Source organism: Bufo gargarizans, chromosome 4 (assembly GCF_014858855.1).
Source record: "Bufo gargarizans isolate SCDJY-AF-19 chromosome 4, ASM1485885v1, whole genome shotgun sequence".
NCBI lineage: Eukaryota > Metazoa > Chordata > Amphibia > Anura > Bufonidae > Bufo > Bufo gargarizans.
In genome coordinates, this window is record NC_058083.1 from 60,474,287 (window position 1) to 60,762,644 (window position 288,358).

Consider the following 288,358-nt stretch of genomic DNA (forward strand, 5'->3'; position numbering starts at 1 on the left):
CTGTACAGCACAGTGTAGGGATTATACTGTACAGCACGGTGTAGGGATTATACTGTACAACACGGTGTAGGGATTATACTGTATACTGTACAACACGGTGTAGGGATTATACTGTACAGCACGGTGTAGGGATTATACTGTACAGCACGGTGTAGGGATTATACTGTACAGCACGGTGTAGGGATTATACTGTGTACTGTACAGCACCGTGTAGGAATTATACTGTACAGCACCATGTAGGGATTATACTGTACAGCACCGTGTAGGGATTATACTGTACAGCACCGTGTAGGGATTATACTGTACAGCACCGTGTAGGGATTATACTGTACAGCACAGTGTAGGGATTATACTGTACAGCACAGTGTAGGGATTATACTGTACAGCACAGTGTAGGGATTATACTGTACAGCACAGTGTAGGGATTATACTGTATACTGTACAACACGGTGTAGGGATTATACTGTATAGCATGGTGTAGGGATTATACTGTACAGCACGGTGTAGGGATTACACTGTATACTGTACAGCACAGTGTAGGGATTATACTGTACAGCACGGTGTAGGGATTATACTGTACAACACGGTGTAGGGATTATACTGTATACTGTACAACACGGTGTAGGGATTATACTGTACAGCACGGTGTAGGGATTATACTGTACAGCACGGTGTAGGGATTATACTGTACAGCACGGTGTAGGGATTATACTGTGTACTGTACAGCACCGTGTAGGAATTATACTGTACAGCACCATGTAGGGATTATACTGTACAGCACAGTGTAGGGATTATACTGTATAGCACAGTGTAGGGATTATAATGAGCAGGAGGCACGGAGCGCCGCCTCCTCACCTCTGATCGGCGGGGGTCCCGAGGATCGGTCATTGGTGTAAATCGCTGCACAACGCTTTAAAGGGATTCTGTCACCTCCCCTAAGGCAAAAAACGATTTAAAACCAGCCATGCAGCACAGCTTACCTGGATTAGGCTGTGCTCTTTTATCTTGAAATCCGTCCAGCAGTTACTGCAAAAAACGAGTTTGATCAATGAGGAAATGCGTCCTGAAGGTGCCCAGAGGGGCGTTTTTTTCTTCTGAGAGAGCCCAGTCCCGCCCCTTTTTCAGTGCCCAGCCCGCCTTCCTTTTACTTCCTAACCGCCGCCCCCAGCCTGCCACAGCCTCTCCTGCCTCTCCTCCCCCTCCCTCTTGCCGAACGAAGTCTCGCACAGGCGCAGTACCCACTGAGGGCTGCGCCTGTGCGATCATCAGGAGACTGAGGGCGGCAGCTTCATCTTCGTCACTGGGCATGCGCCGAGCCCAGTGACGTCCGATGCTCGCTCTTCCCTCAGTCAGCAGGGAAGAGCGAGCATCGGACGTCACTGGGCTCGGCGCATGCCCAGTGACGAAGATGAAGCTGCCGCCCTCAGTCTCCTGATGATCGCACAGGCGCAGCCCTCAGTGGGTACTGCGCCTGTGCGAGACTTCGTTCGGCAAGAGGGAGGGGGAGGAGAGGCAGGAGAGGCTGTGGCAGGCTGGGGGCGGCGGTTAGGAAGTAAAAGGAAGGCGGGCTGGGCACTGAAAAAGGGGCGGGACTGGGCTCTCTCAGAAGAAAAAAACGCCCCTCTGGGCACCTTCAGGACGCATTTCCTCATTGATCAAACTCGTTTTTTGAACTAACTGCTGGACGGATTTCAAGATTGAACAGCACAGCCTAATCCAGGTAAGCTGTGCTGCATGGCTGGTTTTAAATCGTTTTTTGCCTTAGGGGAGGTGACAGAATCCCTTTAAAGCCATAGTCGGATGAACAGGCCATACGGCGTAATACAGCGCCGCACACCTCACATCCAGTGACCGCCGAGCAGTGTCAGCACTAAACCCCGCCCATCAGTGACATCACCGGGCTCACTGCTAGGCGGGAGCCTCCTCCGAGCACAGCCCGGAACGTCTCCGGATCTAAAGTAAAAGCCCTTGTCATGCGCTGTGCTCCACTCAGAGGGCGACCGGGAGAGGAAGGGGTTAACCCGGAAAACCTGTAAGAAACAGTGATGTCACCCACCCTGACCTTCACCACTATCCTACCTTCAGCATGCAGCCCCATGTAAATACATCACTCCCCTGCCGCTCCAGCATACAGTCCCATGTAAATACATCACTCCCCTGCCTTCAGTCCCATGTAAATATATCACTGCCCCTGCCCCCTCCAGCATGCAGTCCCATGTAAGATACGTCACTGTCCCCTCCAGCATGCAGTCCCATGTAAGATACGTCACTGGCCCCTCCAGCATGCAGTCCCATGTAAGATACGGCACTGCCCCAGCCCCCTTCAGCATGCAGTCCCATGTAAGATACATCACTCCCCATCCTTCAGCCCCTCCAGCATGCAGTCCCATGTAAGATACGTCACTGCCCCCTCCAGCATGCAGTCCCATGTAAATACATCACTGGCCCCTCCAGCATGCAGTCCCATGTAAATACGTCGCTGCCCCCTCCAGCACGCAGTCCCATGTAAATACACCCCTCCCCTCCTCCGGGAGCTGCAGCCTCTGCTCCTCTCCTGCTCTGTAGAATCAGCTGTAAACGCTGAGGCCCCGCCCCCTCCATGACGTCACGCCTCCCAGGAGCCCCTCCACTCTAGTCAGCGGGGAGCCGGACGAGGAGCTGCCGCCGGGATGGAGGCTCCGCTCACAGGTACCAGGGGCCGACACTGCGGCCATGATGGGGGTGATGGTAGCGGAGGATAGGAGTCCGGAACTGGCGCCCTGCAGACCGCGTCCTCCTGTCAGTGCCGTCCGCAAACACGCCGAGAATTGGCCGGACAACCACCGCGTGCACACCGGCTCCTGTCTGACCGACTCCCGGCAGAGGGCGGCGTGAACGAGACCTAACGGAGACGTGACAGCCGGGACCGGGGGGGTCTGTCCTACTGCGCCTGGTGAGGGCAGCCATGAGTCACAGCCTTATCAGCAGTCCGCCTGCGTCTGGTCTCCTTATCAGCACTCGGCTAGTGCGCCTGCTCCTCGTATCTTTATCAGCGGTCTGCTAGTGCGCCTGCGTCTGGTATCCTTATCAGCGGTCGGCTAGTGCGCCTGCGTCTGGTATCCTTATCAGCGGTCGGCTAGTGCGCCTGCTCCTCGTATCCTTATCAGTGGTCGGCTAGTGCGCCTGCTCCTCGTATCCTTATCAGCGGTCTGCTAGTGCGCCTGCTCCTCGTATCCTTATCAGTGGTCGGCTAGTGCGCCTGCTCCTCGTATCCTTATCAGCGGTCTGCTAGTGCGCCTGCTCCTCGTATCCTTATCAGCGGTCTGCTAGTGCGCCTGCTCCTCGTATCCTTATCAGTGGTCGGCTAGTGCGCCTGCTCCTCGTATCCTTATCAGCGGTCGGCTAGTGCGCCTGCTCCTCGTATCCTTATCAGTGGTCGGCTAGTGCGCCTGCTCCTCGTATCCTTATCAGTGGTCGGCTAGTGCGCCTGCTCCTCGTATCCTTATCAGCGGTCTGCTAGTGCGCCTGCTCCTCGTATCCTTATCAGTGGTCGGCTAGTGCGCCTGCTCCTCGTATCCTTATCAGCGGTCTGCTAGTGCGCCTGCTCATCATATCCTTATCAGCGGTCTGCTAGTGCGCCTGCTCCTCGTATCCTAATCAGCGGTCGGCTAGTGCGCCTGTGTCTGGTGTCCTTATCAGTACTTGGCTAGTGCGCCTGCTCCTCGTATCCTTATCAGCGGTCGGCTAGTGCGCCTGCTCCTGGTATCCTTATCAGCAGTCGGCTAGTGCGCCTGCGTCTGGTATCCTTATCAGTACTCGGCTAGTGCGCCTGCTCCTCGTATCCTTATCAGTGGTCGGCTAGTGCGCCTGCTCCTCGTATCCTTATCAGCGGTCTGCTAGTGCGCCTGCTCATCGTATCCTTATCAGCGGTCTGCTAGTGCACCTGCTCCTGGTATCCTTATCAGCGGTCGGCTAGTGCGCCTGCTCCTGGTATCCTTATCAGCGGTCGGCTAGTGCATCTGCTCCTCGTATCCTTATCAGCGGTCGGCTAGTGCATCTGCTCCTCGTATCCTTATCAGCGGTCGGCTAGTGCGCCTGCTCCTCGTCTCCTTATCAGTACTCGGCTAGTGCACCTGCTCCTGGCTTCCTTATCAGCAGTCAGCTAGTGCGCCTGCTCCTCGTATCCTTATCAGTACTCGGCTAGTGCGCCTGCTCCTGGCTTCCTTATCAGTACTCGGCTAGTGCGCCTGCTCCTGGCTTCCTTATCAGTACTCGGCTAGTGCGCCTGCTCCTGGCTTCCTTATCAGTACTCGGCTAGTGCGCCTGCTCATGTCTTCCTTATCAGCGGTCGGCTAGTGCGCCTGCTCATGTCTTCCTGATCAGCGGTCGGCTAGTGCGCCTGGTTGGACTGGTGTCTCTGAGGAGTGTACAGTGATACTGGTAGCTGAGGAATAAGGATGAAGGATGCAGTAGATGTGCAGTGAGGGCCAGTGTGTGACATGTATAGACTCGGCAGTACACTGACTGCGGGGCCACTGTGACACGTTACATGTATGTACATAGACCCGCATTCACTGATGTGTGTATATCACAGCCGCCCCTCTGTCCAGGCTACTACTAACCTCACTACATCCACAGCCGCCCCTCTGTCCAGGCTTCTACTCACCTCACTACATCCACAGCCGCCCCTCTGTCCAGGCTACTACTCACCTCACTACATCCACAGCCGCCCCTCTGTCCAGGCTACTACTAACCTCACTACATCCACAGCCGCCCCTCTGTCCAGGCTTCTACTCACCTCACTACATCCACAGCCGCCCCTCTGTCCAGGCTACTACTCACCTCACTACATCCACAGCCGCCCCTCTGTCCAGGCTACTACTCACCTCACTGCATCCACAGCAGCCCCTCTGTCCAGGCTTCTACTCACCTCACTACATCCACAGTCTTCCCTCTGTCCAGGCTACTACTCACCTCACTACATCCACAGCCGCCCCTCTGTCCAGGCTACTACTCGCCTCACTACATCCACAGTCTTCCCTCTGTCCAGGCTACTACTCACCTCACTACATCCACAGCCGCCCCTCTGTCCAGGCTACTACTCGCCTCACTACATCCACAGCCGCCCCTCTGTCCAGGCTTCTACTCACCTCACTACATCCACAGCCGCCCCTCTGTCCAGGCTACTACTCACCTCACTACATCCACAGTCTTCCCTCTGTCCAGGCTACTACTCACCTCACTACATCCACAGCCGCCCCTCTGTCCAGGCTACTGCTCACCTTACTACATCCACAGCCGCCCCTCTGTCCAGGCTTCTGCTCACATCACTACATCCACAGCCGCCCCTCTGTCCAGGCTACTACTCACCTCACTACATCCACAGCCGCCCCCCTGTCCAGGCTACTACTCACCTCACTACATCCACAGCCGCCCCTCTGTCCAGGCTACTACTCCCCTCACTACATCCACAGCCGCCCCTCTGTCCAGGCTACTGCTCACCTTACTACATCCACAGCCGCCCCTCTGTCCAGGCTTCTACTCACCTCACTACATCCACAGCCGCCCCTCTGTCCAGGCTTCTACTCACCTCACTACATCCACAGCCGCCCCTCTGTCCAGGCTACTACTCACCTCACTGCATCCACAGCAGCCCCTCTGTCCAGGCTTCTACTCACCTCACTACATCCACAGCCGCCCCTCTGTCCAGGCTTCTACTCACCTCACTACATCCACAGCCGCCCCTCTGTCCAGACTACTACTTACCTCACTACATCCACAGCCGCCCCTCTGTCCAGGCTACTACTAACCTCACTACATCCACAGCCGCCCCTCTGTCCAGGCTACTACTTACCTCACTAGATCCACAGCCGCCCCTCTGTCCAGGCTACTACTCACCTCACTACATCCACAGCAGCCCCTCTGTCCAGGCTTCTACTCACCTCACTACATCCACAGCCGCCCCTCTGTCCAGGCTTCTACTTACCTCACTACATCCACAGCCGCCCCTCTGTCCAGGCTACTACTTACCTCACTACATCCACAGCCGCCCCTCTGTCCAGGCTACTACTTACCTCACTACATCCACAGCCGCCCCTCTGTTCAGGCTTCTACTCACCTCACTACATCCACAGCCGCCCCTCTGTCCAGGCTACTACTCACCTCACTACATCCACAGCCGCCCCTCTGTCCAGGCTTCTACTCACCTCACTACATCCACAGCCGCCCCTCTGTCCAGGCTTCTACTCACCTCACTACATCCACAGCAGCCCCTCTGTCCAGGCTACTACTCACCTCACTACATCCACAGCCGCCCCTCTGTCCAGACTACTACTCACCTCACTACATCCACATGTCCAGGCTTCTACTCACCTCACTACATCCACAGCCGCCCCTCTGTCCAGGCTACTACTCACCTCACTACATCCACAGCAGCCCCTCTGTCCAGGCTACTACTTACCTCACTACATCCACAGCCGCCCCTCTGTCCAGACTACTACTAACCTCACTACATCCACAGCCGCCCCTCTGTCCAGGCTACTACTAACCTCACTACATCCACAGCCGCCCCTCTGTCCAGGCTACTACTTACCTCACTAGATCCACAGCCGCCCCTCTGTCCAGGCTACTACTCACCTCACTACATCCACAGCAGCCCCTCTGTCCAGGCTTCTACTCACCTCACTACATCCACAGTTGCCCCTCTGTCCAGGCTACTACTTACCTCACTACATCCACAGCCGCCCCTCTGTCCAGGCTTCTACTCACCTCACTACACCCACAGCCGCCCCTCTGTCCAGGCTTCTACTCACCTCACTACATCCACAGCCGCCCCTCTGTCCAGGCTACTACTAACCTCACTACATCCACAGCCGCCCCTCTGTCCAGGCTACTACTCACCTCACTGCATCCACAGCAGCCCCTCTGTCCAGGCTTCTACTCACCTCACTACATCCACAGCCGCCCCTCTGTCCAGGCTTCTACTCACCTCACTACATCCACAGCCGCCCCTCTGTCCAGGCTTCTACTCACCTCACTACATCCACAGCCGCCCCTCTGTCCAGACTACTACTTACTTCACTACATCCACAGCCGCCCCTCTGTCCAGGCTACTACTAACCTCACTACATCCACAGCCGCCCCTCTGTCCAGGCTACTACTTACCTCACTAGATCCACAGCCGCCCTCTGTCCAGGCTACTACTCACCTCACTACATCCACAGCAGCCCCTCTGTCCAGGCTTCTACTCACCTCACTACATCCACAGCCGCCCCTCTGTCCAGGCTACTACTCACCTCACTACATCCACAGCCGCCCCTCTGTCCAGGCTTCTACTCACCTCACTACACCCCAGCCGCCCCTCTGTCCAGGCTACTACTCACATCACTACATCCACAGCCGCCCCTCTGTCCAGGCTACTACTCACCTCACTACATCCACAGCCGCCCCTCTGTCCAGGCTACTACTCTCCTCACTACATCCACAGCCGCCCCTCTGTCCAGGCTACTACTCACCTCACTACATCCACAGCCGCCCCTCTGTCCAGGCTTCTACTCACCTCACTACATCCACAGCCGCCCCTCTGTCCAGGCTACTACTCACCTCACTACATCCACAGCCGCCCCTCTGTCCAGGATACTACTCACCTCACTACATCCACAGCCGCCCCTCTGTCCAGCTACTACTCACCTCACTACATCCACAGCCGCCCCTCTGTCCAGGCTTCTACTCACCTCACTACATCCACAGCAGCCCCTCTGTCCAGGCTTACTACTTACCTCACTACATCCACAGCCGCCCCTCTGTCCAGGCTACTACTTACCTCACTACATCCACAGCCGCCCCTCTGTCCAGGCTACTACTCACCTCACTACATCCACAGCCGCCCCTCTGTCCCAGGCTACTACTCCCCTCACTACATCCACAGCCGCCCCTCTGTCCAGGCTACTACTCACCTCACTACATCCACAGCCGCCCCTCTGTCCAGGCTACTACTCGCCTCACTACATCCACAGCCGCCCCTCTGTCCAGGCTACTACTCGCCTCACTACATCCACAGCCGCCCCTCTGTCCAGGCTACTACTCACCTCACTACATCCACAGCCGCCCCTCTGTCCAGGCTACTGCTCACCTCACTACATCCACAGCCTCCCCTCTGTCCAGGCTACTACTCACCTCACTACATCCACAGCCGCCCCTCTGTCCAGGCTACTACTCACCTCACTACATCCACAGCCGCCCCTCTGTCCAGGCTACTAATCACCTCACTACATCCACAGCCGCTCCTCTGTCCAGGCTACTACTCACCTCACTACACCCACAGCCGCCCCTCTGTCCAGACTTCTACTCACCTCACTACATCCACAGCTGCCCCTATGTCCAGGCTTCTACTCACCTCACTACATCTACAGCCACCCCTCTGTCCAGGCTTCTACTCACCTCACTACATCCACAGCCGCCCCTCTGTCCAGGCTTCTACTCACCTCACTACATCCACAGCTGCCCCTATGTCCAGGCTTCTACTCACCTCACTACATCCACAGCCGCCCCTCTGTCCAGGCTACTGCTCACCTTACTACATCCACAGCCGCCCCTCTGTCCAGGCTACTGCTCACCTTACTACATCCACAGCCGCCCCTCTGTCCAGGCTACTGCTCACCTCACTACATCCACAGCCTCCCCTCTGTCCAGGCTACTACTCACCTCACTACATCCACATGCTGCTGACACATAAAAACCGGCTCTTACTCCATCGAGGCCAGGAACCTTGGTGACACATACCTATCATCCATGATGATTCCTTGTACCTTCTTACAAGAGATATCCTTGATATAGAAAATAATGTGAAGAATGTGAGACACAGGGACCAATTATAAAGTGACACCGGTTTTCCGAGATGTGGGAGCGTGAACCCGGAACACACAGATGGAGTCCTCTGCCTGTAGGGAATGGTGGGTGATCATGGGGACATGGTGCCTGGTGTTTATTGGGCGTTAGCTGGCGCATGCGCACACAAGAGTGAGATGGTAGCCAGATATTTGCCATTGTTCCTGTGCATAAAGTTTTGTGAAGATGACGTTGCGTGACGTGCAGTCCGTATGTGAAGACGGAGCAGATGTGATGTGCAGACGCCGCAGAGCACACTGTAGCAGCCATCTTGCAACTCGCTGGTCCATGAACACTTTGTGTACGGAGGAGATTTCAATCCACACGATGCGACTGTTGATAATGATACAGATTGCTGATTGGTGGAGGATTCCTTACAGCCGCTCTTCTGTAGGTCTTTAGACTTGAGAATTTGTCATCTACATCATGGCTTGAGAAAATCTTGGTAGAAGCCGAAACTTTGCCTCGTCTTATGTGTGGACTGGAATAAACGTGCAAGAGAGAAGACGCCGGTCACAATCTGTTTTATTCTTTGTAGTTTGGAGCGGAGCCGAGCCTGAACGCTGGTGACCTCGCATCTTGTTTATTATTGGGACACTGGTGCTGTCTTCACATATCTTTTATACCCCTGTATATAGCCCTTAAGAGTCCTTCACACATTACCCTCACAGCAGAAGTTAAACTAACTGGTCTATAATTACCTGTGGAGGATCTAGATCCTTTTTTGAATATGGGCACCACATTTGCCTTGCGCCAATCACTTGGCACTGTACCAGTACCTAGAGAATTTAAAAAAATTATAAACGGGCACAGCAATGACTGAACTGAGCTGTTTGACAACTCTTGGGTGTAATCCATCTGGACCCGTAGATTTACCTTTAACTTCTCTTGGACCATATCTACAGTTAGCCTATTGAGTATATCACTGGATGTACTAACAGCCCCGGCGCCACAGATATCGGCTCCTTTCTCTTCTTTTGTATATACAGAGCTAAAAAAAACATTTAGTAAGGCTACTTTCACACTTGCGGCAGGACGGATCCGACAGGCTGTTCACCCTGTCGGATACGTCCTTCCGCTATTTCGCCGTTCTGCCGGACCGCCGCTCCGTCCCCATTGACTATAATGGGGACGGGGCGGAGCTGTGGCGCAGTTCGCGGTGGGAGGCCGCCGGACTAAAAAGTCGGACATGCAGGACTTTTGGTCCGGCCGCCTTTCGTGCTGCGCCGGAGCTCCGTCCCCGTCCCCATTATAGTCAATAGGGACGGCAGCGGCAACACAGCGAAATAGCGGAAGGACGGATCCGACAGGGTGAACAGCCTGTCGGATCCGTCCTGCCGCAAGTGTGAAAGTAGCCTAACTCTGCCTTTTCCTTATCATGAGTGACTACCCCCCTCCCCCCCTTTACCATTATTTAGGGATACTACCTGCTCAGTTTATATATTTAAATAATTTTTGGAGTTGTTTTGCTCTCTTTTTCCACCTGCTGTTCATTTTGTATTTTTGCAGATTTATCTCCTTTTTACAGATTTTATTAAAGACTTTGTATTTTTTTAATTGTCCTTTTTTGTCATTTATTGCCATTTTTACAGTAGCTGTAGGCCTCGGGGGATTTAATTTTAGCCCTTTGTACTTGTTACCTAAAGGAATACATAGTGCAATTACTCAATGTGGATTAAAGCTCTCCTATTTATCCTTAGTATTATTATGTGACAGTATCATCTACCAGTAGCAATACATGGCCTGAGGGATCCATCCCTTTTCTTCACAAAGAAGAACCTGGCTCCTGCAGGTGATAAAGATCCTCTCTAGATTCTCCCTAATATAGTACGTCGACATAGCTTCAGTCTCTGGAACAGATCAATTGGACAGTCATAAGGCCAACGAGGTGGCAAAGTCTGTGCTTGTTTTTTTTTATCAAAGAGATCTGCCTAGCTTTGTAATGTAGTTGGTAAGCCATGCACACTTGTGGACAGGAAGCACTTCAGACAGACATCGGGTATGGCAGGCCTAACTCCAGCGCAACACCTGTTTGTGTGGTTGTCTATTGTATGTCGTACATAATAGGAGTCTAAGACGCATCCAGCTATCCTCTTAATGCTGTTGTCAAACCATTTTGATGGGGTTTCCATCAATTTCTAACCTTTTTTTTTATGAACCAGACACCCTCTTCTCCATTGTGTTAAATTGTATTCGAGCACCCGAAGTATTCGGCCGAGCAGTCGGATCTGCCGAGCATATCGATTCTCGAGCCGAACAGGTAATCGGCCGAGCATGCTCGCTCATCACTAGTTGGAACAGCACAGCCAGATAATTCATCCTTGATCTGGTCTGATGTAGTCGTAGTAGAGAGGAAGCCGCAGAAATAGTGCATCCGGGGTCATCAAACACTTTTTGGAAAATCTCCAAGAAGTCTCTCAGGTTGTTAGTGACTGGATCATTCCGCTCCCACAGCGGGTCAGTGCTTCTTCCGAGAGATGGGACATCACTAAAGTCACTGGTGCATTCAGTCGGGAACTGATATTACAGCAGCTTAAGTGCAGCGTACGCTGGTCTATGAATCCACGGCATTGCATGGGGACTCCAGTGTATCGAGGAGGAATCGATACATGAAGACCAGAAGCTGCCACGGAAGTAGCCGGTGGTGGTGGTGATGTTGCAGTGGCTGCAGAGGACTGCGGTACAGCTGTGAGAGTTGTCAGGGTATTCAGACAAGCATTAACATTATACTAGTATGACAGTATTTGCTCTTGGCGTTCCTGTTGCTGAGCCATTTCCTGGAATACTAAGGCTCTGCTGGTTTACGTCAGTGGGGTCTATGGCGAGAGCTTACTGTAATGGACAATTAGCGTGGACCTATTGTGCTAACTAATCAGTTAGACATTGGGCTAAATCTAAGGGCCTTCTCCTGGTGGTTCCTGGTATTCATCCTCAAACCCTGTAGAAAAGTCTGGACTTCAGCTCAGGGAACGAACCATGCTTTTAACTCTTGGAGGGAGAGAGGAGCGACACCTGTCTGGGACAGCAGCAGACACAAAGCATCAGCGTGACACAAAGTGTTTTGCAGACAAAGAACCGAGCTGTCTGCCAGTGTCTCAGAAGTGCTAAAACATCACTTACTAGATACTAATGGCATTCACGATGCTGCACACAGGACGTCTCCAGGTACCTCATGCTGGTGAATGGTGGCTGTATACAGCATAGACCCCAAAAATCATATTTTGTAATAAATATCTTATGATCTTCTTTGGTCTGTAATGTCAGGATTTTCGGCTTTAGGAAACCTACCAAATGACATTGGTTTAATGGATTACTATATCATATTCGTGTTTGGTATTTCTCGGTTGGTAATATATCCTGCATAACTTCCCAGTCACGTTATCCTTCTCAGAGATACCTACAAGAGGATTAAAATTATGCCATAAAACTTTCCACCTTTTCCATGTAATTAGCCAGCCCCCTTTCACATGACTAAGAGGAGAGTAGGGTGGTCGGCTACAGCCCCCTGTCACATGACTAAGAGGAGAGTAGGGTGGTCAGCTACAGCCCCCTGTCACATGACTAAGAGGAGAGTAGGGTGGTCGGCTACAGCCACCTGTCACATGACTAAGAGGAGAGTAGGGTGGTCGGCTAAGACCCCTGTCACATGACTAAGAGGAGAGTAGGGTGGTCGGCTACAGCCCCCTGTCATATGACTAAGAGGAGAGTAGGGTGGTCGGCTACAGCCCCCTGTCACATGACTAAGAGGAGAGTAGGGTGGTCGGCTAAGACCCCTGTCACATGACTAAGAGGAGAGTAGGGTGGTCGGCTACAGCCCCCTGTCACATGACTAAGAGGAGAGTAGGGTGGTCGGCTACAGCCCCCTGTCGCATGACTAAGAGGAGAGTAGGGTGGTCGGCTACAGCCCCCTGTCACATGACTAAGAGGAGAGTAGGGTGGTCGGCTACAGCCCCCTGTCACATGACTAAGAGGAGAGTAGGCTGGTCGGCTACAGCCCCCTGTCACATGACTAAGAGGAGAGTAGGGTGGTCGGCTACAGCCCCCTGTCACATGACTAAGAGGAGAGTAGGGTGGTCGGCTACAGCCCCCTGTCACATGACTAAGAGGAGAGTAGGGTGGTCGGATACAGCCCCCTGTCACATGACTAAGAGGAGAGTAGGGTGGTCGGCTACAGCCCCCTGTCACATGACTAAGAGGAGAGTAGGGTGGTCGGCTACAGCCCCCTGTCACATGACTAAGAGGAGAGTAGGGTGGTCGGCTACAGCCCCCTGTCACATGACTAAGAGGAGAGTAGGGTGGTCGGATACAGCCCCCTGTCACATGACTAAGAGGAGAGTAGGGTGGTCGGATACAGCCCCCTGTCACATGACTAAGAGGAGAGTAGGGTGGTCAGCTACAGCCCCCTGTCACATGACTAAGAGGAAAGTAGGGTGGTCGGCTACAGCCCCCTGTCACATGACTAAGAGGAGAGTAGGGTGGTCGGCTACAGCCCCCTGTCACATGACTAAGAGGAGAGTAGGGTGGTCGGATACAACCCCCTGTCACATGACTAAGAGGAGATAGGGTGGTCGGCTAAGACCAAGATTTACAAAAATAGTGCACTACAATGGTAAATGCAATTGACAATATATGGCTAAACTATCACACTGATTAAAATGAGGCTTTCGCCAATATATTCTTGTATCAAGAACATATTGGAGCCCGCACACCCCGTCAAGGTCTCTCAAAGTGGCACGCTAACCTATCTATGCCATATGGGCAATTACAGGGGCATAAGATCCGACACACACCGAACAACTCCCAGTTACCTCCAGTGTGAAATCACACATACAATGGGAGGAGGCTGTGAGTCCCACCTATCACTGACTCATGTGACTCACCTGAATGTCACCCATACATCAGAATCCAGGCACATTCAAACCCGGAGTTGCCCCACCTCCAGGCGTGCATGTACAAACAGAATAACGTTGTCATAAAAGGCAGAAAATGCTCAAAACCCCAGATGCTGTTGCACATTTCTAACCGGGGGAACAAATCCTGCGCATGTGATCCATTGCTAACGGCAATCCCCAGCAAAAATGCATACAATGGAGGATGCCGGCAGCGGACCACATGTACCCAAAGACATCCTACACAGAGGAGCCAAATGTGTTCTAGATATAAGAATATATTGTCGAAAGTCTCATTTTAATATCAGTGTGAGGGTTTAGCCACATATTGTCAATTGCGTTTTCCATTGTAGTGCACATTTTTTCTTTGTAAATGTTTGCTTTCTATAGCCAATCACATCCGCACATTTGGCTATCCTGTGTAGGATGTCTTTGCGGTACATGTGGTCCGCTTCCTGCATCCTCCATTGTATGCGTTTTGCTGGGGATTGCTGTTAACAACAGACCACATGTGCAGGATTTGCTCCCCCGGTTACAAATGCGCAACAGCATCTGGGGTTTTGAGCATTTTCTGCCTTCTAAGACCACTTTATTCTGTTATTCTGGTCGGCTAAGACCCCTTTAAAAATTGCATACTGAAAACCAGACATGGTCAGAGCCACGAGAGACCTCTGATGTAGGACTGATCGGATTTCAGCTGTGCTCCCAGCGTGGATCCTTAACCAATCAAATTCTGTACTGTTTTCTTATGTGTCTTTTTGTCATCTTTTAACCTGTAGCACTGTACTTTTTTGTATATTAAATATAAAAATTTTGTGAGTCATTTCTTACTGTTCTCAACATTCCCACATCCTCAAAGTACGGCTTTCCTGTGTTACCATTGAAAGTCGGTGTGCTATAGTGTCCCTATCATATTGTAGACCACAGCGCGTTCCTGTAATTGTTGTGCATCTGTAGTGTGGTCTTCCCTCCGCCTTCAGTTGACAGAAGGTTACTGTCACGGTACCTTCTGTGACAGAGGTTAGAAGATCTGAGAGACTGACTGCACGTGAGGTTACCTGACAGTCTCTTGATTCTCAGTGTTGTGGTTTGGTAATGACCATACCTCTTGTCAGGTGCAGCTTGTGGTCATTACTGCTTTCCCTACTTAGTTTGGTCTCACACGTCATACCATGAGGTTGATATTCTTTGCTTGGATTTGGAAAGTTGGTATGTGGACCTTTCCTGTGTTCCTGCTCATCCATTTTCTATAAGATAAGTTGTACTGCTCTTTATATTTGGTTGTTCCCCTGTGCTTGTCGTTACTAGGCCTCAGGGAGACGCTGGTTCGTTCACCTGTAGTCTCATTCCTTGCCACTAACTAGGGCATTTCAGGGCTCCTAAGGTCTAGGTTCCGGCGTATGTATTTTCCCAGGGTCTATACATACTGACAGGAGTCAGGGCCAGGTTTAGGGGCTTCCTAGGAGGTGACCTTTTCCCTCTCCCTTGAGGCCTAGTTCTGTGTCCCGCCCCTCCCCTGTATTCGTGACAGTTACAGCATTGTGTGTGGATGCATTTGGGGAGGGGGGGGGGGTCGCCTAACTGTTAAGTAGCCTAGTGCATAGTCGAGCATCTTGTTATGATCTTGATAGTAGATCTACTATCAAAATATAAACCAATAAATAAAGATGATTATTATGCGTCTTCCACCTGCTCAAAATGCCCCCCCTCTGAGGAAGAAGTGAAAGCTGAGTCTCTGGATGGAAGAGCAGCTCCAGGCCTGGAAATTATCTTGGGGTTTGGCAGAAAGTTGGTGAGGAGCAGAACATTGTTATTTAGGCCCAGATCACTAAACCTAGAAGTGAAGGAGCTGAGAGAAGAGTCTGATCTATAGACAGATCTACAGGAGGCCATGTATTCAGTCACTGTGTGCTTGTGTCTCCACAGATGGATCCAGGAGGAGAAATTCCCCCGAGAGATGTCCCCGTCCTCCGTATTCCCAGGACTGTCCAGAGGAGAAGCTCCCAGAGAACCATCAGGTAGATGGAGCTGAAGTCTCCCCAGAATCTGACCAGAAAGTGATGGAACCAAAGATCATTTTGCATTTTTCTTATTTAGGATGAAAATCTGATGGATATTAAGGTTGAGGTTAAAGATGAAGCAAAAGAGGAGACGGATTTATGGGGCGATCAGCAGGGTAAGGAGGGGAGCTGTCATGGGTCACCTGAATACTACTCCCATCATCTCATGTAATAATCTCTCCTGTCCCTGTGTGTTTCCTACAGATGGACTCATAGAAGGAAATCCCCCCGAGAGATGTCCCCGTCCTCTGTATTCCCAGGACTGTCCAGAGGAGAAGCTCACAGAGAACCATCAGGTAGATGGAGCTGAGCCCTATACACATCTATATAAAGGGGTCCTGCAGTCATATAGGGGTCATAGATGGTGGGGGTCTCCTATGTGGATCTGTTAGATTTCCCACCTGTCTGCTGTATTGTCCTGAATTGTTACAGATGACAAATCAGGGGGAGGATGTGACTGATATTAAAGTGGAGGATGAAGAAGAGCGGATGATGGGCGATCCCCCGCGTAAGAGTGAGGTGGAGGAGGACATTCCAGTCCATGTGACCAAAGGTATGGAATCATGAATGGAGGAAGGGAATTGGAAGGTTTCTTCAGGTGTTTTGCTGTTAAGAGCAAGTCTTCAGGTTTGGATATTCTGTAGAGACTCTTAACTGCAGCTACACTTCAAATGAAGGTTAATAGGATTTTATTAAATACAAAAGATTTGGTGGAGTATATATTTTTGAGAGTGTTTCTTACATGTCTAAGACATGAAGGGTAAGTGAAGGTCCTCCAAGTGCTGGTGAATTTTTCTTTTACATACACAGTAACTGGCTGTGATCGGCAGTAATTCAGATGCCCAGATTTGTGGTTTTTTTTTAACATTTTTTATTGAGCATTTCAAACAGAATACTTACACTGAGAAGTCCAGACGCCAAAGTAGTAAACAGAGTAAGAGGCAATGATTCAGAGCTGGTCCACAATACTCTGCTCAGACAAGCTCGGTGGATAGATATCATCTACATGTGGGTGATCTGTACGCTGCCGGATCTATCAAAGGAGACGGGGCAAATACAAACAAAAGAACAATGGCACTGCCCAGTAAATGGCGCCTACATATCGATTATATTCACTCTGAGAGAAGAGTGAATCCCAAGAGTGGCCCCAGACATGTTTGAAGGCTCATTACTCGCGGTCTCCCCCATACACACCCCACAGCATAGTCCCTCACTCCGAGTGGAATTGGGGTATCCCACTGAAGTCCCCTTTCCTGGTTCCATACCAGTTTTCTTACCCAGGGATGCCTTCGCCCAACTCGTGGGCCACTTTCTGTAAAAATAACTTGAGCGGGGGGGTCCATCAGAGCCAAGCCATGTCTAAAGGATGGTCTTGCGCCTGCCCACTGCCAGGACTACCTCTACTACATTGATAGGGAGTCCTGGTGCACGTATCCAAAACAGCCCATAGGGGATGATGTGGAACATAAGTGGTGCGGTGAATAGTCGTGGAGGTCATCATTTCAGTCACCGGCACTGTCCCACAGGCAGGGGTAAATGGCCGACATTGGCAGCATTCAGGGGTCTCAAACCAGTGCCTTCTAAAGCCTCTAAGTGGAGGATGCCTGGGTTTTTTATTGTTCCCTCTGGTCATTTAAGCAGGGCTTGTCAGCTTTTTACCATTGATGATCTATTCGCAGGATAGAATAGAGAGTATATGATCTGCACACCCAAAAATGTATTGGATTCAGGTGCATGTAGAGGGCAAATGCCAATCACTAAATATATTGAAATCCACGGCACTCCAGAGATATTTAGCAAATACTTTTTAATTGGTCATAAACCGTTTCCATACAGTATAACCATATCCTGAATAATTTCTAATTGAATAAGCCACATATAGTATCGTAACGTTTCGGTCAGGCAATTGACCTTTGGTAATCAAGCAGCATGTTTGGTTCTCAGGATAGGTCATCATTATCCGATCTGACTCCCGACACCCCTGCCGATCAGCCGTTTGAAGACAAAGCTGAGCTGCCTCCTCTGTTTACCTGCTCGCTGTAGTAATTGCAGTGGTGAGCAGTGTAATTACAAGTATGGCGCCCGCATTTACTTCTTTGGGATGGCTCCGTCTGTTCAAGTGCATAGGAAGATGCCGTCCCGTAGGAGTGAATGTGGGCGCCATACTTGTATTTACACTGCTCACCACTGCAATTACTACAGCGAGCAGGTAAACAGAGGAGGCAGCTCAGCTTTGTCCTCAAACGGCTGATCGGCGGGGGGTGCTGGGAGTCAGACCCCCCGATCTGATATTGATCACCTATCCTGAGAATTGGTCATCAATGGTAAAAAGCTGACAACCCCTTTAAGCGAACCAATTACAGTATAAGAAGTAGACTAATTCAAAGTCTCAGATTTCTCCAAATTAACCTTTAAATTGGACATACATAGATAAAAGGAATGGCGCGTCGCGGAATAGTCGTAAGGATAAGCAAGTCACCAGTGAAAGTGGCTGTGAGAGTAAGGGTTAAGGCTTATTATTTCTGGGGATTGTCTGATTTTCTGTATTGTAGTCTCCATAACCAGAATAGGCACGGGTGGTGAGAGTGGACATACCTGGTGAGTAACATCTCCCAGGTCTCAGTACCCTGCATGACGATTACTTATATCGGGAGGACTTTACAAAGACCAGATTTGAGAACCTTCTGTAAATTCATCTGATCCACTCTATCAAATGCCTCTTCAGTACTGGTGTTAAGAAGAACGAAGAGTACCTTGTACCGCCTGGCATCACATATGGCGTGGACGGACCCGAACTGTATTCAGTAAGCCTTCTCTGCTAGCAGCAAACCCCACTGCTTCCCGTCCCAATCTGTGCCTGTGACCTCACCCACCGTTTCAAATGGGTCAGTAACAGGGGCAAACACTTTTATCTTTCCGCTGACAGTATCACATTGCAGCCTACCAGAAATTGAGGGGGGACGCCATAATATCCCTAATCCTCTTTTATAATGTGCAGTTGGAAATCCATGAGGACCTGGGCTCTTCCCAGACAAAGCAGAGGACGGGATCTTTAAAGGGGTATTCTCATGATATACAATGGGGGCATATCGTTAGGATATGCCCCCATTGTCTTATAGGTGTGGGACCCGCACCTATATAGAGAACGGAGCCCCGAAAGTGAAGGAGGGCGCACTGCGCAGCCGTCCTCCATTCATTTTCTTTGAGGCCTGCGAAAATAGCCAAGCGCTAGCTCAGGTATTTCCATCAAGCCCATAGAAGTGAATAGGAGCGGTGGCCGGTCATGTGCGGTAAGCTCCCATTAACTTCTGTGGGGAGCCTGCTTGGTGGTGGCCGGACCGGCGTCCTCCAGCCACCACCATGCGGGGCTCTGTTCCCGATATAGGTGCAGGCACCTATAAGACAATGGGGGCATATCCTAACGATAAGCCCCCATTGTCTATGATGAGACAACCCCTTTAAGACTTCAGGCAAAGCTTTGCTGGAGCATCTTCTGACAATTGTGATAAAGTAGTGACGCTTCCCTATAGCAGCAGTAAATATCCTCCCAAGGCTCCTGTGTTTATTCAAAACCCTCCTTACAAGACCTTAAGATAATGTAATCAAGTCTCCGACACACTGTTCAGTCTAATGGCTGGCAGATCCCAGCGATCTTGGAGGTACCAGATATCCTTCAGTACTACTGGGCATCCCCACTGCGTTGTGTGACCTCTTGGGCTTCCCTCTCAGCTTAAAACATCGGAAGCAAATTGAGAAACTCTGGTTAAAGCCAATTTATCCAAACCCATTCTTCTGGTTGAGCCCATATACACCTTCTACTCCTAGGGATTTGCTTGGTCCCATAGTGCTTACTCGGGCCGTTTGGATCACCTGCTGCCATAAATTTCTCTTAGATACCCGACACTCTTCCATGACCTCCTTCTGGATAGTGTAACCACACATGCTACTGGTCCATGACTTCAAAAGAAAGTTTTCCCCTTCTCAGACCTAGTGGATCCATATTTGAGAGAGATGTCCTTTGCTGACCTGCAGGCTAAATATGCAGCCCTTCCCCCTCAGCTATATCCTTCTACACCCAAATTAGACACTTTACACTTTCCAGACGGCTTTTTTTAGGGGTGACAGTCTCCCTTCCGAATAATAATAATAATCTTTATTTCTATAGCGCCACCATATTCCGCAGCGCTTTACAAGTTCAGACATTGTAACCGGCTAATATACAACTGAAACACTAGAAGCGAGGGCCCTGCTCGCAAGAGCTTACAATCTATGGGAAAGTGAGGGTGACTCAAAAGCTGCTTGTGATCTGTACTAGTCAGGCCATTATTGTACTGAAAGCAGCGGTTTCGGCCGATCTGCTTCGGGTGTGGGAATGCATTTGAGTGACTCCGCAGAAGAGGGCCCTCTACTAGTGGATTCATTTCAGATATGCAATTCTCTCAAATCCAGATTCGGTCCGGATGACTAGGCATACATATACTTGGGAAAGACGCTGCTGGATAACACTTGGCGCCTCGATTAGAGTTGGGCGGTGAAGTCCTCATTATGACATATGAGGAGAACCAGAACCAGTACAATATACCATACTGATGCACTGGTATCATAGCCCTGATCTCCTCCATAAGCTACGTCGGGCAGTCTCGAAGATTTGGTTCCTCTCGAGGAACGCTTCCCCATATATTTTGGGACTGTACATTGATTCGCCCGTTTTGGTGCATGGTCATGGTCTGTTTGTAGTATCCTCCTTGACCCACTTAAATATCCGCTGAATGTCACACCCACGCCGGTTGGGAAACACGTAAATTATGGGTACAAGTGCTGACGGCAGCCCACTGTCTTATTGCCCGCTCTCTGATCTTTATGCCTAAGCTGCAGACATTAGAACGGTGGCTACATGACCCTCTACTGGAGGACAAATTGGATCTCTTTCAGTTCATTTGGGATACGTACTGGATCACTAACCCGTTATGACCTCGAATTTCACTGCAGTAGACCCTCCCCATTGCCCGATCCACTTCCTGCTGTCTGTGTCAAACATGTTGAATGTCTCTTATGTTTCTATTCCCCTTTCGTTCCCCCCAATGGTCTACTGTCTCTGGTTATAGCTTTTTTACTGTACCATCATTATGCAAGTAATTTCTTGGAATCGGATATGGGGTGATAGATCATAGAGAGGACCTGAGACAGAAAGACAGAGCAGTGTAAGATTTTACGATGGATCTGTCTCCATACCTTATACCCCCGATGTGGGATGCCGTGTACTGATTTATATCATGACTGTGGGACTGTCCTAGGCTTGGCTCCTATTGGAGATAGGTTTTAGGCCTAGTGCACCGTGTATGTAGGTTCCATGGAGACCTGGGTGCTATAGAGAGATTTTTTCATTCTGGGCAAAGACCACTTGCCTCTCTTAGGGAATCTGTCCATCTACCATCTATTTTTCTAGCTAAGTAGTGCCTATTATCAGGGTGGTTGACGTTGCAAATTCCCACTATGCAGCAATATCTAGGCTTGCCACAATCGGACAAAAACACCATCTAATTAGATGTTTTTTTTCTGATTATGAGATAGAGGAGGTCCAAGGGTACGCTGGGACGTTCGAAGGTGACATGACGGATATGTAGTGCTGACACTCAACCTCTTTGGCTAAAGTGTTACAACTCTTTGTCGTTTGGCCTTGGAGAGGGATGGAACGATTGGGCGAAACATTGCTGGCACACTGTTCAAAATTGTATTACATTTTTTTTGTTATATTTTCTTGTATAATTGTAAATTTTCTTTGAGGATTGAGTCTCTTTAATGAAAAATCCAATAGTGTTTATAAAAAAAAGCATACTGCATATGTTCCCAGCTTAATAGGGGGGTTTTATATTTAAATACTTTGTGAATTGAACAACAAATGACAAAATTTATCTTAATCCCAACAGAAAATCCCAGTAGGAACTCTGAGGGAAACGTCAGATCACAGAATTATAAAGAGGTCATGCATCGCTCTTCAGGAGAAAACCCTATTAACTTGAATGTACATCCAGGACTTCACTCTACGTATCTTTCATGTAATCCTCCTAATCATGAGGAATCTTCTAATCTACCACAGATTGGTACATGTCCATATCTGTCAGGGAATCCTCCTAATCAGGAGGAACCTTCTCCTGGCCAATCACAGATCGTTACCACAAATACAAGAAAGAAAGGAGGTAACGAGCTTTATTGTGGAGAATGTAGAAAGGAGTTTACAAGCTATGCTAGTTTTTCTGTACATAAAAAAAAGCACACAGGAGAGAAGCCACATTCATGTTCAGAATGCGGGAAATGCTTTATGATGAAATCAACTCTTGTAAGACATTTGAGAGTTCACACAGGGGAGAAACCGTATTCATGTTCAGAGTGTGGAAAATGTTTTGCAGATAGATCTGCTCTGTTTGTACATCAGAGAAGTCACACGGGAGAGAAGCCATATTCATGTCCAGAATGTGGGAAATACTATGTAGATAAATCATATATTATTAAACATCAGAAAATTCACACAGGGGAGAAACCATATTCATGTTCTGAATGTGGGAGACGTTTCTCAGAAAAATCAAGTCTTGTCATGCATCAGAAAATTCACACAGGAGAGAAGCCGTATTCATGTTCAGAGTGTGGGAAATGTTTTAGAAATATATCAGCTCTTGGGAAACATGAGAAAGTTCACACAGGAGAGAAGCCATTTTCATGTTCAGTATGTGGAAAATGTTTCACGGAAAAATCAAGTCTTGTTATACATGAGAGAGTTCACACAGGAGAAAAACCTTTCTCATGTGTAGAATGTGGAAAATGTTTTGCAAGTAGTTCACATTATTCAACACATAAGAGATATCACACAGGAGAGAAGCCATATTCATGTTCAGAATGTGGGAAATGCTTCACAGAAAAAGCCCAACTCCGTGTACATCTGAGCACTCACTCAGGCGACAGGCCGCATCAGTGTGCCGTATGTAAAAAAGGCTTTGCAACTAAATCAATACTTAGTAGACATGAAAAAATTCACACAAAGACATCCGTTTGAGGATTTTTTTTTTAATAAGAACTATCAATAAATCCCATTGTCTGAAAGAATACTATGGGCTGTAGAAGACTCTGCTTCGTAATATGTTGTCTCTCTACCAGCTGGATGCCACCACTCCCCCCATGCTTCACCACTCTGCCCCTTTATTGATTGATACCTTTTAATTGCGAACTGAAAAACATTACAAAATTGCATTTTTTTAAAACTACTCTGATCTCTTCAGATACTGTGCCCTAACGTGTCTGAAGAAGTCACATACTTATGCACAAAATACATTGGAATAGCGAGGTTGGTGAGACAAGTGATGTAGAGCAGATGACTAGGAGCGGACCAGTTGTAGCAGTAAATTGGGTTGCAAAATCCATGACAATAATTCCTGATCTGAGTGCGTCAAAGGTTGTCATGAGCTTGTACTGCCAGATTGTCCTGCTCCTCTGAGATTTTATATTCGCTTTTAATATCAGAACTTTCATGTCTGTAATGATGTAGTCATAACTATAGGAATGTTTTGGTACAGGTGGAAGACCTTTCCTTTTTTCTTTTGCGTTGCGATGAGCTCTTTATTCTTCTTCTAAGCCTCTGAAGACTATATCGCGTTTGGCTCTAGTGGAGGACACAATAGTGCTCACCAAGACTGGCGTTGAGTTGGCTTGGTGATCGCACATATCCACAGAAGACCAGCAACGCAACTGGAAGTAAAATGATGCCACGATATGCAAATACATTACACTGGCGATATCATAATCATTCCGACTGGATTTAAACAACAACTAAGAACGTTCCAGGAAAGCTCATCATTTTCATCCCACCATCAATTCCCCTGGTACCTGACGAATTGTAAGACCATACACAATGACCACTAATGATACAGATACCCAATACATATCAGGATTATGAGATCCCAGGTACCTTCACCTCCACCATGCCATATGCGATCTACTTCATGAAAATGACTAGAGATGATCGATTCGACTTCGGATGCTACATCCGAAGTCACTTCGCTAAAAAATTTGTTATAATACTGTACGGAGATCCTTCTAAGTACAGTATTGGAATGTACTGCCTCTGATGATGTGAAAGCTGTTATTCACCAAGTGTCGCGTGACTGTTGAATAATGTTGGTAATTGATTACTACAGCAAAAAACCTTGGAACCAAACTCTGCTTCGTTTTAAAGTGGGTTTTCACTGTAATAATCAATTACCGAAGTTATTCACACGTGACTTCCTGAATAACAGACTTCGTCTCATTGGAGGGAGTACATTCTAATGCTGTACGGAGAAGGATCTCCGTACAGCATTATAACAAATTTTTTTGCGAAGCGGCTTCAGATGTAGCATCCAAAGCTCGCTTCGCTTATCTCTAAAAATGACCTACTGGGGTCTTCATGTAGATGAAACTGGTCAAAAGCTTAGAATAAGAATGAACTCTCATCGCCAGAGCAAGGAAAGACCTACCTGTACCAAAGCATTTTTACAGACATGATGATCTTGATATTAAAGGGGAATTTTAAATCTGAGAGGGACAGGAGAACGTAGGAACACAATCTCATGAAAACCTTTGATACACTCTGATCAGGAAATAATGTGTCACATGGATTTATGTTTATGAATTTGCTCCTCAGATCTCTTGGGTTCATCATTATGATTCTCTGTAGCTGCCGCACCAGTTTCCTCCACCGTACATATTGGTCGGTCCTTCATAATTGTCTCCTCTTCCTCACTATTCCTCTGTCCTTTTGTGTATAAATCTACGACTCTTCAGATACTTGTCATCTGATGAAGGGACTTGAGTGGTCTTGTAAGCTTGCCGTTTTGCCATCTTTTCCATTAAGAGGTAGCTGCTACTAATGAATCTCCTTTTTATATTGGCTTAATGATGTCATTGAGAATTATGAAATTTTAGGGTGGTCGTCAATTTAAGTATAACCTCCCAAGCTGATTCTTTTTTCTCCTGCCTCCAGTTGAAACATATTAGGCAGAAACTGAGTATATCGAGAGAAGATATAATCCCTGTATCAGGAATATGTCAGATGGTGACAAGCCTCCCCCTCGGTTTCCTTGTTTGTTGTACAGTATTTTATATGATGTGCGTGTCACCTCCTCCTGGTGTATAAATGACAACCCCAATTCCCAAAAAGTTGGGGCAATGTGTAAAATGTAAATAAAAACTGAATGTGATGATTTGATTCTCCTAGACCCATAATTTATTCACAGTAGACCTTAGATTGTCAGCCCCACAGGGGACAGTGTGATATGATATTTATGTCTGTAAAGCGCCGCGGAATATGTCAGCGCTATAGAAGTGAGTATAGTAAAATAGAACACATAGCAGATGTTCAAAGTGAGATATTTTACTGTTTCATGAAAAAAATGAACTAATTTAGGACTAAGAGGCAGAAATCGACAGCGAGGCTCAGTAAGTAATCCGAGTGTTGCACTTTCCTATGAATAAATGGACTATTTGTAATGGGGTGAGTGCCGTGGACACATTTTTCATGCTCCATTCTATTTATGTTTTTTCGACACTGAGCACCCCCCTTATTCAATCTTCTTGTTGCTCTTCCACGACCTGGATTCCAGTGGTCTTGGTGAGTAGTGCCGACCATCTATTTGAGTCCCATTACTTTAGATTCTGGCATAAATTATAGCAAATCCAGCATAAAGTTTTGCCCACTTTCCCATGTCACTTTGGAAAAGTGTTGAGAATCTTCAAAAGTCGCAAAATACTGTGCACATAGGGCGCGCACCATATCATTTCTCAAGGTAGACACCTGCAACATTGTAAAACTTCCATTTTACATACACCGTCACCTTTATATGTCAAACTGTAATTAAGGCTCCTTTCACATCACCGTTTCTCCTTTACGTCCTCGGGCTCTGTTGAGGAGCAGGAGAACGGAAAGGACGGATTCTGCAGATAACTGAGACCTAACGGAGCCTAAAGACCCCATAGACTATAATGGGATCCGTTCGGTGTCTGCTCAGAACATGATTTTTGAGCGGAGACGAAAGTCCTGAGTCTCCGCTCAAAAATCATGGTCTGAGCGGACAACGAACGGACCAAATTATAGTCTATGGGGTCTTTAGGCTGCTCCGCTACGCTCAGTTAGGTCTCAGTTATCTGCAGAATCCGTCCTTTCCGTTCTCCTGCTCCTCAACAGAGCCGGAGAACGGAAAGGAGAAACGGTGATGTGAAAGGAGCCTTATAAATGAGCGCAACCCCCAAAACTGATACATTTCCAGAAAACTAAATTTTTTCAAACTACATCGAAAGAAACATTGATGCCTATAACTTACATCCAAGAAGATCAAAAATGTAAAGCTAATATAATAGGGTGTGAAGGCTTAAAAATACCTAAAATGTGGAGCCTGCTCACGAAAACACTAGAACAGGAGACGTGCTATATCTAGCCGTCATACACGGCCGCCATGTTACCAAAATCTGCATTTTATGGGGGCACATTGTGTACAAAACTAACTACACACCGCCACAACAGAGGCCCAGAAATTCTGCTTTGTGACTACTATGTGTACAGTCCTCATACAAAGAGTATACAGTCTGCAAAATCCCATGAGCTGTGAGGAGTTCATACACCAGACACTAAAGTAACGCCAAAAACACAAATGCTCCAAATGACTTTCCATTTATACAATTTTTTGGTATCGTAGAGGGTTTTCCTAAAGGGCATGATGTGGCATTAGTGACTACACAAGCATTTCTCTCATCGCTGGTTAGAAGGCCCTCAGCTGCCCATGTAGACAATACTGCCACCCCATCCATGCCAATAAAGATGGCAGCAGTCATGTGATTTACTCATATGACCTTCTAACCAGCGATGAGGTGAGAGAGATGCCTCTGTACTGTCCTTAGGACCACATTATGCACTTTAGGAGAAAATGTAAAGCCTCTAACTAAGGCCTTCAGATGGGTGTAATGTGGGCGCATTCTGCTGCGTTCCTTCAATGTGTTTCGACTCAACCCTGCTGTATGTTACAGGATTTTTAATACATGCCTTAATAAAATGAAGTTGATTCATTTTGATATATTTCATTTGGATTTATGAAGCGAGATTTGTGTAATGGAATCACCACCGAGATCTGGCCGGCTGGTTTTCTGTATTCCATACATACATTGTGTGCAGCACAAGACCCCGAAGAAGCTCCAGTCCTCATCACATAGTGATTTTCTGACTGTTGTACGTCAGGACCTGCCCCATCCGTCCCAGTTATCTGCTTTTTTTCTTAACTTTTGATTTTATTGCATCTTGGAATGATGTTTTGGGGCTTTGGAACCAATTACTAGTTTCTCATAAAGTTATGCACTCAAGTTACAATGGTTTCAACATCGAATGGTCATCTCGGAACCAATTAACACCGATCGCAGACGTTTAGCCTCAGATGTCATGTTCAAATGTGACCACATCATCTAATAGGTGAAAAACACAGGATCACGCACTCCCAGGATTGGACTGGCTCCCCCGTGCGGTGAGCAGGGAAGCCATTGGTTGAAATTGAAAGCCCTGGTCTCGCTGAAGAAACCAGGGCTTTTTAGAGTCGCAGTTCCCATGGAGCCCTGCAGGTGGCAGAGCTCTGTCAGGACAAAGCAATAGAGGATTAAATTGATTTACCAACTCAATACAATCTATTGCAGAAGCAATTTAAAAGGACTGTGCAGGACTACAAAAACATGACTGTTTCTTCCAAAAACAGCACCACAGCCTTCCATAGGGTGTGTGTGGTTTTACAGTTCAGCTCTATGCATTTCAATGGAGCTAAGCTGTGGCATCACTGTAATCGTACTGACCCGGAGAATGAAGGGAACAGGTCAGTTTTATCTCATAGGGAACACTGTAAAACAAAACCCATAAAACTATATACATGTGGTATCACTGTAATCGTACTGACCTGGAGAATGAAGGGAACAGGTCAGTTTTATCTCATAGGGAACACTGTAAAAACAAAACCCATAAAACTATATAAATGTGGTATCTCTGTAATCGTACTGACCCGGAGAATGAAGGGAACAGGTCAGTTTTATCTCATAGGGAACACTGTAAAAACAAAACCCATAAAACTATATAAATGTGGTATCACTGTAATTGTACTGACCTGGAGAATGAAGAGAACACGTCTGTTTTATTTCATAGGGAACACTGTAAAAACAAAACCCATATATATATAAATGTGGTATCTGTAATTGTACTGACCTGATGAATAGAGCTAACAGGTCAATTTAATCTTGGTGGGGGCGTGCCTGATGCCGAGCTGAGAGGACGCGCGCGTATGAGCTCCGGCTGCCTTCAGCTTCAAACAGCGCTGGTGGAAGCTATCTCTGGCCCTCCATACCTCCTTAACTGCCTCCACATCGCACACAGATGTCAGGGAAAGCAGGAGGATGACGAGGACGAAGAAGACTCCAGGTCCTCCAACAAAGTTAACTTCTTTGTTCTCCTCTGCGCCAATCCAAGATGGCACCTGCTCACCACACGAGGTATCGCAGGAAGTGCTGGGCTCCACATCTAAGCGCTCCACAAGGCTCCAAACGACCTCCGGAGCAGCAGACCAGTCACCAACGGCAAGGAAATCCTGCATTTCTAGTGGGGGTTCTGCCCACAGCTCCCCAATAGGAGGCAATCAAGGTCTGAGAGGGAGATAATAATAATGACATTTTCAGCCAGAACCTAATGACTGACTTAAAAAAACAGTCTCCATTCAGAAATACAAATCAGAATTAAACACCATTAGAGTGGACATAACAGCCATAGGGGACCGAACTGCCCATCTAGAGTAGAAAATGGAGGAGTTTAAAGAACTCCATGGTTGATTCATATAATGAAACACAGGATGATGTAGCAGCTATAAAGCTAGTAGATCTTGAAGATCGGTCTAGGAGAAATAACATCAGACTCAGGAATATCCCTGAAACTGTCACCAATGACTCTCTCCAAGAATTCCTGATGGATCTCTTTACGTCAATTCTCCCTGACACCCCTAAAAGGGATCTCCTTATAGACAGAGCACACGGGTTCTCAAACCTAGATCTGTGCCTGCTAGCACGCCAAGAGATGTGTTGGTGAGACTACATTTTTTTCACTTTAAAAACAACCTACTGAGAGGGGCTGGTCGTAAGAAAGACATCCCTGAGAAGTTCAAACAGATCTCACTTTATGCCGACCTCTCCCCCACAACCCTGGCGAGAAGAAGGGAATCTGCCAAATATACTGCTATACTGAGAGAAAACAACATTCCCTACCGCTGGGGGTTCCCAGTGAAATTGATTGTTCGCAGGAATGGCACTAACTATGTTTCAATGTCTCCTTCACAAGCGGCGGAGTTACTAAAGTTATGGTCCCTTCATCTACCACAACAGGGAGAAAGTTCTCCTGGCAAACAGAAGCCTCCAACTCTGATGCAGGAATGGACTGCAGTGAAAGCCTCAAGATAAAGATGGACTTTTGATGTGGTATCTAAGGTACTTTTTATTTTTTCCGTTTTAAATTTTTATTAAGGAATAATCATACAAAAAATAAAACATCAATATAATCATTTCCATTTCTTATTTCTTAAATCTTACTCCCCCTTACTTAAAAAAAAAAAAAAAACACCCATGGCATCAGTGGGGGCCACCCTACAAGGTAATACCATAATTAGTCTATGTCAAAACTGATAAAGGTCCTCTTTAATAAGTAGCTTTGCAGCAAATATATAGTCCTGTTGGGAATTGATTAATTGACCAGATTCCAGTAGGAAAAATACATTATCATGTAGCGACCTCTTCACCAAAATTCTACATAGTGGACTTTTATCCCATTCATGGTACAACCATAGCTGTGATGCTATAAAATAGCCTTTGAAATAGGGCAGATTTAATCCTCTCTGTTCCATTAGCTTATAAAAATGCTCCAATTTAAGCCTGACTCCCCCAGAGTAGATCATTGATAATTCTCTAAATTAACTTGAAAAACGTATCTTCAATCCACGCTGGGGAATTCCTGAAGATGTACAATAATTGGGGCAATATCACCATCTTCACCAATGATATTCTATCGGCTCTAGATAGCGGAAGTCGGAGCCAAATATTTATTTTAGATCTCAATTTGGTTATCAATGGGATCAAGTTCAACTGTAAAAAATCTTGACTCTTAGCAGAGATAATGATACCCAAATATTTAAATGAGTCGGAAATCGTTAGCTTACTAAGCAACTTATCAGTAAAAGGTTGTAATTTATCCAGGGGCATAAGAATAGTTTTAGACCAGTTAATATCAAGACCAGAAACCTCACCAAAGGAATTAGCCTCAGAAGTGTACTGTTAGTATGTTGTGTATAAAATAAAACATCATCAGCATATAGGGAAATACGATCTTCTATTCCCATTATCCCGAAGCCTTCAATCGTAGGGTCTTGCCTGAGTCTAGCAGCAAGGGGCTCAATATAAATATCAAAAAGTAATGGAGATTGTGGACATCCTTGACAAGTTCCCCTCCCAAAAAGATACACCTTGTAAGCATCTTATTAATATTCAGCCTCACCCTAGGAGATTCATACAGGAGCTTGAACATATTTATAAACTTGGATCCAAATCCCATCCTCTCTAAGACCTTCCTGAGGAATCTCCACTCCACCCTGTCAAAGGCCTTAGAGGCATCCAAAGACAGGATGGAGTAGAAATCCCCCCGGAGGACTGAACGTTGGTAAAAAAGCGGTGCACGTTATAATGGGTACCCTTATTACTAATAAACCTATTTTGGTCGGGACGTATAATATGTGAAATATCCCTAGACAGCCTAATAGAAAGAATCCTTGATAGAAGGTTCACCTCAGTAATTAAGAGATCGGCTTATATGAGCCCATATCTAAAGGATCTTTACCTTTTTTTCAATATTAATATCACTACAGCCTCTGTCATTGATTCTGGTAGACTACCATCCTCTATTGCCTCAGTAAATACCTTCAGAGGACAGGGAAAAATCACATCGCTATATTTACGATAAAATTCATATGGGAGTCCATCAGATCCCAGAGAAGAGTTTCCCCGCGCAGGCCTTCAGAGCATCCTCTAGCTCTTGCAAGGAAAGGGGATTCTCTTTGAGCATCTGTAAGAACTGGGAGAGAGATAGAGTCCAAATATGAATCAATCGTTTCGTCTGGGAGACTATTTTCTGATTTATAGAATTCCGAAAAGAAAATATTTCACAAATGCTTCTTTAATGGATTTTTGATCCCGGATAATTATGCCATCTGGAGAGCGAATCGTAACTATCTCTTTTTTTTGGATCCTGATTAGAGATCACTCTAGCCAACATCTTCTTTGGGTGACCTTATTCAGAGAAAAATTTCTGTCCCTTGAAAAAAAGCCTTTGCTGAGCCTTATCCAAAAGGCCTGACTTGTCCTCTGCATATTTTCCCTAGCTTGTTCTGTATTCTTAGTGGAAAAGTCATCCATAGCAGCCGCCGCTGCTTCTTGCAGCTCTCTCTCTTTCTCAGCATATCTCCCAAACCAAGTGAGTCCCTGCTGAATTATAATTAGTTTCCCAAAAGAGTTCTATCTCCTGTTTGATCAAATCATGGTTATCCATTATAGAGATCCAATGATGAGTCAATCTAAATGGAGACCTAGCACCATATTTATCCTGGAGCAAGCATAATTCAACAACAAGAGGTAAATTGTCAGACAAAGACCTAGCTTCATGCTTTATGAACTTCAAACAATTTTTATTTATCAAGGCCAGATCTATTCTGGACATCAACCTCCCAAATTTACTAACACAAGAATATACTCATTTCCCCTTTCCTAAATATCCCCATATAACCACAAAGCCGGATTCTTGGCAAAAGCGGGCCAAGGGATACCCTTGATGCTCTACATACGAGTCTCTATCCGTAGGGACCCTATTCTTTTATGGATCGATAACACAGTTAAAATCCCCCATCACTATAACAGGGCATTCAGGCCACCGATCCATAAAGGTTAATAAACAATTGAGTAACTGAAGAGAAAAGGGGGGATGAATATAAATAAAAGCCAGAATGCATACAGTATTTTTCCAAATAGATTCCCATGGAGAAAAACAAATCTCCCCTGTTTGTCGATGGAGGAGGCCTGACAGACAAAATCAATCCCTTTATGAATTAATACTGTTACTCCTCTTCAATAACTTGAAAAAGTGGAGTGATAAGTCTGCCCGGCCCATCCCCCACCGAGTCTAGGGATCTCCCCCTCAGCAAAGTGGGTCTCCACTAAGCTAACAATAGCTAGAAGGTGTCTTCGAAACCGATCACAAACTGCCTGTCTTTTTACTTTATTACCAAGCCCCCGAACATTCCAGGTTAACATTCTAACAGACATCAATAAAAAAAAGGAAAAAACAAGCAAAAAAGAACCCAATTCCTACCTCTTTCTTCGCCCAGCCTGGGAGACGCATCGCAACCCACCCCAGAACCTACAAACTAGCCCTCCTCCATCTTTTGATCCGGGGCAGATCTCTCCACTAAGACCACCTCTTCTCATTCCCCCCCAACCCCATCCACCACCATGAAAACAAAGAAAAGGAAAAGGTTCAGATATTATTCTGATCAAGTCAATCCGCCACAAGGTCAGGAGTGTCAAAAAAATGAGTCCCACTGTTGAAAATTATCTGCAGTTTAGCCGGGTACACAAATGAATATTTAATGATCTTTTAACGAAGACGTTTTTTAACCTCGATGTAGCTACGTCTCCTGAGAAAAATCTGGAAAAAAAGATAGTCTACTTCCATTGTAGAAAATAGAGGGGCACACCCTTGCCCTTCTAAGGATCATGTCCCTATCTCTTGAGACAAGTATCTTCGCAAGAAGCACCCGCGCTTGCCTTCCCGGAATTGATTTGCCCCCTGGGACTCAAATGGCCCTCTCCACTAAAAACAGTGGAGAGAAGTGCTCTTTTCCAAACTTTTCCAAAACTACATTTTGAATCATATCACCAGGATTGTCCCCCTCCATACCTTCTGGTAGGTCCATTATTTTCACATTGCTTCGCCTAGACCTGTCTTCGAGGACCACTATCTTTCTTTTTAAGAATGTTAGCTTTGGATCTCAACGTAGGGATTTCCATTTTAGCCATTTTCACTTCCTTCTCCAGGACCTCTCCGGATTTTTCTATGGTGGATACTCTGTCCCGTATTTTAGAAACCTCATCTCTTATCAGGGCCACATCGATTTGAATTACCCCAAGTTGACTAGAGATGCCTTCAATTAATTCTCCATTTTTTTGGACCGCACCTAAAATTTCATTCAATGGTGGGGATTCACCCTTGGACAGAACAGTAGAATCATCTCTTTCCACCCCCACCTCCTGAATGTGGTTATCAGATGCTTCTTCGATATTGGTTCCACTTTTTTTTAACTACATCCACATCTTGTAACCCTTTATGTCTGATAAACTTTAGGCGAATTTGTCGTTTTTTGGCCTGTTTTGACCGATGTATGCTCAGCAGAACACCTATTTTTCTTGGTGGCCTTTTTTTGTTCCCTGCTTCCCACTCCTCCTCTTGTTCTCCCCCCCTTTTTTCCCCTCTGTTCCCCCCTTATCTTTATTTTCTCTCTTTTCTTTCTGGTTCTCTCCTCTTCCTCCTCTTTTTATCTTATTTATACTAATTGCCAGCAGGAGGAATGAGACAAAAAAAAAAAAGTTAATCCAAAATAAAAAAATAAAAAAATTCATCCAGAATGCAGCAATCATCAATCCAACTAGATGGTCATAAGGGCAGCCAGTAATTCAAATCTTTGATCTGATAAAGCACAGCCAGGAGGGTTAGAGGGTATACACAGGGAAGGGAGTAACAGATGGATCAAACAAACAGGGGAGGACTTGGGGGGTATCTAAGGTACTTTCACACACTCCAACACACAGGGATGCTTACTTGCCCACCTGTTCCACCTATTTGGGAGAACTCTCAAGTTATGGCTGTTGGTTAGCCGGAGCTGACCACCTTGAAACTTCTCTTTCCATTGTTAAGTTAATCCCTGGATTATTCTGAGGACTACCCTACCCCTCTCTTTCAGAGACTTCTCACACAAAGAAGCGTTTTTTGATCCCTGGCGCATCTTACACCCCTCTTTTTTTCCGCCCTGCATAACTCATATTAACGCATAGATATCATTTTTGTGGATAAAATCTTGCTACAAAATGTCCTATCTGCAGACATTGGTCTCATTTCTTGGTCAGACCATGCACCTACCTCTTTTACTATCAAATTACAATTTTCCACACCGCATTTTGCACCCTGGAGATTGAATAATTCCATCCTTAATAACCCGGAATATCAAAAAATATTCCGCTCAGCTTTACAGGAGCACTTTGAAATCAACCAAAGTCCAGATCTGTCCACAACAACCATATGGTGCGCACATAAAGCAGTTATGAGGGGTCTTTTCTTGAAATACTCATCTATTGAGAAGAAAAAACACCTCCAAAAATGAGCTTACTTAATAATAAGATCACACAACTGGAGAATGAAAAAAAAAGGCACCTAAAACATCCCTTACCTCACAACTAAAAGATCTAAGACACAAATTATATGTTCTTATGCATTCCAAATTCAAATTTTTCCTCCATAAATCCAAATCCATGTACTACTATAGCGGAACAGAATCAAAACCAAATCGGCTAAATCTAGAATACCATTCTTATACAATGTAGACCGACAGAAAATTATAAATTTGCGTCCTACTACTCCAAACTATACAATCTCACTAAAGACGGTAGTACCCTACAGCCCACCATGGAAACCATTATTACATTTCTTAACAAAATATCGTTTCCCAAACTTTCAGAAACTCACCTAGACACATTAAATAAAAAAAATCTGAAATAGTAGAAGTCATAGCTTCCCTCAAATTAAATAAATCTCCAGGGCCTGATGGGCTTACAAATAAGTACTACAAGGTATTATCCCCAATACTATGAGAACATATGAAGGAATGCTTTCAACAATGGCAGATGGCAGACCCATACCGAAAGAAATGCTTTCAGCCAGGATAGTCACATTACCAAAAATAGCCAAATCCCGTGACACCCCAGCTAACTTCCGCCCTAAATCCCTTCTCAATTCTGATTTAAAGATTTTCTCCAAACTCCTATCCAACCGTCTAGTAGATATTTACCTGAACTAGTTAACAACGACCAAGTTGGATTTGTGAAAAATACACAAACAGCGGATGGCACGAGAAGATTTATTGTTTCTTCTAGATGTCATCGAGAGACGGGGAGCGCCTTCTCTGCTCCTTTCCCTGGACGCAGAGAAGGCGTTCAACAGAATAAATTGGGACTTAAGGTCACGCTATGCAAGATACTTGATCTAGTCTCTTACTATAAGATTAATGTAAATAAATTCCAAATATTCCCTATAAACGTAGGCAGAGCGAAACTCAGGACTCAGCTAAGTTCCAGTTTCAGTGGGTTAAAGATAAACTCTCATACCTAGGCATAACATTGTCTTACCCCTCTTCCTTATTATTTCAATCTAACTATATCGCCTTAATGGAAGACATTAAGAAACAACTTACTTCCTACAAAACATTTGGAATATCATGGCTAGGCAGAATAGCTGTAATCAAAATGATGATACTACCCAAAATTCTTTACACCTTCAGGAATGTCTCGATCTATGTACCTCCATCCTATATCAATAAGCTGCAAGCCATGATTATGAGGTTTGTCTGGAATGGAAGAAGACCAAGAGTAAAGATAGACGTCTTAGTCTCTTATGTGATTCGATGTGGGGTAAGCCGCCCAGCCTTATCGATGTATTACAAATCGGTAATTTTAGCCCATCTGAAATCACTTTGGACTAGAGACATCTCTAAGAAATGGGTCCAGATTGATTTGGGAATGCTGAAAACCCATGATATTTCTCATTTCTTGTTTACACACCTCAACTTCGTTTTATACAACCAATCCCCCTCTCTGTCATCAACATTTACTGCTATGATACGGCTGTGGCTGAACCCATCAATTCATGGCCTTTTTGATCCATTGGATATAACTGAACTCCCAATAATAATCTTGAACTATTCATCCCTGGTCTCCCTTTGTTTAATTGGATCGCTAAGGGTATTAGTCAAGTGAGGGATATTGGGGACCCCGAACTGTTTCATTTTTCCACCTTAGCCCCAAAATAAGACCTATTAGGTCCAGACTATTTTACATATCTACAACTGAGACACATGGTCAAAATAAAAGCAGAAACCTCTCCCACTACCTCCCCACTCTCCATACTACCACTGCGGTTGTCCAGTATTAACTCCAACTTGCACAATATCTCCTTTTGCTATAAAAACCTCTTGATGGAGACAAGAGAGGGGACACTACATATTCAAAACCACTGGCACAGAGACCTGAATCAGACTTTTTTAGAAGACCAGTTGCAAATTGCTCTTTCATCTATTCCTACATTTTCTAAGAGCACCAATCACCTCAAGACACATCGAAAGATTTTTTTATAGGTGGTATAGCCTCCCTCACAAGTTCCTCTAAATGTGCATGTACAGTTGTATCGCTTCCTACCTTACAATGTAGCGATATCTTGTTGCGATTCCTTATTTTTCTAAATGGGTATGCACCTGGAGCTTGTTGCGGGCTGTTTCGCTATTTCACGTGCCGCCCCGGCCGGTGGCAGACACGCGCGCAGGAGCCGCTGTGTACCTGGAAAGCGTGTGACGTCACACTCGTTCCTACTGATACCTCCGTGGGACAATTCTCATCCTACGCCTTTCGGGGCCTACGGACTCCTTCGTCAGGGATGTTCAGGTATTGTTGTCCTGCGGGGTATATAAGCGTTCTGTTCCCATGGTAACCGCTTGATTTGCCAACGCTCCCTTTGCATCCTGCCATTGAATTGCCTTTAGTCTCATTCATTTAACGTTCATTCCCTATAATTCAATGTCCATTTCTGTCACCTCCACTCTTATTATTTATTGGAATGCAAAGAGTTCCATCTCCTGGTTTAGTCCTTTCCGGGCAAGGCTATCTAGTCTAAAAATCCACTTGTTTTCCACCCCTCATGTTATTTTTAACCTTTTCTATTCCTCCAAAGTCTGAGCCAATGAATTTTCCTTCATGATACTCTGCATAGTGCCGCGATAACGGGGGGCCCCCAATTTTTTTCGGATATTATTAATATGTTCATTAATACAGATTTTTAATAGGCGTTTAGTCCTCCCCATGTGTTCTGTTTCTTCAATTTCTCCGGATCCTTATGTGCTGACTGCGGGGTATGTTCGTTAGCCAAGTGGATAAGTGACAGCTATCTAAAGGTATTTAACTGTTGCTGTCTGTTGGTTTATGGAATGTCTTTGTTTGTATTTTCCCATTTTCAATAAATATAGTTAAATCTAAATAATTTTATCTCTTTTTTTTTTATTTAATTTATCTAAAAATTGTATCAGAGTGGTCTCCCCACCCTTCCAAATAAAATCAATATCATCTATGAATCGCCGCCAGAAGACCAGACCCGCACCGAGCTCACCAGATGGAAAGATGGCAGACTCCTCCCATTTCCCAACATACAGCGAAACTCGGTGCGAATCGGGTCCCCATCGCGGTCCCCCACATCTGGAGGTAAAAAGCATTTTCGTATTTAAAATAATTATGTGTTAGAATAAATGTTATACACTGTCCTATAAAATCTATTTGTGTCTCAGGGATATACCACTAACATATATATATTTACTCCACTGCCAGCCCTATCAGGGGGACTGGAATCGACATCCTGCAGCGGCATCCTGCTAGTGTTAGCAGGATACAACATAGGATTTGTAAAACGGGAGCGCAGAGGTGTATTTTAATACTAACATACCTATACATATATCCAACATTATACAGTTGGTGAACGAACAATGTTGGTATGAGAAAATGTCTGCCTCAGCCTTCAACACCCTTCCAAAATATTCCCTTATGTGGGATGTTTGGCTTTTACCAGGTAATTAGACTACATTACACCCAGGCCTGAGCTTTCCCTGTCTTTAAAAGAACTATATATGAATAGGACTGTCACGGTTGCCTCTTAAAATGATCCGGTATAATGTATAATATGCACTGCAGAATGTCATTAGCAATGACTGATGCCCTCAACCCTACTTGTTGTTTGACAGGTATTTTTCTTTTCTTTACCTTTCTTTAATTTTCTGTTCATATGTTTACATTTTTTTATACTTGGAAACAATACCATGCAACTGTTATTTACCAATTGCTTTTTCTTTTCTGTAACCGATTTTGGTATAGCAATAAAAACTAAAAAATAAAATAAAATATCTAATAGGGAACAACATAAAAACAAAACCCATAAATCTATATAAATGTGGTATCACTGTAATCGTACTGACCTGGAGAAGGAAGAGAACAGGTCAGTTTTATCTCATAGGGAACGCTGTAAAAACTAAACCCATAAAACTATATAAATGTGGTATCACTGTAATCGTACTGACCCGGAGAATGAAGGGAACAGGTCAGTTTTATCTCATAGGGAACACTGTAAAAACAAAACCTATAAAACTATATAAATGTGGTATCACTGTAATCGTACTGACCCGGAGAATGAAGGGAACAGGTCAGTTTTATCTCATAGGGAACGCTGTAAAAACAAAACCCATAAAACTATATAAATGTGGTATCACTGTAATCGTATTGACCTGGAGAATGAAGAGAACAGGTCAGTTTTATCTCATAGGGAACACTGTAAAAACAAAACCTATAAAACTATATAAATGTGGTATCACTGTAATCGTACTGACCCGGAGAATGAAGGGAACAGGTCAGTTTTATCTCATAGGGAACGCTGTAAAAACAAACCCCATAAAACTATATAAATGTGGTATCGCTGTAATCATACTGACCCAGAGAATGAAGGGAACAGATCAGTTTTATCTCATAGGGAACGCTGTAAAAACAAACCCAGAAAACGATATAAATGTGGTATCACTGTAATCGTACTGACCCGAAGAATGAAGGGAACAGGTCAGTTTTATCTCATAGGGAACACTGTAAAAACAAAACCCATAAAACTATATAAATGTGGTATCTCTGTAATCGTACTGACCCGGAGAATGAGGGGAACAGGTCAGATTTATCTCATAGAGAACACTGTAAAAACAAAACCCATAAAACTATATAAATGTGGTATCACTGTAATCGTACTGACCCGAAGAATGAAGGGAACAGGTCAGTTTTATCTCATAGGGAACACTGTAAAAACAAAACCCATAAAACTATATAAATGTGGTATCTCTGTAATCGTACTGACCCGGAGAATGAGGGGAACAGGTCAGATTTATCTCATAGAGAACACTGTAAAAACAAAACCCATAAAACTATATAAATGTGGTATCACTGTAATCGTACTGACCCGGAGAATGAAGGGAACAGGACAGTTTTATCTCATAGAGAACACTGTAAAAACAAAACCCATAAAACTATATAAATGTGGTATCACTGTAATCGTAGTGACCTGGAGAATGAAGAGAACAGGTCAGTTTTATCTCATAGGAAACACTGTAAAAACAAAACCTATAAAACTATATAAATGTGGTATCACTGTAATCGTACTGACCCGGAGAATGAAGGGAACAGGTCAGTTTTATCTCATAGGAAACACTGTAAAAACTAAACCCATAAAACTATATAAATGTGGTATCACTGTAATCGTACTGACCCGGAGAATGAAGGGAACAGGTCAGTTTTATCTCATAGAGAACACTGTAAAAACAAAACCCATAAAACTATATACATGTGGTATCACTGTAATCGTAGTGACCTGGAGAATGAAGAGAACAGGTCAATTTTATCTCATAGGAAACACTGTAAAAACAAAACCCATAAAACTATATACATGTGGTATCACTGTAATCGTAGTGACCTGGAGAATGAAGAGAACAGGTCAATTTTATCTCATAGGGAACACTGTAAAAACAAAACCCATAAAACTATATAAATGTGGTATCACTGTAATCGTAGTGACCTGGAGAATGGAGAGAACAGGTCAGTTTTATCTCATAGGAAACACTGTAAAAACAAAACCCATAAAACTATATAAATGTGGTATCGCTGTAATCGTACTGACCCGAAGAATGAAGGGAACAGGTCAGTTTTATCTCATAGAGAACACTGTAAAAACAAAACCCATAAAACTATATAAATGTGGTATCACTGTAATCGTACTGACCCGGAGAATGAAGGGAACAGGTCAGTTTTATCTCATAGGAAACACTGTAAAAACAAAACCCATAAAACTATATAAATGTGGTATCACTGTAATCGTACTGACCTGGAGAATGAAGGGAACAGGTCAGTTTTATCTCATAGGGAACACTGTAAAAACAAAATCCATAAAACTATATAAATGTGGTATCACTGTAATCGTACTGACCTGGAGAATGAAGGGAACAGATCAGTTTTATCTCATAGGGAACACTGTAAAAACAAACCCATAAAACCATATAAATGTGGCATCACTCTAATGCGCTGTGCATTATATTAAGAACTGCTCGGATACACTTCACACTGCGCTGCGTGTTATATAGAGAACAGCTCTGATATATTTTACATGTCCTCTTCTGGTAGAAGAGTCTGCCCTGGATCTGGTTTAAGTATGCTGCAAAGATCTTTAGGCCGATGACTGGTTCCTGTTCCTTCTTTCAACTTCTGGTCATATCCCCACTATGGAGATGAAGTGGAGTAAATCCATATAAGTGTCTGCACCAGCCCTGCTGACCATGCAACATAATTGTGGCTCCTCTGATACACTTGTGGCAAATGTGTGCAGCCCTCCCAGTTTCCGAGATGCCACCACGCATGCATCAGCTTGCAAGGCAAAACAGAAAGAAGCGTTAACAACTCCATCCTGTTACCAGATTGCATGCAGAAGGCACTCTAGAACCAAGAACGATAATACCAAAAGACCTTAGCTACGTCCGGAAAGGTAACTTCAGATTTGCACATTCCAGGACCAGTCAGCCTAGTAATCCCGAGGAACTAACTACTCCCTTCTTTTCACCCTGGACAGTATCTGGAAACAACACAGATGTCCTCATTCCAGGACAGGAAACCAGTGAGGAATGGTAGAAGGCTTCACCTTTTATTACTTGCAGGTTTCCTGCCCTTCAAGGCAGACCTGGTGCTGTTATGGGGGAAAGAAAAAATACTGTGACCCTGATTTATGATAGACCAAGCACTGCCGGAGGCTGCACCTAACCGATGGGAATCAAGTCTGGAGATGATGAAGGTCATGGTAGCATGTTTAGGCTACACAGCTGCTCACAGTAGCACAAGCAATGGCCTGGCATTGTTCTATTGAAAAAACGGCCCCTGGGACACTTTGGAGAAATGGCCTTACCACTGGCTCCACAACCAAATCAAGTAATGTCAAACTGTTAGTGTACCTGAAATGAAGACTAGAGGGGCCCCACTACCTACATTATGCCACCCCATTTCATAATCCCGGGGCTGGTTTGATGTTCCATTATGAAGGATTCTTCATGCCATTGCCCATGTGGTCTCCAGACTATTCTCCAGCATCATTGCATCTGAGACAAAAGTGGGACTTGCTGAAGAGTATAGACCTCCACTGCCATCTTGCTGTGCACCATGACAGCCTATGAGAATGGTGATGTGAAGTCAATGGAACACCTGTAGTTGGATATCTGGATGTTGTGCAGATACCTTCTAATGGTTTGTGTAGACACTGTTTGCCGCCCTGGGCTTGTGATTTGAAGTCCAATTTCACTAGCAGTACAGGATGGATCACTACGTGCTAATCTTGTCCCGCGCTATTCTTCTAATCAGATGTTTAGTCTGTGCAGAGGTTCACCTCTCTGCACACAACATTGAACAGTGATGACCTTGTGGCCTAGGTGCAGAGCAATCTGCTGGCATGATAAACCAAAGTCTCTTAGGTCAAGGATTCTGTCCCTCTCAGTTTGCAAGAAGTGTCAATAACTGGCACATCGACAAACAGGAGACATCGCACAATCATCCCACACGACTTGATCCGATTTTTGAGGTTTCATGTGGCTAAAAAAAATGTCTCTGTCTGATTTTATGACTGTCCCACTGATTGGAACTTAGTGCTTGAAAATTTGATTATTTGCAGATCTTAGCGATACTTGCTACCTCCTCGATTTGCATAATCTTACAGCTTCTCCTTCTTGGTGTTGCAATTTCAATGTTCAGGAGTGAATGTACTTATTATGGATATTTCTAAAATGCAGCACAGGGCTGTATTTCAGCAAGATTCTGTATTAAATTAGGAAATACATTGTACATTCCAAAGAGTATAATAAAGGAAAGCTGCAGCACTCTTCCAATTCACGTGGTTGATTCAATAATCTGCATCAACCATGGCTTGATAAAGACTAGACAGTCAAAAGGTTGCCATGTTTCATGCAGATTATTGAATGTCCCACATGAACTGGAAGAGTGCTGCAGCTTTCCTTTAATATACTGTCTGGAATTTCAAGCCAGGATTCAAAGCTGCGTGCACCAAGTTATCTTATCTCTGGCCCTGACCAATGTAGGTAGTTCGTTGTGATGCTTGTTCATGTTTTTTTCAAGTATATTCCAAAGAATCATCTTCACATTATCATGGATGATGAGTTCACATTTTTTTGGTCTCATATTGGTGATGACAAGATGGAGGATGTGGATCAGGATGATCAGAGGAGTGCCTCATCTATTGCCACCTCACCTGTCTAGGCAACTTCTGGGTCATCAGAGGTTGAAGAGCAAGCAGGTACCTCTGCTGCCTCCAGTGATAATCTTTTAAATATTTTAAGGGATTGTCCACCTTTTTGCAAGTTAAGGTATATCTTTAAGAAAAGCCATCACTATCTGAACAGCTTTTTGACAATGGCTGTCCACTGCCCTCATCCTGAGGATGCCAATGAATTCAGGAGAGTGCCTGCAGCCACTAGCCAAGTACATAAGTACCTGATGATCAGCTCCCACAGTTTTATTCAACACCAGCCACACACAGGTGGCCCCTTCATGACACAGTCCTATCCCTGCCAAGACCATTTCATATCGTCCATTACATACCCTGCCAGCCACTGTTGCCTTTGTTTGCAGTGGTATTGTCAACGAGAAACCTGGATTTACTTGAACTGTATCATCTTTAGTAACAAATACAAGTTCTGTTTGAGATCTGAGGATTGTTACGTTCAAGTATGGAGGCCTGGAGGCGAGCGCCTCAATCCTGCTTTTTCTGTGGAGCAACATACTGCCCCAACTGCTGGTGTGATGATCTGGGGAGTCATCATATACGACAGTTGTCACCCCTAATAGTGATACGAGGACACTAACAGCTCAGCTAAATGTGCAGGACATCCTGCCACATGTGTTCCTCTCATGGCAGGGCTGACAACCACTGGGGTGGTGATCGGATGAGCCATTGCGTATGACAGTCATCACCCCTAGTAGTGATACAAGGACACTAACAGTTCAGTGATATCTGCAGGACTTTCTGCCACCACATGTGTTTCGCTCGTGGCAGGGCTGACAACTGGCATTTTTCAGCAGGATAATGCTCTCCCACATACAGTAAAGGTTTCCCAAGAATGTCTCCACCAGATTTTAATACTTTCTTGGCTGCCCGGCCACCAGATTTATTTCCAATCCAACATTTATGGGACCAGCTGGAATACCGGCTTCGTCAACCTACGAGTGTGCAGGATCTAATGGCCCAGCTGTAAGATCTATGGGCAAGTGTGCCCCAGGATACCTTACAGAACCTGAATGCCTCCATGCCCAACCTTCTCAATCATCTCATCTGGTATACTAGAGCCTTCTTTCAATTGTACAGTTTTACCCCATAAACGTCTCCTTTCACTCTACTATTGTAATCACATAAATCATCTTTACATTTACATAGAAAGTTTCATTTGACTCCAACACTTGGTGCATTTTTTTATTTGTCAATGAGTGTATAAAGCAGGTTTTGGTTAGCACTTTGGCATAAATGCTAGAGAAGTGTGACAGATTCTGCATTTCAGACAAAATACTTAAAAGCTTGCAACTCACGACAAGGGTCCTTATTCGCTTAGGAGTCCCTAAAATCTGAATAAATAAAAGAAAAAAAAAAAGACACAACAGACACATATCTTATCTATGTCCAATAATTCTGTCGTGGCTGCCAGGTGACTGCTCCCTCCAGGGACACAAAGTAGTCACCATATTGGTCATGCATAGGCATGTAGGAGTGAGACTACAAAACTCTCTGCCACAGGATGCTGGTATGGTTGATTCAAGACGTCTGGGTGTCTTTCTTGAACGTGAAAATATTGCCGGTTATGGACAATGGATTTTTGGAGAAGGGACGTTGATCCAAAGATTTATTCTGGTTATCATAGTGAAATTGGATTCGGGAAGGAAATTTTTCCTCTAATTTTGGGCAGTTGGCAACCACCTCAGAGGAGTTTTTGAATTCCTCTACTTTGGACTAGATAGACCTGTTTCTTTATTCAACCTATATAACTATCAGGTTTTTGAGACACAGAATGAAATGGAGCATCTGTGGATTTTTTTTTTTGTTTACCCAGTTACTGCAAATTCAATTATTTTCTTTAATTCTGTTGCATTTATTACTGCTTGAACAAAGATCAAATACTGATATGGCCACATGTAAAAAATAATCGAGAAAAGAAAAAAAATCGGACAGTGTCCTTTCATTTCCACTATAACCCTCTGGATTGTCCTGCCATGTGGGTGGAGGTATGAATACAGTTAGAAGAAGCAAGGTCCAGGTGGAAAATTCTTCTTCACTACATCAAAATGACTTCACCCCTGTGTGAATTCTCTCATGTCTAATAAGATCCGATTTATCTGTGAAACATTTTCCACATTCTGAACATGAATACGGCTTCTCGCCTGTATGGATTCTCTGATGTCTAATAAGAGTTGATTTATCTGTAAAACGTTTCCCACATACCGAACATGAATATGGTTTCTCTCCTGTGTGAATTCTATGATGTTTAACAAGACTTGATTTATCTGTAAAATATCTCCCACATTCTGAACACGAATACATCCTCTCTCCTTTATGATTCTTCTCATGTATAATCAAGTTTAACTTATTAGTAAAACATTTTCCACATTCTGAACAGGAATACGGCTTCTCCCCTGTGTGAATTCTTGCATGTCTAGCAAGTTGCGATTTCTGCATAAAACTCTTTCCACATTCAGAACATGTGTATGGCTTCTCTCCGGTGTGAATTTTCTGATGTGCAGAATGGCTTGATTTATCTGCAAAATGTTTTCCACATTCTGAACAGGAATACGGCTTCTCTCCTGTGTGAATTCTCTCATGTATGACAAGATGTGATTTATTTGTAAAACATTTTCCACACACTGAACATGAATACGGCCTCTCTCCTGTGTGAATTCTCTCGTGTGTAACAAGATGTGATTTACTTGCGAAACATTTCCCACATTCGGAACATGGATGTGGCTTCTGCCTTGTGTGAATTTTCTCATGTGTAACAAGACTTGGTTTGTCTGTAAAACATTTCCCACATTCTGGACATAAATATGGCCTTACTCCTGTGTGAATTCTCTTGTGCTTATCAAGGCCTGTTTTACGGGTAAAGCATTTCCCACATTCTGAACAGGAATACGGCTTCTCTCCTGTGTGAGTTCTTCTGTGTATAAAAAGACCTGAGTGGTATGGAAACTGTTTTCCACAATCCCAGCATTTAAACCTTTTTTCTTCTTTCTGATCTGGACTTGTGGTAGCAAACTGTGATTGGTCAGAAGAAGGTTCCTCATGCTTAGCAGGATTATATGATAGATCTGGACTGTGAGGTTGTATGTTACAAGAAATCATGCTTTCTCCAGAAGAGCACTGCATGACATCTTCATCTTCTTCTTTATAATTTAGTGATAACATCAAGCTTTCCTCACAATCGTTACTGGGGTTTTCTGTTAGGATAAAAAAAAATAATAATTAAAGCCAAGGTATTCGAATGTATAAATATTATTATTAGTCTAGAAACACACATGTAGTTTTTGAATAGTTTTTTTTAGCCAAAGCCTGAAGGGAATCCTGCAAGGGATGTATCAGTGATAGCGTCTCAGTCCCTGGTAGCCCGGGCCCCTATTGTATCCGCCGACATTGCTGTTTACAGCGATGCCGGTGGATTAACCCCTTCTATGCTGCGGTCCGCCGTGGTTTGCGGTGGGTGAAGCAGTGCATCGAGTCCCCACGCTGCTGTGGCTGGGACCCGAAGCGTGACAAGGCAGCCCAATGCCATGCAGAGGCATCGGGACCTGCCTTCTACGGGTGCCTAAGGCTGGGTCTCCTAGGCAACCTGTTTGTGTACTACTCATTGTAGTACATGAACAGGAAATGCATTACAATACAGATGTATTTTAATACATTGCAGAGGGGATCAGACCCCCAAAAGTTAAAGTCCCAGAGTGGGACAGAAATAAAGTTTAAAAAAAAAAAAAAAGAGTAAAAAATAGTGTTTTGAATAAAAAAAAAATTTAGTTTCAAGTTAAAAAAAAAAAAGCCCCTTTCCCCTGATTTTATAATAAAAAGGAAAAAAAAAAAAAGAAAAACGACCGTCTCTATAAATATATCACATGATCCACCCCATCTGATAGACACCATAAAAAAATTAAATAAAAACTGTGTAAAATAAAAGCCAATTTTGTCACCTCAAATCACTAAAAGTGCAACACCAAACGATCAAAAAGGTGTATGCCCCCAAAAATAGTACCAATCTAACAGTCACCTCATCCCGCAAAAAATTAGCCCCTACATAGGACAATCGTTCAAAAAAATCTAAAAACTATGGCTCACATATTAGATATCGCCATGTCTGTAAAAACCTGCTCTATAAAAACACCACATGACCTAACCCCTCAGAAAAGGTGTAAAAAAAATGACATTTTTTTGTCACCTTACATCACAAAAAGTGTAATAGCAAGCGATCAAAAAGTCATAAGCACCCCAAAATTGTACCAATCAAACCGTCATCTCATCCAGCAAAAAATGATACCCTAGCTAAGAGAATCGCCCAAAAGATAGAAAAACTCAGACTATAGTGACACTAAAACATGATTAATTTTTTTTAATGAAATTAGTGTATAAAACTTATTAAATAAATAAATAAAAAGTATACATATTAGTTATCGCCACGTCCGTATAAATCTTCTCTATAAAAATATCAAATGATTTAACCCCTCGGGTGAACACCTTAAAAAACAAAAAAACTAACAAAAAAAAAACTGTAAAAAGAAACTATTTTGGCACGTTACATCCCAAAATGTGTAATAGCAAGAGATCAAAAAGTCATATGCACCCCAAAAATGTACCAATCAAACCGTCATCTCATACTGAAAAAAATGAGCCCCTACATAAAACATTCTCCCCAAAAAAAAATATATATATATGGCTTTCAGAATATGGAGACACAAAAAAATCATTTTTTTCCAAAAATGCTTTATTATGTAAAACTGAAACAAACAACCCAAAAAAGTATTTGGCATTGTCGCGTCCGTAACAACCTACTGTATAAAAATAGCTCATGATCTAACCTGTCAGATGAACGTTGTAAATAACAAAAAATAAAAACTGTGGCAAAACAGCTATTTTTTTGTTACCTTACCTCACAAAAAGTGTAACATAGAGCAACCAAAAATCATCTGTACCCTAAAATAGTACCAACAAAACTACCAGCTTATCCCGTAGTTTCCAAAATGGGGTCTTTTTTGGTAGTTTCTACTCTAGGGTGCATCAGGGGGGCTTCAAATGTGACATGGCAAGTTAAAATTATCCCGGTGAAATCTGCTCTCCAAAAACATTATGACGTTCCTTTCCTTCTGCAGTTTTTGACCACATATGGGGCGTTTCTGTAAACTACAGAATCAGGGCAATAAATATTGAGTTTTGTTTGGCTGTTAACCTTTGCTTTGTTAGCGGAAAAAAATGATTAAAATGGAAAATCTGCCAAAAAAGTGAAATTCAGAAATTTCATCTCCATTTTCAATTAATTCTTGTGGAACACCTAAAGGGTTAACAAAGTTTGCAAAATCAGTATCTGATGAGACCTACCTGAGGTATAACAGCCATTACTACATGTCTCCAGCCTTTATAGTGTAGTAGTAATGTCATCTATAACACCCAGCATCTGATGAGACCTACCTGAGGTATAACAGCCATTACTACATGTCTCCAGCCTTTATAGTGTAGAAGTAATGTCATCTATAACACCCGGCATCTGATGACACCTACCTGAGGTATAACAGTCATTACTACATGTCTCCAGCCTTTATAGTGTAGAAGTAATGTCATCTATAACACCCGGCATCTGATGACACCTACCTGAGGTATAACAGCCATTACTACATGTCTCCAGCCTTTATAGTGTAGTAGTAATGTCATCTATAACACCAGGCATCTGATGTCACCTACCTGAGGTATAACAGCCATTACTACATGTCTCCAGCCTTTATAGTGTAGTAGTAATGTCATCTATAAGACCCGGCATCTGATGTCACCTACCTGAGGTATAACAGCCATTACTACATGTCTCCAGCCTTTATAGTGTAGAAGTAATGTAATCTATAACTCCCGACATCTGATGTCACCTACCTGAGGTATATCAGCCATTACTACATGTCTCCAGCCTTTATAGTGTAGAAGTAATGTCATCTATAACTCCCGGCATCTGATGACACCTACCTGAGATATAACTGTCATTACTACATGTCTCCAGCCATTGTCAGTATAAAATGAGCCTAGTAGTTACAAAAAAAGGGGTTCACTGCCCAGAGTGCTTCTTTACTGAAGATATAAGGTGGAGCCTCTCCTGAAGAAACCTCCCAATTCCCTTCCTCCATTCATTATTCCATACCTGTGATGACATTTTCTGGAATGTCCTCCTCCACCTCACTCCTACACGGGGGATCGCCCATCATCCGCTCTTCTTCATCCTCGACTTTAATAATAGTCAGATCTTCCCACTGATTTGTCATCTGTAACAATTCAGTACAATACAGCAGACAGGTGGGAAATCTAACAGATCCACATAAGAGACCCCCACAATCTATTACCCCTCTATGACTGCAGGACCCCCCTATATTGATGTGTATAGGGCTCAGCTCCATCTACCTGATGGTTCTCTGGGAGCTTCTCCTCTGGACAGTCCTGAGAATACAGAGGACGGGGACATCTCTCTGGTGGATTTCTTCTCCTGGATCCATCTGTGGAGACACAAGCACACAGTGACTGAATACACGGCCTCCTGTAGATCTGTCTATAGATCAGACTCTTCTCTTAGTTCCTTCACTTCCAGGTTTAGTGATCGGAGCCTAAATAACAATGTTCTGCTCCTCACCAGCTTTCTGCCAAACCCCAAACTAATCCAATCACCTCACATAGAAATCCCAGGCCTGGAGCTGCTTTTCTATCCAGAGACTAGGCTTTCACTTCTTCCTCAGAAGGGTGGCCATTTTGAGCAGGTGGAAGACACATAATAATAATCTTTATTTATTCAGCGGTTTATATTTTGATAGCAGATCCACTTTAAAGTTTATAACAAGATGCTCGCCTATGCAATAGGCTACTTAGGAGTTAGGTGACTCACCCAAACGCATCCACACACAATGCTGTAACCTTCTGTCAATTGAAGGCGGAGGGAAGACCACACTACAGATGCACAACAATTACAGGAACGCACTGTGGTCTACAATACGATAGAGACACTATAGCACACCGACTTTCAATGGTAACACAGGAAAGCCGTACTTTGAGGATGTGGGAATGTTTAGAACAGTAGGGAATGACTTATTAAGTGTTCTTGCATGGCAAGACCACTTACTGTTATCTCACATATACAGTACAGACCAAAAGTTTGGACACACCTTCTCATTCAAAGAGTTTTCTTTATTTTTATGACTATGAAAATTGTAGATTCACACTGAAGGCATCAAAACTATGAATTAACACATGTGGAATTATATACATAACAAAAAAGTGTGAAACAACTGAAAATATGTCATATTCTAGGTTCTTCAAAGTAGCCACCTTTTGCTTTGATTACTGCTTTGCACACTCTTGGTATTCTCTTGATGAGCTTCAAGAGGTAGTCACCTGAAATGGTCTTCCAACAGTTTTGAAGGGGTTCTCAGAGATGCTTAGCACTTGTTGGCCCTTTTGCCTTCACTCTGCGGTCCAGCTCACCCCAAACCATCTCGATTGGGTTCAGGTCCGGTGACTGTGGAGGCCAGGTCATCTGGCGCAGCACCCCATCACTCTCCTTCATGGTCAAATAGCCCTTACACAGCCTGGAGGTGTGTTTGGGGTCATTGTCCTGTTGAAAAGTAAATGATGGTCCAACTAAACGCAAACCGGATGGAATAGCATGCCGCTGCAAGATGCTGTGGTAGCCATGCTGGTTCAGTATGCCTTCAATTTTGAATAAATCCCCAACAGTGTCACCAGCAAAGCACCCCCACACCATCACACCTCCTCCTCCATGCTTCACGGTGGGAACCAGGCATGTAGAGTCCATCCGTTCACCTTTTCTGCGTCGCACAAAGACACGGTGGTTGGAACCAAAGATCTCAAATTTGGACTCATCAGACCAAAGCACAGATTTCCACTGGTCTAATGTCCATTCCTTGTGTTCTTTAGCCCAAACAAGTCTCTTCTGCTTGTTGCCTGTCCTTAGCAGTGGTTTCCTAGCAGATCTTCTACCATGAAGGCCTGATTCACACAGTCTCCTCCTAACAGTTGTTCTAGAGATGTGTCTGCTGCTAGGACTCTGGGTGGCATTGACCTGGTCTCTAATCTGAGCTGCTGTTAACCTGCGATTTCTGAGGCTGGTGACTCGAATGAACTTATCCTCCACAGCAGAGGTGACTCTTGGTCTTCCTTTCCTGGGGCGGTCCGCATGCGAGCCAGTTTCTTTGTAGCGCTTGATGGTTTTTGTGACTGCACTTGGGGACACTTTTAACGTTTTCCCAATTTTTCGGACTGACTGACCTTCATTTCTTAAAGTAATGATGGCTATTCGTTTTTCTTTACTTAGCTGCTTTTTTCTTGCCATAATACAAATTCTAACAGTCTATTCAGTAGGACTATCAGCTGTGTATCCACCTGACTTCTCCACAACGCAACTGATGGTCCCAACCCCATTTATAAGGCAAGAAATCCCACTTATTAAACCTGACAGGGCACACCTGTGAAGTGAAGACCATCTCAGGTGACTACCTCTTGAAGCTCATCAAGAGAATGCCAAGAGTGTGCAAAGCAGTAATCAAAGCAAAAGGTGGCTACTTTGAAGAGCCTAGAATATGACATATTTTCAGTTGTTTCACACTTTTTTGTTATGTATATAATTCCACATGTGTTAATTCATAGTTTTGATGCCTTCAGTGTGAATCTACAATTTTCATAGTCATGAAAATAAAGAAAACTCTTTGAATGAGAAGGTGTGTCCAAACTTTTGGTCTGTACTGTATATTCTTATTATTATAGCCAAATTTACCACCCTAACTCCTCCCGCAGTTTTTACACTACATAGACAGTAATATACCGAAACGTGAGGATTGTTCCCGATTGGTGTGCTATTACTTTGTGGAACGTTTTGCCGAATGGTTCACAAAATATCAGAGTTTTTGTGGTAAAATTGGTCCCATAGGGATGAATGGCGGAATTTTCAAAACTAGAGTGGGAGCTGACAAAAGCTAGAGTGGGAGCTGAAAAATCAGGACATGATTTCTAAACTGCCACCACTATCAAATTTTTAAGCCCACCTACACACCTATCTTATATCAAAACGTTCAGCTATCCCTACTGCTACTACAAATGTTCACGGCTAAGCCATAGTCCTGATAGTTTTCACAATATGACCATTTGTTTGCAACTCACCCCATTGAGATTCATTGAAACTCCACTCTAGCCACCTCAAATTTGAAGGGCAATTTCTAAACTGCAACTGTGCCTTCAAAATGTAGGTCTGGGTCTTGTAATTCTCACAATATAAAGCTCTTCACTGTAGGATTTATAATTTTTTAACTACAACCGTTTGAAGATGGAACTGCCAGTGAAGGGAGCAAGTTGGAGCAGTTTGTTTTTAACCGTTCTTCTCTGCCCTTGCTGTAGAGTGAGTTGCCATAGGAACCCAGGTGTGTGAGCAGCCAGCAGAGTGACAAAAGCTAGAGTGCGAGCTGAAAAATCAGGACATGATTCCTAAACTGCCACCACTCCCTCATTTTCAAGCCCACCTACACAAATGTTTTTATAAATGTATGTTTTAATGTAGCTGTGAAGCACTTTGGGCAACAACATTGCAATTAAATGTGCTGTATAAATAAATAAAAGTTAAAATGCATTTCTCCCTCAATCAATTGGTTAGTGTAATGTTTACTATCTTTTCTCCCTCAATCAATTGGTTAGTGTAATGTTTACTATCTTTACTCACTCCAAACATTCCACAGTTACTCTGCCCACTCCATAAAGTTACTCTGCCCAGTCCAACCTTCCCACAGTTACTCCAGCCACTCAAACCACACATAGTTGCTCAAGCCACTCCACCCAGTTACTCCACCCACTCCAGTTATAGACTACTGGTGGAGGCAAGAACACTTCACACAATTTCCCCAGAAATTGTAGCTTTTCTAGTTACATTTTGATATTTAATATATAAAAAGTACAGTGCTACAAGTTAAAAGAAGATGACAAAAAGACTTACACATAATAAAACAAAACAGAATTTGATTGGATAAGGATCCACGCTGGGAGCAAAGCTGAAATCCGATCAGTCCTGCATTAGATGTCTCTCGTGGCTCTGACCATGTCTGGTTTTCAGTATGCAATTTTTTTTTTTCACAAAAATGTTTTATTGTCAGAATGGCAATAGTAAAATACATCAGTTTCTTAGTGGACGCAGCCACATATGATGGGATAAATGTACATAATACCAATAATGTGTGGACGCAGCCGCACTTGCAATGCCATATTACAAACATTAAACAATCAATTTGTCCTACGGCAACCGCTCGGGTGCTGCCTACGTAGGACGGAGACATTTAATAAAAGGTAACAAAGGGGAAAGGACCTTCAGAACACATAAGACAAACTAAATAAAGGGAAGGACGGGAAAAGGAAAGAAAAAAAAATAAAAAGAAAAATAAAAATGGTAAAAAGGATGGTCAGCTAATTAGTGTCATTAGAGCACCAGATCCATGTAAAAGAGCCTTTCTATGGTCAGATGGGAAGGGCTAAGTTATCTAGGCATTTTGCCAGCCAGGGAGACCAATATGAGTGGAAATAGCGTACCCTGTCAGTCCGCTGGGCCCAAAGATGTTCGAATATAGCATGGGTAGAAATTTTGTCTATGAGATCACTCTTGGAAGGGATTAAGGACGATTTCCATTTTTTAGCAATTAAGAGTTTAGCTGTTAGTAATATATGGCAAATCAGCAATCTCAATTGTCTTGGAATCGTGTCAAGATCCAATGAGAGGAGTGCCATGGCCGGGGAAAGCGAAAGTTTGTGCCCTGTCACCTCTCTCATCAGGTCCCCAACTTCCATCCAGAAGGGTTGGAGCGTGGCACATTCCCAGAAGATATGCAATATGTTACCTGGAGATTTCTGACATCGCCAGCACACATTATCAACATTGGGATAAAATCTACTCAATTTGGAGGGAGTAAAGTACCACCGAGTGAGTATTTTGTGATAGCCTTCTAATAGGTTAGAGCATTTAGTAGCGTGATGTGTGATTTTGATCGCTGATAGCCATTTAGATATCGGGAATGAGGTCCTTAAATCCCTCTCCCAGTTCATGAAGTGTGCCTTTTTGGACAAGTGTGCATCTCCCATCACGGTTTTGTATATTGCATTTGTGGGAATCTGCGACGCCCCTTGGGTGCACCGCAAATAATTAAGAAGAATAACTGGTAGCATTACCACTCTGGAGGGCCAGTTCGACAAAAAGTGAGCAATCCTATAATAGTTGTACTGGTAAGAGTCAGGCATCTTAAAGGAAACCTGTAAGTCTGAAAACGACCTCATAGTATCATTAACATAGAAATCATTTATTACCTGTATCCCCACCTTTCGCCAGCCACTCACTGAGAAATCATCTATATAATATAGTATGCAATTTTTAAAGGGGTCTTAGCTGACCACCCTACTCTCCTCTTAGTCACGTGACAGGGGCTAGCTAATTACATGGAAAAGGTGGAAAGTTTTATGGCATAATGTATTCTGAGGCACAACCTCTTGTAGGCTTCTCTGAGAAGGATAACGTGACTGAGAAGTTATGCAGAAGGGAGGCAGTGTAGAGATGGTACTAGGTGTATGCTCAATCTGGTGCAGCTAGCAGCAAAATCCAGGAACCCCACAATGCTTATTTCCCTAGACGCAGAAAAAGCCTTTGATACGGTGCATTGGGGGTTCCTGGGTTAGACGCTCCAGACTTTTGGTCTGCGTGGGAACATTCAGACAGCTGTATTGGGCTTGTACACAAATCCAACCGCCTCTGGGTTTATGTCAGACACGTTTAGAATCCCCAGCGGAACACGGCAGGGGTGTCCATTGTCGCCGCTAATATTTGCGCTGATAATGGAGCCTCTGGCGGCCACAATCAGAACCTGCTGCCAAATTGAGGGAATTAAAATAGGCAAGACGTCCCATGTGATCGGGCTATATGCTGACGATGTATTACTGACCTTAACAAACCCAGAGAGTTCTTTGGCTGCCTTAACTTGCGTGCTGAACAAGTTTTCAAAATGCTCGTACTATAAGCTCAATATCACTAAAACTAAAGTTTTGGATCTCTTTATTCCGGAAGGCACTGCGAGCAAGCTAAAACAACTCTATCCTTTCCAATGGGAAGATAGATCTTTCACATACCTAGGGGTGGAACTCGCTCGCAGTGTAGCGGAAACAATTTCCATTAACTTCAGAAACCTACGGGCGGAACTTCAGGCTGATTATTCCCAAATGGCAGCTCTCTTGGATGGCGCGTATTAACACAGCTAAAATGCTCTCCTTGCCAAAAGTATTATACTTTTTCAGGTATAAAAAAATCTTACAGAACAAGCACTGGAATGGTGGAGTCGTTCACCAGACAACAGTCCCTGCCTGCACTCCTAGCTGCCTATAGCATGCGCATGCTTTAGCGTTCCTCTCTCCACAATGCAAGCAACGCTATTTATTTGGTCACATCTTACGGTCGCTCTAAAACTATTCAACATCCCAAGGGAAAAATTTCCCTTAATTTCACTAGCATACCTTACCCCGGACTTAGACTTAACAGTGTGGTCTAATAGGGGAATACACCATCTCGGTTGCTTATATTCAGGCTCATCCCTGGTAGACTTTCAGTTTTTACACTCTAACTACACTCTAGCCATTCAAAATGGCTGACTTCAAAATGGCCACCATGATCACCACCCATCTTGAAAAGTTTCCCCCCTCACATATACTAATGTGCCACAAACAGGAAGTTAATATCACCAACCATTCCCATTTTATTAAGGTGTATCCATATAAATGGCCCACCCTGTACTATATCTTTCAAAGCCCACTGATTCACCTTCCCACTTCTTTTTTCACTTCACTGCACAAGTGTCCTTCTAGATTTATTTGGAAATCAAGGCGACACAGAGTAGAATTTGACTTATAAATCCGGATGACGGGTGGGATAGGGCTCCCTAATTTTTAATATTACCACCGTGTGGTGCATGTTAATAGGGTTGTAGATTGTATTCGGCTTCATTTATTGATTATACAGAAAGCCCCAAACCCTAAGCTACGCTCTCAATTTGGGCTTAAGAGGTTTTTTCTTCATCCTTGACTCCTTTTCCACCGCCGCTTCTCTGTATGAAGGACGTTCTTCACTCTTATGATCATACTTGGAATATTACCATCCCTACCCATCTCATATCTAACCACCGGCCCATATCCTCTTTGCTTAGCAATGGATCTTTGCCATTGGTGGAAGAATTCTGTACTTTCTTCAGGTGCCCCCCTGTCATTCCTACTCTCCCATAGAATGTTGACCTCCTTACTGAAAATTATTATCTCCATGGATTATGAAAGACCTCTGACAGGTTTGAATCTTTACTATCCCAGCAATGGTACCCTAGAAAAGCTATCTTGGCTGCGTATACCCATGATTGATACCACTGTTCAATCCTCAGAAGTCATGGCCTTCTAAAAGCATGGGAGAGAGATTTATACCTGACCTTTACGCCCTCCCAAATACTTTCTATCCTTGAGTCACCTAAAGCCATCTCCAGATGTCTACGACTAAGAGAGAATTGGCTGCAAAATCCTTCTCAGGTGCCACCTTACTCTGAGTAAAATCTCTGAATTTGATTCCTCCTACCCAGATACGTGTGGTGGTCATGCCCTACTGTTCAGTCCTTTTGGTGAGAGGTCTACAATGCCACTAACTCCATTTGCAAGTTGTCGTTCACATTTGAATCAAGTCAGCTAAATTTGCTCCTTTTCCCAAGCAAATGTGACTATAGTTAAGCATTTACTGGCAGCTGCCGTCTTCTCATCTCCAAACACTGGCATCAGACTAGTATCATCCCCCTAACGGAATGATTTGACCAAATTTAGAGGATGGAGGAAATGGCGCACTGGGAACATTGGAGGATAGAGAAATTCTGCAAGTTAAGGCTATCTTGGATCTCTAATCTGTATTTGAAAATTAAGAAAAAGTTTGAAAAGAATAGAATAGACACTGTCTACTGTTAATCCCAGAACTCTCTGATCGCCTGCGTGGGGCCAAGATCTTCCTGACGCTGGATCTACACGTCGCTTACAATCTTATACGGAGAGCGACAATACTCGTAATGGTCATTGCGAGAACCTGATTACCTCACTACAGCTCAGCAATGCTCCGGCCCCAGGAATTCGTAAATGATATTTTCCAGGACCTCCTGTATTCTTGTATCAGCGTCTATCTGGAAGACACATCACAAGTCATGGTGCTCCAGAGATTAAGAGAAAACCGCCTGTATGCCAAACTGGAGAAGTGTGTCTTTGAGAAAAGGTCTCTCCTATTTCTGGGGTATATTATTTCCGACCAAGTGGTACAGATGGACCCTGAAAAATTATCTGCAGTACTGAATTGGCCAGGACCCAAGGGCCTTTGGGCTATTCAACGCTTTCTTGGATTCATGAATTCCTACAGACAATTCCTTCCCCACTTCTCTACTTACGATCATTTCTGACTTGACGCTGAAAGTAATGAATCCCAGAAAAAGAACTACTGAAGCAGAATCATAAACAGGCTTTTGCTGCAGCTCCTGCCCCTCATTGTCTTCTTAGAAGTGGACGTGTCCTCCACTGGAGCCAGGCCTGTACGCACTCAGAAAGCCATTGCTGGCAAAATGGTCACTTGTGGGGTTTTTCCAAATCCTTCTGCGCAGCCGAACAAAATTAGTCAATAGGAGACAGGGAGCTGCTGGCCATAAAGCTAGATGTGGAGGAGTGGCGTCATCTGCTTGAAGGTGATAATCACCATCATCATTTACACCAACTATAAAAAATGTGACATATCTTCAGTCATCTCAGAGATTCTATCCCCATCAGGCACGTTGGTCTTTGTTTTTTCAGTTACATTTCGGCCCTGCTGACAGGAATGATAGGGCAGATGTCCCATCCAGATATTTTGATTCTTCTGACCAGGAGGAGCTCAATCACTGTGTATGGTCTCCATTGGTCCAATTCAAATTAAAGATATCCGTCCTGGAAAGACTTACGTTCCACTGGGCAGATGGCCCGGGGCATAAATCCAAATTGGCAAGAGATCCAGGGGTTTGTAAAACCATAGGATTTATCTCCAGACATTATTGGTGGCCATTCATTCATCAAGATGTGGAAGACTTTGTATCTGCTTGTGTGAACTGTGCCCAAAACAAATTGTCCAGACAAAAAACAGCCGCCCGACTTCTGCCTCTACCTGAAGCTTCAAGGCAACATGGAATTAATTTTATTACTGATCTTTCTTCCTCCTCCGGATGTCCAGTAATCCGGGTAGTGGTGGACCGAGAGGCGGAAACTAAGTAATGTTATCCAGACCACCAGACTAATCTGACAATGGAGGACTAAGCCCCAAAGGCCCAGTACTTATACTGCAGACCCCTACTCCTGCACCACAGGCTGCTCCATCTGCACTCAAAGCCCTCACCTTCTCCTGCACCACAGGCTGCTCCATCTGCACCACCAGCCCTCACCTTCTCCTGCCCCACAGGCTGCTCCATCTCCACCACCAGCCCTCACCTTCTCCTGCACCACAGGCTGCTCCATCTGCACCACCAGCCCTCACCTTCTCCTGAACCACAGGCTGCTCCATCTGCACCACCAGCCCTCACCTTATCCTGACCACAGGCTGCTCCATCTGCACCACCAGTCCTCACCTTCTCCTGCTCCACAGGCTGCTCCATCTGCACCACCAGCCCTCACCTTCTCCTGCACCACAGGCTGCTCCATCTGCACCACCAGTCCTCACCTTCTCCTGCACCACAGGCTGCTCCATCTGCTCCACCAGCCCTCACCTTCTCCTGCACCACAGGCTGCTCCATCTGCACCACCAGCCCTCACCTTCTCCTGCACCACAGGCTGCTCCATCTGCACCACCAGCCCTCACCTTCTCCTGCACCACAGGCTGCTCCATCTGCACCACCAGCCCTCACCTTCTCCTGCACCACAGGCTGCTCCATCTGCACCACCAGTCCTCACCTTCTCCTGCACCACAGGCTGCTCCATCTGCACCACCAGCCCTCACCTTCTCCTGCACCACAGGCTGCTCCATCTGCTCCACCAGCCCTCACCTTCTCCTGCACCACAGGCTGCTCCATCTGCACCACCAGCCCTCACCTTCTCCTCCCCGGTTAGGGTTACTCCGCTCCAGGCTACAGATATGGATGCCACTGATATCAGATGGAGGAGGGGGTCTGACACCTGACACCCGCCGATCAGCCGAGGCTGCAGTAATCACCCGAGTGCTGTGGCCCCTTCAGTCGATCAGCGAGGGCCCTGGGAGTCACTCATTATCTCTAACAGTCCCATAGAGGTGAATAGAGTGGCAGCACATGTGACCACGGGGCCCCTGCTCTGGTTATTGTCGGGGCCCCAGCAGTCAGACCTCCACTGAGGAGACGCTTATCTCCTGTGTAGAGGGAGAAGTCTTTATAATGGGGCCTCCCCTTTAAGGGGTCGTTCTTCCCGGGGACCTTTCCTGCAGACCCCGCGGTGAGTCCGGCCAGCAGTGGGAATCATATTTCCCGGATCCGTGACAGACGTTTATATGTGGAGACCAGAAACAAAGAGGGAACCAGGGGGAGGGGAGCAGGTAAGAGGAACAGCCAGGTGTGGGCGGAGTCACTGACAACCCCTTTAAGACTTCACCAATAAGCATAGTGACTGTGAACACATCCATCTACACAATGTGTCTCCTCTTACCTGTTGATGTGAGGGGATCCTCCATCCTGACTGCTCCTCAGAACTCTCACTCCTCCATGGACAGAAAGATGAGCTGAAGGACCTGTGATGACGTCATCATCATGTGATCAGCCCAGAAGGGGCTGGAGCATATAAGTGGAGAAAAGTGGTGGAGTGAAGGACCTGTGATGACATCATCATCATGTGATCAAAGCAGAAGGGGCAGGAGTATATAAATGGAGAAAAGTGGTGGAGTGAAGGACCTATGATGACGTCTACATCATGTGATTATAAGGGGGCAGCGTATAGTAATGAGGTGGTGAAGGACCTGTGATGATGTCAATATCATGTGATATAAGGGGGCGGAGCTGAGTAATAAGGTGGTGAAGGACCTGGGATGACAACCCAGTCATATGATTAAGGGGCGGAGCTGAGCAGTGGAGCCTGATGGTGGCGAAGGACCTGGGATGACACTACAGTCATGTGACATGAGGGGGCGGAGCTGAGCAGTCCGAGGCTTTATCAGAGGCGGTGCAGCTGGAGCAGCAGGTAGACGGCGGGTTCTGAGCGGAGACACCGGAAGTGGGTGTGCAGCGCTGATCTCTGCCCGGTCACTGCTGTGTGTTCCCTGTATACAGAGGATATATATATACAGCCCTCGCTGACTGTGGCCCCAGGATACATTCACACCGTCCCCTGTATACAGAGGATATATATATATACAGCCCTCGCTGACTGTGGCCCCAGGATACATTCACACCGGCCCCTGTATACAGAGGATATATATATATACAGCCCTCGCTGACTGTGGCCCCAGGATACATTCACACCGGCCCCTGTATACAGAGGATATATATATATACAGCCCTCGCTGACTGTGGCCCCAGGATACATTCACACCGGCCCCTGTATACAGAGGATATATATATATACAGCCCTCGCTGTCTGTGGCCCCAGGATACATTCACACCGGCCCCTGTATACAGAGGATCTATATATATATACAGCCCTCGCTGGCTGTGGCCCCAGGATACATTCACACCGGCCCCTGTATACAGAGGATATATATATACAGCCCTCGCTGGCTGTGGCCCCAGGATACATTCACACCGGCCCCTGTATACAGAGGATATATATATATATATATACAGCCCTCGCTGGCTGTGGCCCCAGGATACATTCACACCGGCCCCGTATACAGAGGATATATATATACAGTACAGACCAAAAGTTTGGACACACCTTCTCATTCAAAGAGTTTTCTTTATTTTCATGACTATGACAATTGTAGATTCACACTGAAGGCATCAAAACTATGAATTAACACATGTGGAATTATATACATAACAAAAAAGTGTAAAACAACTGAAAATATGTCATATTCTAGGTTCTTCACAGTAGCCACCTTTTGCTTTGATTACTGCTTTGCACACTCTTGGCATTCTCTTGATGAGCTTCAGGAGGTAGTCACCTGAAATGGTCTTCACTTCACAGGTGTGCCCTGTCAGGTGTAATAAGTGGGATTTCTTGCCTTATAAATGGGGTTGGGACCATCAGTTGCGTTGTGGAGAAGTCAGGTGGATACACAGCTGATAGTCCTACTGAATAGACTGTTAGAATTTGTATTATGGCAAGAAAAAAGCAGCTAAGTAAAGAAAAACTAGTGGCCATCATTACTTTAAGAAATGAAGGTCAGTCAGTCAGTCCGAAAAATTGGGAAAACTTTGAAAGTGTCCCCAAGTGCAGTCACAAAAACCATCAAGAGCTACAAAGAAACTGGCTCACATGCGGACCGCCCCAGGAAAGGAAGACCAAGAGTCACCTCTGCTGCGGAGGAGAAGTTCACCCGAGTCACCAGCCTCAGAAATCGCAGGTTAACAGCAGCTCAGATTAGAGACCAGGTCAATGCCACACAGAGTTCTAGCAGCAGACACATCTCTAGAACAACTGTTAGGAGGAGACTGTGTGAATCAGGCCTTCATGGTAGAAGATCTGCTAGGAAACCACTGCTAAGGACAGGCAACAAGCAGAAGAGACTTGTTTGGGCTAAAGAACACAAGGAATGGACATTAGACCAGTGGAAATCTGTGCTTTGGTCTGATGAGTCCACATTTGAGATCTTTGGTTCCAACCACCGTGTCTTTGTGCGACTGCAGAAAAGGTGAACGGATGGACTCTACATGCCTGGTTCCCACCGTGAAGCATGGAGGAGGAGGTGTGATGGTGTGGGGGTGCTTTGCTGGTGACACTGTTGGGGATTTATTCAAAATTGAAGGCATACTGAACCAGCATGGCTACCACAGCATCTTGCAGGCGGCATGCTATTCCATCCGGTTTGCGTTTAGTTGGACCATCATTTATTTTTCAACAGGACAATGACCCCAAACACACCTCCAGGCTGTGTAAGGGCTATTTGACCATGAAGGAGAGTGATGGGGTGCTGCGCCAGATGACCTGGCCTCCACAGTCACCGGACCTGAACCCAATCGAGATGGTTTGGGGTGAGCTGGACCGCAGAGTGAATGCAAAAGGGCCAACAAGTGCTAAGCATCTCTGAGAACTCCTTCAAGACTGTTGGAAGACCATTTCAGGTGACTACCTCTTGAAGCTCATCAAGAGAATGCCAAGAGTGTGCAAAGCAGTAATCAAAGCAAAAGGTGGCTACTTTGAAGAACCTAGAATATGACATATTTTCAGTTGTTTCACACTTTTTTGTTACGTATATAATTCCACATGTGATAATTCATAGTTTTGATGCCTTCAGTGTGAATCTACAATTGTCATAGTCATGAAGATAAAGAAAACTCTTTGAATGAGAAGCTGTGTCCAAACTTTTGGTCTGTACTGTATATTGTGGGGACTCGCTCTGGTAGACAGGATTAGCGGACGCAGTATAGCGGCAACAACAAGTTTTTTGGATCAAACAGTTCAGTGTTTTATTCACACTTTGGCGTCATGCACACGACCGTATGTGTTTTGCGGTCCGCAAATTGCGGATCCGTTGCTCCGTTTTTATTTTCCTTTGTGTTTCCGTGTGTTTTCCCGTTTTTTTGCGGTCCACAAATTGCGGATCCGTTGTTCCATTTTTTGTTTCCGTGTGTCTTCGTTTTTTTTGCTGACCGCAAAAAAAAACGGAAGCAGGAAATTGTGTAATTTTACCATCCACACCCAGGATACAGGTATATTTGCTGGTCATTTCAGTGTTTGGTGGCCATTTTCTGCAGTGTTTCCAGGGTACAGAGTTTAATTTGATTCCTTGGCTTTGTTGATCTTTGCTTCTCAGTTTGCGTCTTGGTTTCACCATGGCGGATGACTCAGAGGATGAGGTCCTACTGCACTGGCTTATTTCTCGGCGATGGGGACAGCGGTCCATTCCTTTGGATCATGAACCGAGTAGAAGGAGGAGATTTTGGGTCCATCCCATTGTTTCCCAACGGTACAGGAAAGGACACTTCCATACCCTCTACGCAGATCTTCGCCAGCATCCAGAGAAGTTCTTTGCGTTCTGTCGGATGTCAGTGTCTACCTTTGATCGCTTGCTGTCGTCTCTACGTACTGTCCTTACCTTCATGGACACCAATATGAGGCGCAGCATTACTCCTGAGGAAAGGCTCATGGTCACGAGGTACGCTATATGTAGTGATTTATTTTTTCACAGTAATGTGTACTGCTTATCCTGTGAGTACCATGGTTCTTAAACTGGCTGTTCTTAGACACAACGTTAGCTCTAGTTACCAGTTTTTGGCCCTTCTTTATTTCTGCCATTGTCAATTTCCTTTATTTCTGTTTCCCAGACAAATAACATGCAAAGATGAACGGTAGTCCTGTATTTATAGCTTTTAAGTTTGGTGTATGCCAACGCCATCATCTGCTGAGGGGTCACATTATTCTACGTTTCCCATACATTCAGCATGGAAATGGCGTCACCACAATAGGCGTAACATATCTTGTAGGCGTTGGGCCCACACCCCGATTGTTGAAAGTATTTATCGGATGTTGAACGATTTTGTGGATAAAATGATAGTCTACAAAATGGACATAGAATGTGTAACATATGTCTACTTACAACCATTATATGAACCATGTTCATGATGTGACTCATTTTGGCCAAATTGATGATGTCACCTCTTTTGTTTTTGTCTACAGATTCCTGGCAACTGGGAACTCATTTGCATCCCTGCATTTTGAGTTTCTTTTGGGAACCTCGACGATTTCTCGGATTGTGCGTCACACTTGCCATGTCATTTGGCGGCAACTCCGAGAGACAGTGATGCCACAGCCCAAGGCGGACGATTGGTTTCGAATCGCTGAGGGCTTCAATTTTGCTGCACAGTTTCCAAACTGCATAGGGGCAATGGACGGCAAGCACATTCGTGTGAAGAAGCCTCCTCACTCAGGGTCCCGATTCTTCAATTCTAAGCAATACTTTTCGGTAGTGCTCATTGCTGTTGCTGACAGTAACTACCGGTTTATAATGGTTGATATCGGGGCCTATGGAAGCACTGCAGATGCTCGCGTCTTTAGTGCTTCTAGAATGGGTGAGCGGCTTCGTGCCAACCTGCTTGCCCTGCCCGAGTTCAGAAGACTGCCCGGATATGCAGGTCCACCGGCTCCATTTGTGATCGTGGCGGATAAAGGGTTTGCATTGACTCACCATGTTATGCGACCCTTCCCAAAGCGTGGTTTGGATCTCAGGAGGCGTATTTTCAACTACCGGTTGACTCGTGCCCGTCGGTATGTTGAGTGCGCATTCGGAATACTCTCTAGCAAGTGGAGGGTGTTTTTGTCATCCATACAAATGGATCCGGAGAATGCTACCCTGGTGATTCAAGCTTGTGTTGTTCTACACAACTTCACCAGGATTCACGAGGCTTCCGCTTCTGTTGACATGGAAGAATTTCCTACATCATCAGTTTTGGGTTTGGATAGGACCCTGCATAGACGACCTGGGACTGCAGGCATTGCAGTTCGGGAACTCTATACAGACTACTTTTTCAGCCCAGAGGGGTCCGTGCCGTGGCAGATGGACGCTATTCGTGGCAGTGTTTGATTTATTCTGTTCTCATTATTTTTTTAATTATTTTTGCAGATAGAATATGAAATTTATGTTGTAGTTGAGTGTAGGGACTCGCAAGAGAATGAGGACCCTTGACGCGGGCTTGCGGGCTGAGGTTTTGGGCCATAAAAATATTGACATTAAATATAAATTATAAAGATGCTTTTAAAAGTTGACTGTATTAAAAATCAATAATCTAGTTGATCTATGGTCCTAAAAACCTTCTAATACCTAATTTAAATATTGATAATTAAGTAAGTGTAGTGATCATTAAAGTGATAGTACTAGGAGTATTGTGTGTGTCTATGTTATCATGTTGAAATGTGTTTACCTGTTCAATGTAATTTGATTTTTTCCAATAAAGTATTTACTGAAACCCTTGCCCCCCCAAACAAAATACAAAGACAATCCCTGCCTAGACAACATAAATACAAATAACATTAAATAAAGTCAAAAAGGTCTGTTGTGAAGGATCCTTGCCCATATGAATAACCTTGGCGAACCTGCCCAGGATCAGGCCCATATGATTGACCTGGTTGGACATGGGCAGGATCAGGGCCATATAATTGACCTGGGCGGACGTGGCCAGGATGAGGTCCAGATGGCTGACGTGGGCGGACATGGCCAGGATCAGGGCCAGATGAGGAATCTGGGTGGACGTGGCCAGGATGAGGCCCAGATGGCTGACATGGGCAGGATGAGGCTCAGATGAGGAACCTGGACGGACATGGGCAGGATCAGGGCCAGATGAGGAACATGGGCAGGATCAGGCCCAGATGAGGAACCTGATTGGACGTGGGCAGGATCAGGCCCAGATGGCTGACGTGGGCAGGATCTGGGGCCCATGTTGCGGATCCCGGGCGAACCTGGCCAGGATGTGGTGCCCATGTACCATAACTGCCCTGATTACTCTGCTGGCCAAGGGGTGGGTTTGGTTCTGGGAACCTGCAGGTTTGTTGGCAATGGAAAGGTGTCACTTGTGGTGGCTGGGAAGGATGCGGGTACATTTTGGGCTGCTGATCGGATAGCCTCATTAATTTATGCCATAGCTCAGTAATGTGTGAGTGTATGTCTCCCTGGTAGTGGGAGGCATACATCTCAATCACAACTACTAATGAGGCGACACACATATTATGCCTCTCCGTAGGGACCCGGCAGAGTAATGGCCCCAGACCCCTTAAAACACATTCCTCTTGTCCGTCACTCCTCCTCTGGGAAAGGAAATCGATTACTCGGGCATCTATCATTTCCCGAGTATCTTGCCCAGAGGAAGACTGACGGACATTCCTCCTTCTTCGCCTGGGCTGAGGCTGGTGTGTTTCTTGTGGGCTCCCTTCTGAAATGGCAGCACATTCTCATGGCTGTGGGATTGGCTCCTCAGCCAGTGTTGGTGCAGGAGATGAAGCAGGTGAAAAGACTGCTGGCGTTTCCTCCCCTCCCAAGTCAGAATCCTCGGGGTCATCCAGACTGTCCACAGTCCTGTAAAGATAAATGACATGAAAACATATATTACATTATGGCAAAATTACATTATAAAACACCAAAAGCATTATAGGAAACATAGTGCTGAATGTGTACAATAAGGCGAGCTGAGATAGATCACATACGTTTAATAAATCTTCAGGTTTTCCATAAACATTTAAAGACACATTACAGAATCCAACCTTTGAAGGACTGTGGCTTTGTTATAGGCCAAAACATATTTCAAAATAGCTGGTTGTTTTGAGCTGTCCAGCACAAAAACATTCACACACATTCCGGAGCTAACCAAGTGCTGATATTCTGACCTTCTATATCAGCCCTGCTCAACCTGCGGCCCTCCAGCTATTTGCTAAACTCCAACTCCCATCATTCTCATACAGCCTACATCTATAAGCCTACAGAAGGTCATAGTGAGAGTTGTACTTTTCAAACAGCTGGAGGGCCGCAGGGTGAGCATCCCTTGTCTATATAAACGGCGAAGGAGATTTGTATTGCTTGACAGTAAGCATATTAAAATTTTAATTTTATTTTTGCTCATGCGGGTTATAGAGTACAATACTGAAAATAGGTCAAAGGCGGTAAACACACAAAAAACATTTAAAATAGCATGTGTTTACTCCAACTTGGAAACACATCAAGCGATTGTCCCCTTCAACTGTCTTAAAAGCCACACCTTTGGAAAAAAACTAACAAAAAGGTGCCAACACGAGTCTGTGCTGAAAAAAACTTCGGGAGTGACAACAATTAGTCACCCAGATTATGAAAAAGCGCCTATAAAAAGGAGAGAACCAGGGGCGTAGCTAAAAGCTCATGAGCCCTGGTGCAAGAGTTCAGCTTGGGCCCCCTACTTTGTGGCAAGGGACATGGAAACACAGCCTTCAATCCAAATTCTTGACCTAACCCCTTCCCTTCAGCCAAAGGTGTAACTTGACCAGCATGTACTTTTTATAATACCAGTGTCCTCTTATCTGGCACAAGGGACTTTGGGCCCCCTCAGGCTCCTGGGCCCGGTAGCGACTGCTACCTCTGCACCCCCTATAGCTACGCCCCTGGGGAGAACTATGGATCTGGTGACTCAAATAAAGCATTTGTAATTGGCCAACGCCATCATATATTGCACACCAAACCCGGAAGAAGGGTCTGCTATATTATGGTACTGGCCAATGACATATACGGTTCCAAAGACTAGTTTATGTTTAGAAAAAACTTACGGCCTCAAGTCCATGACGGGGGGCGTAGAAACTGCAATTGGTCAGTGTAGATATAAGGCCTTTTACGGAGACCACCAGCCCCACTGCGGCCCTTTTCAGTTAGCTCCCGCCTAAACCGGTCCCGGCAGCTGTTCCAGCAGGTTTTGGTCTTCTTGAGTTTGAAAAGAGCAAACATGACATAAAAATTTAAAATTGCATCAATTAGAACAACAATCTATAAACAAATAATCTTAAAATATGACAACGAAACCAAAAAATTATCAAAACAATGGTAAAAGGTGAGAATGCACAGAACATGGTACAGTAGGCCAGATGTGGGTATCTGCGGTGTTTCAAAACGTACATGAGCATCCAACGAAAACATAATTACATAGCAGACCAATGTCGGACAGTACTTTTTGGTACTCGTGTGAAGCAGCGGATCCAAGGTACAATAATTGCATGAAGGAGGAGATGATTTATTCGAGGCCTTTTACTAATAATACTTTATATGGAAAGGAGACAGATGTTGGAATAACGATTACAACAGGGCCATATGTAACCAAAACTATAATGTGCTCATGCTGGGTAGACATTACTAATATGTGCTGTAGCTAAAGTCAAGACATCCATTAAAATATGATGGTGTTTGAATAAATTTGAAGGATCAAAATAGTCACAGGCCAGTACATAATTAACGCTGCCCACAAAAGCGAAATGATAATGACCTGAATATAGCAGTTGTAAAAAAATTAGGGACAACACAGGGGCAGGACACAACAACGACATAGCTTGCACTTACCTAAATCATCCCGACCTCTGCTATCTGCTTTTTCCCATTCCGAGGGCCACATGCTCCCACGATGCATCCTTCCTCACCCGATCGTGGTATATATTGTTGCGGCTGTCCCACAGCTCGGGACGCTCCGCCACCAATGTGATTAACTTGTCCACATTCCAACGTGGCATCTGTGGATGGTTTGCAGACAGCCAAAAGCACAAGGCAAACTGTGGCAGGTGTTCCTCACTGTCCAAAACTCTGGGAGCTTTTACTTCCTGTATTTATTTATTTTTTAAAGTCAAAGGTCAAAAAATGCAGATGCGGATGACATACGGATGTCTTCCGTTGTACATCTGTTGTTTTTGCGGACCCATTGACTTGAATGGGTCCGTGAACCATTGTCTGTGAAAAAAATAGGAGAGGTCTTATTTTTTTTAACGGACTGGAAACACGGATCACGGACGCGGATGACAAACGGTGCATTAGCCGCGTTTTCAACGGACCCATTGAAAGTCAATGGGTCTGCAGAAAATCCCAGAAAACGGAACAACGGACATGGAACACAACAACGGTCGTGTGCATGAGGCCTTTAGGCAAGTGACAAAACAAGCAAAAAGTCACCTTGCGGTGTTGGTGGTAATTCACACCATGCGGCAATTCTGCAATAGCAGCACCAACCTGTTTTCACACCAAATAGGTAGCAAGCCTTTATCCAGACACAAGGCTCCCAGATCCCAACACAGAGACCTGACTTCTGAGCCCAGCTGCCTATTTAACCCCTTATGGACCGGGCTCATTTTCACCTTAACCCCTTAAGGACACATGACGTACCGTTACGTCATGTGTCATTCTGATCACCGCCACACGGTGGGCGGTGATCGGAACAAGGTTCCTGCTCAAGTCATTGAGCAGGTACCTCGGCTAAATGCGCGCGGGGGGGGTCTCGTGACCCCCCTGTGTCGGCGATCGCCGCAAACCGCAGGTCAATTCAGACCTGCGGTTTGCGGCTATTACCTGGTGTGGCCATCGGGTCCCCATGGGGCTGTGGGGGGGACCCTATGGCGTGGAGGGCAGCACGATGCCTTGCTGAGGCATCTGCGCTGCCTTCTGGTGAAGAGCCTGTGAGATCCAGCCCCCTGGATCTCACAGGCCCCGGAAGCTGTATGAGTAATACACATTGTATTACTCATACAGCCAATGCATTCCAATACAGAAGTATTGGAATGCATTGTAAAGGAATATACCCCCAAAAGTTCAAGTCCCAAAGTGGGACAAAAAATTAAGTAAAAAAAAAGTTGATAAAATAAAGTTTTCCCCCCAAAAATTTAAAGTTTCAAGTAAAAATAAACAAAAACGTAATTTTCCCAAAATAAAGTAAAAAAAAAAATTGGGGGGAAAAAAAGTATACATATTAGGTATTACCGCGTCCGTATCGACAGGCTCTATAAACATATCACATGACCTAACCCCTCAGATGAACACCATATAAAATAAAAACTGCTAAATAAACCATCTTTTTGTCACCTTACATCACAAAAAGTTTGCCCACCAAAATAGTACCAATCTAACCGTCACCTCATCCCGCAAAAAAAATGAGCCCCTACCTGAGACAATCGCCCCAAAAAAAACTATGGCTCAGAATATGGAAACACTAAAACATCATTTTTTTGGTTTGAAAAAAGCTGTTATTGTGTAAAACTTACATATTAGGTATCGCCGCGTACGTATCGACCTGCTCTATAAAAATATCACATGACCTAACCTCTCAGATGAACACCGTAAAAAAATTTAAATAAAAACTGTGCTAAATAAACCATTTTTTGTCACATTACATCACAAAAAGTGCAATAGCAAGCGATCAAAAAGTCACATGCACCCCAAAATAGTGCCAATAAAACCGTCATCTCATCCCGCAAAAATCATACCCTACCCAAGGTAATCGCCCAAAAACTGAAAAAATTATGGCTCTCAGAATATGGAAACACTAAAACATGATTTTTTTTGCTTCAAAAATGAAATCATTGTGTAAAACTTACATAAATAAAAAAACTATACATATTAGGTATCGCCGCATCCGTGACAACCTGGTCTATAAAAATATCACATGATCTAACCTGTCAAATGAATGTTGTAAATAACAAAAAATTAAAACGGTGCCAAAACAGCTATTTCTTGTTATCTTGCCTCACAAAAAGTGTAATATAGAGCAACCAAAAATCATATGTACCCTAAACTAGTACCAACAATACTGCCACCCTATCCTGTAGTTTCTAAAATGGGGTCACTTTTTTGGAGTTTCTACTCTAGGGGTGCATCAGGGGGGCTTCAAATGGGACATGGTGTCGAAAAAACCAGTCCAGCAAAATCTGCCTTCCAAAAACCGTATGGCATTCCTTTCCTTCTGCGCCCTGCCGTGTCCCCGTACAGCTGTTTACGACCACATATATGGGGTGTTTCTGTAAAACTACAGAATCAGGGCCATAAATATTGAGTTTGGTTTGGCCGTTAACCCTTGCTTTGTAACCGGAAAAAAATTATTAAAATGGAAAATCTGCCAAAAAAGTGAAATTTTGAAATTGTATCTCTATTTTCCATTAATTCTTGTGTAACACCTAAAGGGTTAACAAAGTTTGTAAAATCAGTTTTGAATACCTTGAGGGGTGTAGTTTAGAGAATGGGGTAATTTTTTTGTGTTTTCTATTATGTAAGCTTCGCAAAGTGACTTCAGACCTGAACTGGTCCCTAAAAATTGGGTTTTTGAAAATTTCTGAAAAATTTCAAGATTTGCTTCTAAACTTCTAAGCCTTGTAACTTCCCCAAAAAATAAAATATAATTTCCAAAATGATCCAAACATGAAGAAGACATATGGGGAATGTAAAGTAATAACTATGTTTGGAGGTATTATTATGTATTATAGAAGTAGAGAAATAGAAACTTGGAAATTTGCAATTTAAAAAAAAATTGGGTAAATTTTGTATTTTTTTTATAAATAAAAATGAATTTTTTTTACTTCATTTTACCAGTGTCATGAAGTGCAATATGTGACCAAAGAACAATCTCAGAATGGCCTGGATAAGTCAAAGCGTTTTAAAGTTATCAGCACTTAGGCCTCATGCACACGACCGTTGTGTGCATCCGTGTCCGTTGTTCTGTTTTCCGTGATTTTCTGCGGACCCATTGACCATCCGCGTCCGTGATCCGTGTTTTCTGTCCGTCAAAAAAATATGACCTGTCCTATTTTTTTGACAGACAACGGTTTGTCAATGGGTCCGTGAAAAAACACGGATGCACACAAGATTTTCATCCGCGTCCGTGATCAGTGTCCGTAGACTACTTTCACACAAACGGATCACAGATCCCTCTGCATAAAAGCTTTTTCAGATCTGAATTTTCACTTCGTGAAAACTCAGATCCGACAGTATAATCTAACACAGAGGCATTCCCATAGTGATGGGGACGCTTCAAGTTAGAATATACTACGAACTAAGTGGGACAAAAAATTAAGTAAAAAAAAGTTGATTAAATAAAGTTTTCCCCAAAAAATTAAAAGTTTCAAGTAAAAATAAACAAAAACGTAATTTTCCCAAAATAAAGTTAAAAAAAAATTGGTATAAAATTGGGGGGAAAAAAAAGTATACATATTAGGTATTACCGCGTCCGTATCGACAGGCTCTATAAACATATCACATGACCTAACCCCTCAGATGAACACCATATAAAATAAAAACTGCTAAATAAACCATTTGTGCCATGCGGCACCTGAGGGGTTAATTGTGCGGATCACAGCCCTCTGTAAGAGATCGGGTGCTGCCAGGCAGCAGGGGTCGTCATGTACACAGTTCTTAGTATATTCTAACTTGAAGCGTTCCCATCACCATGGGAATGCTTCTGTGTTAGAATATACTGTCGGATCTGAGTTATCACGATCTAACTCAAATCCGATGGTATATTCTAACATAGAGGCGTTCCCATGGTAATGGGGACGCTTCAAGTTAAAATATACCCTGACTTTACATTGAAAGTCAATGGGGGACGGATCCGTTTGCAATTGCACCATATTGTGTCAACGTCAAACGGATCCGTCCCCATTGACTTGCATTGTAAGTCAGGACAGATCCGTTTGGCTCCGCACGGCCAGACGGACACCAAAAACGACTTTTTCCTTCATGTCCGTGGATCCTCCAAAAATCAAGGAAGACCCACGGAAACAAAAAACGGACACGGATCACGGAACTACGGAACCCGTTTTTGCGGACCGCAAAAAAAATACGGTTGTGTGCATGAGGCCTTAAAGTGACACTGGTCAGATTTGCAAAAAATGGAAATGGACATTTTTTGCAAATCTGACCAGTGTCACTTTATGTGGTAATAACTTTAAAACGCTTTTACTAATCCAGGCCGTTCTGAGATTGTTCTTTCGTCACATATTGTACTTCATGACACTGGTAAAATGGAGTAAAAAAAAAAAAACATTTTTATTTATAAAAAAATACCAAATTTAGAAAAAATTTCAAATTTCCAAGTTTCAATTTCTCTACTTTTATAATAGATAATAATACCTAAAAAAATAGTTATTACTTTACATTCCCCATATGTCTACTTCATGTTTGGATCATTTTGGGAATTACATTTTATTTATTTAGAAGCAAATCTTGAAATTTTTCAGAAAATTTCTAAAATCCACTTTTTCAGGACTAGTTAAGGTCTGAAGTCACTTTGTGAGGCTTACATAATAGAAACCACCCAAAAATGACCCCATTTTACAAACTACACCCCTCAAGGTATTCAAAACTGATTTTACAAACTTTGTTAACCCTTTAGGTGTTCCACAAGAATTAATGGAAAATAGACATAACATTTCAAAATTTCACCTTTTTGGCCGATTTTCCATTTTAATAATTTTTTTCCAGTTGCAAAGCAAGGGTTAACAGCCAAACAAAACTTAATATTCCTGGCCCTGATTCTGTAGTTTACAGAAACACCCCATATGTGGTCGTAAACTGCTGTACGGGCACACGGCAGGGCGCAGAAGGAAAGGAATGCCATGCAGTTTTTGAAAGGCAAATTTTGCTGGACTGTTTTTTTGACACCATGTCCCATTTGAAGCCCCCCTGATGCACCCCTAGAGTAGAAACTCCAAAAAAGTGACCCCATTTTGGAAACTACGGGATAGGGTGGAAGTTTTGTTGGTACTATTTTAGGGTACATATGATTTTTGGTTGCTCTATATTACACTTTTTGTGAGGCAAGGTAACAAGAAATAGCTGTTTTGGCACCACTTTTATTTTTTGTTATTTACAACATTCATCTGACACGTTAGATCATGTGGTAATTTTATAGAGCAGGTTATTACGGATGCGGCGATACCTATTATGTCTACTTTTTTTATTTATGTAAGTTTTACACAATTATTTTTTTGAAACAAAAGAAATCATGTTTTAGTGTCTCCATAGTCCGAGAGCCATAGTTTTTTAAGTTTTTGGTGATTATCTTAGGTAGGGTATGATTTTTGCAGGATGAGATGACAGTTTTATTGGTACTATTTTGTGGTGCGTATGACTTTTTGATCGCTTGCTATTACACTTTTTGTGATGTAAGGTGACAAAAAAAAGGCTTTTTTTTACACGTTTTTTATTTTTTTAGAGGGGTTAGATAATGTGAAATTTTTATAGAGCAGGTTATTACGGGATGCGGCGATACCTAATATGTCAGCTTTTTTTTATTTATTTACGTTTTACACAATTATTTTCATTTTTGAAACAAAAAAAATCATGTTTTAGTGTCTCCATAGTCCGAGAGCCATAGTTTTTTCAGGTTTTGGGCGATTATCTTGGGTAGGGAATGATTTTTGCAGGATGAGATGACGGTTTAATTGGCACTATTTGGGGGTGCATATGACTTTTTGATCACTTGCTATTACACTTTTTGGGATGTAAGGTGACAAAAATGGCTTTTTTTACACCTTTTTTATTTTTATTATTTTTACGGTATTTACCTGAGGGGTTAGGTCATGTGATATTTTTATAGATCAGGTTATTACGGACGTGGCGATACCTAATATGTGTAGTGCATTTTATTTATTTAATTTTAAATCAGTGATAAATGTGTTTTTTATTTTTACTTTATTTTTTTATTTTTTTTGACCCAGACCCTCTTGGTTCTTGAAGATCCAGTGGGTCTTATGTCTGTATAATACAGTACAGTACACTATATAGTGTACTGTACTGTATTTTCACTTTACACTTAGTCTGATCAGACTTCTGCCTTTAGCAGAAGTCTGATCAGATTCAGCACCATGGAAAGCCAGAAGCCTGTGAAGGCGTCATCGGGGGCTGAAAAGGCACAACAGCCCCTGATGGGAGAGGGAGGGAGCTCCCTCCCTGTTAAGCCCTTCCATACAGCGGTCCCTACGGCCCACGGCATGGAAGGGGTTAAACAGATGACATCACAGCACAGATGTCAGCCGTTTCAAGCAGAGTGTCAGCAATGTGCTGACACTCTGCTTGCTAACCGCTCAGCCATCCTGGAAATGAGAGGGGGTGGGCGGGTTGACTGCGCGCCGGCCTGCCCGCCTCCCCAGCACCGCCCGGGGTTGAAAATGAAAATGTAGGTCATTTTGAAGTGACCGCGGGGATCAGAAACTTCCGACAGAGCTGAAAACCGCAGTTCTGAATTGACCTGCGATTTGCAGCGATCGCTGATACGGTGGGGTCACAGGACCTTCTTTGGCATTGTCCCAGGGTGCCTGCTGATTGATTTCAGCAGGCACCCAGTTCCGATCACCGCCTGCCACACGGCAGTGATCGGAAATACACATGTGTCCTTAAGTACCGGGACATCATGACGCACCGGTACGTCATGTGTCCTTAAAAGGTTAAGGACAGCCAGGTGCTGCCAAAACCCGGACCGGCACTTAAATTCTGGTCCAGTATTTGAACTCACCTTGCTGTAAATTTGCCCAGCATCACATGCTGGGAGGAAAATACCTGTTTTCCCAGACCAAACCTCTCACTGTGTCACATACACCCCCCTTTTGTTCAACCCTGAGGGGATGAACCCACTCCAGTGTACCCGGGACAGGTCATCCGCGTTTCCCTGCAACCAGCCTTTCCTGTCTTCCACCGAAAAGTTTAAGTTTTGTAGGGAGAGAAACCATCGGGTGTCCTGGGAATTTCTGTCCTTGGCCTGGCTCATCCACTTGAGAGGGGAGTGGTCACCAGGTGAAATTTTCTCCCCAATAAATATTAGCGGAGAGATTCTAGTGCCCACTTGATCGCTAGGCACTCTCTCTCCACTATACTATACCGAGTCTCAGCTGCGGTGAGCTTACAGCTGAGGAAGACAACGGGATGCTCCTCCCAGTTGACTTCCTGAGACAGTACAGCACCGAGGCCTACTTCGGAGGCATCGGTCTGTACTATAAACTCCCTTTTGTAGTCGGGCGTCACCAAAACCGGGAACCTGCACAGGGCCGACTTCAAAGCGGAGAAAGCCTCTTCCGCCCGATCATCCCAGTGAACCATCGTTGACTTGTGTCCCTTTAAGAGTCCTGTCAAAGGCGCAGCTAGAGTAGCAAAGTGGGGAACAAACCTCATGTAATAGCCCACCATTCCCAGGAACGACTTTACTTGCCTAGTGATGACAGGTCAGGGCCAATTCTGTATCGCCTCTATTTTGTTCACTTGGGGTTTGATTACTCCACGCCCAATGACATACCCCAGGTACTTAGTCTCTTCTAACCCTATCGCGCATTTTTTTGGGTTAGCGGTTAGGCCAGCTTTCCGAAGGGAGTCCATTACAGTCTGCACTTTGGGTAGGTGACTTTCCCAGTCGGTACTGTGGATTACAATATCGTCCAGGTAAGCCGAAGCGTACCGACGATGTGGACGAAGCACAATGTCCATTAGTCGCTGAAAAGTGGCGGGGGCACCATGCAGACCAAAGGGTAAGACCTTATACTGATACAGCCCCTCAGGGGTGACAAAGGCAGTTTTCTCTTTGGCAGCCTACGTTAATGGCACCTGCTAGTACCCTTTTGTGAGGTCCAAAACAGAAAAATTCCGGGCTTGTCCTAACCTCTCGATAATCTCATCTACCCAGGGCATGGTATACGCATCGAACTTGAAAACCTCGTAAGTTTTCGAAAGTCGTTACAAAACCGCAACGTCCCATCCGGCTTGGGTATCAATACTATAGGACTGGCCCACTCACTTTTTGACTCCTCAATTATGTCTAGCTGCAACATTAGCTGCACCTCCTCCGATATGGCTTGTCGTAGAGCCTCGGGTACCCTGTATGATTTTAATCTGACTTTTTCCTGAGGCTCAGTGACAATGTCATGCTGGATTATGAAAGTGCTTCCAGGGAGGTCCGAAAACACATCTATGTTCTGACTTACAAACTCCCTCGCCTCCTGAGTCTGTTTAGAGGAGAGGCTGTCAGCAATTTTCACTGTGGCAGCCGCCTCTTTTGCATCTCACAGAGGGGCCGGTACCTCTTCTCTTAGAAAACCCGGCCACGGGCTGTCTTCTGTACAGGTTTCCCTATATTTCCACGGTTTGAGTAAATTCACATGGTAAACCTGCTCCGGCTTTCGTCGCCCTGGCTGGTGTACCTTGTAGTTTATGTCTTCAATTTTCTCGAGAACCTCATAGGGCCCCTGCCACCTAGCCAGGAACGTACTGTCCATGGTCGGCACCAGAACCAAAACCCGATTACCCGGGTTAAGGATCCGGTCCCAAGCCTGCTGATGTCACGACCATGGTCATGGTCGTGACTCCTTGGGACCCGCATGCATTTGCCCGCGGTCTGGTATTGTTGTCAACCACAGGTGAGGGCTAGTATCTTGCCTCACGTGTGGTTGCCACTGGCGGTTGTCTTTGGCAACGTGTGTTTATGTGTGCACTTTCCTTGTCTGGTGTGCACAGGGTTTATTGTGTGTATTCCCCTTTTAGTTGCTGTCTTCCCTTCCCTGGTGTGTGAAGGGTTAATTCCCTTCCTAGTGTGTGTGCACTGGGTGTGTCTGTGTGGGTGTGGCTACATGGGCTATTTAACCTCAGTTGAGACCTGAGTTCTGGGGGGTACTCCAGCCTTGTAACTCTCCTGGTCCCATATACAATCTGCCAGTGAGGGCCACCCTTGTGGTCATAAAATTGTGATACTATATGTTTATGTGATGTTAAGTTTATGTCTATGTGGTGTCTGTTATTATTGCAGCTATGGTTCTGGGTCCCTGTGTGTTTATGTGTGCTGTGTCCTTTTATGTTTGTGTGTGGACAGCCAGCACTTGTGTCCAGGGATCCAGTCAGTGTGTCTGTGGCAGGTAGAGGTGGAAGTCTTTCACTCTCCTGCCATATCCATAGTCTGTTTATGGTTACATCCCATTGCAGCTCGGCCAGTTTTAGACTCCTGTTTCTCCGCATCCAGGAGGAACAGGTGGTCTACCCAGCTCCTAGTTCAGGGATCGGCGGAGGGTGAGTAGGGATCCGAGGTTCCTGAGCATGGGCCCTCCTACCTTCAAGGTCGGCTCATGCAGCTAGGAGTTAGGGTCGGATTAGGGATGCGTTAGGAGGTGACCTGCTCCCTAATTCTGTCGTCCTGTCCGAGCAGCCACTAACATCTTCCGTCCCTCGAAAGAGAGTGCAGCATGTACCGCCATCTGCTGATGGGGTGCATGCGCTTTCTCCGGAGGGAGAGCGTTATGGGGGTTTCGCCGCTGACGCCCCGGTGAGTGGCTTTTCCCCGCCATCCCTTCACTGTGTTCTGTCTTGGCGTCCCCTTATTTTTATATTTGCACTCTTGTTTGTTTGGTGTGCGGTTGCACACCTTCGGAAGAGGGTGCAGCATGCAGCGTCATCTGCTTTTGGCCTGCATGCGCGTTCTCCGGAGGGAGAGCGTTTTGGGGATCACCGTTAATGGCGCGGTTGGTGGCTTATTCCCGGCCACCTTACCTTCCGTGTCCGTGTTGGTGATCCCTCGTCCCTCTCCATGTTCCTATCTCTGGTCGTCTACTGCCAGCATTCCGTTAGTGTTCCGGCTGCGTGCTGGTTAGGAGTGTCTGCTGGCAGCGACTGGAGTGGGGACGTGAGTGGAGAGTGGACGCAGTGTCAGTGCGCTCTGCCCGGGCTGTTTCTTTGCTGGTCTCCGGTTCCTGTGTGTTGTTCCGGAGCCTGGCAGTCGGCTACTGGTCCCTGTGTGTTGCTCCAGGGGCCGGCAGCAGTCCTGGGGAGACGCGCATATTAGGACACTGATTCCCCTTCTCCTATCCCCTTGTTTGGTCCCGCACCAGTTTCCTTTTTTTTTTGGTGGGGGGGGCTTTGAGGGGTGGGAGTGTCACGACCATGGTCATGGTCGTGACTCCTTGGGACCCACATGCATTTGCCCGCGGTCTGGTATTGTTGTCAACTACAGGTGAGGGCTAGTATCTTGCCTCACGTGTGGTTGCCACTGGCAACTTGTGGTTGTTGGGCAGTGGAGCAGCCTGAGCTGGTTGCTGGGCGGCTCGCTGTCCATGCATGCGGTTGTCTTTGGCAACGTGTGTTTATGTGTGCACTTTCCTTGTCTGGTGTGCACGGGGTTTATTGTGTGTATTCCCCTTTTAGTTGCTGTCTTCCCTTCTCTGGTGTGTGAAGGGTTAATTCCCTTCCTAGTGTGTGTGCACTGGGTGTGTCTGTGTGGGTGTGGCTACATGGGCTATTTAACCTCAGTTGAGACCTGAGTTCTGGGGGGGTACTCCAGCCTTGTAGTAAGCTGGAGGTACTCTCCTGGTCCCATATACCATCTGCCAGTGAGGGCCACCCTTGTGGTCATAAAATTGTGATACTATATGTTTATGTGATGTTAAGTTTATGTCTGTGGTGTCTGTTATTATTGCAGCTATGGTTCTGGGTCCCTGTGTGTTTATGTGTGCTGTGTGGACAGCCAGAACTTGTGTCCAGGGATCCAGTCAGTGTGTCTGTGGCAGGTAGAGGTGGAAGTCTTTCACTCTCCTGCCATATCCATAGTCTGTTTATGGTTACATCCCATTGCAGCTCGGCCAGTTTTAGACTCCTGTTTCTCCGCATCCAGGAGGAACAGGTGGTCTACCCAGCTCCTAGTTCAGGGATCGGCGGAGGGAGAGTAGGGATCTGAGGTTCCTGAGCATGGGCCCTCCTACCTTCAAGGTCGGCTCATGCAGCTAGGAGTTAGGGTCGGATTAGGGATGTGTTAGGAGGTGACCTGCTCCCTAATTCTGTCGTCCTGGCCGAGCAGCCACTAACATCTTCAGTCATCGCACGGCTGAGGGTTTTCCCCATCCTCAGCCGTGACAGCTGATTATAGACCCGACTCTGGGCTCGCTGAGCTGTCTCCATATGCTCCCTGACAAGAGGCAACACTGTCTCTATCCGATCTTACATCTGGGTAACGTACTCAATGACACTTTCATGTTGAGTGGGTTGTTATTCCCACACCTCTTTGGCCACGTCCAAGAGACCGCGAGGGTGTCTGCCATATAGCAGTTCGAAGGGCGAAAAACACAGTAGAGGCCTGGGGTACCTCTCGCACTGCGAACATGAGATAGGGCAGAAGGAGGTCCCAGTCCTTCCCATCTTTAGCCACCACCTTTTTCAACATATTTTATAATGTTTGGTTAAACCTTTCTACCAGACTGTCCGTTTGTGGATGGTAAATGGACGCCCGTAGTTTAATCTGCAGCAACTTACAGAGTTCCCTCATCACCTTGGACATAAATGGGGTCCGTTGGTCGGTCAAAACCTCTTTAGGTAGTCCCACTCGGGAAAACGTCTCCATTAACTCCTTAGCTATGAGTTTGGCTGAGGTATGTCGCAGTGGCAATGCCTCCGGGTGCCGAGTGGCTTAGTCTAGAATGACTAAGATGTGTTGATGCCCTCTGGCGGACTCTAGTACTAGGCCTATGAGGTCCATAGCTATTCGGTCGAACGGTACTTCGATAATCGGGAGAGGTACTAGGGGACTACAGAAATGTGGCTGGGGGCTAATTATCTGGCAGGTCAGGCAAGACTTACAAAACTCTTCCACATCTTTGAATATGCTGGGCCAGTAAAACCGCTGTAGAATACGATCCTGAGTTTTCTGCAGTCCCAGGTGACCCCCGAAAACGTGTTGGTGGGCTAGCTCTAACACAAGCTTGCGAAAAGCCTTGGGGGCCACCAACTGTTTAGTTGGCTCACTCCGTAGTTAGTTTACCCGATACAATCTTGATGAACCACAAAACGGGGAACACTGACTCTGCCCCAGGTTGTTGTGGTTCACCATCTACTATTAATAAATTTTCCCAGGCGCGGGATAGGGTTGGGTCCCAACGTTGGGCGGTGCGAAAATTATCCCCGGAGACATTGAGGTCTGCCAATTAAGGACTCGGCGGCAAGTCATCCACGTCTCCCACCATCACACTTAGTGGGGTTGTCTCCCCCTCTTCCACCGAAGTGGCAGTCACCCCTACCGCTGGCCCTTCAGTCTCAAGTTCCCAGGGTTTTGGTCTCCCCCCTGAGCCGGGCCACTCTGCTAGGGATACCCCTGTCTCATGGGTATCAGTCACTCTCATAGCATGCCACAGTGTTGGGAAGTCTCTCCCTATGAGTTCATAATGTAGATTTGTGGTGACAGCTACCTCATAGGTCCATCTACCGGCCACCGTGCTTAGAGACACCAGCGCGGTGGGGTAGTTTTTTAAGTGTTTGTGGATGCACATCACCCCGACTTTACGGTCAGTATACTCAGTGGACTGCACCAGGGTAGCCCTTACCAGGGTCACCAGACTCCCTGAGTCCAGCAGAGCCTTGGCCAGAGTGTCTCCCACTTCCACCTGGCACAAGTGATCTAGAGACTCTGGGGTACCTGTTGCACACAGCCTTCTGGCATATAGCAACTGACGGTAGCCATAGTTAGTGTCCATGGGTTCAACCCGATGGGGACAGTCAGCCCTTACATGGCCAGGCTCCTGACACTGCCAGCAGACTATTGGAACCAGGTCCACTGTGGGTACATCCTGGGCGGGTTTTATCGGCTCAAATCTCCGGGCCTGGTGTGGAGATTTCCAGGGTTTGTGAACCCCCCTCCCGACAGAATCCTCCTTTAGATTCCTGGTAGCTTCATAGCGTTCAACCAGGTCCACCATCTCAAAGGCATTGCCATGAGACACCTGACTAATCCAGTGCTGGAGAGGGTATGGCAAAGCCCTCCAGAACAAATCGGCTAACAGACGATCCAGCATAACAGTGGGACTCAGCACGTCAGGCTGTAGCCATTTTTTCAAGAGGTGAAGTAAGTTATAATACTGGGGTCTTGCAGGCTTAGCCGGGTTGAACCCCCACTGATGCACCCGCTGGGCCCGGACCAAAAAATTTACCCCCAGTCTTGCCAGAATCTCATCCTTAACTTTCTGGTAGTCGGCCGGTTGATCGTCCAGCAAGTCAGAATACACCCGCTGGGAATCGGATACCAGGAACGGAGCGACAACCTCCACCCACTGGTCACGGGGTAGCTTTTCTCTGATGGCCGGTTTCTCATACATTGCCAGGTAGGTTTCGATGTCGTCTGCAGGAGTCATCTTAGGAATCGCGGCACGGACTGCTTTCCGGGCATTGTGGATGCTCGGGGTTGCTCCTGCTGTCTGCAAAGCCATCACGTGTTGTAGCAGCAACTGGTTAGTCTCCTGCTGCTGCTTATTAGCCTCGCGTTGCTGCAGATTAGCCTCCATGAGGGCCTTCACAACAGCCTCCATTTTGTCGTGGAGCACTGGTTGTAATACAGCTGGTTTAATGTACGACATACAATGTGAGGTCTCCAACAGCCATTCCCTAATGTTGGGACCTCGATGAGCTGGAGCATTGTCCTCCGTGAAGATGACATTTGGCCTTTGTTGTTCATGCAGAGGCACAATGACTGGATTATTGATGTTTTTCTCACTAGACCATTCACACAGTGTAGGGCAGTTATATATTGACTAGACACACCTGCCCACACTGTGACACCAACACCACCAAAGGCACATCTGTGGCTGAGGCAGAACACTCTCCTTGATGTCTAAAACATTGTTGGCATGCATCATTTCTGCTCAGCGTGAATGGTCTTTCATCAGTGAACAGCACTGAGGCCCAGTGGTCACTCGTCCAGCATAGATGCTCCCTGGCCTATGCAAGATGATGACGCCTGTGCCTGTTGGTGAGGTCAGGTACCCGTGCAGGCCGTCTAGATCGTAGATCACTCAGTCTGAGGTAAACAGTTTCGAATGGTCTGACGTGACACTTAGGTGCCTCTCATCTCTCTTAAATGTGCCTGGAGTTGTGAGTCATTCATCATCCGGTTCCCCAGGGCTTTGTTCACAATGAAGCCGTCATCAGTGTGGCATGTGGCCAAAGGACGTCCACTTCTCTGCCTTTCTGTGACTCTCCCAGTCTCTGTACCTCTGATACAACCTGCTGATGACACTTTGTGACACTGTAACTCAGTGGCCACTTCCATCTGAGAACATCCTGCTTGAAGCCTCGCAATGATGGGGTACTGCTGATCAATTGTTAGGTGTCGTCTTGGTCTTATGATGTCACCATGTAAGCAGCATGATGAGGAGGACTGTATAATACCAATTCTAATTGAACCAGGAAATGCATTGGGCAATTCATGGAGCAAACAACCGCTGTGAATTTTGACAACAGAAAGTTGGGCAAAAAGTCCTAAAACATTGTAAAGTTGGACATATGCATTAGGAAGTTTAGAGAAGGCCACATTAAGTTCACCTGTAAAGGTTAGAGGGCATTTAAGTTTATCCTGAAATTTCACTCACAAGCCAAATATTCCGGACTTTAAGCATGATGTCACATGGGCAAGGAAGAGGCCGCGGTGCTCACAGAGCATAATAATATTATGTACCAGGTAACCCCTTATAGAATCTGGTAAAACCCCTGGAATAATCAGAGAGGCGACGCTGCTCCTCAGACGTGTGGATGTGAATCATCCCGAATCTTACAGGATCGGCACATCTGCGGATCAGGAGATGATGACGATGACCACACGTAGAGCAGACGCTGCAGATATTTATGGTACGATCACACGTAGAGCAGACGCTGCAGATATTTCAGGTACACTCACATGTAGAGCAGATATTTCTGGTACAGTCACATGTAGAGCAGATACTGCAATTATCTCTGGTACAGTCACACGTAGAGTAGATGCTGCAGCCATTTCTGGTACGGTTACACGTAGAGCAGACGCTGCAGATATTTCAGGTACACTCACATGTAGAGCAGATATTTCTGGTACAGTCACACGTAGAGCAGATACTGCAGATATCTCTGGTACAGTCACACGTAGAGCAGATACTGCAGATATCTCTGGTACAGTCACACGTAGGACAGATACTGCAGATATTTTGTGGTATGGTCACACGTAGAGCAGACGCTGCAGATATTTCAGGTACACTCACATGTAGAGCAGATATTTCTGGTACGGTCACATGTAGAACAGATGCTGCAGATATCTCTGGTACGGTCACATGTAGAGCAGATACTGCAACTATCTCTGGTACAGTCACACGTAGAGCAGATACTGCAGATATTTCTGGTACAGTCACACGTAGAGCAGACACTGCAGATATCTCTGGTACAGTCACACGTAGAGCAGATACTGCAGATATTTCTGGTACGGTCACATGTAGAGCAGATACTGCAGATATCTCTGGTACAGTCACACGTAGAGCAGATACTGCAGATATCTCTGGTACAGTCACACGTAGAGCAGATACTGCAGATATCTCTGGTACAGTCACACGTAGAGCAGATACTGCAACTATCTCTGGTACAGTCACACGTAGAGCAGATACTGCAGATATTTCTGGTACAGTCACACGTAGAGCAGACACTGCAGATATCTCTGGTACAGTCACACGTAGAGCAGATACTGCAGATATCTCTGGTACAGTCACACGTAGAGCAGATACTGCAGATATCTCTGGTACAGTCACACGTAGAGCAGATACTGCAGATATCTCTGGTACAGTCACACGTAGAGCAGATGCTGCGGATATCTCTGGTACAGTCACACGTAGAGCAGATACTGCAGATATCTCTGGTACAGTCACACGTAGAGCAGATACTGCAGATATCTCTGGTACAGTCACACGTAGAGCAGATACTGCAGATATCTCTGGTACGGTCACACGTAGAGCAGATACTGCAGATATTTCTGGTACAGTCACACGTAGAGCAGATACTGCAGATATCTCTGGTACGGTCACACGTAGAGCAGATACAGCAGATATCTCTGGTACAGTCACACGTAGAGCAGATATTGCAGATATTTCTGGTACGGTCACATGTAGAGCAGATACTGCAGATATCTCTGGTACGCTCACACGTAGAGCAGATACTGCAGATATCTCTGGTACGGTCACACGTAGCGCAGACACTGCAGATATTTCTGGTACAATCACACCTAGAGCAGACACTGCAGATATTTCTGGTACAATCACACGTAGAGCAGATGCTTCAAATAGTCACATCCATCCGAAGTTGATTAGTTTAAAAAACATATTGGCTCCATGTAGGTAAAGTTCGTCTCGCCAGAAGTCGCCCAAGACTTTGGTGAATTACTTTGGTATTCCTATCTGCGCCTTTAAAAACATTTTAAAATAGGAAACCGAAGTCAGGTTTGGTACCAGCTGATACATTGGTACTGAACCCAACTTCAGATCCCTATTTTAGAATGTTTTTAAAGATGCAGATAGGAATACTGAAGTATTTCACCAAAGTCTAGCACGATTTTGGGCAATATGAATTTTGCCTACGCGGAGCCAATACATTTTAATGCTGTTTGGGGGTCTCAGGGCAAAAAGGAAGAGAGTGTTCCATGTGAATGACAACCTTAAAGAGCTAATTAAAGAGGAGCGGCAGAAGATACAACATTGTGGGGGGAGGTACCAAAGATAGACATTAGGGATGAGCAAATCGACTTCGGATGAAACAACAGAAGTTGATTCGCATAAAACTTCATTCCAATCCTGATCACATCCTGGAGAAAAAAAAATATATTTAATAGCTTTGCTTTCTCCTCTTCGCTCTCTGCAACTCCCCCCTCATCACTTTGTAAATGGCCGACACCTTCAGATTTATACTTTTTACCATTTATATAATACTGCTTGAATAAAGACAACTATTGATCTGTCAAATAATAAAAAATACTAAATCCATGGGGGGCCTTCCTGTTTCATTCTGGATTCTCCTGCAGTCTGGGTGGAGTTAGGAATATAGTAAAAAGAACTCATGGGGACAAATCATCTTCAGTGTTCTGACAACACAGATCTCCTTTTCTCTCTCATATCCACCATACGTTTCTTCCATGGATCCCGATCACTGTCACCATGAGGTAAATGTAATTTGCATGTTTTGCAGATCCAATTTATTGCCAGAGAAAACAATAAAAATCACAACTTTAAGTTTACATATACTTCCTTTATTTTATAAAAAATGGAACAGAAGGTTAATGTCGTCTTACAATCACAGTTTTATTGGTTGTTTTCCTTTAATTCTGTATTGCTGAGGGAACGTTATCTTTCTCTACTCCTTTATATTATTATTGACTGGAAAATTTCAATAATAATTTCAGTGCAGTAACGACGAGTACTAGTGCTGTGGTATTACAAAAGCAGACAAGGATATGGGAGCAAATTGCACTGCATCAGGTAAATGTGAGACTAATGGTTCTGAGCGTAACAGTCGGGTCAGCCTCAGGAAAACAGTGTTTATTAGCCCTCAGCTTGTGGGACATGTATTGATAAGTCTGGTGCTGACTGTAGGTGCAGCACTCCACATGCAGACCTGCCTAACGAAAAAATGTACTGAAGGGGCTGCCGCGCATTCAGGTTTACACTTCTGTGGGTCTCACCCAAATGATAAATTCTTATTGGCTGCATAAACTGATGGGTAAGGGATAACCCCCTACTCCCCCGCCGATCTCGCCCACATAGACCACCCCTTCCCTTCCTGACGTCAGCACCTGGCTAAGAGAAACAGATGTGTTTTGATCAAAATATATTGGCTAAGTGTCTCAGAATTTATTATATCAGAGTGAGGACTTTGTCCATATATAATGCTTGCATCTACTTTACTAAGTGCATTATTATCTTATTTCTGTGATTTTCTTCAATAATATGGACAGGGACATCCGCACATTTATATATCATACCATGCAGGATGTTTTTATCTTAGTTTTTTCTGTGATTTTTTTGTCTATGTAGTGTATATACCTCGCCTTCCAATTTTCACTGCGATCAGCTGGCCCTGGAGCATGTGCAGTGAGCGCTTGAAGCCCATCATTCGTAAACTGACTGGATTGCAGCAGCACAAGGAGGTCTTGTGCACCAGAGCATGAATTTGCTCGACCGGGTGTTGACGTCAGGATGAGAAGGGGTGGTTTGTGAGAGTGAGATGGGAAAACAGGGGTTATGACTCGCTTCATCCAGCTCCACGCCCCAATGATTCCATGAACTACCTGGTGATGACGTCAGGTACATTTTCAAAGTAGATTTTGTACATGAAGACAATACTTTTAAGACTAAACGAAGACAGTTTATGAACAGTAGGGGGATGAATAGTAGAAGCATATACCATATTTTTCATCCTATAAGCCGCACTTTTTTTCTCCCCGAAGTGGAGGGAAAATGTCAGTGCGTCTTATGGGGCGAATACTAATGATTGCTTCCATAATAGAAGCACTCAGTAGTACAGGGAGCAGTGAATGCAGAGCACTCCCCATGCAGGCTCTGTACTAACTGCTTACTGGTCTTCTGCAGGGCCCCACATGCTGTGCTGTGACCTGCACACAATATGAGGACATTAGTCTGCTCTGTGACATCACGCTGTGCAACGTTAGGTTACAGCAGAGGGAGTAGGAAGACCAGGAACAGTGCTGGAGCAGGAGAGCTAAGTTTATTTATTTATTTTTAACTGCTCTGAGGTCTGACCAACATGGTCTGATCTGAGGTCTGAATGGGGGGCCTTATTCACACTGGGGCTCTGATCTCAGGTCCAAATGGGGTATCTAATTGGTGGTCTAATGTAAAATACTTTTTTCCTTATTTTCCTCCTCGAAAACCTAGGTGCATCTTATAGGGCGAAAAAATACGTAATTAGCTCTATAGATTCAATTCTGATGATAGTTTCCCTTGAAACATAGTTGCTGCTCTAATTACATTTGCCATATTCCAATTTTTTTTAAAAACACTTTCCATGTGAGAATATCAAAATAGCTTCTCCCCTGTGTGACTTTTCTGATGATGCTTTAGGCTGGCTTGAGAAATAAAACATATCCCACATTTTGAACATGAATAAGGCTTCTCTCCTGTGTGAAGTCTCTCATGTCTAAGAAGACTTGATTTATCTGAAAGATATCTCCCACATTCTGAACATGAATACATTCTCTCTCCCTTGTGATTTTTCTCATGTATAACCAAATTTAATTTATTTGTAAAACATTTCCCACATTCTGAACATGAATACGGCTTCTCTCCTGTGTGATTTCTCTCATGTCTAGCAAGTTGTGATTTTTCAGTAAAACATTTTCCACATTCAGAACATGTGTATGGCTTCTCTCCTGTGTGAGTTTTCCGATGGGCAATAAGACTTGATTTACCTGCAAAACGTTTCCCACATTCTGAACATGAATACGGCTTCTCTCCTGTGTGACTTCTTTCATGTACAACAAGACTTGATTTATTTCTAAAACGTTTCCCACATTCTGAACATGAATACGGCATCTCTCCTGTGTGACTTCTCTCATGTTTAATAAGATGTGGTTTATTTGAAAAACATTTCCCACATTCTGAACATGAATATGGCTTCTCTCCTGTGTGAATTCTCTCATGTACAACAAGATGTGATTTATTTTTAAAACATTTCCCGCATTCTAAACATGAATATGGCCTCACTCCTGTGTGAATTCTCATGTGTTTATCAAGGCCTGTTTTACGGGTAAAATATTTCCCACATTCTGAGCAGGAGTATGGTTTCTCTCCTATGTGAATTCTTCTGTGTGTATCAAGACTTGAGTGGTATGCAAACTGTTTACCACATTCGTTGCACTGAAAACTTTTTTCTTCTGTCTGATTTGTAGTTGTGGCACCAATCTGTAATTGGTCAGGAGAGGGTTCCTCACATATAGGCAGATATGACAGATCTGTACTGTGAAGTCCAGGATGTACATTTATGGTAATAAGGTTTTCTTGTGAAGAGCACTGCATGAGATCTTCATCTTCTACTTTAAAATCTAGCTTTAAGATTAAGTTTCCATCAGAGTTCCTACTGAGATTTTCTGTAAGGATTAAAAATGGATTTTTGTTAATGTTTTCTAAGCCATAGTAGACAAATTTATAACATTCATATTAATCTAGAAACACACACAGTTTTTTTTAGCCAAATCCAAAAGTGGACCAGGCAGGAAGACATCCTTCCTTTAGAGTTTTTGTTCTATAATATGCATCAGTGATAGTGATAGAGATGTGGACTTTATTCAGCTAAGAAAGCTCCCACATACTCTAGCTCTCACACCTTATCTTCTCCAGAGCATGAAGGTTCCATTTTACACGCCTCCTTGCTATGTCATATATGCTTTTCTGCTGTTAGAGAAGACTCCATTACAAGATGGTGCCTGCAGCTAGATATTTACATAGTTCACATACCACAGTTAGTAAAACAATGCGCAGATGCCAAGTGTTATCTCTTTTCATATTCTAGCCAATGTAACAATGCCACATGCCTCAGGGGGAATGCCCCTCGGGTGGCTTTATAAACTGCTTTACTTCCTGTAATAAATGAGAATTTACTTTGACCCCAGTGTGTGTGTCACACTTATTTTCTACTGTGCACAGGTTACTATTAATTTGGAGCAGTAGAGCAAATATAATCAGCCCCGATTGAGGGCATCTTCCACAGTTGGTGCCCGCAACGTGGGGCTCAGGAGAAGTAACGTCGCTAGTCGAAGTTTGGGATTCCCAGGGCACGGTGAACCACATTTGAGGACAAGGACTGCAGCCTTACAGACCAGGTGAGAAAATGTAGTTATCTCATCTGCCTCTTGCTGCTACAACTTCGGTTGATGTAAAATCCTGAGTTTCTAGAATCCGGAAAGTTTGAGTTTGCTCTTCTGTGGTTGTGTTTTGTGTTTTCTCTGTGTGGTTTGTGTCAGGCACCTTCACAGTTAACGGTTAAGCAGAGCAAGAGATTTCTCCTGGCATTAGGGGCTACTAAATTATCTGTCCTGTCTAGACAGAGAGTACAGCCCCGGGGTGCTCCGGGACGGGGCTTGATTTAGGGGTTACTGATTTATCTGTCCTAGTGAGGGAGGGTGTGACCCCGGGTGGGACTCAAATTAAAGGCTAAATTATCCTAGTGTCAGAGAGTGTGGCCCTGGGGAGTCCCGGTAGGACTATAAATTATCTGCCTGGAGTGGCGGAGGGTTAGTCCTGGACTGGCGGACCAGACGTAGCCAGGGAAGAAACAGTTAATACCCTGCACAGGGGTGATCCCTGATTGGGAGTGTGAAGGAGAAGGTACCTGCTTCTGTCTTGGTTGTAAGTGGATAAATCCATGGGACACTCGCACTCTCTGCCCGAGGGCGAATATACAGCCTATCAGCTGGTGGCCCAGGAAGAGGGTAGCAAGCATGTGAAACATTACAAAAAGTTGATGAAGATAGCTGGTGGTCATGAAAATAGAGAGTTTAACTCTGCAATGTGGAGGAAAGTGCTGGCACAGTGCCGTGGAAAATTGTGTGACAAAGGCTTACTGAGTGCTATGCAGGCTTGGCAGCAAACAGCAGACCACCTGGCTGCTAACGGAGGATCAGATAGATGGGATGAAGCTCTGAAAGCATATGTCTGGAACACCGCCACCCTATAATGGCGCCGGTGGAGCATTATCTGGTGATTTGCACTTTGAGGAGCTCCGCCCACCGAGTGGGGTGACAATGAGGGGACCAGCAGGATGGAGGTGCTGCGCACATTGTGGCCAGCAGAATCCTGATACCTGAGATACATGTCTTGCTTGTGGTGCCCCCGGCCCCACCCTTCCAGAAATGGGAGGGACTCTGTGACGACCCAGCTCCGGTCCGTAGACACAACCCACCAGTTTAGACGGTCCTCTGCCCTGTCCAGCCCCCACTGCAGGGTGACAGACAGTCCACTCTGAGTTGCCCAGATCCTCTGTTGATAACATTTGAAGAGACAGTGCAGCCCTATAAAACCTCACTCAGTGAGGCTGCAGGAAAAATGCTGAAGCCCATAACCTACCTGCATCCCGTGTTAAATTCAGACGGCACATATTACATGGTTGCCCGTTCTACTGCACCCCTGAATCCCTTGAATGTGCCCATCATGATGGAAGTGGAGATGTGAGTACAGAAAGAGCAGCAGGAGGAGGAAGAAACCTCCTCAAGACCCAGTAGTCAGAACTAACTTGCCCACCTTCCTTCATGCACCTGCCAGGAGGAGACAGGGGAGATGTGGAGTGCCAGATTAGCTGGATAAATAGAGGTCCTGACCAGACAAGCCCAGACCCCTAAGCCCCCCCCCCTGAAATGAACCATTAGGGGAGATACGTGACTATTAACCCCACACAGGCCACCAATCTGATGAACTCTCTCCCCGACCCCGAACAACATCCCATGCCCTTCTATAGGGCATTAGAACAAATCAGAAAAACACATTCTGCCACATGGAGAGATCTGTCTGGACTTACTCAAATTAAGGCAGGGGATTTTTTTTGGCCAACCATGGCTAAGAAACTGCCAGCCTCGAACCATGGGGATGAATAATACCAAAAAACCTATCAATCTGGAGTGCACTTCTGTGAATTAATGGAGACTTGGGCTGGGACCAGACTGGCCGATTAGGCTATCCAAATTTAGAATATGAAACAAGATAAGGCAGAGTCAGTGGAAAAATTTGCAAACCAAATGGAGCATATATGTTTAAGGACCTGGGGTTCTCTAAACAAGACCCGGTAAAAAAAAATAGAATGCTGCCGATGGATTAAAACCTCACATCCAAAGGTCTCTAAAGACTGCTCGTCCAGAGTATCGTACTGTTCCTCTTAACAAGTTAATGTTGGTGGCTAAAGGCATAGAGGCAGCTCCCAGGGCTAGCGTAATGCTCTCAGCCGAGGGGTACCCCCCTGTTCAGGGGGAGATACCAGACCTGCTCATCCCTGCTATGGGTGTGGCCAGCTCAGACATTTCAGAAGAGAGTGCCCGCATAACCCCCCTCAGCGAGGAAGAAGGGGGCCACCCCGTGTGTCTACATGGGCTCCCCCTCCTCCTCCACCACAACAGGGAGGTGAGGGGTACCACGCCCCCTAGGACAGGGGCAAGCCAGATCCACACGTCAGAGGAGCCAATCCCACCATGGCCCTCTTCCCTCCCCATTGTGGACCTGCACCTACAGTACAGCTGCAGATAGGGGGAGACATACACACTTTTCTTGTGGATACTGGTGCAGCCAGAAGTGCAATTCGACGTGATGAGATCCCCGACCCCTCCTTCCTGGATAACATTACTGTGCAGTGCATCGGCATTGACGGCCATGCTCGATCCTCTCCCTTAACAAAACCGCTCAGTGTTTCTTTTGGACCACAGCCATCCAATAAAGTGCCACTTAATGTCCACTTAACCTTTTGGGTGCAGATCTGCTACAGAAAATGAAAGCCACTATACAGTTTCACCCCGAGGGTACAGTCACCCTTTCTACTCCCCTTTAGCCAGAAGAGACAGTCATGTTGGCTGCTCTTATGTCCCTAGAAGACTGTCCACCTGAAGGTTCACTCCCAGCTGCTTTTATCTGTCATACCTGAGACGCTGTGGGCAAAAGGACCACAGGATGTAGGCAGACTTCGGGTGCAGCAGGTGCTGTTCTCCCTCGCAGACCGCAGTAACCCCTGTCTGTAGCGCAGATGGATGCTGTCACTCAACAGTTGCGGGCTTTCTTAAAAGCTGGTGCCATAATTCCCACCACCTCTCCATGTAACACACCCCTTTTCCCAATGAGGAAGAAAGGTAAAAAAGGACAACCTGACACCTACAGGATGGTCCATGATCTTCGGGCTATGAATGAAGCAACCGTCTTGGAAACTCTGATTGTGCCAGACCACCACACTCTGCTCTCTGCAGTACCACTGGATGCAGCTGTCTTTACAGTCATTGACCAAGCTAATGCCTTTTTCTCTGTATTTTTACACCCCGAATGCCAATACCTTTTTGCCTTCACTCATGCAGGATCACAGTATACCTGGACAATTAGTACAAAAACTCCAGTTAGACCGTATTGGATGCAACTTGTTTATTTTTGTTCAAAGTTGGTTGCTGCGGCGAGGTAACGTTTCGGCAACTCTGTGCCTTCATCAGACTGCAGCAAAACTAAATATAGTATCTGTATCATTAAATATGACAGCGGCTATTCAATGCATATTTGTATATTGGAAAATACATAAGTAAAAAATAATAAATGGATAAATTAAAGAAAAAAGGAAAAATTAAGACAAAAGAAAATAATAAATTGGATTTCCGCTGGAGTTCAAAGTTAAAGAACCTATTGCAGCAAGGACACAGTCAACCAGTGTCATCCTCTTTTTTTAAAATCAAAAACAGCAGTAATGGTGAGTTAAGGGAATCGCCAGATAAGTCATTATAGCATATGTCTGTCTATGGTAATATACTCCTATCTACATTGCACTCAGTTTATTTACAGGCATAACAATGATGGCCCAGTGTCCCAGGAACAACTTACCTATACTTAGATTAGATATACTCCTATCTACAGGCATAACAATGATGGCCTAGTGTCCCAGGAACAACTTACCTAATGCCGCATGTAGGAGAAGAAGCCTAGACGCAGTGGTGAAGAAAACATGCGGTTATACCGCTAGAAGATAGAAGCGCCATGTCTGTGGTACTCTATTGCAGGTTTAAATATCCGTGCTCTCCTCCGGAAACCGGAAGTGCGTCACGTGAAACGCATAGTATCACAGCGATGCGTTCCACCAACCGGAAGTGTGTTGGTGGAGCGCAGTGCCGTGCCGCAGGTTCGTGGGGACGGAGGAAGCCTATACACTTCAATTCAACACAAAAAAGGCATAACAGCGGTAGATAAACTACTTAAAAAAACAGATAAACATCCAAACGTGATCTCCCTGTGTAAGGACTTACTGTCTATAGTCCTCTACCACAATTTCTTTCTGTTCCAGGACCAGTTTTATCTACAAAAACAGGGGACGGCAATGGGATCTAATGTGGCACCTCCATATGCCAAAAGCTTTATGTCAGACTTCGAGGAAACCCATTTATACCCAGACAACAACTTTAGGACACACGTTCAAATGTGGAAAAGATATAATGATGACATTTTTGGGATCTGGAGGGGCTCCACAGAAACACTACTTGAATTCCATAACTTCATGAATCATATCACACCAGAACTCCAATTCACCATTCATTTTGACCACACATCGATCAACTTCTTAGACACATTAATACAAAAAGATCCGGAAGGTATCCTTACAACTGACCTATACAGGAAACCCACTGACTGAAACAATTTATTACATTTCTCCAGCTTCCATTCAATCAACACCAAAAAATCACTTCCAATGTCACAATTCCAAAGGATACACAGAATTGTACAAACTGAACCCACACAGACTAAGAGAATCGAAGAAATGCAGGAACATTTTAAGGAGAGAGGTTTTCCAGCACCATCTAATACAGCATCCAATACACCCCCGTAACGCCAATCGTCAATCGGGAAAGCGTATCCCGTTCGTCCATACATACCACCCATGTGCCAGAAAAATGGAAGATAGTCTCAGATCCCATTGGCATTTACAGACTAAGGCCTACCCAGAAACGGAAGAATTTAAAAACCCGATCCTCATGTGTAATAGACCCCCGAAAAATCTACGGGACCTCCTAGTTCGAGCAGATATAGGTTTAGCCACCAAGACAACTCGCCATACATTCTTAAGGACACCGAAGAAGGGCTCATTCCCTTGTCATCATTGCATACAGTGCTCACATATACAAAAAGGCAACAGCATCTCTCATCCATACACAGGCAGACAATTTCTGATCAATGATTTCTTTACATGCGATTCAGATATTGTAGTCTATACACTCAAATGTCCATGTGGACTGATCTATGTGGGCGAAACTACACAAACCATCCGTAATAGAATATGCCAACACAAAATCTCCTCCTCCTCGTTCCATACCACTTCAAACAAGCCTCACACTCCATTTCCCAACTGAAATACCAGGTGATAGAACACATCCCAGCACCGAGACGGGGTGGTGACAAAGTAAAGCAACTCAAACTAGGAGAGGCCTTCTGGATTCACAAATTGGAGAGAATGGAACCAAGGTGGCTCAAAAGGGAATACTAGATACAAACTGTATTATAAATACTATTGATATGACGATTTATTCATTGCTCTTCTCGTCTTTTCTCCACAGGCCCATTGATTCACCAGGACCACTCTAGTGCCGCACTGTATCCTTTTTGTTTAGTTTTGTGTCATGTTATACCTTATGTCTATACTCAACTTTCAGTCATGTCCTGTTTATACATGTTGTCATTGTATACATTTCCCTGTTATCGGTCTCATGATGTCACCTTAGTATTACATGACTGTCACATAACATTTATCTCCTTATATCCCATAGGTGGGTCTCTATGTATATGTGTGTTTCTATATACACATATATATACATATAGATTGATAACTCCTTTCCACTCTCCCCTTCTCCATCCTTATCTAAGCCCCCTTCTGTGCTCCACCAACACACTTCCGGTTGGTGGAACGCATTGCTGTGATACTATGCGTTTCACGTGACGCATTTCCGGTTTCAGTGAGGAGCGCACGGATATTTAAACCTGCAATAGAGTACCACAGACATGGCGCTTCTATCTTCTAGCGGTATAACCGCATGTTTTCTTCACCACTGCGTCTAGGCTTCTTCTCCTACAAGCGGCATTAGGTAAGTTGTTCCTGGGACACTGGGCCATCATCGTTATGCCTATAAAAAACGGAGTGCAATGTAGATAGGAGTATATTACCATAGACAGACATAGGCTATAATGACTTATCTGGTGATTCCCTTAACTCACCATTACAGCTGTTTTTGATAAAAAAATGAGGATGACACTGGTTACTGTGTCCTTGCCGCAATAGGTTCTTTAACTTTGAACTCCAGCGAAAATCCAATTTATTATTTTCTTATGTCTTAATTTTTCCTTTTTTCTTTAATTTATCCATTTATTATTTTTTACTTATGTATTTTCCAATATACAAATATGCATTGAATATCCGCTGTCATATTTAATGATACAGATACTACAGGTCCTTCTAAAAAAATTAGCATATTGTGATAAAGTTCATTATTTTCTGTAATGTGCTGATAAACATTAGACTTTCATATATTTTAGATTCATTACACACAACTGAAGTAGTTCAAGCCTTTTATTGTTTTAATATTGATGATTTTGGCCACAGCTCATGAAAACCCCAAATTCCTATCTAAAAAAATTAGCATATCATGAAAAGGTTCTCTAAGCGAGCTATTAACCTAATCATCTGAATCAACTAATTAACTCTAAACACCTGCAAAAGATTCCTGAGACTTTTAAAAACTCCCAGCCTGGTTCATTACTCCAAACCGCAATCATGGGTAAGACTGCCGACCTGACTGCTGTCCAGAAGGCCATCATTGACACCCTCAAGCAAGAGGGTAAGACACAGAAAGAAATGTCTGAAGGAATAGGCTGTTCCCAGAGTGCTGTATCAAGGCCCCTCAGTGGGAAGTCTGTGGGAAGGAAAAAGTGTGGCAGAAAACGCTGCACAACGAGAAGAGGTGACCGGACCCTGAGGAAGATTGTGGAGAAGGACCGATTCCAGACCTTGGGGGGACCTGCGGAAGCAGTGGACTGAGTCTGGAGTAGAAACATCCAGAGACACCGTATACAGGCGTGTGCAGGAAATGGGCTACAGGTGCCGCATTCCCCAGAAACAGCGGCAGAAGCGCCTGACCTGGGCTACAGAGAAGCAGCACTGGACTGTTGCATGTCATTCGGAAATCAAGGTGCCAGAGTCTGGAGGAAGACTGGGGAGAGGGAAATGCCAAAATGCCTGAAGTCCAGTGTCAAGTCCCCACAGTCAGTGATGGTCTGGGGCGCCATATCAGCTGCTGGTGTTGGTCCACTGTGTTTTATCAAGGGCAGGGTCAATGCAGCTAGCCATCAGGAGATTGTGGAGCACTTCATGCTTCCATCTGCTGAAAAGCTTTATGGAGATGAAGATGTCATTTTTCAGCACGACCTGGCACCTGCTCACAGTGCCAACACCACTGGTAACTGGTTTACTGACCATGGTATTACTGGGCTCAACTGGCCTGCCAACTCTCCTGACCTGAACCCCAGAGAATCTGTGGGATATTGGGAAGAGAAAGTTGAGAGACGCAAGACCCAACACTCTGGATGAGCTTAAGGCCGCTATCGAAGCATCCTGGGCCTCCATAACACCTCAGCAGTGCCACAGGCTGATTGCCTCCATGCCACGCGGCATTGAAGCCTCCTGGACCTCCATAACACCTCAGCAGTGCCACCAGCTGATTGCCTCCATGCCACGCCGCAGTGAAGCCTCCTGGGCCTCCATAACACCTCAGCAGTGCCACAGGCTGATTGCCTCCATGCCACGCCGCATTGAAGCCTCCTGGACCTCAATAACACCTCAGCAGTGCCACAGGCTGATTGCCTCCATGCCACGCCGCATTGAAGCCTCCTGGGCCTCCATAACACCTCAGCAGTGCCACAGGCTGATTGCCTCCATGCCACGCCGCATTGAAGCATCCTGGGCCTCCATAACACCTCAGCAGTGCCACAGGCTGATTGCCTCCATGCCACGCCGCATTGCAGCATCCTGGGCCTCCATAACACCTCAGCAGTGCCACAGGCTGATTGCCTCCATGCCACGCCGCATTGAAGCAGTCATTTCTGCAAAAGGATTCCCGACCAAGTATTGAGTGCAGAACTGAACATAATTATTTGAAGGTTGACTTTTTTTGTATTAAAAACACTTTTCTTTTATTGGTCGGATGAAATATGCTAATTTTTTTAGATAGGAATTTTGGGTTTTCATGAGCTGTAGCCAAAATCATCAATATTAAAACAATAAAAGGCTTGAACTACTTCAGTTGGTGTGTAATGAATGTAAAATATATGAAAGTCTAATATTTATCAGCACATTACAGAAAATAATGAACTTTATCACAATATGCTAATTTTATTAGAAGGACCTGTATATTTATTTTTGCTGCAGTCTGATAAAGGCACAGAGTTGCCGAAACGTTGCCTCGCCGCAGCAACCAACTTTGAACAAAAATAAACAAGTTGCATCCAATACGGTCTAACTGGAGTTTTTGTACTAATTGTTAAAAGGGGTGGGAACCCTACTCCAGCAAAATATCCACTGAGTGCTACAAGGGCTCTGCTAGTATACCTGGACAGTAATGCCGCAAGGAGCTCAAAATAGCCCATCCCAGTTCAGTAAAGCCATGTCTTCTATCTTGGAAGATTGGAAGTAAGTTCATGATGATGTTGTCCTGCTCCAGTATGTGGATGATCTTTTGGTCTGCGCACAGGACACCTGTGTGTGTTCAGATGCCTCGCTTTCCTTGCTCCTTTTCCTGTCAGATCAGGGATGCAAGGTTTCCTCGAACACTGCCTTAGTCCTAGTGCAAAACACCTTACAAAAGAGATGAAAAAGGCTATCTTGCAGATCCAAGAACGAACTACCTCAAAACAGTTGCAGGCCTTCCTAGCCCTCAACTCCGCCCTTGGATTGTAGATGCTTCCATCCTCATGCAACCATTCATTCTGACAGAGGACGCTAAACTCTGCCATTCACGCTTGCCATCTTCTTCTGGACAAGACTTCTAATATTGTCCTGGGTCACCCTTTGCTGATTTTGGCCCCCCATGACATTTCTGCAATTCTCCAGCAAACTCAACCCAAACATCTCTTAGATGCTAGACACCTTTGTATGCAGTGTTCTCTTCTTCCAGACACTGTGACTATCTCTAGGCATCATGTCCTCAACCCTGCTTCCCTCCTTACTTCTCCTCAAGGGGGGATTGTTGAGGAGAAAGATGTTTATTCTGATGATGCTTTTTACTCTGGCCATGATTGCCTGGAGTTAGGACCACATATGGGGTGTTTTTGCAAACTACAGAATCAGGGCAAGCCATATTGAGCTTTGTTTGGCAGTTAACCCTTACTTTATTACTGGAAAAAATGGATTAAAATTGAATATTTTCCCAAAAATAGAAATTACAACATTGTTTCTCCATCTGCCATTAACTCTTGTGGAACACCTAAAGGGTTAACAAAGTTTGTAAACCCAGTTTTGAATACCTTGAGGGGTGTACTTTTTAGATGGAGTCACTTTTTTGAAATTTCTATTCTAGGGGTGCAACGGGGGACTTGAAATGGGACATGGTATAAACAAAACCAGTCCTGCAAAATTTGCCTTGCAAAAACCATATGGCGTTCCCCTTCTTCTATGTCCTCCCGTCTGGCCAAACAGTAGTTTAGGACCACATATGGGGTGTTTCTGCAAACTACAGAATCAGGACAACCCATATTGAGTTTTGTTTGGCAGTTAACCCTTGCTTTGTTCCTGGAAAAAATAGGATTATATTGGAAAATGTAAAAAAAAAATCGAAATTCTTAAATTTTATGTCCATTTGCCATGAAGTCTTGTGGAAGACCTAAAGGGTTAACAAAGTTTGTAAAATCAGTTTTGAATACCTTGAGGGGTGTAGTTTCTAAAATGGGGTCAATTTTGGGTGGTTTCTCTTTTACGTAGCCCTCACAAAGTGACTTCAGACCTGGACTGGTCCATAAAATGTGGGATTTGGAAAATTTCTGAACAATTTCAAAATTTGCTTCTAAACTTCTAAGCCTTGTAACATCCCCAAAAAATAAAATGGCATTCCCAAAATGATACAAACATGAAGTAGACATATGGGGAATGTAAAGTCATCACCATTTTGGGGGGTATTACTATGTATTACAGAAGTAGAGAAACTAAAACTTTGAAATTTGCAAATGTTTTTTAAATTTTGGGTAAATTTGGTATTTTTTTTATGCAAAATAAATACGGCCTGGGTAAGTCAAAGCGTTTTAAAGTTATCAGCACTTAAAGTGACACTGGTCAGATTTGCAAAAAATGGCCAAGTCCTTAAAGGGAGTCTGTCACCAGCATTTCACTTTTTTAACCCTTCCCACAGCTTCCTAGCATGCTTACAGTTAATCAAAACGTTACCTCTAGTATCTTTCCTGCTGTTATAAATCCATCAAAAACGATCTTTATAAGATATGCAAATAAGGGCTCGCAAGTGCCCAGGGGCGGCGTTACTCTCTTAGGTGACCTCATTGCGTCCCCCTGCCCCTTCCTATTCCTACCCTCCGCCCGCCCATCCTTTCCCTCTGACTGCCTTTCTCATAGCTTGTTATTCCGCCGATATCCCGCGCCTGCGCACTCATTCCTTTGGCCGGTGCATGCGCACTGCGATGCCCATTCCTTGTACGGCATCACAGTAATTAATGCGCATTGTCGTGCCTTTTCATAGGTAAATACATTGATATCCAATTCATTTTTAGTCAAGATGGATGTTCATTACCTTTAAGAGCCATGCTCCACTATAGTTACAATTTTGTATGTCTTGAGAAGGCCAAAGTAAGGTCACACGAAGGTTTCTACTTTTTAGTGTTATTCTTCTCATGAATGTACCAGTCTGAGAAGAGGCCTTCTTATCTACTTTAAAATTTATGACAGGGAGGTAAAGATAAGCTCTATGCAGCTGGTGATAATTACCTATTCAATTAGGCATTTATCAATGAAGCAAAATATATAATATTCATGTATTCATTTAATGAACCTTAGTCCTTAGCATAAGACAATCAGAAGGACATATAATATATATCATACTGTTATATGTTATGAAGACAACATGTATCCAGTATATTATATATATTTCTCATTAGGAGAATCTTTGTCTCTAAAAGAGTGTCTGTGAAGATGTGTGTTTTGTAACAATTATTCACCTCTTTGGTATGAGAGGAGGTACTGATATCTCTGAGAAAACAAAGCTATTCAAGTTATTTACGATACACAAATAAACAGTGTGAGAAACATTCAGAGACGCCTAGAGGTCTGTCTCTAATTGCTACAAGTGTCAAATCTAATCCCTATAGCCTTGAATTAAAGCTTTTAAGGTCAATTGTATATTATACCTTTATTCAGACTTACAGAAGTTAACCCTTTATACTATGATGCAAATAGCTTACACAGCAGTGCCACCTAGGTATGAGTAGGTGACATTGCAACAGTAGCAAAAGTGCATTCTGGGTAAGTTTATGATGTCATTTCTTATCAATAGTCACACCCAAATTAGGAAGGTGTGTCTAACTGATAAGTTTGTGATCATAAACCATACACAGGGGGGAGAGAGGGGGACACACACAAGAAAGAGAGGAGAGAGAAGTGGAGCTCTCTAGAGGTGTCTATCAGGATGAAAGCCATGGTTACATGCGCTATGATGGACCACCCAGCTTTCCTAGGAGCAGAAGTGAGATTTCTACTAGGACTTGGTAAGAGACACAGAAAATTATATTTCATTTTATTAAGACTAATTTGATAGTGTGGGTGAAATTATACCATCTAGATTGGCGAATAAATACATTAATTAATTGATCATCTCCATATTGAGATGTAGTTTTAGGATATTGTGAGGCTTCATTCTACCTGCAGAAGAATCAAGACTCATAATCTAGCAAAGCATTAAATAATTGCTTAGATATATATATATTGATAGAACATTCTTCGCCAAGCTAAGTGATGGATTCCCACAGGAAAGACTTATTTCAAGTCCTTTCCATTTAAGATATGGTCTAGCAAAGATCCTATATCTCTGTCATTTGTCTTAATAGTCTTACCAAAGTCATATGTGTAAAAATAGTCCAGGATGGGGCGGAAGGATACAGTTATCTCTTCTAAGTTATATCCTTGAATGGATTTGCCCATGCCTGAAGTCATGTGATGTGTAGTTGGTTAGAAGGGGGCGGAATGTATTTAGCATTCTATATTGATGTCTAGGATTAGACATGCCCGTCCTGATATCATGAGGTTTCCTCCGAACAGAGAAGTGATGTATATAAATGATGTTCCTATTTGATATCCTAACCTAATAATAGCTTGGTTATAATGTGACAAGTTATTGCCACTCACATGTATTGTTAAGCTTGTAATGCTTTATATATTCATTTGCATGCATCATTGTGTTTATTTACTTATATATGTTTATAATCTTGTAACCAATAAATCTGCATATTTTTATAAACCTGTGTATTATTGTATAATGCAGAACTACATGTTTTATCATTAACGTCATCTCACGTCAAAAAGAACTTATTTATCTGAGGAAATAGTCGGACTCAGATGTGAATTGTATCAATTAGCTTGTCTACAATTCACCAGGTCATGATTTTAAGAATTTATGACAAATTTTATAAATTTAATTTTTTTATGATTAATTATTTTTATGACCATAATTAATAATTCTTAATTGAATTATTACCCCCGACAGCATGCGCCGATGGACCGCCTCCTTTGTTGAGTTTTCGTGTCGTTAGCCGGCGCATGCGCAATAGTTACTGTGATGCCGTACAAGGAATGGGCATCAAAGTGCGCATGTGCCGGCCAAAGGAATGAGTGCGCAGGCGCGGGATATCGGCAGAATAACAAGCTATGAGAAAGGCGGTCAGAGGGAAAGGATTGGTGGGCGGAGGGTAGGAAGGGGCGGGGGACGCAATGAAAAGGCTGAGCAAGCAGGTCACCTAAGAGAGTAACGCCGCCCCTTGGCATTTGCGAGCCCTCATTTGCATATCTTATCATTTTTGATGGATTTATAACAGCAGGAAAGATGCCAGAGGTAACGTTTTGATTAACTGTAAGCATGCTAGGGAGCTGTGGGAAGGGTTAAAAAAGTGAAATGCTGGTGACAGACTCCCTTTAAGGTGAAATAGGGCTAAGTCCTTAAGGGGTTAAAAAGTGTGTTTTTTTCTATATCTTGACAAGGAACACAGAAAACAAAGGTAACATTGTAATGAGGGTCAAAGAGTCTATAACCCGATCTGAGCGGTCTAAAACGCTCAGATTAGGTGAAAGACTCCCTTCAAGAATGAGAATTTTTCCAGCCTGAAATGTGGGTGGTGAGTACCCAAGTGTGTAAGATGGTTTTACTAAATTATTTTTTTCCTCATGTAAGAACAATTCTTTAGTATTTTTTATGCAACTGTATGTTGTTCTGTTTCCCCATTATTGCTACTAGAGGTTTATTGATGAACCTACAACTGGGTTTTACCAGTGGTGGTGGTGGTCACTGCAGTCTGATATCATCCAATCAGTGCTGCTATTTCCAACTAACCAATCTAACTTTTGGCTAAAGCTAAGGGTGTTGTTCTGGCAGTTCCCTGGAATTTACTCTTTAACCCCTATACAGGGATCTGGACTTGCCGCAGGGAACCAACCAGGCCGCTACCTCCTGGAGTAGTCCAGATGTAGTTGGCTGCTGACCTACGGGGGTAAGAGACACCGATACGAAGAACCAAGGACTCAGGCAAAAAGTGTAGTCTGAATGAACAGAGTCCAAGGTATTAAAAAACCAATTCCAAGGTCGGGGCCGGCAGAGTACGTGCGTAGTCCAGGTCACAGTGCCAAGGCCGGGGCAGGCGACAAGAAGCAGAACCGGTAGACAGGGTACATGGGTATTCAGACAAGAGATCAGCCTCGCTGGTTACTAGCTGGAGTCTCTCACTAAATATCACCACTAGAAACGAAAAAGGCTTTCCTCTGCCCGGGATCCTCTATGTGGGTTTGACTAGGAAGAAGCTCTATTTTAAATGGCTTTGTTGGTTTTTGCCCTTCTTTTAATATTGAGCCATTGCCAGTGTTTTGAACTGTGAGGAATATTGACCTAATAAGGCCTCCATAGCTGCTGAACAGGAGACCTTGGTGTGTTTGCAGCAGTTTAAGGACCCTATCCCGGGAGATGCGGTAAGAGAAGAGAACTACTATCAGCTCCCTGAGAAACCATAATACATTCTACATATAGAAATCTACAGGGACATGAGAAGGAGCTGCTGGAGGGACACTGAAGACCAACACACGGATGCTGCTGCTTACTCTAGTAACTTTTGCCTCACCCCAAGGCTGGATTCACAGCTAAACTTCCCAGTACTGCTGTATAATGTCCTCCAGACTGCTGCTATTCAGAGTTTATGGGAACTGCTAAACTCTGTAACACATATTCCGCATAAGACAATCCCATGAAAAAAGAGAACATGTTGGGACCATAAATAGGAGACAGTATATCCTGCAGAGTGTGGTGGCCTACTATCGAGCCAGTTTTCACATCCATCAGGATTTGACACATCACAATTCCTATAAAATAGCCACGCTTAGAAGACAAATTTATCAAACAAAAGGCAGATTTAATGAAAACTGACTTCAAATATTACTCTCATGATAAATTCCCCCTCCCCATGTCTATAGAAAGATCCAGGCATAAGCACAGATATACCACAACTACCAGAAACCAATCAAAGATGGCCACCATGCCTATAGTCTGATCCGCACATTTGCTGAAATTCCTGGAAAGAAACCCAGAATGGCTCCAGCATCACTGAGCAGAACAGGTAATGGACAAGGTAGAGGCCGATCAAGAACAGAGAGCTAGAACCGACAGAAAGGTAGCAACAAAGCAAACGGGGTGTCTTCTATTATTACCATCAGAAAGCTTCATAGCAGCAGAAAGACAGTCATCAAGTCTCACCCTAGAAAGAGACAGAATAAAGAAACCAAAGGGGAGGCGAGCAGCCACCCATCCGCCACAGAGGAAGACGAACAGCCACCTCTCCGCCACAAGGGGAGATGAGCAGCCACCCGTACGCCCCAGGGGGAGACAAGCAGCCATCCGTCCGACGAGCAGCCACCCGTCCGACCCAGGGGGAGACGAGCAGCCACCCGTCCGACCCAGGGGGAGACGAGCAGCCACCCGTCCGGCCCAGGGGGAGACGAGCAGCCACCCGTCCGACCCAGGGGGAGACGAGCAGCCACCCGTCCGACCCAGGGGGAGACGAGCAGCCACCCGTCCGGCCCAGGGGGAGACGAGCAGCCACCTATCGGCCACAAGGGGGAGACGAGCTGCCACCCGTCCACCACAAGGGGAGATGAGCAGTCACCCGTCCATCCCAGGGGGAGACGAGCAGACACCTGTCCGCCACAAGGGGAGACGAGCAGACACCTGTCCGCCACAGGGGGAGATGAGCAGCCATCCGTCCGCCACAGGGGGAAATGACCAGACACCTCTCTGCCCCAGGGGGAGACGAGCAGAGACCTCTACGCCCCAGGGGGAGACTAGCAGATTCCTGTCCGCCACAAGGGGGAGATGAGCAGACACCCGTCCGCCACAAGGGGGAGACGAGCAGCCACCCGTCCATCACAGGGGAAGACGAGCAGCCACCCGTCCGCCACACCAGGAAGACAATATAAAACACAATGGGGAGAAGAGCTACAGCACTATAGCGCTTATTATTCTGCTAGCTCTTAATGTCACCAGCAGTAGGAGAGGCAACTCCGACCCTAATGTATGAGCAGCGTGCAGGATGTCCAGGAGAAGAGCAGTAGCAAGTAACTAAGTTCTATCTGCAGTCACAACTCCCTCCGCTCCTGCACATAACACAGGGGTCACTGCCCGGAGGGCTACTTTACTGGAGCTCTAAGGTGGAGCCTCACCTGAAGAAACCCCCCAATTCCCTTCCTCCATTCATTATTCCATACCTGTGGTCACATGGACTGGAATGTCCTCCTCCACCTCACTCTTACACTGGGGATCGCCAATCATCCACTTTTCTTCATCCTCCACTTTAATATCAGTCAGATCTTCCCCCTGATTTGTCATCTGTAACAATTCAGGACAATACAGCAGACAGGTGGGAAATCTAACAGATCCACATAAGAGACCCCCACAATCTTTGACCCCTCTATGACTGCAGGACCCCCCTATATAGATGTATTTAGGGCTCAGCTCCATCTACCTGATGGTTCTCTGGGAGCTTCTCCTCTGGACAGTCCTGGGAATACAGAGGACAGGGACATCTCTCGGGGGGATTTCCTTCTATGAGCCCATCTGTAGGAAACACACAGGAACAGGACAGAGTGATTATATGTGATGATCAGATGATGGGAGTAGTATCCAGGTGACCCATGACAGCCCCCCTCCTTACACTGCTGATCGCCCCATAAATCCATCTCCTCTTTTGCTTCATCTTTAACCTCAACCTTAATAATATTCAGATTTTCATCCTAAAAAAGAAAAATGTGAAATGATCTTTGGTTCAATCCCTTTCTGGTCAGATTCTGTGGAGACTTCAGCTCCATCTACCTGATGGTTCTCTGGGAGCTCCTCCTCTGGACAGTCCTGGGAATACAGAGGACGGGGACATCTCTCGGGGGGATTTCTCCTCCCGGATCCATCTGTGGAGACACAAGCACACAGTGACTGAATACATGGCCTCCTGTAGATCTGTCTATAGATCAGACTCTTCTCTCAGCGCCTTCACTTCTAGGTTTAGTGATCGGGGCCTAAATAACAATGTTCTGCACCGCAACAACTTTCTGCCAAACCCCAAACTAATGCAGTCACCCCACACAGACTTTCCCTTGGCTGCAGAACTTGCTAAACCGTTCATGAAACATATATTCCGTCTGCATGGTTTACCGGGGCATATTGTTTCTGATCGGGGAATCCAGATTACCTCCAAGCTCTGGAGAGCTCTTTGCCGACTGCTAGAAGTTGGCCTAGATTTCTCCTCCCGTTATCACCCCCAAACCAACGGGCAAGTAGAACGGGTCGATCAGATATTGGAGAATTACCTTCGGCATTTTGTTTCAGCTCAACACGACAACTGGGTACAATTGTTACCTTGGGCAGAGTTCTTTCAATAACCGTACTAGTCTACGTATGGGGTCATCTCCTTTCTTTGTCGTTTTTGGACAGCATCCTCGTACTTCTCTCCATGTTCCTATATCTTGTGGAGTACCAGCGGCGGATTCCACTTTTAGGGATTTTTTGAAGATCTGGCAGGATACCAAGATTTTCATCAATATAGCAGTGACCGGCATGAAGACGTATGCGGACAGAAAAATAAGAAAACTGCCTTAGTTCTCGCCTAGAGATAAGGTATGGCTCTCCTCCAGAAACATCCGTTTAAGGGTTCCTAGTTTCAAGTTGGCCCCTAGGTTCCTGAGACCCTTTGTAGTTGTGAAGATCAATTAAGTGACCTATAAATTGCGGCTACCTCTCTTTCTTCGTGTCTCCAATGCCTTCCATGTATCCTTGCTCAAACCGGTAGTCATTAACCGCTTCTCTACAGCAACTCCAGTGTCTGAAGACTCGGAAGAGACATTCGAGGTCAAGGACATCTTGGACTTCAGGAAACATGGTAAGAAAACCTACTATCTGGTGGATTGGAAGGGCTTCGGCTTTTCGATAAATAGGTTCTTGTCCCGTCGTGGACTCAAGAAAAGGGGGTGGAAGGGGGGGTACTGTGCAGGCAGAGACATAATCACGCACATCCTTGGATATTGTGGGCCACCAGTAGTGGAGAGACACCAGTTCTGTGGTCTTGCGAATACCTGGGTGACCGGACAGTTTGGAGTTGTGGCCCCACATTAGAATACATTTCCTTTTGGCAGATGGGAGGAATGTCTCTTACCAGGACAGGAGCCACTGTGATCAAGCGAGCAGGATCTACAATGAATTGGGGCTCCTCCTGCTGGTCTGCGAAATCAAATGACCTAGACAGGGTATCTGCCTTGATGTTTTTCTCAGCTGGGCGAAAGTGCAACTCGAAATTAACACATTAAGGACCCAGGACGAAAATGCTCATCCTAAAGGGCCGGTACTTAGTGCCCCAGGACGAGCATTCTCATCCTGCAGCCCTTCCTCCCCCCCCCCCCCGCGTGCGGTGACGCAATCAGCGGCAGAGATCCGGCTGTTACTGATCCGCTGACCGCGGCATATGGGAGGTTTGCGCTCCCTCACCTTATCCATCGGGTCCACGCGCTGCTGTGGCGGGGACTCGATGGTTGACATGGCAGCCCCAAGCCATTCCAAGGCTTGGGGCCCGGCATGTAGGGAGGCCTAAGAGGCCCAGCCCCCAGGCTGGGTCTTCTAGGCTACTGTTAGCGTCTTACAGTGTAAGACACTAACAGTTCAATACAGCACAATGCAGATGTATTGTGCTGCATTGAAACAGGGATCAGACCCTGGAATGTTGAAGTCCCAGAGTGGGACAAATAATATAGTGAAAAAAACAAAGTTAAAAAAAAGAAAGTTAAATTTTTTTTTTTTTAGTTTCAAGTAAAAAAAATAAGGCATCCTTTTCCCAAAATAAAATTAAAAAAATTGTAAAAAATAGGGTATTGCCGTTTCCGTATCGACCAGCTCTATAAAAATATCACATGACCTAACCCCTCAGATGAACACCGTCAAAAAAATAAAATAAAAACTGTGCTAAAAAAGCTATTTTTGTCACCTTACATGACTAAAAGTGCAACACCAAGCGATCAAAAAGGTGTATGCCCCCCAAAATAGTACTAATCTAATCGTCACCTCATCCTGCAAAAAATGAGCCCCTACCTAAGACAATCGCCCAAAAAAATAAAAAAATTATGGCTCAGAATATGGAGACACTAAAACATCTTTTTTTTTTTGTTTTAAAAATGCTGTTATTGTGTAAAACTTAAGTAAATAAAAATAGTATACATATTAGGTATCGCCGCGTCCATAAGAACCTGCTCTATAAAAATATCACATGACCTAACCCATCAGGTGAACACCGTAATAAAAAAAAATAACAGCCATAATAAAAGCCATTTTTTTTCACCTTACAGCACAAAAAGTGTAAAAGCAAGCGATCAAAAAGTCATATGCACCCCAATAGTGCCAATCAAATCGTCATCTCATCCCGCAAAAATCATACCCTACCTAAGATAATCGCCCAAAAACTGAAAAAACTATGGCTCACGTATGGAGACACGAAAACATGATTTTATTTGTTTCAAAAATGAAATCATTGTCTAAAACTTGCATAAATAAAAAAAGGAGACATATTAGGTATCGCTGCATTCGTAATAACCTGCTCTATAAAAATATCACATGACCTAACCCCATACGCACCACAAAATAGTACCAATGGAACCGTCATCTCATCCCCAAAAAAATGAGCCCCTACACAAAACAGTTGCCCAAAAAAAAAAAAAAAACTACGGCTTTCAGAATGTGGAGACACAAAAAAATCATTTTTTTCCAAAAATGCTTTGTTATGTAAAACTGTTATATTTAGTATTGTCGCGTCCGTGACAACCTGCTCTATAAAAACACCACATAATCTAACCTGTCAGATGAATGTTATAAATAACAAAAAATTTAAACGGTGCCAAAACAGGTATTTCTTGTTATGTTGCCTCACAAAAAGTGTAATATAGAGCAACCAAAAATGATATGTACCCTAAAATAGTAACAACAAAACTGCCACCCTATCCCGTAGTTTCCAAAATGGGGTCACTTTTTTGGAGTTTCTGCTCTAGGGGTGCATCAGGGGGGCTTCAAAGTAACATGGCAACTTAAAATTATCCCAGTGAAAATCTGCCCTCCCTGTGCCTGTACAGTGGTTTACAATCACATGTGGGGCGTTTCTGTAAACTACAGAATCAGGGTAATAGATATTAAGTTTTATTTGGCTGTTAACCCTTGCTTTGTTACTGGAAAGTAAATGGATTAAAATGGAAAATCTGCAAAAAAAGTGAAATTCAGAAATTTCATTTACATTTTCCTTTAATTCTTGTGGAACACCTGAAGGGTTAACAAAGTTTGTAAATTCAGTTTTAAATACCTTGAGGGGTGTAGTTTCTAAAATGGGGCCATTTATGGGGGGTTTGTTTCTATTATTTAAGTCCAACAGTGACTTCACAACTGAGCTAGGGCTGCAGTAAACGATTATTCTACCGATTATTGTTACGATTAATCGAGTAATCTAATGAGAAAAATGAATGAATAGACTGTTTTCCATTGTCTGTCCGGGCTCTGGAAGCCCTGAGCTCAGCAGTAATGAAGCTCACAAGTGCTCATCGCCTGCAGTCCCCGGCCGCCCGGATCCTCCTTGCCTGTACCTTGTCTCCCCAGATCTCTGCAGTGTGCTCACGGCAGCGTCCTCTCTCCTACTTTGCTGTTTCTCGCAGTGAGGTTGTGGACATGGCCTTACCTTCCTGTAGGGCAGGGGTGTCCAAACTTTTTTCGAGGAGGGCCAGATTTGATGAAGTGAACATGTGCGAGGGCCGACCATTTTGCCCAACATTCTTTGAACCATTAAAATTACATGCAAATTAACTATTTTATGCAAATTTTTTTGCAAACAGCATACCTTTCATTTTGTGACTTGGATGACAAATCTAAACAGGTGTTAAATCACTCTGCCTTTAATATAAAAAACAGGAGGCAGAAATATGTCGGAAACAGTACATTACAAGGTTGTCTGTTAACTTTTAAATTCCAAAAATGTGAACAGGAACAGAACACCAAGTATACACATATGTTCAAATATATTTATAACTGATTGACCAACTGACATTAAAGGGAACCGGTCATCAACTTTATTCCGCCCATACTATACTAACGGCAGTATAAAGTAGAGACAGGTGAGATGATTTCAGCGGTCGGTCATTTATAAGTTAAAAGTAAGTGGTTGCCGAGAACCAACATCACAATCATTGCAGATTAGGCCTGGAAAAGAGTCATGGCCACCTGAGAAGAGTCCTGGTTATTCATGAAGTCCTGCTCTCTCCGTCCACCTGCTGATGACTGACCGGCTTCTACCAAGTTTCTTTTCTCTCTAGGAGAGAACTGCCAATCATCAGCAGATGGACGGGGGGGAGAGCAGGAGATTATGAATATCCAGGACTCTTCTCAGGTAGATTTGACTCTTTTCCAGGCTCAGTCTGCAATGATTATGATGCTGGTTCTCAGCAACCACTTACTTTTAGCTCATGAGGGGCACACCGCTGACATCAGCATTTCTGTCACAAATTTATGCTGCCCTCAGTGAGATTAGCATAAAGTTGATGACAGGTTCCCTTTAACTGAGATTTTACAACGTATTCATCTCAACTGAAAAAAATCTTGCCTGCACTAATGTGAAGGGTGAAACTGAGATCTGGACTGCAGCAGATAGGCTAGATCTGGTTCAAAGGCTGTGGTTTTGATGCGCAAAATATCACGCAAGTGAGTGTCACTTAGTCTTGTCCGCATGCGATTCTTGTTAAGGTTCATAACAGAGAATGTCTTCTCACACAAATATGTTGAGCCAAACAAGCTCAGCATTTTCTTTGCCAATGTTTGAATCTCTTTAAAACGGCTCTTTGTCACCACCAGACATCTGAGAAGCTCTGACAGACGTTCTTCAGAACCTCCTCCTTGAGGTTCCTTTTGTTTTGCTTTCGTTTTTTCATCTCGTTAGCCTCTCTCAGCTGTCATGTAGTTGCACTGATTGCATCCCTTTAAATCCCTTGCCATACTGCATCACTTTGCGGTTTATACAACTTCCTGGAGTGTGTGCATGCTGGATGCTACTACTGAGTCTTCTACAGATAGGTTTTGTTCATTCATTTGTGTTTTCCTGTTTGCTGGATCCTAGGTGACCCTGACTCCCTCCGTATCAAGTGTAGGGAGCCGGTGGTCGTGTCCCCTTACTATTATAGGGTGTTCAGGTGTTATACAGTCGAGGAACTGTATAACACCTGAGGAACTGTTATACAGTCGAGGAACATGTTTGGTCCTTAAGGCTCTGAAGGTCAAGTAGCTCTTCAGTCACATTCATTTCATCGTCCACCCCTCTCAGAAAAATCAGCAACTGAGCTGTGTCGGAGAGGTCCGTGCTTTCATCACAGGCTATTGAAAAGAAGTCAAAATCAACTCCTTTTGACGTTAACTGTCTCTTCATATCTAATGAAATTTCTTCTACTCTCCGTGCTGCAGGGTTACGAGCCAGGCAAATGTTGGAAAACTCTGACTTCTTCTCGGGACAGATATTCTGCACCATTTTCATAACGCATTCTTTAATAAAGTCACCCTCAGCAAAAGATTTGCAATTTTTAGCAATTAACGTTGCTACCTCATAGCTAGCCCTTGTGGCATTTTTATTTGACTCACGGGCTCTTGTAAAAAAATCGCTGTTGTGACAGGCCTCTTTCACACTTGCGTTGTCCGGATCCGGCGTGTACTCCACTTGCCGGAATTACACGCCGGATCTGGAAAAACGCAAGTGAACTGAAAGCATTTGAAGACGTCTTCAAAATGCTTTCAGTGTTACTATGGCAGCCAGGATGCTAAAGTCCTGGTTGCCATAGTAGTAGTGGGGAGCGGGGGAGCAGTATACTTACAGTCCGCTCGGCTCTCGGGGCGCTCCAGAATGACGTCAGAGCGCCCCATGCGCATGTATGACGTGCCATGCGATCACGTGATCATGCGCTTGGGGCGCCCTGACGTCACTCTGGAGCGCCCCGGGAGCCGCACGGACGGTAAGTATACTGCTCCCCGCTCCCCACTACACTTTACCATGGCTGCCAGGACTTTAGCGTCCCGGCAGCCATGGTAACCACTCAGAAAAAGCTAAACGTCGGATCCGGCAATGCGCCGAAACGACGTTTAGCTTAAGGCCGGATCCGGATCAATGCCTTTCAATGGGCATTAATTCCGGATCCGGCCTTGCGGCAAGTCTTTAGGATTTTTGGCCGGAGCAAAAAGCGCAGCATGCTGCTGTATTTTCTCCGGCCAAAAAACTTTCCGGTCCGGAACTGAAGACATCCTGATGCATCCTGAACGGATTTCACTCCATTCAGAATGCATTAGGATAAAACTGATCAGGATTCTTCCGGCATAGAGCCCCGACGACGGAACTCTATGCCGGAAGACAAGAACGCAAGTGTGAAAGAGCCCCTAAAACAGCTTCAAGTTGCTTCACCTTGTCACTGCAGTTGCGCCCTGTTAGCTTGACGTATGTGCTGTGTCTCGACTGGTAGTGTCTCTTCACATTAAATTCCTTATTAACAGCCACAGTCTCTTGGCATATTAGACAAACACAGTGATTACGTATTTCAGGGAAAAAATATTCCACTTTCCACCTGTCCTGGAAGCGGTGTTCCTCACTGTCAACTTTTCGTTTCTTATTTGTAGTTGTCATTATAAAAATTGGCCAGATGGGGAGAAGTTATTTGTAGAAAGTACTAGGAGCACAATCAGATTCTAGCCCAGTGACGTACAGTGAGGGGTTAATGAAGGCTATGACAGCTTGCTACCACTGATTCGGATTATGCCCCCTTTTCCGCTTTAGTTCACAGCCCAGCCTGCAAGTGTGTGTTTTTTTCCCTCAATAGACTCAAATAGGCTCAATAGCCCTTATGGTCACCCTGGCCTTGTGGCTGTAAGTGTGGAGGCGCAGGGAGAAGGAAAGGCGACGTTAATTGGTTATGACTTTGATTATGATGGACCTGGAACTCAGCGCTAAAACGCAGCCGGAAACGTTTTAATACATTTTTTTCTTCTACATTTGTGACCTTCACACTGTATAAATGTCCTCTGGGGGTAATGTGACCGTGGAGGTAGGAGACCTCAAACAAAGCAGTATGACATTTTGGCCGATATTCTGGCCTTACAAGAGAAGAAAAGCAGAGATCTCGCGATGTCAGAGATCTCGTGACATCTGAGATTTGGGCTTTCCTTCTCCCTGAGCCCAAATCCCGCAAGATCTCGGACGTTGTGAGATCTCGGCTTTCCTTCTCTGTGAAGGAAAAGACCAAATCTCGAGTGATCTCAGACGTCGCCGCGAGATTTGGCCTTTGCTGATGCAGCCTCTTCCTGTGAAGCTGTGGGCTCCCGGTGAGTAGCTGGCGGTGACTGGTGAGAGGGGCCGGGGGCCAGAATACTCATGATTTAATCAAACCTCTGGGGGGCCGTTTTACTCCGGACCGTGGGCCGGACTTTGGACATGCCTGCTGTAGGGGCTCCGCTTCACAGCTGCTCAGTCTTCTTCTCAGCGTGCTGAACTGCCATCCTGACATAACACAGTGTCGGGTCATAGTGCACACATATGTGCAATATGTAATGACGATGTGTCAGGGCTAATAGTGCAGCGCAGTACGGGCCAGCGGGTGACCACGGGGCGGTAAGTTATAGCAAGCGCTTCACTCCCGCTCCGTGGTCACATGACACAAACAAATCCTCGATGCAGGAAATTCGCATTGAGGATTTTTTTGTGCCCTAAACTGAACAGGTCCTTAAAAAGTGGGTTTTTGAAATTTTCTGAAAAAGATTTGCTTCTAAACTTCTAATGCCCCTTGCAGACGAGCAAGTATTCCGCGAGGGTGCAATGTGTGATGCGAACGCATTGCGCCCGCATGGAATCCGGACCCATTCATTTTAATGGGTCTGTGTACATGAGCGTTGTTTTTCACATATTACTTGTGCGTTGCGTGAAAATTGATGCTCTTAGAAGTTATGCGATGGTCTCGGATAGGGGTTCACATAAGATATCACAGTTTTTTATAGTGCATAGATTACATCGATCCCCCTGGATCTTAAAAAGAATGGGCGTGAGAACTTCAGACAAGTGCCCGAAATGTAGGGGAGAGAAAGTAGACTTAATTTATTGTTTTTAGAGATGCCCCAGACTGTTCAGATATTGGAACAAAATAGCAGAGACCGTATATTTATATTTTTGAAGGTTCAAATATCCGAAGATCCAGTAACTTGTATATTAGGGGCAACTGACCACCTGAAGTTAAATAAAGAGATACGACTGGTTCTGAATAAAGTACTATTTCAAGCTAGACTCCTTATACTTAGGAAATGGGTAAAGGAAGATCCCCCGACAGCGGGACAGTGGAGAGAAGCAGTTGACAATTTGATAAAAGGGGAACGGGTGACGGAGTGCCATAGTGAAAAATCACAAAAACTTGATGAATTATGGAAAAAATTGTTACTTTAGGGCTGGATGTTGTTTTGTTTTGTTTTCCCCGTCCCCCTCTCTCTCCCTAAGGTGGGTGGTGGGTGGGTATCTGGGTTAGAGTAAAGGCTAAAAGAGGGACAAAAAAAAAGAAAAAAAAAATGGTTATGAGATTTATTAATCTGCAATATGGACTTGTGTACTGTTGAGTTGGTGTGTTTTGGGTACAAATGTATGTTTTTTATAAAGTTAAAACAAAGGTATTACCACATAAAGTGACACATGTCAAATTTCCAAAAGTGGATTTTAATGACAACATTTAATTTACCACTATAACACCCGGCATCTGATGACACCTACCTGAGGTATAACAGCCATTACTACATGTCTCCAGCCTTTATAGTGTAGAAGTAATGTTATCTATAACACCCGGCATCTGATGTCACCTACCTGAGGTATAACAGCCATTACTACATGTCTCCAGCCTTTATAGTGTAGAAGTAATATCACCTATAACACCCGGCATCTGATGACACCTACCTGAGGTATAACAGCCATTACTACATGTCTCCAGCCTTTATAGTGTAGAAGTAATATCACCTATAACACCCGGCATCTGATGTCACCTACCTGAGGTATAACAGCCATTACTACATGTCTCCAGCCTTTATAGTGTAGAAGTAATATCACCTATAACACCCGGCATCTGATGTCACCTACCTGAGGTATAACAGCCATTACTACATGTCTCCAGCCTTTATAGTGTAGAAGTAATGTCATCTATAACACCCGGCATCTGATTACACCTACCTGAGGTATAACAGCCATTACTACAGGTCTCCAGCCTTTATAGTGTAGAAGTAATGTCATCTATAACTCCCGGCATCTGATGACACCTACCTGTTGTATAACAGCCATTACTACATGTCTCCAGCCTTTATAGTGTAGTAGTAATGTCATCTATAACACCCGGCATCTGATGACACCTACCTGAGGTATAACAGCCATTACTACATGTCTCCGGCCTTTATAGTGTAGAAGTAATGTCATCTATAACACCAGGCACCTGATGACACCTACTTGAGGTATAACAGCCATTACTACATGTCTCCAGCCTTTATAGTGTAGAAGTAATGTCACCTATAACACCCAGCATCTGATGACACCTACCTGAGGTATAACAGCCTTTACTTCACGTCTCCAGCCTTTATAGTGTAGAAGTAATGTCATCTATAACACCCAGCATCTAATGACACCTACCTGAGATATAACAGCCATTACTACATGTCTCCAGCCTTTATAATGTAGTAGTAATGTCATCTATAACACCCGGCATCTGATGACACCTACCTGAGGTATAACAGCCTTTACTACAGGTCTCCAGCCTTTATAGTGTAGAAGTAATGTCATCTATAACACCTGACATCTGATGATACCTACCTGAGGTATAACAGCCATTACTACATGTCTCCAGCCTTTATAGTGTAGAAGTAATGTCATCTATAACACTTGGCATCTGATGACACCTACCTCAGGTATAACAGCCATTACTACATGTCTCCCTAGCCTTTATAGTGTAGAAGTAATGTCATCTATAACACCCAGCACCAGATGAGACCTACCTGAGATATAACTGTCATAACTACATGTCTCCAGCCATTGTCAGTATAAAATCAGCCTGGTAGTTACAAAAAAAGTGGTTCACTGCCCAGAGTGCTTCTTTACTGAAGCCTCACCTTAAGAAACCTCCCAATTCACTTCATTCATTATTCCATACCTGTGGTCACACGTACTGGAATGTCCTCCTCCACCCCACTCTTACACGGGGGATCGCTCATCATCCGCTCTTCTTCATCCTCGACTTTAATAATAGTCAGATCTTCCCGGTGATTTGTCATCTGTAACAATTCAGTACAATACAGCAGACAGGTGGGAAATCTAACAGATCCACATAAGAGACCCCCACCATCTATGACCCCTCTATGACTGCAGGACCCCTCTATATAGATGTGTATAGGGCTCAGCTCCATCTACCTGATGGTTCTCCGGGAGCTTCTCCTCTGGACAGTCCTGGGAATACAGAGGATGGGGACATCTCTCTGGTGGATTTCTCCTTCTGGATCCATCTGTGGAGACACAAGCACACAATGACTGAATACATGGCCTCCTGTAGATCTGTCTACAGATCAGACTCTTCTCTTAGTTCCTTCACTTCCAGGTTTAGCCTGGAGCTGTTTTTCTATCCAGAGACTAGGCTTTCACTTCTTCCTCAGAAGGGTGGCCATTTTGAGCAGGTGGAAGACACATAATAATAATTTTTATTTATTCTGCGGTTTAAATTTTAATAGTAGATCCACTTTCAAGTTCATAACAAGATGCTCGCCTATGCACTAGGCTACTTAGGAGTTAGGCGACCCCCCCAAACGCATCCACACACAATGCTGTAACCTTCTGTCAAATAAAGGCGGAGGGAAGACCACACTACAGATGCACAACAATTACAGGAACGCGCTGTGGTCTACAATACGATAGGGACACTATAGCACACCGACTTTCAATGGTAACACAGGAAAGCCGTACTTTGAGGATGTGGGAATGTTTAGAACAGTAAGGAATGACTTATTAAATTTTGATATTTAATATATAAAAAGTACAGTGGTACAAGTTAAAAGAAGATGACAAAAAGACTTACACATTAGAAAACTGTACATAAAGCAAAACAGAATTTGATTGGTTAAGGATCCACGCTGGGAGCACAGCTGAAATCCGATCAGTCCTACATTAGATGTTTCTCGTGGCTCTGACCATGTCTGGTTTTCAGTATGCAATTTTTAAAGGGGTCTTAGCCGACCACCCTACTCCCCTCTTAGTCATGTTACAGGGGGCTGTAGCTGACCACCCTACTCTCCTCTTAGTCACGTGACAGGGGGCTGGCTAATTACATGGAAAAGGTGGAAAGTTTTATGGCATAATTTATTGTGAGGCACAACCTCTTGTAGGTATCTCTGAGAAGGATAACGTGACTGGGAAGTTATGCAGGATATATTACCAACCGAGAAATACCAAACACGAATATGATATAGTAATCCATTAAACCAATGTCATTTGGTAGGTTTCCTAAAGCCGAAAATCCTGACATTACAGACCAAAGAAGATCATCATAAGATCATAAGATATTTATTACAAAATATGAATTATGACATGGCAGCCTTTGAAGTATATTTTTGGGGTCTATGCTGTATACAGCCACCATTCACCAGCATGAGGTACCTGGAGACGTCCTGTGTGCAGCATCGTGAATGCCATTAGTATCTAGAAGGTAAGTGATGTTTTAGACACTGGCAGATAGCTTGGTTCTTTGTCTGCAAAAAATTTTATGTCACGCTGGTGCTTTGTGTCTGCTGCTGTCCCAGGCAAGTGTCGCTCCTCTCTCCCTCCTAGAGTTAAAAGCCTGGTTGGTTCCCTGAGGTGAAGTCCAGACTTTTGTACAGGGTTTGAGGATGAATACCAGGAGCCACCAGGAGAAGGCCCTTAGGTTTAGCCCAATGTCTAACTGATTAGTTAGCACAATAGGTCCACGCCATTCCAGGAAATGGCTCTGCAACAGGAACGCCAAGAGCAAATACTGTCATAATTGTGTAATGTTAATGCTTGTCTGAATACCCTGACAACTCTCACAGCTGTACCACAGTCCTCTGCAGCAACTGCAACATCACCACCACCACCGGCTACTTCCGTGGCAGCTTCTGGTCTTCATTTATCGATTCCTCCTCGATACACTGGAGTTCCCATGCAATGCCGTGGATTCATAGACCAGCGTACGCTGCACTTAAGCTGCTGTAATATCAGTTCCCGACTGAATGCACCAGTGGCTTTAGTGATTGGAAGAAGCACTGACCCGCTGTGGGAGAGGAATGATCCAGTCACTAACAACCTGAGAGACTTCTTGGAGACTTTCCGAAAAGTGTTTGATGATCCTGGATGCACTATTTTTGCTGCTTCCTCTCTACTACCACTACATCAGACCAGATCAAGGATGAATTAGCTGGCTGTGATGTTCCAACCTCTGGTATATCTTGCCACCCATATAGATCTGTGGTTCTGTGAGAGTGCTAAGGTGGCAAAGATCTTCTCTCCTAGCACTGACCTTCAAAAGACCTCTATTTCCTTTGCCTCCAACCAGAAGTTGCACTACATTTTTTCCAGAACAGTAAAAATGCTCCTTTTACCCTTTTCGAGGAGTATCTTTAGTCGAGGAGGAATGCGAAAGTTGCATTAATTCAAATATATAACACATAGGTATACAGTTGTTCACATCTGCGTGGCAGGCTTGGTTCAGGGCCTCTGCAGAAGATTCTGTCAAAAACACTGGACAAGAAAGCCTTGCATGCAACACTTTGCCTGGTAAAAAGACAATATTCTGAATGATCTCCATTAGGGTTGTTTTGTGTATCGAAATATCGATACCCAGTTGATACTTTTGTCCCGGTATCGGATTTGCCTTTTACTGATACTAGGTAGCCTAGTATCAGAGAACATGGAGCGTGCTGCTGTCAGCGCGCACCATGTTCCCTCTACAGCACAGGGGAGAAGGATGCCAAACGCTGCCAATGAGGAGAGAGAGGGGCGGGCGCACTGCGCCACCAATGAAAGTTAACGCTTGATACGAATACAGGAGGCGGGTGCTGGCATCAGAATCACATAGCCGGCACCCAACCTCTATGACAGGGCGCTGCGATCAGCGGCAATTAACCCCTCAGGTGCTTCCTGTCCACAAGTGTGCATGGCTTACCAACTACATTACAAAGCTAAGCAGATGTCTTTGATAAAAAACAAGCATAGACTTTGCCACCTCATCGGCCTTAGGACTGTCTAATTGATCTGTTACCTGAAACCACTCCGCCTAGAGGTCGGGTATTTCCCCATTCAGTTCCAGAGACTGAAGCTATGTCCGACTTACTATATTAGGGAGAAGGTAGACAGGATTTTTATTTGTAAGCCTTCATCACCAGGTTCTTCTTTGTGAAGAAAAAGGATAGATCCCTCAGGCCATGTATTGACTACAGCGGATTTAATAAAATGACAGTAAAGAATATATAACCCTCTGGCGGTGGAGCTGATAGCCAAAAGAGGCAGACGTGTTCTGTAGGAGCTCCATACTACGCTTCTCTTAGCCCCATAGGGCTCTAATGACCCCACACAGAACCTCTGGTACCTTTTGGTTTTTGCAATGTAGCTGGTTATTCCAATAGCGCTTCTTCCCTTGTTCCTCTTTGTGTGGCTGCGGTATCGCAACAGAACCGCACAAACTGCTGCAATTCTCAAATACACTTTTAAATGATACCGTGCACTCCCTTAACCACCTTACATCTGCCCATAGGATATAAATGTCCTATGGGCGGTTGTTTATCTCTGAATGGACGTTCTGAAACGTCCATTCATAGATGGCAGCTGCACGCTAATCGTCCAGCTGCCAAGCAGGAGGGGGGGGCGCTGTCAGTGACAGCAGGGCACCCTAGAGAGGGCACCCCAGGTGTCCCTGCCTTCTAGATTGCTGTATACAGATCAGGAAGTGCACTCCCGGCCCGGTGGTCATGTGACCGCTGGGGCCGGGAGTGTGCAGGAACTGTCGGGTCTTCCACAGACCTCGATCAGCCCTGCACTGAGGTTGTACAGCGTTGTATACTACTGTACAGCCTCTCTGGGGGGTGTATTTCCACTGTAACTGGGGCTACTAGGAGAAATCAATAGTGAAAAAAAAAAGAAAAAAAAGTGAAGTTAAATGTTCCCCAGAGGTCTTGTATGACCTTTGGAGGACGCAAAGTGTAAAAAAATAAATAAATAAAGTTTTTTTTAAAAATAAAATAAAAAAAGGTTTAAAACAAAAATTCCAAAATGAAGTAATAAAAAAATAAAATAGAATTTTTTTTTTTTAAATGGACATATCTGATGTTGCCGCGTCCATAACAACCGACTCTTTAAATATATCACATGATCCACCCTGTCCGATAAACACCATAAAAAAATAAAATAAACACTCAAAAAAAGCCATTTTTGTCACCTTACATCACAAAAAGTGCAACACCAAGTGATCAAAAAGGCGTATGTCCCACAAATGGTACCAATAAAACTGTCACCTCATCGCACAAAAAAAAAAACTATAGCTCTCAGAACATGGAGACATTAAAACATCATTTTTTTGTTTCAACAATGATATTATTGTGTTAAAGTGAAATAAATAAGGTATCGCCGTGTCCGTAACAACTAGCTCTTCTAAAAAAAAAAAGTGCCAAAAAAGCTATTTTTTGTCACCTAACATCACATAAAGTGCACCACCAAGCGATCAAAAAGATGTATGCCCCCTAATATAGTACCAATCAAACCGTCACCTCATAATGCAAAAAATACACTAAGACAATCGGTCAAAAAATAAAAAAGCTATGGCTCTCAGACTATGGAGACACCAAAAAAATCACTAAAACATTTTTCTTTTTGTTTCCAAAATGCAATTATTGTGTAAAACTTAAATAAATAAGAAAAAGTATACATATTAGGTATTGCCACATCTGTAATGATCTGCTCTATAAAAATGTCACATGACCTAACCCCTCAGGCGAACGGTGTAAAAATAAATAAATAAAAACTGTACTAAAACAACCCATTTTTTGGTTACCTTGTCCCATAAAGTATAATAATTAATTATAAAAAAATCATATTTACCCAAAAATGGTACCAATAAAAATGTCAACTGCAAAAAATTAGCCCCTGCACAAGACAATCGGCAGAAAAATAAAAAAAATATGGCGTTCAGAAAATGGAGACACAAAAACAATGTTTTTTTCAAAAATACTTTATTATGTAAAACTGAAACAAACAGAGTTAACATATTTGATATCATTGCGTCCGTAACAACCCGCTCTATAAAAAAAAGCAAATGACCTACCCTGTCAGATGAATGTTGTAAAAAATAAACTGTCAAAACAGCCATTTTTTTATTACCTTGCCTCACAAAAAATGTAACATACAGCAATAAAAATTCATATGTACCCCAAAATAGTACTGATAAAACTGGCACCTTATCCCCTAGTTTCCAAAATGGGGTCACTTTTTGGGAGTTTTTACTCTAAGTTGCATCTGCAGGGTTTCAAATGGGACATGGCATCTAAAAACCAGTTCAGCAAAATCTGCCTTCCAAAAACCATATGGCGCTGCTTTTCTTCTCCGCCCTGTCGTGTTTCCTTACATTAGTTTATGTCCACATGTGGGGAGTTTTCTGTGAATCGCAGAATCAAGGTAATAAATATTGAGGTTTTTTTTGGCTGTTAACCCTCGATGTGTTAAAGAAAAAAATGGATTAAAATTGAAAATCTGCCCAAAAAGTAAAATTTAGAAATTTCATCTCAATTTTCCTTTAATTCTTGAGTAACTTGAGGGGTGTAGTTTCTATAATGGGGTAATTTATGGGGGGTTTCCACTATGTAAGCCCCACAAAGTGACTTCAGACCTGAACTGGTCCTTAAAAAGTGGGTTTTGGAAATTTACTTTAAAATTTTAAGAACTGCTTCTAAAATTCTAAGCCTCTAACGTCCTAAAAAAATAAGATGACATTTACAAAATGATGCCAACATAAAGTAGACTTATGGGGAATGTTAAGTAATAAATATTTTATGTGGTATCACTTTCTGTTTTAAAAGCAGAGAAATAAAAATTTTGAAAATTGCTAATTTTTCCAAATGTTTGGTAAATCTTGGATTATTTTATAAATCAAGGTGAAATATATCGACTCAAATTTACCACTGTCATGAAGTACAATGCGTCATGAGAAAACAGTCTCAGAATGGCTTGGATAAGTAAAAGTGTTCCAAAGTTATTACCACATAAACATGACACTTGTCAGATTTGCAAAATTAGGCTCCGTCAGGAAGGGGGTAAATGGCCCGGATGTGAAGTGGTTAAACTAAATGTAGTCCCCCCTGCTTTAAGGTACCCGCGGTATAGGAATCAACTTCTATTTACCTTTTAGCTGACTTTCTGCCAGGTTCTGTCTCTTTCTATGCGCAGTCCGGGACTCACACTCTCGCGGGTCTGGTGTCTCAGTTAGTGCATCGCGCCCAGGCCGGTGGCCCAAATCCGTTTTTACAGGAGTTCATGACGCGCGCTCTCACGGAGCAGCAGTGACGTCACTTCTGACACTACAGATAGCAGATGCCAAAATTTACCCGACGTGTTTCAGACAGAACGCTGTCCTTCCTCAGGGAAGTGTCACGGACGGTGTACAGGAAACAAGGCAAAACAACATGCATAAATGAGTCGCTGGATCCAAAAGCTAAGGAACAAAAGGGGGACCCCTGCAGAAGACCTGGCGCTTTCCCTGGCTGCTCAGCCTATGCAAAGATCCGAATGGTGGAGGTTTGCATATCCACGTACCTTGACTATATAACCCCTGAGCACCCTACAATAGTGAGGGGACACGACCACCAGCTCCCTACACAAGATACGGAGGAAGTCAGGGTCACCTGGGATCCAGCAAACAGAAAATAACAGATAAATATTCCACACTTAACTTTGTAGAAGAGAGGAGAACCAGATGAGCATGCACACACACTCCAGGAAGAAGTATAGGCCGCCCAGAAAAGCATTCTGGGAAGGAATTTAAAGGGAAGCAATTAGTCCAACACATGACAGCTGAGAGAGGCTAACGAGATGAGTAACTGAATACCACAACAAAGAAACTCAAGGGGGAGGTTCTGAAAGGCCTCTGTCAGAGCTTCTCAGCTGTCTGGTTGTGACAGGAAGATTACCTGGCTATCATTAGTGCGCTCCTTATATGCGCTCGCTTTTTAACTCCTTGTCCTCCGCTATATAGTGTGAAATATTTTCCCTAATAGTAAAGACTTGTACCGTGCATGTTCCTATTCAAAGGCAAATAGTTCTATCTCGGCATTTAGACCACTAGGTGATAAGGTGTTCATATTAAAACTCCATTTGGTTTCTGCTCTAGACATATCTTTGATGAAGTCACCTCTTGCCCCTCTTGCTTTTCTTTACTGTTTCTATCCCGTTGAACCTGCAGAGTTTCCTTTGTGTTTTTCTTCATAGTGGCGTAACAACGGGTGTCCCTCAAACTCTCTCCGAATATTATACACGTTCCCCTATTCTTTTCTTTAGTTGTCTTTTAGTGCGGGCAATGTATATTTTATTACAGGGGCATGTTATTGCGTATATCACTCCACAACTATTGCAGGTGATAAATTGCTTGATGTTTTGCTTGCATGAGCCTTCCTTTTTTTTTTTGCATTCAGATTTTATTATTCCGGGACTTTATGCATCCTACACATTTTTTGCAAGGATAGAATCCATTTAGTTGGCCTTCTACTCTAGTCGATTTTTCACTTCCATTACTTATTGCTATACATTTATTTGTGCTCGGATTGGATCATAGTAAGAACCTACCCTACCTATCTCTACCTAATAGCAGCAGGAGTATGCCGGAACTGCTGTAGAAGGGCAGCCTAAAGGGGGCAGCCGGAACTGCTGTAAAAGGGCAGCCTAAAGGGGGCAACCCTAATATGAAGTGCCTTAAAAAAGGGGGGGGCGGTTTTGGGAGGGCTGAAAATGCTGCCGAGCCGTCCTCTGGCTGTAGCGCTCGCCGGTATAAGTAAGCAGTTGGCCCCGCCTCACCTCCCACAAATACGGCAAACAAATTGCCTTACACTTGTGCTTGGATCGGCTCATAGTAAGAACCTGCCCTACCTATCTAAACCTAATAGTAGCAGGATTATGCCGGAACTGCTATAGAAGGGCAGCCTATAGTGGCCAAAAAATAACAGACCATAGATACAGCAAATATATATTTATGACACAATTACAAAACCAAATCCTGAAACGCAAGTGACAGTTCACGGTGAGGATCTGGAATATAACGTGTATAGCAAGAAGAATTCCATCGACCCAACTTTTTAATGATATGAACCGGTACATTATGCTTGGAAGCACCTGACGCTGCACCAAAACGAAATGAATGACCTGTAATGGACAAAGGGTTAACCCCTGAATTGGCTAACAATATGCGGATAAACTTCAGGAACGTATGAATATTCAAAGGCGCAGCCTCCAACATAAACAGCCGGCTCAGCCTTGATAAACTGCAACCATTCATGTAATACATTCACCGGGCACCACTTATTGCCAGTGGCAAAATACTTGACCCCTACCGGTTCCCCCGGCCGGGCTGTCTTGGAAGCCTTTAAGGTGAGGATATAACAAGAGCCACTCCAGCGCAACTGACTCTTCCGCAAGTAATTTGTGGATGTATTGGCACAGGTAAACTCACCCGGCCTGAGGAACCCATAGAAAGCCAAGTACATGGCTGTTTTAATTAGTAAGCTAATACGCTAAACATGCTGCCAGAAAAAGGCTGCCGAGTGGGTAGTTTTTTAACGGACTCCTTCTGAATACTCTGAGAGTGGCAAAAAGGAACAAATGCGAGGAGGTAAGTTATAGGCCCCTCTCCCGCAGGCGGGTAGGTATGTTTAAATTTACTAAACAAGTGCCCGGCCGTCTTATATGTCCTAAGGGTATTAGTGGACAATGATTTAGCCATGAGGCTTCAGGCTACAGTGAGATATGCAACTCATCCATCAGCAACTGGAAATGATGGGGAGTTGGCGTCGGCAAACGATCTGCCCCTGGAAAAACCTGAAAAAAGAGTTAAAGATTAAGCCGGGACAGAGCATCCGCTGCAACATTACGCTGCCCACTAATATGTGTGCAAATTAAGTGACAATTATGTTGTAAAGACAGCCAAACGAACCTCCTCACAAATGACATTATCTGTTTCGAACCAGATCTATCCTTCATAGGGATGTCAGCAATTGCCGCATTATCGGTCAGAAATAACACTGTATGGTTCCTCCACTGTTTACCCCATACTAGCGCTATAGCGCTACTAGCACTATAGGATAAATTTCAAACAACGGGGGAACACTGAGAGAAGCCTGGGATAATCGCAATCTCCGGTGGCCAGGGACCAGGAAACCAATGCTTTCCATATATCGCGGCAAAGCCGACTGCCGGAGATGCATCTGTGTAAACTACTGGAGATTGATTAGAGACTACCGGAATAAACAGCGAGACTCCATTCCAATGTGTCCCACATTAATAAATCAGCAACGGCCTCTTGATCCAAATAAACTGGACTCTTCTGACTTTGGGCACAAGGAAGCAAAACCAGAAGTCTAGAAATAAAGGACCTTCCTTGGGGAATAATGCGCATAGCGAAATTGAGCATACCTAAAAGAGACTGGAGATCCGCCTTGGTAGTAACCCTAACCTGTGCCAATCTATGTACAACCTTCCTGATCCTATCTAATTTGTCTCATGGGAGACTACCTTGCATATGAACAGTATCTAAACGAATACCCAGAAATGTAATTAAGGTACTAGGATCTTCGACCTTGTGCGGAGCTACAGGAACTCTAAGATCTTCAAATACCGTATGCAATACCTGTAAGTCTTGAGGCTCTTGTAACGGGGGCTCAATCAAGAGAAAGTCATCCAAGTAATGAATAACATGATTGACACAGAAGGTGTTTGACAAAACCCAATGCAGGGCGCTAGCAAACTGGTCGAATAAGCATGGGCTAGATTTCGACTCGAACGTTAATTTACCAGAAAAGAAATACTGCTCTTGCCACTTGATACCATGCCACCGCCATAAGTCTGGTTGAATGGGGAGTAGCTTAAACGCATCTGTAACATCTGCCTTAGATAACCAGGCTCCTTCACCTAACCTAAGTATGACCTGAATAGCTACATCGATAGACGCATACTTCATGGAAAACTCTTCTGACGGGATCATAGAATTCAGACTAGGTATGGGTAAGGAATGTGGGGCCGACAAATCATAAATCAACCTTTTTTAATTAGAAAATTTGCCGGACACCACTCCAACCGGATTAATCCTCCAACATTCAAATGGGGGCTACTTCAAAGGACCAATTAAATATCCCTTATCTAACTCCATCTGAATTAACTGTGAAATAGCCTCAGGATCTTTGAATGCTGACAATACATTCCTGCACTCATATTGGGACTGACGGAGGGCGAGCATACCCATATGGAAACCGTTGACTAATCCGTTGAGCACAAGCTGTACCCAAGCTGGGTCTGGATGAGCGGCTAAGTGACAAGTAAGGAGTTCCACATTCACCACGCTTAGTCATGCCGGATTATTGTCCTTTTGAGGGCAAGAAACTCGGGGGTGGGCCCTAAAACAAAAGGCACACAAATGCAACAATCTACACTGGCTGTAGTCGCATGCAGAATAATTGAAAATTGTTACAAATTTGTGATTTACCTAAGTATTTAATTAGCCGATCCAATTTATCCACCAAGGGAACTACCCTGCTAACTGACGAGCCCGAAACAGCGCTAGACTGGGAAGTTTCCGATGTGTAATGAACATTAGAACACCACCCTGCAGTATGGGCATAGGAGTTACAAACCGTACAGGTTGGGGCTTTAAGTCCCGCAAAATGACGACAAAATAGTTCCGTATCGATATTAGACCAATCAATCGTATGCTGACACTGAGCAAGAGCCGCCGCTGCCTTAGCTGAAAATGAACGGTGATAGTTGTAGAATGCAGTACCACCATATTTGTATCCTAAATCTACCACTTTATACAGTACAGACCAAAAGTTTGGACACACCTTCTCCTTCAAAGAGTTTTCTTTATTTTCATGACTATGAAAATTGTAGATTCACACTGAAGGCATCAAAACTATTAATTAACACATGTGGAATTATATACATAACAAAAAAGTGTGAAACAACTGAAAATATGTCATATTCTAGGTTCTTCAAAGTAGCCACCTTTTGCTTTGATTACTGCTTTGCACACTCTTGGCATTCTCTTGATGAGCTTCAAGAGGTAGTCACTTTCAAAGTTTTCCCAATTTTTCGGACTGGCTGACCTTCATTTCTTAAAGTAATGATGGCCACTAATTTTTCTTTACTTAGCTGCTTTTTTCTTGCCATAATACAAATTCTAACAGTCTATTCAGTAGGACTATCAGCTGTGTATCCACCTGACTTCTCCACAACGCAACTGATGGTCCCAACCCCATTTATAAGGCAAGAAATCCCACTTATTAAACCTGACAGGGCACACCTGTGAAGTGAAAACCATTTCAGGTGACTTCCTCTTGAAGCTCATCAAGAGAATGCCAAGAGTGTGCAAAGCAGTAATCAAAGCAAAAGGTGGCTACTTTGAAGAACCTAGAATATGACATATTTTCTGTTGTTTCACACTTTTTTGTTATGTATATAATTCCACATGTGTTAATTCATAGTTTTGATGCCTTCAGTGTGAATCTACAATTTTCATAGTCATGAAAATTAAGAAAACTCTTTGAATGAGAAGGTGTGTCCAAACTTTTGGTCTGTACTGTACATATACAGGTCTAACTCCTCCCTCCTAAGTGGGCTAACAGTACAAACCACATCCCGAAACAAGCTAAAGGCCAACACCAACTCTGCAATATTGAGCTCTAGCGTCCCTGGATTTCAGTATCACGAGACCTCACCGCAGGCTATGGTTTTGTTATCTGGGGCCTCATGTGCAGCTATTAGAAGAGATGCCAAATTAACGTCTTTCCCTTCAAGGATGTCTTGTCGTATATTAGTGGCTATGAAATGGGAAGGTGCCATAGTGGGAGTAGGACTCGACCCACCAGGAGCACTTGACTGTGAAATAGTAGCCACCGTTGAGGTCTGCCCCACCAAGCCAGATGCAGCAGTTCTAGCTTCGACTGTCTCCAGCCTAGCCTGAATGTCAGACATTGAATAAGCCATCGTATTAATGACAGCGTGTAGCTAAGTAATTGAAGTCTGGATGATATTCATGGACACCACTTCATGGCTTGGTGCAGCCGAATCTGTAGAGAGAAGACGGTAATTCCTCTTTATAATAATTCTGCCATCAATTTTGAGATGGTCCACAACCTCAACGATGGTACTACACCTCGTACTTATTGCAAGTCACCACTGTCACAAGAGGAGGATGAGCCCCCAGCAAGAAACAACAATATACCTAAACCTTAGTATGAATGATGTATAGACAACCGCCACCTACAGCCGTGACTAGATTCATGTGAACCTACAGTCGTGACCCACTATACACTGATCCTGTTGTGACAGGACTAATGACATTGGATGTGGTCTACAGTCGTCGTAGAGCTTACCATGCTGAGACCGTAGTCGAGATGGACCTTTAAATCAAGTGTGAAGATGTGACAGACATTGCACCGTTGCCTGTAGTCGTGACAGGACTTGATCTCGAGTCTGTAGTCGTGACAGACATTGCACCGTTGCCTGTAGTCGTGACAGGACTTGGGATCAAGTCTGCAGTCGTGACAGACATGGCAATACCCCGCCTGTAGACGTGACAGGCCTCCAAGCTGGGCCCAGAGTATTGCGTAATCGTGGACCTGTATGTTCCAGGACGATACGCTGGCGCCTGCAGTGACCGAAAAAACATGCCTGTAACCGTTAAAGGACCTAAAACATTTTATTTATAAATATATATATATATATTGTAACGAGCCCCTGCTCGCTCTATTCTGCTCTCACGGCACTCCCTGATGTGACCACAATATCTGCTGGTTCCGCCGTTGATTATCCGGCCTCAACGACCGCTCGTGTCGTTTTAATTCTCACAGAACTAACACCAGTCAGGCTGTATGTGAGTTCAAACTGACAAAATCTTTATTAAATGCATCACATATATTTATATTGACAGTTGGAACACCTCTTTCAATTGGTAAATTGTAAAACCCCCTCTGATTGGCTATGCAAATGAGGTAAGCAGGGATTAGTTCAAGAGCTTGGCTGGGAGGCAGATGGGTGTGGCCATTGTCACGGAGATTCAAACCATGACATATATATTATTTATTTATTTTTGCTAGCACCATACTTTAATTGTAAAGCCATGACAGTGGGCCAAGACTGTAGGTCCAAAGACCCAGATTCGTGACATGTGAACATTTTAGCAGAGGCAACAGGAAGCCTAGTGCCTATGGATAAGGTGAAATAATGGCACACCCGTGAAGAAAAAAGGGGGCCCCTGACCAGTAGCACCCGCAAACAGTATAGCAAGCAAAAGCCCCTAAGTAGACTGACAACACTCTACCACAAACGGCATGACCAGACCTACCTTCTGATTATACGTAAAAGATTGAACTACAGCACACAACTAGTGCAGCTGACCGTTCTACGGAAATGAAAGAGAACAGACAACTTACTATCTAAAGAAGTGGCAAGTAACTAACTCTCTGATCGCCTGCGTGAGGCCAAGATTTTCCCGACGCTGGATCTATATGGCGCTTACAATATTATACGGAGAGCGACAAATGGAAGACCGCCTTCAATACTCGTAATGGTCATTGCGAGAACCTGATTACCTCACTACAGCTCAGCAATGCCCCGGCCCCAAGAATTCGTAAATGATATTTTCCAGGACCTCCTGTATTCTTGTATCAGCGTCTATCTGGAAGACACATCACAAGTCATGGTGCTCCAAAGATTAAGAGAAAACCGCCTGTATGCCAAACTGGAGAAGTGTGTCTTTGAGAAAAGGTCTCTCCTATTTCTGGGGTATATTATTTCCGACCAAAGGGTACAGATGGACCCTGAAAAATTATCTGCAGTACTGAATTGGCCTGGACCAACAGGCCTTTGGGCTATTCAACGCTTTCTTGGATTTATGAATTCCTACAGACAATTCATTCCCCACTTCTTTACTTTACCTGCGATCATTTCTGACTTGACGCTGAAAATAATGAATCCCAGAGAATGAACTACTGAAGCAGAATCATAAACATGCTTTTGCTGCAGCTCCTGCCCCTCATTGTCTTCTTAGAAGTGGACGTGTCCTCCACTGGAGCCAGGCCTGTACGCACTCAGAAAGCCACTGCTGGCAAAATGGTCACTTGTGGGGTTTTTCTAAATCCTTCTGCGCAGCCGAACAAAACTAGTCTATAGGAGACAGGGAGCTGCTGGCCATAAAGCTAGATGTGGAGGAGTGGCGTCATCTGCTTGACAATCACCATCATCATTTACACTAGCTATAAAAAATGTGACATATCTTCAGTCATCTCAGAGATTCTATCCCAATCAGGCACGTTGGTCTTTGTTTTTTCAGTTACATTTCGGCCCTGCTGACAACAATGTTAGGGCAGATGTCCCATCCAGATATTTTGATTCTTCTGACCAGGAGGAGCTCCCTCAGCTTGTATTGTCTCCATTGGTCCAATTCAAATTAAAGATACCCCTCCTGGAAAGACTTACGTTCCACTGGGCAGATGGCCAGGGGCATAAATCCAAATTGGCAAGAGATCCAGGGGTTTGTAAAACCATAGGATTTATCTCCAGACATTATTGGTGGCCATCCATTCATCAAGATGTGGAAGACTTTGTATCTGCTTGTGTAAACTGTGCCCAAAACAAATTGTCCAGACAAAAAACAGCCGCCCGACTTCTGCCTCTACCTGAAGCTTCAAGGCAACATGGAATTAATTTTATTACTGATCTTTCTTCCTCCTCCGGATGTCCAGTAATCCGGGTAGTGGTGGACCGAGAGGCAGAAACTAAGTAATGCTACCCAGACCACCAGACTAATCTGACAATGGAGGATTAAGCCCCAAAGGCCCAGTACTTATACTGCAGATCCCTACTCCTGCACCACAGGATGCTCCATCTCCACCACCAGCCCTCACCTCCTCCTGCACCACAGGCTGCTCCATCTGCACTTCAAGCCCTCACCTTCTCCTGCACCACAGGCTGCTCCATCTGCACCACCAGCCCTCACCTTCTCCTGCACCACAGGCTGCTCCATCTGCACCACCAGCCCTCACCGTCTTCTGCACCACAGGCTGCTCCATCTGCACCACCAGCCCTCACCTTCTCCTGCACCACAGGCTGCTCCATCTCCACCACCAGCCCTCACCTTCTCCTGCACCACAGGCTGCTCCATCTGCACCACCAGCCCTCACCTTCTCCTGCACCACAGGCTGCTCCATCTGCACCACCAGCCCTCCCCTTCGCCTCCCCGGTTAGGGTTACTCCGCTCCAGGCTACAGATATGGATGTCACTGATATCAGATGGAGGAGAGGGTCTGACACCTGACACCCGCCGATCAGCTGTGTGGATAGACCTCTGCACAGCTCAGTTTGAGGCCACAGTAATCATCCGAGTGCTGTGGCCCCTTCAGCCGATCAGCGAGGGCCCTGGGAGTCACTAATTATCTCTAACAGTCCCATAGAGATGAATGGAGTGGCAGCACATGTGACCATGGGGCCCCTGCTCTGGTTATTGTCGGGGCCCCAGCAGTCAGACCTCCACTGAGGAGACGCTTATCTCCTGTGTAGAGGGGGAAGTCTTTATAATGGGGCCTCCCCTTTAAGAGGTCGTTCTTCCCCGGGGACCTTTCCTGCAGACCCCGCGGTGAGTCCGGCCAGCAGTGGGAATCATATTTCCCGGATCCGTGACAGACGTTTATAAGTGGAGACCAGAAACAAAGAGGGAAGCAGGGGGAGGGGAGCAGGTAAGAGGAACAGCCAGGTGTGGGCGGAGTCACTGACAACCCCTTTAAGACTTCACCAATAAGCATAGTGACTGTGAGCACATCCATCTACACAATGTGTCTCCTCTTACCTGCTGATGTGAGGGGATCCTCCATCCTGACTGCTCCTCAGAACTCTCACTCCTCCATGGACAGAAAGATGAGCTGAAGGACCTGTGATGACGTCAACATCATGTGATCAGCCCAGAAGGGGCTGGAGCATATAAGTGGAGAAAAGTGGTGGAGTGAAGGACCTGTGATGACGTCTACATCATGTGATTATAAGGGGGCGGAGATTAGTAATGAGGTGGTGAAGGACCTGTGATGATGTCAATATCATGTGATATAAGGGGGCGGAGCTGAGTAATAAGGTGGTGAAGGACCTGGGATGACAACACAGTCATATGATTAAGGGGCGGAGCTGAGCAGTGGAGCTTGGTGGTGGCGAAGGACCTGGGATGACACTACAGTCATGTGACATGAGGGGGCGGAGCTGAGCAGTACGAGGCTTTATCACAGGCGGTGCAGCTGGAGCAGCAGGTAGACGGCGGGTTCTGAGCGGGAGACACCGGAAGTGGGTGTGCAGCGCTGATCTCTGCCCGGTCACTGCTGTGTGTTCTCTGTATATAGAGGATGTACAGTGCTGCCCATAATTATTCATACCCTTGGGCAAATGTTGACTTAAAGTTACTTTTGTTCAACCAGCAAGTCATTTTTTGATGGGAAATGACATCGGTGTCTCCCAAAAGATAATAAGACGATGTACAAGAGGCATTATTGTGGGAAAAAAAACAACATTTCTCAGCTTTTATTTACATTTGAGCAAAAAGTGTCCAGTCCAAAATTTTTCATACCCTTCTCAATAATCAATAGAAAAAGCCTTTATTGGCTATTCCAGCAATCAGACGCCTCCTATAATTGCAGACCAGCTTTTTGCAGGTCTCCACAGGTATATTTGCCCATTCATCTTTAGCAATGAGCTCCAAATCTTTCAGGTTGGAGGGTCTTCTTGCCATCACCCTGATCTTTAGCTCCCTCCACAGATTCTCCATTGGATTCCAGTCTGGACTCTGACTGGGCCACTCCAAAACGTTAATGTTGTTGTCCGCTAACCATTTCTTCACCACTTTTGCTGTGTGTTTTGGGTCATTGTCCTGCTGAAATGTCCACTGGTGCCCAAGGCCAAGTTTCTCTGCAGACTTCCTGATGTTGTCCTTGAGAACCCTCATGTATTGCTCTTTTTTCATGGCGCCGTTTACTGTGATTAGGTTCCCTGGTCCATTGGCTGAAAAACACCCCCAAAGCATTAGGCTCCCACCACCATGTTTGACAGTGGGGATGGTGTTCTTTAGAAAAAGTAAGGCAGCTCTCACCTGCAACAGTAGAATCACCAGAGGTGCACGGATGCCGCTCCTGGGTGCGGTATATACAGTAAGAAAGAGAAGAAAATCCAGCTCTCCCCGGTGAAAAAATGAGAAACTTTAATCCAGCAAGTTTAAAATCCATACAGGTGTACAAACAACGCGTTTCAGACCTCAGAGAAATATGGGTCCTTCCTCATGACAAACGTGTTTATGAAATGGGAGCTCCCTCTTAAGTAGCACATACTAACCCCAGGCTGATAGGTATCACCTGGGAGGTGGAGACCCAAGGGGGCGTTCCCATGCACATGACACAGAAGAAAACCCTTTTTAATCAAGGGCAAACACCAGCAAAAAGGAAAAAGGGGAAAAGAAACCTCACATAAAGGTAAATTGAGTCACTAAAACAGTGATCATTAAATTAAATAAAAATACAAATACAAAGAGAGCAAAGATACTAATGGCAAAGAACATGTGTGATAGAAAAGACGGCACAATCTCACATTAATACTGTAGAATGAGATCATGGCGTCTATTCAACCCACAGGGCTGGCGAGATTCTAGCTGGAAGATCCAGAAGGCCTCCCTGTTAAGGAGTTTCCTCCTGTGATCTCCCCCCTAGGCGGCAAAAAAACTCTTTCTATGCCCTTAACCTGTAGGTGGGATACATCACCAGCATGTACCACTGCAAAATGCAGGCTGACTGCAGAGACATTCCGGTCCTTATAATGTGGCACATCGGAAATGTGTCTGTGGATCCGATTTTTCAGAGGGGTGGTGGTGCAGCCCACATACAACAAAGAGCAAATAGTACATGTAATAAGATACACCACATGCTTGGTATTACAATTGATATAGGACTGGATGTTGTAAACCCTTTCGTTGTTCATGGACTTAAACGTTTTCTCAATGGTCATGTGTTGGCAACAGATGCATTTTTTGTGACCACACTTAAAGTTACCTTTATGCTGTAACCAGGTGGCTTGTGGTTTTTTCGACATTGAAAAAAAGCTAGGGCTAATGATATTACCCAAGGTGGGTGCTTTCTTAGCTACACACTTAATTCGGTTGGACACAATATCAGACCACTCGCCATCAAAATTGAGTACATTCAGATATTTCTTCATAATTTTACATATGGCAGAGAACTCTTGGCTATATTGTGTCACAAAATAAGTTGCTTGCTGACAGTGAATGGAATCCACTGGTGGTCTACGTGTTTGGGACTGTTCCGGAAAAATCAATGACTGTCTGTTGATTTGCGAAACCATTTTTTTTGCGTGTTGTATATCCTGCTGTAGATAGTCCCTGCGTAGCAGTCTATTAGTGATGTTGGAGGCTTCTGTCTCAAAAGCACTCTGATCGGAACAGTTACGGCGGGCACGTATAAGTTCCCCCCTAGGAATACTGTGAATGGTGTGGGAGGGATGGCATGACTTAGCCAAAAGTATGGTGTTACCTGCTAATTGTTTGCGATGAGTCAATGTATTAACTACATTAGTGGAGGAGTCCCCCCTCAGGCATAGATCCAAAAATTGAATCTCAGTTTGGTGAGTATGAAAAACAAATTGTATGTCATCCACCTTGGAATTAAAGTACTCCATTAGCTCCGGTATGGACGTCCGGATGGTGTTCTTTGGGTTGAAGGCTTCTCCTTTTTTACGCCAAATGAAGGAAACATCATTGTGACCAAACAATAAAATTTTAGTTTCATCTGACCATAACACAAAAGACCAGAAGTCTTCTTCTTTGTCCAGATGAGCTTTTGCAAAGGCCAAGCGAGCTTTTGTGTGCCTTATCTGGAGAAGTGGCGTCCTCCTTGGTCTGCATTCGTGGAACCCAGCAGTGTGCAGTGTCCGTTGGATTGTCCGCCTTGAGACATTACCACCAGCAGAGAGCTAATTAAAGAGGAGCGGCAGAAGATACAACATTGTGGGAGGAGGTACCAAAGATAGACATTAGGGATGAGCAAATCGACTTCGGATGAAACAGAAGTTGATTCGCATAAAACTTCGTTCCAATCCTGATCACATCCTGGAGAAAAAATATATTTAATAGCTTTGCTTTCTCCTCTTCGCTCTCCGCAACTCCCCCCTCATCACTTTGTAAATGGCCGACACCTTCAGATTTGTACTTTTTACCATTTATATAATACTGCTTGAATAAAGACAACTATTGATCTGTCAAATAAAAAAAAATACTAAATCCATGGGGGGCCTTCCTGTTTCATTCTGGATTCTCCTGCAGTCTGAGTGGAGTTAGGAATATAGTAAAAAGAACCAAGATTCATGGGGACAAATCATCTTCAGTGTTCTGACAACACAGATCTCCTTTTCTCTCTCATATCCACCATACGTTTCTTCCATGGATCCCGATCACTGTCACCATGAGTTAAATGTAATTTGCATGTTTGGCAGATCCAATTTATTGCCAGAGAAAACAATAAAAATCACAGCTTTAAGTTTACATAGACTTCCTTTATTTTATAAAAAAATGGAACAGAAGGTTAATGTCGTCTTACAATCACAGTTTTATTGGTTGTTTTCCTTCAATTCTGTATTGCTGAGGGAACGTTATCTTTCTCTACTCCTTTATATTATCATTGACTGGAAAATGTAAATAATTTGTTCTAAAAAAATAAAAAAGATTAAAAAGACGAGTACTAGTGCTGTGGTATTACAAAAACAGACAAGGATGTGGGAGCGAATTGCACTGCATCAGGTAAATGTGAGACTAATGGTTCTGAGCGTAACATTCGGGTCAGCCTCATGAAAACAGTGTTTATTAGCCCTCAGCTTGTGGGACATTTATTGATAAGTCTGGTGCTGACTGTAGGTGCACTCCACATGCCAACCTGCCTAACGAAAAAATGTACCGAAGGGGCTGCCGCGCATTCAGGTTTACACTTCTGTGGGTCTCACCCGATTGATAAATTCTTATTGGCTGCATAAATTGATGGATAAGGGATAACCCCCTACTCCCCCGCCGATCTCGCCCACATAGACCACCCCTTGCCTTCCTGGTGTCAGCACCTGGCTAAGTGAAATCTCGCACAGAAGATCTCCTTACACTGCTGCGGTCCCGACGTGCAGTGAGCAGAGGTGTATATACCGTGTCTTTGAATTTTCACTGCGATCAGCTGGCCCTGGAGCATATGCAGTGAGCACTTGAAGCCCATCATTCGTAAACTGGCACTCACTGCCCATGTCTGGATTGCAGCCGCACAAGGAAGTCTTGTGCACCAGGGCATGAATTTGCTCGACCGGGTGTTGACATTGGGAAGAGAAGGGGTGGTTTGTGAGAGTGAGATGGGTAGGAGAACAGGGGTCATGACTCGCCTCAACGTCCCAATGATTCCATGAACTACCTGGTGATGATGTCAGGTACATTTTCAAAGTAGATTTTTGACATGAAGACAATACTTTTAAGACAGTTTATGAACAGTAGGAGGATGAATAGTAGAAGCATATACCATATTTTTCACCCTATAAGGCACAATTTTTTTCTCCCCAAAGTAGAGGGAAAATGTCAGTGTGTCTTATGGGGTGAATACTAATGACTGCTTCCATTATGGAAGCACTCAGTAGTACAGGGAGCAGTGAATGCAGAGCACTCCCCATGCAGGCTCTGTACTAACTGCTTACTGGTCTTCTGCAGGGCCCCACATGCTGTGCTGTGACCTGCACACAATATGGGGACATTAGTGTGCTCTGTGACATCACGCTGTGCAACGTTGGGTTACAGCAGAGGGAGTAGGAAGAGCAGGAACAGTGCTGGAGCAGGAGAGCTAAGTTGATTTATTTATTTTTAACTGCTCTGAGGTCTGACTAACATGGTCTGATCTGAGGTCTGAATTGGGGGGGGGGGTCTTAGTCACACTAAGACTCTGATCTCAGGTACAAATGGGGCATCTGATTGAGGTCTGATGTAAAATACTTTTTTCCATATTTTCCTCCTCGAAAACCTAGGTGCATTTTATAGGGCGAAAAAATACGTAATTAGCTCTGTAGGTCAATTCTGATGATAGTTTCCCTTGAAACATAGTTGTTGCTCTAATTACATTTGCCATATATCACATTTTTCTTTAAAACATTTTCCATGTGAGAACATCAAAATAGCTTCTCCCCTGTGTGATTTTTCTGATGATACTTTAGGCTGGCTTGAGAAATAAAACATATCCCACATTTTGAACATGAATAAGGCTTCTCTCCTGTGTGAAGTCTCTCATGTCTAAGAAGACTTGATTTATCTGAAAGATATCTCCCACATTCTGAACATGAATACATCCTTTCTCCCTTGTGATTTTTCTCATGTATAACCAAATTTAATTTATTTGTAAAACATTTCCCACATTCTGAACATGAATATGGCTTCTCTCCTGTGTGATTTCTCTCGTGTCTAGCAAGTTGTGATTTTCCAGTAAAACACTTCCCACATTCTGAACATGAATACGGCTTCTCTCCTGTATGAACTCTCTTATGTCTAACAAGTTGTGATTTATCAGTAAAACATTTCTGACATTCAGAACATGTGTATGGCTTCTCTCCTGTGTGAGTTTTCTGATGGGCAATAAGACTTGATTTACCTGCAAAACATTTCCCACATTCTGAACATGAATATGGCTTCTCTCCTGTGTGACTTCTTTCATGTATAACAAGACTTGATTTATTTCTAAAACGTTTCGCACATTCTGGACATGAATACGGCATCTCTCCTGTGTGACTTCGCTCATGTTCAATAAGATGTGGTTTATTTGTAAAACATTTCCCACATTCCGAACATGAATATGGCTTCTCTCCTGTGTGAATTTTCTCATGTACAACAAGATGTGATTTATTTGTAAAACATTTCCCGCATTCTAAACATGAATATGGCCTTACTCCTGTGTGAATTCTCATGTGTTTATCAAGGCCTGTTTTACGGGTAAAATATTTCCCACATTCTGAGCAGGAGTATGGTTTCTCTCCTATGTGAATTCTTCTATGTGTATCAAGACATGAGTGGTATGCAAACTGTTTACCACATTCGTTGCACTGAAAACTTTTTTCTTCTTTCTGATTTGTAGTTGTGGCACCAATCTGTAATTGGTCAAGAGAGGGTTCCTCACATATAGGCAAATATGACAGATCTGTACTGTGAAGTCCAGGATGTACATTTCTGGTAGTGAGTGTTTTTTGTGAAGAGCACTGCATGAGATCTTCATCTTCTACTTTAAAATTTAGCTTTAAGATGCTGTTTCCATCAGAGTTCCTACTGAGATTTTCTGTTAGGATAAAAAATGGATTTTTGTAAATGTTTTTTAAGCCACAGTAGACAAATTTGTAACATTCCTATTAATCTAGAAACACACACAGTTTTTTAGCCAAATCCAGAAGTGGACCCTGCAGGAAGATGTCCTTCCTTTATAGTTTTCATTCTATAATATGCATCATTGATAGTGATAAAGATGTGGACTTCATTCAGCTAGGAAAGTTCCCACATACTCTAGCTCTCAGACAACACCTTATCTTCTCCAGAGCACGAAGGTTCCATCCTACCGAAGAGAACACGCCTCCTTGCTATATCATATATGCGTTTCTGCTGTTAGAGAAGACTCCATTACAAGATGGCGCCTGCAGCTAGATATTTACATAGTTCACATACCACAGTTAGTAAAACAATGCGCAGATGCCAAGTGTTATCTCTTTTCATATTCTAGCCAATGTAACAATGCCACATTCCTCAGGGGGAATGCCCCTCAGATGACTTTATAAACTGCTGTACTTTCTGTAATGAATCAGAATTTGCTTTGACCTCAGTGTGTGTGTCACACTTATTTTCTCCTGTGCACGTAAAACCCTTGGGTTACTATTAATTTGGAGCAGTAGAGCAAACATAATCTGGTATTTTAACCTCGGCTTCCACCTGACTATTCTTTGCGGACTTCTTTGGTACTTCTCGACTCTCCTGGTATTTATGGACCATTCTTTGCTTATCCCTCTGTACTGCGTTGTCCTCTTGGTTTTGACCCGGTCCGTTTACTATCCGTTATTTGTCTTGTCTGTCCTTCCCGCACGTATCCTAAATTAGGGACTGCCGTCCAGTTGTCCCCTGTCATCAGGACTCGTGAGGCAAGTAGGCAGGGCCAGGGGTGAGGGTGGAGCGCAGTGGTCACTATCCTCCCCCCTGTGTGTGTGTACGTGACCGTTACAATAACACCCGGCATCTGATGACACCTACCTGAGGTATAACAGCCTTTACTTCATGTCTCCAGCCTTTATAGTGTAGAAGTAATGTCATCTATAACACTCTGCATCTGATGACATCTACCTGAGGTATAACAGCCATTACTACATGTCTCCAGCCTTTATAGTGTAGAAGTAATGTCACCTATAACACCTGGCATCTGATGTCACCTACCTGAGGTATAACAGCCATGATTACAAGTCTCCAGCCTTTATAGTGTAGAAGTTATTTCACCTATAACACCCGGCATCTGATGTCACCTACCTGAGGTATAAAATCCATTACTACATGTCTCCAGCCTTTATAGTGTAGAAGTAATGTCATCTATAACACCTGGCATCTGATGACACCTACCTGAGGTATAACAGCCATTACTACATGTCTCCAGCCTTTATAGTGCAGAAGTAATGTCATCTATAACACCCGGCATCTGATGACACCTACCTGAGGTATAACAGCCATTACTACATGTCTCCAGCCTTTATAGTGTAGAAGTAATGTAATCTATAACACCCGGCATCTGATGACACCTACCTGAGGTATAACAGCCATTACTACATGTCTCCAGCCTTTATAGTGCAGAAGTAATGTCATCTATAACACCCGGCATCTGATGACACCTACCTGAGGTATAACAGCCATTACTACATGTCTCCAGCCTTTATAGTGTAGTAGTAATGTCATCTATAACACCCGGCATCTGATGACACCTACCTGAGGTATAACAGCCATTACTACATGTCTCCAGCCTTTATAGTGTAGAAGTAATGTCATCTATAACACCCAGCACCAGATGAGACCTACCTAAGATATAACTGTCATAACTACATGTCTCCAGCCATTGTCAGTATAAAATCAGCCTGGTAGTTACAAAAAGAGTGGTTCACTGCCCAGAGTGCTACTTTACTGAAGCTCTAAGGTGGAGCCTTACCTGAAGAAACCTCCCAATTCCCTTCCTCTATTCATTATTCCATACCTGTGGTCACACGGACTGGAATGTCCTCCTCCACCTCACTCTTACACGGGGGATCGCCCATCATCCGCTCTTCTTCATCCTCGACTTTAATAATAGTCAGTTCTTCCCAGTGATTTGTCATCTGTAACAATTCAGTACAATACAGCAGACAGGTGGGAAATCTAACAGAGCCACATAAGAAACCCCCACAATCTATGACTCCTCTATGACTGCAGGGCCCCCCTATATAGATGTGTATAGGGCTCAGCTCCATCTACCTGATGGTTCTCTGGGAGCTTCTCCTCTGGACAGTCCTGAGAATACAGAGGACGGGGACATCTCTCTGGTGGAATTCTCCTTCTGGATCCATCTGTGGAGACACAAGCACACAGTCACTGAATACATGGCCTCCTGTAGATCTGTCTATAGATCAGACTCTTCTCTTAGTTCCTTCACTTCCAGGTTTAGTGATTGGAGCCTAAATAACAATGTTCTGCTCCTCACCAATTTTCTGCCAAACCCCAAACTAATCCAATCACCTCACATAGAAATCCCAGGCCTGTAGCTGCTTTTCTATCCAGAGACTAGGCTTTCACTTCTTCCTCAGAAGGGTGGCCATTTTGAGCAGGTGGAAGACAGATAAAAATAATCTTTATTTATTCTGCGGTTTATATTTTATAGTAGATCCACTGTCAAGTTCATAACAAGATGCTCGCCTATGCACTAGGCTACTTAGGAGTTAGGCGACCCCCCCAAACGCATCCACACACAATGCTGTAACCTTCTGTCAAATGAAGGCGGAGGGAAGACCACACTACAGATGCACAACAATTACAGGAACGAGCTGTGGTCTACAATACGATAGGGCCACTATAGCACACCGACTTTCAATGGTAACACAGGAAAGCCATACTTTGAGGATGTGGGAATGTTTAGTAAGGAACAGTAACAGTAAGGAATTTTGATATTTAATATATAAAAAGTACAGTGGTACAAGAAGATGACAAAAAGACTTACACATAAGAAAACTGTACATAAAGCAAAACAGTATTTGATTGGTTAAGGATCCACGCTGGGAGTACAGCTGAAATCCAATCAGTCCTACATTAGATGTTTCTCGTGGCTCTGACCATGTCTGGTTTTCAGTATGCAATTTTTAAAGGGGTCTTAGCTGACCACCCTACTCTCCTCTTAGTCACGTGACAGGGGGCTGGCTAATTACATGGAAAAGGTGGAAAGTTTTATGGCATAATTTATTGTGAGGCACAACCTCTTGTAGGTATCTCTGAGAAGGATAACGTGACTGGGAAGTTATGCAGGATATATTACCAACCGAGAAATACCAAAGACGAATATGATATAGTAATCCATTAAACCAATGTCATTTGGTAGGTTTCCTAAAGCCGAAAATCCTGACATTACAGACCAAAGAAGATCATTATAAGATCATAAGATATTTATTACAAAATATGAATTATGACATGGCAGCCTTTGAAGTATATTTTTGGGGTCTATGCTGTATACAGCCACCATTCACCAGCATGAGGTACCTGGAGACGTCCTGTGTGCAGCATCGTGAATGCCATTAGTATCTAGAAAGTAAGTGATGTTTTAGACACTGGCAGATAGCTTGGTTCTTTGTCTGCAAAATTTTTTGTGTCACGCTGATGCTTTGTGTCTGCTGCTGTCCCAGGCAAGTATCGCTCCTCTCTCCCTCCTAGAGTTAAAAGCCTGGTTGGTGTCCAGACTTTTGTACAGGGTTTGAGGATGAATACCAGGAGCCACCAGGAGAAGGCCCTTAGGTTTAGCCCAATGTCTAACTGATTAGTTAGCACAATAGGTCCACGCCAATCCAGGAAATGGCTCAGCAACAGGAACGCCAAGAGCAAATACTGTCATAATTGTGTAATGTTAATGCTTGTCTGAATACCCTAACAACTCTCACAGCTGTACCGCAGTCCTCTGCAGCAACTGCAACATCACCACCACCACCGGCTACTTCGTGGCAGCGTCTGGTCTTCATTTATCGATTCCTCCTCGATACACTGGAGTTCCCATGCAATGCCGTGGATTCATAGACCAGCGTACGCTGCACTTAAGCTGCTGTAATATCAGTTCCCGACTGAATGCACCAGTGGCTTTAGTGATCGGAAGAAGCACTGACCCGCTGTGGGAGAGGAATGATCCAGTCACTAACAACCTGAGAGACTTCTTGGAGACTTTCCGAAAAGTGTTTGATGATCCCGGATGCACTATTTTTGCTGCTTCCTCTCTACTACGACTACATCAGACCAGATCAAGGATGAATTAGCTGGCTGTGATGTTCCAACCTCTGGTATATCTTGCCACCCATATAGATCTGTGGTTCTGTGAGAGTGCTAATGTGGCAAAGATCTTCTCTCCTAGCACTGACCTTCAAAAGACCTCTATTTCCTTTGCCTCCAACCAGAAGTTGCACTACATTTTTTCCAGAACAGTAAAAATGCTCCTCTTACCCTTTTCGAGGAGTATCTTTAGTCGAGGAGGAATACGAAAGTTGCATTAATTCAAATATATAACACATAGGTATACAGTTGTTCACATCTGCGTGGCAGGCTTGGTTCAGGGCCTCTGCAGAAGATTCTGTCAAAAACACTGGACAAGAAAGCCTTGCCTGCAAGACTTTGCCTGGTAAAAAGACAATATTCTGAATGATCTCCATTAGGGTTGTTTTGCGTATCGAAATATCGATACCCAGTTTATACTTTTGTCCCGGTATCGGATTTGCCTTTTACTGATACTAGGTAGCCTAGTATCAGAGAACATGGAGCGTGCTGCTGTCAGCGTGCACCATGTTCCCTCTACAGCACAGGGGAGAAGCATGCCAAACGCTGCCAATGAGGAGAGAGAGGGGCGGGCGCACTGCGCCACCAATGAAAGTTAGCGCTTGATACGAATACAGGAGGCGGGTGCTGGCATCAGAATCACATAGCCGGCACCCAACCTCTATGACAGGGCGCTGCGATCAGCTGCAATTAACCCCTCAGGTGCTTCCTGTCCACAAGTGTGCATGGCTTACCAACTACATTACAAAGCTAAGCAGATGTCTTTGATAAAAAACAAGCATAGACTTTGCCACCTCATCGGCCTTAGGACTATCTAATTGATCTGTTACCTGAAACCACTCTGCCTAGAGGTCGGGTATTTCCCCCTTTCAGTTCCAGACACTGAAGCTATGTCCGACTTACTATATTAGGGAGAAGGTAGACAGGATTTTTATTTGTAAGCCTTCATCACCAGGTTCTTCTTTGTGAAGAAAAAGGATAGATCCCTCAGGCCATGTATTGACTACAGCGGATTTAATAAAATGACAGTAAAGAATATATAACCCTCTGGCGGTGGAGCTGACAGCCAAAAGAGGCAGACGTGTTCTGTAGGAGCTCCATACTATGCTTCTCTCAGCCCCATAGGGCTCTAGTGACCCCACACAGAACATCTGGTACCTTATGGTTTTTGCAATATAACTGGTTATTCCAATAGCGCTTCTTCCCTTGTTCCTCTTTGTGTGGCTGCGGTATCGCAGCACAACCGCACAAACTGCTGCAATTTTCAAATACACTTTTAAATGATACGCTCACTCTCTTAACCACCTCACATCTGCCCATAGGATATAAACGTCCTATGGGCGGTTGTTTATCTCTGAATGGACGTTCTGGAACGTCCATTCAGAGATGGCAGCTGCACGCTAATCGTGCAGCTGCCAAGCGGGGGGGCCCGCTGTCAGTGACAGCAGGGCACCCCAGAGAGGGCACCCCAGGTGTCCCTGCCTTCTAGATTGCTGTATACAGATCAGGAAGTGCACTCCCGGCCCGGTGGTCATGTGACCGCTGGGGCCAGGAAAGTGCAGGAGCTGTTGGGTCTTCTACAGACCTCGATCAGCCCTGCACTGAGGCTGTACAGCGTTGTACAGCGTTGTATACTGCTGTATAGCCTCTCTGGGGGGTGTATTTCCACTGTAACTGGGGCTACTAGGAGAGATCAATAGTGAAAAAATAAAATAAAAAAAAGTGAAGTTAAATGTTCACCAGAGGTCTTGTATGACCTTATGGAGGACGCAGTGTAAAAAAATAAAATAATAAAGTTAAAAAAAAAAAAAAAAAAAAGGTTTAAAACTAAAATTCCACAATTAAATAATAAATATATTTTTTTTTAAATAGAAAAAGAAATAGACATATCTGATATTGCCATCCATAATGACCGGCTCTATATAAATATATCACATGATCCACCCTGTCCGTTAAACACCATAAAAAAAGCCATTTTTGTAACCTTACATCACAAAAAGTACAACACCAAGTGATCAAAAAGGCGTATGTCCCATAAATGTCCCTATAAAACTGTCACCTCATCCCACAAAAAATGAGCCCCAACATAAGTAAATCGCTCAAACCCCCCCAAAAACTATAGCTCTCAGAACATGGAGATATTTAAACATAATTTTTTTGTTTCAAAAATGCAATTATTGTGTAAAAGTCAAATAAATAAAAAAAGTATACATATTAGGTATCGCCACATCCGTAACAACTAGGTGAACCCTGCAAAAAAAAATAAAAAAAATACTGTGCCAAAAAAGCTATTTTTTGTCACCTAACATCACATAAAGTGCACCACCAGGCGATCAAAAAGGCATATGCCCCCCAATATAGTACCAATCAAACCGTCACCTCATAATGCAATAAATGAGACACTAACCCTAAGTTCAGACCTGAGCGTTTTACAGCGCGTTCCTACGCGCTGTAAAACGCTCAACAAGGAGAAACCAATGCTTCCCTATGGGAATGGTTCTCACCTGGGCGTTTTACAGCGCGTACGATCGCGCTGTAAAACGCCCGACGCTCAAACAAGTTCTTGAGCTTTTTTGGGGCGTTTTGTCGCGCGTTCCCGTACATAGATATTCGGGAACGCGCAACAATGTGTGTTCGCTTGTCTCTGTATGCGCGATTGTTCCTTTCAGAACGCTCAGGTCTGAACCCAGGGTAAGACAATCGGTCAAAAAATAAAAAAGCTATGGCTCTCAAACTATGGAGACACTAAAACATTTTTTTTGTTTCAAAAATGCTATTATTGTGTAAAACTTAAATAAATAAGAAAAAGTATACATATTAGGTTTTTCCACATCTGTAATGATCTGCTCTATAAAAATGTCACATGACCTAACCTTTCAGGTGAACGGTGTAAAAATAAATAAATAAAAACTGTACTAAACCAATTTTTTGGTCACCTTGTCCCATAAAGTATAATAATTAATGATAAAAAAATCATATTTACCCAAAAATGGTACCAATAAAAATGTCAACTCTTCCTGCAAAAAATTTAGCCCCTGCACAAGACAATAGGCAGAAAAATTAAAAAAAATATGGCGTTCAGAAAATGGAGACACAAAAACAATGTTTTTTCCAAAAATGCTTTATTATGTAAAACTGAAACAAACAGAGTTAACATATTTGATATCATTGCGTAACAATCGGCTCTATAAAAAAAAGCACATGACCTACCCTGTCAGATGAGTGTTGTAAAAAATAAACTGTCAAAACAGCAATTTTTTTATTATTACCTTGCCTCACAAAAAATGTAACATACAGCAATTAAAATTCATATGTACCCCAAAATAGTACAGATAAAACTGGCACCTTATGCCCTAGTTTCCAAAATGGGGTCACTTTTTGGGAGTTTCTACTGTAGGAGTGCATCTGCAGGGTTTCAAATGGGACATGGCATCTAAAAACCAGTTCAGCAAAATCTGCCTTCCAAAAACAATAAGGCGCTCCTTTTCTTCTCCGCCCTGCCGTGTGCCCTTACATCAGTTTATGTCCACATGTGGGGTGTTTCTCGAAACCGCAGAATCAGGGTAATAAATATTGAGTTTTGTTTGGCTGTTAACCCTCGATGTGTTAAAGAAAAAAATTTATTAAAATGGAAAATCTGCCAAAAAAGTGAAATTTTGAAATTTCATCTGCATTTTCCTTTAATTCTTGTGGAACACCTAAAGGGTTAACAAAGTTTGTAAAATCAGTTTTGAGTAACTTGAGGGGTGTAGTTTCTACAATGGGGTTATTTATGGGGGATTTCCACTATGTAAGCCTCACAAAGTGACTTCAGACCTGAAATAGTCCTTAAAAAGTGGGTTTTGGAAATTTTCTAAAATTCTAAGCCTCTAACGTCCTAAAAAAATAAAATGACATTTATAAAATGATGCCAACATAAAGTAGACTTATGAGGAATGTTAAGTAATAAATATTTTATGAGGTATCACTTTCTGTTTTAAAAGCAGAGAAATTGAAATTTTGAAAATTGCTAATTTTTAAAAAATGTTGTTAAATTTTGGATTATTTTATAAATAAAGGTGAAATATATCAACTCAAATTTATCACTGTCATGAAGTACAATGTGTTACGAGAAAACAATCTCAGAATGGCTTGGATAAGTAAAAGTGTTCCAAAGTTATTCCCACATAAACATGACACAGGTCAGATTTGCTAAATTAGGCTCCGTCAGGAAGGGGGTAAATGGCCCGGACGTGAAGTGGTTAAACTAAATGTAGTCCCCCCTGCTGAAAGGTACCCGCTGTATAGGAATCAACTTCTATTTACCTTTTAGCTGACTTTCTGCCAGGGTCTGTCTTTTTCTATGCACAGCCCAGGACTCACACTCTCGCAGGTCTGGTGTCTCAGTTAGTGGATCGCGCCCAGGCCGGTGGCCCAAATCCGTTTTTTTATTTATTTTTTAATTAATTCTTTATTATTTTTCCTCCAACAAGACATACAAAACATTCAGAGTGTACATCTCTGAACACAAAATAGCACTGCAAGTGCAATAGATAATTCAATAACATACATAAGGGCATTATGCATTCACTGATAAAGAGCAGTCAATATACACAATCAATATATAATGACATATTTAAGCAATCCTCCCACGTAGAACTAAGAAGTACTGGCGGATCTGAGCAACAGACGACCTAGCGTCCCCTTCAATTGGCCCACAAGGTACCATTCCGTAAGTGTGAACGGCCTCATAATTATCAGTATTTCCGCATTCGACATACAATGCTCAATAAACGGTTTCCATTTCTGAAACAACCCTTTAGCCTGTCGTTCCTTCGCCGCAAGAGAGTTTAACCTTTCCATATGAAAAACATGTTTTAGTTGTTGTATTATGAACTGTAACCCTGGAGTATCGTCTTGAAGCCATTTTTGCAGAAGACTACGCTTTACTATCATGCATACAGTATGGAACAAGCGGGGTAACCCACCTTGTCCTACCTCCCCCTCCTCATAATGAAATAAGTATAATTTGGTGGACAATGGAAACTCCCTTCCCCAGATCCCCTGGACCAAATTCCCCACTTCCTCCCACAGCCTTTTACTCTTAGGACACGTCCAAATCCCATGGAATAAATCGGAGAACCCTATTCCACACTTCGGGCAACTTGTAATTCTGTCTGGTTTAGCTGGATGAGGGGGAACATTAAAACCATAGATAGCTCTATACATAAGTCGAACCTGAGTGTCCCTCCAGGACTCATTAACTATATGTCTCCTAACTACTTCCCACCCTTTCACTATCTTTTGTTCAATATCCCCATCATCCAGTTGCTCCGCCCATTTTCCAAAACATTTATTCCTATCCCTAGTCCCATCTTCTTTCCTCATATCAGTGTAGATCGTAGAGATCGAGACCTTCCCACCTCCTAAGTCTAAGATCTTATCCAGAATATTTCTCCGAACCTCCTCCTGCACCAACACCAGCTGATTTATCACCGCCACCTTCACTTGAGACCTCTGAATAGTTTGGAAGGACGACAAGGAGAACTTTGCAATCAATTCTTCTCCAGTTAGCCACCTAGACTCATGTAATAAATGTTTCACACACAAAATCCCTTTCCGCCTCCATTCCTCATACAATTTTTTCCTATTGCCCTGTGGGAATTCAGGATTATTCCATAGTAGAAGATGCTTGGAAATTCTGTACGACAACCAGTACTTCTTCCTAAGAATCCTCCACGCAGATATTGTGTCCTTAAACAATAACGATTGCTTAATCCATATAGGAATCACCTGCAACCTTGAATGTAGCAACGCCACAGGAGACCAGGGAGCACAGAATTCCCTTTCCAACATTAAAGCTGAGTAAAAACTAGAGCCATTTATCCAGTCACAGACACGCCTTGCCATACAGGCCAAATTGTAATTCCTAATGTCAGGAAATGCTATCCCTCCCTGTTCAATCCCCTTCACTAGGGAACGCATTGGTATCCTAGGCCTCTTGCCATGCCACAGAAAGTGTTTGAACGCTTTTACAATTTTAGAGACATCTTTATGTTTTAACAAAATGGGGATGGTCTGCATAGGGTAGAGCAATTTAGAAACTGACATCATCTTAATAAGATGATCACGCCCCAACAACGACAGCGGCAGATCATGCCATCTAAGTAGTTCCTTAACTATTTTAGTTATTAACGGATCATAGTTAAGTCTATATATGGACTCAGGAGTGGTCCCGACTTTAATACCCAGGTAAGTTATGTAAGAACGGGCAAATGGTATATCCCTTAGATCACTTCCCGTCACCCTCTGCCCCCCTCCCTTCAAAAATAAAAACTCACTCTTTGATCTATTTATTTTCAACCCAGAAAGAAAACCGAACTCCTCTAACCCCTTAGTAATCCTCCCAATATCTCTTACAGGGTTAGACAAGAAAAGCAAGATATCATCGGCAAACAAAGCCGTACGCAGCTGCTTCTTACCCACCCGCAAAACCTCAAATAAATCTTCAGAGTCCAGCCACCTTGACAATGGCTCTATCGCCAAGTCAAACAAGAGAGGAGACAGGGGGCAACCCTGCCTAGTTCCCCTTTGTAACAGAAAAGAATCGGATATATAACCTCCTGTGCAGACCCTTGCCCTTGGACCCAAATATAACCCATCTAAGAGCGTACGAAACATCCCCTTAATACCCACCGAATCCAGGGCAAGACCCAGCCATTTCCAGTTAATGCTATCGAAAGCCTTTTCCGCATCTAAAGTGAGAATGGCTGGGACCTGTCCCCGGTATTCCACCTTTCCGGCCACAGAAAGGGCTAATAGCACTTTCCTTAAATTGGTGACCGCCGCCCTACCTTTAACGAAACCCACCTGCGCAGGGGAAATCAAAGAGGGAAGAACAACGGCCAACCTATTAGCAAGCAATTTTGATAGGATTTTAACAAATCCATTTGTACAGGAGTTCATGACGCGCGCTCTCACGGAGCAGCCGTGACGTCACTTCTGCAACTACAGATAGCAGATGCCAAAATTTACCTGACGCGTTTCGGACAGAACGCTGTCCTTCCTCAGGGAAGATTACCTGGCCATCATTAGTGCCCTCCTTATATGCGCTCGCTTTTTAACTCCTTGTCCTCCGCTATATAGTGTGAAATATTTTCCCTAATAGTGAAGACTTGTACCATGCTTTGTTTAACATGCATGCTCCTATTCGAAGGTAAATAGTTCTCGGCATTTAGACCACTAGGTGATAAGCTGTTCATATTAAAACTCCATTTGGTTTCTGCTCTAGACATATCTTTGATGAAGTCACCTCTTGCCCCTCTTGCTTTTCTTTACTGTTTCTATCCCGCAAAAAGTTGAACCTGCAAAGTTTCCTTTGTGTTTTTCTTCATAGTGGCGTAACAACGGGTGTCCCTCAAACTCTCTCCGAATATTATACACGTTCCCCCATTCTTTTCTTTAGTTGTCTTTTAGTGCGGGCAATGTATATTTTATTACAGGGGCATGTTATTGCGTATATCACTCCACAACTATTGCAGGTGATAAATTGCTTGATGTTTTGCTTGCATGAGCCTTCCTTATATTTTTGTTGCATTTGGATTTTATTATTCCGAGACTTTATGCATCCTACACATTTTTTGCAAGGATAGAATCCATTTAGTTGGCCTTTTACTCTAGTCAATTTTTCACTTCCATTACTTATTGCTATACATTTATTTGTGCTCGGATCGGATCATAGTAAGAACCTACCCTACCTATCTCTACCTAATAGCAGCAGGATTATGCCGGAACTGCTGTAGAAGGGCAGCCTAAAGGGGGCAGCCGGAACTGCTGTAGAAGGGCAGCCTAAAGGGGGCAACCCTAATATGAAGTGCCTTAAAAAAGGGGGGGGCGGTTTTGGGAGGGCTGAAAATGCTGCCGAGCCGTCCTCTGGCTGTGGCGCTCGCCGGTATAAGTAAGCAGTTGGCCCCGCCTCACCTCCCACAAATACGGCAAACAAATTGCCTTACACTTGTGCTTGGATCGGCTCATAGTAAGAACCTACCCTACCTATCTAAACCTAATAGTAGCAGGATTATGCCGGAACTGCTGTAGAAGGGCAGCCTAAAAGGGTTAATCCCTGAATTGGCCAACAATATGCAGATAAACTTCAGGAACGTTTGAATATTCAAAGGTGCAGCCTCCAACATAAACAGCCGGCTCAGCCTTGATAAACTGCAACCATTCATGTAATACATTCACCGGGCACCACTTATTACCGGTGGTAAAATACTTGACCCCTACTGGTTCCCCCGGCCGGGCCGTCTTGGAAGCCTCTAAGGTAAGGATATAACAAGAGCCACTCCAGCGCAACTGACTCTTCCGCAAGTAATTTGTGGATGTATTGGCACAGGTAAACTCACCCGGCCTGAGGAACCCATAGAAAGCCAAGTACATGGCTGTTTCAATTAGTAAGCTAATACGCTGACCAAATGGTTTATTCTGCAACATGTCTGATAAAGACCTAAACATGCTGCCAGAAAAAGGCTGCCGAGTAGGTCGTTTTTTAACGCACTCCTTCTGAATACCCTTCAATAACGCCTTAATGGGATGGGCTGAGAACATAGACGGCTGATCGGGATACTGGACATACCAATAATGTTGAATACCAGCAAAGTACAGTTTAAATTTTATTTTATTTTTTTAAATCTTTTTATTTCCATTTCATAAGCACATATACATTTGTACCCCAAACATATCAACTTGACAATAGTAAGTTCCATATTAACAATAAATTACAATTTCAAGTGTATCAAAAAACGGTTAGTTTTTCTATGCTTAAAAAAAAACAACTATTTTCAATCCCCTTTTACCCACCCACCACCCTTGGGGGGGGGGACGCAAAAAAAAAAACAAAAAAAAAATATCCAGCCCTAAAGTAACCATTTTTTCCATAGTTCATCAACATTTTGTAGTTTTTTGCTATGTCCCTCCGTCACCCGTTCTTCTTTAATCAGATTGTCAACTGCTTTTCTCCACTGTCCCGCTGTCGGAGGATCTACTTTTACCCATTTCTTAAGTATAAGGAGTCTAGCTTGGAATAATACCTTAGTCAGGACCATTTGTGTATTTTTATTTAACTTCAGGTGTTCAGTTGCCCCTAATATACAAGTTACTGGATCTTCAGATATTTGGACCTTCAAAGTTAAATATACGGTCTCTGCTATTTCTGTCCAATATCTAAACAGTCTGGGACATCTCCAGAAACAGTGTATTAAATCTGCGTTCTCTCCCCTACATTTTTGGCACTTGTCTGAGTCTCTCACACCCATTCTTTTCAACATCCATGGGGATCGATGTAATCTATAAACTATGAAAAACTGTGAAATCTTATGTGAACCCCTATCAGAAACCCCAGCATAACTTCTAAGAGCATCTTCCCATTTCTCTTCCGAAAAAAATTGTAAATCCTTTTCCCATTTTTTCCTGGCAAGTATTGTAATCCGTTTTTTCTTACCCTCCATCAAAATTCTGTATCTTTTTGCGGTTATTCCTCCTCTTTCACCCTCGTTGGTAAATTTATACAATCTATCTGATTTTTACCTTCTATATTTATCATCCTGCCCTGCTGTCCGCAACGCATTCCTAAGCTGAAAATATTTATACGTGTCCTTTTGGGGAATCCCAAACTCTCTGACCAGTGTATTAAAGTCTTTCAGTTTGTCCTGTTCAATTATCTGGCCTAAATATTTCATCCCTTTTCTTCCCCAGTCTATATACATCTTAATCGTTTGCAGTTCCTTGAGATTGAAGTTTTTCCAAATAAGTGTATAATGCAGAAACCCTTTAATCTGTAATATTTTTTTAATTTCCACCCATATATAATCCAATGAATTTAATATCCTATTTCCTGTGTTATTTTTCCCCAGTACACCAGATTCCACCACCTCTAAGTGATTCCATTCCTCTTTCCATCCCAATCTATTTACTTCCTGCCTACCCACTAAACCATTTAAACTACCTTTTATATGGCCATATTGTGTTATTAAATAATAGAAAAACCAATTCGGGACAGCTAGTCCACCTTCACTCACTGGGAGCTGAACTACCTCTTTCTTTATCCTAGGGATAGCACCTTTCCAGAGAAAATCCCCATTAGGCTATCGAATAACTTAAAAATATTCAGCGGTAGCCTCAATGGGGCATTTTGAAGGACATAGAGTATTTTAGGGAGGAAAACCATTTTCACCAGATTTACCCGACTCTGTATTGACATTGGTAATCTTCTCCATATATGTATTTTGGTTCTGAGTTCTTTTATTAGGGGGAGCACATTTAATTTTTCATATTCTTCTATATTTCCAGAGATTTGTATACCTAAATATTCTCGTAGTTCTCGTGTTTTTCAAGCACATGAACCCTTGAATCTCCCTGTGTTTGTATGTCTCCTAATAACAACATATGTGATTTCCCCCAATTAATATTTAATCCCGGAAAAAAAACGTATCTATTATGTCTATAACTCTGTTAAACTGATCCCCTGTATTGTGCATAAATAATAAAATATCGTCCGCATACATTAACAGTTTTTCTTCCCCTCCCGCATATTGAACACCTTTAATCTCTCTATCATTTCTTATTATAGTTGCCAGGGGCTCAATCGCAATAGCAAATAGTAATGGGGAGAGAAGGCATCCCTGCCTAGTGCCCCGGTGGAGGGCAAATGGCAGGGACAAACTCCCATCCACCATCACCCTAGCCTCGGATTATGATATATTAGCTGGATCCATCTTATAAATCCCTCCCCTATACCAACCCTTTTTAATACTGCCCACAAATACTCCCATTCAATACAATCAAATGCCTTTTGAGCGTCTAGTGAAAGTATAGCTTTCTCCCCCGCTTCTAATCTATTAGCTTCGATATTTAGGAACAACCTTCTTATGTTTGTATATATCGTTCTACCGGGTATAAAACCTGTCTGATCTTCATTTATTACAACTTTAATCACCTTCAATAGCCTATCGGCCAGGGCCTTTGCCAAAATTTTTACATCCGTATTTAAGAGAGATATTGGCCTATATGATCCGGGGTCTAGTTGTTCTTTACCCTTTTTTGGGATTAGTGTGACAATTGCCTCTTTCATGGAATCCGGTATCTCACCTATTTTTTGGGCCTCATTCAGTGTTATTTTTAGTTCTGGTACTAACTCCTGAGAGAAGGTTTTGTATATTTCAAAAGGAAGCCCATCACATCCTGGCGCTTTTTCCGATTTTACCTTCCCCAAAACCTCATTTATTTCTACCATCGATATTTCTTTTTCTAAATATTCTTTTTGGGCCTGGGATATCTCTCTGAAAGGAATCTGGTCTAGATATAGGTCCAAATCTTGTTTTGGGTATTGTACCCTAGACTTATATAATTCCTGGAAATATTCCAGAAAGACTTCTTTAATTCCTTCCGGTGTACTAATTATTTCACCTGTTTTATCTTTAATCGCCCCTATCCAGGATTTCCCTCTTTGATTCCTTACTATACTTGCCAGAATTTTACTGACCTTTTCTCCCTCTGAGGCTAACCGGATCCCTTGAAATAGTAATTCTTTCCTGCTTCTATCCATTTGATGTACCTTTAACTTTTCCTGTTCTTCCTCCCATACTTTCCTATTATACTCAGTAGGGTAAATTATACATGTTGTTCTTGCTTCTTGTACTTGTACAGTTTAATGGTGCTATGGGCCAAGTTTAGATGAGAGTGGCCAAAAAGGAACAAATGCGAGTAGGTAAGTTATAGGCCCCTCTCCCACAGGCGGGTAGGTATGTTTAAATTTACTAAACAAGTGCCCGGCCGTCTTATATGTCCTAAGGGTATTAGTGGACCATGATTTAGCCATGAGGCTTCAGGCTACAGCGAGATGTGCAACTAATCCATCAGCAACTGGAAATGATGAGGAGTTGGCGTCGGCAAACGATCTGCCCCTGGAAAAACCTGAAAAAAGAGTTGAAGATTAAGCCGGGACAGAGCATCTGCTGCGACATTACGCTGCCCACTAATATGTGTGCAAATGAAGTGAAAATTATGTTGTAAAGACAGCCAAACGAACCTCCTGTCACCACCAGACATCTGAGAAGCTCTGACAGACGTTCTTCAGAACCTCCTGCTTGAGGTTCCTTTTGTTTTGCTTTCGTTTTCTCATGTCGTTAGCCTCTCTCAGCTGTCATGTAGTTGCACTGATTGCATCCCTTTAAATCCCTTCCTATACTGCATCACTTTGCGGTTTATGCAACTTCCTGGAGTGTGTGCATGCTGGATGATGCAACTGAGTCTTCTACAGATAAGTTTGTTCATTCATTTGTGTTTTCCTGTTTGCTGGATCCTAGGTGACCCTGACTCCCTCCGTATTAAGTGTAGGGAGTCCGGTGGTCGTGTCCCCTCACTATTATAGGGTGTTCAGGTGTCATACAGTCGAGGAACGAGGGTATGCAATCATCTACCATAGAGATTTTTGCATAGGCTGAGCAGTAAGGGAGAGAGCCAGGTCTGTTACAGGGCTTACCCTCTGGTTCCTTAGTTTTGGATCCAGTCAGTCGGATCTTCATTTTTTGTCTTCTAGTTTTCTGTACACCTTCCGTGACACCTCCTCACAAATGACATTATCTGTTTCGAACCAGATCTATCCTTCATAAGGATGTCAGCAATTGCCGCATTATCGGTCAGAAATAACACTGTATGGTTCCTCCACTGTTTAGCCCATACTAGCGCTGCCCCCACTATAGGATAAATTTCAAACAACGGGGAACACTGAGAGAAGCCTGGGATAATCACAATCTCCGGTGGCCAGGGACCAGCAAACTGTCACGGAAGGTGTACAGGAAACAAGACAATGCAAAATGAATATATGACTCACTGGATCCAAAACTAAGGAACAAAAAGGGAGACCCCTGCATCAGACCTGGCTCTCTCCCTTACTGCTCAGCCTATGCGATAATCCCAATGGTTGATGATCGCATATCCTCGTACCTCGACTATATAACACCTGAACACCCTAAAATAGTGAAGGGACACGACCACCGACTCCCTACACTAGACACGGAGGGAGTCAGGGTCACCTGGGATCCAGCAAACAGAAAATCACAAATGAATGTACAACACTTAACTTGTAGAAGACTGGGAAATAGGATCAGCATGCACACACACTCCAGGAAGCTGTATAAACCGCACACTAATGCATTATGGGGAGGAATTTAAAGGGATGCAATCAGTCCAACTACATGACAGCTGAGAGAGGCTAACGAAATGAGGAACTGAAAACCAAAACAAAGAAAACTCAAGGAGGAGGTTCTGAAAGGCTTCTGTCAGAGCTTCTCAGCTGTCTGGTTGTGACAGTACCCCTCCCTCTACGAGTGGACTCCGGACACTCAGAGCCCACCTTCTCAGGATGGGACCTATGGAAAGCCCTAATGAGACGAGTGGCCTTAATGTCCGTCACTGGGACCCACATCCTCTCCTCAGGACCATAACCCTCCCAATGAACGAGGTACTGGAGAGAACCGCGGACAAGACGAGAATCCACAATCCTAGAGACCTGAAATTCAAGATTCCCATCAACCATAATCGGAGGAGGAGGCAAAGGCGAGGGTACAATGGGTTGAACATAAGGTTTCAATAAGGACTTATGAAAAACATTATGGATCTTCCAAGTCTGAGGAAGATCAAGACGGTAGGCAACAGGATTGATGACAGACAGGATTTTGTAAGGCCCAATAAACCTAGGACCCAACTTCCAGGAGGGAACCTTCAATTTGATATTCTTGGTAGACAACCACACCAGATCACCAACATTCAGGTACGGACCAGGCACACGTCTCTTATCTGCCACACGCTTATATCTCTCACTCATGCTCTTTAGATTATCCTGAATCTTTTGCCAAATAGATGACAAAGACGAGGAGAATCTGTCCTCATCAGGTAAACCAGAAGACCCCTCTCCCGAGAAAGTCCCAAACTGCGGATGAAACCCATATGCACCAAAAAATGGTGACTTATCAGAGGACTCCTGACGACGGTTATTTAAAGCAAACTCAGCAAGGGACAAAAAAGAACACCGATCCTCCTGATTCTCCGCCACAAAACAGCGCAGATATGTCTCCAGATTCTGATTGACGCGCTCTGTCTGGCCATTCGACTGCAGGTGGAAAGCAGAAGAGAATGACAACCGAACCCCCAAGCGAGAACAGAAAGCCTTCCAGAATCTGGAAACAAACTGCGTGCCCCTATCAGAGACTATGTCTGAAGGAATACCATGCAATTTGACAATGTGATCAATAAATGCTTGCGCCAGCGTCTTAGCATTGGGCAAACCAGGAAAAGGGATGAAATGCACCATTTTGCTAAAACGGTCCACCACCACTAGAATCACAGTCTTTCCCGAGGAACGAGGCAGGTCCGTTATAAAGTCCATGGACAGATGTGTCCAAGGACGGGAAGGAATGGGTAAGAGAAGGAGAGGACCTGATGGCCGTGAATGAGGGACTTTGGCACGAGCGCAAGTCTCGCAGGCTGCCACAAAACCCTAAACAGACTTACGAAGCGCAGGCCACCAGAATCTCCGAGCGATGAGATCCACTGTGGCTCTTGCCCCCGGGTGCCCAGCAAGGACCGTATCGTGGTGTTCCTTAAAAATCTTGTGTCTTAAAGCGAGAGGCACAAACAACCTCCCAGGAGGACAAAGATCAGGAGCCTCTGACTGGGCTGCCTGAACCTCTGCCTCCAATTCAGGAAAAAGAGCAGAGACCACCACACCTTCAGCCAAAATGGGACCCGGGTCTTTAAAATTCCCACCTCCCGGAAAACAACGTGACAGGGCATCTGCCTTCACATTCTTAACCCCAGGGCGGAACGTGACAACAAAATTAAACCTTGAAAAGAACAAAGACCATCTGGCCTGTCTCGGGTTCAGACACTTGGCTGACTTCAAGTAGGCCAGATTTTTATGGTCAGTAAACACGGTAATAGGGTGTCTGGCTCCCTCTAGCCAATGGCGCCATTCCTCAAAAGCCAACTTGATGGCCAACAATTCCCTATCTCCCACATCGTAATTTCTCTCTGCGGAGGAGAGTTTCTTCGAGAAAAAGGCACACGGTCGCCATTTGGCAGGAGAGGAACCCTGAGACAAGACCGCACCCACACCCACCTCAGAAGCATCAACCTCAACTATGAAGGGTAGAGAAATATCAGGTTGTACCAAGATGGGAGCGGAAGCAAAACTCTCCTTGATATTAGAAAAGGCCTTACGCGCCTCTACCGACCAGGAAGAAAAATCTACCCCCTTTCTGGTCATATCAGTGAGTGGTTTAACAATAGAGGAATAATTCAAAATAAACTTCCTGTAATAATTGGCAAAGCCCAAAAAACGCATCAGCGCCTTCTGATTCTCAGGAAGCTCCCACTCAAGCACAGCGCGGACCTTCTCGGGGTCCATGCGAAAACCAGAAGCGGAGAGAAGAAACCCCAGAAATTGAATTTCTGGAACCGCAAACACACATTTTTCCAGTTTCGCATATAATTTATTCTCCCGCAGGATGAGCAAGACCTGACGTAAGTGTTCCTTATGAGTTTTGAAATCAGGAGAAAAAATCTAAATGTCATCCAAATATACTAATACAAATTTTCCCATTAAATGATAAAAAATGCTGTTCACGAAATGCTGAAAAACGGCTGGGACATTCATCAAACCAAAAGGTATAACCAAATTCTCAAAATGGCCCTCAGGGGTATTGAAGGCCGTCTTCCATTCGTCTCCTTCTCTGACCCTGACCAGGTTGTATGCCCCTCTTAGATCTAATTTGGAAAAGACTTTAGCCCCAACAATCTGGTTAAACAGGTCCGAGATCAGAGGAAGCGGATAAGGGTCACGAATAGTGACACTGTTCAGCTCCCTGAAATCCAGACAAGGTCTTAAAGAACCATCTTTTTTCTTAACAAAGAAAAAACCAGCGGCAACAGGTGACTTCGAGGGTCATATGTGTCCCTTTCTCAGACTCTTAGAGATATAAGCACGCATAGCGACCCTTTCAGGTTGGGAAAGATTGTATAAACGAGATTTAGGCAGCTTGGCGCCTGGGATGAGATTAATAGGGCAATCGTACTCCCTGTGCGGGGGCAAATTCTGAACTCCATTCTCAGAGAAGACATCCGAAAATTCAGAGAGAAAAGGTGGTACAGTCTTAGTAGAAACCTCAGAAACAGATGTCGTGAGGCAATTCTCTCTGCAAAAGTCACTCCAACCTTTTATTTGCCTCGCTTGCCAATCAATGGTGGGGTTATGTTTAGTGACCCAGGGTAGCCCCAACACAAGAGGAGTATTAAACGAATATTGTGAACTATGCCCTTTAATGATTTCTGAGAAAGTGGAGCAGAATCAATAGCAAAAACAGGAATATCCTTTCCCAAAGTGCACACCTGGAAACCATGAGTTATTGCAAAATGATTATCAATGAGATTGACAGCTGCTCCACTATCTACAAAAATCTCACAAAAAATGTTCTTGCTCTCTAGCGCCACCCTGGCAGGCAGGACAAAACGGGAACTACAAGCAAACGGAAAACCTTCAATTTCCGCCTCAACCCTGCCAATAGTAACAGATGGAACATTTTTAAAAGATTTTTTCCTTTTTGTTTCTTTATTACTCCCAGAAAACTGCCTGAATCTCCTAGAGGGACAAACATTTGCCAAATGATTTATACCTCCACAACAAAAACAAACCTTTCCATGCGGGCGGATTGTTTACCCTGGCATAACAGACGTAGTCTAGACTCAGCCAATGCAACACGATCCGGATCATCATATATCTGACTCAGGGCTAAAAAGAATTCATCCACTGAACGGAGGGGCCGTGCCCCCACCGGCAGCGAAAAGGCCCACGACTGAGCGTTACCCCTGAGCAGCGATATAATGATCCCCACCCTCTGTTCCTCATCGCCAGAGGAATGGGGAAGAAGGCGAAAATGGAGTTTGCAAGCCTCTCTGAAACGCACAAAATTCTCACTACCCCCGGAGAACGTATCCGGGAGCGAGATCTTAGGCTCAGAAAAAACTCCATGAACGCAAGCTGAACCGGTCACTAGAAACTGAGAAAGAGTCTTACGGAGATCAGCTACCTCCAATGAAAGACCCTGGAAGCGTTCAGTCAAAAGTGAAACCGGATCCATGCTTGAGAGAAAGGGAGACCCCTGCATCAGACCTGGCTCTCTCCCTTACTGCTCAGCCTATGCGATAATCCCAATGGTGGATGATCGCATATCCTCGTACCTCGACTATATAACACCTGAACACCCTACAATAGTGAAGGGACACGACCACCGGCTCCCTACACTAGACACGGAGGGAGTCAGGGTCACCTGGGATCCAGCAAACAGAAAATCACAAATGAATGTACAACACTTAAATTGTAGAAGACTGGGAAATAGGATCAGCATGCACACACACTCCAGGAAGCTGTATAAACCGCACACTAATGCATTATGGGGAGGAATTTAAAGGGATGCAATCAGTCCAACTACATGACAGCTGAGAGAGGCTAACGAGATGAGGAACTGAAAACCAAAACAAAGAAAACTCAAGCAGGAGGTTCTGAAAGGCATCTGTCAGAGCTTCTCAGCTGTCTGGTTGTGACACAAACCAATGCTTTTCATATATCGCGGCAAAACCAACTGCATCTGTGTAAACTACCTGAGATTGATTAGAGACTACCGGATTAAACAGCGAGACTCCATTCCAATGTGTCCCACATTAATAAATCAGCAACGGCCTCTTGATCCAAATAAACTGGACTCTCCTGACTTTGGGCACAAGGGAGCAAAACCAGAAGTCTAGAAATAAAGGACCTTCCTTGGGGAATAATGCGCATAGCGAAATTGAGCATACATAAAAGAGACTGGAGATCCGCCTTAACCCTAACCTGTGCCAATCTATGTACAACCTTCCTGATCCTATCTAATTTGTCTCACGGGAGACTAGCTTGCATATGAACAGTATCTAAACGAATACCCAAAAATGTAATTAAGGTACTAGGATCTTCGACCTTGTGCGGAGCTACAGGAACTCTAAGATCTTCAAATACCGTATGCAATACCTGTAAGTCTTGAGGCTCTTGTAACGGGGGCTCAATCAAGAGAAAGTCATCCAGGTAACAAATAACATGATTGACACAGAAGGTGTTTGACAAAACCCAATGCAGGGCGCTAGCAAACTGGTCGAATAAGAATGGGCTAGATTTCGACTCGAACGTTAATTTACTAGAAAATAAATACTGCCCTTGCCACTTGATACCATGCCACCGCCATAAGTCTGGTTGAATGGGGAGTAGCTTAAAAGCATCTGTAACATCTGCCTTAGATAACCAGGCTCCTTCACCTAACCTGTATGTATGACCTGAATAGCTTCATCGATAGACGCATGCTTCATAAAAATCTCTTCTGACGGGATCATAGAATTCAGACTAGGTATGGGTAAGGAATGTGGGGCCAACAAATCATAAATCAACCTTTTTTAATTAGAAAATTTGCCGGACACCACTCCAACCGGATTAATCCTCCAACATTCAAATGGGGGCTGCTTCAAAGGACCAATTAAATATCCCCTAACTCCGTCTGAATTAACTGTGAAATAGCCTCAGGATCTTTGAATGCCGACAATAAATTCCTGCACTCATATGGGGACTGAGGGAGGGCGAGCATACCCATATGTAAACCGTTGACTAATCCGTTGAGCACAAACTGTACCCAAGCTGGGTCTGGATGAGCGGCTAAGTGACAAGTAAGGAGTTCCACATTCACCACGCTTAGTCATGCCGGATTATTGCCCTTTTGAGGGCAAGAAACTCGGGGGTGGGCCCTAAAACAAAAGGCACACAAATGCAACAATCTACACTGGCTGTAGTCGCATGCAGAATAATTGAAAATTGTTACAAATTTGTGATTTACCTAAGTAGTTAATTGGCCGATCCAACTTATCCACCCCGGAGACTACCCTGCTAACTGACGAGCCCGAAACAGCGCTAGACTGGGAAGTTTCCGATGTGTAATGAACATTAGAACACCACCCGGCAGTATGGGCATAGGAGTTACAAACCGTACAGGTTGGGGCTTTAAGTCCCGCAAAATTATGACAAAATAGTTCTGTATCGATATTAGACCAATCAACCGTATGCTGACACTGAGCAAGAGCAGCCGCTGCCTTAGCCGAAAATGAACGGTGATAGTTGTAGAATGCAGTACCACCATATTTGTATCCTAAATCTACCACTTTATACATATAGAGGTCTAACTCCTCCCTCCTAAGTGGGCTAACAGTAAAAACCACATCCCGAAACAAGCTAAAGGCCAACACTAAATCTGCAATATTGAGCTCTAGCGTCCTTGGATTTCAGTATCACCGAGACCTCACCGCAGGCTATGGTTTTGTTATCTGGGGCCTCATGTGCAGCTATTTGAAGAGATGCCAAATTAACATCTTTCCCTTCAAGTATGTCTTGTCATATATTAGTGGGTATGAAATGGGAAGGTGCCATAGTGGGAGTAGGACTCGACCCACTAGGAGCACTTGACTGTGAAATCGTAGCCACCGTCAGTGTCTGCCCCACCAAGCCAGGTGCAGCAGTTCTAGCTTCGACTGTCTCCAGCCTAGCCTGAATGTCAGACATTGAATAAGCCATCGTATTAATGACAGCGTGTAGATAAGTAATTGAAGTCTGGATGGTATTCATGGACACCACTTCATGGCTTGGCGCAGCCGAATCTGTAGAGCGAAGACGGTAAAATTCTGAGGCTGGGAACAGGATTCCTCTTTTTAATAATTCTGCCATCAATTTTGAGATGGTCCACAACCTCAACGATGGTACTACACTTCGTACTGATTGCAAGTCACCACTGTCACAAGAGGAGGATGAGCCCTCAGCAAGAAACAACAATATACCTAAACCTTAGTATGAATGATGTATAGACAACCGCAACCGATGTGGTCTACAGTCGTCGTAGAGCTTACCATGCTGAGACCGTAGTCGAGATGGACCTTTAAATCAAGTCTGAAGATGTGACAGACATAACAAATGATGTGCCTGTAGTCGTGACAGGACTTGACCTCGAACCTGTAGTCGTGACAGGACTTGGGATCAAGTCTGCAGTCGTGACAGACATGGCAATACCCCGCCTGTAGACGTGACAGGCCTCCATGCTGGGCCCAGAGTATTGCGTAATAGTGGACCTGTATGTTCCAGGACGATACGCTAGCGCCTGCAGTGACCGAAAAAAACATGCCTGTAACCGTTTAAGGATCTAAAACATTTTATTTATAAAAAAAATATATATATATATATATTATTTATTTATTTTTGCTAGCACCATACTTTAATTGTAACGCCATGACAGTGGGCCAAGACTGTAGGTCCGACGACCCAGATTCGAGACGTGAACTTTTTAGCAGTGGCAACAGGAAGCCTAGTGCCTATGGATAAGGTGAAATAATGGCACACCCGTGAAGAAAAAAGGGGGCCCCAGCCCTACACCCCTGACCAGTAGCACCCGCAAACAGTATAGCAAGCAAAAGCCCCTAAGTAGACTGACAACACTCTACCACAAACGGCATGACCAGACCTACCTTCTGATTATACGTAAAAGATTGAACTACAGCACACAACTAGTGCAGCTCACCGTTCTACGGAAATAAAAGAGAACAGAGAACTTACTATCTTTTTTTTTTTTTTTTATGAGTAATTCTAATTATTTATGCGCCCCCCCCCCCCCCCCCCACCCTTTATTCACCAACCCCTTATACGCAATACAACTGTATACTATTGAATAAGCATTACTGGTGATGCTGACTGAGCTGAGAATACCACGAAAGCCCAGCAGATGGCGCAGGTACCCCATGTCAGCTGCCGACGTGCACTGAGTAGACAATATGCCCGTCCCCTAACTGACTGCTGCACGTGAGCGGTAAGTTATGAGTGCCTGCCACCACCAACCCTAACTCGCTCTTAACCCCCCTGCCCAGCACCTGTCCCAGGCCGCAGCCTGCAAGGCCCAGAGCAGACTGCCGTCCTACCCAGAGTAGCAGCACCTATCTGAAACTTCTCACTGCCCAAACCACACACAGCGTCCGACGATGAGCCAATCGACTGCGTATACCCATGATTGATACCACTGTTCAATCCACGGAAGTCATGGCCTTTCTAAAAGCATGGGAGAGAGATTTATACCTGACCTTTACGCCCTCCAAAATACTTTCTATCCTTGAGTCACCTAAAGCCATCTCCAGATGTCTACGAATAAGAGAGAATTGGCAGCAAAATCCTTCCCAGATGCCATCTTACTCTGAGTAAAATCTCTCAATTTGATTCCTCCTCCCAGATACGTGTGGTGGTCATGTCCTACTGTTTAGTCCTACTGTCACTCACATTCGAAGCAAGTCAGCTAAATTTGCTTCTTTTCCCAAGTGGAGGTGACTATAGCTAAGCATTTACTGGCCGCTGCCCGTCTTCTCATCTCCAACAATGGCATCAGACTAGTACCATCGGAGGATGGAGAAATTCTGCAAGTTATGGCTTCCTTGGATCTCTTATAGGGGTTTTAAATAACGCAATTTTCTCGGGTACCTTGACTAAACTGCTCCACTCCCACGGCGAGCACTATACATAATTCACAAGCATCTCATCCTCTCCTTCTTTTCATCTTTTTATTTAGGACAGTCCCTTTCCGTCCCCCTACTCTCCCCTCTTTCTCCTTCCATTACGTCTTATGGTTCATAAACCGTCTTCTCATTGAAGGTTATCTTTCAGGTTTTCTAACCTCACAAAAAACTTTTTCCACTTATAACTAGATGAATTCCTCTTATGACAAGAGTACTTGAGCTCCAAGTCATTATAGTATGGCAACATTATGGGCTTTTCTTCTAAAATAAGGTCTTATTTGCACTTTTGGATGTTGGTGGTGGCCTTACTCTGCTGTACTGAGTCTAATGTCCTCATGCTGTATTTGAAAATTAAGAAAAAGTTTGAAAAGAATAGAATAGACACCCTCTACTGTTAATCCCAGAACTCTCTGATCGCCTGCGTGGGGCCAAGATCTTCCCGACGCTGGATCTACACAGCGCTTACAATCTTATACGGAGAGCGACAAATGGAAGGCCGCCTTCAATACTCGTAATGGTCATTGCGAGAACCTGATTACCTCACTACGGTTCAGCAATGGAATTCGTAAATGATATTTTCCAGGACCTCCTGTATTCTTGTATCAGCGTCTATCTGGAAGACACATCACAAGTCATGGTGCTCCAAAGATTAAGAGAAAACCGCCTGTATGCCAAACTGGAGAAGTGTGTCTTTGAGAAAAGGTCTCTCCTATTTCTGGGGTATATTATTTCCGACCAAGGGGTACAGATGGACCCTGAAAAATTATCTGCAGTACTGAATTGGCCAGGACCCAAGGGCTATTCAACGCTTTCTTGGATTCATGAATTCCTACAGACAATTCATTCCCCACATCTTTACTTTACCTGCGATCATTTCTGACTTGACGCTGAAAGTAATGAATCCCAGAGAATGAACTACTGAAGCAGAATCCGCTTTTCAAACTCTTAAACAGACTTTTGCTGCAGCTCCTGCCCCTCATTGTCTTCTTAGAAGTGGACGTGTCCTCCACTGGAGCCAGGCCTGTACGCACTCAGAAAGCCACTGCTGGCAAAATGGTCACTTGTGGGATTTTTCCAAATCCTTCTGCGCAGCCGAACAAAACTAGTCTATAGCAGACAGGGAGCTGCTGGCCATAAAGCTAGATGTGGAGGAGTGGCGTCATCTGCTTGAAGGTGACAATCACCATCATCATTTACACTAACTATAAAAAATGTGACATATCTTCAGTCATCTCAGAGATTCTATCCCCATCACGCACGTTGGTCTTTGTTTTTTCAGTTACATTTCGGCCCTGCTGACAACAATGTTAGGGCAGATGTCCCATCCAGATATTTTGATTCTTCTGACCAGGAGGAGCTCCCTCAGCTTGTATTGTCTCCATTGGTCCAATTCAAATTAAAGATATCCCTCCTGGAAAGACTTATGTTCCACTGGGCAGACGGGGCCCCCGGGGCATAAATCCAAATTGGTAAGAGATCCAGGGGTTTGTAAAACCATAGGATTTATCTCCAGACATTATTGGTGGCCATCCATTCATCAAGATGTGGAAGACTTTGTATCTGCTTGTGTGAACTGTGCCCAAAACGAATTGTCCAGACCAAAAACAGCCGCCCGACTTCTGCCTCTACCTGAAGCTTCAAGGCAACATGGAATTAATTTTATTACTGATCTTTCTTCCTCCTCCGGATGTCCAGTAATCCGGGTAGTGGTGGACCGAGAGGCGGAAACTAAGTAATGCTACCCAGACCACCAGACTAATCTGACAATGGAGGACTAAGCCCCAAAGGTCCAGTACTTATACTGCAGATCCCTACTCCTGCACCACAGGATGCTCCATCTGCACTCCAAGCCCTCACCTTCTCCTGCACCACAGGCTGCTCCATCTGCACCACCAGCCCTCACCTGCTCCATCTGCACCACCAGCCCTCACCTTCTCCTGCACCACAGGCTGCTCCATCTGCACCACCAGCCCTCACCGTCTCCTGCACCACAGACTGCTCCATCTGCACCACCAGCCCTCACCTTCTCCTTCACCACAGACTGCTCCATCTGCACCACCAGCCCTTACTTTCTCCTGCACCACAGACTGCTCCATCTGCACCACCAGCACTCACCTTCTCCTGCACCACAGACTGCTCCATCTGCACCACCAGCCCTCACCTTCTCCTGAACCACAGGCTGCTCCATCTGCACCACCAGCCCTCACCTTCTCCTGCACCACAGACTGCTCCATCTGCACCACCAGCCCTCACCTTCTCCTGACCACAGGCTGCTCCATCTGCACCACCAGCCCTCACCTTCTCCTGCACCACAGGCTGCTCCATCTGCACCACCAGCCCTCACCTTCTCCTGCACCACAGGCTGCTCCATCTGCACCACCAGCCCTCACCTTCTCCTGCACCACAGGCTGATCCATCTGCACCACCAGCCCTCACCTTCTCCTGCACCACAGGCTGCTCCATCTGCACCACCAGCCCTCACCTTCTCCTGCACCACAGGCTGCTCCATCTGCACCACCAGCCCTCACCTTCTCCTGCACCACAGGCTGCTCCATCTGCACCACCAGCCCTCACCTTCTCCTGCACCACAGGCTGCTCCATCTGCACCACCAGCCCTCACCGTCTCCTGCACCACAGGCTGCTCCATCTGCACCACAGGCTGCTCCATCTGCTCCACCAGCCCTCACCTTCTCCTGCACCACAGGCTGCTCCATCTGCACCACCAGCCCTCACCTTCTCCTGAACCACAGGCTGCTCCATCTGCACCACCAGCCCTCACCTTCTCCTGCACCACAGGCTGCTCCATCTGCACCAGCAGCCCTCACCTTCTCCTGCACCACAGGCTGCTCCATCTGCACCACCAGCCCTCACCTTCTCCTGCACTACAGGCAGCTCCATCTGCACCACCAGCCCTCACCTTCTCATGCACCACAGGCTGCTCCATCTGCACCACCAGCCCTCACCTTCTCCTGCACCACAGGCTGCTCCATCTGCACCACCAGCCCTCACCTTCTTCTGCACCACAGGCTGCTCCATCTGCACCACCAGCCCTCGCCTTCTCCTGCACCACAGGCTGCTCCATCTGCACCACCAGCCCTCACCTTCTCCTGCACCACAGGCTGCTCCATCTCCACCACCAGCCCTCACCTTCTCCTGCACCACAGGCTGCTCCATCTCCACCACCAGCCCTCACCTTCTCCTGCACCACAGGCTGCTCCATCTGCACCACCAGCCCTCACCTTCTCCTGCACCACAGGCTGCTCCATCTGCACCACCAGCCCTCACCTTCTCCTGCACCACAGGCTACTCCATCTGCACCAGCAGCCCTCACCTTCTCCTGCACCACAGGCTGCTCCATCTGCACCAGCAGCCCTCACCTTCTCCTGCACCACAGGCTGCTCCATCTGCACCACCAGCCCTCACCTTCTCCTCCCCGGTTAGGGTTACTCCGCTCCAGGCTACAGATATGGATGTCACTGATATCAGGGGGGGAGAGGGTCTGACACCTGACACCCGCCGATCAGCCGTGTGGAGAGACCTCTGCACAGCTCAGTCTGAGGCCGCAGTAATCACCCGAGTGCTGTGGCCCCTTCAGCCGATCAGCGAGGGCCCCGGGAGTCACTCATTATCTCTAACAGTCCCATAGAGATGAATAGAGCGGCAGCACATGTGACCACGGGGCCCCTGCTCTGGTTATTGTCGGGGCCCCAGCAGTCAGACCTCCACTTAGGAGACGCTTATCTCCTGTGTAGAGGGGGAAGTCTTTATAATGGGGCCTCCCCTTTAAGGGGTCGTTCTTCCCCGGGGACCTTTCCTGCAGTGGGAATCATATTTCCTGGATCCGTGACAGACGTTTATAAGTGGAGACCAGAAACAAAGAGGGAACCGGGGGGAGGGGAGCAGGTAAGAGGAACAGCCAGGTGTGGGCGGAGTCACTGACAACCCCTTTAAGACTTCACCAATAAGCATAGTGACTGTGAACACATCCATCTACACAATGTGTCTCCTCTTACCTGCTGATGTGAGGGGATCCTCCATCCTGACTGCTCCTCAGAACTCTCACTCCTCCATGGACAGAAAGATGAGCTGAAGGACCTGTGATGACGTCATCATCATGTGATCAGCCCAGAAGGGGCTGGAGCATATAAGTGGAGAAAAGTGGTGGAGTGAAGGACCTGTGATGACGTCTACATCATGTGATTAAAAAGGGGCGGAGCTTAGTAATGAGGTGGTAAAGGACCTGTGATGATGTCAATATCATGTGATATAAGGGGGTGGAGCTGAGTAATAAGGTGGTGAAGGACCTGGGATGACAACACAGTCATATGATTAAGGGGCGGAGCTGAGCAGTAGAGCATGGTGGTGACGAAGGACCTGGGTTGACATTGCAGTCATGTGACATGAGGGGGAGGAGCTGAGCAGTACGAGGCTTTATCACAGGCGGTGCAGCTGGAGCAGCAGGTAGACGGCGGGTTCTGAGGAGACACCGGAAGTGGGTGTGCAGCGCTGATCTCTGCCCGGTCACTGCTGTGTGTTCTCTGTATATAGAGGATGTACAGTGCTGCCCATAATTATTCATACCCTTGGGCAAATGTTGACTTAAAGTTACTTTTATTCAACCAGCAAGTAATTTTTTGACGGGAAATGACATAGGTGTCTCCCAAAAGATAAGACGATGTAAAAGAGCCATTATTGTGGAAAAAAAAACATTTGAGCAAAAAGTGTCCAGTCCAAAATTATTCTTCCCCTTCTCAATAATCAATAGAAGAGCCGTTATTGGCTATTACAGCAATCAGACGCTTCCTATAATCGCAGAGCAGCTTTTTCTGTCTCCACAGGTATTTTTGCCCATTCATCTTTAGCAATGAGCTCCAAATCTTTCAGGTTGGAGGGTCTTCTTGCCCTCACCCTGATCTTTAGCTCCCTCCACAGATTCTCAATTGGATTCCAGTCTGGACTCCGGCTGGGCCTCTCCAAAACGTTAATGTTGTTGTCTGCTAACCATTTCTTCACCACTTTTGCTGTGTGTTTTGGGTCATTGTCCTGCTGAAATGTCCACTGTTGCCCAAGGCCAAGTTTCTCTGCAGACTGCCCGATGTTGTCGGTGAGAATCCTCATGTATTGCTCTCTTTTCATGGTGCCGTTTACTGTGATTAGGTTCCCTGGTCCATTGGCTGAAAAACACCCCCAAAGCATTAGGTTCCCACCACCATGTTTGACAGTGGGGATGGTGTTCTTTGGGTTGAAGGCTTCTCCTTTTTTACGCCAAATGAAGGAAACATCATTGTGACCAAACAATTTAAGTTTTGTTTCATCTGACCAGAAGACCAGAAGTCTTCTTCTTTGTCCAGATGAACGTTTGCAAAGGCCATGCAAGCTTTTGTGTGCTTTATCTGGAGAAGTGGCGTCCTCCTTGGTCTGCATTCGTGGAACCCAGCAGTGTGCAGTGTCCATTGGATTGTCTGCCTTGAGACATTGCCACCAGCAGAGCCCAGATTCACCAGGATGGCCTTGGTGGTGATCCTTGGATTCTTTTTCACCTCTCTATCCTCCTGGCAGCAAAGGGGTCACTTTTGGCTTCCAATCACATCCTCTGAGATTTTCCACAGTGCGGAACATCTTGTATTTTTTTACTTTGCACTGTAGCCACTGGAACTTGAAAACATTTAGAAATGGCCTTGTAGCCCTTTCCTGACTTGTGAGCAGCCACAATGCGCAGCCGCAGGTCCTCACTGAGCTCCTTTGTCTTAGCCATGACTGTCCACAAACCAACTGCAGAGAGCTGCTGCTTTTCCACCTGTTGAGTTGATAAAAACAGCTGTTCCCAATTAATCAGGGTAATTAGGAGGCTTCAGAACAGCTTGGACTATTTGGAATGGTGTAGAACTTTAGATTTTCCCACAGACTGTGACACTTTTTGCTCAAATGTAAATAAAAGCTGAGAAATGTTTTTTCTTCCCACAATAATGCCTCTTGAACATTGTCTTATTATCTTTTGGGAGACACCTATGTCATTTCCCATCAAAAAATTACTTGCTGGTTAAATAAAAGTAACTTTAAAGGGATTCTGTCATCAGAAATTACTCCTATAACCTAAACATATGGCGATGTCCCTAGTAATTCAGTGAATCCTAAAGTGACTTTATCAAATGATCCTGTGGCTCTATAATCATAAAAAAGACGTTTATATCACCTGCCAAGCACTTCAAAATGTGTCCAAGAGGACGTCTCATGGTGAAAGGTGCCCGGCTGCAGCCATCTCGTTCATGTGCCCAGCGCCGCCTCCTCAAGATAAATCGCCGCCCTCCCTCTTATTATATCCGCCTACTTCAGTTCGTGGCCAGCTCTGTAACCTCCGCACGCTTCAGCCAGATCCCGCGTGTGCGCACTATGTATAACCTGATGCGCCCGTGCGGACTACTTGCAGTTATATAAATATAATGGACACAATGGGGAGGCTATTCACAATAAGGAATAGTGGCAGGAGAAATGATATTGTCACATATACAGTACAGACCAAAAGTTTGGACACACCTTCTCATTAAAAGAGTTTTCTTTATTTTCATGACTATGACAATTGTAGATTCACACTGAAGGCATCAAAACTATGAATTATCACATGTTGAATTATATACATAACAAAAAAGTGTAAAACAACTGAAAATATGTCATATTCTAGGTTCTTCAAAGTAGCCACCTTTTGCTTTGATTACTGCTTTGCACACTCTTGGCATTCTCTTGATGAGCTTCAAGAGGTAGTGTCACCACCAGACATCTGAGAAGCTCTGACAGACGTTCTTCAGAACCTCCTGCTTGAGGTTCCTTTTTGTTTTGCTTTCATTTTCTCATCTCGTTAGTCTCTCTCAGCTGTCATGTAGTTGCACTGATTGCATCCCTTTAAATCAGGAAAGCCGGTGGTCGTATCCCCTCACTATTATAGGGTGTTCAGGTGTCATACAGTCGAGGAACGAGGATATGCAATCATCTACCATAGAGATTTTTGCATAGGCTGAGCAGTAAGGGAGAGAGCCAGGTCTGTTACAGGGCTTACCCTGTGGTTCCTTAGTTTTGGATCCAGTCAGTCGGATCTTCATTTTGTGTCTTCTAGTTTTCTGTACACCTTCCGTGACAGGTAGTCACCTGAAATGGTTTTCACTTCACAGGTGTGCCCTGTCAGGTTTAATAAGTGGGATTTCTTGCCTTATAAATGGGGTTGGGACCATCAGTTGCGTTGTGGAGAAGTCAGGTGGATACACAGCTGATAGTCCTACTGAATAGACTGTTAGAATTTGTATTATGGCAAGAAAAAAGCAGCTAAGTAAAGAAAAACGAGTGGCCATCATTACTTTAAGAAATGAAGGTCAGTCAGTGCGAAAAATTGGGAAAACTTTGAAAGTGTCCCCAAGTGCAGTCACAAAAACCATCAAGCGCTACAAAGAAACTGGCTCACATGCGGACCGCCCCAGGAAAGGAAGACCAAGAGTCACCTCTGCTGCAGAGGATAAGTTCATCCGAGTCACCAGCCTCAGAAATCGCAGGTTAACAGCAGCTCAGATTAGAGACCAGGTCAATGCCACACAGAGTTCTAGCAGCAGACACATCTCTAGAACAACTGTTAAGAGGAGACTGTGTGAATCAGGCCTTCATGGTAGAATATCTGCTAGGAAACCACTGCTAAGGACAGGCAACAAGCAGAAGAGACTTGTTTGGGCTAAAGAAAACAAGGAATGGACATTAGACCAGTGGAAATCTGTGCTTTGGTCTGATGAGTCCAAATTTGAGATCTTTGGTTCCAACCACCGTGTCTTTGTGCGACGCAGAAAAGGTGAACGGATGGACTCTACATGCCTGGTTCCCACCGTGAAGCATGGAGGAGGAGGTGTGATGGTGTGTGGGTGCTTTGCTGGTGACACTGTTGGGGATTTATTCAAAATTGAAGGCATACTGAACCAGCATGGCTACCACAGCATCTTGCAGCGGCATGCTATTCCATCCGGTTTGCGTTTAGTTGGACCATCATTTATTTTTCAACAGGACATCGACCCCAAACACACCTCCAGGCTGTGTAAGGGCTATTTGACCATGAAGGAGAGTGATGGGGTGCTGCGCCAGATGACCTGGCCTCCACAGTCACCGGACCTGAACCCAATCGAGATGGTTTGGGGTGAGCTGGACCGCAGAGTGAAGGCAAAAGGGCCAACAAGTGCTAAGCATCTCTGGGAACTCCTTCAAGACTGTTGGAAGACCATTTCAGATGACTACCTCTTGAAGTTCATCAAGAGAATGCCAAGAGTGTGCAAAGCAGTAATCAAAGCAAAAGGTGGCTACTTTGAAGAACCTAGAATATGACATATTTTCAGTTGTTTCACACTTTTTTGTTATGTATATAATTCCACATGTGTTAATTCATAGTTTTGATGCTTTCAGTGTGAATCTACAATTTTCATAGTCATGAAAATAAAGAAAACTCTTTGAATGAGAAGGTGCGTCCAAACTTTTGGTCTGTACTGTATATGCCAACAATATGCATATAATCAACTATAAATATGTATAAACACAGCACCAAGGGGACAATTTTTATTATATATTCTATCAATTTATATTATTATAAAGGCTTCCTTATAATTACTATCCCCATGTTGAACTGAATATAATAATATAACTTGATAGAATATATAATAAAAATTGTCCCCTTGGTGCAGTGTTTATACATATTTATAGTTAATTATATACATATTGTTGGCATATATATGTGCCAATATCATTTCTCCTGCCACTATTCCTTATTGTGAATAGCCTCCCCATTGTGTCCATTATATTTATATAAATATCTTTGTAATTTTGATAGTATTACCATCCTAACTAGATATATATATAGATAGATATTTATAAAGTATAATTATTCAACAATGTTCTATATATTTTTTTCCTATATAGCTTATATTATTGAATAGAATCTAAAGGGAGCCTCTCAAAAATCCAGACTGTGCGATCCAAACCTTCAAACAGCTTTGAAACCGGCTGTAGGAGGTTGGATGGCTGGGATGGGCTGTAATAGGGCGGTCTGTGGAGGTTCGAGCGAAGTGCGCCGTCCGGCGCATGCGCACTTCGCTAAACGAGGCTGATGCCAGTGGTCCGCACGGGCGCATCAGGTTATACCTAGTGCGCACGCGCGGGATCTGGCTGAAGCGTGCGGAGGTTACAGAGGCGGCCACGAACTGAAGTAGGCGGATATAATAAGAGGAAGGGCTGTGATTTCACTTGAGGAGGCGGCGCTGGGCACATAAACGAGATGGCTGCAGCTGGGCACCTTTCACCATGAGACGTCCCCTTGGACACATTTTGAAATGATTGGCAGGTGATATAAACGTCTTTTTTATGATTATAGAGCCACAGGATCATTTGATAAAGTCACTTTAGGATTCACTGAATTAATAGGGACATCGCCATATGTTTAGGTTATAGGAGTAATTTCTGATGACAGAATCCCTTTAAGTTAAAATTTGCCAGGGGTATAAATAATTATGGGCAGCACTGTATATATATATATATATACACACAGTCCTCGCTGACAGTAGGCCCAGGATACATTCACACCGGCCCCATATACAGAGGATATATATATATATATTTGTGGTAGAGGCTAAAGGCAACTGACGAGGAAGAGCGCCTAACCCCTGCCCTATGCTGACTGAGATGTGCCCGGAGCCAGGAGCATGGGTAAGCCTAGAAGTGGGCAAAAAAGAAGCGGGGAGACTGGAATAGCGGTAAACCATTTAATACGCCCTCAGAGCACGAGATTACAAAAAGCCTGGGATATCTCGACATTCGGGTTAGGAATGTACCTAGCAAAACAAGAGGATCGCCACCGCCCCATTTTTTTTATGACGTGGGCCGGGACCCTGTTTTTGGAAGCAGCCGAAGCTGCCCCGATACGGAATGAGTGACCGGTGATGGTGAGTGGCTTATAACCAAGACCTGACGCCAAGGTCCTGATATGGGATATGAACTGGACAGATGACAGAAAACCTTTGTGGAAAGGCAACAGCGGGAAATCAGGGGGAGCGTCTTGCAGCAGAGCCAACAATTGTTGAAGGACCTTGACCGGATACCAATCATTGGAGGTTCTGAAAAACTTGATCTCGGTGGGAGGCCCGTGCTGGCTGGTTTTGGTGGAAGGTAGACGGAGGACAAAATGGTCCTGGGCCCAGGTCAGTTGCTGCCTCTGCAAACCCTGATGCCTGGAGGTGGAGCGGGTGAACTCACCTGGCCTGAGGAAACCGTAAAATTCTAGGTACATTGCTGCCTTGATGACTAAGCTGGGAGAGGGCCCAAAAGGATGACCATCCAAAGCAGAAGAAAGTCTCCTAAACATCTCACCGGAGACAGGCTGTCTACGGGCAGGAGAGGCATCCCCGCTTTTCTGAATTCCCCGAAGCGCAGCCTTGACGACCTGTATTGAAAAAATAGAACCTCCGCCTGGTCTGTGGAGCATGGAGCAGTGCTAGATCCCGGCTAAGTACAGTTTAATAGTATTATAAGACAGCTTGAGGTGGAGATGACAATGGGTGATGAACGCCAATATGTAGGAGATGTCATCCAGTGTACCCTGCGGGTGAGACTTGGAGAATTACTTATAAATTTTGAGGCCGGCTTGGTAATTCCTGGCGGTGGTGGAGGAGAGAAAATGTTGTACTAGGTTCCTGGCGTGTGCGAGGAGGGATTCTAATCCATCACCAGGGAATTTAAGGCTGGGTGTGGGGACCCTGTGGGGTCTGCTTCTGGCATCACCTGGAAAAAAAGGGGGTAATTAAAGCGGGACAGAGCATCTGCAGCTACGTTCTCAGCCCCTGGGATGTGGCTACAAAAGATATGAAAGTTATGGGACAGGGAGAGCCACACTAATTTGTGGAGGGGGGACATGATCTTAAGGGATTTCGCCCTGCCTTTCAAGATAATGTCGACCAGAGCTTGGTGTCACGGAATGTGTACAGGTAACAAGGCAAAGCAACATGTATAAACGACTCGCTGGATCCAAAAACTAAGGAACCAAGGGAGACCCCTGCAGAAGACCTGGCACTTTCCCTGGCTGCTCAGCCTATGCAAAGATCCTAATGGTGGAGGTTTGCATATCCACGAACCTTGACTATAAAGCCCTGAGCACCCTACAATAGTGAGGGGACACGACCACCGGCTCCCTACACAAGACACGGAGGGAGTCAGGGTCATCTGGGATCCAGCAAACAGATATAAACATATAAAAGTACACTTAGCTTTGAAGCAAAGAGGAGGACAGATCAGCGTGCACACACACTCCAGGAGGAAATATAAGCCGCTCAGAAAAGCATTCTGAGGAGGCATTTAAAGGGAAGCAATTAAGACATGACAGCTGAGAGAGGCTGACGAGAGGAGGAGCTGAATACCACAACACAGAAATTCAAGGAGGAGGTTCTGAAAGGCCTCTGTCAGAGCTTCTCAGCTGTCTGGTTGTGACAGTACCCCTCCCTCTACGAGTGGACTCCGGACACTCAGAGCCCACCTTCTCAGGATGGGACCTATGGAATGCCCTGATGAGACGAGAGGCCTTAATGTCCGTCACTGGGACCCACATCCTCTCCTCAGGACCATACCCCTCCCACTGAACAAGGTACTGAAGAGAACCGCGGACAAGACGAGAATCCACAATCCTAGAGACCTGGAATTCAAGATTCCCATCAACCATAATCGGAGGAGGAGGCAAAGGCGAGGGTACAATGGGTTGAACATAAGGTTTCAATAAGGACTTATGAAAAACATTATGGATCTTCCAAGTCTGAGGAAGATCAAGACGGTAGGCAACAGGATTGATGACAGACAGGATTTTGTAAGGCCCAATAAAAGATCACCAACATTCAGGTCCGGACCAAGCACACGTCTCTTATCAGCCACACGCTTATATCTCTCACTCATGCTCTTTAGATTCTCTTGAATCTTTTGCCAAATAGATGACAAAGACGAGGAGAATCTGTCCTCATCAGGTAAACCAGAAGACCCCTCTCCCGAGAAAGTCCCAAACTGTGGATGAAACCCATATGCACCAAAAAATGGTGACTTATCAGAGGACTCCTGACGACGGTTATTTAAAGCAAACTCAGCAAGGGACAAAAAAGAACACCAATCCTCTTGATTCTCCGCCACAAAACAACGCAGATATGTCTCCAGATTCTGATTGACGCGCTCTGTCTGGCCATTCGACTGCGGGTGGAAAGCAGAAGAGAATGACAACCGAACCCCCAAGCGAGAACAGAAAGCCTTCCAGAATCTGGAAACAAACTGCGTGCCCCTATCAGAGACTATGTCTGAAGGAATACCGTGCAACTTGACAATGTGATCAACAAATGCCTGCGCCAGCGTCTTAGCATTGGGCAAACCAGGAAAAGGGATGAAATGCACCATTTTGCTAAAACGGTCCACCACCACCAGAATCACAGTCTTCCCCGAGGAACGAGGCAGGTCCGTGATAAAGTCCATGGACAGATGTGTCCAAGGACGGGAAGGAATGGGTAAGGGAAGGAGAGGACCTGATGGCCGTGAATGAGGGACCTTGGCACGAGCGCAAGTCTCGCAGGCTGCCACAAAACCCTCAACCGACTTACGAAGCGCAGGCCACCAGAATCTCCGAGCGATGAGATCCAGTGTGGCTCTTACCCCCGGGTGCCCAGCAAGGACCGTATCGTGGTGTTCTTTAAAAATCTTGTGTCTTAAAGCGAGAGGCACAAACAACCTCCCAGGAGGACAAAGATCAGGAGCCTCTGACTGGGCTGCCTGCACCTCTGCCTCCAATTCAGGAAAAAGAGCAGAGACCACCACACCTTCAGCCAAAATGGGACCCGGGTCTTCAAAATTCCCGCCTCCCGGAAAACAACGTGACAGGGCATCTGCCTTCACATTCTTAACTCCAGGGCGGAACGTGACAACAAAATTAAACCTAGAAAAGAACAACGACCATCTGGCCTGTCTCGGGTTCAGACGCTTGGCTGACTCCAAGTAGGCCAGATTTTTATGGTCAGTAAATACGGTAATAGGGTGTCTGGCCCCCTCTAGCCAATGGCGCCATTCCTCAAAAGCCAACTTGATGGCCAACAATTCCCTATCTCCCACATCGTAATTTCTCTCTGCGGAGGAGAGTTTTCTTGAGAAAAAGGCACACGGTCGCCAATTGGCAGGAGAGGAACCCTGAGACAAGACCGCCCCCACACCCACCTCAGAAGCATCAACCTCAACTATGAAGGGTAATGAAACATCAGGTTGCACCAAGATGGGAGCGGAAGCAAAACTCTCCTTGATATCAGAAAAGGCCTTACGCGCCTCTACTGACCAAGAAGAAAAATCTACCCCCTTTCTGGTCATATCAGTGAGTGGTTTAACAATAGAAGAATAATTCAAAATGAACTTCCTGTAATAATTGGCAAAGCCCAAAAAACGCATCAGCGCCTTTTGATTCTCAGGAAGCTCCCACTCAAGCACAGCGCGGACCTTCTCGGGGTCCATGCGAAAACCAGAAGCGGAGAGAAGAAACCCCAGAAATTGAATTTCTGGAACCGCAAACACACATTTTTCCAGTTTCGCATATAGTTTATTCTCCCGCAGGATGAGCAAGACCTGACGTAAATGTTCCTTATGAGTTTTGAAATCGGGAGAAAAAATCAAAATGTCATCCAAATACACCAATACAAATTTTCCCATCAAATGATAAAAAATGCTGTTCACGAAATGCTGAAAAACGGCTGGGGCATTCATCAACCCAAAAGGCATAACCAAATTCTCAAAATGGCCCTCAGGGGTATTGAAGGCCGTCTTCCATTCGTCCCCTTCTCTGACCCTGACCAGGTTGTATGCCCCTCTTAAATCTAATTTGGAAAAGACTTTAGCCCCAACAACCTGGTTAAACAGGTCCGGGATCAGAGGAAGCGGATAAGGGTCACGAATTGTGATATTGTTCAGCTCCCTGAAATCCAGACAAGGTCTTAAAGAACCATCTTTTTTCTTAACAAAGAAAAAACCAGCGGCAACAGGTGACTTTGAGGGTCGTATGTGTCCCTTTCTCAGACTCTCAGAGATATAAGTACGCATAGCGATCCTCTCAGGTTGGGAAAGATTGTATAAACGAGATTTAGGCAGCTTGGCGTCTGGGATGAGATTAATAGGGCAATCGTACTCCCTGTGCGGGGGCAAATCCTGAACTCCACTCTCAGAGAAGACATCCGAAAATTCAGAGAGAAAAGATGGTACAGTCTTAGTAGCAACCTCAGAAACAGATGTCGTGAGGCAATTCTCTCTGCAAAAGTCACTCCAACCATTTATTTGCCTTGCTTGCCAATCAATGGTGGGGTTATGTTTAGTGAGCCAGGGTAGCCCCAACACTAGAGGAGTCGGCAAACCGCTAAGGACGAAACATGACACATCCTCAACATGAGCATCACTCACAATTAAACGGATATTGTGAACTATGCCCTTTAATGACTTCTGAGAAAGTGGAGCGGAATCGATAGAAAACACAGGAATAAAAATTCCACAAAAATCTCACAAAAAATGTTCTTGCTCTCTAGCGCCACCCTAGCCGGCAGGACAAAACGGGAACTACAAGCAAACGGAAAATCTTCAATTTCCGCCTCAATCCTGCCAATAGTAACAGACGGAACATTTTTCAAAGATTTTTTCCTCTTTGTTTCTTTATTATACCCAGAGAACTGCCTGAATCTCCTAGAGGGACAAATATTTGCCAAATGATTAATACCTCCACAACAAAAACAAACCCTCTCATGCGGGCTGAATCTTCTATTGTCAGAAGCAATCAACCCCAGCTGCATGGGCTCCTGCTCAGAAGGGGCTGACAGCGACTGAGACCCCTGCGCAGAGAATGGGACCGCTGCACAGTCCTGGGACCGAGTATGACAGGAAGGAGAGATCTCTCCTCTCTCTCTAAGACGCCTGTCAATACGAACGGCCTGAGACATAGCAGAGTCCAAAGAAATAGGCCTTTCATGAAAGGCAAATGCATCTTTCAATCCCTCTGAAAGACCATGGCAAAATTGACTTCGGAGTGCAGCATCATTCCAACCAGTATCAGCTGCCCAACTCCGAAATTCTGAGCAGTATATTTCTGCGGATTGTTTACCCTGGCATAGGAGACGTAGTCTAGACTCCGCCAGAGCAATACGATCCGGATCATCATATATCTGACCCAGGGCTAAAAAGAATTCATCCACTGAACGGAGGGGCCGTGCCCCCTCCGGCAGCGAAAAGGCCCAGGACTGAGCGTTACCCCTGAGCAGCGATATAATGATCCCCACCCTCCGTTCCTCATCACCAGAAGAATGGGGAAGAAGGCGAAAATGGAGTTTGCAAGCCTCTCTAAAACGCACAAAATTCTCACTACCCCCGGAGAACGTATCCGGGAGCGAGATCTTAGGCTCAGAACAAGCTCCATGAACGCAAGCTGAACCGGTCACTTGAAGCTGAGACAAAGTCTTACGGAGGTCAGCTACCTCCAATGAAAGACCCTGGAAGCGTTCAGCCAAAAGTGAAACCGGATCCATGCTTAAGACGGTTTTGGCGGCTTATAATGTCACGGAATGTGTACAGGTAACAAGGCAAAGCAACATGTATAAACGACTCGCTGGATCCAAAAACTAAGGAACCAAGGGAGACCCCTGCAGAAGACCTGGCACTTTCCCTGGCTGCTCAGCCTATGCAAAGATCCTAATGGTGGAGGTTTGCATATCCACGAACCTTGACTATAAAGCCCTGAGCACCCTACAATAGTGAGGGGACACGACCACCGGCTCCCTACACAAGACACGGAGGGAGTCAGGGTCATCTGGGATCCAGCAAACAGATATAAACATATAAAAGTACACTTAGCTTTGAAGCAAAGAGGAGGACAGATCAGCGTGCACACACACTCCAGGAGGAAATATAAGCCGCTCAGAAAAGCATTCTGAGGAGGCATTTAAAGGGAAGCAATTAAGACATGACAGCTGAGAGAGGCTGACGAGAGGAGGAGCTGAATACCACAACACAGAAATTCAAGGAGGAGGTTCTGAAAGGCCTCTGTCAGAGCTTCTCAGCTGTCTGGTTGTGACACTTGGTTGTCGGTGACAAACATCACAGGCGATTTGGCCCACTGATGTCCCCAAACTTGGGAGGCTGCCACAATAGGTTAAAGTTCCAGCAGGGAAGAGGAGCTCAGACCTTCGGGATCCGACCGGACTTCTCCGGGCCACTGACCAGCCATCCAATGGGAACCAAATATAGCTGCAAACCCGCGGGACGCAGCCGCATCAGAAAAAACGGTGGGGGATGAAGGCCCCCAAGAAGGAACAAAGAGGGAACTGCCGTTTCAACAGGATAGGAACAGTGACCACATGGCCAAGTCCGCCATAGCATGGCTGTCCAGATGGATGATGCTGTCCTGGTCAGGAGCCGAAAGCAGGAACTGGAGCAGCCAGGAGGTGAACGCCCTGCCCTGTGGCATGATCCTGGAAGCGAAATTGAGCCGCCCCAACAAGGATTGAAGCTCAACCCTGGAAAGGAAGCCCGAGGACGCGGCGTGAGAAATCACTGCCCGGCAGCTTGCGAGCTTCTCTTCCGGAAGGCTGGCCTCCATCCGGATGGAATCCAAGATGATGCCTAGAAACGTAACACCCTAGTGGCGGGACTCTCAGTCTTAGCGTGGGCCACCGGGACCTGCAGACTTGAAAAAATTTGGAGCAGTGTAGCCAGATTGCCCGACCCGCCACGCGGACCCTCGATGATCAGAAAATCATCGAGGTAGTGAATGACTGTAGGCAAACCGCCATGGTGAAGGAGGATCCAATGCAAGGCCTTGGCAAATTGGTCGAACAACCATGGATTACTCTTGGAACAAAACGTGAGCCTATTCGCAAAAAAGTAGCGACCAGCCCACTTGAGTCCGTAGTATCCCCAAAATTGCGGTTGGACAGGAAGGAGTTTGAAGGCATCAGCAATATCCGCCTTTGCCAACCAAGAACCCTTGCCGGAGAGCACAATGGACTTAATTACCTCATCAATAGAGGAATATTGCATCCAGAACTCCTCTGATGGGATGAGCGAATTGAGACTAGGTGTGGCAGAAGCATGAGGAGCGGAAAGATCGTAAATTAAACGCTTTTTATTAGATGATTTTTTAGAGACCAGACCAATCGGGTTGATACGCCAGGAAGAAAAGGGGATAACTTCAAGCGGGCCAATGAGGAACCCCTTATCGACCTCCGACAGGAGCAACTCCTCAACCGCCGCCGGGTCCCCAGTGGCAGACCGCAAGTTACCGCCCTCCCAAGAGGTCTGAGCAAGGGCAATAAGGCCTGTGTGGAAGCCTTCCGTAAAACCAGACAAAAGGAATTGAACAAACCCCCTGTCATGATGATCCTGCAGAAGGACACCAAGTAAATGGATATTAACGTCGGCTGGTCAGGACTGCTTGGCAGACCTCTTGGGACAGGCGGAACGAGGGTGAGCCCTGAAGCACAAGGAGCAGACGTGGAGAGCCTTGCAGCCGCTGAAGGCACATCAGCCCGCATTGAAGTTATTTCAGACCTGGCTTCTACCCAGGTACACTATAGGGTGACCAAGCTTGTCATCCCCGGGGGCGCCCAGTTGGGTATCCTGGATGGAGTTGACAGTGTTGGGACACCAGTCGGAGGAGTGGAATATGGACTGGCACACTGTACATGAAGCAGCCCTGAGACCTGCAAAGTGGTGGCAGAATAGCTCCATGTCTATGTTGGCCCAGTTGGTGACGAACTGGAACTGAACCAGAGCAGCCGCAGCCTTTGCCGAGAAGGAGCGGTGGTAGTCGTAAAATGACGAGCCGCCATACTTATGACACAGGTTGGTGACAAGGTAGAGAAAACTGTCTAACTCCTCCCTCCTTTCGGGCTGAGTCGAACAAGCGGTGTCCCTGAAAAGGCTAAATGCCAGCACGAATTCGGGGATGGAGAGCTTCCTATTAAGCCGTGCGTTCTTAGGCTTGAGCACGAGTGAGACATCACCACAGTTACTGACCCTGTTCTCAGGAACGTCTTGTGAGGCGATGAGGATGGACGCCAAGTTCACATCCCTCCCAGCCAAAATATATTTTTTAATACTGTCCGGAATGAAATGGGATAGTGCCACCTGGGGGTTGAGTCTGGTAGTACCTGGCGAAAAGACCTGAGAAGCAGCGGGAACCGCTGGAGGGTCTGACACTTGGGGGGGCGCGGGGGTCCGAGATTCCAGCACCGTCACCCTGGACTGAACGTCCGCTACCGAGCTGACCAGGGAGTCAATGGTGAACTGTAACTGGGACAGCGACTGCTGGATGGACTTAAACCCCGACTGGACAACCGACGGGCTCGGGTTGGTCATCAGCAGTTTGTACAATTCCGCCTTACGAGCAGAAGCCGGATGTGGAATCCTTCTTCTGTTGAGTTCTGCAATCAGCTTCAGGATCGTCCAACTTCTCAAGAACATGGTGTCGGACTGGCCTGACACTGAAGTTTCAAGGACTGACATGGTGTCATCCACGTCCGAAGCCCGCAACATGCTTGACCTTCAGAGAAATAGACACCTCTTGATAACTATGTATGAACGGGAGGTAGAACGACCAGAGCCGGGAGGAGTGAGGCCTGGGGAAAATCCGGGTAACGTACCTGAAGTTGCTAGAGAAGGCCTGTGAAGACGTTTAGTGAACCCGACCTAGGCAAAGTGTCGGATGAAAGCAACCGGCTAGAACCTGGAAGAAAAAAGAGGACATGCAGACTGACCAGACCCCTGACCAACGCCGGACCGGTAAGAAGTAGACGGAGCGAAGCCCGAGCGTGCCGGGAAATGAGTGAGCGTAGAGAGCTAGAACATGCATGAGGCAGAGGATAGAAGAACCAGCCAGGAGATGGAACAAAAATTCCAAACAGGCGACAAGAGTGAGATCGAACCTGAACAGAACCACAGGAGGTTGTGAAGTGATCATTGAACGATGACCCGTGGAGCCTAGGCGACCCAAGGTGAGGACAGAAACGTGACCGAACGAAGGTGACGAATGAACGCGGCCTGTGTGAAAAAGCAATCGGGGCGTGGCTAGCCAAGTGGGGCAAATACGGACCTGACCCAGAATGAACCCGGAAGTGCGGAATCCGAGATGAGGACAGCAGGAGCGATGACGGACGGAGCCTGATCGAATGAGGGGAAGTGGCACAAGGTGAACCCAGAAAAACCGCACCAACGTGGCCAAGCGGCGGACAGACCAGGAAGAGGTGAAGCAAAAGGGATCGGGCTTGGGCAAACCAAGCATAGAAGTGCGGACAGGGCCTGGACGTACCAGGAGGATGATAGCCATTGAGGAGAGCCAGAGCCTGGGAGAACGCGGATGGGTGAGACATGCAGGGAGAGACCAGACCTGGATGTACCAGGCAGACAAAGGTGAACAGAGCCTGGGCGTACCAGGATGAGACTAACAGTGTGATAGACAGAGCCTTGGCGTACCAGGATGAGACTAACAGTGTGATAGACAGAGCCTGGGCGTACCAGGATGAGACTAACAGTGTGATAGACAGAGCCTGGGCATACCAGGCGAACTGGTGTGGACCGAACCTGGGCGTACCAGGAGGAGGTTACACAACAAGGAGACCGAGACTGAGCAGACCCGTTCACAGGAGGACAGAAAGAGATCGTGGCGGAAGGATGAGACAACTGAAGAGAGGACGGCCTGGGCGTACCAGGCCACAAAGGTAGGACGAACCTGGGCGTTCCAGGCAGACAGAGGTAGAACGAGCCTGGGCGTTCCAGGGAGAAGCAGAAGAGAGAGAGACAGAGCCTGGCCAAGTGAGATGCATGGTAGCCGGACAGGATGACCACTAAGTCCCGCCAGTACCGTCGGACGGACAGCCAGAAAGAAAAACATAATGACACTAAGAAAAAAACAGAAATAAGTTTATCTAAAACATGAATCCCACATGTAAGTGTTGAAACATCCGATACCAATCCTAACCTAACGCAACACAAACAAAACAAAAAAAATTTGAAACCCTGAGTTAACACCTAACTCTGCCCTAGGAGCACCCCGCGGCACCGACAGCAAGCTGGCTCCAGCAGGAGCCAGGAGACCGGCAGGCACCAGCAGAGGGGCTGAACAGGCAATGTAGGATCCCTACGGAAGGTTCCGGCGCAGAGCGAGGAGACCGCTACCCGCAAAGGTGAGCCGACACACAGAGCAGATAGCGATCCTCGGCATGCGTTCCATGCTGGAACGCACGCCGACTCTGCGATCGGAAGTAGTGCTGACAGTGGGGAACACGTGGGCGCCGGCCGGAGGCGACTTGTGGTGGGAAAGGGAACGAGGGTGAAAGTCTTACCCGTCCTGCTGGAGAAGCGTGCAGGCGACGTACGGGCGGAGTGAAGGCCGCTTGAAGACTAGGTGCGGGAGAGATGGCAAGGCGGCTCCTGACCCGGAACTGTGAACAGGAAGCGCCCAGAGGTGACGGGAACCGGCACTTATGAGGGGTCAGACGCCCCTCCCACAAATTCAGGCTGACATTTTAGCCTTCCAACATATATATACACACAGCCCTCACTGGCTGTGGCCCCCAGGATACATTCACTCTGGCCCCTGTATACAGAGGATATATATATATATATATCCCTTGCTGGCTGTGGCCCCCAGGATACATTCACACCAGCCCCGTATACAGAGGATATATATACAGAATATATATATTTGTGGTCAGGGCGACGGTCCCTGGATGAAGGAGCTAGCGCCAACCTCTGGCTGGTGAATGCCGGAAGCCTGTAACGAGGCTAGGCCTAAAAGGGGGCCTATCCTAAGGGAAGAGCTAATAAAAGGGGAAGGGAGGGAGGGGTACCTGGCTGCACGTCCCGTCCCTCTGCACTCCTCCGCATAAGTAGCCAGGGGGCGGGGCCTATGCCCCTCCCACAAATACAGGCTGCACGGCAGCCTTAACTACTTGTGGTCAGGGCGACGGTCCCTGGATGAAGGAGCTAGCGCCAACCTCTGGCTGGTGAATGCCGGAAGTCTGTAACGAGGATAGGCCTAAAAGGGGCCAAAAAGGAGACACAATCGTACCATAGATACTTTATTATATCATTACAAGGCAGGAGAACAGAAAGCATCACGGATTTCGGATTGGGGATTCGGAACGTACCTAGCGAAACATGATGACCTCCAGCGCCCCATGCACCTTATGACATGAGGGGGTATCTGGTGCCTGGATGCCGCCGAGGCTGCCCCAATACGAAAAGAATGCCCCGAGATGCCCTTCGGGTCGTGACCTAACCCGGCCACTAAAGAACGCACATGTGACATGAATTGAGGCGTGGACAACGGCCCTCCATTGAAGGGAAGTAGGGGGCTGTCAGCTGCCGCCGCCTGCAGGGCCACAGATAACTGATGCAGCACCTTGACTGGGCACCAGGCGTTGTGTGAGGGGTAGAAAGACACCAGGGTTGGAGGCCCTGTCTGGGAGGTCTTGGTAGATGGAATGCTCAGCACAAACAGATCGTGGTGCCAGGACAAGTGCTGCCTCTGGAGATGACGGGCGCTGCGGACGGAGGTGGTGAATTCCACTGGACGAAGGAACCCGTAAAACCCTAGATAAAGGGCGGCCTTGATGATTGTGCTAATTAATGGCCCAAAAGGATCACCATCCAGAGCCAGGGACAATTGCCTAAATAAGGATCCGGACATGGGTTGTCGGACCACCGGCCTGCTTGCACCAGCTTTCTCAATGCCCCAGAGCGTGGCCTTGATGGCTTGTGATGTAAAGAACGAAATCCGGGCCGGATTGTCCAATGTGAACTGATGTTGCACTCCCGCTAGATACAGGCGGATGGTATTGTGAGCGAGTCCGAGGTTGGCATGGCAATGTGCAATGAAGGCCATGATAAATGATACGTCATCCACATCGCCCTGTGGGTGACTCTCGGCAAATTTCCTAAACAGATTCCAGCCCGTACGGTAGTTCCTGATTGTATTCTCAGACAAGCTCCGGTGCAACAGGTCCTTCGCTTTGCTGATCAATGATGTCAGTCCCACACCAGGTCGCTGTATGCCGGAACGTCCGCCCCTGTTCCATCTGCGAGTGGCATGTTCTGAAAGAAGACATCGATGTTAAACCTGGATAGCGCATCAGCAGCTGTATTCTCGGAACCCTGAATGTGAGAGCGATCGAAGCAAAAGTTGTGTACCATGGACAACCACACCAGCCTACGCATAAGAGACATGATCTTTGGGGACTTGGCTCTGCCATTGCGGACGATGTCGACCAAGTCCTGACTATCGGTAATGAATAGTACCCTTGAGTTTGACCAAACGTAACCCCATACATGAGCTGCTGCCACCACTGGATACATCTCCAACAAGGGAGAAGACCGAAGGGCATGCCCGTCCAGCATAATCTGGGACGGCCAGGCACCGGCTAGCCAGTGATTACCAAATATGGCCGCAAAGCCCTTGGATGCAGCCGCGTCAGAATAAACCGTGGGAGAGGACGGGTCCCGGGGGGGAATAAATAACCTGATGCCGTTCCGTGAGGACATACACGTGCTCCACATGGACAGGTCTGCCATGGCTTGTTGGTCCAACCGGACGACACTGTCCTGTTCCGGGGCTGATGGTAGGAGCAGCAAGAGCCGAGACACAAAGGTGCGCCCCTGGGGCATGACCCTCATGGCAAAGTTCAGCCGGCCCAGCAATGATTGGAGACTTGACTTGGTCAGGAAGCAGGATTTTGCCGCCTCCTGGATGGCCAACCGGATCTGTTGTAATTTCTCCTCTGGGAGCCCTGCTTCCAACTTTACTGAATCCAGAATGACCCCCAGGAAGGTGATCGTTGAGGAAGGACCGACAGTCTTCCCCGCGGCGACCAGAACCTGCAGCGCCGAAAACAACTCCAGCAGGGAGGATAACCCGGAGGGTTTTGGACAACCAGGCCCCCCTGCCGGCTTTGAGGATGAACTGAATGGCCTCATCGATAGAGGAGTATGTCATGCTGAACTCTTCTGACGGTATGAGAGAGTTGATACTAGGGATATGCGAGGAATGAGGAGCCGAGAGATCGTAGATCAGCCTCTTTTTATTTGAGCCTTTTTTAGCCACCACTCCAATCGGGTTGACCCTCCACACTTCAAAGGGGATTGAGTCGAATGGGCCGATGATGAACCCTTTATCCAACTCCAAGGATAATGCCGCTTGCACTGCCTCAGGATCTTGTCTGGCAGAGAGAAGGTTCTCACATTCCCAATTCGAATGTGGCAGGGCCACCAATCCCGTGTGGAACCCTAGAGACAGGCCAGAGATCAAATGATGCACGAACTGCCGGTCGTCATGACCTTCCAGGAGCGCCTCCAGGAGATCAACGTTGACGTCGGTCAGTCATGCCTGCTTGGCAGATTTCTTGGGACAGGTGGACCTGGGATGTGCCCGAAAGCAGACCGTGCACACGTGAAGGGCCCTGCACCCACTGAACATGCAGTGACCGAAGTTGAAATTATTGCATATCTGGCTCTTGCCCAGATATACAATAGGCCTGCCAAATTTGTCCATGAGGGCCGGGCCCCTGGGAACACCCGATGTTCCTGGAAGGGCTCTGTCCGGATGTGCAGATGCCTTGTTGGGGCACCATTCTGTGGCATGAAAAATTTACTGGCATGCGCCACAAGTGGGGGCTCGGAGACCAGCAAAATGCCTGCAGAAGAGCTCCATATCCAGCACAGCCCAATTGGTCATGAACTGGAACTGTGCTAGGGAGGCTGCGGCTTTAGCCGCGAAGGACCGGTGGTAGTCATAGAACGCCGAGCCCCCATACTTGTGACCCAAATCAGTGACCTGATATAAAGAAGCGTCCAGCTCCTCCCTCCTACTCGGCTGCGCCGAGCAGATGACGTCTCGGAACAAGCTGAATGCAAGAACAAACTCTGGTATAGATAACTTGCGGTTCAACCGGGCATCTTTTGACCTCATAACCACAGACACTTCCCCGCAATCAATTGTTCTGTGCTCGCTGGCATTGTGCGATGCTATGAGGATAGATGCCAGGTTAACCTCCTTGCCTGCCAGTATGTCTTTCCTAATATTCTCGGCCACAAAATGAGCTGGGACAATGGCCGGCGGGGTAGAGGACATACCTGGGGAACCCGCCAATGGCCATGATACCGCAGTCACGGGTGCCACTGCCTGTGAAGTGGTGGCGGCCCTGGACTCCAGCTCCATGACCCTGTGCTGGATGTCTGCTACTGAGGCAGCCAGACTCCCCATAGTGGCATTTAACTGAGCCAGTGATGACTGGATGGTAGGCACTGCCAGCTGCTCACTGGGTGGAACCGGGCTAGATACCAGCAGCCTATAAAGTTCGGCTTTCCTGACCGAAGTCGGGTGACTGATGCCCCTTCTATTTAATTCTGCCACGAGCTTCGGAATGGTCCAGTTCCTTAGGGATCCATGACCAGCCAGACCGGAAACCACGGACCCGGAGATGGACGAGGCGTCATCGATGTCTGAGGCCTGGGACATGTTGACCGTGTTGTGATTATGCCCTGGATATCACCTGAGGACAAAACCCTTGTTACTCGTGTGGACACCAGGCGTGCCTAGGACATCCCGGTGGCCCCCCCCCTTTATACCCCTATCAGTAAGACCGCCCCCGGACTAAGGCCAGCCTGATGGACCAGAATTGATACTCACCTGGTTATAGAATTTGATGAAAAAGGGTACCGATAACCGTACTGGAGGCTCGTACCACTGACCGAGGTGGAGGCCTTGTTAACGGGAAGCCGAAGGCACTGAGACCCCCAACGTGCTGCCGTAAAAATAAAAACAAATATGAAATCTAAATGCACCGGAATATTACCAACCTGGTTGCGACAGGTTGTACCGTCTACCCCTGAGGGAAAACGAAAAACATGGCCTAAACGTTTTAGGCAAAAAGCTGAGGACTGAAGTGCCACCAACCAGGATGATATGCCCCCCCCCCCCCGGGCGTGCTGCTGGGTTATGCATGCCGCTAAGGGTGGATGTGTGCCCATCTTGGTGAAAAAAGACCCTGTGGACGTGCTAGACAGGACACCATGCCACCGAGGTGGCTGACGCGACATTGTCTGAACGCTTCAGACAGACGTGCAACAAGTGACGAGGCAGACAACCTGGACGTACCAGGCATGACCACGTGCCACCGGGGTAGCGGACGTACATTTGACCGACGTTTACAAGCAGACGTGCCACAGGAGACAAATATGACAACCTGGACGTTCCAGGCAGGACCACGAGCCACCGGCGTGGCAGACATACTTTGCCTGAACGTTTCAAGCAGACGTGTAACAGGAGACGAGTATGGCCCCTGGACGTTCCAGGCGGGACCCGCTGTCCCGGAGTGACCAACACAATAACACTTGAACGCTTCAAGCGGACGTACCACATGAGATGACAGACACCCTGGAGATCCAGGCAGGACACGGAGTGGAGGACGTACTATTGCCTGAACGCTTCAAGCAGACGTACCACGATAACCAAAGTGACAACCTGGGGTTCCAGGCAGGACCACATGCCACCGGAGTGGCGGACGCAACGATGCCTGAACGCTTCAAGCAGACGTACCACGATAAACAAAGTGACAACCTGGGGTTCCAGGCAGGACCACATGCCACTGGAGTGGCGGACGCAACGATGCCTGAACGCTTCAAGCAGACGTACCACAATAAACAGGCGACCCACAATGAACAAAGTGACAACCTGGAGTTCAGAGCAGGACCACGTGCCACAGAAGAGGCAAATGCAACATAGCTTGAACGCTTCAAGCAGACGTACCACACGTAGACAAAGTGACAACCTGGACGTTCCAGGGAGAGACCTGAGTCCCGGGGTGGCCCCTAGAACAGCGCCTGAACGTTTCAAGCAAACGAGCAATGGGAGGCGGGTGTGATAACCTGGACGTGCCAAGGGGAACCACATGCCACTGGTGCGGCGGGCATGACCTGGAAGACGTGTGAACGTGCCTGCAGCCAAATCCCCGTGATACATACCAAACCCGTATGGACGTGCCACCTACTTGTAAGTAAGAAATCTTTGGAATGGCGTGGAGCGTCAAATAACCGAACCGAAGTAGTCACTGTAATGATGATGCATGAAAACAATGTGAATAAATTTTTTTATTTTTTTTTTAACAGGCCAACCCAGCTTCCCAGCCGGAGCCAAAGACCGTAGGCCGCGCTCAAGAAAAAACTCTAGGCTCAAGTAAGCACTATGGCCGAAACAGACCGGCACTGGGCCAACTTTTATGACATAAAGCAAATGGTGGAATGGTAGTCCTCAAACTAAATCAGTGTGAAGTGCTCATGTATGATGGTCAGTGAAAACGCTATGTATGGTGGTTATAGTGACGTGCCCATCTGTGCAGGGTGTTCTGCTCATATGAATGCAGCGGTCAGTATGAGCAGTTGCGTATGGCGGTCAGCAACATGCAGCAATCAGCGGGAAGCGCTTGTGTATGGTGGTCAGTGGGAAGTGCTTGTCTATATGGAGTCCAGTATGTGGTGTGCCGTGTACACTGGTGTGGGAAAGGCCGCAGGTTGAATACCGCCATGCTTATGAGGAAAAGGGGGGGGCAGGTGACAGAGGAGGCAGCTTCCATGTGGTTATGGCCTGACACCAGGGGGCACATGCGGCGCTGATTCAGACCTACAGGCCGCCTCCGGCTGCCGGCTGGATTCCTGTACACAAAGCGAGCATGGCAGGGGGCGGAGCCGCCGGGCGTGCCTAGCAACCGGCCCCCGCAGCCGCCTCCAGCCTACGTGACCGGGACGAGAGCGGCCCTGCGCCATCCGGCCCGCCCCGTGCCGCGAGCAGAGGCCCCTGGATCTCTATCTCTCCCCCCCGACGGACCTCCGTCCCCCTGCACAGGGGTGAGTACATATGGTGTTGCGCGCCCGCTGCTGCCGCCGGCACCGGACTCCCTGCTTACCTCTGGCCGCATGACCTGCCGAACCACCGACCTGCGATACTCACCTAGACCAGAACGCGATGGTGCGGGACGTGCAGGGAAACCAGGATGGACGTGACCCGGAAGTACCTGGCTGCACGTCCCGTCCCTCTGCACTCCTCTGCATAAGTAGCCAGGGGGCGGGGCCTATGCCCCTCCCACAAATACAGGCTGCACGGCAGCCTTAACTACATATACAGCCCTCGCTGGCTGTGGCCCCGGGATACATTCACACCGGCCCCGTATAGAGAGGATATATATAAATAGGGCCCTCGCTGACTGTGGCCCCAGGTTGCATTCACACCGGCCCCTGTATACAGAGGATATATATATATTGTGGGGACTCACTCTGGTAGACAGGATTAGCGGACGCAGTATAGAGGCAACAACAAGTTCTTTGGATCAAACAGTTCAGTGTTTTATTCACACTTTAGGCAAGTGACAAAACAAGCAGTCATAAACAAGCAAAAAGTTACATTGCGGTGTTGGTGGTAATTCACACCATGTGGCAATTCTGCTTCAAAGAGTCCTTGCTGATAGCAGCACCAACCTGTTTTCACACCAAATAGGCAGCAAGCCTTCATCCAGACACAAGGCTCCCAGATCCCAACACAGAGACCTCACTTCTGAGCCCAGCTGCCTATTTAAGGGCAGCCAGGTGCTGCCAAAACCCGGACCAGCACTTAAAATCTGGTCCGGTATTTGACCTTACCTGGCTGTAAATTAGCCCAGCAGCACATGCTGGGAGGAAAATACCTGTTTTCCCAGACCAAACCTCTCACTGTGTCACATAACCTCCCCCTTTGTTCAACCCTGGGGGTGAACACACACCAGACAGTGTACCTGGGACAGGGCATCCACGTTTCCCTGTAACGGGCCTGCCAGGTGTTCCATCGAAAACTTAAAGTTTTGTAGGGAGAGAAACCATCGGGTGTCCCGGGCATTTCTGTCCTTGGCCTGGCTCATCCACTTGAGAGGGGAGTAGTTGGTCATTAGGCAGAATTTTCTCACCAATAAATAATAGAGGAGAGATTCTAGTGCCCACTTGATGGCCAGGCTCTCTCTCTCCACTATACTATACCGGGTCTCAGCTGGGATGAGCTTACGGCTGAGGAAGACAACTGGATGCTCCTCCCTGTTGACTTGCTGAGACAGTACAGCAGCAAGGCCTACTTCGGAGGCATCCGTCTGTACTATAAACTCCCTTTTGAAATCGGACGTCACCAAAACCGGGGACCCGCACAGGACCGACTTCAAAGCGGAGAAAGCCTCTTCCGCCCGAATCATCGCTGACTTGTGTCCCTTTAAGAGTACTGTCAAGGGCGTGGCTAGAGTAGCAAAGTGGGGAACAAACCTCATGTAATAGCCCACCATTCCCAGAAATGGTGACAGGTCGGGCCGATTCCGTATTGCCTCTATTTTGTTCACTTAGGTGTTTGATGACTCTGTGCCCAATGACATACCCCAGGTACTTAGTCTCTTCTAACCCTATTGCGCATTATTTTGGGTTAGCGGTTAGTCCAGCTTTCCGAAGGGAGTCCACTACAGCCTGCACTTTGGGTAAGTGACTTTCCCAGTTGGTACTGTGGATGACAATATCGTCCAGGTAAGCCGAAGCGTACCAACGATGTGGACGAAGCACAATGTCCATTAGTCGCTGAAAAGTGGTGGGGGTGCCATGCAGACAAAAGGGTAATACCTTATATTGGTACAGCCCCTCAGGCGTGATGAAGGCAGTTTTCTTTTTGGCAGCCTCCGTTAAGGGCACCTTTACCCTTTCCTGAGGTCCAAAACAGAAAAATACCGGACTTGTCCTAACCTCTCAATGAGCTTTCGGGTGAAATTTATGGAAAACATATAAAGTCCCCGCTCCAGTGATATTATATCATGATAGTCGGGTATTTAAGTAGAAGCAGTGATGGTGATTTCCTCATTTCAGACAATTTACTGACACAGAGGCTGAGCACAGTGCGGGGTATACCGCCACAAAATGTCAGTGTCCCAATAACCAGTCCTGTGGCATTGAGAATTAATTCCAGCTTCACAACAACGTTTCCTGCTGTTCACAAGTCGCCTTATCGTCTGCTGAGGCATGGCATCCCACTATTCTTGAAGGGTGGCCCTCAGGTTATTGAGGTTCTGGGGTACAGAGTTACGAGCCTCTACATGACGACTCAGCTGATCCCATAGGTTTTCAATGGGATTCAGGTCTGGAGAAAGTGCAGGCCTCTCCGTGTCAGGTCCCCCAGTCTCCAGCAGCCGTTACCTAATGTTGGACCTTGATGAGCTGGAGCATTGTCCTCCATGAAGATGACATTTGGCCTGTGTTGTTCATGCAGAGGCACAATGACTGGATTATTGATGTTCTTGTCACTGGACCAGTCACATAGTGTAGGACAGTTCTGTATTGACTAGACACACCTGCCCACACTGTGACACCACCGCCACCAAAGGCTCATCTGTGGCTGATGCAGAGCCCTCTCCTTGACGTCTCCAACATTGTTGGCATGCATCATTTCTGCTCAGCGTAAATGGTCTTTCATCAGTGAACAGCACTGAGGCCCACTGGTCCCTCGTCCAGTGCGGATGCTCTCTGGCCCATGCAAGATGATGACGCCTGTTGGTGAGGTCAGGTACCCGTGCAGGTTGTCTAGCACGTAGATCACGCTGAGGTAAACTGTTTCGAATGGTCTGACGTGACACTTAGGTGCCTCTCACCTCTCTTAAATGTGCCTGAAGTTGTGTGTCATTCATCATCCGGTTCCGCAGGGCTTTCTTCACAATGAAGCCGTCATCAGTGTGGGATGTGGCCAAAGGACGTCCACTTCTCTGCCTTTCTGTGACTCTTCCAGTCTCTATATCTCTGATACAACCTGCTGATGACACTCTGTGACACTGTAAGCTCAGGGGCCACTTCCATCTGAGAACATCCTGCTTGAAGCCTCGCAATGATGGGGTACTGCTGATCAATTGTTAGGTGTCGTCTTGGTCTCATGACGTCACCATGTAAGCAGCATGATGAGGAGAACTTTATAATACCAATTCTAATTGAACCAGGAAATTTATTGGGCGATTCATGTAGCAAAAAAACGCTGTGAATTTTGCCAACATCAAGTTGGGCAAAAAGCCCTAAAACATTGAACAGTTGGACATGTGCATTAAGAAGTTTAGAGAAGGCCACATTAAGTTCACCTGTAAAGGTTAGAGGGCATTTTAAGTTCATCCTGAAATTTCACTCACAAGCCAAATATCCCGGACTTTAAGCATGATGTCACATGGCCAAGGAAGAGGCCGCGTCGCTCAAAAAGGGATAACAATATTATGTACCAGGTAACCCCTTATAGAATCTGGTAAAACCCCTGGAATAATCAGAGAGGCAACGCTGCTCCTCAAACGTGTGGATGCGAATCCTCCCGAATCTGACAGGATCTGAACGTCTGCGGATCAGGAGATGATGACGATACCCACATGTAGAGCAGACGCTGCAGATATTTCTGGTATGGTCATACGTAGAGCAGATGCTGCATATATTTCAGGCACAGTCACATGTAGCAAAAAGAGCAAGTGGAGATAATATTTTAAAATATCACTTTTATTCTCGAATACAAAAAGAATGGGAAAAGACAGGATGGTAAAACAGTATACAGAGAAATATAGGGCAATATACACATTTGCGAGATCATGTTACCACACACAGATAGGTGTGCATAACCAGCAGGTGAAGGAATATATATATAAATGGTATCTGGACAACCTATACTGCGTGTCAGATAATAAAGTTAGCCCCAACCATAGGGTATAGGTTACACCGCAGGATCGTAGTCGCAAATTGTCCATGAGCCTAACATCACAACATATATCATTATATGGATACCCAGATGGACATATAATATACAAGATGTCACAGATCAATGAAATCTCTGGATATCAAACTGAAATAATAAATATGCCCAGCGGACAATATCCTGGGCCTAATGTGGATGCAATGCTGGACCATGTAGCAGTATACGATAGTACTATACATGGAACGTACCTGTGGACATGATGAACGCAAAGGGGTAAGCCCAAAAGATAAGACCTCGACGCGCGTTTCACCTAAGCGGCTTCGTCAGGAGGTCCACAGGTACGTTCCATGTATAGTACTATCGTATACTTCTACATGGTCCAGCATTGCATCCACATTAGGCCCAGGATATTGTCCGCTGGGCATATTTATTATTTCAGTTTGATATCCAGAGATTTCATTGATCTGTGACATCTTGTATATTATATGTCCATCTGGGTATCCATATAATGATATATGTTGTGATGTTAGGCTCATGGACAATTTGTGACTACGATCCTGCGGTATAGCCTATACCCTATGGTTGGGGCTAACTTTATTATCTGACACGCAGTATAGGTTGTCCAGATACCATTTATATATATATTCCTTCACCTGCTGGTTATGCACACCTATCTGTGTGTGATCACATGATCTCGCAAATGTGTATATTGCCCTATATTTCTCTGTATACTGTTTTACCATCCTGTCTTTTCCCATTCTTTTTGTATTCGAGAATAAAAGTGATATTTTTATATATTATCTCCACTTGCTCTTTTTGCTTATAGAATCGACTGTATACAGGTGGTATATGTGCTGTCTAGATTGGACAGAGAGGTACTTGTAGGTTTAACAGTCACATGTAGAGCAGATACTGCAGACATCTCTGGTACAGTCACACGTAGAGCAGATACTGCAGACATATCTGGTACAGTGACACGTAGAGCAGATACTGCAGACATCTCTGGTACAGTCACACGTAGAGCAGATACTGCAGATATCTCTGGTGCAGATACTGCAGATATCTCTGGTACGGTCACACGTAGAGCAGATACTGTAGATATCTCTGGTACAGTCACACGTAGGGCAGATACTGCAGATATTTCTGGTACGGTCACATGTAGAGCAGACACTGCAGATATCTCTGGTACAGTCACACGTAGAGCAGATACTGCAGATATCTCTGGTACAGTCACACGTAGGGCAGATACTGCAGATATTTCTGGTACGGTCACATGTAGAGCAGATACTGCAGATATCTCTGGTACAGTCACACGTAGAGCAGATACTGTAGATATCTCTGGTACAGTCACACGTAGGGCAGATACTGCAGATATTTCTGGTACGGTCACATGTAGAGCAGATACTGCAGATATCTCTGATACAGTCACACGTAGAGCAGATACTGCAGATATCTCTGGTACAGTCACACGTAGAGCAGATACTGCAGATATCTCTGGTACAGTCACACGTAGAGCAGATACTGCAGATATCTCTGGTACGGTCACATGTAGAGCAGACACTGCAGATATCTCTGGTACGGTCACACGTAGAGCAGATACTGCAGATATCTCTGGTACGGTCACATGTAGAGCAGATACTGCAGACATCTCTGGTACGGTCACACGTAGATCAGATACTGCAGACATCTCTGGTACGGTCACATGTAGAGCAGATACTGCAGACATCTCTGGTACGGTCACACGTAGAGCAGATACTGCAGATATCTCTGGTACGGTCACACGTAGAGCAGATACTGTAGACATCTCTGGTACAGTCACATGTAGAGCAGATACTGCAGATATCTGGTACAGTCACATGTAGAGCAGATACTGCAGATATTTCTGGTACAGTCACATGTAGAGCAGATACTGCAGATATCTCTGGTACAGTCACATGTAGAGCAGATACTGCAGATATCTCTGGTACAGTCACATGTAGAGCAGATACTGCAGATATCTCTGGTACAGTCACACGTAGAGCAGATACTGCAGACATCTCTGGTACGGTCACACGTAGAGCAGATACTGCAGACATCTCTGGTACGGTCACATGTAGAGCAGATACTGCAGACATCTCTGGTACGGTCACACGTAGAGCAGATACTGCAGATATTTTTGGTACAGTCACATGTAGAACAGATGCTGCAGATATCTCTGGTACGGTCACATGTAGAACAGATGCTGCAGATATCTCTGGTACGGTCACATGTAGAGCAGATACTGCAGATATTTCTGGTACGGTCACATGTAGAGCAGATACTGCAGATATCTCTGGTACAGTCACATGTAGAGCAGATACTGCAGATATCTCTGGTACGGTCACATGTAGAGCAGACACTGCAGATATCTCTGGTACGGTCACACGTAGAGCAGATACTGCAGATATCTCTGGTACGGTCACATGTAGAGCAGATACTGCAGACATCTCTGGTACGGTCACCCGTAGAGCAGATACTGCAGACATCTCTGGTACGGTCACATGTAGAGCAGATACTGCAGACATCTCTGGTACGGTCACACGTAGAGCAGATACTGCAGATATCTCTGGTACGGTCACACGTAGAGCAGATACTGCAGACATCTCTGGTACAGTCACATGTAGAGCAGATACTGCAGATATCTGGTACAGTCACATGTAGAGCAGATACTGCAGATATTTCTGGTACAGTCACATGTAGAGCAGATACTGCAGATATCTCTGGTACAGTCACATGTAGAGCAGATACTGCAAATATCTCTGGTACAGTCACATGTAGAGCAGATACTGCAGATATCTCTGGTACAGTCACATGTAGAGCAGATACTGCAGACATCTCTGGTACGGTCACACGTAGAGCAGATACTGCAGACATCTCTGGTACGGTCACACGTAGAGCAGATACTGCAGACATCTCTGGTACGGTCACACGTAGAGCAGATACTGCAGACATCTCTGGTACGGTCACATGTAGAGCAGATACTGCAGACATCTCTGGTACGGTCACACGTAGAGCAGATACTGCAGATATTTTTGGTACAGTCACATGTAGAACAGATGCTGCAGATATCTCTGGTACGGTCACATGTAGAACAGATGCTGCAGATATCTCTGGTACAGTCACACGTAGAGCAGATACTGCAGATATCTCTGGTACAGTCACACGTAGAGCAGATACTGCAGATATCTCTGGTACAGTCACCAGTAGAGCAGATGCTGCAGATATCTCTGGTACGGTCACATGTAGAGCAGATACTGCAGATATCTCTGGTACAGTCACATGTAGAGCAGATACTGCAGATATCTCTGGTACAGTCACATGTAGAACAGATACTGCAGATATCTCTGGTACGGTCACACGTAGAGCAGATACTGCAGATATCTCTGGTACGGTCACATGTAGAACAGATGCTGCAGATATCTCTGGTACAGTCACATGTAGAGCAGATATCTCTGGTACGGTCACACGTCCACATTCATGGGGACAAATCATCTTCATTGTTCTGACAACACAGATCTCCTTTTCTCTCTCATATCCACCATACGTTTCTTCCATGGATCCCGATCACGGTCACCATGAGGTAAATGTAATTTGCATGTTTGGCAGATCCAATTTATTGCCAGAGAAAACAATTAAAATCACAGCTTTAAGTTTACATAGACTTTCTTTATTTTATAAAAAAAAATGGAACAGAAGGTTAATGTCGTCTTACAATCACAGTTTTATTGGTTGTTTTCCTTCAATTCTGTATTGCTGAGGGAACGTTATCTTTCTCTACTGCTTTATATTATCATTGACTGGAAAATTTCAATAATAATTTGTTCATGTGGAGTGCTGCACCTACAGTCAGCTTGTGGGACATGTATTGATAAGTCTGGTGCTGACTGTAGGTGCAGCACTCCACATGCAGACCTGCCTAACGAAAAAATGTACCGAAGGGGCTGCCGCGCATTCAGGTTTACACTTTTGTGGGTCTCACCCGATTGATAAATTCTTATTGGCTGCATAAATTGATGGGTAAGGGATAACCCCCTACTCTCCCCCTACTCGAATTTTCACTGCAATCAGCTGGCCCTGGAGCATGTGCAGTGAGCACTTGAAGCCCATCATTCGTAAACTGGCACTCACTGCACATGTCTGGATTGCAGCAGCACAAGGAAGTCTTGTGCACCAGAGCATGAATTTGCTCGACCGGGTGTTGACATTGGGAAGAGAAGGGGTGGTTTGTGAGAGTGAGATGGGTAGGAGAAAAGGTGTCATGACTCGCCTCATCCAGCGCAACGTCCCAATGATTCCATGAACTACCTGGTGATGATGTCAGGTACATTTTCAAAGTAGATTTTTGACATGAAGACAATACTTTTAAGACAGTTTATGAACAGTAGGAGGATGAATAGTAAAAGCATATACCATATTTTTCACCCTATAAGACGCAATTTCTTTCTCCCCAGTAGAGGGAGAAGTAGAGGGAAAATGTCAGTGCGTCTTATGGGGCGAATACTAATGATTTCTCCCATTATGGAAGCACTCAGTAGTACAGGGAGCAGTGAATGCAGAGCACTCCCCATGCAGGCTCTGTACTAACTGCTTACTGGTCTTCTGCAGGGCCCCACATGCTGTGACCTGCACACAATATGAGAACATTAGTGTGCTCTGTGACATCACGCTGTGCAACGTTGGGTTACAGCAGAGGGAGTAGGAAGACCAGGAACAGTGCTGGAGCAGGAGAGCTAAGTTGATTTATTTATTTTTAACTGCTCTGAGGTCTGACTAACATGGTCTGATCTGAGGTCTGAAAGGGGGGGGGGGTCTTATTCACACTAGGAGTCTGATCTCAGGTACAAATGGGGTATCTGATTGAGGTCTGATTGGTGGTCTAATGAAAAAAACACTTTTTTTCTTATTTTCCTCCTCGAAAACCAAGGAGCATTTTATAGGGTGAAAAAATACGTAATTAGCTCTATAGGTCAATTCTGATGATAGTTTCCCTTGAAACATAGTTGTTGCTCTAATTACATTTGCCATATATCAAATTTTTCTTTAAAACATTTTCCATGTGAGAACATCAAAATAGCTTCTCCCCTGTGTGACTGTTCTGATGATACTTTAGGCTGGCTTGAGAAATAAAACATATCCCACATTTTGAACATGAATAAGGCTTCTCTCCTGTGTGAAGTCTCTCATGTCTAAGAAGACTTGATTTATCTGAAAGATATCTCCCACATTCTGAACATGAATACATCCTCTCTCCCTTGTGATTTTTCTCATGTATAACCAAATTTAATTTATTTGTAAAACATTTCCCACAGTCTGAACATGAATATGGCTTCTCTCCTGTGTGAATTCTCTCATGTACAACAAGACGTGATTTATTTGTAAAACATTTCCCACAGTCTGAACATGAATACGGCTTCTCTCCTGTGTGATTTCTCTCATGTCTAGCAAGTTCTGATTTTCCAGTAAAACACTTCCCACATTCTGAACATGAATACGGCTTCTCTCCTGTATGAACTCTCTTATGTCTAACAAGTTGTGATTTATCAGTAAAACATTTCTGACATTCAGAACATGTGTATGGCTTCTCTCCTGTGTGAGTTTTCTGATGGGCAATAAGACTTGATTTACCTGCAAAACATTTCCCACATTCTGAACATGAATATGGCTTTTCTCCTGTGTGACTTCTTTCATGTATAACAAGAATTGATTTATTTCTGAACATGAATATGGCTTCTCTCCTGTGTGAATTCTCTCATGTACAACAAGACGTGATTTATTTGTAAAACATTTCCCGCATTCTAAACATGAATATGGCCTTACTCCTGTGTGAATTCTCATGTGTTTATCAAGGCCTGTTTTATGGGTAAAATATTTCCCACATTCTGAGCAGGAGTATGGTTTCTCTCCTATGTGAATTTTTCTGTGTGTATCAAGACATGAGTGGTATGCAAACTGTTTACCACATTCGTTGCACTGAGAACTTTTTTCTGATTTGTAGTTGTGGCACCAATCTGTAATTGGTCAGGAGAGGGTTCCTCACATATAGGCAGATATGACAGATCTGTACTGTGAAGTCCAGGATGTACATTTCTGGTAGTGAAGTTTTCTTGTGAAGAGCACTGCATGAGATCTTCATCTTCTACTTTAAAATTTAGCTTTAAGATGCAGTTTCCATCAGAGTTCCTACTGAGATTTTCTGTTAGGATAAAAAATTGATTTTTGTGAATGTTTTCTAAGCCATAGTAGACAAATTTATAACATTCCTATTAATCTAGAAACACACACACACAGTTTTTAGCTAAATCCAGAAGTGGACCCTGCAGGAAGACGTCCTTCCTTTATTGTTATTATTCTATAATATGCATCATTGATAGTGATAAAGATGTGGACTTCATTCAGCTAGGAAAGTTCCCACATACTCTAGCTCTCAGACAACACCTTATCTTCTCCAGAGCACGAAGGTTCCATCCTACCGAAGAGAACACGCCTCCTTGCTATGTCATATATGCTTTTCTGCTGTTAGAGAAGACTCCATTACAAGATGGCGCCTGCAGCTAGATATTTACATAGTTCACATACCACAGTTAGTAAAACAATGCGCAGATGCCAAGTGTTATCTCTTTTCATATTCTAGCCAATGTAACAATGCCACATGCCTCAGGGGGAATGCCCCTCAGATGACTTTATAAACTGCTGTACTTCCTGTAATGAATGAGAATTTGCTTTGACCTCAGTGTGTGTGTCACACTTATTTTCTCCTGTGCACGTAAAACCCTTGGGTTACTATTAATTTGGAGCAGTAGAGCAAACATAATCAACCCCGATTGAGGGTATCTTCCACAATAGCGTCCACAGCTCTGCTCTGGGACTATAAATAGGAGACAGTATATCCTGCAGAGTGTGGTGGCCTACTATCGAGCCAGTTTTCACATCCATCAGGATTTGACACATCACAATTCCTATAAAATAGCCACGCTTAGAAGACAAATTTATCAAACAAGTGAAATTTAATAAAAGGGAGAATCAAGCAAAACTGAATTCAAATATTACTCTCATGATAAATTCCCCCTCCCCATGTCTATAGAAAGATCTAGGCATAAGCACAGATATACCACAACTACCAGAGACCAAATCAAAGATGACCGCCATGCATATAGTCTGATCCGCACATTTTCTGAAATTCCTGGGAAGAAACCCAGAATGGCTCCAGCATCACTGAGCAGAACAGGTAACGGACAAGGTAGAGGCCGATCAAGAACAGAGAGCTAGAACCAACAGAAAGGTAGCAACAAAGCAAATGGGGTGTCTTCTATTAATTACCATCAGGTAGAAATCTTCATAGCAGCAGAAAGATAGTCATCAAGTCTCACCCTAGAAAGAGACAGAAGAAAGAAACCAAAGGGGAGACAAGCAACCACCCGTCCGCCACAGGGGAAGATGAGCAGCCACCCGTACGCCCCAGGGGGAGACGAGCAGCCACCCGTACGTCCCAGGAGGAGATGAGCAGCCACCCGTCCGCCACAGAGGAAGACGAGCAGCCACCCTTCCGCCACAGGGGGAGACGAGCAGACACCTGTCGGCAACAAGGGGGAGACGAGCTGCCACCAGTCCACCACAAGGGGAGATGAGCAGTCACCTGTCCATCCCAGGAGGAGACGAGCAGCCACCCGTCTGCCCCAGGGGGGAGACGAGCAGCCACCTCTCCGCCACAGAGGAAGACGAGCAGATACCCGTCCGCCCAAGGGGAGACGAGCAGACACCTCTCCGCCCCAGGGGGAGACGATCAGACACCCGTCGGCCACAAGGGGAGATGAGCAGTCACCTGTCAATCCCAGGGGGAGACAAGCAGACACCTGTCGGCCACAAGGGGGAGACGAGCAGACACCTCTCCGCCCCAGGGGGAGATGAGCAGACACCTCTCCACCCCAGGGGGAGATGAGCAGACACCTCTCCACCCCAGGGGGAGATGAGCAGACACCTCTCCGCCCCAGGGGGGGACGAGCAGACACCTCTCTGCCACAAGGAAGAGACGAGCAGACACCTGTCCGCCACAAGGGGAAGACGAGCAGCCACCCTTTCGCCACACCAGGAAGACAATATAAAACACAATGGGGAGAAGAGCTACAGCACTATAGCGCTTATTATTCTGCTAGCTCTTAATGTCACCAGCAGTAGGAGAGGCAACTCCGACCCTAATGTATGAGCGGCGTGCAGGATGTCCAGGAAAAGAGCAGCGCAGCAGCCGGTAACTAAGTTCTATCTGCAGTAACAACTCCCTCCGCTCCTGCACATAACACAGGGTTTACTGCCCGGAGGGCTACTTTACTGGAGCTCTAAGGTTGAGCCTCACCTGAAGAAACCTCCCAATTCACTTCCTCCATTCATTATTCCATACCTGTGGTCACATGGACTGGAATGTCCTCCTCCACCTCACTCTTACACGGGGGATCGCCCATCATCCACTCTTCTTCATCCTCCACTTTAATATCAGTTACATCTTCCCCCTGATTTGTCATCTGTAACAATTCAGGACAATACAGCAGACAGGTGGGAAATCTAACAGATCCACATAAGAGACACATCTATGACCCCTCTATGACTGCAGGACCCCCCTATATAGATGTGTATAGAAACATAGAATGTGTCGGCAGATAAGAAGCATTTGGCCCATCTAGTCTGCCCGATATACTAAATACTATGGATAGCCCCTGGCCCTATCTTATATGAAGGATGGCCTTATGCCTATCCCATGCATGCTTAAACTCCTCCACTGTATCTGCAGCTACCACTTCTGCAGGAAGGCTATTCCATGCATCCACTACTCTCTCAGTAAAGTAATACTTCCTGATATTACCTTTAAACCTTTGCCCCTCTAATTTAAAACTATGTCCTCTTGTAGCAGTTTTTCTTCTTGTAAATCTTTTACCTTGTTGATTCCCTTTATGTATTTAGCAGTCTCTCTCATCTCCCCTCTGTCTCGTCTTTCTTCCAAGCTCTACATGTTAAGTTCCTTTAACCTTTCCTGGTAAGTTTTATCCTGCAATCCATGTACCAGTTTAGTAGCTCTTCTCTGAACTCTCTCCAAAGTATCAATATCCTTCTGGAGATATGGTCTCCAGTACTGCGCACAATACTCCAGATGAGGTCTCACTAGTGCTCTGTAGAGAGGCATGAGCGCCCCCTCTGTCTACTGGTAATTCCTCTCCCTATACACCTCAGCATTCTGCTAGCATTTCCTGCTGCTCTGTGACATTGTCTGCCTACCTTTAAGTCTTCTGAAATAATGACCCCTAAATCCCTTTCCTCAGATACTGAGGTTAGGACTGTATCACTGATTTTATATTCTGCTCTTGGGTTTTTACGCCCCAGGTGCATTATCTTGCACTTATCAACATTACATTTTAGTTGCCAGATTTTTGACCATTCCTCTAGTTTTCCTAAGTCCTTTTCCATTTGGTGTATCCCTCCAGGAACATCAACCCTGTTACAAATCTTTGTATCATCAGCAAAAAGACACACCTTACCATTGAGGCCTTCTGCAATTTCGCTGATAAAGATATTAAACAATATGGGTCCCAGAACAGATCCCTGAGGTACCCCACTGGTAACAAGACCTTGGTCTGAATATACTCCATGGACTACAACCCTCTGTTGCCTGTCCCTCAGCCACTGCCTAATCCATTCAACAATATGGGAGTCCAAGCCCAAAGACTGCACTTTATTGATAAGCCTTCTATGTGGGACAGTATCAAAAGCCTTACTAAAGTCTAGATAAGCGATGTCTACTGCACCTCCGCCATCTATTATTTTAGTCACCCAATCAAAAAAATCAATAAGATTAGTTTGACATGATCTCCCTGAAGTAAACCCATGCTCAATTCAATATAGGGCTCAATTCCATCTACCTGATGGTTCTCTGGGAGCTTCTCCTCTAGACAGTCCTGGGAATACAGAGGACGGAGACATCTCTCGGGGGGATTTCCTTCTATGAGTCCATCTGTCGGAAACACACAGGGGCAGGAGAGATTATTACATGTGATGATGAGATGATGGGAGTAGTATCCAGATGACAACCCCCCTCCTTACACTGCTGATCGCCCCATAAATCCATCTCCTCTTTTGCTTCACCTTTAACCTCAACCTTAATATCCATCAGATTTTCATCCTAAAGAAGAAAAATGTAAAATGATCTTTGGTTCAATACCTTTCTGGTCAGATTCTGGGGAGACTTCAGCTCCATCTACCTGATGGTTCGTTGGGAGCTCCTCCTCTGGACAGTCCTGGGAATACAGAGGACGGGGGACATCTCTCGGGGGGATTTCTTCTCCTGGATCCATCTGTGGAGACACAAGCACACAGTGACTGAATACATGGCCTCCTGTAGATCTGTCTATAGATCAGACTCTTCTCTCAGCTCCTTCACTTCTAGGTTTAGTGATCGGGGTCTAAATAACAATCTTCTGCTCCTCAACAACTTTCTGCCACACCCCAAACTAATGCAGTAACCCCACACAGAAATCCCAGACCTGGAGCTTATCTTCCACCCAGAGACTCAGCTTTATTATAAATAAATATTACAGCAAAATAATTTAAAAAAAAGTTTATTATAATTGAAATCACCTCTTTCCCAATTTTACATTTTAGAAACAAGAAATAATAAACATAACAGGCATTGCTGTGTCTGAAAATGTCCAAACTATTAATATATTAAAATATTTTTTCTGCAGTGAACGCAGTAATGGAAAAAATAAAAATGCGCAATTCCCCATTTTTGGTCACCCGGTGCCCCCCAAAACATTGAATTTAAAAGTGATTAATGGAAGAAGTAATAGGGACTATAAAATATTTATTATATATGGAGAGATTAAACACTGAGTGCTATAAACAAAAAGCCACAGACACATAAAAAAAATGGAGAAAGTTTATTGTATTTTCCTCTGGATCATAATAAAAAGAATAAATAAAAAAAATGATTAATAAGTCATATGTACCCCAGAAATACGCTTCATCCCACAACATCCCAGCCGTCTCTCAGCTCTGTAGATGGAAATAAAAGGTTATGGAGTCAGTGTCACGGATCAGCGGATGTGAACCCACTGTGCTACTGACTGGCTATGCTCTGGAGGTGCACTGTGCCACTGACTGGCTATGCTCTGGAGGGGCACCGTGCCACTGACTGGCTATGCTCTGGAGGGGCACCGTGCCACTGACTGGCTATGCTCTGGAGGGGCACCGTGCCACTGACTGGCTATGCTCTGTGTCTAAGCAACTACCTGGTTTTCACTAGAGACTCAGATGGTGAGGATCGACTTGAGCCGTTAGGGTAGTTGCCAGGGGCTACTCCAGAGCAATCCCCGAGTCAGCGGCAGCTGGTCCAGGCGGACCAGGAGATACCTGGGTAGATACCAGAAGTACACACAGGCAGGCGGGGTCGTTACCAGGAGCAACAGTGCAGTACCGAAGGATGAGGCAGAGGCATAGTCAGACAGGCAAAAGGTCAGGGCAGGTGGCACAGGTACAGGTCAGGCAATCCGGGTCGGCAACAGGAGAGACAAGGCAAGCAGGCAGGGATCAGATGATAAGCAGAGTTCAGGAACGAAGTATAAATCAGGAGCACACAAGAGTATCAGGAATCAGCAAAATCAAGGACCTTGACACTGAGGCACCTGGGAAGAGGGCTAAGCCACTTAAATACCAGCAGGAGAGCAAGGGTTGTTCAGCGAGGTCACGTGACCTAATCCACACAGCCCAGGGAGTGATGCGTTCCGCCCTTAGAGCAGTGTAACATCAAACCAGCTGACCTCATGCTGTGTCCAGGGCCGAGTGGAATCCTCAAAAGCAATACCACGCCAGACACACAGCCCAGGACCGCAGCAGTGAAATGGGCTGAGCACGGCACCCGGGACCGCAGCGTGAGAGAGCACAGCACCCGGTACTGTAACCGCAGCCGCTGTTACAGTACCCTGTCCCCCCTTACGCCCCCTTTTCTTGAGTTCACGATGGGACAAGAACCTTTTTTATCAGATCCGGAGCATGAATATTCTCCTACGGCTCCCAAGACCTCTCTTCTGGACCGAAGCCCTTCCAATCCACCAGGTAGTAGGTTTTCTTACCACGTTCCCGAAGTCCAGGATGTCCTTGACCTCGAATGTCTCTTCTGAGTCTTCAGACACTGGAGTCGCCATAGTCTAAGCTGTAGAGAAGCGGTTAAGGACTACCAGTTTGAGCAAAGATAGATGGAAGGCATTGGGGACACAAAGAGAGAGAGAGGTAGCCGTAACTTATAGGTCACTTCATTGATCTTCTTCACAACTACGAAGGGTCTCAGGAACCTAGGGGCAAACTTGAAACTAGGAAGCCTTAAACTGATTTTTTTGAAGAAGAGCCATACCTTATCTCCCGGCGAGGACTGAAGCGGTTTTCTTTTTTTCCTGTCCGCATACGTCTTCATGTGGGTCACTGCTTTATCGATTCAAATCTTGGTATCCTGCCAAATGTTAAAAAAATCCCTAAAAGAGGAATCTGCCGCTGGTACCCCAGAAGATATAGGAACAGGGAGAGGAGTACGAGGATGCTGTCCAAAAACGACAAAGAAAGGAGATGACCCCGTAGACTCACTAGTATGGTTATTGTAGGAGAACTCTACCAAAGGTAACAATTGTACCCAGTTGTTGTGTTGAGCTGAAACAAAATGCCAAAGGTAATTCTCCAATATCTGATTGACCCGTTCTACTTGCCCGTTAGTTTGGGGGTGATAACCAGAGGAGAATTCCAGGTCAACTTCTAGCAGTCGGCAAAGAGCTCTCCAGAGCTTGGAGGTAAACTGGACTTCCCGATCAAAAACAATATGCCCCGGTAAACCATGCATACAGAATATATGTTTCATGAGCAGTTTAGCAAGTTCTGCAGCCAAGGGAAATTCAGTCAAAGGAACGAAGTGTGCCATCTTGGAGAAGTGGTCCATGACCACCCAAATCACGGTACATCCGGCCAAAGAGGGCAGATCTGTAATAAAGTCCATAGCAATGTGTTGCCATGGAGCTTTAGGAACAGGTAGTGGTAACAACAGAATAGGCGGTTTGCTCCTTGAGATTTTATTCTGAGAAAAGGCGGTGCAGGCAGAGACATAATCACGCACATCCTTAGATAATGTGGGCCACCAGTAGTGGCGAGACACCAGTTCTGTGGTATTGCGAATACCTGGGTGACCGGCCAGTTTGAAGTTGTGGCCCCATGTTAGGATACATTTCCTTTTGACAGATGGCATGAATGTTCTCCTGGGAGGAATGTCTCTTACCAGGACAGGAGCCACTGTGATCAAGAGAGCAGGATCTACAATTAATTGGGGCTCCTCCTGCAGGTCTGCGAAATCAAATGACCTAGACAGAGCACCTGCCTTGATGTTTTTCTCAGCTGGGCAAAAGTGCAACTCAAAATTAAAACGAGAGAAGAAGAGAGCCCACCTGGATTGGCGGGGGGTTCAGACGCTGGGCTGTCTGCAGATATGTGAGGTTCTTGTGATCCGTGAATATTATCACCGGATGCTGGGCCCCCTCCAACAGATAACGCCACTCCTGCAACGCAAGTTTTTTGGCTAGAAGTTCTCTGTCTCCTACATAGTGATTTGTGACGGACTAAACCGTTACTGGGGCTGCTGGAGAAGCCTGAGGGCCAGCCTCCTTCCTACAGACTATGGACCGAGAACTATGGAGACCCCCTAAGACCTTTTGGGGTTACAAGGAACTATGAACCCTGATTTATGTGTGTAATTTATATGCAACATATTTCCTATTGTCCATTAAAAAGGCATGGTGTGGATTCAGCAACACAAAAAGGATTAACTCTGCACTGAGACTCTTTGTGTTTGTGATGGGATTGAGATAGTTGATTATAATAGCAGCCGACTCCTAGATGAGTAGATCACCATATGATACACCCAGGAGATAATCCCATCACATGTGTCTCCACTGTTTCTATTCATTCATTATGGAGGGGGTGAAGATGTCTGTTTGCATGTTGTGTTTGTTGAATAGGGTTAGTTTTTGTGTTTAAACTGTAAAGGATTGGCTGCTATGTCATGTCCTCAGTTCCCAACCAGGTCCACGGGGGTGGTACCCTTGTTGGAAAATGTGTCTATAAGTCAATGCTTGTGTGTTCAATAAAGAGTTCCTGTTTTACATTCAACATGGAGCCTCGTCTCATGTGTATGGGGATTGCTATACGCTGTATACTCCCCTGGCTATAACTCCTAGCTCTTGTAAGAGCTGTTCCTGCTCTCTGGATTTAGAAGAGGTTCACCCACTGGAGCCTGGAGCCTTGTCGTAGGTCCAGGGTGGGTAGGAGATGGTGAGACCTCACCTAAGCTTCGGCGGTTCGTGGGGTCTGCAGTGCTTACGGTGTCAAGTGGAGTGCTTGGAGTCCTCGGGAAGCACTAGGAGCATCCATCGACGGAGGTACCCGGTCGGGGTGCCAGGAGATCCGTTACATGATTCCTCTCAGCTGGTGAGAAGAGTTTGGAGGAGAAACCACAGGTAAACATATTGCCTTTGGCACCTCTCTGTAGAAGAACAGCACCGGCTCCTAAGTAGGAGGCATCCACCAAAAATTGGCGGGAGACATCGGGGTGACGCAGAACCAGTGAGGAAGCAAAGGACTTCTTTAATTGGACGAAGGTGGCCTCTGCCTCTGGAGTCCAGTCCTTGGCATTCAGCCCTTTCCTAGTAAGAGCGGAGACGTAAGGGATGAAAAATTCGAGATGAATTGCCAATAGAATTTAGTGAATCTCAGGAAGTGCTGTATAGCCCGAAGACCCTGTGGGTGTCCAGGGGATTCAGGTTGTGCCATCCAGCCCCTCCTTACCTTGCACATTTATTGACTGTTACTTACTGGGCTGAGCACACCTATTATTGTACCCTGATTTGACGCAGCTTGCATACATTTTTCAAGATGTCGGAGGAAACCGCATCTAGTCTGGATGAGGGCCGAGAAGGGGCGGACATGTTTTTCATACAGTGCAATAGCAAGGACACTCTGCAGAATATTAGCACTAAAACTCTAGAATTTAAAGTATCGCAACTTGCGGATAGAGAGGTTCACCTTTTCTGGACTGTCAATTCCCTAAGATCTTACAAAGAGAGGGTCCGAAGAGGACTCAGGGTCTATAAAGAACCTATGCAATATGACTATGACCCTGTTTTCATGAAAGAATGGCAAGCGCAGCATGCACATTTTTCTCTACAGATACTGGACGCAGTGCTGCGAAGGGATGAGATAGAATATGACACCATGAAAGAGGAATTAAAAAAAAGCAAAGGAGGAGTTGCAAACCAGGTTAAACGAGACCCAGATGTGTAATTTCAATAAAAGATTAAATAAGAGATTGGTGGTTACCCAAGCTGAAGCGAAGGAGAGAAAAAAGGATAAGTTCCTGAGGGACAAACAGGATTATGATATGGATCGTGTATTTAAATGGAATAAAAGGAAACAACGCGGCAGAAAGAGATACCAACGACGCAGCAAGAGTGACTTCTGGACAACAGACTGCTGGATTCCTCAGAGAGACTGGAATCTGAATCAGGAGGCACCTGCAGGAATGACCCACACCCAGGACCCTTTAGAAGGAGTGTCAGAAGAGGAAGGGGAAAGAAAAAGAGATGTCAGGAAGTCCTTACGCAGGAGGAAGCAGGTGTCCTGGAGACGGTAACCCCGGTTGCAGCATATGGACCCCCCTGAGACTGAGAACCTGGTTATCAACCTTACTGATCATGAGTTACCCTCGGGCTGTGTCCAAGTCCTTACCAGGGGCCTTGGGTACAGCCTCGTGGAGCAGTTTGATCCTGTCACTTTTGAAATAGATATGTTTAAGGCTATACGTAAATTGTTTCTTTTCAAGATGTATAAGGATGTACCCAGGAAACCTTGCACTACTAGACAAAGCGAGATACGTGTTGCACCTAGCCCGTTCGCCTTCAACATATCTACCAACTTCAGTGACATGGAAATATCCTGTTTAGAATTCCTCACTAACAGTGACCTGTATGAAATGTCCCATGAGGATGGCACTGAGGCTAGATTTGATGGTGGTGTTATATCCACCTTTTGTCCCCCTATGCCTACGGGCAGTTCTATCGACATCTTTTTCCACAGTGTCATTAGAGATATTAGGCTCTCATTTACCCTATGGTTCCTGAGAACATTAGTAGGGAGGAGAAATCAGTGTTAAGCTGGCTCAGGTCTCGTGGTGACATTGTGGTAAAACCTGCCGACAAGGGGGGCAATGTTGTGTTAATGACCAAGGAATATTATGTTTCTGAAGCCCTCAGGCCATTGCAAGATGACGCTGTGTACGTGCCTTTGCAGGAGAGCCCGTTGCCTGCCATTCAACAACATTTGAGAAGTATGTTGCAAAAATATGTGTCTCTGGATATTATTTCCAGTAAGAAGGCTGATAGCCTGATGCCACTTTTTCCGACTAAACCATGTTGGTACTTTTTGCCCAAGGTGCACAAGTCACTGAGCCAACCCCCTGGATGCCCTATTGTGGCGGGGATTGGCTCAGTGACTGAACCCTTGTCAAAGTACTTGGATTGGCTATTGAGACCTGTGCTCACTAGCGCCCCTGCTTATCTTCGGGACACTGGCAACCTCCTCAGGACACTGAACGAGTTTCAGTGGCAGGATGGGTTTCAGTTAGTCTCCCTGGACGCCGAGAGCCTTTACACCCGGATCCCCCATGATCTGGGTGTGGAGGCAGTTCGAGAGGTCCTACTTAACATGGGAAAGAGCGCTTTATTTTGTGAGTTTGTAAGTGAAGCTTTGTCATTTATTTTAGCCAACAATGTGTTTATGTTCGGTAATAACTGGTATAGACAAAGACTAGGCACAGCGATGGGCACTCCGGTATCATGCACGTTCGCAAATATCTACCTTTCAAGATTGGAGGATAAATGTGTGTTCACCACCACGAACCCCTATTTGTGCCACATTAAGTTATTTTTAAGATTCGTGGACGATATCTTTTTGATATGCTCCAGGGAACAATGCACTGAGTTTGTTTCCCATCTCAATACCACTAATGAGATGGGCATGTTCTTCACTATGGATTTTGGAGGTCAAGATTTTTTTGGATGTGGCTGTCCGGGTGGTTGGCGACGAGTTGGCCACCAGTGGACACCGTAAGCCCACGGCGACCAACTCCTTGCTCTACCATGACAGCTTCCATCCATATACAGTGAAAAAGTCAGTCCCATACAGGCAGTTTATCAGACTCAGGCGCATCAATAGTATTAATGAGGGCTTTGAGAAACAGGCTGCGGAGTTAACCGAGAGATTAAGGAAAAGGGGTTACCCCCAAGAGATGTTGAAAATAGCCCTCCAAAAAGCGAGTGGGTACTTCCAGAATGACCTCCTCATATATAAGAGTAGAACCCTAGAGGCAAATGAACCGGGAAGTTCAGGCCAGACTAAGAAGAAGAGGTTTGTGTTCTCCTTTAAGTTCAGCCTGATGGTGGAGGCTATAAGAAAAACTATATACAAGCATTGGGAGGTTGTCAGAAGGGATGAGGCGCTCGCAGAATATGTAGACAGACTATTGATAACCTTCAGAAAGAGTCACACCATTAGAGACAGGTTGGTGAGGAGTCGCTTCACTATGGATAAAAACCGCAGTTGGTTATACGAGAGGGTAATTATAGATGCGGTAACTGCTCTTTCTGCAGATATAATTCTCAGAGGAGTATTCTCAGTTTTGGTGGTGTACAGCATAGGGTGACAGATTTTATTACTTGCAGAAGCACCTTTGTTGTGTATGTGATCTCATGTGGCTGTGGAAACTTCTATATAGGCAAGACTATCAGATGCCTTTTTGAAAGGATAAGAGCACATGAATTCCATAAAATCAGGTAGAGGCTGCCTTCGGCTCATAAAACATGTAAGGGAAACACACTATGGGGATTGTAAAACATTAGAATTTGCTGGTATTGAAATAGTGCCCAACCCACTTACGGGAGGGGACAGGCACAAGTTCTTATTACAGAAGGAGGCTAGATGGATCCTGCGTGCGAATGCCCTCGGTGAACTAGGATTAAATGACCTTAGTGTTTTCTTATGAGGTCCTTGCTGTCTGTATTATGTTTGCTTTTAATTATAGACGTTCTGTCTCTTTAAGGAATCTCACCTGTAATAGGGGGTGGAGAGTCATGTGATGCCATGGCAACTCCCCCCTGGGTTAGTTTAAAAGAGAGCCTGGTTTCATGCTCCCACGTCAGCGGCCTGAAGAAGCGCAGCCTTGCGCGAAACGGGTGTTGCCGCTGTGCATGCTTGATGACCGTTCGCCCCTGTATGCCCTGACAGGCATCTTACCTGTATCCCGGATGAAATAAACTACAGGTACAGTAGGCGAGGAAGCAGATTGGACTTTCGATAGACAGGTGGAATGACCAGATGATCCCCAGTGTAGAATCTGACCGTAGTTCCAGTCCAGAACTGGAGAGGGCTGATGCAGCCAGGGAAGACCAAGGATAACTGGATTTACGGATGCTGGCAGCACAAAGAAGGAAATCACCTCAGAATGTAGAACCCCAATTTGCAGTATGAGGGGCATTATCACGGAGGTCACTGGTTCAGGAAGTGGCAGTCCATTAATGGAGGCCACTGACAGAGGTCTTTCAAGACGGATGGTAGGAAGCTGGAACTGATGGACCAGAGCTTGCTGAATGAAATTACCGGCCGACCCAGAGTTCAGGAATGCAGGCACAGACAGCGTGACTCCCTTGTGCGAGAGAGTCACCAGAACAGAAAGTTTCGGAGAGGACTTCTCTTTGTCTAGGACCACTTCTCCAACAGACCCTAGACATTGGCGTCTTCCCAGCTTCAAGGGAAAATTACGCACAAAGTGGGCCTTGCCTCCACAATACAGACACAGATTCTCTGCTTTGCAGTGTAAACATTCCTGGTCAGACAATCGAAGGCACTCTATTTGAATGGGCTCTTCAAGTGGGGTGGATACTAGAGGAAGGACCGGCCTCTGGAAGGATGGAGCCAAACGAGGTGGCCTTCTGGTGCATGCAAACTCCTTAGAACGCTCCCTGAAGCGCATATCTATCCTTGTGGCCAAAGTTATCAGGTTATTCAGAGTAGACGGACAGTCGCGACCAGCTAATTCAACCTTAATCCGGTCAGAAAGACCCTCCCAGAACACCGCCAGTTCAGCCTCATTGTTCCATGCTAGTTTGGCAGCCAGGGTACGAAACTGGATGGTGTACTGACCCACAGACGAGGAACCCTGTTGTAGATGCAGCAGAGCTGAGGACGTGCTTAGAGGCTTGGAGTGACCAGAGGGGTCCATGGCCTCAGTGTACTGTCACAGATCAGCAGGTGTGAACCCACTGACTGGCTATACTCTGGAGGGGCGTGTCTAAGCAACTACCTGCTTTTCACTAGAGCCTCATATGGCGATGATAGACTTGAGCCGTTGGGGTAGTTGCCAGGGCCTACTCCAGAGCAATCCCCAAGTCAGTGGCAGCTGGTCCAGGTGGACCAGGAGATACCTGGGTAGATACCAGAAGTTCACGAGTAGTCAGGCAGGTGGGGTCGTTACCAGGAGCAACAGTGCAGTACCAAAGGATGAGACAGAGGTGTAGTCAGACAGGCAAAAGGTCAGGGCAGGCGGCACAGGTACAGGTCTGCAACAGGAGAGACAAGGCAAGCAGGCAGGGATCAGACGATAAGCAGAGTCCAGGAACGAAGTATAAATCAGGAGCACACGAGAGTATCAGGAACCAGCAAACTCAAGGACCTTGACACTGAGGCACCTGGGAAGAGGGCTGAGCCACTTAAATACCTGCAGGAGAGCCAGGGTTGGTCAGCGAGGTCACGTGATGCGCTCCGCCCTTATAGCAGTGTAACATAATACCAGCCGAACACAGGCTGTGACCAGGGCTTAGTGGAAGCTGTGGAGCGGAATCCTCAAAAGCAATAGCAGAAACAGAGCCCAGGACCGCAGGGATGAAATGTGAAGCACGGACCACAGATCACCTCTGAGCGTGGCGCCCGGGACCGTGGCAATAAACAGGGGAACAGCGGCGTGCAGCAACCGCTGTTAGTCAGAACATGGAGATGAAAAGAAAATAGGATAACATAATAATAGAGAAATAATAAAGAAATACATTTCAGAATAAGCTTGGGATGTGATTCGTAGCACATAGAGAACGCTATGAAAACAGAGTCCAAAAAAAAACTGTGGGATTGTTTTTTTTTTTCAAAATTACCCCACAAAGAATGTTTTCTCATTTTCCGATAGGCACTGTGGTAAATGAAATGCTGTCATTAAAATCCGCTCTCGTGTGGCTCTGTAACAGGTCGAGTTATGGCTCCTGGAAGGCGAGGAGGAAAGAGTGAAAACTAAAACTTGGGCAGTCCTTAGTGAGTTAACCCCTTCAGGACCCTGCCATTTTTCACCTTAAGGATCTGGTCATTTTTGGAAATTTGACGTGTGTCACTTTATGTGGTAATAACTTTGGAACGCTTTTACTTATCAAAGCCCTTCTGAGACTGTTTTCTCGTGACACATTGACTGAAATTTACCAGTGTCATGAAGTACAATGTTTTTCATTTTTATTTAAAAAAAATACCAAATTTACAAAAAAAATTGAAACATTGGCAACTTTCCAAATTTCAATTTCTCTGCTTTTAAAACAGATAGTGAAACCTGATATAATAGTTATTACTTTACATTTCCCATATGTCTACTTTATGTTTGGACCATTTTGTGAATGCCATTTTTTTTTTTTTTTGGGTGACGACAGAAGGCTTAGGCCCCTTGCAGACGAGCGTGAGCGGAATAGGTCCAGATGCGTTACGGATGCGTTCAGAGAAAAATGCCCGATGCAAGCAAGTTCATTCAGTTTTGTTACTGCTGAGCTCAGGGCTTCCAGAGCCCGGACAGACAATCTATAAAAAGCATCCTGACTGGGCGGCGGGATTGCGAACGAGCGGCACTAACACTCCGCAGTTAATGGGACAATTAGCAAGAAGCTGAAGAGTCTGGAGAAGGGCACAGTCAGCATGGAGGGGGCGTCGGAACTACAGTAAAGACTGACACATGTAGAGGTGGGGTCACCGCTTCTTCTCTGTAATATATGTCACCGAGTCATGCTCTCTGGCTGGATGACTTACCTCCTGCTGTCCGGGGCACTCTGGACCGCTGCTGCCTGGTTCATCACTCGGACTGGCTCTTAGGGGGGCAAGCTGATGGCACGGGGGGGATAGTGGAGCTGATGGCACGGGGGGATAGTGGAGCTGATGGCACGGGGGGATAGTGGAGCTGATGGCACGGGGGATAGTGGAGCTGATGGCACGGGGGGATAGTGGAGCTGATGGCACGGGGGATAGTGGAGCTGATGGCACGGGGGGATAGTGGAGCTGATGGCACGGGGGGATAGTGGAGCTGATGGCACGGGGGGATAGTGGAGCTGATGGCACGGGGGGATAGTGGAGCTGATGGCACGGGGGGATAGTGGAGCTGATGGCACGGGGGGATAGTGGAGCTGATGGCACGGGGGGATAGTGGAGCTGATGGCACGGGGGGGATACTGGAGCTGATGGCACGGGGGGATAGTGGAGCTGATGGCACGGGGGGATAGTGGAGCTGATGGCACGGGGGGATAGTGGAGCTGATGGCACGGGGGGATAGTGGAGCTGATGGCACGGGGGGGATAGTGGAGCTGATGGCACGGGGGGATAGTGGAGCTGATGGCACGGGGGGGATAGTGGAGCTGATGGCACGGGGGGATAGTGGAGCTGATGGCACGGGGGGATAGTGGAGCTGACGGCACGGGGGATAGTGGAGCTGATGGTACGGGGGATAGTGGAGCTGATGGCACGGGGGGATAGTGGAGCTGATGGCACTGGGGGGGGGACTGATGCACTTGGGCTGATCACACAGGGGGGAACGAAGGGTGTTGGGGTCTGATGAGTTTTAATAAGGAAACAGTCTATTCATTCATTTTTTCTCATTAGATTACTCGATTAATTGTAACAATAATCGGTAGAATACTCCATTACTGAAATAATGGTTTACTGCAGCCCTAGCTCAGGTCTGAAGTTACTGTTGGGCCCATAAATGGCTCCATTTTAGAAACTACATCCCTAAAGGTATTCAAAACTGAATTCACAAACTTTGTTAACCCTTTAGGTGTTTCACAAGAATTAAAGGAATATGTAAATGACATTTCTGAATTTCACTTTTTTCGCAGATTTTCCATTTTAATCCATTTTTTTCCAGTAACAAAGCAAGGGTTAACAGCCAAATAATAATCAATATTTATGACCCTGATTCTGTAGTTTACAGAAACACCCCACATGTGATTGTAAACCCCTGTACGGGCACAGGGAGGGCAGATTTCCCTGGGATCATTTTAAGTTGCCATGTCACATTTGAAGCCCCCCTGATGCACCCCTAGAGCAGAAACTCCAGACCCCACAGGATAAGGTGGCAGTTTTGTTGGTATTATTTTGGGGTACATATGATTTTTGGTGGCTCTATATCACACTTTTTGTAAAGTAAGGTAACAAAAAATAGCTGTTTGGCATCGTTTTTATTTTTTACAATGTTCATCTGACAGGTTAGATCATGTGATATTTGTATAGAGCCGGTTGTTACAGACGCGGAGATACCAAATATGTCTGGTTTTCTTTTTTTTACTATTTTTCTTTACAATTTTATGATATATTTTGGGAAAGGGGCTTTTTTATTTTTACTTGAAACTTTATTTATTTTTATTATGAAAAACACTTTTTTTTACTTTTTATTTTTGTCCCACTCTGGGACTTCAACTTCTGAGGTCTGATCCCCTCTGCAATACATTGTCTGTCAGCCTGAGGGCTGGATCTCACAGGCTTCCGTAGAAGGCATCGGGCTGCCTTCTCTGCCATCGGGGACCCTGTGGAGATGCGGAGGGCACCCGTACCCTCTGCAAACCCCTTGACAGCGGCATACAAGGGGATTATACGTGGCATCTGTGTTTCCACCGATGCCGGCGTATGCAGCAGAAGCACAGCTGTCAGTGACTGCCGGGGACACTGCCGAAGGTCCTCTATAGGTTAAAGAGGTGTTCCAGGTGTAGCAGGTTGTCCTCATCCATAGGGGTCAGGGATAACTATAATATGGGAGCAGTCTGACCGCTGGGACCCCAATCAGTTTCAGTTGCTGTGGAGCCCCCTGAAGGAGACCAGCTGTCGGTGGAGCCTTTATGGCAATGCTCCATGGGACAGCTCGTCTCCTGAAGGAGAGCCAGTACCCCCTCCCCGGATAAGCTGCATTGAAGACATCTCACTCAGCCAGCGAGAACCGGGCTCCTTGCTGATCAGGGGCCAACATCCTGGAACAGCTGTATGCTGATGGGTACTTGGCTATTAGTCCCTTGCTCTTTGACTCTTCCTTTTTCTACTGAGTAGAGGGCGGCTCCGTCGTTGGTGTCACCTCCACCAAACTGCTGGAGGACATGTCTGCACACTGGCCGCTGATGAAGGAGTTCTCCGCTCACTCTGGATTCCTTCAATCAGTGGTGGTTTTATGTCATTTTATTATTCGTGTTCTCTCCTCCTCTCCACAGGTGACCACGTCTTCAGGCCAAGAATCATGACTAGAGAAGACCTTCAGGTTATTTATATAACAGGAATGATTCCAGAAATCTATCAGCTTAACCACCTAACAGTCACCTTAAAATTGGGAAAACCTTCCCAAAAATGTCACTTTTTTATTGTAGATTTTTGATGTGCGTCTGCAGTAAATTCTTTTGGCGCACAACTCAGGGGACACAACTGCGTTATTAACCCCTTAGTGACATCATTCATTTTATCCTTAAAGACCAATAATATTTCCCCCCTTTGTGTTCTAGCAGTCATAACTTTTTAATTTTTTCTTCTAAATGTTTTTTTATTTATTTTGCAAGATTAGTTGTAGGATTTTTTAGGAACCATTTTGGGGTATATATAGTGTATTAAATAGCATTCATTATTTTATTTTTAAAAGAAAGAAAAAAAATGCAATTTTTACATTATTTTGTGGATTTTTTTTTACGGCGTTCACTGTCTGGTAAAAATATCATTTTATTATCTATCTGGGTCTGTACAGTGAGGATGATGCCACATTTCTATTTTTTCTCTCCTCCTGCAGGCTGTCAGCTCTGCAGCTGCTCCCTCATTCTCCACACTGACAGGGAGGGGGCGGCTGCTTTGGCTGCTTATATCTCTGGTTTGGTACCAGCTTTGTATTTTTTTAAAGCTTTCAGGCAATGCTTGAATGACAGCAATATCTGCAGTGCATGGGAAGATATCACTGATAGAAATCGGGATGCTTTGAATGTAAGAACAGTTAAGTACTTTTCCCACTGTCCGCGCTGGACTCGGGCAAAACAGTCAGGTGGTTAAAGGGGTTCTCCGGGAATTAAGAAAATTCAAATACTTAAATATTACTTCATTATAAATATTGTGAGGCAGTGACAGGCCTCACGGCTGCTAGGGGAGGGATATGGCAGGAGTTTCCATGTCTTCGCTGTCAATCAGCAGGTCAGAGGCCGCACCAGGTGGAACAATCAGTCTGGGATAAGAGCCCAGTCCAGACTGTTAGGAGGAGGAAGAGTCTGTGTGCAGCAGAGGCCTGGGAAGGCTCAGTTCAAGTCGAGCTGGCTGAGGGGCCACGGGGCTAGGTGTTAGCCTGAACTTTGGGGGACTCCGCAAGGTCTTGGAATCGATGGTCGCTAGGCCAGTCCGGAGGACTTCTGGGCCACAATCCCCCAAAACTGGACTGTACTGGACTTTGTTACAGCCTGGAAGTGCTGGATTGTTAGGCTGGGAAAAGCCGCATGTTCTTCTCGTGTGTGAACGGGGCTTTCAGTGAGGTATGGAGTCCTCATGTTTAGTTAGAGCCCAGCCGGGCAGGTGTTTGATTTGTATTGTTTGTTTTGGTTTTGCTGAAGTGCCAAATAAAAGCAATGTTTGGCCCCTAACCCTGTGGTCGATGAAGATCATTGTGAGAATGACCCCCGAATAAGAAACGATCCCTTACAATATATTCCCAAAAGTTTTGTCTGGGGAGCAATTATTAGGAAAAATAAAATGGCTGCCGTCCTATTAGTACACACAGAACCTGTCCTAATCACACAGGAGGACAAGTTACTTCACAACACTGAGCTAAAGAGCCGCCTCATCCTCTTCTCTGCTCTGCTTGTCAGGGATTATGATCCTGAATACAGTTTAATATGATCTTCAGCTGAATCTCTGTAGGAATGGAGTCCATGAGGAGACATGAAGTACAGAGAGGAGGTCGGGAGAATGAGCAGCAGCTCTTGTATCCAGTCTCCATTACCACAGTCCGTCCTCTCCGTCCTTCATGTCTCCTCATGATCTCCATTCCCACAGAGATTCAGCTGAAGATCTTATCTGTATTCAGGATCATATGCAGGATGATCTGTACATTTTTATATTTTAATAGTTTGGGCATTTTGGGAAGCAGCGATACCTGTTATGGTCTTTTTTTATATGTTCATAAACTTTTTTTTTTACTTTCTTCTTAATTTTTAGACCCTTTTTACTTTTTTTTTTTTTTGCTCCCCCATCCTTTTTTTTTTTTGCTCCCTGTCATGGCACAGCACAACACCTCTCACCCCTTGGCTAAGTCTATAAGCTTACTTCCCTGTGGGTAGATACAGAAGGCTGTCCCCAGAATACCCCAAGCTATACAGTACTCTATCCTATGGGGCACCACCCCTATCTGTTGGGACTCCCGCTTCTGTAGGACTACTCCCACCCACTGCGCAGCGGCTGCAGCCAATCCAATACCGTGCTGTACACCCAGTAGATAACAATACTGAATAAACGGGTTTCATCAGCAGAATGAACCAGCAGCTACTACATGTAATGGTTTGATATGATTTAACCCCGGAGCCTACAAGTTACAGACAAGACAAAGGTAAAAGAAAAGAGGATTTAAAAAAACTAGTCGCCTCCCTGTCTTCCTGCCAGTGCAGTGTGGAGATCAGTTCTCTGTCCCTTATCCAGGGAGCTGCGTCCTGATGGGATCTCCTGGCTCCACACATCACCCTACGGTCCCTTTCCCCAATCATATGGACAACACAGGATGTTCTCTGACGTGTCCGGCTCTGCAGCTAAGTGGGTTTAAGGCCCCCGCTGATCAGCTATGTGGAGAGGCCGCCGCACTGGGGCGAGCACTGTGGGTCCTTCTATGATGACATCACAAGTCTTTATAATGGTCAAACCTAATAAGGGGTTAAATGAGCATTTCTGAGCAGATAAGCGGCTACAGATCAGCGTCAAGGAAACGAGAGGAGAAAAGGGCGAAAACTTCTAATAAAGACCACAATACGTACAATGTAATAACAACCCGCACCCATAGGTGTCCCTAGTCCTTAAAGGGGCAGTCCAGGATACTTCAGACCTGTGAAGGGGACTTACCTGCTCCCCAGCACTCAGTTCTGGCTCCGGGGCCCCCGCCATGACAGAACGTTACATACACATACTAGAAGTACGGGGAAGACAGCAGCGGAGCCAAAGAGGGGACCAGCTAAGTGACCCTCACCTCACAGGTAAAATATAGTGGGCCACCCCACCAATGCAAGTCTCTCTGTACACATCTACACACAGCGCCTCTCCTCTTACCCGGGGAAGTCAGGAGCCCAGCCTCCTCCATCATCACTGCCCCTCCAGACAGAACCAGAGGAAAGAGATGAAGGACCTGTGATGATGTCACTGTCATGTGATCAGTACAGCCGGGGGCGGAGGAAAGAGATGAAGGACCTGTGATGATGTCACTGCCATGTGATCTGTACAGCCGGGGGCGGAGCCTCCGCCGTCATCAATGCTCCTCCAGACAGAACCAGAGGAAAGAGATGAAGGACCTGTAATGATGTCACTGTCATGTGATCAGTACAGCCGGGGGCGGAGCCTCCTCCATCATCACTGCCCCTCCAGACAGAACCAGAGGAAAGAGATGAAGGACCTGTGATGATGTCACTGTCATGTGATCAGTACAGCCGGGGGCGGAGCCTCCTCCATCAGTACTGCCCCTCCAGACAGAACCAGAGGAAAGAGATGAAGGACCTGTGATGATGTCACTGCCATGTGATCAGTACAGCCGGGGGCGGAGCCTCCTCCATCATCACTGCCCCTCCAGACAGAACCAGAGGAAAGAGATGAAGGACCTGTAATGATGTCACTGTCATGTGATCTGTACAGCCGGGGGCGGAGCCTCCTCCATCATCACTGCCCCTCCAGACAGAACCAGAGGAAAGAGATGAAGGACCTGTGATGATGTCACTGTCATGTGATCAGTACAGCCGGGGGCGGAGCCTCCTCCATCAGTACTGCCCCTCCAGACAGAACCAGAGGAAAGAGATGAAGGACCTGTGATGATGTCACTGTCATGTGATCAGTACAGCGGAGGGCGGAGCCTCCGCCATCATCACTGCCCCTCCAGACAGAACCAGAGGAAAGAGATGAAGGACCTGTGATGATGTCACTGCCATGTGATCAGCGGAGCCTTCTCCAGAAAGAACCAGAGATGAAGGATCTGTGATAAAAACACAGTCATGTGATCAGAGCTGTAGGGGCGGAGCCTCCTCCATCACTGCTACTCCATACAAATCAAGAATTTATTGCTGAGCTCCGCCCCCTCTAATCACATGGCAGTGACATAATCGCAGGTCCTTCAACACTACTGGTTGAGTCTAAATCCTAGTGTTCTAACGGTCCCTCAGCCCTCTAGAATAAAGCCTGCTCTGACAGAAAGGACCAGGTCCCTCTGCCCTCTAGAATACATCCTGCTCTGACAGAAAGGACCAGGTCCCTCTGGCCTCTAGAATACATCCTGCTCTGACAGAAAGGACCAGAATTCTCAGCCCTCTAGAATACAGCCTGCTCTGACAGAAAGGACCAGGTCCCTCAGCCCTCTAGAATACAGCCTGCTCTGACAGAAAGGACCAGGTCCCTCTGCCCTTTAGAATACAGCCTGCTCTGACAGAAAGGACCAGGTCCCTCTGCCCTCTAGAATACAGCCTGCTCTGACAGAAAGGACCAGGTCCCTCAGCCCTCTAGAATACAGCCTGCTCTGACAGAAAGGACCAGGTCCCTCTGCCCTTTAGAATACAGCCTGCTCTGACAGAAAGGACCAGGACCCTCTGCCCTCTAGAATACAGCCTGCTCTGACAGAAAGGACCAGGTCCCTCTGGCCTCTAGAATACAGCCTGCTCTGACAGAAAGGACCAGAATTCTCAGCCCTCTAGAATACAGCCTGCTCTGACAGAAAGGACCAGGTCCCTCAGCCCTCTAGAATACAGCCTGCTCTGACAGAAAGGACCAGGTCCCTCAGCCCTCTAGAATAAAGCCTGCTCTGACAGAAAGGACCAGGTCCCTCTGCCCTCTAGAATACAGCCTGCTCTGACAGAAAGGACCAGGTCCCTCAGCCCTCTAGAATACAGCCTGCTCTGACAGAAAGGACCAGGTCCCTCTGCCCTTTAGAATACAGCCTGCTCTGACAGAAAGGACCAGGACCCTCTGCCCTCTAGAATATAGCCTGCTCTGACAGAAAGGACCAGGTCCCTCTGCCCTCTAGAATACAGCCTGCTCTGATAGAAAGGACCAGATCCCTCAGCCCTCTAGAATACAGCCTGCTCTGACAGAAAGGACCAGGTCCCTCTGCCCTCTAGAATACAGCCTGCTCTGACAGAAAGGACCAGATCCCTCAGCCCTCTAGAATACAGCCTGCTCTGATAGAAAGGACCAGGTCCCTCAGCCCTCTAGAATACAGCCTGCTCTGACAGAAAGGACCAGGTCCCTCTGCCCTCTAGAATACAGCCTGCTCTGACAGAAAGGACCAGGTCCCTCTGCCCTCTAGAATACAGCCTGCTCTGACAGAAAGGACCAGATCCCTCAGCCCTCTAGAATACAGCCTGCTCTGACAGAAAGGACCAGGTCCCTCAGCCCTCTAGAATACAGCCTGCTCTGACAGAAAGGACCAGGTCCCTCAGCCCTCTAGAATACAGCCTGCTCTGACAGAAAGGACCAGGTCCTGGGACAGACACACAGACGTCTGGTCACATGGGCGGTGACATCAGCAGAGGTCCTTTACTCACTAGGAAATAGCATCTACCCTGAGATAAAGCCTCCCACTGCTCAGCTCCGCCCCTCATATCACATGACCGTAATGTCATCCCAGGGCCTTCCTCAACATTGCTTTTCAATGCTGAGCCCCGCCCCTTCTTATGGTCACATGACATTGACATCATTACAGGTCTTCATTGCTTTATTTTTAAACTCCGCCTCCTCTAAATCACACGATGGTGATATCATCCCAGGTCCTTCAGCACCATTTCTTTTCTTCACTGCTGAGCTCCGTTTCCTTCTCCATGAATCAGATGTCTTGGGAGGAGTGAGAGTTCTGAGGAGCGGTCAGGATGGAGGATCCCCTCACATCACCGGGTAAGAGGAGATTCATCAAAACCGGTGCAAAGGAACCAATCAGATTCCCCCTTTCATTTTCTAAAAGATCTCTGTAAACTGAAAGCAGGAATCTGACTGGCTGCTGTGGACAGGAGGGAGACTTGGGGGCTGCAGGATGATTATTAGAATTATACACAGTGGATATATAAAGTCTACACGCCCCTGTTAGAATGTCCGATTTCTGTGATTAAAACAAAAATAATGAGACAAAGATAAATCATTTCAGAACTTTTTCCCCCTTTAATGTGACCTATAAACTGTACAACTCAACTGAAAAACAAACTGAAATCTTTTAGGTGGAGGGAAGAAAACAAAACAAAAAATATTTGCATAAGTGTGCACACCCTTAAACTAATACTTTGTTGAAGCACCTTTTGATGTTATTACAGCACTCAGTCTCTTGGGTCTATCAGCATGGCACATTTTGACTCTTCTTTGCAAAAACCCTCCAAATCTGTCAGATTGCGAGGGCATCTCCTGGGCACAGCCCTCTTCAGATCACCCCACAGATTGCGAGGGCATCTCCTGGGCACGGCCCTCTTCAGATCACCCCACAGATTGCGGGGGCATCTCCTGGGCACGGCCCTCTTCAGATCACCCCACAGATTGCGGGGGCATCTCCTGGGCACAGCCCTCTTCAGATCACCCCACAGATTGCGGGGGCATCTCCTGGGCACAGCCCTCTTCAGATCACCCCACAGATTGCGAGGGCGTCTCCTGGGCACAGCCCTCTTCAGATCACCCCACAGATTGCGAGGGCGTCTCCTGGGCACAGCCCTCTTCAGATCACCCCACAGATTGCGAGGGCATCTTCTGGGCACAGCGCTCTTCAGATCACCCCACAGATTGCGAGGGCATCTACTGGGAACGACCCTCTTCAGATCACCCCACAGATTGCGAGGGCATCTCCTGGGCACGACCCTCTTCAGATCACCCCACAGGTTGCGAGGGCGTCTCCTGCGCACGGCCCTCTTCAGATCACCCCACAGATTGCGAGGGCATCTCCTGGGCACGGCCCTCTTCAGATCACCCCACAGATTGCGAGGGCATCTCCTGGGCACAGCCCTCTTCAGATCACCCCACAGATTGCGAGGGCATCTCCTGGGCACGGCCCTCTTCAGATCACCCCACAGATTGCGAGGGCATCTCCTGGGCACATCTTTCTTCAGATCACCCCACAGATTGCGAGGGCGTCTCTTGGGCACTGCCCTCTTCAGATCACCCCACAGATTGCGAGGGCATCTCCTGGGCACTGCCCTCTTCAGATCACCCCACAGATTGCGAGGGCATCTCCTGGGCACGGCCCTCTTCAGATCACCCCACAGCTTGCAAGGGCATCTCCTGGGCACGGCCCTCTTCAGATCACCCCACAGATTGCGAGGGCATCTCCTGGGCAAAGCCCTCTTCAGATCACCCCACAGATTGCGAGGGCATCTTCTGGGCACGGCACTCTTCAGATCACCCCACAGATTGCGAGGGCATCTCCTGGGCACAGCCCTCTTCAGATCACCCCACAGATTGCGAGGGCATCTCCTGGGCACGGCCCTCTTCAGATCACCTCACAGATTGTCAATCGGATTCAGGTCTGGGCTCTGGCTGGGACATTCCTAAACTGTAATCTTCTTCTGGTGAAGCCATTTGGATGTCTGCTTTGGGTCGTTGTCCTGCTGGAAGATGAAGTTCCTCTTCATGTTCAGTTTTCTAGCAGAAGCCTGAAGGTTTTGTGCCAATATTGACTGGTATTTGGAACTGTTCATAATTCCCTCTAGCTTAACTAAGGCCCCAGTTCCAGCTGAAGAAGAACAGCCCCTTGGCATGATGCTGCCCCCACCATGCTTCACTGTGGGGATGGGGTTCTTCTGGTGATGTGCAGTGTTGTTTTTGCGCCAAACATATCTTTTTGGAATTATGGTCAAAAAGTTCAACCTTGGTTTCATCAGACCTTAACAGCTTTTCCCACATGCTTTTGAGAGACTTCAGATGTGTTTTTGCAAAATGTAGCCTGGCTTGGATGTTTTTCTTGGTAAGAAAAGGCTTTCGTCTTGCCCCTCTACCCCATAGCCCAGACATATGAAGAATCCGGGAGATTGTTGCCACATGGACCACACAGCCAGGACTGGCCAGAAATTCCTGCAGCTCCTGTAATGTTGCTGTAGGCCTCTTGGTCGCCTCCCAGACCAGTTTTCTTCTCGTCTTTTCATCAGTTTTGGAGGGACGTCCAGTTCTTGGTAATGTCACTGTTGGGCCATATTTCCTCCACTTGATGATGATGGTCTCCACTGTGTTCCATGGTAGATCTAATGCCTTGGAAATTCTTTTGTCCCCTTCCCCTGACTGATACCTTCCAACAATGAGATCCCTCTGATGCTTTGGAGGCTCTCTGTGGACCACGGCTTCTGCTGTGGGAGGCGACTAAGAACATTTCAGGAAAGACCAACTAGGGCTTAATCAGAGGCCATTTACATGACGGCCGGTGTATGCTGACTGCTATTTAACAGGATTCTGAATGTGATTGCTTAATTCTGAACACAGATACATCCCCAGTTATAAGAGGGTGTGCACACTTATGCAACTACATTATTTTAGTTTTTTTTGTTTTCTTCCCTCCACCTAAAAGATTAAAGGTGGAAAAAGGTTTTTTTCACAGAACAGAAACTGACATTTTAACAGGGGTGTGTAGACTTTTTATATCCACTGTATGTATTATGGCCCCAGTATAAATAGACAGATAGTCGAGAGCAGTCAGCTAGACACCTCCGTGTATACAAGAAATGTGTCCGGCTCTATCGGTATATACTACAGGAGGAGGGATGTGCCCTGTATACAGGAAATGTGTCCGGCTCTATCGGTATATACTACAGGAGGAGGGATGTGTCCTGTATACAGGAAATGTGTCCGGCTCTATCGGTATATACTACAGGAGGAGGGATGTGCCCTGTATACAGGAAATGTGTCCGGCTCTATCGGTATATACTACAGGAGGGGGGATGTGCCCCGTATACAGGAAATGTGTCCGGCTCTATCGGTATATACTACAGGAGGAGGGATGTGCCCTGTATACAGGAAATGTGTCCGGCTCTATCGGTATATACTACAGGAGGAGGGATGTGTCCTGTATACAGGAAATGTGTCCGGCTCTATCGGTATATACTACAGGAGGAGGGATGTGCCCTGTATACAGGAAATGTGTCCAGCTCTATCGGTATATACTACAGGCGGAGGGATGTGTCCTGTATACAGGAAATGTGTCCGGCTCTATCGGTATATACTACAGGAGGAGGGATGTGCCCTGTATACAGGAAATGTGTCCGGCTCTATCGGTATATACTACAGGAGGAGGGATGTGCCCTGTATACAGGAAATGTGTCCGGCTCTATCTGTGTATACTACAGGAGGAGGGATGTGCCCTGTATACAGGAAATGTGTCCGGCTCTATCGGTATATACTACAGGAGGAGGGATGTGCCCTGTATACAGGAAATGTGTCCGGCTCTATCGGTATATACTACAGGAGGAGGGATGTGTCCTGTATACAGGAAATGTGTCCGGCTCTATCGGTATATACTACAGGAGGAGGGATGTGCCCTGTATACAGGAAATGTGTCCAGCTCTATCGGTATATACTACAGGCGGAGGGATGTGTCCTGTATACAGGAAATGTGTCCGGCTCTATCGGTATATACTACAGGAGGAGGGATGTGCCCTGTATACAGGAAATGTGTCCGGCTCTATCGGTATATACTACAGGAGGAGGGATGTGCCCTGTATACAGGAAATGTGTCCGGCTCTATCGGTATATACTACAGGAGCAGGGATGTGCCCTGTATACAGGAAATGTGTCCGGCTCTATCGGTATATACTACAGGAGGAGGGATGTGCCCTGTATACAGGAAATGTGTCCGGCTCTATCGGTATACTACAGGAGGAGGGATGTGCCCTGTATACAGGAAATGTGTCCGGCTCTATCTGTATATACTACAGGAGGAGGGATGTGCCCTGTATACAGGAAATGTGTCCGGCTCTATCGGTATATACTACAGGAGGAGGGATGTGCCCTGTATACAGGAAATGTGTCCGGCTCTATCGGTATATACTACAGGAGGAGGGATGTGCCCTGTATACAGGAAATGTGTCCGGCTCTATCGGTATATACTACAGGAGGAGGGATGTGTCCTGCTCTATCGGTATATACTACAGGAGGAGGGATGTGTCCTGTATACAGGAAATGTGTCCGGCTCTATCGGTATATACTACAGGAGGAGGGATGTGCCCTGTATACAGGAAATGTGTCCGGCTCTATCGGTATATACTACAGGAGGAGGGATGTGCCCTGTATACAGGAAATGTGTCCGGCTCTATCGGTATATACTACAGGAGGAGGGATGTGTCCTGTATACAGGAAATGTGTCCGGCTCTATCGGTATATACTACAGGCGGAGGGATGTGCCCCGTATACAGGAAATGTGTCCGGCTCTATCTGTATATACTACAGACGGAGGGATGTGTCCTGTATACAGGAAATGTGTCCGGCCCTATCGGTATATACTACAGGAGGAGGGATGTGTCCTGTATACAGGAAATGTGTCCGGCTCTATCGGTATATACTACAGGAGGAGGGATGTGCCCTGTATACAGGAAATGTGTCCGGCTCTATCGGTATATACTACAGGAGGAGAGATGTGTCCTGTATACAGGAAATGTGTCCGGCTCTATCGGTATATACTACAGGAGGAGGGATGTGCCCTGTATACAGGAAATGTGTCCGGCTCTATCGGTATATACTACAGGAGGAGGGATGTGCCCTGTATACAGGAAATGTGTCCGGCTCTATCTGTGTATACTACAGGAGGAGGGATGTGCCCCGTATACAGGAAATGTGTCCGGCTCTATCGGTATATACTACAGGAGGAGGGATGTGCCCTGTATACAGGAAATGTGTCCGGCTCTATCTGTATATACTACAGGAGGAGGGATGTGCCCCGTATACAGGAAATGTGTCCGGCTCTATCGGTATATACTACAGGAGGAGGGATGTGCCCTGTATACAGGAAATGTGTTCGGCTCTATCGGTATATACTACAGGAGGAGGGATGTGCCCTGTATACAGGAAATGTGTTCGGCTCTATCGGTATATACTACAGGAGGAGGGATGTGCCCCGTATACAGGAAATGTGTCCGGCTCTATCTGTATATACTACAGGAGGAGGGATGTGCCCCGTATACAGGAAATGTGTCCGGCTCTATCGGTATATATTACAGGAGGAGGGATGTGCCCTGTATACAGGAAATGTGTCCGGCTCTATCGGTATATACTACAGGAGGAGGGATGTGCCCTGTATACAGGAAATGTGTCCGGCTCTATCGGTATATACTACAGGAGGAGGGATGTGCCCTGTATACAGGAAATGTGTCCGGCTCTATCGGTATATACTACAGGAGGAGGGATGTGCCCTGTATACAGGAAATGTGTCCGGCTCTATCGGTATATACTACAGGAGGAGGGATGTGCCCTGTATACAGGAAATGTGTCCGGCTCTATCGGTATATACTACAGGAGGAGGGATGTGCCCTGTATACAGGAAATGTGTCCGGCTCTATCGGTATATACTACAGGAGGAGGGATGTGCCCTGTATACAGGAAATGTGTCCGGCTCTATCGGTATATACTACAGGAGGAGGGATGTGTCCGGCTCTATCTGTATATACTACAGGAGGAGGGATGTGCCCTGTATACAGGAAATGTGTCCGGCTCTATCGGTATATACTACAGGAGGAGGGATGTGCCCTGTATACAGGAAATGTGTCCGGCTCTATCGGTATATACTACAGGAGGAGGGATGTGCCCTGTATACAGGAAATGTGTCCGGCTCTATCGGTATATACTACAGGAGGAGGGATGTGCCCTGTATACAGGAAATGTGTCCGGCTCTATCGGTATATACTACAGGAGCAGGGATGTGCCCTGTATACAGGAAATGTGTCCGGCTCTATCGGTATATACTACAGGAGGAGGGATGTGCCCTGTATACAGGAAATGTGTCCGGCTCTATCGGTATATACTACAGGAGGAGGGATGTGCCCTGTATACAGGAAATGTGTCCGGCTCTATCGGTATATACTACAGGAGGAGGGATGTGCCCTGTATACAGGAAATGTGTCCGGCTCTATCGGTATATACTACAGGAGGAGGGATGTGTCCGGCTCTATCTGTATATACTACAGGAGGAGGGATGTGCCCTGTATACAGGAAATGTGTCCGGCTCTATCGGTATATACTACAGGAGGAGGGATGTGCCCTGTATACAGGAAATGTGTCCGGCTCTATCGGTATATACTACAGGAGGAGGGATGTGCCCTGTATACAGGAAATGTGTCCGGCTCTATCGGTATATACTACAGGAGGAGGGATGTGCCCTGTATACAGGAAATGTGTCCGGCTCTATCGGTATATACTACAGGAGCAGGGATGTGCCCTGTATACAGGAAATGTGTCCGGCTCTATCGGTATATACTACAGGAGGAGGGATGTGCCCTGTATACAGGAAATGTGTCCGGCTCTATCGGTATATACTACAGGAGGAGGGATGTGCCCTGTATACAGGAAATGTGTCCGGCTCTATCGGTATATACTACAGGAGGAGGGATGTGTCCTGCTCTATCGGTATATACTACAGGAGGAGGGATGTGTCCTGTATACAGGAAATGTGTCCGGCTCTATCGGTATATACTACAGGAGGAGGGATGTGCCCTGTATACAGGAAATGTGTCCGGCTCTATCGGTATATACTACAGGAGGAGGGATGTGCCCTGTATACAGGAAATGTGTCCGGCTCTATCGGTATATACTACAGGAGGAGGGATGTGCCCTGTATACAGGAAATGTGTCCGGCTCTATCGGTATATACTACAGGAGGAGGGATGTGCCCTGTATACAGGAAATGTGTCCGGCTCTATCGGTATATACTACAGGAGGAGGGATGTGTCCTGTATACAGGAAATGTGTCCGGCTCTATCGGTATATACTACAGGCGGAGGGATGTGCCCCGTATACAGGAAATGTGTCCGGCTCTATCTGTATATACTACAGGCGGAGGGATGTGTCCTGTATACAGGAAATGTGTCCGGCCCTATCGGTATATACTACAGGAGGAGGGATGTGTCCTGTATACAGGAAATGTGTCCGGCTCTATCGGTATATACTACAGGAGGAGGGATGTGCCCTGTATACAGGAAATGTGTCCGGCTCTATCGGTATATACTACAGGAGGAGAGATGTGTCCTGTATACAGGAAATGTGTCCGGCTCTATCGGTATATACTACAGGAGGAGGGATGTGCCCTGTATACAGGAAATGTGTCCGGCTCTATCGGTGTATACTACAGGAGGAGGGATGTGCCCTGTATACAGGAAATGTGTCCGGCTCTATCGGTATATACTACAGGAGGAGGGATGTGCCCTGTATACAGGAAATGTGTCCGGCTCTATCGGTATATACTACAGGAGGAGGGATGTGCCCTGTATACAGGAAATGTGTCCGGCTCTATCTGTGTATACTACAGGAGGAGGGATGTGCCCCGTATACAGGAAATGTGTCCGGCTCTATCGGTATATACTACAGGAGGAGGGATGTGCCCTGTATACAGGAAATGTGTCCGGCTCTATCGGTATATACTACAGGAGGAGGGATGTGCCCTGTATACAGGAAATGTGTCTCTATGTGTGTGGCTCTATCACCATCTTCGAGGTTCGGTATGAGTACGGCGATGCCAAATCTATATCATTTTATTATATTTTAATCCTTTCAAAAAACAATAAAGCCTCTGAAAACATAAAAAAAATTTTTGCATCGCTGTATTCAGACCCCATAACTTTTTAATATTTCCATCTACAGAGCTGAATGAGGGCTTGGATTTGTGGGTCGAGCTGCAGGGTGTTTTATTTCCTTTCTTTACTTTTTTTTATATCAGTTTTTGGGTAAGTTCAACTTTCTGATCACTTTTTCAATTATATTTTTTCGGTGGTCAAGGTGACCAAAAAATTTTTCATTGCAGCATTTAATTCTCAGGAAAAAAAAACTATTTCAGACACGCTGATACATTTTATGTCTATTTTTGGTTTATTTTTCAAAGTAAAATTGCGTAAATGAGGTGATTTAGAAAAAAAAAATTTTGTGGATTTTTTTTATTTTCATGCTATAATTATTAGTCCTGCTAGAGGACTTGTTCATGTGATCTGATGGCTCATAGATTGTGATAGAATATTATTGCAATTTATGGGATTTTTACTGGCTGTCTATCAAGCCACAGACTGGAGCCTCTCTGTTACGACCAGAGGATGTGGATCCTCTGTGTCAGCTGATAGAGGACTGGGAATTAGCCCAATATTGCTGACTGCTGACTCTCAGAGTCAGGACCGGGGTGTCTGCACCAGTTACCTGCAGTGGTGTGAACAGATTCCAACAACGGCGGAGTAAAGGAACAGATGGTCTTTACTGGCAGACAGTATTCAAAAGTCACTTGACAGATACAGGCAACACAAAGCTCAGAGCATTACAGCGTGCAGATATAAGCGGTCTCGTTGTCAGGCAGTGCAGATATAAGCGGTCTCGTTGTCAGGCGGTGCAGATATAAGCAGTCTCGTTGTTAGGCGGTGCAGAGTCTGGATCCGGGCAGACGTACAGGAGGCGATGCGTAGTCAGACGGTGCAGAGGTCTATAATCCAGGTGATACAATAAACAGACACAGTGGGACGCTTCAGCGGGAGTCAAGAGGCACAACAACCACGCTTGGGCACTTCATGATGAGTGAAGCTGCCTTAACTACAAATAGTCCCACCTCCGGGTGGGGATGGTAATCAGGAACCAGATGCCTACTCCTAAGGGAAAGGGAAAGGTGCGCGCGCTTTAGCGCATCAGATGACACCTGGCAGTGAGGACGGATGCGGCGGTATGCTGGCGGGCGCCTGCGTCTCCTACAAGGTAAGCCAGTACTGGGACCCATGGTGCTGCGATGTGCAGACAGCGATCTGCCACCCTGCGGTGGGGACGCAGATCCCATACTGACACTCTCTATTTCTCACCTCTGTCTCCTCTTAGATTGTCAGCTCCTGTGATCAGGTTTATTATTATTATGTGTCTTCCACCTTTGGAGAATGGATCTCCCTGAGGAAGCAGTGAAAGCTGAGTCTCTGGGTGGAAAAGCAGCTCCAGGTCTGGGAGTTGTATGGGGGGTGACTGGATTAGCTTGGGGTTCAGCAGAAGGTTGGTGAGGAGCAGAACATTATTATTTAGGCCCCGATCACTAAACCTAGAAGTGAAGGAGCTGAGAGAAGAGTCTGATCTATAGACAGATCTACAGGAGACTAAGAACATGTTTGTTCGAAACGTGTAGACGTTCATTTGGAACATTGAGGTGATGCTGTCACTGTATGGATTTGTACTATACTGAATAAAGGAACCCACAATATTTTCTAAACTTCGCTTAATTTCTATATCTACAGGAGACCATGTATTCAGTCACTGTGTGCTTGTGTCTCCACAGATGGATCCAGGAGGAGAAGTCCCCCTGAGAGATGTCCCCATCCTCTGTATTCCCAGGACTGTCCAGAGGAGAAGCTCCCAGAGAACCATCAGGTAGATGGAGCTGAGCCCTATACACATCTATATAGGGGGGTCCTGCAGTCATAGAGGGGTCATAGATGGTGGGGGTCTCTTATGTGGATCTGTTAGATTTCCCACCTGTCTGCTGTATTGTCCTGAATTGTTACAGATGACAAATCAGGGGGAAGATGTGACTGATATTAAAGTGGAGGATGAAGAAGAGCGGATGATGGGCGATCCCCCGTGTAAGAGTGAGGTGGAGGAGGACATTCCAGTCCATGTGACCACAGGTATGGAATCATGAATGGAGGAAGTGAATGGGGAGGCTCCACCTTAGAGCTGCAGTAAAGTAGCACTCCGGGCAGTGACCCCTGTGTTATGTACAGGAGCGGAGGGAGCTGTGACTTAGTCACTGGCTGCTGCTCTTCTCCTGGACACCCTGCACGCCGCTCATACATTAGGGTCGGAGTTACCTCTCCTACTGCTTGGTTTGTATTGGTGACATTAAGAGCTAACAGAATAATGAGCGCAGCTGCTCGTCTCCCCCTTGGTTTCTTTCTTCTGTCCTTTTCTAGGGTAAGTCAGATTTTTCTGATTGGGTGACTAATAATTATAGATGGCGGAGGTGCAGTAGACATTGCTTATCTGGACTTTAGTAAGGCTTTTGATACTGTCCCACATAAAAGGCTTATCAATAAAGTGCAGTCATTGTGCTTGGACTCCCATATTGTTGAATGGATTAGGCAGTGGCTGAGGGACAGGCAACAGAGGGTTGTAGTCAATGGAGTATATTCAGACCAGGGTCTTGTTACCAGTGGGGACCTCAGGGATCTGTTCTGGGACCCATATTGTTTAATATCTTTATCAGCGAAATTGCAGAAGGCCTCGATGGTAAGGTGTGTCTTTTTGCTGATGATACAAAGATTTGTAACAGGGTTGATGTTCCTGGAGGGATACACCAAATGGAAAAGGATTGAGGAAAACTAGAGGAATGGTCAAAAATCTGGCAACTAAAATTTTATGTTGATAAGTGCAAGATAATGCACCTGGGGCGTAAAAACCCAAGAGCCGAATATACAATCAGTGATACAGTCCTAACCTCAGTATCTGAGGAAAGGGATTTAGGGGTCATTATTTCAGAAGACTTAAAGGTAGGCAGACCATGTCATAGAGCAGCAGGAAATGCTAGCAGAATGCTGGGGTGTATAGGGAGAGGCATTACCAGTAGACAGAGGGGGGTGCTCATGCCGCTCTACAGAGCACTAGTGAGACCTCATCTGGAGTATTGTGCGCAGTACTGGAGACCATATCTCCAGAAGGATACTGATACTTTGGAGAGAGTTCAGAGAAGAGCTACTAAACTGGTACATGGATTGCAGGATAAAACTTACCAGGAAAGATGAAAGGACCTTAACATGTAGAGCTTGGAAGAAAGACGAGACAGAGGGGAGATGATAGAAACTGCTAAATACATAAAGGGAATCAACAAGGGAAAAGAGGAGATAATTTCTAAAAGAAGAAAAACTGCTACAAGAGGACACAGTTTTAAATTAGAGGGGCAGAGGTTTAAAAGTAATATCAGGAAGTATTACTTTACTGAGAGAGTAGTGGATGCATGGAATAGCCTTCCTGCAGAAGTGGTAGCTGCAAATACAGTGAAGGAGTTTAAGCATGCATGGGATAGGCATAAGGCCATCCTTCATATAAGATAGGGCCAGGGGCTATGCATAGTATTCAGTATATTGGGCAGACTAGATGGGCCAAATGGTTCTTATCTGCTGACACATTCTATGTTTCTATAAGACTTGATGACTGTCTGTCTACTGCTATGAAGCTTTCTACCTGATGGTAATTAATAGAAGACACCTCGGTTGCTTTGTTGCTCCCTTTCTGTCAGTTCTAGCTCTCTGTTCTTGATCGGCTTCTAACTTGTCCGTTGTTTGTTCTGCTGGAGCCATTCTGGGTTTCTTCCAAGGAATTTCCACAAATGCGTGAATCAGACTATAGGCATGGCGGCAATCTTTGATTGGTCTCTGGTAGTTGTGGTATATATCCGTGCTTATGCCTGGATCATTCTATAGACATGGTGTCCATTAGTGTTGTGTTCTCTGGTGTTGTAGATTTCCTGTACATGTGTCAGAGCTTGGCCCATGCACAGTTCAGATGTTGAGGTGGTGACAATCTTGATGGTCACTAGGGTTGCGGTGGTGTTGGCACAGGAGCCATCATCTGGTACATATATGGGAGCACTGGCATCTTTGGTGGTAATCGGTGTTAGGCTCTGTCAACGTTCTGCATATTTTCTGGAGACATTGAACTAAACATCACTTGTTTTTTAGTCCTTTTTTGTCTTCCTCCACCAATAGCCGAACCCTTCCCTTTTCAATTTGCTTCTTGCTTGGGGAATATTTAATCTGCAGTCTTCTACTGGTTGGACTTGGTAGGCAGGAGCTAATAGCTGTTAGGATGAAGTCCACAAGAGATCTTCTAAGCCCGTCTATATGACTTGCAAGAATTGTGATGTGTCACATCCTGATGGAAGTAAATATTGGCTTTGTATTAGGTCACTAGACTCTTTGCATAAGTTCTCCAATTAATGGTCCTAACTTGTTTTCCCCTCATTCATGACAACACCCTTGCGATTAGGACCTCCTATCCAGGACAGGAAACCTGATGAAATAAAAAGGTTCACACCCCCACCACGTCTCAGTTCAGGTTTCCTGTCCTCCGGATAGCAAATACCTAGGGAACTTGTGCTCCTGATACAAGGGTTCACACCCAAAGGACTGAGGAAGGCCCGGGTCTCCATAACGTGACGGGGCCTATCCTGGGCGGCGTCAGTCTCTGTGAGGAGCCGCTGCCTAAGACTTCTGTCTCATCTGCCTCCTCCCAGCTTCTAGGGAGCCGGTGTAGCCGTGTTCAGGCGGCTCCAGTTCAGTCTGTGGGACGCACGGTGATCTGCCAATTTCCAAGATGGAGGATGTTGTGAACTAGGCATGCGCAAGATTACAGAGTAACGACTTCCAGTTGTGACATCACTTCTGGTTCTGGGGCGCGGAGTTTGGGCCAGCGTCCTGGCTAGCTGAATTAGGCATTCTAGACCTAAAAAGAGGATAAAAGGAGGCTATTGGTGCATTAGAAGTGGCAGCAGAGGAGCGCAGCTAGTCCAGGAAGTATGCATACAGTGCTGTGCATGATCTGGTGCGCTTATTATGTATGAGCCAAGGGATGACATACACGCCGACCCCATGGAACCCTCGAGGCCTGCAAGTCCGGTATTAGTCCTGAAGAGTGGGGGAGTACTAATTCAATGGTGATAGATCTTCTTCCTTATTAATATGGGGTGTTGTTTGCCTATTGTTTTGTAGCACGCAAAAACACCTAAGAAGGCATACTAAACATAAGGAATGCGGGAGATGTAAGATACCGTTACCAGCATCTTATGTTAGACTGTTACGCCAGTTTATCTAAGAAGCAGCCTTTTTGAGAACAAAGGGTCTTTCCATGGTTCCCTATTTGGACTACCTACTAGTTTTTATGCAAACAAAAGAAGAACTAGAAAAGGATTTAAGATTCCTTTGCGCAACCTTGAAAGATCGGGGTTGGCGACTAAGTCAAGAAAAGTCAAATTTTTCTCCCTTCTCAAATATGCCATCCAGAAGGAAGGACGTCATCAGGGAACAAGTATGAACTCTTTTCCACTCTTACGTCTGTTCTAGGTCAGATGACCTCTGCCATACCAGCAGGACCGTATACCCAAATACACTGAAAAGAACTTCAGATGGACATCCTGAAATACGGGGACGGTTCCCCATTCTCTTTGGACCACAAATGTAATCTCTCATCAAGAGCCAGACAATTCCAGAGAATCTATCAACAGGAGTTCTGTGGTCTGTACAGGATCAGTTAATTGTGACTACAGATGTCAGTCCATGGGTATGGGGGGCTCATTCTCTGAGCAATTTCTGTCAGGAAAGGTGGGGGCTTTTTCCAATTTCAGTAAACTGAAAGAAATAGATAGGACATTGAAGATAGCTATTCCAGAAGTAAAAGACAGAAGTGTAATCTTTTACTCAGACAATTCTACAGCAGTTGCCTTTGTGAACCAACAGGGAGGAACATCAAAGTCTGTTCCGGTCTCTGGAGATATTTCAAATAGCGAAGGACAGAAATTGATTCCTGTCGGCAGTACATTTGAAGGGAGATCAGAATGTGATAGCCAATTTCCTAAGCCGTACCCAGGTCAGGCAAGGGAAATGGTGCTTAATCGACAAGGTGTTTCTGCAGATTGTCCAAATAGATCTATTTGCAACCAGGACAAACAGAAAGGTAGCCAGGTCCTATTCTCTAAACCACATAGACAGGCCATCAATGTTTTATGCTCTAGTTCAGAATTGGAGCAAGGAGTTAGCTTATGCGTTCCTCCCGATTTGCCTCATCCCAAGAGTATTGAGGAAAATACAGGAGGATAAGGCAGTTGTAATACTGATTGCTTCCAGATGGGCGAAGAGATCTTGGTACACAGCCTTACAGAAGATGGCAGTAGAGCCTCCCTGGGTTCGGACAATAAGAAGTTCTTGATTTTCCGGGGTCTTCTTCTGCATCCCAGTCCAGAGCCGCTTTGCCTCTCAGCATGGATGTTGAAAGGATAACTTTAGAAATTTTAGACTTCCTGCAGGCAGGTATAGACAAGAACTTAAAAGCTTCCACCTTGAGGGTACAAGTAGCAGCCCTTAGCTACTTTTTTGACAACAGGTTAGCTGAACATCCCTGGGTCTAGAGGTTCTTAACTGCTTCTAGATTAAATCCTCCTATTCATCCCTTTTCTCCACCTTAGGATCTTATTATGATCCTTTCTGCTTTATCCCAGGATCTATTTGAGCCTACTAATGACATGTCTATTAGGCTGCTTACCTTTAAGATGACCTTTTTATTAGCAAATATGTCAGCTAGAAGGTTTTCTGAGGTACAGACTTTCTCTGAATTTCCTGGTCAGGCCGGTCCCATCTTTTTTACCTAAGGTAATCTCGGAATTTCACAAGATGTTATCCTTCGATCTTTTTGTCCAAATTCGGTGAACCAGTTGGAGAAAAAGTATATTATATAATATTATAATCATGTGAGGAGGTGTTTGTGGAAGTACCTTGATTCCACTGCAGACTGGAGAATAGATGAAAACCTTCTCTTGCAATTCCAGGGTAAATTTAAGGGACATAAGGCAGCCTCAAGTACAGCTGCTAGATAGGTTAAGAATGCCATCTCTATTTCATATTCATCTTTGAACTTGTCTCCACCAACAGGTTTTAGGGCTAATTCCACTAGAGCAGTGGAGACAACATGGGCAGAGAGAGCAGGAGCCTCTTTACCCGAAATATGCAGGGCGGTGACTTTAAGCTTGACTCATACCTTTTATGAGAAACTATAGGCTGATGAAACCCATGACAGCACCCCAAAATTTCCCACCCTATAACGACTGACACGTTACATAAACCGAAGTGTATCTTTAAATATTTGTAGCAGCCATCTCAAGTACTAAAAACTGTTATGAGGAATCAAATTGTAGGCCCCACACAAATCCAGTTTGTAATAAATAAAAATTTGCCCTATGGAAACGATCAAACAATTGGAGATTGGAGGCAGCAGATATTTATGCATACGGAGCCATGGCAGACCCAACTGACTTGGCAATTTTGAAGCATCAATAGAGATCTCTTTTCAGAGTGCAGTTTCCCGTTTGCAGATCCAAGGACTCTGTGATGAAACGCATGGAATTAGAAGTCACCAGCAAGAGTCTTTTGAGATGTCAAACAGGTAAGTAATACTGGTCCACCACGTGCTATTGCAGGAAGATACCTGCCGAACCAGAATCAAGGAGGGCTCACCCGGTGAACCGAGTACCACCATAGGACAAAGTCACTGGAAAAGATGGCTCTGGCGAGGACTGATCTTCACTTCACTCTCCAACTGGCCCTGGGCTCTGGAGTTTTCTTGCTTTTGAGGACAGATGCAGACAAAGTGACCACTGCCACCACAGTACAGGCACAGTCTATTGGTAGGTCTGTGGTTATATTTTTCATCAGACAGCCTTACTCTGTCCACCTGCATGGGTTCGGGAACAGAAGCTGGTGAAAAAGATTATGATTTTTAAATTTTGGTGCCAGTTGAAAGGATCTTCTCTTTTGACCCATCTGCTTGGCACATTCCAAGAACTACATGTCTATCGAGTTGGCCAAAATTATCAGGACATCCAGAGAGGTAGGTTTGTCCTTACCAGCCAACTCACCTTTTCGACTGGAGAGCCCCTCCCAAAAGGCTGTGACTAATGCTTTATCATTCCAGGCCAATTCCGGGGCCAGGGTTCGGAACTGGATCACATATTGGCCTACAGTATGGGAGACTTGGCAGAGGCAGAGTAGAGTGGAGGATGCAGAAGCACGCGCAGATTCTTTAAACATTTTCTGAAATGAGTCCAGAAAAAGATACAGGTTACTAGTGGCAGCACCGTTCCTCTTCTATATGGGATGTACCCATGCCAGGGCCTCTCCACCCAAATGAGAAATAATAAAGGCTACTTTGGCCCATTCAGCAGGGAATTGATGCAGCAATAACTGCAAGATCACCATTGCAATCTGAGACCGGTTCCTCCGCAGATGGCTGGCAGAGTAAGAGCTGCTGGTTGTTGCGGTACCGATGCGGTTACAGTCAGAGAATCCGGACAGGCTGAGACATGTTGCAGATAGGATATTATTTGCTTCTGACTTTCGCGTCGTTGTTCAACCTCTTGGAGGACTTCTGACATGCCTATTGGGGATGGATCAGCAAGGTCTTTGCAAACACAGTTCAGAGACGCTCACCACCTTTATCGCACATAAAGCAGACTTCTTGCTCCTCATGGTGAAAAAGACCGTCGACCATGGCGGGCAACATTCAAAAAGAGTACTCCAGTTAAAATCCAAGACTTTATTTCATCCTTCAAAAGAGGTACACAGTCTCCAGTCTACGCGTTTCGAAACTTGATCACGACCTGCAATACAGAGGTTTACAAACCATACAAGACGAAACACCTGTAATTATTGCGTGGGACAAAAAACACGCAGACAAGATTGCTACATGGACGTGAGCCGAGACAATATAGGAATATGGTGGCATTGCCATAAATATAGAACAATAAAATAGGCTTTAAATAACGGTAGTTTTGAATAGATGTATAATAAATCACTCTTATAATTTAACCCCTTCTGCCTTTTTTTGTTTTTGCGTTTTCGTTTTGCGCTCCCTGCCTTCCCAGAGCCAGAACTTTTTTATTTTTCTGTTCACATAGCCGTGTGAGGGCTTGTTTTTTGCCGGACAAGTTATACTTTCCAACGCCACCATTTAATATTGAATAAGATGTATTGGGAAGCGGGAAGAAAATTCCAAATGGGGTAAAGTTGGAGAAAAAAAAGCAATTCCGCCTCAGTTTTTTATTTATGACATTCGATGTGTGATAAAGCTGACTAGTTAATTTCATTCTACACGTCATTATGAATCCGGCGATAACTTATATGTATCGTTTTTCTTGCGTTTTAATAAAATAGTAATAAAAAAGTTGGAAAAAACTTTTTTTCGTCGCCATATTTTGACTTCTATAACTTTTTTGTAATTATGTGTACAGAGCTGTTTAGGGACTAATGTTTTGCGGGGTGATCTGTACTTTTCATTGATAACATTCTGGGGTGTGTATGACTTTTTGATCACTTTTTATAAAAAAAATATTTTTAGAGAATGAAGCGGTCAAAAACCGTGAATCGGCCATTTTGATGCTTTTTTCCGTCTCGTTTTTTGCCGTATGGGCACCACCGACAGCGCACACTCCCGGTATTTTGCGCGCTCAGATGCCGTGGTCAGGATTGACCACGGCATCTGAATTGTAAAATGTCCATGACCGGTATTACCACCGGCCGCGGACATTAGCCGTGGGTGTCTGCTGTATGAAGCAGCCATCTTTAAAGACCCGACCAGGTCGGGATGGGGTTAAGCCGGCAGGGTATCTAGTTCCCAATCGCATAATTCATAAGGCTTTATTGTTTAACCACCTCCGGACCGCCTAACGCACATATGCGTTCCGGAGGTGGCAGCGCTGCGCACAGTCACGCATATACGCGTCATCTCGCGAGACGCGAGATGACGCGAGTATGCGCCCGCGCGTGCGCAGTTCGCGCCGGCATTTAATCGAGAAGTATTTCGTCAGCAACCTGCCAGCCAATGATCGTGGCTGGCAGGTTGCTGATTTTTAAAAAATCCAATCAAAGTGCCAGATAGCAGATCATATTAGTAAATATGATCTGTTATATGGCTGCCTGCTCCTCTGCTGGTTCTTTTCGTCGGTTGGATCCAGCAGAGGAGCAGGCTTCACAGTGAGTACACCAAACACTACACTATAGCCCCTGATCACCCCCCTGAACCCCAATTAACCCTTTGATCACCCCTTTGATCACCCCTGTCAATCACAAGTGAAAAGAAAAAAGTGATCAGTGCAAACTGTCACTTTTTTTTTTCACTGTTATTGACCGTTAGGTTTTAGGTATAGTTTAGGTCCCTTGGTTAGGTAGTTAGCGATCAGTTAGCGCCCAGCCCACCGCACCGCAGTCCGTTATTCGCTGATTAGCGTATCGCTAATCAACATTTGTACTTTTATAGTATCTGGAAGTGATCAAAACTGATCACGGTCAGATCTATAATTGTATTAGTGTCACTTTAGTTCGCCCTCCACCCAAAACGCAGTGTTTGCCCGATCAGGCCTGATCGGTCGCCCACACGTGCGTTCGCCCACACCCGCCCCACCGCAGTGACAAAAAAAAAATGTTTTTTTGATCACTGCACATTCACTTTACACGCACTGCGGCGATAAAAAAATCAGTTTTGATATTTTTTATCAACCGCAGCGGCCTCCGGTACTTCGCTAGCCTCCCCTTTGTAAGACAGGCTTGCTTTTTTTTTCTTGGGTAGTCTCAGGGAATACCCCTAAATTTAGTTGCCCACATGTCTAACAGGGGGTATTCCTCTGAAGAGGCCTACAGGCTTCTGACCCAGTCGGATGAGGAGTGGGAGCCCTCATCTGATGAATCCAGCGGGTCAGAATACGAACCTGTAGAAAGCAGTGGCTCTCTGACCCAAAGTTCGGACGAGGAGGCTGAGGTCCCTGATACCACCAGGCGTACCCGGCCCCGTGTCGCTAGACCGCAGGTTGCGCAGGATCCGCTTCAAGAGCAGCAGAGTGGGGCTGGTGCTGTCGGATTACGTGGTGAGGCATACACCAGCAGCCCAGCCCTCCCTGGACCTAGTACCAGCACTGCCGTACAACCTGGTGAAGTAGCGAGCACCAGAAGGGCAGTTGAAGCTGGTACGGTGGCACGTGCAGTAGTGACCCCGTCGCAGCCACCGCAAAGACGTGCCCGTAGAGCCCCTAGAATCCCAGAGGTGCTGGCAAACCCTGATTGGCAGTCCCCAACTTCAGCCGCACCTGTAGTTTTCCCTTTCACTGCCCAGTCTGAGCCGTCTCAACCCGAACTCCAGATCGGTTCGGCCCTGGGATTTTTTGAGCTGTTCTTGACTGCGGAGCTTTTAGACATAGTTGTGGCCGAAACAAACAGGTATGCCACACAATTTATCACCGCTAACCCGGGAAGCTTTTATGCCCAGCCTTTCCGGTGGAAACCAGTCCAAGTTTCCGAACTTAAAACTTTTCTGGGCCTCCTCCTCAACATGGGCCTGACAAAAAAGCATGAATTGCGGTCATATTGGTCCACGAACCCGATTCATCACATGCCCATGTTCTCTGCTGCCATGTCCAGGGCACGTTTTGAGGCCATCCTGCGGTTCCTGCACTTTAGTGACAACACCGCCTCCCGTCCCAGGGGCCACCCTGCTTTTGACCGGCTCCACAAAATTCGGCCCCTCATAGACCATTTCAACCAGAAATTTGCAGATATTTATACCCCAGAGCAAAACATCTGCGTAGACGAGTCCCTGATACATTTTACCGGGCGCCTTGGCTTCAAACAATACATCCCAAGCAAGCGCGCCCGGTATGGGGTCAAATTGTATAAGCTCTGTGAAAGGGCCACAGGCTATACCCACAAATTTCGGGTCTATGAGGGAAAAGATCAGACCCTGGAGCCGGTCGGTTGCCCTGACTACCTGGGGAGCAGTGGGAAGACAGTTTGGGACTTGGTGTCACCCTTATTCGGCAAGGGGTACCATCTTTATGTGGACAATTTTTACACAAGTGTGGCCCTCTTTAGGCATTTGTTTCTAGAACGGATTGGCGCCTGTGGTACCGCGCGAACTAGTCGAGCGGGCTTCCCCCAACGGCTCGTTAGCACCCGTCTTGCAAGGGGGCAGAGGGCCGCACTGTGTAACGAAGAACTGCTCGCGGTGAAATGGAGAGACAAGCGTGACGTTTACATGCTCTCCTCCATTCACGCAGACACGACAATACAAATTGAGCGAGCAACCCGTGTCATTGAAAAGCCCCTCTCAGTCCACGACTATAACCTCCACATGGGAGGGGTCGACTTCAATGACCAGATGTTGTCTCCGTATTTAGTTTCCCGCAGAACCAGACGCTGGTATAAGAAGGTGTCTGTATATTTAATTCAATTGGCTCTGTACAATAGTTTTGTTCTCTACAGTAAGGCTGGGAGAACTGGATCCTTCCTCAAATTTCAGGAAGAGATCATCGAGAACCTCCTGTATCCAGGAGGTTCCGTGGCCCCAACCACCAGTGTAGTTAGCCGTCTACACGAGCGACATTTCCCCAATGTCGTTCCTGGTACCTCAACCCAACCGTCACCCCGAAAAAGATGTCGTGTCTGTAGCAGGAGTGGAATAAGGCGTGACACCCGCTATTTCTGTCCTGACTGTCCGGACCACCCTGCCCTATGCTTTGGAGAGTGTTTCCGGAAGTACCACTCACAGGTACACTATTAGCATAGGGATCATCTCACCAGGACAGGCACACAGGGCTATTAGGGCCCATTCACTCACTGCTGCTGCAAACGTCTCCTTTCACATGGGACAAAGTGCATAACGCACTTCGCCACATCTTTGGGCGATTTGCGCTTTGCACATTGACCCATGGGGAAGGAGAGGTTTGTTCTATAAAGGTAAAAAAAAAAAAAAAAAAAAAAAAAACAGACCAGTAAGCAAAAAGGTTAATGTTCAGTTAAAAAGTTAAAGTTACATGTTCTGTTGCAAAGTTAATAAAATTATTGCGTTGCGGCCTGGTTTTTTCTTTTTTTTTTTTTTTTCTTTTTTTACCTTCCAGGTGGACCAACCGATTGACTAGCTGCAGCACCGATGTGCATTCTGACAGAAGCATTGCGCTGCTGTCAGATTACACACAAGTCGGTGTATGCGGCGCTGCAAGACGGGATTTTCTCCTCTGCAGTGACAGATACGTTTGCCGAGGCATACGAGCTGAGGAGGAGGCGGCGTTCCTATGCTTTGGCAAGCACTTTGTGTATATATATATATATATTTAAAAAAAAAAATTAATCCCGGCAATGATTTATTTATCCACATCGATTGATGTGAATGGAGAAATCTGGTTTGCCAGGGCATACGAGCTAAGTGGGTATGGATGTTGGGCGGAGCTCCTATGTCCTGGCAGACGCCTTTCCCCTCCATTTTTTTTTTTTGGCAGAGATTTTTTCATCCACATTGATCGATGCGAATGAAGAAATCTGTGCCGTTCATTTTTTTCTTTCAGCCCAGAGGCTGAACGGAAAAAAAAATCTCATTACCCGTATGCTCAATATAAGGAGAATAGCAGAAACTCCTAATGCTGGCCATACATGTAATGATTGCGGAGACCCTCAAATGCCAGGGCAGTACAAACACCCCACAACTGACCCCATTTTGGAAAGAAGACACCCCAAGGTATTTGCTGAGGGGCATATTGAGTCCATGAAAGATTTAAATTTTTGTCCTAAGTTAGCGGAAAGTGAGACTTTGTGAGAAAAAAAAAAAAATAATCAATTTCCGCTAACTTATGCAAAAAAAAAAAAATTCTATGAACTTGCCAGGCCCCTCATTGGATACCTTGGGGTGTCTTCTTTCCAAAGTGGGGTCACATGTGGGGTATTTATACTGCCCTGGCTTTTTAGGGGCCCTAAAGCGTGAGAAGAAGTCTGGGATCCAAATGTCTAAAAATGCCCTCCTAAAAGGAATTTGGGCCCCTTTGCGCATCTAGGCTGCAAAAAAGTGTCACACATCTGGTATCGCCGTACTCAGGAGAAGTTGGGGAATGTGTTTTGGGGTGTCATTTTACATATACCCATGCTGGGTGAGAAAAATATCTTGGTCAAATGCCAACTTTGTATAAAAAAAATGGGAAAAGTTGTCTTTTGCTAAGATATTTCTCTCACCCAGCATGGGTATATGTAAAATGACACCCCAAAACACATTCCCCAACTTCTCCTGAGTACGGCGATACCAGATGTGTGACACTTTTTTGATGCCAAGGTGGGCAAAGGGGCACATATTCCAAAGTGCACCTTTCGGATTTCACCGGTCATTTTTTACAGATTTTGATTGCAAAGTTCTTCTCACACATTTGGGCCCCTAAATTGCCAGGGCAGTATAACTACGCCACAAGTGACCCCATTTTGGAAAGAAGACACCCCAAGGTATTCTGTGAGGGGCATGGCGAGTTCCTAGAATTTTTTATTTTTTGTCGCAAGTTAGTGGAATATGAGACTTTGTAAGGAAAAAAGAGAAAAAAAAAAAATCATCATTTTCCGCTAACTTGTGACAAAAAATAAAAAATTCTAGGAACTCGCCATGCCCCTCACAGAATACCTTGGGGTGTCTTCTTTCCAAAATGGGGTCACTTGTGGCGTAGTTATACTGCCCTGGCAATTTAGGGGCCCAAATGTGTGAGAAGTACCTTGCAATCAAAATGTGTAAAAAATGGCCTGCAAAATCTGAAAGGTGCACTTTGGAATATGTGCCCCTTTGCCCACCTTGGCAGCAAAAAAGTGTGACACATCTGGTATCGCCGTACTCAGGAGAAGTTGGGGAATGTGTTTTGGGGTGTCATTTTACATATACCCATGCTGGGTGAGAGAAATATCTTGGCAAAAGACAACTTTTCCCATTTTTTTATACAAAGTTGGCATTTGACCAAGATATTTTTCTCACCCAGCATGGGTATATGTAAAATGACACCCCAAAACACATTCCCCAACTTCTCCTGAGTACGGCGCGATACCAGATGTGTCACACTTTTTTGCTGCCAAGGTGGGCAAAGGGGCACATATTCCAAAGTGCACCTTTTGGATTTCACCGGTCATTTTTTACACATTTTGATTGCAAAGTTCTTCTCACACATTTGGGCCCCTAAATTGCCAGGGCAGTATAACTACGCCACAAGTGACCCCATTTTGGAAAGAAGACACCCCAAGGTATTCCGTGAGGGGCATGGCGAGTTCCTAGAATTTTTTATTTTTTGTCGCAAGTTAGTGGAATATGAGACTTTGTAAGAAAAAATAAAAAAAATAAAATCATCATCATTTTCCGCTAACTTGTGACAAAAAATAAAAAGTTCTATGAACTCACTATGCCCATCAGCGAATACCTTAGGGTGTCTTCTTTCCGAAATGGGGTCATTTGTGGGGGGTTTCTACTGTCTGGGCATTGTAGAACCTCAGGAAACATGACAGGTGCTCAGAAAGTCAGAGCTGCTTCAAAAAGCGGAAATTCACATTTTTGTACCATAGTTTGTAAATGCTATAACTTTTACCCAAACCATTTTTTTTTTGCCCAAACATTTTTTTTTTATTAAAGACATGTAGAACAATAAATTTGGTGAAAAATTTATATATGGATGTCGTTTTTTTTGCAAAATTTTACAGCTGAAAGTGAAAAATGTCATTTTTTGGCAAAAAAATCGTTACATTTTGATTAATAACAAAAAAAGTAAAAATGCCAGCAGCAATGAAATACCACCAAATGAAAGCTCTATTAGTGAGAAGAAAAGGAGGTAAAATTCATTTGGGTGGTAAGTTGCATGACCGAGCAATAAACGATGAAAGTAGTGCAGTGCCGAAGTGTAAAAAGTGCTCTGGTCATGAAGGGGGTTTCACCTAGCGGGGCTGAAGTGGTTAAAACAAACTTCTGCCAGTTACCTCTTCTAGGGGGTCTGTTAACCCTTTCTGTACCATGTAATCTAAAAGACTCCGGTGATCCTGCATGCTCTTCCACAAAATGTTTATCTGCTCCTGATGCCGTGTTTTTGTTTTTGGTAATGTCGGAGACACTGCTGTTCTAATTTTGTGATGGTGGAGCCTATGCCGTATTTTTGACACCAAGTGCAAAATGTCCTGTATATGGCATGATCTGTGTCACAATTTAAAGGGAGTCTTTCACCAAATATGACCATTACAGAGACCACTCAGATCAGGTTCTCCATTACTTTCCCCAGATTACTATGGTACCTTTCAAATTGCAGTCCATCGCCGATTTGCTCCAAAAAACACTTTTATACCATATGGTAATTAGGTTGTGAAGGTGCCCAGGGGTGGCGTTCATGCGGCTGGCGCCTTGGCGCTTTGCTTAACAAACCCCTCCTCTTTCACCCCTCTGATTACCTCCTCCTCTCCGTCTGAAATCCCTCGCCGCTCCACACATTCCCGGCGCGTGCGCACTGCATTGCCCATTATGGGCAGAGGAACAGGGACTTGCAATGCGCATGCGGAGGCACAGGATTTCATACGGAAGTTGGTCCCTGACCTGTCACTCACCTAGGGCCTTCAGGTGACAGTGCAGGGGATAGCACAGGGTGACGGAGGCCACTACAACTCCTTCCTTCCTCCTATCTCACATCGGCGGCGTTCATGGCCGGGCTGGAGGGAGGGGTAAGCTTATTGGCGGAGGCAGCAGTTCACGCCTGTGCTCACCACCAATCAGCAGTATATGTGGGCGACAAAGCAGAGGAGAAGGAGAACTGCTCTACTCTCTCCTCTTCTATGGAGCGGACCCAGGCGGCAGCTACGTATTAGGGACGTGCGGGTTGGCTGCATTCAGTTTAATGTTTAACTGCTGGCGCCCGTCCCACACTTAAATCGCAGGATCAGGAGCAGGCAAAGTAAAATCCTGCAATACTGCTGGCCAGTTGATTTTCTGCTTTATAAGGCGCACTGCATTTTTCCTCCCACTTTGTCTTATAAAGCGAAAAATACGGTAAGTCTCCTCACTTGTATTGCAGGTCATGAACAAGAAACAGTATATTTCACAATGCGCAGACTGGAGACCATGAGCCTGTTTTAACGGATGAAATAAAGTCTTGGATTTTAACTCTGAAGTTCTTCTTTTGACAGCGGGGTCCTTGATCTGTGCCTACTGTTACGGATCAGTGTGGATCCACTGTGCCAACTAACCGGTTTGATTTTGAACTGACCCTTAAGGTGTTATCCTGGCGCTCCCCTGCTGTTCACACTTTAACCAGGAATCTGGACTTCGCTGCGAGGGAACAGCCAGGCCGCTTTCTCCTGGAATAGTGCCAGTGTAGTTGGAAGCTGACCCACCGGGGTCACGGACTGTCATGCAAGCACCGGGAACTCAAGATTTAGGAAAACCAAAGGCTGGGTATTTGGCAGGAGCATGGACAAGGTATACAGACTGAGTTAACTTAAACACGAACAGAACTGGAAATGCAGGAACACACAGGCTGGATGGGTGCATAGCTGGAGAACAACAGGAGAATCGCAGAAGCACTAGACTTCCAAACACTTTTTCTGGTCACCAGGGAACCTAAAGCTCAGGCAGGGTGGGTGAGGTAGGGGAGGCTGCCTCAAATACCCAGGGACCCTCAGGGATTTGACTGGGGACAAAGTTAGATGTTCATGTTGGACTTTTAGGAGGCCAGAGCTGAGTGTGCACACACCTTACAGAGACACCTCTCCAAGGACGTGCTGACCAAGAGCTACACCTTTTTGAATGTTCAATTCACACAGCCACTTTGAAGCTTATTTTTTGTGAGAAAAGTTGTATTGTTTAATGGGACAATTTGATTTAACATCGCTTGAATTGCAAAACAGGAAAAAAAAAATCTTTACGGGATAAAATTGAAGAAAATCACAATTATGTCATGGTTTTTTTAATTCGTTTTTACAGTGTTTACTATGCTCTAAAAGTGGCATGACAAGCTTATCCTAAGGGTTAATATGTTTGCTGCCATACCAAGTTTCTCATTTATTTTACTTCAAGAAAACCATATTCCATTCCCAATAACTTTTTATATTTCTGCCTAAAGAGCAGTGTGAGGGTTTGTTCTTTTACAAAGCGAGGTGTATTATTATTTTTTTTATTTAGACCATTTTGGGGTAAATACAACTTTCTATTACTTTTTATTAGGGGAGGCAAGTGTAATGACCGGCGTCACGCACAGGGAGGGAAAAGGGAAAGCCCTGCCCAAGGGAGAGGGAAAGGTGGTGACCCCTGACTCACCTGACGTCCCTAGATGGGTTCCTCACCCGTGCGCCGATCACGTGCCTAAACCCTGGCTTTCCCTAAGATGAGCCCTAGATAGTGAACGGGCCGGTGGGATCGCTAGTCCGCACCACTGCACTAAGAGGGAGACACCAGGGAGAGGACAGACAATACAGACAAACACATAAACCCAGGTGGGCGACAACAGCAGACCACAAAGGTCCAACAGGGATCCGGAGGGTAACATTCTGGAACAACAACCAGAGAACGCAGCAACACAGCTCCAGTGGGTCAGTATAGAAGTCCAGGCAGGAAGCTCTATATCTGGCAACCAGAGAAGTGGGAGAGGGGAATATAAGGAGGTTGGGAGTGACAGACAAGAAACAGCTGAGGAGAAGGAGCTACGGATCCCTGAATGAGCCAAAAAGGTTTGCAAAGCAAACCCAGAAAGCTACCATAAAGAAACAGCCCTATCTTTCTATATAGAGCGCGCAGCCAACCGCTGCGACTTCCTGCCACCGGGTATAACGGAGTCAGGCGTGGTTCTTGACACCCTCGTGACAGTACCCCCCTCTCTACGAGGGGCCTCCGGACACTCAGGACCAGGTCTCTCAGGATGAGAGGCATGAAAAGCCCGAACTAGCCTGTCGGCGTTTACCTCAGACGCAGGAACCCACATTCTTTCCTCTGGACCGTAACCTCTCCAATGCACCAGATATTGAAGAGAGCGGCGGACCTGACGAGAATGAACAATTTTGGATATCTGAAACTCTAGATTACCATCCACAACAACAGGAGGGGGTGGCAGCGGTGACTGTTCTAGAGGTAGAACATATTTCTTGAGTAATGACTTATGAAAGACGTTTTGGATTTTAAAAGTCTGAGGTAGCTCCAGGCGGAAAGCCACGGGGTTAATGATGGCTATAATTTTGTAAGGGCCAATGAACCTAAGACCCAGTTTCCAAGAGGGAACCTTTAATTTAATATTCCTAGTAGACAACCACACATAGTCATTCACTCCTAGGTCAGCCATGCATTTATATTTACCTCCCATATTTTTCAAGTTAACTTGCACTTTCTGCCATAACGATGAAAGAGATGACGAAAACAGTTCCTCTTCGGGAACCCCAGAAGACCCCCCGTCTTTGAAAGTACAGAATTAGGGATGAAAACCATATGCACCAAGAAATGGTGACTTGCCAGTGGATTCCTGACGGCGATTACTTATGGCAAACGGTAAATATGATGACCACACCTCTTGATTTTCAGACACAAAACACCTTAGATATGTCTCAAGGTTTTGGTTGGTACGCTCAGTCTGTCCATTCGACTGAGGATGGAAAGCTGAGAAAAATGACAAGTGTACCCCCAGACGGGAACAAAAAGCTTTCCAAAATTTTGAAATAAACTGGGTTCCCCGATCCGAAACAACATCGGAAGGGACCGCGTGAAGCTTCACGATTTCACTGATAAATACCTGAGCAAGAGTCTTAGCATTAGGTAGTGCGGGTAACGCAATGAAGTGTACCATTTTGCTAAACCTGTCCACTGCTACCAAAATAACTGTTTTACCCGCAGACAAAGGTAAGTCAGTGATGAAATCCATTGACAGATGTGGCCATGGCCTATTGGGAATGACAAGTGGCAATAGAGACCCTGCAGGACGTGTATGAGAGACTTTTGCGCGCGCACAGGTAGAACAAGAAGACACAAAATCCAATACATCCTGACGCAACCTTGGCCACCAAAAACGACGAGACAATAGCTCCAAGGTTGCTTTACTACCCGGGTGCCCAGCAAGTGCCGAATTATGATGTTCCTTTAATAATTCGAAACGCAGGTTCAACGGTACAAACAATTTCTCTGAGGGGCAAGAGACCGGGGCGTCCCCCTGGGCCTCTAACACCTTCCCCTCCAGAGCAGAGTGTACCGCAGAGACAACCACTCCTCTTTGTAGAATGGGTACCGGATCACTCACATTACCCCTCCAGGGAAACAACGAGAGAGTGCATCAGCCTTGGTATTTTTTGCCCCAGGACGATAGGTAATAACAAAGTTAAACCTGGTAAAAAATAGCGACCACCTAGCCTGTCTAGGGGTGAGACGCTTAGCTGATTCGAGGTACAGCAGATTTTTGTGGTCCGTAAACACAGTGACGGGGTGGACTGCCCCCTCTAAAAAGTGACGCCATTCTTCAAACGCTAGTTTAATAGCTAACAGTTCCCTATTGCCAATATCGTAGTTCTGTTCTGCTGCAGATAGTTTTTTAGAAAAGAAAGCACAAGGACGCCATTTGCCAGGAGACGGACCCTGAGACAATACAGCCCCCACTCCCACCTCTGACGCATCTACTTCAACAATAAAAGGCTGGGAGACATCAGGTTGGACTAGTACAGGTGCCGAGGTAAACCTCTCAGAGAGGAAAATGCCATTTTAGCGGCGTCAGACCATTTAGAAAAATCAGTCCCCTTCCTAGTCATGTCAGTAAGGGGTTTTACAATAACTGAATAATTTTTTATGAATTTTCTATAGAAATTTGCGAAGCCCAAGAACCGTTGCAGTGCTTTGAGGTTCCCAGGAAGATCCCAACCTAAAATTGCCTGGACCTTCCTAGGATCCATACGGAAACTTGAAGCAGATAATAGATATCCTAGGAACTGTATTTCCTGAACCGCGAAGACACACTTTTCAATCTTAGCATATAATTCATTCGTCCGTAGGACCTGCAGTACTTGTCTGACATGCACCTCATGTGTTCTCAGATCAGACGAATAAATTAAGATATCATTTAGGTATATCACCACAAACCTGCCGATTAGATGACTAAAAATGTCATTAACGAAATGTTGAAAGACGGCAGGAGCATTGGTCAGACCGAAAGGCATGACTAGATTTTCATAATGCCCCTCAGGGGTGTTAAACGCTGTCTTCCACTCATCCCCCTCCTTGATACGAATCAGATTGTAGGCCCCCCTAAGATCAAGTTTGGAGAACCACCTAGCACCCGCAATCTGGTTAAACAGGTCAGGAATGAGAGGAAGAGGGTGAGGGTCTCGGATGGTTATCCGATTTAATTCGCGAAAATCTAGGCAAGGACGCAGGCCCCCATCTTTCTTTTTAACGAAGAAAAACCCTGCAGCCACGGGTGAAGAAGAGGGTCTGATGTTTCCCTTAGCCAAGCTCTCGGAGATATAATCTTTCTCTCTGGACCCGAAAGATTACATAACCTGGTCTTGGGTAATTTTGCGCCGGGAATAAGGTTAACCGGGCAATCATAAGGACGGTGAGTTGGTAACTTCTGACAACCCTTTTCAGAAAAAACGTCCTCAAAATCCGAAATAAATGTAGGTAGGGTAGCTATGGAGGCGATTAAGCAATTGCTATTTAAGCAATTTTCCCTGCAATTCTCACTCCACTCCAATATCTCCCTGGCCTGCCAATCCACCACTGGATTGTGCGCTACCAACCAGGGAAGGCCCAGCACTACCGGAGTGGGAAGCCCCTCCAGAACATAACATGAAAGCATCTCATTATGGTGGTCCCCTACCCGAAGGTGTAAATTATTGACAATGTGGGTGAGGTTTCTCTGAGACAGAGGAGCAGAATCAATAGCGAATATGGGAATAGGTCTCTGCAGCGTACAGAGAGACAAACCCATAGTGCGGGCAAAATGGGCATCTATCAAATTTACCCCTGCTCCACTGTCTAGAAAGAAAGAAATAGTCTCCGTCTTAACACCAAAAACAATAACCGCTGGCAACACAAATTGCGATGTTCGTATGGAGGAAACGTATACCCCCCGGCTGACATCCTCCACACAGCCTGGGGTTAGTAGTTTTCCGACGGTCTTTTGTTTTTGAGGAAAGAAGGGCAGACATTAATGAAATTACCCCTCTCCCCACAAAAAAAACAAACCCCACGCCTACGGCGAACCTCAGGAGGACGGACCTGACGAGTAGTTCCTCCTAGCTGCATAGGCTCGTCTAAGTCCGTACAGACTAACTGCTGCTTGGGAGGGGTTACCAATTGCTCCGGGTTTTTCAATCTGTCCCTAAGGCGTCTATCTATTCGGATAGAAAGGGACATAACCGCATCAAGGGAAAAGGGGGTCTCATATAACGCAAGCGCATCCTTAACCCTTTCGGACAACCCAGAGCAGAACTGACTCCTGAGAGCCGGGTCGTTCCATTGGGTATCCGTAGCCCACCTACGGAACTCAGAGCAATACTCCTCTACTGGCCGCTCTCCCTGTAGGAGTCTCCATAATCTTGATTCAGCCAGTGCGACTCGGTCAGGGTCGTCATATATGAGACCCAAGGCCCCGAAAAATTCATCCACTGACCGAAGAGTAAATCATCCACTGATCAGTGGGTAAAGAGAACTCCCAGGATTGCGGGTCCCCCTGCAGCAGGGAAATAACAACCCCCACCCGCTGTTCTTCATTACCAGAGGAGTAAGGGCGCAGTTTAAAATATAATTTACAGGCCTCACGGAACGTCACAAACTTGTCCCTTCCCCCAGAAAATCTGTCAGGGAGAGCAACCTTGGGTTCCGCAACCTGGCTACCTGTAGCAACCGCTGGGCTTGCGGTCAGTTGTAATTGCTGCTGTTGCTGGAGGACCGACGCCTTCAATCCTGCCACCTCTAAAGACAGGCCATGAAATTGATTTGACAAAGCAGCAATTGGATCCATACTGGATTCTAAGTAGGTAAAAAAAAAAATATTATTTTTTTTACCTACACAAAATAAGGGCCAGAGATAATGTAATGACCGGCGTCATGCACAGGGAGGGAAAAGGGAAAGCCCTGCCCAAGGGAGAGGGAAAGGTGGTGACCGCTGACTCACCTTGCGGCTGGCACCTGACTGCCCTGACGTCCCTAGACGGGTTCCTCACCCGTGCGCCGATCACGTGCCTAAACCCTGGCTTTCCCTAAAATGAGCCCTAGGTAGTGAACAGCAGACCACAAAGGCCCAACAGGGATCCGGAGGGTAACGTTCTGGAACAACAACCAGAGAACGCAGCAACACAGCTCCAGTGGGTCAGTATAGAAGTCCAGGCAGGAAGCTTTATATCTGGCAACCAGAGAAGTGGGAGAGGGGAATATAAGGAGGTTGGGAGTGCTGGACAAGGAACAGCTGAGGAGAAGGAGCTACGAATCCCTGAATGAGCCAAAAAGGTTTGCAAAGCAAACCCAGAAAGCTACCATAAGGAAACAGCCCTATCTTTCTACATAGAGCGCGCAGCCAACCGCTGCGACTTCCTGACCCCGGGTATAACGGAGTCAGGCGTGGTTCTTGACACCCTCGTGACAGCAAGGCGGTAAAAGAAAAAAAAGATTCAATCTCAAATTATAATTTTTTTCTGTCACAGCATTCACCACACCAAAATATTTTTATATTTTATTAGTTCAGACACTTTCGGCACCACAATTTATGTAATTTTTTTATTGTTTATTTTATTAGGTAAAATTGGGCAAATAGATGATTTGAATTAATATTTGTGTTTTGTTTTCTTTTTAAAAAATTTTACAATATTTTGCTATGATTTTTAGTAACCTTAGGGGACTGGTACATAAGATCTTCTGATCGCTCATACCATAAATTGCATTAGGATACAATTGCAGTCTATGGGACTTTTACTGGCTGCCCTGCTAGTGGCACGACTTTACAGGCAGCTTACTAGGAAAGGTCTGGGAGACTTCACAAGACCCAAGGCTGTCATAGCAATGGATCAGAGCCCCACAATTTTTCGTTTCTCTTGAATATATTGTGATCAGGGTCCTCGCTCCTCTTCAGTCTCCATCTCCTCTTGGATTGTAAGCTCTGGTGATCAGGTTTATTATTATTATGTGTCTTCCACCTGCGGATCATCCGAAGAAGGAGTGAAAGCTGAGTCTCTGGATGGAAGAGCAGCTGGTCTGGGATTTCTATGTGGGGTGACTCAATTATCTTGGGGTTTAGCAGAAAGTTGGTGAGGAGCAGAACATTGTTATTTAGGAGCTGAGAGAAGAGTCTGATCTATAGACAGATCTACAGGAGGCCGTGTATTCAGTCACTGTGTGCTTGTGTCTCCACAGATAGATCCAGGAGGAGAAATCCCCCCGAGAGATGTCCCCGTCCTCTGTATTCCCAGGACTGTCCAGAGGAGAAGCTCCCAGAGAACCATCAGGTAGATGGAGCTGAAATCTCCCCAGAATCTGACCAGAAAGAGATTGAACCAAAGATCATTTTACATTTCTCTTCTTCAGGATGAAAATCTGATGGATGTTAAGGCTGAGGTTAAAGATGAAGCAAAAGAGGAGACGGATTTATGGGGCGATCAGCAGTGTAAGGAGGGGGGGATGTCATGTGTCATCTGGCTACTACTCCCATCATCTCATGTAATAATCTCTCCTGTCCCTGTTCGTTTCCTACAGATGGACTCATAGAAAGAAATCCCCCCGAGAGATGTCCCCGTCCTCTGTATTCCCAGGACTGTCCAGTGGAGAAGCTCCCAGAGAACCATCAGGTAGATGGAGCTGAGCCCTATACACATCTATATAGGGGGGTCCTGCAGTCATAGAGGGGTCATAGATTGTGGGGGTCTCTTATGTGGATCTGTTAGATTTCCCACCTGTCTGCTGTATTGTCCTGAATTGTTACAGATGACAAATCAGGGGGAAGATGTGACTGATATTAAAGTGGAGGATGAAGAAGAGCGGATGATTGGCGATCCCCCGTGTAAGAGTGAGGTGGAGGAGGACATTCCAGTCCATGTGACCACAGGTATGAAATCATGAATGGAGGAAGGGAATTGGGAGGTTTCTTCAGGTGAGGCTCCACCTTAGAGCTGCAGTAAAGTAGCACTCCGGGCAGTAACCCCTGTGTTATGTGTAGCATAGCAGCAGAGGGAGTTGTGACAGTGCTTAGTGTTATATTGAGGCGCATTCCCATCTCTCTGTTCTCTCGGGCAAGCAAAGCTGCTTTGCGGCTGCTCCGATTATGGTCTCCTATCCTCTGGCAAGCTGCAAAATGCTCTTGCCAGCAGGGGTCCTCCCTTCAGCTCATAGGGCACTTGCAAGCGCTCCCTAAGGCTCGTAACCCTTAGGCCCCTTTCACACGAGCGAGTTTTCTGCGCGGGTGCAATGCGTGATGTGAACGCATAGCACCCGCACTGAATCCTGACCCATTCATTTCAATGGGTCTGTGTACATGAGCGTTATTTTTTACGCATAACTTCTGCGTTGCGTGAAAATCGCAGCATGTTCTATATTCTGCGGATGCAATGCGTTGCGTTCCGTTTTTAACGCATGTTACTTAGCAACAGTTGAAGGTAGATTCCACAGTCAATGAGCATTTTCTGTGTCTGGCTCCTGCTACCTGTGTGGAGCTGCTTTATTGGACATATTGCTGCCCTTGCTGAGCCACAGCCAAGAAGCCAAGGCAACCCACCAAGCCTATGGATGTGGAGAAGCTAATAGTGATGGTCCAGGAGAGGCCCTACTTTTGGGAAACCAGGTCGGGGGACTTCATGACAGATACATAAAGGATGCAGCCTGGGTGAAAGTAACACAAGAGGTGTTCTCAAGTGTGAGGCCAAAAACCCCTGAACAAAAGCGCATGAGTTTAGGTAAGTGCACTGTCCATATATATATATATATATACACACATGTGTGATATTCATTTTCTGTTAACTAGCATAGCACATGTCTAACGTTGTCCTCCATTACATAGCACATGTTAAACGAAAACATTGTTTGACCTGTGCTATGCTACTGACAACATTGTTTGAAATGTGCTATGCTACTGATGACACACCTAGGTTAGCACATGATAGTGATACCGTATTTCATGTTGAAAAAAATTGTTTTCTGAAATTGTTTGTAGTCGAAGAAGTAAAGAATCGATGGAGGAGCTGCCGGGACCAATTCCAGAAAGAAATGATCAATCAAGGCTGCAGTGGGTCGGGCCCACTTACAAAAAAGGGCCAATATGTTTAAAGAACAACTAATGTTCCTTCGTGACATAATGGACCTGCGCCCATAAGTATATATATAATAATATATGCTTGGTAATATATAGGAAATTCTCGGATTGACCAAAATAAAATTATTAATTTTTTATACATTTTTTTTTAATGCTTTCTCTATTGAAGAACGGAGGATAACCTGGAGGAGGAGAGTGACCAGGCTGCCCAGCTGCATTCTTTCGCAGCTGAGAAAGAGAATCCCCCTTCACAAGCAGGACCTTCCACCATCTCCATGCCCATCATCCCTCCTGCAGTGGAGTCGGCTTCTTCACTTCAGCTGCCGTCACGTCGGAAATGTTCGTTGCCATCAGCTGAAGTGGAGGTGAATAGTCGGGTGCTCAACTATCTTTCACGAGCCCGCCAGGAGGACTACACACTCTTTAATAACATGATTAAAATTTTAAGGGGCCAGCTAGATGGATGAAAGAAATATACGCCATTTGCTGGCTAAGATCCTGAAGGCACACTCCACAAACCTTCTGGCCCTGCTTAACTGATAGTTGAATATGTGCCTTTTCTCATCCAATCCTCGCCTGGTGAAAGGACGCATGACGTTTGGCGATAGGGCAAACCCCTCATCGCCAACTATGACATATGGTGCAGGTGGGCCAGAGGAGCCAGGAAAAGGAGCTGGCTGGGGAATGTCCAGTTGGTTGGGCTGAAGCCACCGACCCATTCTGGAAGCCTGGAAGATGCGAGCATCAGCCGAACTTCCATAGGCTCTGATATCTACAATTATAAACCTGTAGTTTGTGTCAGCCAAGGCAAACAAAACTACAGAGAAAAACTGTTAATAATTATAGAATTGGAACCCTAACTTTGGTGGTTTCTTCACCTGTATGTGCTCCCGTCAAGGGCACCAATACAGTTGGGGAATTGGGCAATCTGAAACCACTGCTGCCTTGTTGTTTGTGGCAGCACAGTAGCTCGTAGTCGCAAACCAAATGGTGGCACAGGTTGCCCTCACTATCCCAGCAATTGTGGAGGTCCCCATTCAAAATTCAAAATGTAACGAGGAAAAAGAATTTACTGTGGCCAAAAATCTGTGAAAAAAAAAAGATCAGGGAACGCTCAAAACACTATCACCATCCACTATATTTATTTAATATGCAAAATCAAATCATCTATTTTCCCTTTCATCCTCCATGACGGCATACCATGAGAGAGATGACCCGTCTCCAACCAGGTAGGGACAGAAAGAATAAAGTTGAGCCTCCTCCGGCTCCTCCTCAGTGTCTTCCTGTCCCTGGTGGAAGGTGCTGGTAAGCATTGGACATCCCTGCTCCTTACCTCCCGCTCTGCGTGACGGGCGCGGAGGTCCATGTGTGGATCGGACACTCAGTGAGTCTCTCCGGTCATGTTCAAGCTCCTCATCACAGCCAGATACTTTCGGCGCTTGCGATGACATCACCGGAAGTTGGGTGCAGTCCACGTGCGTTCCAGGAGGTACTGCTGGTCTGTAGAACGCACGCTAAGTGGGCGGAGCTAGAATTGGTGCGCAGGATCAAGGCTGATGTTGCCCTCTGATCTGAGGTCTGCAGGTAAGAGTATTTAAAGGGGTCAGAGGTAAAAGCGGCCAAACAAGTCTGAGCCTGGCACAGTCCAAATGGAGACCTCCTAGAGGCTGACTATTGTAAGTTACTGAAAGTCTCTTGGGGTAAATTCTGTATATTTTTACTTATGCTATTCCCCTTGTATCTCTCCTTGTATGCTTGTAGAGTGATAAGGATGGGGCTCAGATAGCTAAGCCTAGTCAAAAGACTAAGAAATGTGTTATATGTTCAGTAAAATTACCTGATTCATATACTAAAAAACTCTGCAGAAAATGTACTTTAAATATGGCAAATGATTTGGTTCCTTCTACTAAAGAGGAATTAAGAGACGTAATCAGGGAAGAAATGCGGGCAGCCCTGTCTGAAAATCCTATGCCTACCCCTCGTACATCTGCGTCAAAACATAGGGAACCTAAATTAGGTTACTCTGGTTCATCGTCCTCAGATTCAGAGGATCTTGTCTCTTCTGATTCCTCTGGATCTGATTCAGAATTTAAAAGTTTTCTCTTCTCTTCTGAAGATACAAAGGAATTAACCAAAGCTGTCACGGCGACCATGAATCTCTCGGACGAAAAGGTCCAGAAGTCCGTTCAAGATCAGATGTTTAGTGGACTAGAACAAAGGAAAAAAAGAATTTTTCAAGTCCACAAAAATATGCAGGAGTTAATTAAAAGGGAATAGAAGACTCCAGATAGGAAGTTATTTATTCCAAATACTATGAGACATCACCTTCCATTTAGTGATGAAGATGAGGCGTTGTTTATGTCCTGTCCAAAGGTAGATGTATCCTTATCAAAATTAGTCAACGGGGAAAATGTCCTTCCCTTTGAGGACATGGGGTCCCTAAAAGATCCCATGGACAAGAAAGCTGAGTCAAGTCTGAAGAAGACCTGGGAGGCTGCTTTGTTCAAACCAAATCTAGCCGCTACATCCATTTCTAGATCCCTATAAAGATGGTTATCGCAGTTGGAATCTCTTCTGAAAGAAGAGGCTATGTATGACTCCCTAAAAGACTCCTTTCCCCTCTTATTAAAAGCGGTCGACTTCCTGACCAATTCCACAGAAGAATTGGTCAGAATGGCAGCAAGAACCTTGGGATTATCGGTAGTGGCCAGAAGGGCACTTTGGTTAAAATCTTGGATGAGCGACATCAGTTCCAAGATGAAACTATGTAGTTTGCCCTTTCATGGGAACTTGATGTTTGGCCAGGATTTAGAAAATATTTTAGAGAAGGCTTCGGACTCTCAAAAATCATTTCCTATGGATACAAATAAAGGAAAATTTCCATTTTGGAGAGTCAAAAAAGGTAGTTCCTTCCAGGCCAAAAGATCCAATAGAGAAGGATAGTGGTCCAGGGGAAAAAAACAAATGACCGGAAACAGAGGCTTCTTGTTTAATCCCAAAAATGCTGAATCTTCCAAACAATGACACCAGGCTTCAGGTGGGAGAGAGATACAAAAAAATTCATAAAGGAATGGGAAGAGATTGCCGTAAACCCTTGGGTTTTAAATTTTGTATCAAAGGTTATGATATTTCCTTTTGTCTTCCTCCTCCCATGGATGTTTTTAGAGTAACCCCAATTCAAAAATCAGCAGTTTTACAACGAAAATTTGAAGAAGGGTTTAAAAATCTGTTGGCTCAAAAAGCTATTGTCTCGGGTTCCTCTTTTACAACAAAAAAAGAGTTATTACTCGACAGTCTTGTTAGTAAAAAAAAAAACAGACTGGGGATACCATCTGATAATAAACTTAAAGAGCCTGAACAGATTCATAAAATATGACAAATTCAAAATGGAAACCGTAAGATCCATCATAAATCTATTAAAAGAAGGAGATTTATTGGCATCAATAGATTTAAAAGATGTGTATTACCATATTCCAGTATGCGAAAAAGCTCAAAAATGTCTCTGCATAGCAGTCTTTTAGTTTCAAGTTCTCCCCTTCGGGATCACCTCCGTTCCGAGGGTGTTTACCATAGTAATGTTATAGTAGGAGGAATATTTTAATAATTCCCTACTACGATCAGTTAATTGTAGGAAGCTCAAAAACAGTCCCAGAAAACAATCTGTTCATAACCTGTCAGACGCTATATCAGACAGGCTGGATAATAAACTTGAAAAAATCAAACCCCTGTCCATCCCAGAGTTTAATATTTTTAGGGGTCTGTCTAGACTCAACTCTTCCGAAGACTTTTCTTCCAACCCAGAAAGTGATAGGGATAGGCGAAAAAGTCTCACAATTTCAAAGTCAGTCAGTATGCACAATCAGGGAGGCTATGAAGCTATTAGGCTCATTATCCTCATGCATCCCAGCACAAAAATGGGCCCAGTTCCACACTTGGATTCTCCAGCAATGGGTGTTAGAGTGTTGGAACTCGTTAGAGGAGACAATTCAAATTCCCTTAAGAGTGAATCAGTCCTTACAGTGGTGGAAAAATGCAGACCATCTGATGAGGGGTGTTTCTTGGAATCCCAAACATCTGAGAGTTATTACCACAGCCTTTGGGGATGGGGAGCGCATTGCTCTCATCTCTCTTTCCAAGGACATTGGTCCGCAGTCTGGGAAACTATAAAGGCATTGTCCCATTACATAGAAGGAAAATACATTCAAGTAAGGATGGACAAAACGACGGTAATCGCCTATCTAAACCATCAAGGGGGGAACAAGAAGTGTAGGTCTAAGTCTATTGACAGAGAATATTTTCCTGGCCAGAAGTTCACTCAAGATCCCTATCGGCAGTACATCTAAATGAATCCCTAAATACAAAGACGGACTTCTTAAGCAGAAATTCATTGAGGTCAACAGAATGGAGCCTAAAAAAGGAAGTTTTTCTCAAGATTACAGAATTATGGGGTACTCCCCTAGTGGAGTACCCAGCTGCTGTATGCCTTTCCGCCTCTTCAGTTAATTTCCAGGGTGCTAAAAAAGATCCCCCTAGACAAGGCCCATGTAATTTTAATAGCCCCTCTGTGGACGAAAAAGCTATGGTTCCCTCTGCTGAAGCTTCTGTCAATTCAGAGCCTATGGGTTCTTCCCTGGAGACAAGATCTGTTGTCACAGGGTCCAGTCTATCATCCCAAACTGGAAAGGTTACATCTGGCAGCTTGGAACTTGAAAGAGTAACATTGAGGTCCAAGGGCTTATCGGACGCCATCATTTACACCATGACAGCTAGCAGGAAAGAAGTTACTTCCAAGATTTACTCTAAAATCTGGAGAAGGTTCTGTGGTTGGTGTACTCAATCGGGGGAACTCTTCTCAGAGGTTTTCCATCCAGGAAATTCTGGGATTCTTGCAAACAGGATTTGAGAAAGGGTTGCGTCTAAATACCTTAAGGGCACATACACTCACCTAAAGAATTATTAGAAACACCTGTTCTATTTATCATTAATTCGATTATCTAGTCAACCAATCACATGACAGTTGCTTCAAAGGTTGTGGTCCTGGTCAAGACAATCTCCTGAACTCCAAACTGAATGTCAGAATGGGAAAGAAAGGTGATTTAAGCAATTTTGAGCGTGGCATGGTTGTTGGTGCCAGACGGGCCGGTCTGAGTATTTCACAATCTGCTCAGTTACTGGGATTTTCACGCACAACCATTTCTAGGGTTTACAAAGAATGGTCTGAAAAGGGAAAAACATCCAGTATGCGGCCGTCCTGTGGGTGAAAATGCCTTGTTGATGCTAGAGGTCAGAGGAGAATGGGCCGACTGATTCAAGCTGATAGAAGAGCAATGTTGACTGAAATAACCACTCGTTACAACCGAGGTATGCAGCAAAGCATTTGTGAAGCCACAACACGCACAACCTTGAGGCGGATGGGCTACAACAGCAGAAGACCCCACCGGGTACCACTCATCTCCTCTACAAATAGGAAAAAGAGGCTACAATTTGCACGAGCTCACCATAATTGGACTGTTGAAGACTGGAAAAATGTTGCCTGGTCTGATGAGTCTTCTGTTGAGACATTCAAATGGTAGAGTCCGAATTTGGCGTAAACAGAATGAGAACATGTATCCATCATGCCTTGTTACCACTGTTCAGGCTGGTGGTGTAATGGTGTGGGGGATGTTTTCTGGGCACACTTTAGGCCCCTTAGTGCCAATTGGCCATCGTTTAAATGCCACGGGCTACCTGAGCATTGTTTCTGACCATGTCCATCCCTTCATGACCACCATGTACCCATCCTCTGATGGCTACTTCCAGCAGGATAATGCACCATGTCACAAAGCTCGAATCATTTCAAATTGGTTTCTTGAACATGAGAATGAGTTCACTGTACTAAAATGGCCCCACAGTCACCAGATCTCAACCCAATAGAGCATCTTTGGGATGTGGTGGAACGGGAGCTTCGTGCCCTGGATGTGCATCCCTCAAATCTCTATCAACTGCAAGATGCTATCCTATCAATATGGGCCAACATTTCTAAAGAATGCTATCAGCACCTTGTTGAATCAATGCCTCGTAGAATTAAGGCAGTTCTGAAGGCAAAAGGGGGTCCAACACCGTATTAGTATGGTGTTCCTAATAATTCTTTAGGTGAGTGTATATCAGCATTAAGTTCAGTCTTTGATAAAAGAATTGTGGACCTATGGGTGATCCGGTTTTTGAATGGGGCAGATAGATTAAGACCCTTCTTAAGACCTACAATTCCTCCCTGGAATCTTAATTTAGTTCTGTCAGGTCTGACAAATCCCCCCTTCGAACCCCTTTCAGAAGCCTCACTAAAGTATGTTTCTTTAAAAACCCTATTTTTAGTAGCAATTACCTCAGCACGTAGAGTAAGCGAGATCCAGGCGCTAAAAATAGTGGAACCATTTTGCATAGTTTTCCCAGACAGGATTGTGTTTAGACTGGATAATTCTTTCCTTCCTAAAGTTGTATCTAATTTCCACAGACAGGAGGAAATTATTATTCCATCTTTATGTTCAAAATCAGATGGGGAAGAGAGATTTCACAGACTGGACGTACATGGGGCTATCTTGTTCTACCTAGAGACCACAAAGTATTTTAGGAAAACTGATTACTTGTTTGTACAATTCAGTGGGGCACATAAAGGACATAAGGCCACAAAGAATTCCTTTTCCAGATGAATAAAAATGGCCATATTAAAATCCTATAGGTCCTTAGGGGTATCTCCACCAAAGTCTTTCACAGCCCACTCTACAAGATCTGTCGCAACATCCTGGGCCAAAAGAGCAAGTGCTTCGTTAGATCAGATCTGTAGGGCAACAACGTGGTCAAGCCCTCAAATGTTTACTAAACATTACAGGGTAGATACTAGGGCTAGTCAGGAGCTTTCCTTTGGTAGGAAGGTATTGCAGGCCATAGTCCCTCCCTGAATAAGAATTAATTTGTTATATCTCACGGTATGCCATCATGGAGGATGAAAGGGAAAAACCATATTACTTACCAGTAATTTCCTTTTCATGAATACTCCATGACGGCATAGGTTCCCCCCAAAAAATTTGTTAATATAAATAAAATATCAAAAAAATGTATATATAGGTATAGGATTGTACATAGGTGGAGGTATGTGTTGGTATGAATGAATAAAAAATTAAAAAAGAGGAAAAGACTCGGTTAAGAAAGACACTGAGGAGGAGCCGGAGGAGGGTCATATTTATTCTTCCTGTCCCTACCTGGTTGAAGGCGGGTCATCTCTCTCATGATATGCCGTAATGGAGAATTCATGAAAAGGAAATTACCGGGTAAGTAATATGGTTATATCGGAAATAAATTACATTACGGAGGTTATAAGTGCACAAATATTTACATACCTCAGAATTATAATTAGCCGTTCCTCAGCTGAACACTACGCCGCATGTTGGTGTCCATGAAGGTCAAGCCAGGCCTCAACTCCGCCAAAAGCCGATCAAAAGTAGTGATCGACAATAATTATAAAATTTAGCAGGGGGCTCACATAGGTCTGCATACAGACTCGTAAACTGACCTTTGCAAGTCCTCTGAGAAATAATAGGATGAACCCACATCCTCTTCCTCCGCGGTTCCTTCTCAAGCATTTCTCTCCGCTCTCCAAAGCATCGGTACACCAGCCAGTGCAAAAGCACATGGTCAGGATTTGATAACGGGAAAGCGGAGATCATGCAAAGGAACAAATGCAAACACTCCTCACAAAATGAAGCTTTCCCAAACATAAAAGCAAGCTGGGGGGTTTTATATGTGTTTCAAACGAACATGTGACTATAGAGGATGGTTGCATTTTTTTTTCACGCGCGTTAAAAATGCATGCCATTCGGATGTCATCTGTGCGAAAAAAACGCAAACACTGAACGCAATCATAGACAAAACTTGCTTATTTTGGTAGCAAAATCGAACGTTTTTAACTGAACGCATCCGGACCTAATCTGTCACGCTCGTGTGAAAGAGGTCGTATGACCCTCTCCATAACTTAGGCGCATCCAGCGCCAGTTCTAAATGTAAGACAGCTTTCAAGCTTCCTTACATTTAGACCTTTTTCTAAACCTGGCGTGAGCAGGGCGAAGTCGCAGATTGCGCCGCAACTAGCTGTTGCGCTGCAATCTGTGCCTGAAATATCCCTAATTTAAACATTTCAGAATGATAAATGACCCCTCTGTGTGTTTGTAGAGTAATATGAATGGTATAAATCTGTCTACTTTGGTTTTTCACAAATATCCCCTTTCATCCTCACAGAAAATCTCAGTAGGAACTCTGAAGAAAACTTCAGGTTATCACAGAATGATAAAGTAGAAGACGAAGATCTCGTGCAGTTCTCGTCACAAGAAAACCTCATTACCAGAAATGTACATCGTGGACTTCATAATACTGATCTGTCATATTATCCGGCGAAGCGTGAGGAACCTTCTCCTGACCAATTACAGATTGGTGCCACAAGTACAGATCAGAAAGAGGAAACAAGTTTTCAGTGCTGGGAATGTGGAAAACAGTTTCCATACCGCTCAGGTCTTCTTATGCACAGAAGAATTCACACAGAAGCAAAACTGTACTCCTGTTCAGAATGTGGGAAACGTTTTGCAGACAAACCAAGGCTTGTTGCCCATGAGAAAATTCACTCAAGTGAGAAGCCATATTCATGTTCAGAATGTGGGAAATGTTTTGCAAATAGATCACGATTTGTTATACATGAAAGAACTCACACAGGAGAGAAGCCGTACACATGTCCTGAATGTGACAAATGTTTTATTCATAAATCACAACTTGTTAGACATAAGAGAGTTCATACAGGAGAGAGGCCATACTCATGTTCATTATGTGGGAGACGTTTTAAAACTCAGTCATATCTTGTTGTACATGAGAGAACTCACACTGGAGAGAAGCCGTATTCATGTTTAGAATGTGGGAAAAATTTTGCAGCTAAATCAAGTCTTTCTACACATCAGAAAACTCACACAGGAGAAAAGCCACACACATGTTCTGAATGTGGTAAATGTTTTCCTGATAAAACTCAACTTTCTAGACATATGAGAGTTCACACAGGAGAGAGGCCATATTCATGTGCAGAATGTGGGAAATGTTTTGCAGATAAGGTAAATTGGGTTATACATGAGAAAAATCACAAAGGAGAGGGGATGTATTCATGTTCAGAATGTGGGAAATTTTGTTCAAATAAATCAAATCTTTTTCGACACGAGAGAAGTCACACAGGAGAGAAGCCGTATTCATGTTTAGAATGTGGCAAATGTTTTACAGACAAAACAAGTCTTCTTACACATGAGAAAATTCATACAGGAGAGAAACCGTATTTTTGTTTAGAATGTGGGAAATGTTTTGCAAATAAATCAAGTCTTGTTACACATGAGAGAATTCATACAGGAGAGAAACCGTATTCATGTTCAGAATGTGGGAAATGCTTTGCAGTTAAATCAAGTCTTTCTAGACATCAGAAAACTCACACAGGAGAGACGCTGTACACATGTTCTGACTGTGGGAAATGTGTTCCTGGTAAATCACAACTTGCTAGACATATGAGAGTTCACACAGGAGAAAAGCCGTATTCATGTTCAGAATGTGGGAAATGTTTTGCAGATAAGGCAAATTGGGTTATACATGAGAAAAACCACAAAGGAGAGGGGATGTATTCATGTCCAGAATGTGGGAAATATTGTTCAAGTAAATCAAATCTTGCTGGACATATCAGAGTTCACACAGGAGAGAAGCCGTATTCATGTTCAGAATGTGGGAAATGTTTTACAAACAAACCAAGTCTTGTTACACATGAGAAAATTCACACAGGAGAGAAGCTGTAATCTTGTTTAGAATGTCAGAACTGTTTTATTTCTGCAGCCAGTCTTCTGCATTATTAGAAAAGTTACTGTAGAGAAGCCATTTTGATGTTCTTTATATGGAAAATGTTTTACCCAGAAATCAAATTTAGAAAAATTCACACCGAGAACATACTGTATTCTTGTATGGAATGTGGGAAATGTAATAAAAGCAAGAAATATGTTTAACCTATATTGACAGTATGTAAACGTATGACATAGTGGAAAAGGAAAGACTCCCTGTGGATTTTGTATTGTTGTTGAGTTTTTTTTTTAAAAGGTAACCTGTCACCATGAAAATGCAGTGTGGTCGCAGGCGCCATGTTATAGAGAAGGAAGAGCTGAGCAGATTGATTTATAATTTTGTGGGAAAGATTCAGTAAACCTTTTATTTCATTCATGTACATTCCTATCGGTAATAGACAGCCTTCCTTCCATGACTGTGCATACCGAGATAGCTGTCAATCACTAATAGGACCGCCTCCTGGACTTCAAAGCCCAGAATAAGCAGGAATATGTGTAAATTACAAGTTTTACTGAATCCTGAATGCCAGTCAGTCCCATTAACCATAATGTGGATCAGTGGAGGTCCAGCCACAACCCGGCAAATATGAAGAGAATTGAAACAACTCTGCGCAGTGGTATTTGTCCGGCAAATTCTGGGCATATTTGCCAGCTTGTGGTTGGACCTCCGCCGGTCCCCATTATAGAGCGCTCCTGTAGGCTGTTTCCTGCCGAAATTGCTTGACGGGTCTCTGAACTCTAGTGTGAAATTAGCCTTATGCGTCATTCACACATCAGTGTTCGGTCAGTGATTTCCATCAGTGATTTGGAGCCTCCACAGACAAAAGGTATAAGGGAAAGATCTGCACCTGTTCTGTGTTTAGAGCCTCATCTGACCAAACACTGATGTGTGAATGAGGCCTTATTCAAGTACTAAATAAAGGTAATGGAATTAAAGGGGTTTTCTGGGATTTTAATATTAATGACCTTTAAAAAAAATTGAATTTGAAATTTGAATTTGTAACAAAATGAGTGGTAAATACTATAGGGGGTGTGTATCTCACCCAGAATGCTCAGCTGTTTGAAGAAAATGGAATCCAGAAAGCTATGTTGTCTCAGCAAAGCTGTCACAACCAGACAGCTGAGAAGCTCTGACAGAGGCCTTTCAGAACCTCCTCCTTGAGTTTCTGTGTTGTGGTATTCAGCTCCTCCTCTCGTTAGCCTCTCTCAGCTGTCATGTGTTGGACTAATTGTTTCCCTTTAAATTCTTCCCCAGAAGGCTTTTCTGGGCGGCTTATACTACTTCCTGGAGTGTGTGTGCTCGCTGACTCTGTCCTCCTGTTTGCTTCAAAGCTAAGTGTTGTACCTTTATCTGTTATTTTCTGTTTGCTGGATCCCAGGTGACCCTGACTCCCTCCGTATCTTGTGTAGGGAGCCGGTGGTCGTGTCCCCTCCCTATTGTAGGGTGCTCAGGGCTTTATAGTCAAGGTTCGTGGATATGCAAACCTCCACCATTCGGATCTTTGCATAGGCTGAGCAGCCAGGGAAAGTGCCAGGTCTTCTGCAGGGGTCTCCCTTGGTTCCTTAGTTTTGGGATCCAGCGAGTCGTTTATACATGTTGCTTTGCCTTGTTTCCTGTACACCGTCCGTGACATTATAAGCCGCCATAACCGTCTCAAGCATGGATCCGGTTTCACTTTTGGCTGAACGCTTCCAGGGTCTTTCATTGGAGGTAAGCTGATCTCCGTAAGACTTTTTCTCAGCTTCAAGTGACCGGTTCAGCTTGCGTTCATGGAGTTTGTTCTGAGCCTAAGATCTCGCTCCCGGATACGTTCTCCGGGGGTAGTGAGAATTTTGTGTGTTTTAGAGAGGCTTGCAAACTCCATTTTCGCCTTCTTCCCCACTCCTCTGGTGATGAGGAACGGAGGGTGGGGATCATTATATCGCTGCTCAGAGGTAACGCTCAGTCCTGGGCCTTTTCGCTGCCGGAGGGGGCACGGCCTCTCCGTTCAGTGGATGAATTCTTTTTAGCCCTGGGTCAGATATATGATGATCCGGATCGTATTGCTCTGGCTGAGTCTAAACTACGTCTATTATGCCAGGGTAAACAATCCGCAGAAATATACTGCTCAGAATTTCGGAGATGGGCAGTTGATACTGGTTGGAATGATGCTGCGCTCCGAAGTCAATTTTGCCATGGTCTTTCAGTGGGATTGAAAGATGCATTTGCCTTTCATGAGAGGCCTATTTCTTTGGACTCTGCTATGTCTCAGGCCGTTCGTATTGACAGGCGTCTTAGAGAGAGGGGAGAGATGTCCCCTTCCTGTCATACTCAGTCCCAGGACAGTGCAGCGGTCCCGTTCTGTGCGCAGGGGTCTCAGTCGCCGTCAGCCCCTTCTGAGCAGGAGCCCATGCAGCTGGGGTTGATTGCTTCTGACAATAGAAGATTCAGCCCGCATGGGAGGGTTTGTTTTTGTTGTGGAGGTATAAATCATTTGGCAAATGTTTTTCCCTCTAGGAGATTCAGGCAGTTTTCTGGGAGTAATAAAGAAACAAACAGGAAAAAATCTTTTAAAAATGTTCCGTCTGTTACTATTGGCAGGGTTGAGGCGGAAATTGAAGGTTTTCCATTTGCTTGTAGTTCCCGTTTTGTCCTGCCGGCTAGGGTGGCGCTAGAGAGCAAGAACATTTTTTGTGAGATTTTTGTGGATAGTGGAGCAGCGGTTAATCTCATTGATAATCATTTTGCGATAACTCATGGTTTCCAGGTGCGCACTTTGGGAAAGGATATTCCTGTTTTTGCTATCGATTCCGCTCCACTTTCTCAAAAATCATTAAAGGGCATAGTTCACAATATCCGTTTAATTGTGAGTGATGCTCATGTTGAGGATGTGTCATGTTTCGTCCTTAGCGGTTTACCCACCCCTCTGGTGTTGGGGCTGCCCTGGCTCACTAAGCATAACCCCACCATTGATTGGCAAGCGAGGCAAATAAATGGTTGGAGTGACTTTTGCAGAGAGAATTGCCTCACGACATCTGTTTCTGAGGTTGCTACTAAGACTGTACCATCTTTTCTCTCTGAATTTTCGGATGTCTTCTCTGAGAGTGGAGTTCAGGATTTGCCCCCGCACAGGGAGTACGATTGCCCTATTAATCTCATCCCAGACGCCAAGCTGCCTAAATCTCGTTTATACAATCTTTCCCAACCTGAGAGGATCGCTATGCGTGCTTATATCTCTGAGAGTCTGAGAAAGGGACACATACGACCCTCGAAGTCACCTGTTGCCGCTGGTTTTTTCTTTGTTAAGAAAAAAGATGGTTCTTTAAGACCTTGTCTGGATTTCAGGGAGCTGAACAATATCACAATTCGTGACCCTTATCCGCTTCCTCTGATCCCGGACCTATTTAACTAGGTTGTTGGGGCTAAAGTCTTTTCCAAATTAGATTTAAGAGGGGCATACAACCTGGTCAGGGTCAGAGAAGGGGACGAATGGAAGACGGCCTTCAATACCCCTGAGGGCAATTTTGAAAACTTGGTTATGCCTTTTGGTTTGATGAATGCCCCAGCCGTTTTTCAGCATTTCGTGAACAGCATTTTTTATCATTTGATGGGAAAATTTGTATTGGTGTATTTGGATGACATTTTGATTTTTTCTCCCGATTTCAAAACCCATAAGGAACATTTACGTCAGGTCTTGCTCATCCTGCGGGAGAATAAATTATATGCGAAACTGGAAAAATGTGTGTTTGCGGATCCAGAAATTCAATTTCTGGGGTTTCTTCTCTCCGCTTCTGGTTTTCGCATGGACCCCGAGAAGGTCTGCGCTGTGCTTGAGTGGGAGCCTCCTGAGAATCAAAAGGCGCTGATGCGTTTTTTGGGCTTTGCCAATTATTACAGGAAGTTCATTTTGAATTATTCTTCTATTGTTAAACCACTCACTGATATGACCAGAAAGGGGGTAGATTTTTCTTCTTGGTCAGTAGAGGCGCGTAAGGCTTTTTCTGATATCAAGGAGAGTTTTGCTTCCGCTCCCATCTTGGTGCAACCTGATGTTTCTTTACCCTTCATAGTTGAGGTTGATGCTTCTGAGGTGGGTGTGGGGGCGGTCTTGTCTCAGGGTTCCTCTCCTGCCAATTGGCGACCGTGTGCCTTTTTCTCAAGAAAACTCTCCTCCGCAGAGAGAAATTACGATGTGGGAGATAGGGAATTGTTGGCCATCAAGTTGGCTTTTGAGGAATGGCGCCATTGGCTAGAGGGAGCCAGACACCCTATTACCGTATTTACTGAACATAAAAATCTGGCCTACTTGGAGTCAGCCAAGCGTCTGAACCCGAGACAGGCCAGATGGTCGTTGTTCTTTTCTAGGTTTAATTTTGTTGTCACGTTCCGCCCTGGAGTTAAGAATGTGAAGGCAGATGCCCTGTCACGTTGTTTTCCGGGAGGCGGGAATTTTGAAGACCCGGGTCCCATTTTGGCTGAAGGTGTGGTGGTCTCTGCTCTTTTTCCTGAATTGGAGGCAGAGGTGCAGGCAGCCCAGTCAGAGGCTCCTGATCTTTGTCCTCCTGGGAGGTTGTTTGTGCCTCTCGCTTTAAGACACAAGATTTTTAAAGAACACCACGATACGGTCCTTGCTGGGCACCCGGGGGTAAGAGCCACACTGGATCTCATCGCTCGGAGATTCTGGTGGCCTGCGCTTCGTAAGTCGGTTGAGGGTTTTGTGGCAGCCTGCGAGACTTGCGCTCGTGCCAAAGTCCCTCATTCACGGCCATCAGGTCCTCTCCTTCCCTTACCCATTCCTTCCCGTCCTTGGACACATCTGTCCATGGACTTCATAACGGACCTGCCTCGTTCCTCGGGGAAGACTGTGATTCTGGTGGTGGTGGACCGTTTTAGCAAAATGGTTCATTTCATCCCTTTTCCTGGTTTGCCCAATGCTAAGACGCTGGCGCAGGCATTTGTTGATCACATTGTCAAATTGCATGGTATTCCTTCAGACATAGTCTCTGATAGGGGCACGCAGTTTGTTTCCAGATTCTGGAAGGCTTTCTGTTCTCGCTTGGGGGTTCGGTTGTCATTCTCTTCTGCTTTCCACCCGCAGTCGAATTGCCAGACAGAGCGCATCAATCAGAATCTGGAGACATATCTGCGTTGTTTTGTGGCGGAGAATCAAGAGGATTGGTGTTCTTTTTTGTCCCTTGCTGAGTTTGCTTTAAATAACCGTAGTCAGGAGTCCTCTGATAAGTCACCATTTTTTGGTGCATATGGGTTTCATCCACAGTTTGGGACTTTCTCGGGAGAGGGGTCTTCTGGTTTACCTGATGAGGACAGATTCTCCTCGTCTTTGTCATCTATTTGGCAAAAGATTCAAGATAATCTAAAGAGCATGAGTGAGAGATATAAGCGTGTGGCTGATAAGAGACGTGTGCTTGGTCCGGACCTGAATGTTGGTGATCTGGTGTGGTTGTCTACCAAGAATATCAAATTGAAGGTTCCCTCCTGGAAGTTGGGTCCTAGGTTTATTGGGCCTTACAAAATCCTGTCTGTCATCAATCCTGTTGCATACCGTCTTGATCTTCCTCAGACTTGGAAGATCCATAGTGTTTTTCATAAGTCCTTATTGAAACCTTATGTTCAACCCATTGTACCCTCGCCTTTGCCTCCTCCTCCGATTATGGTTGATGGGAATCTTGAATTTCAGGTCTCTAGGATTGTGGATTCTCGTCTTGTCCGCGGTTCTCTTCAGTACCTTGTTCACTGGGAGGGGTATGGTCCTGAGGAGAGGATGTGGGTCCCAGTGACGGACATTAAAGCCTCTCGTCTCATCAGGGCTTTCCATAGGTCCCATCCTGAGAAGGTGGGTTCTGAGTGTCCGGAGTCCACTCGTAGAGGGAGGGGTACTGTCACAACCAGACAGCTGAGAAGCTCTGACAGAGGCCTTTCAGAACCTCCTCCTTGAGTTTCTGTGTTGTGGTATTCAGCTCCTCCTCTCGTTAGCCTCTCTCAGCTGTCATGTGTTGGACTAATTGTTTCCCTTTAAATTCTTCCCCAGAAGGCTTTTCTGGGCGGCTTATACTACTTCCTGGAGTGTGTGTGCTCGCTGACTCTGTCCTCCTGTTTGCTTCAAAGCTAAGTGTTGTACCTTTATCTGTTATTTTCTGTTTGCTGGATCCCAGGTGACCCTGACTCCCTCCGTATCTTGTGTAGGGAGCCGGTGGTCGTGTCCCCTCACTATTGTAGGGTGCTCAGGGCTTTATAGTCAAGGTTCGTGGATATGCAAACCTCCACCATTCGGATCTTTGCATAGGCTGAGCAGCCAGGGAAAGTGCCAGGTCTTCTGCAGGGGTCTCCCTTGGTTCCTTAGTTTTGGGATCCAGCGAGTCGTTTATACATGTTGCTTTGCCTTGTTTCCTGTACACCGTCCGTGACAAAAGCATAGTTTACAGAGAAAAATGTTTCTTGTACATTAGTGGACTGTGGCTTCACCCAAGTTATGGTTAATTTGGACGCCCTATATTGTGTTGTGCTGAATAAGAACTGTTTGGACTTTTAACAGCCAGTAGTTAATAAGAAAGAGTCACAGGATCACAGTAGGCATGAATAAAACGTAACTTTTAATATTTAATGTTAATAATTTCCACCACTTCAAAGAGTAGATATGAACAAATACAAAAATTATTGTGACATCATATTTTCTTATCACCTTGATCGAAATAGAGGGGAGAGACTGATAGAGAGGACACGCGGGGGACCACGCTATCCCTACGAGGACCCTCAATAGTGCCTCAACCCACAGGAACACGCTGATGGTGGATGGCCTGTGGTCTCGTACCTGCCCTGACTCACCCTCGTTTAACCCTAAAACCTCCCAACGTGTTTCCCCTAGGAAAGGTTCATCAGGGGAGAGATAATGGGTAAAGAAACAAAACACAACACAACATTACTATAAATGCTGGATATAGATAGTTTAGCTAGCCAGTAGCCCCAACAGCCACGTCATTGAGGAGTGGCCTTAATTCTGCAACCAACCGTTCACCAGTAGCCTTGTCCTTCTATAGGTTATACATAATTTATACAGTGTGTCCAGATATCACTGACATATAATAATGCACTTAGATAATATAAGATACTCAACTAAGCACGTATCCACCTAATTTACATATATAGGATTACCAATGCCCAGATATCACTGATATATAGATAATGTAAGTTGCTAAACTAAGTACGTGTCAACCAAATTCACACAGATAGGGTTAATGCCACCAAAACTATTACCTGAAAGGTGGTATATCCAGACATTATTGACATATTTGGATCATATAAGATACTCAATTCAGTGAATATCAGCCAATATCCACATATACAGGGTTAACAAAATATCAGAATAGCACTTCACACAAAGAACTTGATTGTGGTCAAAAGACCTCTTACATATCCTATGGTAGCATAGGTGGCAGGAGGGCTGATGTATAAATGGATGTGCTTTACCTGCAGACTGTCAGCTGTAATTTGAGGTATTTACATCCAAATCAGGTGAACGGTGCAGGAATTACAGCAGTTGCATCTGTGCCTCCCACTTGTTGAGGGACAAAAAGTAATGGGACAGAATAATAATCATAAATCAAACTGTCACTTTTTAATACTTGGTTGCAAATCCTTTGCAGTCAATTACAGCCTGAAGTCTGGAACGCATAGACATCACCAGACGCTGGTCTCATCCCTGGTGATGCTCTGCTCGGCCTCTACTGCCTCTGTCTTCAGTTCCTGCTTGTTCTTGGGGCATTTTCCCTTCAGTTTTGTCTTTAGCAAGTGAAATGCTCAATCGGATTCAGGTCCGGGGATTGACTTGGCCATTGCAGAACATTCCACTTCTTTCCCTTAAAAAAACCTTTGGTTGTTTTTGCAGGATGCTTTGGGTCATTGTCCATCTGCACTGTGAAGCGCCGTCCAATGAGTTCTGAAGCATTTGGCTGAATATGAGCAGATAATATTGCCCGAAACACTTCAGAATTTATCCTGCTGCTTTTGTCAGCAGTCACATCATCAATAACTACAAGAGAAGCAGTTCTATTAGCAGCCATACATGCCCACGCCATGACACTACCACCACCATGCTTCACTGATGAGGTGGTATGCTTAGGATCATGAGCAGTTCCTTTCCTTCTCCATACTCTTCTCTTCCAATCACTCTGGTACAAGTTGATCTTGGTCTCATCTGTTCATAGGATGTTGTTCGAGAACTGTTAGATGTCGTTTGGCAAACTCTAATCTGGCCTTCCTGTTTTTGAGGCTCACCAATGGTTTCCATCTTGTGGTGAACCCTCTGTATTTACTCTGGTGAAGTCTTCTCTTGACTCTTGACACACATACACCTACCTCCTGGAGTGTTCTTGATCCGGCCAACTGTTGTGAAGGGTGTTTTCTTCACCAGGGAAAGAATTCTTCGGTCATCCACCACAGTTGTTTTCCGTGGTCTTCCGGGTCTTTTGGTGTTGCTGAGCTCACCGGTGCGTTCCTTCTTTTTAAGAATGTTCCAAACAGTTGTTTTGGCCACGCACATATGCAAACTGTTGTAATTCCTACACCGTTCAACTGATTAGGATGTAAATACCCTCATTAAAGCTGACAGTCTGCAGTCAAAGCACAATTCAAATCTTTTGTGGTGGTGTATAGAGCCAAAAATGTTAGAATTGTGTCGATGTCCCAATATTTATGGACCTGGCTGTATATAGTTTTATGGGTTTTGTTTTTACAGCGTTCCCTATGAGATAAAATTGACCTGTTTTCTTCGATCTCCAGGTCAGAACGATTACAGAGAAACCACATTTATATAGTTTTATGGGTTTTGTTTTTACGGTGTTCCTTATGAGATAAAACTGACTTGTTTCCTTCACTCTTCGGATCAGAACAATTACAGTGATACCACATTTACATTTTTTTTTCTTCTGAAAAATAAATAAAATAAAAACTTGGGAGAAATTTTTTTTTTTCTTTCCATCACCATATTCTGACCCCCATAACTTTATTTTTATGTGTATGGAGCTGTGTGAGGATCAATTTTTTTGCAGTGCAATCTGTACTTTTTATAATAATTATTTATGATTAAAAAAAATTGTAGGCGGTGAAGTGACTAAAAAATGGCGAATTGGCCATTTTGACTTTCTTTTCTGTTTCACTGCCGTATAGGATATTTTTTATTTTTATAGTATGAGGTTTTCGCACATGTTGATGCCTATGATGTTTATCTTTTTATTGTTTATGTATTTTTTGTGGGGGATAGTTGGTTGATTTGAATTTTTATATTTGTTATGTTAATATTCTTTAAAACATTTTTCTTTTTTACACTTTTTAATAGCTTCCATAGGGAACAATAACAAGCAATCATTAGATTGCTTCTCTCATAGACACTGATGCATTAGCAATGGAGTCTATCAGAAATACACATATGTGGTCATTTATCAAACTGGTGTAAAGTACAACCGGCTTAGTTGCCCGTAGCAATAAATCAGAATCCACATTTTACTTGCTAAAGGAGCTGTGAAAAATAAAAAAATAAAAGGTGTAATCTGGTTGCTATGGGCAACTAAGCCAGTTCTACCTTACACCAGTTTGATAACTCTCCTCCTATGTTCCCATGGAGCCCTGCATTTTGCTCATTTTGGGCTAAAAATCTTTTTTATTAATTGGTCTTTGTGAAAAAATTTCAGTCGTTCTATCACAAAGGGTTAACTGTCTAGCTGTGACTTGTACTTTAGGTCATCTAATAAACCTAATCTCTAAATTACTGAAAGGTTATAAACACTTATTCAAACCACATTCTTATCAGTAAGATAAGGACTGAGCTATAATGATATTATAATGATATGGAGCCCATCATCTTCCTGCCTGATGAAGAGACAATACAGATCCTGCTAGTAGATAAACTCAAAGTTGTGCAGGGAAAATGGTTCATCATTTTTAATGAAGACCATTTGAGAGAATTTTTTTTTTAGCTCAAAATGAGTACAGTGCAATAATAAAAAAAATGATTGCCACCAAAGCTATACATAGCCTTTAACTGATGGTCACTTCAAGCGGGGCGTTGACTGTTCATATAGGTAAGCCTCCAGCTTCTCCCAGTTTCTGTGCTTGGTATGAGTTGGCATGGCTACACACATATTTTGTTTTTGAGTCTGCACAGAGATATACAGTTGCAAGAAAAAGTATGTGAACCCTTTGGAATTATATGGATTTCTGCACAAATTGGTCATAAAATGTGATCTGATCTTCATCTAAGTCACAACAATAGACAATCACAGTCGGCTTAAACTAATAACACACAAAGAGTTAAATGTTACCATGTTTTTATTGAACACACCATGTAACCATTCACAGTGCAGGTGGAAAAAGTATGTGAACCCCTAGACTAATGACATCTCCAAGAGTTAATTGGAGTGAGGTGTCAGCCAACTGGAGTCCAATCAGTGAGATGAGATTGGAGGGGTTGGTTACAGCTGCCCTATAAAAAACACACACCGGTTCTGGTTTTGCTTTTCACAAGAAGCATTGCCTGATGTGAATGATGCCTCGCACAAAAGAGCTCTCAGAAGACCTACGATTAAGAATTGTTGACTTGCATAAAGCTGGAAAGGGTTATAAAAGTATCTCCAAAAGCCTTGCTGTTCATCAGTCCACAGTAAGACAAATTGTCTATAAATGGAGAAAGTTCAGCACTGCTGCTACTCTCCCTAGGAGTGGCCGTCCTGTAAAGATGACTGCAAGAGCACAGCGCAGACTGCTCAATGAGGTGAAGAAGAATCCTAGAGTGTCAGCTAAAGACTTACAAAAGTCTCTGGCATATGCAGACATCCCTGTTAGTGAATCTACGATACGTAAAACACTAAACAAGAATGGATTTCATGGGAGGATACCACAGAGGAAGCCACTGCTGTCAAAAAAAAAATTCTGCACGTTTACAGTTTGCACAAGAGCACCTGGATGTTCCACAGCAGTACTGGCAAAATATTCTGTGGACAGATGACACCAAAGTTGAGTTGTTTGGAAGAAACACACAACACTATGTGTGGAGGAAAAGAGGCACAGCACACCAACATCAAAACCTCATCCCAGCTGTGAAGTATGGTGGTGGGGGCATCATGGTTTAGGGCTGCTTTGCTGTGTCAGGGCCTGGACGGATTGCTATCATCGAAGGAAAAATGAATTCCCAAGTTTATCAAGAGATTTTTCAGGAGAACATAAGGCCATCTGTCCACGAGCTGAAGCTCAACAGAAGATGGGTGTTGCAACAGGACAACGACCCAAAGCATATAAGTAAATCAACAACAGAATGGCTTAAACAAAGAAAATATGCCTTCTGGAGTGGCCCAGCCAGAGTCCTGACCTCAACGCGATTGAGATGCTGTGGCAGGACCTCAAGAAAGCGATTCACACCGGACATCCCGAGAATATTGCTGAACTGAAACAGTTCTGTAAAGATGAATGGTCAAGAATTACTCCTGACCGTTGTGCGCGTCTGATCTGCAACTAAGGAAACGTTTGGTTGAAGTTATTGCTGCCAAAGGAGGTTCAACCAGTTATTAAATCCAAGGGTTCACATACTTTTCCCACCTGCACTGTGAATGTTTACATGGTGTGTTCAATAAGAACATGGTAACATTTAATTCTTTGTGTGTTATTAGGTTAAGCCGACTGTGATTGTCTATTGTTGTGACTTAGATGAAGATCAGGTCACATTTTATGACCAATTTGTGCAGAAATCCATATCATTCCAAAGGGTTCACATACTTTTTCTTGCAACTGTATCTCTTTGTTCAGAGACAAAATAGGGGGAGGATGGCGGAACAAGCTAACTGCCAGTATACTGATATAAGGCCACTTTCACACTTGCGTTTTGGGCGAATCCGTCATGGATCTGCAAAAACTGTTCCGTTACAATAATACAACCGCATGCATCCGTCATGAACGGATCCGTTTGTATTATCTGTAACATAGCCAAGACAGATCCGTCATGAAGTCTATTGAAAATCAATGGGAGACTGATCCGTTTTTTATTGTGCCAGATTGTGTGAGAGAAAACTGATCCATCCCCATTGACTTACATTGTGTGCCAGGACGGATCCATTTGGCTCAGTTTCGTCAAGAGGACAGCAAAACGCTGCAGGCACCGTTTTAGCAGGGGTGTGGAAATCGTATCATCCGACGCGCCGGGCAGGTAGTTTGTTCAGTAGCTTAGCCCTGCTGCGGGCAAGTAGCAGGGCTGAGATGGCTTTCTTTACTGGAGCAGTGGATCGGCGACGAGCTGGGTGGGCAGATGGGGACGCTTGAAGTTAAAATATACCATTAGATTGGAGAAAACTCACAACTCTGATCCGATGGTATATTCTAAACCCGAGGGGTTCCCATGGTGATGGAGATGCACTTCTGACAGGGCGCTGCCATCCGCAGAACCTGAGGGGTTAATTGCGCGGATGGCAGCTCCCTGTCAGAGGTCGGGTGCCGGGAATGTTTCTACAATGTTTGCATTGGTGGGCAGTGTACCCTCGCCCCCCCTCTTCGGTATCTGTCTGTACCCTCTGTCTGCCATGGTCAGTTACTCAGCAGCATTATACTTACATGCGCTGTGGCCGCCCGGCGCTCCTTCTTCTTGTAACTCACAGGTCTGTGCGGCGCATTGCGCACCAATGATTTTAATACTGAGAAGGAGGGGGAGAGCGCACTGCCCATCAATGATTTTAATACCGGGGGAGGGAGGGCACACTGCCCACCACCCACCAATGATTTTAATACTGGGAAGTAGGGATCGACCGATTATCGGATTTACCGATATTATCGGCCGATATTCAGGATTTTGAACGCTATCGGTATCGGCATTTATTTTGCCGATATTCCGATAACGTCCTGGGAACACAGATCGCGCTGCTGACAGCGCTCTCCGTGTTCCCTCAGCAGCAGCACAGGAGAGAAGAAGCAATGTCTCCTCCCCCTGTGCTGCTGCTGCCGCTCCAGCCAATGGGAGGACAGGGGACAAGAGGAGGGGAGGAGCTATGGCCACTGCGCCACCAATGAAGCTTAATCTCACATTAATTCATATACAGGAGGCGGGAGCTGCAGAATCACATAGCCGGCTCCCGGCCTCTATGAGCTGTAGCTGCGATCTGCGGTAGTTAACTCCTCAGGTGCCGCGGATCGCAGCTACAGCTCATAGAGGTCGGGAGCCGGCTATGTGATCCTGCAGCTCCCGCCTCCTGTATATGAATAAATGTGAGATTAAGCTTCATTGGTGGTGCAGTGCGCCCCCCCAAGCCCCCCAGTATCAGACATTGGTGGCGCAGTGCGGCCCCCTCCCCCCCCCCAATATTAGGCATTGGTGGCGCAGTGCGCCTCCCCCCCAAGCCCCCCCAGTATTAAGCATTGGGGGCGCAGTGCGCCCCCCCCCTCCCCCCCAGTATTGAGCAGTGGTGCGCCCCCTTCCCCCCCCACCCCAGTCGCAGTGCGCCCCCCACAGGATTCCCTCTCCCCTGCTCCTCCGATCGGAGCCCCAGCAGTGTAATGCTGGGGCTCCGATCGGTTACCATGGCAGCCAGGACGCTATTGAAGCCCTGGCTGTCATGATAAGCTCCATGCTGCTGTGTGCACAGAGCACACAGCAGCAGGGACAGTGTGAGCTCCTATTCACCCTGATAGATCTCTATCAGGGTGAATAGGACAAGGGTTCTAGTCCCTAAGGGGGCTAAAAGTTAGTTTAAAAAAAAAAAAGTAATAAAAATAAAAACATCAAAATATTCAATATAAATGAAAAAGAAAGATTTACAAAAAAAATAAAAAATACACATTAACAATAAACATTAATTTTCAGCAGATTTGTGGGAATTTTTTATTTTTTTTTTCAAAAATGAAAATTCCCAGAATATCGGTATAAATTATCGGCTATCGGCCTGAAAGTTCACAAATTATCGGTATCGGTATCGGCCCTAAAAAATCAATATCGGTCGATCCCTACTGGGAAGGGGGGGGGCACACTGCCCACCAATAATTTTAATACCAGGGAAGGGCACACTGCCCACCAATGATTTTAATACCAGGGAAGGGCACACTGCCCACCAATGATTTTAATACTGGGGAGGGGGGGTAGGGCGCACGGATGCCTTGCGATCCCGTGCATCCGACCGCCTGCGGCTGTGGCTACGGTGCCATTCACTTCAATGGATCGTCACGACCCCTCCTGCCCCACAACATAGTGAGCCGGCCGTGATGTAGTGCATTCTGGACAGAATCATCTGGTGTGAACGAGGACTAAACTTAGAGTCATTTCACACCACAAAGACTGGAACGCAAGCCAACCACCTCCCTGCATAAGGAAGCGCGGCGGTGCATTGAAATATGGTTTTGATTTTAAATTATTTTTTGTATCAGGACAAGTAGATTGTGATGAGGGACAAGTAGATCGAGCCCCCGCTTTAGTCCTTCGACAAGTAGTTTTTGAAATGTATTTCCACGCCCCTGGTTTTGGTGTCTGCCTCCAGAGCGGAATGGAGATGATCGGAGGCAAACTGATGCATTCTGAGCAGATCCTTTTCCATTCAGAATGCATTAGGACTCCGTTTTGGACCGCTGGTGAGAGCCCTGAATGGATCTCACAAACGGAAGGCCAAAATGCAAGTGTGAAAGTAGCCTGAGAGAAAATGCTGTGATGGGTTAAATAAATTATTAAGACTTGAAATGTTGCAATTATTTTTATTTGGTTTTATACAGATTATACCCAAGAAGAAGCAGCGCGAAGATTAATCACCTAACTATTCTGCCGGAGCTCAGTTCGGGCTGTGGAAAAAGTACTTAACTGTTCTCCCCAAGGCGGAGGAGGGGGTGATGACTGCTTTAGCTGCTATCTTCTGAATTGTAGCAGCTAGAGGCATACAACTGGTCTTCTTTGAAAGCTGGCATTCCAAAATGAGAGCATTAGTCCAAGATAAACAGGAGATATCACTTTTTGAAAATCGAGTCGGAAATAATCGCAGGTAAAACCTGCTCTTACTTTCAGCTTCACTCACTGCATCATGTGTGACACCTGCCATTTGCTCTGGCCCTTTGAGGAGGCCACTTTATTTGTCAGTCACCAGGACTACGGGATATACAACGCCATTCCACTGCTTCATGTCCTGGAACAGATGCTGCTAAATCTGGCTGGCCAAGAGACATCTCACGGCCACATGACCCCTGTGGGGGCTGAACTAGAGGAGAAGGACATTCGAGCACAAGCAATGCGTACAGAAATGGAGCTACAGGGCGATGAGGAAGACAAGGCAGACACACCATGGCAGTATGCAGTGAAGATGGAGGCAGGAAGTCCCACCGAGTCACTTGCGCAAATGGCCCGATGCATGTTCAGTTGCTTGCATAGTGACAGCTAAATTGTCACCATTTGTCAGAGGGATGGCTACTGGCTCTCCAACATGTTAGACCCTCGCTATCGGTCCAAAATAGAGGACTTTTTTCCACCCAGTGAACTTGAACTACTATTAAGACATCCTATGTAGTCAGTTGGATGCTACCTATGTACTCCATCGCCCATCCTCAATAAGGTATGGCCAGGGGGACCCTCTGTGTTCACGTTCCACTGCCATGGCTGCTGGGGGGGGGGGGGGGCAGGAGCAGTACCAGCTCGATCAGCAGCAACAAGTCTAGAGTCGCTGATGAGCAGTTTTCTTCACCCGCCTAGTGAAGAAACTACTCACCAGCAGCTAGACATGGAGCAGAACCTGAACCAGCAGATTGTGGCATACTTGGACTGCACCCTGCCACCCCATATCGAAGATCCCCTGGACTACTGGGCAGCCAAACTCGATTTGTGGCCACAACTGGCCGAGTTTGCCCTGGATAAGCTTTCCTGCCTGTCAGTAGTGTGGCATCAAAGTAGGTGTTTAGTGCGGTGGGGGCCATAGTTACCCTAAGAATAATTCGCCTAGCCACCCAAAATGTGGATAAACTGACCTTTGTGAAGATGAATCATGAGCGGATCAGCCAGGATTTCCACACACCAGAGCTTGATGCATCAGATTAGATCATCGATGGTGCCACACCCAAACTTTGTCAAAAGAGACCTGTTTCTTCTGGCTACCTGCTTCAGCTATTTTGATAATGCCACCCAGCTGCTGCCAGGTGCTCCTACTGCCACCCACCATCTTCAGCTGGTACTGGTATTGCCCCACACCTCCCCACTCTGTCACTGGGCCAGTCTGTGGTCTCCTCATTCTCCTGCCACCTCAACACTCTGTGGTCTTCTCATGCTGCTGCCACCTCACCACTCTGTGGTCTCTTTATGCTGCTGCCACCTCACCACTCTGTGGTCTCTTTATGCTGCTGCCACCTCACCACTCTGTGGTCTCTTTATGCTACTGCCACCTCATCACTCTGTGGTCTCCTCCTGCCAGCTCAACATTCTGTCATTGGGCCACTCTGTGGTCTTCTCATGCTGCTGCCACCTCATCACTCTGTGGTCTCCTCATGCTGCTGCCAACTCAACACTCTGTTACTGGGCCACTCTGTTGTCTTCTCATGCTGCTGCCACCTCACCACTCTGTGGTCTCTTTATGCTGCTGCCACCTAACCACTCTGTTGTCTCCTCATGCTGCTGCCAGCTCAACATTCTGTTACTTGGCCACTCTGTGGTCTCCTCATGCTGCTGCGACCTCAACACTCTGTGGTCTCCTCATGCTGCTGCCACCTCAACACTCTGTGGTCTCCTCATGCTGCCGCCACCTCAACACTCTGTGGTCTCCTCATGCTGCCGCCACCTCAACACTCTGTGGTCTCCTCATACTGCTACCACCTGTCACGGACGGTGTACAGGAAACAAGGCAAAGCAACATGTATAAACGACTCGCTGGATCCAAAAACTAAGGAACCAAGGGAGACCCCTGCAGAAGACCTGGCACTTTCCCTGGCTGCTCAGCCTATGCAAAGATCCGAATGGTGGAGGTTTGCATATCCACGAACCTTGACTATAAAGCCCTGAGCACCCTACAATAGTGAGGGGACACGACCACCGGCTCCCTACACAAGATACGGAGGGAGTCAGGGTCATCTGGGATCCAGCAAACAGAAAATAACAGATAAAGGTACAACACTTAGCTTTGAAGCAAACAGGAGGACAGAGTCAGCGTGCACACACACTCCAGGAAGTAGTATAAGCCGCCCAGAAAAGCCTTCTGGGGAAGAATTTAAAGGGAAGCAATTAGTCCAACACATGACAGCTGAGAGAGGCTAACGAGAGGAGGAGCTGAATACCACAACACAGAAACTCAAGGAGGAGGTTCTGAAAGGCCTCTGTCAGAGCTTCTCAGCTGTCTGGTTGTGACAGTACCCCTCCCTCTACGAGTGGACTCCGGACACTCAGAACCCACCTTCTCAGGATGGGACCTATGGAAAGCCCTGATGAGACGAGAGGCCTTAATGTCCGTCACTGGGACCCACATCCTCTCCTCAGGACCATACCCCTCCCACTGAACAAGGTACTGAAGAGAACCGCGGACAAGACGAGAATCCACAATCCTAGAGACCTGAAATTCAAGATTCCCATCAACCATAATCGGAGGAGGAGGCAAAGGCGAGGGTACAATGGGTTGAACATAAGGTTTCAATAAGGACTTATGAAAAACATTATGGATCTTCCAAGTCTGAGGAAGATCAAGACGGTATGCAACAGGATTGATGACAGACAGGATTTTGTAAGGCCCAATAAACCTAGGACCCAACTTCCAGGAGGGAACCTTCAATTTGATATTCTTGGTAGACAACCACACCAGATCACCAACATTCAGGTCCGGACCAAGCACACGTCTCTTATCAGCCACACGCTTATATCTCTCACTCATGCTCTTTAGATTATCTTGAATCTTTTGCCAAATAGATGACAAAGACGAGGAGAATCTGTCCTCATCAGGTAAACCAGAAGACCCCTCTCCCGAGAAAGTCCCAAACTGTGGATGAAACCCATATGCACCAAAAAATGGTGACTTATCAGAGGACTCCTGACGACGGTTATTTAAAGCAAACTCAGCAAGGGACAAAAAAGAACACCAATCCTCTTGATTCTCCGCCACAAAACAACGCAGATATGTCTCCAGATTCTGATTGACGCGCTCTGTCTGGCCATTCGACTGCGGGTGGAAAGCAGAAGAGAATGACAACCGAACCCCCAAGCGAGAACAGAAAGCCTTCCAGAATCTGGAAACAAACTGCGTGCCCCTATCAGAGACTATGTCTGAAGGAATACCGTGCAATTTGACAATGTGATCAACAAATGCCTGCGCCAGCGTCTTAGCATTGGGCAAACCAGGAAAAGGGATGAAATGCACCATTTTGCTAAAACGGTCCACCACCACCAGAATCACAGTCTTCCCCGAGGAACGAGGCAGGTCCGTTATGAAGTCCATGGACAGATGTGTCCAAGGACGGGAAGGAATGGGTAAGGGAAGGAGAGGACCTGATGGCCGTGAATGAGGGACTTTGGCACGAGCGCAAGTCTCGCAGGCTGCCACAAAACCCTCAACCGACTTACGAAGCGCAGGCCACCAGAATCTCCGAGCGATGAGATCCAGTGTGGCTCTTACCCCCGGGTGCCCAGCAAGGACCGTATCGTGGTGTTCTTTAAAAATCTTGTGTCTTAAAGCGAGAGGCACAAACAACCTCCCAGGAGGACAAAGATCAGGAGCCTCTGACTGGGCTGCCTGCACCTCTGCCTCCAATTCAGGAAAAAGAGCAGAGACCACCACACCTTCAGCCAAAATGGGACCCGGGTCTTCAAAATTCCCGCCTCCCGGAAAACAACGTGACAGGGCATCTGCCTTCACATTCTTAACTCCAGGGCGGAACGTGACAACAAAATTAAACCTAGAAAAGAACAACGACCATCTGGCCTGTCTCGGGTTCAGACGCTTGGCTGACTCCAAGTAGGCCAGATTTTTATGGTCAGTAAATACGGTAATAGGGTGTCTGGCTCCCTCTAGCCAATGGCGCCATTCCTCAAAAGCCAACTTGATGGCCAACAATTCCCTATCTCCCACATCGTAATTTCTCTCTGCGGAGGAGAGTTTTCTTGAGAAAAAGGCACACGGTCGCCATTTGGCAGGAGAGGAACCCTGAGACAAGACCGCCCCCACACCCACCTCAGAAGCATCAACCTCAACTATGAAGGGTAAAGAAACATCAGGTTGCACCAAGATGGGAGCGGAAGCAAAACTCTCCTTGATATCAGAAAAAGCCTTACGCGCCTCTACTGACCAAGAAGAAAAATCTACCCCCTTTCTGGTCATATCAGTGAGTGGTTTAACAATAGAAGAATAATTCAAAATGAACTTCCTGTAATAATTGGCAAAGCCCAAAAAACGCATCAGCGCCTTTTGATTCTCAGGAAGCTCCCACTCAAGCACAGCGCGGACCTTCTCGGGGTCCATGCGAAAACCAGAAGCGGAGAGAAGAAACCCCAGAAATTGAATTTCTGGAACCGCAAACACACATTTTTCCAGTTTCGCATATAATTTATTCTCCCGCAGGATGAGCAAGACCTGACGTAAATGTTCCTTATGAGTTTTGAAATCGGGAGAAAAAATCAAAATGTCATCCAAATACACCAATACAAATTTTCCCATCAAATGATAAAAAATGCTGTTCACGAAATGCTGAAAAACGGCTGGGGCATTCATCAAACCAAAAGGCATAACCAAATTTTCAAAATGGCCCTCAGGGGTATTGAAGGCCGTCTTCCATTCGTCCCCTTCTCTGACCCTGACCAGGTTGTATGCCCCTCTTAAATCTAATTTGGAAAAGACTTTAGCCCCAACAACCTGGTTAAATAGGTCCGGGATCAGAGGAAGCGGATAAGGGTCACGAATTGTGATATTGTTCAGCTCCCTGAAATCCAGACAAGGTCTTAAAGAACCATCTTTTTTCTTAACAAAGAAAAAACCAGCGGCAACAGGTGACTTCGAGGGTCGTATGTG

At 45.4% G+C, this 288,358-nt stretch overlaps 4 protein-coding genes and 3 long non-coding RNA genes across 8 annotated transcripts; 3 read left to right on the forward strand and 4 right to left on the reverse strand.

The window, feature by feature from the left end:
* Nucleotides 1–16,312: 16,312 nt before the first annotated feature.
* On the forward strand, nucleotides 16,313–25,142 carry LOC122933873 (gastrula zinc finger protein XlCGF17.1-like). Of its 2 annotated transcripts, none has more exons than XM_044288960.1 (2): nucleotides 16,313–16,367; nucleotides 21,742–25,142. In XM_044288960.1, the coding sequence occupies exon 2, from the start codon at nucleotides 21,798–21,800 to the stop codon at nucleotides 22,860–22,862; it is 1,065 nt and encodes a 354-aa protein (XP_044144895.1). In that variant the 5' UTR covers nucleotides 16,313–16,367; nucleotides 21,742–21,797; the 3' UTR covers nucleotides 22,863–25,142. The 2 variants fall into 2 exon arrangements, with proteins under 2 accessions (XP_044144895.1, XP_044144896.1); XM_044288961.1 differs by lacking the exon at nucleotides 16,313–16,367 and adding an exon at nucleotides 18,431–18,618.
* Nucleotides 25,143–43,793: 18,651 nt separating this feature from the next.
* LOC122935203 (zinc finger protein 665-like) lies at nucleotides 43,794–131,807 on the reverse strand. The gene is made up of 9 exons (XM_044290967.1): nucleotides 131,710–131,807; nucleotides 116,028–116,119; nucleotides 115,771–115,891; nucleotides 105,377–105,468; nucleotides 104,773–104,893; nucleotides 87,082–88,141; nucleotides 64,859–65,048; nucleotides 48,751–48,967; nucleotides 43,794–45,808 (listed from the first exon to the last, which is right to left on the reverse strand). The coding sequence occupies exons 1-9, from the start codon at nucleotides 131,732–131,734 to the stop codon at nucleotides 44,658–44,660; spliced, it is 3,069 nt and encodes a 1,022-aa protein (XP_044146902.1). The 5' UTR covers nucleotides 131,735–131,807; the 3' UTR covers nucleotides 43,794–44,657.
* A 3,627-nt stretch (nucleotides 131,808–135,434) lies between these two features.
* Nucleotides 135,435–168,242, reverse strand: LOC122933856 (zinc finger protein 501-like). Its single transcript, XM_044288938.1, has 4 exons — nucleotides 168,144–168,242; nucleotides 140,437–140,528; nucleotides 140,180–140,300; nucleotides 135,435–138,241 (listed from the first exon to the last, which is right to left on the reverse strand). Exons 1-4 carry the CDS (start codon nucleotides 168,166–168,168, stop codon nucleotides 137,088–137,090), a joined length of 1,392 nt encoding a protein of 463 aa, XP_044144873.1. The 5' UTR covers nucleotides 168,169–168,242; the 3' UTR covers nucleotides 135,435–137,087.
* A 35,178-nt stretch (nucleotides 168,243–203,420) lies between these two features.
* LOC122933938 lies at nucleotides 203,421–205,216 on the reverse strand. Its single transcript, XR_006388603.1, has 3 exons — nucleotides 205,158–205,216; nucleotides 204,859–204,950; nucleotides 203,421–203,469 (listed from the first exon to the last, which is right to left on the reverse strand). It is a non-coding gene; the product is annotated as an uncharacterized LOC122933938 (long non-coding RNA).
* A 752-nt stretch (nucleotides 205,217–205,968) lies between these two features.
* LOC122933955 lies at nucleotides 205,969–207,444 on the reverse strand. Its single transcript, XR_006388619.1, has 3 exons — nucleotides 207,345–207,444; nucleotides 207,067–207,167; nucleotides 205,969–205,990 (listed from the first exon to the last, which is right to left on the reverse strand). It is a non-coding gene; the product is annotated as an uncharacterized LOC122933955 (long non-coding RNA).
* Nucleotides 207,445–224,317: 16,873 nt separating this feature from the next.
* Nucleotides 224,318–256,864, forward strand: LOC122933932. The gene is made up of 3 exons (XR_006388597.1): nucleotides 224,318–224,446; nucleotides 234,006–234,097; nucleotides 256,787–256,864. It is a non-coding gene; the product is annotated as an uncharacterized LOC122933932 (long non-coding RNA).
* Nucleotides 256,865–257,250: 386 nt separating this feature from the next.
* Nucleotides 257,251–268,650, forward strand: LOC122933864 (oocyte zinc finger protein XlCOF7.1-like). The gene is made up of 2 exons (XM_044288948.1): nucleotides 257,251–257,303; nucleotides 266,772–268,650. The coding sequence occupies exon 2, from the start codon at nucleotides 267,050–267,052 to the stop codon at nucleotides 268,343–268,345; it is 1,296 nt and encodes a 431-aa protein (XP_044144883.1). The 5' UTR covers nucleotides 257,251–257,303; nucleotides 266,772–267,049; the 3' UTR covers nucleotides 268,346–268,650.
* Nucleotides 268,651–288,358: the final 19,708 nt, after the last annotated feature.

What these genes read in the sequence shown, in the direction of transcription:
- LOC122933873 (XM_044288960.1), top strand. Translation starts at nt 21,798, where the DNA reads ATGCATCGCTCTTCAGGAGAAAACCCTATTAACTTGAATGTACATCCA.
- LOC122935203 (XM_044290967.1), bottom strand. Translation starts at nt 131,734, where the DNA reads ATGGAGGATCCCCTCACATCAGCAG. An exon ending in AGCTCCCGGAGAACCATCAG is followed by an intron (nt 115,892 to 116,027) that starts GTAGATGGAGCT and finishes GAATTGTTACAG; the next exon opens with ATGACAAATCACCGGGAAGA. An exon ending in TCCTGGGCAGGTTCGCCAAG is followed by an intron (nt 48,968 to 64,858) that starts GTTATTCATATG and finishes AATATAGGGGGG; the next exon opens with TCCTGCAGTCATAGAGGGGT.
- LOC122933856 (XM_044288938.1), bottom strand. Translation starts at nt 168,168, where the DNA reads ATGGAGGATCCCCTCACATCAGCAG. An exon ending in AGCTCCCAGAGAACCATCAG is followed by an intron (nt 140,301 to 140,436) that starts GTAGATGGAGCT and finishes GAATTGTTACAG; the next exon opens with ATGACAAATCACTGGGAAGA. An exon ending in TCCAGTCCGTGTGACCACAG is followed by an intron (nt 138,242 to 140,179) that starts GTATGGAATAAT and finishes TTATCCTAACAG; the next exon opens with AAAATCTCAGTAGGAACTCT.
- LOC122933864 (XM_044288948.1), top strand. Translation starts at nt 267,050, where the DNA reads ATGCACAGAAGAATTCACACAGAAGCAAAACTGTACTCCTGTTCAGAA.